This window comes from Rana temporaria, chromosome 11 (genome assembly GCF_905171775.1).
Source record: "Rana temporaria chromosome 11, aRanTem1.1, whole genome shotgun sequence".
Taxonomy (NCBI): domain Eukaryota; kingdom Metazoa; phylum Chordata; class Amphibia; order Anura; family Ranidae; genus Rana; species Rana temporaria.
Window position 1 is genome coordinate 151,093,597 of NC_053499.1, and position 288,358 is coordinate 151,381,954.

General features: G+C 45.9%; 7 protein-coding genes across 10 annotated transcripts in view; 3 read left to right on the top strand and 4 right to left on the bottom strand.

The window, feature by feature from the left end:
• CEP89 (centrosomal protein 89) overlaps window positions 1-59,991 on the top strand; it is a 95,110-nt gene extending 35,119 nt beyond the window's left edge. For both annotated transcript variants that reach the window (XM_040329453.1, XM_040329452.1), the window contains exons 13-18: window positions 1,274-1,454; window positions 3,581-3,748; window positions 12,446-12,587; window positions 20,988-21,077; window positions 50,593-50,762; window positions 59,290-59,991. In XM_040329453.1, coding sequence (XP_040185387.1) covers window positions 1,274-1,454; window positions 3,581-3,748; window positions 12,446-12,587; window positions 20,988-21,077; window positions 50,593-50,762; window positions 59,290-59,479 — 941 coding nt within the window. In that variant the 3' untranslated portion in view covers window positions 59,480-59,991. The remainder of the gene's footprint in view (window positions 1-1,273; window positions 1,455-3,580; window positions 3,749-12,445; window positions 12,588-20,987; window positions 21,078-50,592; window positions 50,763-59,289) is intronic.
• On the bottom strand, window positions 30,401-50,516 carry LOC120917873 (E3 ubiquitin-protein ligase RNF182-like). The gene is made up of 2 exons (XM_040329454.1): window positions 50,457-50,516; window positions 30,401-31,701 (listed from the first exon to the last, which is right to left on the bottom strand). The coding sequence occupies exon 2, from the start codon at window positions 31,682-31,684 to the stop codon at window positions 30,980-30,982; it is 705 nt and encodes a 234-aa protein (XP_040185388.1). The 5' UTR covers window positions 31,685-31,701; window positions 50,457-50,516; the 3' UTR covers window positions 30,401-30,979.
• Window positions 59,992-79,717: 19,726 nt separating the features above from the next.
• SLC7A9 (solute carrier family 7 member 9) lies at window positions 79,718-130,666 on the top strand. Of its 2 annotated transcripts, none has more exons than XM_040329457.1 (13): window positions 79,718-79,839; window positions 94,033-94,163; window positions 110,442-110,589; window positions 112,218-112,460; window positions 113,606-113,731; window positions 116,199-116,298; window positions 117,781-117,825; window positions 119,957-120,080; window positions 121,298-121,401; window positions 124,023-124,119; window positions 126,227-126,376; window positions 128,165-128,339; window positions 130,150-130,666. In XM_040329457.1, the coding sequence occupies exons 2-13, from the start codon at window positions 94,065-94,067 to the stop codon at window positions 130,212-130,214; spliced, it is 1,476 nt and encodes a 491-aa protein (XP_040185391.1). In that variant the 5' UTR covers window positions 79,718-79,839; window positions 94,033-94,064; the 3' UTR covers window positions 130,215-130,666. The 2 variants fall into 2 exon arrangements, with proteins under 2 accessions (XP_040185391.1, XP_040185390.1); XM_040329456.1 differs by having other exon boundaries at window positions 79,721-79,978.
• A 13,739-nt stretch (window positions 130,667-144,405) lies between these two features.
• TDRD12 (tudor domain containing 12) lies at window positions 144,406-204,535 on the bottom strand. The gene is made up of 34 exons (XM_040327785.1): window positions 204,436-204,535; window positions 198,101-198,172; window positions 196,248-196,397; window positions 195,902-196,038; window positions 193,340-193,459; window positions 192,767-192,822; window positions 190,084-190,169; window positions 189,063-189,990; window positions 188,222-188,545; window positions 184,982-185,012; window positions 183,729-183,871; window positions 181,832-181,862; window positions 180,727-180,792; window positions 180,163-180,220; window positions 178,502-178,603; window positions 175,129-175,317; window positions 173,968-174,124; window positions 173,252-173,379; window positions 171,109-171,297; window positions 168,021-168,149; window positions 166,136-166,253; window positions 163,726-163,865; window positions 161,326-161,546; window positions 159,651-159,750; window positions 157,643-157,827; window positions 157,274-157,475; window positions 155,986-156,078; window positions 153,388-153,548; window positions 149,930-150,147; window positions 148,296-148,353; window positions 146,750-146,863; window positions 145,473-145,626; window positions 145,321-145,387; window positions 144,406-144,573 (listed from the first exon to the last, which is right to left on the bottom strand). Exons 2-34 carry the CDS (start codon window positions 198,122-198,124, stop codon window positions 144,473-144,475), a joined length of 4,980 nt encoding a protein of 1,659 aa, XP_040183719.1. The 5' UTR covers window positions 198,125-198,172; window positions 204,436-204,535; the 3' UTR covers window positions 144,406-144,472.
• Window positions 204,536-208,348: 3,813 nt separating this feature from the next.
• NUDT19 (nudix hydrolase 19) lies at window positions 208,349-220,109 on the bottom strand. Its single transcript, XM_040329458.1, has 4 exons — window positions 220,014-220,109; window positions 212,205-212,961; window positions 210,712-210,919; window positions 208,349-208,624 (listed from the first exon to the last, which is right to left on the bottom strand). The coding sequence occupies exons 2-4, from the start codon at window positions 212,928-212,930 to the stop codon at window positions 208,404-208,406; spliced, it is 1,155 nt and encodes a 384-aa protein (XP_040185392.1). The 5' UTR covers window positions 212,931-212,961; window positions 220,014-220,109; the 3' UTR covers window positions 208,349-208,403.
• A 9,166-nt stretch (window positions 220,110-229,275) lies between these two features.
• LOC120917877 (regulator of G protein signaling 9 binding protein) lies at window positions 229,276-240,983 on the bottom strand. The gene is made up of 2 exons (XM_040329459.1): window positions 238,464-240,983; window positions 229,276-229,342 (listed from the first exon to the last, which is right to left on the bottom strand). The coding sequence occupies exon 1, from the start codon at window positions 240,470-240,472 to the stop codon at window positions 239,759-239,761; it is 714 nt and encodes a 237-aa protein (XP_040185393.1). The 5' UTR covers window positions 240,473-240,983; the 3' UTR covers window positions 229,276-229,342; window positions 238,464-239,758.
• Window positions 240,984-245,072: 4,089 nt separating this feature from the next.
• Window positions 245,073-288,358, top strand: part of ANKRD27 (ankyrin repeat domain 27) — an 83,754-nt gene continuing 40,468 nt past the window's right edge. For both annotated transcript variants that reach the window (XM_040329461.1, XM_040329462.1), the window contains exons 1-11: window positions 245,073-245,208; window positions 270,206-270,415; window positions 277,331-277,441; window positions 279,117-279,273; window positions 279,538-279,695; window positions 282,348-282,407; window positions 283,067-283,120; window positions 283,347-283,412; window positions 284,814-284,890; window positions 285,778-285,899; window positions 287,214-287,292. In XM_040329461.1, coding sequence (XP_040185395.1) covers window positions 270,314-270,415; window positions 277,331-277,441; window positions 279,117-279,273; window positions 279,538-279,695; window positions 282,348-282,407; window positions 283,067-283,120; window positions 283,347-283,412; window positions 284,814-284,890; window positions 285,778-285,899; window positions 287,214-287,292 — 986 coding nt within the window. In that variant the 5' untranslated portion in view covers window positions 245,073-245,208; window positions 270,206-270,313. The remainder of the gene's footprint in view (window positions 245,209-270,205; window positions 270,416-277,330; window positions 277,442-279,116; window positions 279,274-279,537; window positions 279,696-282,347; window positions 282,408-283,066; window positions 283,121-283,346; window positions 283,413-284,813; window positions 284,891-285,777; window positions 285,900-287,213; window positions 287,293-288,358) is intronic.

Here is a 288,358-nt window from a genome sequence, read left to right on the forward strand (position 1 = left end):
TGTTTTAAGCCCCTCCCGTGTCTGTTTTAAGCCCCTCCCGTGTCTGTTTTAAGCCCCTCCCGTGTCTGTTTTAAGCCCCTCCCGTGTCGGTTATAAGCTCCTCCCGTGTCTGTTATAAGATCCTTCCATGTTTATTATATAGAAAGTGATGTATAAGAAGCCTTTTAAATCCCAAGTGGTAACTTAAATTATTTTGATTGGTTTAAAGTTGACCTCTAGATGATCCAATATGGGAGATGGTTGGGGGTCTGTGTGGTTGAGGAGGAGTGGGGCAGGGGGAGGAGAAAAGTGTCCGCCATAATGTCGCAGTACCGAAAAAAAATCGCTGATCGCCGCCATTACTAGTAAAAATGCCATAAAATACCCCCTATTTTGTAAACGCTATAACTTTTGCACAAACTAATCAATAAACGCTTATTGCGTTTTTTTTTTTTGTTTTTTTACGAAAAATATGTAGAAGAATATGTATCGGCCTAAACTGAGGAAAAATTTTTTTTTTCTCTTTTGTTCATAGACGGACACAGCCTTCATTGACCTTAGGGTTATGCTTCTTACTCTCCTGGTAGGAAGAAGCATAACCCTAATGTCAATGAATGCTGTGTCCGTCTATGAACTCAGAGAAATTTTACGATGAGTACAAAAATCCTATTTTTTTATATATATTTTTGGGGGATATTTATTATAGCAAAAAGTAAAAAATATTATTTTTTTTTCAAAATTGTCGCTCTATTTTTGTTTATAGCCCAAAAACTAAAAACCGCAGAGGTGATCAAATACCACCAAAAGAAAGCTCTATTTGTGGGGAAAAAAGGACGCCAATTTTGTTTCGGAGCCACGTCGCACGACCGCGCAATTGTCAGTTAAAACGACGCAGTGCTTAATCGCAAAAAGTGCTCTGGTCTTTGACCAGCAATATGGTCCGGGGGTTAAGTGGTTAAGTACAAGTTCACTTTAAAAGTGAGGGTTGCTCAGCTTCACTTTAAAACTTATTAACATAATGCAGGAAGAAAGATTGCGGCCCGGCGTTGCTGAGCATGTAACATATTATTACACAGATAGCGTGTGAATGCTCTGAGGGGTACATTAATAGCCCCCATCCATCTTTGACTCACGCCGGCTACGTAGCAGAATACTTAAAATGCGATATTTGCATCCTGGGTGGCAGCTTATTGATTTCCAAGGCAGAACAGGAAATTGGGCAGAAAAGTGACCTTGTCATGCACAACCCCCGGGTCTGCCATAGATTTAATATTACTCTTTGGCTTGCCTGCAGTCTCCCAATTAACGAAGCAGCTAATGACTCTGGAAGCTGCGAATCGCGGCAGCGAAGGGGCGCTCTTAGAATTACAGAAGCAGCATGAACTTCTACGCTCCAAGTGCAACGAGTTGAAAGCAGATGTGGATGGCAGAGTTGCAGCAGAGGAGCACGTTGCCATGGTGAACGAATTAAAAAGGTAATCGCTCCCTCCGCCCCAGGTAATGAGTACTAATGTCTTCATCAACATTTAAAAGCTTTATAGCCCCCCCCCTGAGGGGAAAAATGGTTCCATAACCGGGGTTAAAGGTCAGAATTTATTAGAAGGGTAATGTTTGAGCTGCAAAAAGGGGGGGAATCTCTGAAAATAATGATTGTTGTCTCAAAGAGGAAAAGAACATTTTTAAATTTTTGTATCGACCGCAATAAAAATTACGAAATATATATATATTTTTTTTTTTTAATCAACCAATCAATACTGCATTAGCATAGGAATTGTTACATTACTATACAGTGGAACCTCGGATTGCGAGTAACGCGGTTAACAAGCGTTTCGCAATACGAGCGCTGTATTTGAAAAAAATCCTAACTCGGTTTGTGAGTGTTGTCTCGCAAAACGAGCAGGATTCAAGCCAAAGCCGTGTGCAGTACCGCGTTTGGCCTGAGGTGGGGGGGGCGCCGGAGCCGTGCGGAAATGCATGGTAAGACATGGAAATACTCAGTTTCCGAGCTTTTCAGAGGTTTGCCGAGGTGTCCCCTGGCCTTTTTATTTTACCCATGGTTCCATTTTAAGATCTTTATTTTTATTTTATTTTTTTAATTTAATTTTTTAACCACTTTAAAACCGCACGCCGTCATATGACGTCCAAAAAGGGGATCTGTTATCCCGGGTGGACGTCATATGACGTCCTGTACTTTGTGCGGGGATATCTGAATGATGCCTGCACCTAGAGGCATCATTCAGATATCATTTTCTTCCGGCGGCGATCCTGCGCACCGTAAGAACGATCATAGCGCCGGTTCCACCTCTTGATCGTTCTTATAGGCGGCGGGAGGGGACATCCCCCACTCCTCCCGCCGCCATCTGGTGCTTTTCCGGGCTCTCCCGTCCTATAGGGGGCCCGGAGAGATGATCGCCATCCGCCGGATGTGCAGCATAGAGATGACTGGTGACCAGATGGTCACCAGTCATCTCTATGACCGTCGGAGGCTCGGGCGCGATGTGATGACGTCACGCCCAGGTACCCGTAAGTAAACAAACCGCAATTGTGGCTAGTAAGAATGAGATCTGTGGGGTTTTTTTTTCACGATCTCATTCTTTCCAGCCTGAAGGAGAGATGTGAGGTCTTATTGACTCTGCATCTCTCCTTTAAAGAGGACCTGTCACACACTATTCCCATTTCAAGGGATGTTTACATTCCTTGTAATAGGAATAAAAGCAATCAAATTTTTTTTTTTTTTTTAAAGTGTAAAAAATAAATAAATAAGTAAAATAAAAAATAAAAAAAACTTAAAACGCCCCTGTCCCCGGTAGCTCGCGCTCAGAAGCGAACGCACACGTAAGTCCCGCCCACGTATGTAAACATCGTTCAAACCACATGTGAGGTGACGCCGCGTGCAACAATTCTAGCACTAGACCTCCTCTGTAACTCTAAACTGGTAACCTGTAAAAATGTTAAAGCGTCGCCTATGGAGATTTTTAGGTAACGAAGTTTGGCGCCATTCCATGAGTGTGCGCAATTTTAAAGCATGACGTGTTGGGTATCTATTTACTCAGCGTAACATCATCTTTCATATTTTACAAAAAAATTGGGCTAACTTTATTACTGTTTTGTTATTTTTTAATTCATGAAACCATTTTTTTTACAAAAAAAAGGCGTTTGAAAAATTATTGCGCAAATACCGTGCAAGATAAAAAGTTACATTTTATTCCCTAGGGTGTCTGCTAAAAAAACATATATAATGTTTGGGGGTTCTGAGTAATTTTTTAGCAAAAGCATGGTGGTTTGTACATGTAGGAGAGAAGTACCAGAATAGGCCCGGTATGGAGGTGGGGTTTAAAGCCCTGTATTGAAGTGGTTAATTTATTTATTTATTTTTTATTATTTTTACCATTTTTTTATTTTATTTATTTTTTTTATCTTGTTTTGACTGGCACAGAGGCTAACGTGCGACTCTCTTTTAATAAAGTATGACTCCGTGTCATGTTTTTCTCTCGAGCTCCAAGTCAATGTCGCACAAAATTGAACCGCTCGGAGGGTAATGAGCATTTGTGTCTGTTTCACAAATAAAAATGTTGGCGTTTGATGTGCTTGTTTCCGGCAGCCAACTGCAGCAGCAGCGGAACGCTAGTGAGAGAGAAGCGCGTGAGATGATGGACAAGATCAGAGATCTGCAGACCCACAAAAAGACTCTTCTGCTCCAGAAAAATGAATTTGTGTCCGACAACAAGATGCTGGAGGCCGAGCTGGAGGCAGTTCGGAAATCCAATAGGTTGGCTTTTTTTCCCCTAAAGAGTTTAATATTTTATATATAGTAAAAATGTATATTCTTGAAGGGCCTATAATATACAGCTCTAATATATATATATATATATATATATATATATATATATATATATATATACAGCTCTTGATTACTGCAATTCCCTTCTCATTGGCTTACCGCTCCATACTCTAACCCCCCTTCAATCTATCATGAATGCTGCAGCCAGACTTATCCACCTTACCAACCGCTCTGTCTCTGCTACTCCCCTCTGTCAATCCCTCCACTGGCTTCCGCTCACCCAACGAATTAAATTCAAAATACTAACTACAACCTACAAAGCCATCCACAATTCTGCCCCCTGCTACATCACTGACCTTGTCTCCAAATACCAACCTAATCGCTCTCTTCGTTCTTCTCAAGACCTCCTGCTCTCTAGCTCTCTCATCACCTCTTCCCATGCTCGTCTACAGGACTTTTCCAGAGCCTCTCCAAGCCTATGGAACTCCTTACCCGAAACTATCCGTCTATCTCCTTCTCTTTCAGCTTTTCGAGGATCCCTGAAAACCCTCCTCTTCAGAGAAGCCTATCCTACCCACATCTAACAACTGTATCTTAACTTTGCCCACCTGATCACCCCCCACATCTACTACCCTCTGTTCCACTTCACCCTCCCTTCTAGATTGTAAGCTCTAACGAGCAGGGTCCTCTGATCATTCCTGTATTAAATTGTACTATAACTATAATGTCTTCCCTTATGTTGTAAAGCGCTGCGTAAACTGTTGGCGCTATATAAATCCTGTATAATAATAATAATAATAATATATATATATATATATAAAATTAAATATTATTATATTTAATATTATTATTATTATTTCTAATATTATGATTATTCAATATTTATATAGCGCCAACAGTTTGCACAGCGCTTTACAATATAAAGGGAGACCATACAGTAGCAATACAATTCAATACAAGAGGGTTAGGAGGGCCCTGCTCCTGGGAGCTCATAATTAATAGGGAGGGTCTGGTGGAACAATAGATAATAACTGCGAGGGATGAATTCATGGGAGAAATAAAAGGTTATTGGCTGAAGGCATTGTAAGCTCTATTTGTGGGAAAAAAAAGAACGTCAATTTTGTTTGGGTACAGCGTCGCACGACCGCCCAATTGTCAGTTAAAGCGACGCAGCGCAGAATTGCAAAAAAATGCTCTGGTCAGGAAGGGGGTAAATTTCTTCCGGGGCTTAAGTGGTTAAAGAGATTGTAAACTTACATATGTTTTTATTTTTGAAATAACAAACTTGTCTATACTTGCCTTCTCTGTGCAATGGAATTGTCACTGCCTTTGATTGACAGCATTGGGAGCCAATGGCTCCCAGTGCCCCAGCAAAGCCAGTGAGTCCCGAAAGTGGAGGGAGAGAAGAGTTGCAGACGTGCACGGCGCTGGTTAAAATGAGGGCTCAGATAAGTAAAAGGGGTGCTGATGCCTAAATATTTTTCTTTATCGTACATCACGGGACACAGAGCGGCATTCATTACTATATGGGTTATATGGAGTACCTTCAGGTGTAGACACTGGCAATCTCAAACAGGAAATGCCCCTCCCTATATAACCCCCTCCCATAGGAGGAGTACCTCAGTTTTTCCGCCAGTGTCTTAGGTGTTAGTCATGGTTTAGCTTGCCTCCACATCCTTGGGATTAGGTGAGCTAACCGGTTCTGTCCAAAAAAGCCTCAGCGCTAAAGTGGTCAGTAACCGGACCCCAAACCCTTGGGGTATAGCCCATAATGCTTTTCTTTTTAGAGAGCTGGACCCTGGGCCCAGAACTTAGAAACCTTTGGGTGCCTAATGTTTCTGTTGCCAGAGTGCTATATGGGCCCAGGACAGTGGATCCTTCATAGGAACCCAGGGCCTGAAGGTCTAGACATCCCCACCGAGATGGGGGAAGATTGGGCCTCTTGCTTGGCAAAGTCCTGCGGCATGGAGCAGGTAAGTGAGGGGAAAAACTTGCGGAACTTGGTTCTTAGCAGGTTTTTTCTGGGGGGTCACAGGGGACATGCCTAAAGTTATGCACTGCATCTGGCAAACTAGTCACATATCATAAAGATAGGATGGCTCTATATGTATTATTCCCCATAAGATGTGACCTCCCTTGTAGTGTTGGAAAAGCATTGAGTGGGGCCTGTGATATAAAAGTATATGTGTGTGTCAGAGAGCTGTGCTTACCTGCAAGCCTCCAGGCGATGCTCCATTCAGTCTTCCTCCTCACGGCCTGCAGTTTGCTGGAGCAGAGAGGTCCCTTCCTCCCAACCCCACCCCCCCCCTGTCGGGAGGGGCATTTCCTGTTTGAGATTGCTGGGGGGGAAGGGCGGGTCAGTGGCTTAAGGAAGGGGCGGCCCTTCCTTGTTTGTTCCATATAGCTCATTCAATACTTTGGAACTGAGGAGGAAAGACCAGAACGGCAAGCACGGGGCGCCGAGGACACACAGTGGCCAGAAAGAATATTGCAGTCTTCAGAAAGACTGTTTTCAAGCCTAGGAATAGGCTGTTTCTTTTCCATCTCATAGTTTTTCTTGCAATACTACTCAGGGGGACAGAATGTTTTTTCTTTCCTAGATTTGAAAAAAAAAAAAAAAAAAAAAAAGTGTCATCTAGGGGAGAGGAAGCATTTTTTATCCCCCAAACAGGTGTTTGGGCATTTAACTATTTATAAGTCCCAGGTACCAATAAGTAGTAGGTGTACCTCGGTATTGTACCATGGCATCAAAAAACAAGGGTACAAGAGGTGGGGATTCCCCCAGAGAGTCTGAGGTCTCGGACAATGCTATGCCGCTGCTTTCCCCACAGGGAGCCTTGGGGCCATCTGGGGCTGGAGCTGACGCGGGTCAGTCCAACCCTAAGATGGTCACGGAGGAGGTATTACTCACCTCTTTAAAAGAGATGCAGAAAAGCATGGGTAAAATGATAGCCGCAGCTATGCGGGGCAGTAAGCGGAATAGATCTCCGTCGCCCGAGCGCGGACCCTCAGAAGAGGAGGTCCTTTCCTCAGGGGAATTGGACGACCTCTTGGACAAGGACCAAGTAGGTTCAGGGATCGAAAATCCGGATACAGAGGAGTCTGGGGCAGTCTCCCTGAGGGAGAGCTGGTGGATTCAAGGATTGTCGGACTTGGTCCATAGGGCATTCAACTTGCCAGTACCAGATCTCCAGGTATCGACGGTTTCAGCTTTGGGCTCACTGAGGGCGCCTCAAAGCAATGCTGTGTTTCCGATCCATCCTCTATTAGAGGGAGTTTTGTTCCAAGATTGGAACAAGCCAGATAAGATCTTCTTACCACCTAAGAAGTTCTCTGTCCTATATCCTATGGAAGAAAAATTTTCCAAAAGATGGGCTACTCCTGCAGTGGACGCAGCCATCTCATGTGTTAACAAATCGTTAACATGCCCTGTAGAAAACATACAGGTGTTCAAGGATCCAGTTGATAAGCGCTTGGAAGCACTACTTAGGAACTCCTTCACTACTGCAGGGCAGTAGTACAGCCAGCTGTGGCTGCGATTGGGGTCGCTCAAGCATTATCGGATCAATTTAAGCAGATGCTTAAACTTATTCCTGCCCAGCAGGCAGAAGAATTTTCGGATGTCCCTAAGGCCATATGTTTTACGGTAGACGCAATCAAGGATTCTATCCAGCAAGCGTCACGTTTATCGTTATCCCTTATCCATATGAGAAGACTCTTATGGTTAAAAAGCTGGGAGGCTGAGCCCCCATGCAAGAAGCTCCTGGTAGGGTTCCCCTTCCATGGAGGACGACTCTTCGGAGAAGACCTAGATAAATACATTCAGACCATTTCAAACGGCAAGAGTACTCTCTTGCCAACTAAGAAGAAGGTTCAGGGGCCTGCGTTTAAACGACAGTATTCCCCTGGGCAGGGGCCCTCTAATGCCAAGCAGTATCGACGGCCTCCTGCAAAAGCAAACTTCGGCTTCAACAGCAAATCACAAGGACAGGCTGTTAGAGGCAAAAGGCAGTGGTTTCGCAAACCAGCAAAACCAGCCCCCAAGCCAACCTTATGAAGGGGCGCCCCCACCCACGAAGGTGGGGGGAAGGCTGCGACTCTTTTCAGAGATTTGGGAAGCCAGCATTCCCGACGAGTGGGTACGGTCTTCCGTGGCCACAGGCTACAAATTAGATTTCCTAAGGTTTCCTCCTCCTCATTTCCAGGAGTCGAGGATTCCAAACGATCCGCCTCGGATTCCGGCCAGTCCTGGAACAGGGGCTGGGTTTCTACTCCAACCTATTCATCATCCCCAATGGAGATGTCAGGCCAATTTTGGACCTAAAGATGGTAAATGCATATCTAAAGATCCGCTCATTTCGGATGGAATCCGTGCGGTCAGCAGCTGCCACACTCCAGAAGGACGACTTCATGGCGTCCATAGACATAAAGGATGCCTACCTTCATGTTCCAATTTATCAGCCACATCAAAGATATCTACGCTTCATGGTGGCTTCGCGTCACTTCCAATTCGTGGCGCTTCCCTTCGGGTTGGCTACGGCCCCCCGGGTGTTCACGAAGGTCCTAGCTCCGATCCTAGCCAAGCTAAGGATCCAAGGGGTCACGATCCTAGCATACCTGGACGACCTCCTAGTCATAGACCACTCGTCTCCCGGCTTGGAGCGAGCAGTGGCCCTCACGGTCCAATACCTCGAGAGGTTCGGCTGGGTCCTAAATCGAGAAAAGTCAGCTTTCCAGCCCACAAGGCAGTTGGAATATCTCGGCATGAGATTAGACACAGAACAACAAGGAGTGTTCCTACCTCTGAGGAAGGTAAAAGCCATCAAGGAATTAATCCTACTGGTTCTAAGCAAGAAAGAACCGACTATTCGCCTATGTATGAGGTTACTAGGCAAGATGGTGGCCACGTTCGAGGCGGTACCATACGCCCAGAGCCACACTCGCATCCTACAGGCAGCCATCCTGTCAGCATGGAGCAGAAGGCCACAGGCCTTGGATATCCCGTTGCCGCTCTTATCAAGAGTCCGACAAAGTCTGTGTTGGTGGTTAGACCCTCAGAATCTACTGAAGGGGAAGTCTTTCAGCCCAGTGGCTTGGAAGATAGTGACCACAGACGCCAGCCTGACGGGCTGGGGAGCAATTTTGGATGGTTGCACTCGCCAAGGTACTTGGGCAAAGCCAGAGAAGCAGTTGCCCATCAACATCTTGGAGCTCAGAGCTGCTCGACTAGCCCTCAGGGCTTGGACGTCAAAATTGCAGGGGTTCCCAGTGAGAATTCAATCAGACAATGCCACGGCCGTGGCATACATAAATCACCAAGGGGGAACCAGGAGTCAAGCCGCTCAGAGAGAGGTGAGCTTGATTCTCCTATGGGCAGAGGCGCATGTGCCCTGCATATCGGCAATATTCATTCCAGGAGTGGACAACTTTCAGGCGGACTTCTTAAGCCGCCAGACTCTATGGCCGGGGGAATGGTCTCTGCATCCACAAGTCTTTCAAGCACTCTGCCAAAGATGGGGAGTGCCGGACGTGGATATCATGGCATCGAGACTCAACAAGAAACTAGACAGGTTCATATCCCGCTCAAGGGATCCGATGGCCTGCGGAACCGATGCGTTGGTTTGCCCTTGGCATCAGTTCAAACTTCTTTATGCGTTTCCCCCGCTCCAGTTACTACCCCGCCTGCTGCGCAGGATCCGGGTGGAACACATACCAGTCATCCTGGTAGCTCCAGCATGGCCCAGAAGGGCATGGTACTCACTCATCCTAAAGATGGTAGTGGGAGACCCTTGGACTCTTCCTCTACGGCCAGACCTGCTATCGCAAGGTCCGATCCTCCACCCTGCCTTACGGCATCTAAATTTGACGGCCTGGAAGCTGAATCCCTGATTCTCAGGGGTAGAGGTCTGTCTCAGAAAGTAGTCTCTACCCTAATCAGAGCCAGGAAACCGGTCTCTAGGGTGATTTATTACAGGGTCTGGAAGGCCTATGTAGGCTGGTGTGAGTCCAAGCGATGGCTTTTCTCGCAAATTTACCATCGATAGAGTATTAAGTTTTCTCCAGCTAGGAGTGGATAAAGGATTGGCATTAAGCACAATCAAAGGACAGATTTCTGCTCTGTCAGTGTGGTTTCAGCGGCCGCTGGCCACCCACTCGCTGGTTAAGACCTTCCTTCAAGGGGTCTTACGTATTAGACCTCCAGTTAAATCCCCGCTTTGTCCGTGGGATTTAAATCTTGTTCTGTCAAGTTTACAGAAACAACCGTTTGAGCCGTTGGCTGAAATTCCTTTGGTTCTACTGACAAGGAAGTTAGTATTTTTGGTTGCCATAGTTTCCGCAAGAAGAGTTTCGGAGCTAGCGGCCTTATCCTGTAAGGAACCATATCTTGTTTTTCATAAGGACAGGGTCGTTCTCCGCCCTCATCCTTCCTTCCTACCGAAGGTCATATCCAGTTTTCATTTGAACCAGGATTTGGTATTACCATCCTTCTTCCCTAAACCTACTTCCAGAAAGGAAGGGTTGCTGCATACCTTGGATATTGTCAGGGCCATGAAGGCCTATCTTAAAGCTACAAAGAAGATCCGGAAAACAGATGTGCTGTTCATTCTACCGGAGGGGCCCAAGAAGGGGCAGGCAGCTGCAAAGTCCACCATTTCTAGGTGGATTAAGCAATTAATCACTCAGGCCTACGGCTTGAAAGGGTTGCCTCCTCCAGTATCATTAAAGGCTCATTCTACTAGAGCCATGGGCGCCTCCTGGGCAGCACACCACCAGATCTCTATGGCTCAAGTTTGCAAGGCGGCAACCCGGTCTTCTGTCCACACGTTTACAAAATTCTACAAGTTGGACGTAAGAAGGAATACTGATACTGCCTTCGGGCAGGCAGTGCTGCAGGCTGCAGTTTGAGACCCTCGGATTCCGGGGGCTCCTCTTTTTTGAGTTAAATTTAAAATTTAAAATTATTTTTCTCAACTAAGTTGGATTTATTATGATTTGAGTATATCTCTAAATTAAATCCTTTTGTCTTGGAGATGTTCTCCCTCCCCTCATTGTAAGCATTGCTTTGGGACATCCCATATAGTAATGAATGCCGCTCTGTGTCCCGTGATGTACGATAAAGAAAAAGAGATTTTTAATACAGCTTACCTGTAAAATCTTTTTCTTGGAGTACATCACGGGACACAGAGCTCCCACCCCTCTTTTTTGAGGACCATTTTGGGAGGCATACTGCTTGCTACAAAACTGAGGTACTCCTCCTATGGGAGGGGGTTATATAGGGAGGGGCATTTCCTGTTTGAGATTGCCAGTGTCTACACCTGAAGGTACTCCATATAACCCATATAGTAATGAATGCCGCTCTGTGTCCCGTGATGTACTCCAAGAAAAAGATTTTACAGGTAAGCTGTATTAAAAATCTCTTTTTTTACCTTAAAAAATGTTTTAGATTTTAAAACCACTTTAACCTCTTGCCGACCAGCCGCCGCAGTTTAACGGCGGCAGGTCGGCTCCCCTGCGCGAGAGCACGTCATGTAATGTCGGCTCTCGCGCAGGCCACTAGGGGCCCCCGCTCGCCCCGTATCCCGTGCGCGTGCCCGGAGGGCGCGATCGCCGCCGGGCACACGCGATCGCTCGTTACAGAGCGGGGACCGGGAGCTGTGGGTGTAAACGCACAGCTGCGGTCCTGTCAGGGAGAGAAATGCTGATCTTCTCTTCATACAATGTATGAACAGAATATCAGTCATTTCCCCTAGTGAGTCCCACCCCCCCTACAGTTAGAACACACCCAGGGAACATACTTAACCCCTTCCCCGCCCCCTAGTGTTAACCCCTTCACTGCCAGTGGCATTTTTATAGTAATCCAATGCATTTTTATAGCACTGATCGCTATAAAAATGCCAATGGTCCCAAAAATGTGTCAAAAGTGTCCGAAGTGTCCACCATAATGTCGCAGTACCGAAAAAAAATCGCTGATCGCCGCCATTACTAGTAAAAAAAAAAATATTAATAAAAATGCCATAAAAATACCCCCTAGTTTGTAAACGCTATAACATTTGCGCAAACCAATCAATAAATGCTTATTGCGATTATTTTTTTTACGAAAAATATGTAGAAGAATACGTATCGGCCTAAACTGAGGAAAAAAATAGTTTTTTTAGATATTTTTGGGGGATATTTATTAGAGCAAAAAGTAAAAAATATTCATTTTTTTTCAAAATTGTCGCTCTATTTTTGTTTATAGAGCAAAAACTGAAAACCGCAGAGGTGATCAAATACCACCAAAAGAAAGCTCTATTTGTGGGGAAAAAAGGACGCCAATTTTGTTTGGGAGCCACGTCGCACGACCGCGCAATTGTCAGTTAAAACGACGCAGTGCTTAATCGCAAAAAGTGCTCTGGTCTTTGACCAGCAATATGGTCCAGGGGTTAAGTGGTTAACCAGGTATGGTATATGCATATGCAAAAGGGAAGTGGGAGTACAGTATATGTTCTGTAGCTACACTTTTTGCAAGAGACAAAAGTAGTGAAGAGTCCACTCTTATCGTTTGATTGTTAAAGGAAAACTCCTCATTCAATTTTTTTTCCCCAATGTTTATTGTAGGGTGCTAAATGCTTACATCAATGAAATCAGTTTATTTGTTATTAATCAGTAAAGAAGCATGCTTTCACACTTTTTTTTGTCATTCAGGAAGATGAAGAGGAGGATCGGCCTACTGAGGCAGGAGTTGGAGGATGCCATGGAGAAGGAGGTGACGGCTCACCAGTATCTGGCCAATCTCATCACTCTTGCGGAAACTATCGCTGGAGAAAGGGACCAGCTCATACATGTGGTAGGTGGAAAGTGCGCCTTTGTTTTACGAACTGTTTGCTCTATACTGAATACGTATAAGCTTTTGTAGTCACAAAATTTTGCATGCCCTTGTGGAATTGCAGAAAACTAGGGTACTTTAGAATCATAGGAATCAGGGAGCTGTGGTGGTTCAACGCGATTGGCACTGCGCTGACAAGCCATTCGCCTCTGCAGCTAGGGGTTGGGATCCCGGTCTCGGCTACATGTGAATTGAGTTTGGTGGTCTCAGCCCGGCTCCCGGTGGGTGTGCTCTGCGAGGTAAGCCTGCGCTTAGTACGCCCACCCACACCCCCCCCCCCCCCACAAAAACCACCACACTTCACACGCACTCGAAATTGGGTTAACATGCACGCACTTTGACCACGCGGTCTCTAAAAAGAGAGGCGAAGGACTAACGGGGCTGGTTGAGCGGGCTAGATCCTCTCACTCCCTTATAGGGAGTCCCTCTGCCCTGTTGGGCTTCAAAGCGGAGCAGGTAGGGCGGGCTGTGTGGGAGGACCCCCTCACCCACCCGCCATTGCCACCCGGGGCATGGAGAAAGGTGGCAGAATGCCTCTGGGGGAGGCCTGCCTACTCCCAACTCCTGCAGTCCGGCTCCTCTCTCGAGTACACGCACAAAATACACTTTAATCATAGGTCCTCTTTTACAGAGAGATCTGGGTCAATAAGACCCCAGACATCTCCTCTACAATGTAAAGCATTAGATCCAAAAAAACTAAACATTGATCTAATGCATTAAAAAAAAGGCTTTGTTTACATTGGGCCAGAACCAGAAGTGACACGATGACGTCGATCTGGTCCTCCTAGAACCAGGGATATGCAATTAGCGCACCTCCAGCTGTTGCAAAACTACACCCATGAGGCATAGCAAGACTCTGACCGCCACGAGCATGACACCCAGAGGCATGATGGGACTTGTAGTTTTTCAACAGCTGGAGGTCCACCAATTGCATATCCCTGTACCTAGACCAGTGATGGCGAACCTTGGCACCCCAGATGTTTTGGAACTACATTTCCCATGATGCTCAAATACACTGCAGAGTGCATGAGCATCATGGGAAATGTAGTTCCAAAACATCTGGGGTGCCGAGGTTCTCCATCTCTGACCTAGACCATAGAGCAGGGATCCTCAAACTGCGGCCCTCCAGCTGTTGCGGAACTACAAATCCCATGAGGCATTGCAAAACTTCGACATTCACAGACATGACTAGGCATGATGGGAATTGTAGTTCCTGAACACCTGGAGGGCCGTAGTTTGAAGACCCATGCCATAGAGGTAAGCAGAGACCACCTTTCCTGCCGCAACCGCCGGATCGGTTCTTGGGCTTCTTGACTCTTCGGCTTGGGCTCCCGATTCATTATGGTAAGCCCGAGAACCACCGGGAAACCATTGGAGGGGGAGAAGGGAGTGTGTAAGGTCCGGTCACTGCTTCTCTCTCTTAGGGTGACTGGTCTTGTCCCCGCCCCCTCTTGTAGGCATAGTGGGTGGAGCCTACTGACTCCCTCCCACAGCTCTGCTCAAGCAGTGTTCAGCACAGTGATGTCACTTTTATTTTACAAACTAATAACTGGACTTGCAAATGCATTTGTTGCACACAAAGTACATTTACAGTAAATCACTTGTTGGCTATTGGAGAATTTATTTTAAATGTATTATTTTTTTTTTTTTGTCCGGATCTCAGCTTGAATGAACTCTCATATTTTCTAAACTACTGCCATAGTGCTGATCTATAAGGATATAGACGCCTCCTGCATGTATCCTTACCTGTCAAATGTCTCCCCTCTGTCTGTTATAAGAACTGAAAAACTGCAGATTCTGTGGGTGAGTCTGTTGTCTGGAGCTCGGTGGGTGGAGTTGTGATGTCAGTAGACTCTCCGCCCTCCTCTACACTCCCCTTGTCAACATTCATTTTCTCCTGTGTATTCCTTACACTAAATTCTGCTATTTATTTATTTATTTATTTATTTATTAAAATTCTTAAAAGTACAAAAAAAAGTACAAAACGCAGTCAGTTACCCGTAGGCTTTGATGCGCCGAGAACAACAATACAGCAACAACCAAAAAAAACACACAGGCAGCGGAACAGATCAAATTGAAAATAGTTAGTAGATCAAAGAACTATAAAAACCTATGTAATTCCAGAAAGTATGATCGCTAACATCCAGTCAAAATCCAGAAAAGTAACCACATGACTTCAGAAAAGGAGTGGGGGTGGGAATTAAAAAAAGAATGCCTGTCTCCAGGCTACGTAAATAACCTGTCATTCACAGCAAGGGGGAAGAACGGACAAAGGTTTTCTCCTGTTTGTCCGTTTATCTCACTGAAAAAAAGAAAAGAGGATTGCTCAGAGCTGGATTAACCATGTGTGGCAAGACTGGGCACAGATGATAGGAAATTGTATACTCTACATTGTGACAGCAAAAAATAAATAAATCGGGTTTACATCCACTTTAAGCCATAGGGGTCTTAGAATGCAAACGTTTTTTATTTATTTTTTCCCTCTCCCCTTTGTATATCCATCTGGAATGCTTCTGGGCCATTATCTTGTATAAGAGGTATGCCGGTCCATTGTCTGCCTGCTTGTCCTCATTCAGTTTGTCTTTGCAGTGGGAAGAGGCCCTGCACAGGCTGTATCCTTAGTAAATCAAAGAACTGAACATTTCTAATAGATTGTGACATCACAGATGGAAGGCAGCAACTCCCTGCCCTGAGCGGCAGCCATCCCTGTGACATTCCGCTTCACAGAGCCTGATCTCTTCTGATGGCTGTGCCTTCACATCTATTTTAAGGTTACCTAGAAGCTAAAACATCCTCCCTGTGGGAATCCTACCGACTTGAGAGGCGCACAAAGCCGCGTTCGCCTTGTATGATCAGACGAGACACTTTCCCATCTTACTGTGTCGTCATCTAGGCCAGATGAATAGAATGAAAATCCTTCTTTTCTCTTCCGTTCATGAACGGACACAGCAGCCTTTGACCTTAGAGTTATATCCGCTTTCTTCAGGAGAGTTAGGCAGAAACAAAGCACTTTAAGTGTTAACAAAACTTTCCTCAGTGTAGCTCCTCCCAGGGGGCGTGGTTCCCCGGGTATAACCCACACCCTGCTCTAGCAGCTCCAGTTTCTTTCTGCCTAACGTCAGGAGAGGACAGGCACTCTGGAGTTCCTGTACTCTGGTGATTGACGTTTTGACAAAAAACGAGCTCCCCCCCGTCGCGTAAGCCGCGTCACGATTGGCGAAAGGAGCCGAACGGCGATGCGCAGGCGCAGTATAGCGCCGACTCGCCGTTCGGCTCCTTTCGCCAATCGTGACGCGGCTTACGCGACGGGGGGAGCTAGTTTTTTGTCAAAACGTCAATCACCAGCTTGTTAGGAACGCCCACTCCCGCGGGACTCGCAACCCGGAAGCACGGGTGAATTAGCTGTGCGAAGGTATGTACAGCATCAAAAAAAAACTAATGGGCATAATCGTATTGTAATGTGGGGGGCCAGTGTAATAAGAGAAAGTCGTTTTTAGGGTGAACCTCCCCTTTAATATCAATAAACCGTTTTAAATGGTCATATAAATAAAAAAGATTTAATTTCAAATATATATTTTCTGGCAGTAACATGTCCCAACCCTCCAGCCTGTGTTTTAGAATAACAGGGAGGTGAAGCCTCCATCAGTCTATTTGTAATTTCCCTCCCACCATTGTGTTTAGCTGGTTAGTGGGCGTGGGGTAGGAGGAAGCGAGTGGGCTGTCATTTACCACTGCGTATACACCCACATGTGTGACCCTATAGTCACATGGGCTGCTAAATTGTGATAGGGAGAAAATGCTCAGCATGGAAACTCACTTGAAACTGAGCATGTGCAGAGCTGCCAACACTGCTCTGCAAAATCCCTAGCTGTATTGGGGACATGGACAGAAGGGGGAATTGGAGAGAGCAGCATTGATCTAATGCATAAAAAAAAAAAAAAAAAAGGCTTTGTTTACATTGGGCCAGAACCAGAAGTAACATGATGACGTCGATCTGGTCCTCCTAGAACCAGGGATATGCAATTAGCGGACCTCCCAGAGATTTTAGGTATGCAAGAATGGGTAAGGGAATGAATGGGCGGAGCAATGAGTGGTCAGAATCAGATATAAAATCATCCCCACCATGGGCAGCAAGGATGTAAGCTGAACCTCAGTAGGACTGTTATATGACTGGTTGCTTGCTCTTGTACAGCAGGCACCAGTAACTGGTCATGGACAATGGAAATTGCCGCCTTCTGTCAAATATTCGATAACTTTGAAGAGGTTTTATGACCCTTCTGCTGAATTACTGATGAAAGGAACAGGAAATGCTGGAAAGCAAAGTATTGCCAATGCATTATTATAATAATTGCTCTGCCTGGAGTTTAGCATTAAATATTTTTTAGATGCATTTTTGAAGATATTACTTGAAATATGCATGCATCTAATATTCTTAAAATATAAAAAATAAACTCTTAGACTCTTTAGTGAGTTCTTATTTCCTCCATGTTCTGTACAGAGAGTCTGCCAGCTTCCCAACAATTAAGTTATTAGTGAATTATTTACTCCTTTCTGTAGCTTTCAAGCTATCCCGGCATTTACTCTGGAACATCAAAGCTTGCTTGTCTCTTAATGCCACTCTGTGATTTCCGAGTCATTCATGTGTGGCAGAGAAGTGCTTTAAGGTGAAAATGTTGTGCCTAGGCAGACAGTCGCAGATTTTTCATTTTTTTTTTTCTTATATCCTTTTTCACACTTAAAGGAGAAGTACAGCCAGTACAGAAGTGACCCATTTTCAGCAGACAGAGGGCCGAAGTCCGCTATCTGCTGACTAGGGCTGCAACTAACGATTATTTTCATAATCGATTAGTTGGCCGATTATTGTTTCGATTAATCGGATAATAGCCTTAAAAAAAAAAAAGTCCTTGCCCTTTAGGAAAACATGTAAATGAACTGTAGTGTGTTTTTGCAAAAAGCACCAAAAAACAGAGGTGTGACCCGGTCCGAGATGTTTAGTAACATAATGGGGTTAAAAAAACAAAAATAAGTACAAAAAGAGCAAATAATCGCTACTGTAAGGGGTTCATTTTTTTACTGTGGGACAGTAAAATTAATATTTTACAGTAGTGATTTGCTTTTTTGTACTATAAAGGGCTAATTTTAGTTTTTTTAACACCATTATGTTACTGGCCGATTAATCGATTATGAAAATTGTAATCGATTAATTTCATAATCGATTAGTTGTTTCGGCACTACTGCTGACGTCACATAGCCGGTCCAGGCTGGGGCAAGATCGCGACAATGGAGTCAGGATCTGCCTACATGCCTGGACCGGTGACTTAACAAGCTGGTTCCGCCTATGGTATTTGTTCCACTCAACAGCTGATGATCAGCTGTTGCGTTCGGCTATTTCCGTAGCCTGCTACTGCGCATGCCCGGAGTCTGCGCAGTCGGTTGTGGAACAAGCTCGGCGATGGTCATCTTCTCCTCCTCCCTCCCTGAAGCCTCCCCCGCCCGGGTGCTCGCTGACTGGTGCCCTGGATGGGCCGCTCTATTGTCAGTCAGTGAGCTCCTCCTGCTCTGTCAGCCCCATAGAGCCGCACACAGCCCCCCCCCTCTACGATCCGTTTCAAACCCGACGTTTTACAGAGAAACACAATTTAAATGATGTAATAAATATACATGTCTGGAGGAAATGTTATGAAATTGACGGTGTGGTGCAGTGAAGCTTTCCGTCCTCCCCTGCTGACTTATGGTACGCTCCACAAGCCGGGTTATCTGTCTCAGCAGCTAGCTGCCGATTCCGTGTTCCACAGCTGACGAACAGCTGTTTTGTTCGGCTATTTCCGTAGCCTGCCCGTAGAATGTTACTGCGCATGCCCGGAGACTGCGCAGTCGGTTGTGGAACTTCCCCCATAGGGGAACATTTAGGACAAGTCACCGGCACCCGGCTCAGCCGAGAGCCCAAACCAGCGCGCCCACCCCCTCCACAGCTCGGGGGGGGGGGGGGCAGAGCAGAGAGCAGTGACTGACCATCACTAGCTCGCTGTTTAGGGAGCCCTGAGAATCAAGTGATCGGCGGTGTATAATCGCTCGGTTCTTAGTGTTGGAGTTGGCAGGGGTCAGATGCAGCATCAAACACCACCTAGGTAAGTATGATTGTGAATTTTTTTTTTATATATAAATCCCAAACATCTCTTAAAAAAAAAAGTCAAGGAGAGAGAAAAAGAGGTCATTTGCAAAAGCGAGGCCAAGAGAAGGAGAGCGTGCAAGAGATTGAGTGGGTGTGCATGAGACAGTGAGCAAGCGTTAAGCCCTGTACACACGGCTGCGAATCCCATCAGGAAAAAAACATTGGTTTTCCTGACGGGATTCCTGGCAAGCTTGCTGTGCATACAGACGGAACATTCAAAAGAACCGCTGTTCTTTTGAATGGCAAGAACGCGGTGATGTCATTGACTACAACGAGCTGGCGCTTATCACATTCAATGCCATCGCCGCCATCTTGCTACATCCTACACTACCCTTGTATGCTACCGTGCATGCGTCGAAGTCTCATCGAGCATGCGCGGGTTTACCTGGGGACAGGCAAGCATACTGACGTATGGTTTTCTCGGCAGGAAACACTGTGCCGAGAATTCTGACGAGAAAATAGAAAGCAGGTTCTCTATTTTTCTCGTCGGGATTGATGGCAGTTTTCTCAGCGAGAAAGCATACCCACGCACGATTTTCATGGCAAAAAGCTTTCCCAGCAGCTTTCTTGCCAAGAAAACGGGTCGTGCGTACGAGGCTTGAGAGAGACAGAGAGGGTATGCACAAGAGTGCGAGAATGAGGCCTTATTCACGTGGGCCTCAAACTCACTTTTATTACCCAGTTATTACACATAGTTTTAGATGTGTTCCGAGTATCTAATCTGCCCCCGGACACACAGATTTCTATTTTTTTCTAAACAGAGCGCAAATAAACAGCCATCTGAAGAATGTATGTCATTGCCCATGTGAATGAGGCCTAAGGCCGCGTACACACGATCAGTCCATCCGATGAGAACGGTCCGAAGGAGCGTTGTCATCGGTTAACCAAAGAAGCTGTCAGATGTGCCTACACACCATAGGTTAAATAACCGATCGTGTCAGAACGCGGTGACGTAAAAACACAACGACGTGCCGAAAAAAACAAAGTTCAATGCTTCCAAGCATGCGTCGACTTGATTCTGAGCATGTGCGGGTTTTTAACCGATGCTTTTGCATACTTACGATCGGTTTTGACCTATCGCTTAGGCGTCCATCGGTTCAATTTTAAAGCAAGTTCAAATTTTTTTAGACCGAAGGTTAACTGACCGATGGGGCCCACACACGATCGGTTTGGACCGAGGAAACGGTCCTTCAGTCAGTTTTCATCGGTTTTGACCGATCGCGGGTACGCGGCCTTACTGTTTTCCATAGCAAATTCCATTCTGTTCCATTCCAGGCATTAGAGCAGGGGTCTGCAACCTTTAAGACATAAAGAGCCACTTAGACCCGTTTACGAAGAAAAAAACATTGCGACTTTTAAAACAAATATAACACTGCATATATTGTTTCTTACCTTAATGCTATATACAGGATCGTGCACTCCAACCAAAAAAAAAGAATGCAATTGAACAGCACATTACACAGCCAATAACGATGCCCCCAATGTGCCATAAAAAACGAATTACTGCCCCAAAGTGCCAAAGAAAATGACCAATGCCCCCAAATGAAAAATGCACCAAAATGCCATAGAAAATTAACGAGGGCCCCAGTGTACCATTAATCATAATCGGTGCCTGATGTAAATAATAATTAATGAGGGCCCAATGTCATCCTCGTCATTATAAAAATAACTTGCTGGGCATTTGGAGGTGGAATCTTATCTGATGTAATTGATATTGGACAGTATTGCATTTGCTGGGCATGTGGAGGTGGAATCTTATCTGATATTGTGCATGCGCCAGCGCCACCCGGGCCGCGAGCACAGACAGGCCAGCTCTGTGGCCAGTCACATGACGCGCCGTGACCAAATCACAGGCGCGTCATGTGACTGGTCCACATGACCCCACCTGCCCCCCCGCACGCCGCGCGGTAGATGTAATTGCGGTAAAGCCGCCCAAGTAATGGGAACGGCGTTACCGCAAGGGTAAGAGTAATCAGGTAGATTACTCGTTACTCTCAAAAGGTGCCCCAGAGCCGCAACTAAGGTTCAAAAGAGCCGCATGCGGCTCCGGAGCCGCAGGTTGCAGACACCTGCATTAGAGAATCAAATAGTAGCTGCTGGCCTGGAGATGTTTTCTATACATCTAGGTCAGGTGTGTCCCTTTGTGTTTTTCGGAAGAAGCCATCTCTTATCACAATGTTTTGTTTTAGGCTAAAGGCTTGGAAGCAGAAAAGCATGGAGTCTTATCAAAGATGATGGAAGGCAGCGTACGTCTGGGAAGACTAGAAGAGATGGTGAAGGTAAGATGAAGGTTATAATCCTCTTTTTGTTATATTTAGAAAGGACAGAAATGTGGAGGCGCACCGGGTCACGAGCGGTGCCGCGGGCGCACACGCCACCCGCGTTGCGCACGCTCCCCCTAGATGGCCGGGAAGAAAGGACGTAATATGACGTCCACACGGAGGGAGAGAGGGTTCTTGCCGTCGTCATGTTATTATGGCCCGGTAAGGAAGGGGTTAATATATCTTTCCTCCAGTATTGCAACTGTTGCCTGAAGATGCCATGTTGCACTTGTTTACTCTGTACCTTTAAGCTGGCTGTGTAATGAGTAATCCTAATTCTTTTGTTGCTGATATTTTAAGCTTACCGCGTCCGCGGTCTTATTTTGGTCTCTACGAATCTTCCCATTGCGTTCTCGCTGGATAAGTTGACAGCAAACATCACAAAACTGGGGGGGAAGACTTAAAATTGGCACATCATTCGTTTTTCTTGCTGCTACTCCCACACAACTTACTCTGATCATCCTTTCTAAAAACTACAGAGCTGTACCATGATGACAGCTGAAACAAGGACAGATAGAGATGGAGAGTGCGATAGATTGATATGGAAAGAGAGACGAGAGAGAGAACGATATGGATGAGTGGAGAAATTGAAGTATATAGGTATGATCTATTCTGAAAAATAGCAGTCATGATAAAAATCGCAGATCGCTGCCATTACTAATAAAAAAAATAATAATGATAATAAAAATGCTATAGATTCAGTAAGCAATTGCGTCTGCGTATCCATAGATACTCAGCCCTATTTTTACGCCGCGTAACTCGACGTAGATTTAGCGCGACGGGCCCGTCGGAACGTTCGGGGATCGCCGTAAGTGTTCATTTGCATATTCTAGGCCGGCCGCAATGGCCTCGCCACCTAGCGGCCGGCCTAGAATTGCATCCTTAAGATCCGACAGTGTAATTCAATTACACATGTCGGATCTTCTGCCTATCTATGGTAAACTGATTCTATGGATCAGTTCCAAAGATAGAAACAGAGATACGACGGCGTATCCCTTTTGTGGATAACCCCCATAGTGTACATAATACAACACATTAAATGCGCATATACAGTAAAATGTGAAGATTTTTGTTGAAATCGATGTTTTGGTGACAGGGTCTCTTTTAAAAAAAAAAAATACATCTCTGAGCTTTAGTGTACGGCTCTGCAGTTTTTGGAACGGTGACAGCCTGTCGGTGAAGCGCGGATGCCGCAGTGAGATCACACAAAAAGACGGAGGTGACGTTTCCAAATCTCCGTCTTCTGTGACTGTTGGCTTATTATCCCCTGGAGGGTGCAGTGAAGCAGAATGGGAGGATTGGTGAAGAAGCCAAGCTCAAAATATCGGCATCATATAAATCAGGATTACTCAGTACACAGCCAACAATTAAAGAACGTAATAAACAAGCTTTGCATGATTGGACGACGAAGACGAGCGGAGACAGCGGGAGGAAATAAATATTGCTTGTTTGTGAGACAATGACTCCAGTATGCATGCAGCCAGTGATGGCAGTACTCTTGGATCTGTGTGCATAATCCCATGCCTGTAAATTAGTCAGCAGTTCTCTCTTAGCAGGTTTCTTTAAGGGCATATCCACATTTATGTAAAGGTTGTGGCAGATGTGGTAATTCATTGGTGTCAATGGGTCCTTTGTAGAGCTGCACGATTAATCGCGGAGAGAATCACGATCTCTTTTCCCCCCGCGGGATGACCCGCGATTTTCGGGTGCGGCCATAAATTATTCTCACCTGTCCCATGTGTACCGGAAGTCGCTCACATTCCCCATCACCACCATCCTCCAATCGGCAGCAGGAACGTCATCATCCGCTGCAGCGCCGCATGGCATGCCGGGATATGTAGTCCCGCCTCTGTTGTTAGTGAAGGGGGAGGTCTCCTTGTAGAACTACCAATCCCAGGATTCCTAGCGGGCCTTGTTCCAGACAGGGAGCGGAGCAGAGAATGCTGACCGGAGCCGGGGAGATGAGGGCGGGTGCTGGGGGAGCCCGGCCGGAGCTTTACCGCTGGAGGAGGCAGAAGACGGGATAGCACCAAGGTGAGGGCCGGCAGAGGGGTTCCGGAGCCTGAGAGAGAGAACCATTGTACTACCTGGGGGCCTGTTCGCACAGTGAAGGTGCAAAGCCCACCAGGAAGTCTGCACGGCGCTGCGCTAACTACAGGCAGGGAGACATTTCCCGATCTGTGCAGCCGAGCATCGGGAAATTACTCCCTGCCTGTGATTAGCGCAGGTATATATACCTCGGATTGAGAGTAACGCGATTAACGAGCGTTTCGCAATATGAGCACTGTATTTGTGAGTGTTGTCTCGCAAAACGAGCACGATTCAGGCCAAATCGGTGTGCAGTACCACGTTTGGCCTGAGGTGGGGGGGGCGCCAGAACCGAGCCGAACGTTGCAGATCGGCGCCGTTCGGAAATGCACAGAAAGGCCCGAGGGCAGCTCTGCTGTCCTCTGCAAATCTTGGTAACGAAGTCTTTCCAAGGTCAGCCGAGGTGTCCTCTGGCCTTTTCAGCCGTTTCCGAGGCTCTCCGGCGCCCCCCGACTCTGGCCACATGCGGTATTGCATGCCATTGAAGTCAATGCGGAACAAATTCTTTTCGTTTCTATTGACTTCAATGGGGAAACTCGCGAGTGCTTTGGATTACGAGCATTCTCCTGGAACGGATAATGATCGTAATATGAGGTTTCACTGTATATAATATATATATATATATATATATATATATATATATATATATTCTGTAGTTTCATATATAATCATTACAGGCATTAACCACTTACAGTTATCAGAATACAATATTTTTCACTATAGAGGGACTTTAACAGCTAATCTCACCTGCCTTATCCCTCAATGCAGTGCAGGCACTCCTCTCTTGGTGACATTGCCTTGTAGCATAAAAAGATCCACAACATCAGACCCTACACTCCATTTTCATTGCCCTCTATTTGTTGTAAAACTACAAGTCCCATGAGGCTCTGCAAGACTCTGACAGCCACATGTATGACTCTCAGAAGCAAAGGCATGGTGGGATTTGTAGTTTCAGCACAGCTGCAATGCTGCAGGTGCCTATCCCTGTGCTAGAACACCAGTCTTCCTATGCTGTCCATGCAAAGTAAGTCCATATTCTCATTAACAAGACCAGCAATCACTACTGCAAACCTACTTCTTCATAAATCAAATTATATGTTGGTTTTCAACCCGGCTGCAAAAAAACAAAATGGTAAAAGAAAACTAAATGTAATTGCTAATTCGGTTCTTTTTTTCGCTTCCATGTAATATGACCGCTAATGAGCTCATCATGGAAAAAGTCTCCTTTTTCCCTGAAATTAGACCATCCGGACACCTTAATGCCTTCCCTTTCATCAGTTACATCTGAAGAGGCTTTCGCTATAAGCGCTGAAGTACCCAAGTCAGGCTAAACGGCTGCCCCTTTCTATTCAACACATTGCAATTAGTTTTCCTGCAGAATCGCGCCTACAGACGCCGCACAATGGAGTCGCTCAAAGCCCCATTCAGTGCGCGCGTCCTGCCGCATTTCATCTGCACAAGAGTTCTTAAGATGATTACAGCGCCTGCTTTCTGTGTGCACTTTGTTCTAATGGATCATTATCTTTAGAATTTACCCGTCTTTGTCTGCGGAAGATCACAGCTACAGTAAAACGGAGGGCAGAGAGCACCTTTACAAAAAAAAATATGCAGGTTTTAAAGTGCGTCTCCATATCTATCTAAATACGTTTTTAGTTAAAAAAAAAAAAAAACTTTTCAGATGCACAAATATATATCTCAGTGCCCCAATTCGCCAAATCATTACAGGCCCTTTAGCTATCTCGCCTCCATTTTAAAGTGGTTCTGAAGTCAAATAATGTTTTGTACCTTGGTGATTGTAAAGTCTCAGGTTTTTGTAGGTGAAAATAACAAACATGTCATGCTTACATGCCCTGTACAGTGGATTTGCACAGAGCAGCTTTGATCCTCCTCTTCTCGGGTCCCTCTTCTGGGCTGCTGGCCCCTCCCTCCTATTGAGTGCCCCCACAGGAAGCAGCTTGCTATTGGGGCACCCAAGCCGAGTCACAGCTCCCTGTGTCCATTTAGACACAGAGCCGTGGCCCAGCCCCACCCTCTTTCTCTTCTCATTGGCTGACTCACTTTGACAGCAGCGGGAGCCAATGGCACCTCACTGCTGTCTCAGCCATTGAGGAGGGAAGTCCCGGGCAGCCAAAACATCCCTACAACATCGCTGGATCTAGAGGAGGCTCAGGTAAGTAATAGTGGGGCTGCTGCAGACAGAAGGTTTTTTTGTCTTAATGCATGGATGTGTCCACTGACACCCGCCGGCTTCCGATCCGATCCTGTCTGCTAAAAACAGATGGATGGAGATCCGTTCCCTATCCGTTCGGCGGATCGGATAACCTTTGGATGGAAACAAACAGGTGGTCCATTCCCATTCCTACCGCCCCATAGAGAACAGCAGGCTGTGTCCATGTATGCTCTGCACAATGGAGCGGACCTGTCATCCGCCTGCTTAGTGGGGATCAGCGGAGAGATCCCCCACTGAGCACGCAGATCCACTTGACGGATTCCGTCTAAAAGAGTTCTAATGGTTTTTGCCTTCAGAGTGCCACTATAGTAAGCTGCACATTTATAATATAGATTGCCCCTATAGCAGTGATTCTTAAACTATGTGCTGTGTGAGATTTGCAGTTGTGTCGTGGGAGTTTGGAAAAATATTCAAAACTGCTAGCGTTTTAAAACCTTAAACATAACGAAAGCACGGGTACCTGACGGGCCCGAGACCCTGCTGACCAAGATGGCAGCGCCGTCATGAGGCAGGCAAAGGAGAAGTACAAGAAGGCGGCCTCCAAGTTCTTCAGCAAGGCTATGACCAGAGACCCACCTGCACAGCCTGAACTGACAATAAAGCACCGCTGGAGCATCCGAATATCACTCTCCTGGATTGGGACACAGTGAGTAACCCTGATATACCTGCTGCTGCATGGCCTGTTCAGGCTTCTGACATTCTTTTAGCTGTCACCTCATGCAAATCCTCGATTACTGAAATTGCATCCGAAATCATAGTGAAAACTGAAATATCATTTATTCGCCATGACCTGCAAAAACTGCGTGACCGCACAGTGGCCCTGGAAGGGCATCTGAGCACATTGGAGGATGAGTGGGCACCATTACAACGGGTTGTGCAGTCCTTGGCTGCTAAAAATGCCGCCTGGCTGGACGACATGGAGCACTGCCTACGCAGAAATAAAATTAGGGCCATTGGTGTTGCAGAGAAAATTGAAGGGAAGGATCCTGTCATCTTCATTGAGAATCGGCTGCTTACCATCTTTGGAAAGGATACCTTTTCGCCCATGTTCTCTGTGGAAAGAGCCCACAGGGTGCTCTCTCGTTCCTTACTGCCCGGGGCTCCCCCTAGACCATTGTTATTCAAAATGCTGAATTATAAAGACCGTGATGCAATAGTATTTAAAGGGAGGTCTTTGGGGTCAGCCTGGGTGATCATCAATTCTAAAGTTTCGCTGTTCCCAGATTTTTTAGCAGGTGTCCAAAAGCACAGATCCCAGTTCACAGAATGTGAAGGAACGTCTGTGGGCCCTGGATCTTCAGTATGCTATGCTTTATCCAGCATGACTACGTGTGGTAGCTAAGGATAAATTCCACTTCTTTAAAAAGCCCTCTCTGGCGTCGCAATGGCTGGATAGAGAAGAGCGCTGTCTCCAGGAGGAGGCGACCAAACGCCGTCAGATGACCTGATACTACACAGACCCACTTACCTGGTTTTTGGTGCCTCGTGCACAGTTGAAATGGCCCATGATTATCCTGGTAAGGCGGATGTCCCTCAGTGCCTGGCACTTTTTGGTTCTTTTGTTGAACCCAAGAAATGATACCTGTAAGTTCCTTTGAATCACAGACAAGTTCTGAGATGTTGGGGCCACCCAAACTCCCTATCCCACGTAGACATAAAGCGAGGGACCTGTGTCTCTTCCTTCTTCACATTGAGGATGGTTACTAAGAATTTTTCTATTTGTCCCTCTGGGTGCTTGCCGGTTATGAGCACCCGAGTTTGAAACATACCTGTTTTTCTAGAATGCTGCAGGACAACATCTTTCTAATATTCACTTGCACTGGCTTTATGACCATCTCCTTTCACCTGGTAGCTATTGACGGTTTTTCCTATATCCCTAGTGGGGGGAATGTGAATATTGACCTCCTTTTTTATCCTTTTACCTTTCCAATCTAGGGCCTACTAACACAATTGGGGAAGACAGAATTCCCTTATCCGCCCCAAATGTTAAATACACCCTGGTGACTTGATCCACATTGGAGTGATGTTATAACAACTATTAATGTTGTACAGTATATCAGGTGAAAATGACTATGGATCCGTTAAAGTGCCTGTTGGGGAGTTTAGATGAGGAACTACCGGTATATCACCTGCATGTTTACATACCCCGTATTCGGTTATTGTACCTAGCCAAGAAATGAATAGCAAGAATGTTTAAATCCCCACAGTCCCCTTCACAGGCACAATGAATCCAGTCGGTGAATACCATACTTATTAGAGAACACTTGCTATCAAAGGAAATCCCCCCCCAACATTTGGAAATATCTGGCATTGTTGGTCAGACACCCCAGGAGTAGCCCCTCCAAGGCTTGTTTTGGACAAAGTTTGTTGTCCGGGGGACCTAGGGCCGGGGAGCACCAATTTTTCAAAGCCGGGCACCCCTTCTATATACTCCCATGTTAAACGTAAGTCTAGTCATGGACACAGTGAGGCAGAGTAAGGCATTAGCACAGTGAGGCATGCACATGGACACCCTAGGCTTATACTCGAATCAATACGTTTTCTAATTTTTTTGTGGTAAAATTTTATATATATAAAACTACATCCTCTGTCAGTCTGTCATTCATTGGTTCCTTTCGTAACGTGTGAGATCTCGGGATAACTAAATTGTTCTAACGATTATAATAATAGAGACCGTTCCCTTCCATCTTTGATGCTTATAAATAAAGTTTGTTCATTGTTTAGCGATGGCGAAATAGTCTGGAACGCTGAAAGAGAAACTTTTAAATGAAAAGCAAATGAAATGCAAGGAAGCAAGCAATCTGATTTGCTCTCCTTCACATTAAATTAAAATTTTTAATATATATGTAAAAATAATTAAGTTCTTCACCACAAAAATTGTTAAATCTTTTCAGGTGTGCCATGAAAATGTTTCGTTTTTTTTGTTTGAGAAACCCTGCCCTATAGCAAGGTAAAAAATATATTTTGCCTTTTTAGAATCGCTCGCTTTCTTCTCCTGCCTAGAACTACATGTCCCATGAGGCATTGCTCCTCACACATTCACAAGTTCTCTGTCACTTACTGACATAATAATGAAAAAAAAAAAACTATTTAGGGCTCATTTAGACAGCATATTAGTACTGTCTTCCATGCAGATCCGATTGGCAGATGCGTGTTCATCCATCAGGCAGCCCATTGAAGTGGATGCACACGCAGCGCTGGCATGGACACAACCGCATGTTAAAGTTTCACATGTGGGCACAAATCCGAAAGCAGAGTTTGTAAACAATCCGCAGGACAAGATGGCATTTTTTACTGTGTTTTAGACATTTAATTCCGGGTTCCAACAGATTAATTACAAAATAAAGTGACATAAAATAATATCGGGGGTTCACTCGGTTTTCCTGTCAACAGTCTTCTAATGACTACATTAATACATCTGAGAGAGAAGTACCACCCCACAGGTTATTGATTAAGTTATACATTTTATTTCAATGTAAGATCAAGTGTAATGTTGCGTATACATGAACGGATTTTCCATTGGAAAAAAAAATCGTCTTTTTTTTCTGACGGAATTCCGCTCAAGCTTGGCTTGCACTCACACGGTCACACCAAATTCCGACCGTCAAGAGCGCGGTGACGTACGACACTACGACAAGCCGAGAAAAATGAAGTTCAATGCTTTTCCGAGCATGCGTCGACTTGATTCTGAACATGCATGCTTTTTAGTGCGTCGGAATTGCATACAGACAAACGTTTTTTCCGAATAGATTTTTTTTCCATCGGAAAAATGAGAACCTGCTCTCCATCTAAGTCCGTCGGAAATTCCGACAGAAAAAGTCAGATGGGGCATACACACAGTCGGAATATCCGACGAAAAGCTATTTTTCCATCGGAAATTCCGACCGTGTGTGCGCAGCATTACACTATAGGAAAGAGACAATACTTTTCGGGGTCCAGAACACACTTACTTCATCAGGTATAGCCATGATGAAGGCGGTGAGTTCTGGACCCCCCAAATGCATTTTTTGATTTCCTACAGTCTACTACTTGATCTTTCACTGGAATAAATGTATATCTGGACCAATAATCAGTGGTGCGGCTAGCCCTGATGAAGAGGGTTAACTCTGGATCCCGAAACACAATGGATCGTTATATCGGTATCGGACCGATACTGAGCATTTGCGGGAGTACTTGTACTCCCGCAAATGCCCCCGATGCCAGATCCGATACTATACACCCAGCCGCCGCATACCGCAACGCCGCCGCCTAGGTAATCAGCGTGCGGGGAACATTACAGCTTTCATTTGAATAGCTGTGTGTTCCCCGCTGCGCCGCATATAGACACTCCCCCTTGCTCGGGATTGGACGGGTGATCTGTCTATCAAAGTGCAGATCACCCGTCCAATCCTGAGCAAGGGGGAGTGTCTATATGCGGCGCAGCGGGGAACACACAGCTATTCAAATGAAAGCTGTAATATTCCCCGCACGCTGATTAACTAGGCGGCGATGGCATCTAGGTATGGGGAGACAGGGCTAGACATGGCTGCATATGTGGGGGGACATGGCTGCATATGTGGGGGGACATGGCTGCATATGTGGGGGGACATGGCTGCAATTTGTGGGGGGACATGGCTGCAATATGTGGGGGGACATGGCTGCATATGTGGGGGGACATGGCTGCATATGTGGGGGGACATGGCTGCATATGTGGGGGGACATGGCTGCATATGTGGGGGGACATGGCTGCATATGTGGGGGGACATGGCTGCATCTGTGGGGGACATGGCTGCATCTGTGGGGGACATGGCTGCATCTGTGGGGGACATGGCTGCATCTGTGGGGGACATGGCTGCATTTGTGGGGGACATGGCTGCATCTGTGGGGGACATGGCTGCATTTGTGGGGGACATCGCTGCATTTAGGGATACATTTAAAAAAAAGGATCGGTATTCGGTATCGGCGAGTACTTGAAAAGTATCGGTACTTGTACTCGGTCCTAAAAAAGTGGTATCGGGACAACCCTAGTTATTATAGTCTTCTACTTGAGCTTATGTTGAAATATATTTATATCTGGACCAATAATCGGCGGTGCGGCTAGCCCTGATGAGAAGTGGCTGGGCTCTGGACCACAAAATGTGCTCATTCCTATAGTCTACTTGATCTTACATTTGAATAAATTTACTTTTGGACCAATAATGGGTGGTGTGGCTAGCCATGATGGAGAGGGTGAGTTCTGGCTCCTGAAGTGCATTGAATCTTTACTCTAGTCTTCTACTTGACCTTGCATTGGAATACATTTTATTGCTGGACCATTATTAACCTGTGGTGTGGCACTTCAAATCTCAGATCTATTGAGTTGCATCACAGACTAAGGAAACTGTGGCGATCCTCTGGTGTGTAGAAGCACCCACAGAATCCAGACACCCCGTTCAAACACCACCTCAACACTACTGGATAGTAACACCAATCGGAAAATTCTAGGGTTCCAGTGCTACCCATCCATTCCTCCCAAGTGTCTAGTTCTAATGGCCGACATAACACATTGCTGTGTCACCATTCGTCAACTCCTGGTTGAGCAGTCGCATATGCCTTGGCAAAGGCACTGGCAGAAGCCGTAGACCAGGCACACGGTCAGGCTGGAGGGTACCAGGCTGACGCAGACAATTCCAAGTGTCACTTTCTGAATCACGAGCAAATATATCCCAAGGGGCAAAGAGCCAAAGTAAAAGAAGCCCAGCAGCCAGACCAGTATCCTGGGGACATGCTTGCACAATTTGGAAAAAAGGTCGTGGTCCATTTGGCCTTGAGAACTCACTGAAGCCGAGTCCATGCTGTGCTCCGCGTAGTAGTCCGAGATCGTGTTTTGACTGGGTGTCCGCGTGGAGTCTCTTTGTACCTCCATGATGGTGATCACTAGGCAGTTCGAAGATCCATGGGAAGGGCTAGAGGACGCAAGGTTTTTGGGGGTTAGGACCACCTCATTGCTGTCTGAATTGCAGATGGTGCGCTCAGCGAGCTTAGACAAGATATTGGTGTCGTCCGGGAGACCCGCCACCTCTTCTTCCTGAAGTTCGGTCTCGTTGCGGCAGAACGGGCAGCTGATGCACGGCGCCCCTCCGCCTATGAGAAGGATTTTGGATAGGCATCTGGCACAGACACGGTGAAGGCAGTTTAGGATCTTGGGTTTGCGGCTGTGAGCGGTGAACTTTTGGTAGCATATTTTACATTCCAGCTCGTCCGATGTCGGCACCTCCTCTGCGCTCATCTTTTATCTCTGCGTAGCTAAAAAAAAAAAAAAAAAAAAAAGTGATCACACCGAGTCTGCTTTTTTAAATTGCACTAAAAGGGGGTATATTTATAATGCAGTGAATCTGACATTCAGCAAACATTAATGACAAAATTGGCAGCACTCAGATATCAAAAATATATTAAATATATATAGTGTATAAAAAGTCGAATTTGTGGATCTTGCGCTGGCTTTAAAGTGAGCGGCTGTGCGTTTGTTTGTGTCCGGACTGTGTGGCAATATATGATGTGATTGTGCATTTGTTTTATTGATTGATTGTTTTTTTATAAAAATTCAGGGTTTTAGGCGATGAAGCCCCTTCTGGTTTATGTGTGTTTTGTGTTTCTGACTCATTGGGGAGGAAAGAGATGATGTATTGCATGTGGATACGAAATTCCCTCTACTGATCTGAGAAGATTTACCTTTTAATGTGGTTGTAAATCCTTATATATTTCCTGTGATGGGACTATCCTCAGGTGATGTACAGAGATGAAACAAATCCTTCTACATAAGTATTGTACATGTGTATCTGCAGCCTTCTCTTCTCTACATCCATTCAAAGTGCTCAATTTATAAGCTTGTCTGAGAGTTCAGAAAAAGGGCGGAGAGCTGAAGTCACACTCTGCAGAGCTCAGCGAGGAGAGCTCTGAGAGCTGATTGGATTCACACGGCACACAGGGACAGAGCTGAGGCTGTCAAGCAGCTGGAGGTCCCTCCCCTGTCACCATTTTTCTCTTTGTGTCAGGGAAAACTTGTCAGAAGTGATTAACGCTGATCGCAAGGGAACAAAGCAGCAGACAGAAACTGCACTTCGTGCTCTGGATTGAAACAAGTACACACTATAGAGCACGTGTGTCAAACGCAAGGCCCACAGGCCAAATCCGGCCCACCAGGCTATTTCATGTGGCCCTTGCACCTCTTCTGCAGCTTTCCTGACAGTGACAACAGTGGACCATGTCTTCATTATGTGTGTTGATATGGCCATTTGTAGTCTCCATAGGAAGCCTGAATAACAGGGTGACAACCTAGGACAAAAGGACCATGCCTGCATTATGTGTGTGAAAATGGTTCTTTGTAGTCTCCAACTGAGGGCTGTGTGATACATTGACAACACAGAAGCAAAACCTGGAAGACTAGAACAGAGCGTTGTCATCCTATAACAGGAAATATCTGAACAAGGATCTTCTCCTAGAGATTATTATGATTAAAGTGCTATTAAAGTCTGTAATGGATTTGCACAGAGCAGCCCAGATCCTTCTCTTCTCGGGTCTCTCGCCGGCACTCCTGGCCCCTCCCTCCTGCCTCCGCAGCAAGCAGCTTGCTATGGGGGCACCCGAGCCAATCCGCTGCTCTGTGTGTCCATTCAGACATGGAGCCATGGCTCGGCCACGCCTCCTCTCTTTCCTCATTGGCTCACTAACTTTGACGGCAGTGGGAACCAATAGTGCCCCGCTACAGCCTGAGCCAAAGAGGAGAGAGAGTCTCGGCCAGCCGAGACTCTCCTGCAATATCGCTGGATCGGGGTGGGGCTGAGATAAGTATTAGGGGGGCTGGGTCTGCTGCACACAGACGGTGTTTTATCTTTAAATGCATTAAGATAAAAAAAAAAAAAACTTTCAGACTTTAGAACCACTTTAAAGCTTCTCAGTACAGCTGAACTCCTGCAGCCACTTCCTGCCCACATGCACTCCAGTTATGGCTGCCGGGCATTTCTCAGGGAGATTTTGCTGTTGGCAGCAACAATGACTATGGTTGTATCTAGGCTTGACCCGATACTAGTATCGGTATCGGGACTGATACTGAGCATTTGTGTGAGTACTTGTACTCACACAAATGCTCCTGCTGCCTGACCCGATACTTGGTCAGCGGCGAGCGGACTCTGGGCGGAGATGGTGGGCAGCGTCAGTAGGCGGATCAGCAAAAAAACAAAAGAACAAAAGCTGGACAGCCGCACTCCAAAATTTTCTTTAAAAGAGATGTCTTTATTTTCAACTGTGCATACAGTCACTGCAAGCCCACAAAAATCAGTATGGCCAACGTTTCGCACTGGCGTCAGTGCTTAGTCATGGCTGGGTTTTGTGGGCTTGCAGTGACTGTATGCACAGTTGAAAATAAAGACATCTCTTTTAAAGAAAATTTTGGAGTGCGGCTGTCCAGCTTTTGTTCTTTTGTTTTTTTGCTATTACCGCATTGCCAGCACCCTGGTGGTTCAACAACCCCTGATCATCACGAGGCTCACCTGGAGCGGTGAGAATTCTGTCAGTAGGCGGATCAGGCTGCCTCAGTGGGCGGGGAGGGCGGGTCTGTCGTCAGTAGGCGGATCGGGCGGACGGCCTCAATGGGCAGAGCGGTCGCCGTCATCTTGGCACACCCTGCACTTGGCCACAGTAAGCCAGCAGCTGACATCTTGTTACTGGGTGTAACAAGATGTCAGCTGCCCATGTAGTTCGAGCTGGGTGTAACAAGATGTCTGCTGATGCTTACTGATGCCAAGTTCAGGGTGTACCAAGATGGGCACTGCAGCATAGCATTTCCTCATGTAGTTTATTGCTGCATTTCAGTGCCTGCCCATAAGTGCCAGCCACCTGTCAGTGCCCATAAGTGCCGCCTATCAGTGCCATCTAACAGTGCCAGCCACCTATCAGTGCCTATAACTGCCGCCCAATAGTGCCAGCCACCTGATAGTGCCCATAAGTGCCGCCTATCAGTTTCACCTGTCAGTACCGTCCCTCAGTGCCAGCCACCTGTCAGCGCCCATAGGTGCCACCTATCAGTCCCCATCAGTCAGTACCACCTATCAGTGCCCATCAGTCAAACTGTCACATGGCATTAAAACAAGTATCGGTATCGGCGAGTACATGAGGAAAAGTATCGGTATCGGCGAGTACATGAGAAAAAGTATCGGTACTTGTACTCGGTCCTAAAAAAGTGGTATCCGGTCCTAGTTGTATTATGTTTTGTTCAAATGGCTTCTTGCAGTGTCCATTGGAAACCTGGGTGACAACACAGGAGCAGGATTGGGAGACATGAACAGAGTGTTGTCACCCAAAACAGGAAGTACCTGAACAAGGACTTTTATGGCAGGAGCACCAGGCATTATCATAAAGAATGCTGCAGATTTACAAATGTGTAAAACTGCTTAATAAAATGACATTATGTGACATTTTAGCAATTTGCATTTACATCTACATGACGGCGGCTTTCAGTGTCTAAGGTGTCTCTCGGCCTTTAATATACCCCAGTTGTGTTTTTCTTTTTTCTATTCTTGACACTCTAAATTTGATGATTCTTGATACATACCTTATATAGATAAAACTATAACGGGATAAGAGAATCTTATTAAATATACTGTATATGTCTATACCTTCTATTCTGAGCCAACAAATGCAGATGGATTCTTTATTCTGCAAAAGGCTGCAGCCCTCATGAAGACATAATGGCAGCAGGGCACTTGCGGCCTGTCACTCGCTATCTGCAAAACTGTCATAATAATGACATACCAGCTGCCGTGACGTCCCGATCGCCACTGTGCGGTTCTACTCTTCTGAATAATGCACTGACTGCATGATGGGAAGCCAAGGGTTGTGCTGAAGTCTATAGAATGCTTACACTTTATTATTTACCATTCAGTCTGTCGGATCCCTCCATGATAGACGAGGAGATGAACACAGCAACAGCCGTGTATACATCCATCTCATTTTTTTTCTTGATTTCTAGAATGAGATTCCTTATTCCAAGGACAGCTAATTGAAAAAATCCTGCAAGTTACACAAGATACCTGTTTTTACGGATATTTTTAATTGAAGGTGGGCCATAATGAATTAAAACAGAGGTCCTAAAAATACACCTACCTCTTCAGAATCAAAAATAATCATATTCACTCATTCATGCTTGGACCTCTTGCAGCCACCAGGGACCTCGCATTTACGCTGCGCCGCCGTAAGTTTGAGAGGCAAGTGCTGTATTCGCAAAGCACTTGCCTCCTAACTTACGGCGGCGTAGCGTAAATGGGGCCGGCGTAAGCGCGTGTCATTCAAATGATGATCAGGGGGCGTGTTTTATTTAAATTAAGGTTGACCCAGCGTATTTTACGTTTTTTACGAACGGCGCATGCGTCGAAATTCCGACGCGAATCGTCATTGCTTTCGGCGTGAACGTAAATTACGTCCAGCCCTATTCGCGAACGACTTACGCAAACGACGTAAAAAATTCAAAACGACATCCATACTTAAAGCGGGAGTTCACCCAATTCGTTTTTTTTTTTCTATTTTCCCCTTAGATTCCTGCTCGTTTTGTCTAGGGGAATCGGCTAATTGTTTTAAAATATGAGCAGTACTTACCCGTTTTCGAGATGCATCTTCTCCGTCGCTTCCGGGTATGGGTCTTCGGGAGCGGGCGTTCCTATTTGATTGACAGTCTTCCGAGAGGCTTCCGACGGTCGCATCCATCGCGTCACTCGTAGCCGAAAGAAGCCGAACGTCGGTGCGGCTCTATACTGCACCGACGTTCGGCTTCTTTTGGAAAATCGTGACGCGATGGATGCGACCGTCGGAAGCCTCTCGGAAGACTGTCAATCAAGAAGGAACGCCCAGTCTCGCAGCCCATACCCGGAAGCGGCGGAGAAGATGCATCTCGTAAACGGTATGTACTGCTCATATTTTAAAACAACTAGCCGATTCCCCTAGACAAAACGAGCATGAAGCTAGGGGGAAAATGTGTAAGCTATGGGTGAACCTCCGCTTTAACATTGGCTGCGCCTCCTAATAGCTTGGCTGCGCCTCCTAATAGCAGGAGCAACCTTACGTTGAAAAAGCCTAACGTAAACGACGTAAATAAATTGCGCCGGGCGTACGTACATTTGTGAATCGGCGTATCTAGGTCATTTGCATATTCTACGCCGAAAACAACGGAAGCGCCCCCTAGCGGCCAGCGTAATATTGCACCCAATTATAGTATTCAAGTTACGTCGGCGGAGGAAGCCTATTTTTTGAACGTATCTGCCTTTGAGAATCGGCGTACAGATACGACGGCACAGATTTGAAATTACGGCGGCGTATCTGGAGATACGCGGCCGTAACAGCTACCTGAATCTAGCCCACTGTCTTTGAAATTACCCCAGCCCCTGTTCAAATCAAAACCGGGCACAGAGTTGGTCCGGGGACAGTGTCCTCAATCTGAGGACTGTCCCCGGAAAGCAGGGATGTCTGGTCACCCTAATCTAAATTTGCTCTAAAAACGGTCTCTCTCTTTCTTTGTTGACTGCCCACAGCCTGACAGGTTAGCAGTTGAGGCTCCCATATGTTTGTTCCTTCAGGCTGGGGTTCTTCTTTAACCACTTGCCGCCCGCCAATGACATATTGACGTCGGCAAAGTGGTTGTAGAATCCTGACCGGACGTCATATGATGTCCTCGGATTCTGAGCCGCTGCGCGCACAGAAATAAAAAAATAAAAAAAATAAAAGGATGCCATCCTAGACCACCAGGGATGAGGAGGACACAAAAAATGGATGCCAATCAGTGCCGCAATGGATTCTAATCAGTGCCCACAATGGGCATCACTGATTGGCAGGCATTGTTTGGCACTGATTGGCATCCATTAGTACAACACATACAATAGTGCCCATCCGTGCCACCTATCAGTGCCCATCCGTGCCACCTATCAGTGCCCATCCGTGCCGCCTATCAGTGCCCGTCAGTGCAGTACCATCAGTGCCCGTCAGTGAAGGAGAAAACGTACTTATTTACAATGTTTTATAACAGAAACAAAAAAAAACGTTTTTTCTTTCTAAATTTTCAGTAATTTTTTAATTTTTTTTGCAGAAAATATATATCCTAGAGGTGATCAAATACCACCAATGGAAAGCTCTATTTGTGGGTACAAAATGATAAAAATTTAGTTTGGGTACAGTGTAGCATGACTGCGCAATTGTCATTCAAAGTGCAACAGCGCTGAAAGCTAAAAATTGGTCTGGGCGGGAAGGTGTATAAGTGCCCTGTATGGAAGTGGTTAAAGTGGAGGTTCACCCGAAAAAATGTTTTTAACATTAGATTGATGCTCATTTTGTCTAGGGGAATCGGGTCGTTTTTTTAAAATCGAAGCAGTACTTACCGTTTTAGCGAGTGATCTTCTCCGCCGCTTCCGGGTATGGGCTGCGGGACTGGGCGTTCCTATTTGATTGACAGGCTTCCGACGGTCGCATAGATCGCGTCACGATTTTCCGAAAGTAGCCGAACGTCGGTGCGCAGGCGCCATATAGAGCCGCACCGACGTTCGGCTACTCGTGACGCGATGTATGCGACCGTCGGAAGCCTGTCAATCAAATATGAACGTCCAGTCCCGAAGACCATACCCGGAAGCGGCGGAGAAGATCGCTCTCTAAAACGGTAAGTACTGCTTCGATTTTAAAAAAACAACCCGATTCTCCTTCACAAAATGAGCATGAATCTAATGTTAAAAAAAAAAATTCGGGTGTACTCCCGCTTTAATTAGCCTGGCAAAGTTCAGGCCTAAAGGGAAGCAGTGATTTCTCAGCGAGGAGAAGGGAGGAGGTACTTCTGTCTTCTCCAGTGCTGGATGTGGGTCGATAATGAATACAAACATACAGCCGTTCCCCAGTGTCAGCCGAGTCCCAGCAGCGGCAGGAGGTCACGTAATACACAGTAACTGATGTGACATACGTTTGTGTGAGAAATCCCACATAGGCCTCCTTTGGAGGGGAAGTGTGTACTTCACTAGCAGTTTATTTCTATCCTGAACTGTGCGGTTACCCAACAAAAGCTTTTCACGCGTCCTTCCAGTGTCCTTGCCATTTTGCAGGCCGTGCTAATATAGACAAGGTCATTGGCGGTAGGGACTCTGCAGGAGTAGTAGGGCTCGTGGATGAAAAATGGATAAATATCAAGAGGTTGTTTGTAGCAGGAACAACCAACCTCCCGGTAATAAATCCATTTTTCATCCATGAGCCCTAATGCTTCTGCAGCATCCCTACCATCAATTATCTTGTCAATATTAGTCCTCTCATTTTTTGGTGCAGTGAAAATTAGCGCCTGACTGGTTGCTTTAAACACAATTTTTTCTTTTTTTCATTTGCTGTTTCTTTTTTTTTTTTGCAAAGGCCTCTGGTACTTATTGACTCATTTCATTGACGCAATGGTTTTATTAATATCACAGAACCGGAAGGGTTATAGCATGTAGAGTCCATCCTTCATTGGAGTCATCTTCTCAGCCTTCCTGCAAGAAACAAGCCCACCTATGGAGCCAGCGATCCTGGATGCAGAATATAAAGACCCGGATTCACGTAGAATCGCGTATCTTTGTGCGGGCGTAACGTATCCTATTTACGCTACGCCTCCGCAACTTTTACAGGCAAGTGCCGTATTCTCAAACGAAAGTTGCGGCGGCGTAGTTCAAATGTGGTAGATGTGAGCGTGTGTTGTGTTAACTTACTGTGACCCCACGTAAATGACGCTTTTTACGAACGGCGCATGCGGCGTCCGTGAAAGTATCCCAGTGCGCATGCTCCAAATTAACCCGCAAGAAGCCAATGCTTTCGACGTGAACGTAAATGACGCCCAGCCCTGTTCGTGAACGACTTACGCAAACAACGTAAAATTTTCAAAATTTGACGCGGGAACGACGTCCATACTTAACATTGGTACGCCGCATCTACGCCTCATATAGCAGGGGTAACTTTACGCCGGGAAAAGCCTAGCGTAAACGGCGTATCTGTACTGCGGCGGCCGGGCGTACGTTCGTGAATTCGCGTATCTAGCTGATTTACATATTTCTAGGCGTAAATCAGCGTACACGCCCCTAGCGGCCAGCGTAAATATGCAATTAAGATACGACAGCGTAAGAGACTTACGTCGCTTGTATCTTGCCCAAATCTATGCGTAACTGATTCTATGAATCAGGCGCATAGATACGACGGCTCGCATTCGGACTTACGACGGCGTACGTGGAGATACGCCGTCGTAAGTCCTTTGAGAATCTGGCCCAAAGCCTCCAAAAAAAAAAATTTGTCAAAAACCACATGTTTATGTGGATTTAAAAGGGAGGAGAGCTACAGTCATTTCTACTACTAGTAATCTTCAATCTGGTTAGTTGATCACCTTCAATGTAGGCCCCCAGTGGTGCACACTCTCCTTGGTAAGAAGATACAAAAACATTAGCACTTCAAATGAATGCATTTCATGTATTTATGGTAAGGACAACATCACAAAGATACAGTGGAACCTCGGATTACGAGCATAATCCATTCCAGGAGAATGCTCGTAGTCCAAAGTACTCGCATATCAAAGCTAGTTTCCCCAATTGAAGTCAATGGAAACGAAAATAATTTGTTCCGCATTGACTTTAATGGGATGCAGTACCGCATGCGGCCAGAGGCGGAGGGGGTGCCGGAGAGCCTCGGAAACTGCCCAAAAGGCCAGAGGACACATCGGCTGACCTCAGCTGTCCTCTGGACTTTCCGTGCATTTCCAAATGACGCCGATCGGCTGCGAACGATGACATTCGGCTCCGACGCACCCCTTTTCTATCACAGCTGAATTAACTTGCTGTGTGTGTCAATAGCCATATTGTATGCGACCCCCTGTTGTGTGTGTGTGTTTTTTTTTTTTTTTTTACACGCTTCTGTGATGTCGTTAGGTGTTAGGGTACTAATTTTATGAAACATTTATCCCGCTCATGATGTTCCCCGTAGTACACATTACAGGTACACTTCTAATTGAGGTGTCAATTGTTGGACGATTAAATAGGACAGATGGGCTCTTTGACTGCCGGAGGACCCCGCCTCCTAACCAGCAGTCAAGGGCACCACTTTCCAAAAAAACGTTCATTAATATTAATTTCCACTAATATTATATTTGATTGTGATTCATCCATTATTAATACGCCGGGAGATTGAGAGCGTGCATTAGCTGTCTGACAAATGTTCTTCAAGAGAGACTAAATTAGCGGCATAATTTTGTACTCTCACGACTGAGACCCAATGACAGACTGCTATTAACGGCGCCGGCTATCATTGAATGGTATCAGTGTCGCATAATTAAAGTTGCTATCGGCTCGGGGAACAGCTCATCTGAGAGTGTGAGAGCGTACGTCCTGCAAATAAGCCGAGGCAAATCACTGCAGTGATTCCAGGTCAGAACGCAATTAACACTTTTCTTTTCGCCTTCTGTGCCGCCTTATCATGTTTTGAGTGCAGACCGAGGCATTGGGTGCAAGCAGAGCCATACCAGTGTAAAGTGGGGTTGTATCAAGGTTCACCCTCCCTTATTTGTCCTGGTGACCATTGTCAAGGGGACTAAAAGTGATGAGAAAATAAAGCGGTTCTAAAGGCTAAGGCAGGGTTTGACAAATTTGCTTGGAATCTAGGAGCCAGCTCAAAAAGTTAGGAGCCAGGAGTGGCGCCCCGTCCCACCGAGCTTGCGCGATGAAGCGAACGCATACGTGAGAAGCGCCCTCATATGAAAGCGGTGTTCAAACCACACATGTGAGGTATCGCCACGATTGGTAGAGCGAGAGCAATAATTCGAGCCCTAGAGCTTCTCTGTAACTCAAAACATGCAACCTGGTGAATTTTTTTTAAACGTCGCCAATGGAGATTTTAGAGGGTAAAAGTTTGTTTCGCCATTCCACAAGCAGACGCAATTTTGAAGCGTAACATGTTTGGGCTAACTTTACTGGTGTGTTATTTTTTTATTAAATAAACAATTTCCCGAAATGTTCCCAAAAAAGTGTGCTTGTAAGACCGCTGCGCAAATACGGTGTGACAGAAAGTATTGCAACGACCGCCATTTTATTCTCTAGGGTGTTAGAATAAAAAATATATATAATGTTTGGGGGTTCTAATTAGTGTGTGTGTGTATATATGTATGTGTGTGTGTTTTTTTTATATATATATATATATATATATATATATATATATATATATATATATATATATATATATATATAAATAAAAAAAAATATGTGTGTGTGTATGTATATAACTATATATATATATATATATATATATATATATATATATATATATATATATATATATATATATATATATATATATATATATATATATATATATATATATATATATATAAATGTGTGTGTGTGTGTGTGTGTATGTATGTAAAAGTAGTCTGTCCAGTGGTTCCAAAAACAATACCTGGAGATCCTGCCAGAAATTCAGTGAGTGCCTAACCTTGGTCCTTGTACCAACATGTCTTTCTTTTTGTATATCTTCTCAAAAAAAAGCTGCAAATTCAAAAGGGACGTACAAGTACGCACGTTTGCCTGCAAATGCCATTCTGCTGACGTATATCGGCGTGCGGAGGTTGGAAAGCGGTTAAGGTTATACACGTAAAAAATTGTCAGCACAGTGGCTTAGACTGGCCATAGACGGTGCAAATTCCTTTCCTGCAACCTGTAACCTGCAACCTATCGCAGAACAGCACAAGGAGGAGCGTGAGTTTTTAAAACTGCACGGCCGCCTTCTAAATATGTCACGGACTGGGGTACACAGATCGGATTCTGCAATGGGCACGGTGAGGTCAGGCTGCAAAGGTAACAGGACCTGCCGGGGGAACCAACTGGATCTTGCCATGGTCGAGTTGAAGAGCTGCAATGGGCACAGTGAGGTCTGGCTGTAATGAGCGCAGTGAGGTCTGGCTGTAATGAGCGCAGTGAGGTCTGGCTGTAATGAGCGCAGTGAGGTCTGGCTGTAATGAGCGCAGTGAGGTCTGGCTGTAATGAGCGCAGTGAGGTCTGGCTGTAATGAGCACAGTGAGGTCTGGCTGTAATGAGCGCAGTGAGGTCTGGCTGTAATGAGCGCAGTGAGGTCTGGCTGTAATGAGCGCAGTGAGGTCTGGCTGTAATGAGCGCAGTGAGGTCTGGCTGTAATGAGCGCAGTGAGGTCTGGCTGTAATGAGCACAGTGAGGTCTGGCTGTAATGAGCGCAGTGAGGTCTGGCTGTAATGAGCGCAGTGAGGTCAGGCTGTAATGAGCGCAGTGAGGTCTGGCTGTAATGAGCGCAGTGAGGTCTGGCTGTAATGAGCGCAGTGAGGTCTGGCTGTAATGAGCGCAGTGCGGTCAGGCTGTAATGAGCGCAGTGAGGTCAGGCTGTAATGAGCGCAGTGAGGTCTGGCTGTAATGAGCACAGTGAGGTCTGGCTGTAATGAGCACAGTGAGGTCTGGCTGAAAATGGGCACAATAAAGCTGCAAGTGGGCATTGTTGACCCTCTTTTCCGCTTACAGTAGCTGCTGCATTCTCGCCTTCGGCTTATACTCGAGTCAATAAGTTTTTCCATTTTTTTGTGGTAAAATTAGGTGCCTCGGCTTATACTCAGGTCGGCTTATACTCGGGTATATATGGTACCTCCACTGTGCAGTTCGTTTTGCACAGTGTGGCCCCGATCGTCCTCTTCTGGGGTCCCTCGGTGGCTCTCACGACTCCTCCCTGCATTAGATAACCCTCTAGGAGACGCGCTCTCCCAAGGGGGGTTACCATGCGGGCGCGCTCCCGAGTACAGCCATAGCTGCCGAATGCAGGACTCTGCCCCGCCAACCGGCGGGTGCATCATTGGATTTGATTGACAGCAACTATCAATCTATCCAATGAAGAGCCGAGAACCCCGGGCAGAGGGATTGCGTGTCCTCGGCGTGGGACATTCCAGGGCTCAGGTAAGTAAAATGGGGGGGGGGGTTCACTGACTGACCTAGGTGAAAAAACAGGAGGGTTTACAACCCCTTTAAGCTGTTTACTCCAGTTCTCTATTAGAGTGTCTTTGGTCCTTAAACATGGGTGGATCATTTTTGACGTCAATGAGTTCTCTTCAACACTAAATTGCTTAATTCATCATAGAAAACCTTTTAGTAATGTTCAATTCAATTAAGCGAGGCCAAGGGGTGCAGCTCGTCGGATGAGGCGATGCACGTTGCCTTAGAAACCAATTTTTTTTTTTTTTTTTTTTTATCAATGAGAAGGATGCTCTGTCCAGGACCATCTCCCGTATACTGTAACACTTTCAAGTATAGAGGAGGGGGGGGGGGGGTCACCATCTTTCCTTGCCTTGCAATATGCCACCAATCCCCCGTGGCATCAGACGGGTTAAGCAGTCATGACTATTGCTGGTTGGTCTCCAGAGAAAGTACGGTCTCTTCTGGATTGCAGCCCCCCAGCTATATCTAGCATCTTCCTATTATCCCCGCTATGGGTAAACCTTGAACCATGCCGTGGTTAATAAAAGCTAGCTATGGATTTTGCATGTACAGCAGCCAACTTAAATGCAGAGAGGTGTAGGATTTTTTGATGGGTTGAATAATTTAGGAGCCTGCTTTTCATTCTTCTTCTTTTTTTTTAATATGGATTAGACAATTCATTATGTCTCATAATTAATGTGCACACTCACATCATCATTCCTCAAGTAACCGTTAAGCTTTATGACCTTGAGCCAGAAGCTTGACATTGATTATAGAGCTATTTCTATTCCTGGTCTGCCAGCAGAGGTACTACAACTGCTAACATGCATGATTGAAGGCATTGATTGGGCTATAGTCTGCAGGGCCGCCATCAGGGGGGTACAGGCAGTACACCTGTAAGGGGCCTGGAGGCCCACAGGGCCCCAGATGGCAACCCCCTTTTTTTTATTTTTTTATTAAAGGGCCAATTTTTTTTTTTTTTTAGGGGTCCGGAGGTCCCCAGGGCCCTGGATGACAACCAACCCCCTTTTTTATAAAAAGAAATATATTTTTTTTATATATTTTTTTATTTCTTTTATTTTATTTATTTATTTATTTATATATATATATATATATATATATATATATATATATATATATATATATATATATATATATATATATATATATATATATAAAAATAATAATATAAAAAATAAATAAACATTTTTTATAAAAAAAGGGGGGTTGCTATATATATATATATATATATATATATATATATATATATATATATATATATATATATATATATATATATATATATAATTATATATATATATATATATATATAGCAACCCCCCTTTTTTAATAAAAAAATGTTTATTTATTTTTTATATTATTATTTTTATATATATATATATATATATATATATATATATATATATATATATATAATATTTTTTTTTTTTTTTTTTTTTTATTAAAGGGCTCAGAGGCCCCCAGGGCCCCATGTTTTGTATTTATTTTTTATTAAAAAAGGGCCCCCCCTTTTTTTTTAATAAATGTTTATTTTTATATTTGTTTTATTTTTTTTATTTATTTATATATATTTATATATATATATATATATATATATATATATATATATATATATATATATATATATATATATATATATATATATATATATATATATATATATATATAGCAACCCCCCTTTTTTTTATAAAAAAAACAATATTTTTTATATTATTATTTTATTTATATATATATATTTTTTTATTAAAGGGCTCAGAGGGCCCCATGTGGCAAACTCCCTTTTTTGTATTTATTTTTTTATTAAAGGGGCCCCCACCTTTTTTTTTATAAATGTTTATTTTTATTTTTTTTATATTTATTTTTTTATTTATTGATTTTTTTTATTAAAGGGCCCAGAGGTCCCAGATGGCAACCCCCCCTTTTTTTGTAATTTATTTTTCTAAAAAAAAAAAAAAATTTGTATGTGTGTGTGTGTATATATACATATATATTTTGGTGCAGACTGTGGCAGCCATGGGCCCCCCACAGGAGGTCTGGGCCCTGGGCAGCCACCTGGGTTTTGCCCATAAGGTAATCCGCCACTGGGGGCAGGGGCCACCTGGTCATCAGGCAGCAGGGCCCATTGATGCCCAGCATGACATCACAGCGAGCCACAGCTGTCTCTAGTGATTAAAAGCCCTCAAGGAAGTGAGACTAATGTATGTATAGTCTTCCTGTATCTTTTTAGTTCTTTATTTTGCCTACAGTAAAATGATTAACTTCTATAGTAACCCATAAATTGGGAGCTGTAGGGGTAACATTACACACCATGTAATCGGGGGCATTAATGCTCTATAATTAACCAATTAATTCATTATAATGCCAGTTGTATGCCAGTTTCAACCCTGTGTCAGGCTTTGGGCTCAGTCTGTCATTAATTTTTGTAAAAGAAAAAATAAATGAAAAATAATATTTTAAAGAATGAGGGCCAGATTCTCAGAGACTTACGTCGGCGTATCAGTAGATACGCCGTCGTAACTCTGAATCTACGCCGTCGTAAATTTAAGTGTATTCTGGAAACCAGATACGCTTAAATTAGGCTAAGATACGATACGCCGTCGTATCTTAGGGTGCATATTTACGCTGGCCGCTAGGTGGCGCTTCCGTTGAGTTCGGCGTAGAATATGCAAAAAACTTGATACGCCGATTCACGAACGTATGTGCGCCCGTCGCAATTAGTTACGCTGTTTACGTTAGAGATACGCCGGCATAAAGATAAAGCTGGTCTCTAGGTGGCACATCCCATGCAAAGTATGGACGTCGGAACAAGCGTATCTTTTTACGTTGTTTGCGTAAGTCGTACGCGAATAGGGCTGTGCGTAAATTACGTTCACGTCACAGGCATTGAGCCGACGTATCTTTGGGCGTAAATACGACGTGATACTGAGCATGCTCGCGCATGCGCCGTTCGTTCGGACATGCATCTACATGGGGTTAAGCCTCATTTAAATACAACACGCCCCCTACGGCCTACTTTGAATTACGCGCGCTTACGCCGGCCCATTTACGCTACGCCGCCGTAACTTAGGAGGCAAGTGCTTTGTGAATACAGCACTTGCCTCTCTAAGTTGCGGCAGCGTAGCGTAAATACGGTACGCTACGCCCGCGCAACGTAGATCGGTCGTACGTGAATCTAGGCCTGAATGTTTACCGGGGGACTGTATTTTGGCCCACGGGTTGCCAGCCTACAGTCATGGCTCAGTTATGGTAGAGGTGCCGTTATATGGCCCTAACATGGCAGGAGGTTTGCTTTATAGACCCCATACACACCATTAGATTTTCTGAAGATTTTTGTCTTCAGATTTACCAAAACCATATAATATGAGGTCAAACCCTTAAAGCGGAGTTCCACCAATTTTATTTTTAAAGTCAGCCGCTACAAATACTGCAGCTGTTGATTTAAAAAAAAAGGATACTTGCCTGTCCAGCGCACCCGCCATGTCGGCACCCGAAGCCGATCTCGGCTCTCGGGTGCTGCCGCCGCCATCTTCGGTGAGGGAATCAGGAAGTGAAGCCCTGAGGCTTCACTTCTTGGTTCCCTACTGCACATGCGCGACTCACGCTGAGCAATGCCACTGGTCTCTGCTGTCTTCTGGGACCCGTGTGTCTCCCAGAAGACAGAGAGGGCGCCAGACGTGGCGTAGACTCCTGCAGATAATGTGGGGGTCTATGCCCGGAAGTGGTTGCAAATTCCAGTCTTAGGCAGGGCTTTTTTTCAGGGGGAACTTGGGGCAACTGGCTCAGACCCTTTGGTGCCTGCTCACCACAATCACTTGTAAACATAGAAGTCCAGTTTCTGTGTTTACAAGTGACAGCTCTGCACTCTGTATGTAATGCAATCCTGGTATTTAATGCCCCTTTAAGACCCTTCTACTGTTTTTGAAATCTGAACGGGGTCGTGGTTGAGTTCCTGCACCTATTTTCTGAGAAAAAAAGCTCTGGTCTTAGGTATCTGCTCCCCCCTGAGAGGTGCCAAATGTGACACTGGGGGGGGGGGGGGGACACCGGGGGGGGGGGTCTGGACAGCAGAGGTTCCATTTTTGTGTGGTCCTCCGCTTTAAGGCTGGATTCACACCTATGCATTTTTAGTGCTTTTTGCAGATTAGCACTACAGTCCATTTCCTATGGAACACGTTCTGTAGCGCAAATCTGCAAAAAGCGCTAAAAATGCCATAGGTGTGAATCCAGCCTTAATGCCGCGTACACACGACCGTTTTTCGGGTTCTAAAACACAACGTTTTTCTTTGATGTCATTAAAAACGATCGTGTGTGGGATTCAGAGCATTTTTTTTAACAATCCTAAAAAATAGTCACTTTTTTTCGAACACGCTCTATTTTTTCACGGCGTTTTTTAACGTTGTCGTTTTTTAAGGTTGTAAACAATGGTCGTGTGTGGGCTTTAACGACGTGAAAAAAACCGTGCATGCTCAGAAGCAAGTTATGAGACGGGAGCGCTCGTTCTGGTAAAACTAGCGTTCGTAATGGAGTAAGCACATTCATCACGCTGTAACAGACAGAAAAGCGTGAATCGTCTTTTACTAACACGGAATCAGCTAAAGCAGCCCCAAGGCGAATGGAACTTCCCCTTTATAGTGCCGTCGTACGTCACCGCGCTTTGCTAGAGCATTTTTTTTTCACGATCGTGTGTAGGCAAGGCCGTTTTTAATGATCGGTTTGAAAAAAACATAGTTTTTTCTAGACCCTTAAAAACGACATTTTTTACAACCTAAAAAACGATCGTGTGTACGCGGCATTAGAGTTTCAATTAATATGCAATCAGACAGGCCCTTGCACTACATGGTTTTGGTAAATCTGAGGACAAAAATCTGCAGAAAATCTAATAGTGGGGCAGATTCACGTAGATGGGCGTAAATTTGGGCGGGCGTAACGTATCTGATTTACGTTACGCCGCCGCAAGTTTTTCAGGCAAGTGCTTTATTCACAAAGCACTTGCGTGTAAAGTTGCGGCGGCGTAACGTAAATCACCCGGCGGAATTCAAATTCGGCGGGTAGGGGGCGTGTATCATTTAAATGAAGCGCGTCCCCGCGCTGACCGAACTGCGCATGCGCCGTCCCTAAAATATCCCAGCGTGCATTGCTCTAAATGACGTCGCAAGGACGTCATTGGTTTTGACGTGGACGTAAATTATGTCCAGCACCATTCACGGACGACTTGCGCAAACGACGTAACTTTTTTTTATTTTCGACGCGGGAACGATGGCCATACTTAACATTGACTGTGCCTCATAGACCCAGGGGCAACTTCACGCCGGAAAAAGCCTAACGTAAACGTCGTAACTTTACTGCGTCGGCCGCGCGTACGTTCGGGAATTCGCGTATCTAGCTAATTTGCATACTCGACGGGGAAATCAAAGGAAGCGCCACCTAGCGGGCAAAAAAAAAATTGCAGTTAAGATCCGACGGCGTAAGAGACTTGCGCCTGTCGGATCTAATGAATATCTATGCGTAACTGATTCTATGAATCAGTCGCATAGATACGACGGCGCTAGGCAGAGATATGACGGCGTATCTGGAGATGCGCCGCCATATCTCTTTCGTGAATCTGGGCCAGTGTGTATGGGGCTTTACTTGTTAACTCTGCAGTGATTTTTCTTCTAGTTGGAATATATCTGCATTGGCAGGCTGTTACTACTGATCACATTGGGTCTATATTTATGTTTGCGCGGCGCTGCAACTACAGACGCACACAGTGCTGTTTAGGTGCATCCTACATAAACGTGTATTAGTCGGCTCCTTTCTGATCAATAGAGTTGGCCCTTTTTTAGTGCGCCTTTTGGTGCGTTCATCAATAAATAAACGCTTGTCATAGTAAACCAGGCACCTCCATGATCTGATCGGCCTGTATTTGCCCAATTCTCTGGTAGTAAATGTCTCCTGTATCAATAAACACTGGGCTGGGATACATAAACTGGACATATAATATAAGGATATCAATCATTTCTATTACAACTTGGCGCCTATTTGGGCAAATCTATTGCATGTGCATCAGACTGCCAGATCTTCTCATTTCATAGCCTGCAGAGGCATTACAGCTGACAGGCTGTAGATAGGAGTCTTTAGCTTATAGCTCTCAAGAACTACAAGTCACATCATTCCCTACCAGCTATAAGTGATTGCTGTAAAACAGGCTCAGCTTGCGATCTGATGAGGAGCTGCAAGTCTCAGCATCTTTAGCCAGCATGGGACTACAAGTCTCAGCATCTTTAGCCAGCATGGGACTACAAGTCTCAGCATCTTTAGCCAGCATGGGACTACAAGTCTCAGCATCTTTAGTCAGCATGGGACTACAAGTCTCTGCATCTTTAGCCAGCATGGGACTACAAGTCTCAGCATTTTTAGCCAGCATGGGGACTACAAGTCTCAGCATCTTTAGCCAGCAGGGGACTACAAGTCTCAGCATCTTTAGCCAGCAGGGGACTACAAGTCTCAGCATCTTTAGCCAGCATGGGACTACAAGTCTCGGCATCTTTAGTCAGCATGGGACTACAAGTCTCAGCATTTTTAGCCAGCATGGGACTACAAGTCTCAGCATCTTTAGCCAGCATGGGACTACAAGTCTCAGCATTTTTAGCCAGCAGGGGACTACAAGTCTCAGCGTCTTTAGCCAGCATGGGACTACAAGTCACAGCATATTAGGGTGATTGACAAAGACTGATGTGAACAAGGTTTATGATATTCAGCTGTTAAAGCACTACTAGCCCCAGCATACCTGAACAGTTATTGCAGCTTTACATACTGTACATGCATGGCTAGCCAGGAACATTTGCTGCCAGCTGCAACTTCTCATTTAGTGGGGAACTATAAGTCCCAAAAAGCAACCTGTAGCCATCTATAAAATTAAATCACTACAAGTCCCAGCATGCCCTAACAGGACATACTGAGGATTGTAGTTCCATTTGACAGCTGCAATAAGGGGAAGAAGGGGGGGGTGAGGAGGATGGATGCTGTAAAAAGATTTGATAGACATACCTGACTTTAAGGTGTCAGCGGGACACGCTCAGGCAGCAGCTGACGGGTAGATTTGAGCGAACATCTGTGCGTTTCTGCAGCCATCCTGAGATCTGTCAGGCGTTTATTACCCATGTCACTCTTCCTCCGCTTACAGGTGTACAAGAATAAAGCGGCCAGCACAGTGCGAGGAATCGCTCACACGCTGAAGGAACAGGAGGAAGATTTTGCCGGGAAGGCGGCCCGATCCCAGCGGGAGATGAAGCACCTCCACTGGCTCCTACAAGACCGGCAGGATGCCTTCAATCAAGTCTTGCAGCAGAAGAGGTAAGTCAGAGCCAAGCAATTAGATGCCGTCGAAAAGAGAGGAGGGTGGGGGGATGCAGATGCACTGCCTGGGGGGCACCGTCCCTTTCATCCCAGTCCCATCTGCCGGTGGGGGGGCTTTACAAGCTGTGCCCTATTCACACAGAAAATGGAGGTCTCCCCCCCCCCCCCCTCTCCCAGCTCCTTGAAGATGATAATCATCAACTACTGACTGCAGAGCCTGTGTCTTCCCATTCCCTGGTTGTGCGGTCCTTCTGATGATATTGCTCCAATGCACCCCCCCTGCACAGAGGCTGTGTACATCTTACTTTGTCAATATCACTTATAAAGCCACAGAAGGGGAAGTGACTTCATTTGGTCTCCGGAGCACATAATTGGCTCATTGATGGTAAGGCTGATGTGTGGAGGTGGAAACGGAGAGAAGGATCCTCCTGCCAGTAGAATTAAGGACAGGCTTTCTTGTCATCAGACATCAGCGGAGAGGTGCGTCTGGTGAAAGTTGTACGGTGGCAAATCTTACTGCCCTCGCCACTGTCACTGGCCAAATACAGGCTTTGTTTGACCAGTAGTTCATCTGTGTAGAGGGTAGTAGTTCATCTGTGTTGAGGGTAGTAGTTCATCTGTGTTGAGGGTAGTAGTTCATCTGTGTTGAGGGTAGTAGTTCATCTGTGTTGAGGGTAGTAGTTCATCTGTGTTGAGGGTAGTAGTTCATCTGTGTTGAGGGTAGTAGTTCTTCTGTGTTGAGGGTAGTAGTTCTTCTGTGTTGAGGGTAGTAGTTCTTCTGTGTTGAGGGTATTAGTCCATCTGTGTTGAGGGTAGTAGTTCATCTGTGTTGAGGGTAGTAGTTCATCTGTGTTGAGAGTAGTAGTTCTTCTGTGTTGAGGGTAGTAGTTCTTCTGTGTTGAGGGTAGTAGTTCTTCTGTGTTGAGGGTAGTAGTTCTTCTGTGTTGAGGGTAGTAGTTCTTCTGTGTTGAGGGTAGTAGTTTTTCTGTGTTGAGGGTATTAGTCCATCTGTGTTGAGGGTAGTAGTCCATCTGTGTTGAGGGTAGTAGTCCATCTGTGTTGAGGGTAGTAGTTCATCTGTGTTGAGGGTAGTAGTTCATCTGTGTTGAGGGTAGTAGTTCATCTGTGTTGAGGGCAGTAGTTCATCTGTGTTGAGGGTAGAGCTGCACGAATAATCGCGGAGAGAATCGCGATCTCGTTTCTCCCCGCCCGCGATCTCCCCGCGGGATGACCCGCGATTTTCGGGTGCGGCCATAAATTATTCTCACCTGTCCCATGTGTCCCGGAAGTCGCTCACATTCCCCATCACCACCATCCTCCAATCCGCAGCAGGAACGTCATCATCCGCCGCCCGCTGCTGCGCCGCATGGCATGCCGGGATATGTAGTCCCGCCTCTGTTGTTAGTGAGGGGGGAGGTCTCCTTGTAGAACTACCAATCCCAGGATTCCTAGCGGGCCTGGTTCCAGACAGGGAGCGGAGAAGAGAATGCTGACCGGAGCCGGGGAGATGAGGGCAGGTGCTGGGGGAGCCCGGCCGGAGCTTTACCGCTGGAGGAGGCAGAAGGCGGGATAGCACCAAGGTGAGGGCCGGCAGAGGGGTTCCGTGTAACCCGGAGCCTGAGAGAGAGAACCATTGTACTACCAGGGGGCCTGAGCGAGAGTATAAATATATGGATAGGGGTGACAACATGGGCAATGGTGACAACATGAGTAGAGGTGACAACATGGGCAATATTGACAAGAACGGGGTTTACTACCGCTTTAAATAAAAAAAAATTGAGAATCGTAATCTTCATTTTATGCAAAAGAATCGCGATTCTCATTTTTCCCAGAATCGTGCAGCTCTAGTTGAGGGTAGTAGTTCATCTGTGTTGAGGGTAGTTCCTCCCAAAACTGACATTTCTGTTTACAGGTCGGGTCGAGTCTGGTGTGGAGAATCACCCACTGGCTTCTTACAGCTTCTTAAAGGAGTTGTAAAGGCGGAAGGTTTTTTATCTTAATGCATTCTATACATTAAGATAAAAAAAAAACTTCTATGTGTAGCAGCCCCCCCAATTACCTACCAGAGCTCCTTCTCTCTCCAGCAGTGTCCACGATCCGCTCAGCCATCCAGTTCACTTTTCCCGATTGGCTGAGACAGAGCAGCGTCGTCATTGGCTCCCGCGGCTGTCAATCAAAGTCGGTCACCCAATCAGGGGAGAGAGGGGTCAGGTTGGGGCTCTGTGTCTAAATGGATACACAGAGCTGTGACTCAGCTTGGGTGCCCCCTGTAGCAAGCTGCTGGCTTAGGGGGCACTCAAAAGAGGGAGGGGCCAGGAGCAGCAAAGAGGGACCTGAGAAGAGGAGGATCTGGGCTGCTCTGTGCAAAACCAACTGCACAGGTAAGTGTAACATGTTTGTTATTTAAAAAAAAAAAAACAAGCCTTTACAGGGATGCTATGGGATATTTTAACCCTTTCATCACCCTAAACATTAACCCCTTCCCTGCCAGTGTCATTAGTACAGTGACGGTGCATTTTTTTTAGCACTGATCACTGTAATAATGTCACTGGTCCCTCAAAATTGTCCATTAGGTGTCAAACTTGTCTGCCGCAATATCGCAGTCCCGCTATCGGTCGCTGATCCACGCAATTATTAGTTATAATAAAAATATCCCATAGTTTGTAAACGCTGTAACTTTTGCGCAAAACAATCAATATACGTTTTTTTTTTACCAAAATATGTAGCAGAATACATATTGGCCTCAATTTATGATGAAATTCGACTCGCGGACCCGATCGCCGCCGGTGTCCCGCGTTTGGGTCACAGGAGCTGAAGAACGGGGTGAGGTGAGTGTAAACACAGCTTCCCCGTTCTTCTCTGTGGCTTGTCACTGATCGTCTGTTCCCTGTTATAGGGAATGACGATCAGTGACGTCACACGTCCAGCCCCGCCCCCCCCTACAGTAAGAATCACTCCCTTAGGGCACACTTAACCCTTTAGCGCCCCCTAGTGGTTAACCTCTTCACTGCCATTGACATTTTCACAGTAATCAGTGCATTTTTATAGCACTGTGAAAATGACAAATTGTCCCAAAAATGTGTCAAAAGTGTCCGATGTGTCCGCCATAATGTCGCAGTCACGGAAAAATCGCTGATCGCTGCCATTACTAGTAACAAAAAAAATATTAATAAAAATGCCATAAAACTATCCCCTATTTTGTAGATGCTATAACTTTTGCACAAACCGATCAATAAATGCTTATTGCGATTTTTTTTTTTTATACCAATAATATGTAGAAGAATACGTATCGGCCTAAACTGAGGAAAAAATATGTTTTTTTATATCTTTTTTGGTGATATTTATTATAGCAAAAAGTAAAAAATATTGCATTTTTTTTCAAAATTGTCGCTCTATTTTTGTTTATAGCGCAAAAAATAAAAACTGCAGAGGTGATCAAATACCACCAAAAGAAAGCTTTATTTGTGGGGGAAAAAAAGTACGTCAATTTTGTTTGGGAGCCACGTCGCACGACCGCGCAATTGTCAGTTAAAGGGACGCAGTGCAGAATCGCAAAAAGGGGCCAGGTCCTTTTACCTGCATAATGGTCCGGGGCTTAAGTGGTTAAAGCGACGCAGTGCCGTATTACAAAAAATGGCCGGGGAGGGGGGGGGTGAACCTTGCGGCGATCGGCTGGTTAATAAATAGTTATTTGGGGGGGGGGGGGTCCACATACAATACTTTTGGTCATATATTAGGTGATGGTCCACAGTCGGTTGGCCGGGTATTACAGAGGGTCGGTGTATTGAAACATTATGCTCATCATGTGTAAGTAATAAGGATACGGAGAGAGATGAGCGCAAATCTGTTTGTTGTTGAAAAGTCATAATCTAATATTTATTTTTTTATAGCCATTTCCCAGCAAATTATATGGAAAGGCCTGGAGAACATTTATGGCTGTAAATTAGCCGCGAGTCGCGTACTTTCCCCCATCTTTCTAGAAGCAGATTAGGAACATTATGGCCATTATCTGTGAGAGCCGGCAGAGGACTTGAGGAATTAAGTGTTATGGACGGAGATAACAGAAATCCATCACCGAGGACGCAGGCAGAGAGGCAAACTCCGCATCGTCTCCGGCAGCCAATCTCAAGTTGTCAGGTCGGGGACCGGCTCATTTGCAAGCCAGATGAGACGCTCACAGACCCGGATACCTGCAGCTATGAAAGAGAATCATCCTCCTTATTATTCTGGCAGTAAAAGCTTAGTGACCCCAATTGTTTTACATTTCCTTTAATATCTGGGATATTTAAACATCGGCAGGCTGGTAATATCCGCCGCTGGGGCTTGTTCACACTAAAAACAAGAACAATGCATGTGTTAGAGAAAAAAGAAAGTCTCAGCATTTTAACGTTTTTCAACAACCAGAGCACAAAAAAAAAACATTCCCCAGTAAAATATTTGTTAAAATTCTTACCCCCGGGACTTGCAGTTAACAACATTAAATGCTGCTGGCTCCTGCACTTTCAGAGCTGCTTCCAGTGGCGGCTCATGGTTTTTTGTTTGGGGGGGCAGCAAACAACCACCACCCCCCAGCACCGCAAAGACCCTAAACCAACCCCCCTCTCACCACCCCTCGGCATCCCATTGACTCCCAACCAGTACTCCTCTAACCACCCCCCCCCCCCCCGGCACAGCAAATACCCCAACCAACACCCCTCTCACCACCCCCCAGGCACCACAAAGACCCCCAACCAACCCCCCTCACCACCCCTCCAGCACCTCAAAAACCAACACCCCCTTGGCACTGCAAAGACCCAAACCAACCCCCCTCTCACCACCCCTCCAGCACCTCAAAAACCAACACCCCCTTGGCACTGCAAAGACCCCAACCAACACCCCTCTCACCACCCCCCAGGCACCACAAAGACCCCCAACCAACCCCCCTCACCACCCCTCCAGCACCTCAAAAACCAACACCCCCTTGGCACTGCAAAGACCCCAACCAACCCCCCTCTCACCACCCCTCCAGCACCTCAAAAACCAACACCCCCTTGGCACTGCAAAGACCCCAACCAACCCCCCTCTCACCACCCCCCCTGCATCTCAAAGACCAACACCCCCCCTGGCACCGCAAAGACCCCCAACCAACCCCCCTCTCATCACCCTTCTGGTACCTCAAAGACCAACACACCCCCCCCCCCCTTCAAAGACCCCAACCAACACCCCTCTCACCACCCCCCAGGCACCACAAAGACCCCCAACCAACCCCCCTCACCACCCCTCCAGCACCTCAAAAACCAACACCCCCTTGGCACTGCAAAGACCCCAACCAACCCCCCTCTCACCACCCCTCCAGCACCTCAAAAACCAACACCCCCTTGGCACTGCAAAGACCCCAACCAACACCCCTCTCACCACCCCCCCCTGCATCTCAAAGACCAACACCCCCTGGCAACGCAAAGACCAACACCCCCTGGCAACGCAAAGACCCCCAACCAACACCCCTCTCCTCACCCTTCTGGTACCTCAAAGACCAACACCCCCCCCTCCGGCACCGCAAAGACCCCCAACCAACCCCCCTCTCACCACCCCCCCTGCACCTGGCACCACAAAGACCCCCAATCAACCCCCCTCTCACTACCCCCCCAGCACCACAAAGACCCCCAACCAACCTCCCTCTCCCTCCCACCCCCCACCTCCCCTGGCACCTTTAAAGACCCCCCCCCCCCCCACTCACTGTCTGCCAGTTGGTCCACCTAACCCTATATAGGCGGCAGGCATTGGGCAGGGGCAGCAGGGATCAGGGCATCGGCAGGCGTCAGGCTGCAAAGGGGCATCGGGTAGCGGCTCCTGTGTCTTCTCCTCTTTGCTTTCGCCGTGTGTCTCCCCCCCCCCCCCCTCCTCCTAGGCGTCCAATAGGATCGCCTGTTTTTTCAGCTAATCGGGTGATGGGTATCAGACCCACTTCCCGATTGCCTCAGAGGAGAATCAGTGTTGCAACAGTGAATATTAATTTGCTGTTGTAACACCTGGGTGGGCTCATGGCGCAGAGTATTGCGCACCCTTTTTTGAAGCCTATTAGAGCCTCTGCTCCAAAAAAACACCCCCGCCGCTGTAATTCAGGGGCCCTGCGTCCTGAAAAGGTCTGGATGCATGATTAGTGGGTGACGGCGGCGATGGATAAAGCATTGCATCGCTAGAAAGTGGAGGGGGTGGTGGCCGTGGATAGAGGGGGCGGCACTTGGGTGCCCCTAATGGATGGGCCGGCCACTGGCTGCTTCCTTGAACGTCCGGTCTTCACAGGAAAGACTTAACAGTAGACAGTGCAGACTCCAGTCTGTTTGCTTAGAGAAGGTAGGAGGAAGGAGCCATCCCAGGTTACAATGCTGTGTGTTTCTGTTGATGGAGACACTAACTGACACTTTTTGGGGACCAGTGACACTAATACAGTGATCAGTGCAGAAAATATACATTGTCACTGTACTAATGACACTGGCTGGGAAGGGGGTTAAACATCAGAGGTGATGGAAGGGTTAAATGTGTGCCTAGCCAGTGTTTTGGTGTACACAGTGTGCGGTTTTTACTAGTCCCTGCTTTGCAGAAACACAGAATCCACCCCCCCCTCTCAGAACAGCAATCTGCCTTGTTTACATAGGCAGATCGCTGCTTTGTGTTCTATTTTGATGATTGGCGTGTGCTTGAGGACATTAAGTGCCCGACACATGCAAATCGGCTTCTGCTGTGAACATTCACACCATAAGCGGAACACACACCCCCCCCCCCCCCTATAAGTGGAAAAGCCAAATAATGTGTGTGTGTATATATAATATACATACACACGTTATTTGGCTTCTCTGCTTATAGGGGGGGGGGGGGGTGTGTGTTCCGCTTATGGTGTGAATATTCGCAGCAGAAGCCAAATTGCGGGTGCAAATGTCCTCTGGCACCCGCAGATCTTCAGTAAAGAACACAGAACTGCGATCTGCCTATGTAAACAAGGCAGAATGCCGTTCTGACATGGGGGAAGGGATGGATATATATATATATATATATATATATATATATATATATATATATATATATATATATATATATATATATATATATATATATATATATATATATAAATGATCTGGAGCACAGTTCCCGCCCAGTAGCAGCAAAACTGCTACGGGGAGGTCAGCAAGTGGGTATTACTTCCTGTGACATCACCAGGCCAGTTCTTGCAGGGGTAGCTCAGCTTCTTTTCACATGGGCATGCCCCCCAGAACTACACTTCCCAAGAGCCCTATTCCCAACACACAGTGTGAAGGCTGGCCGTTGAGAGCCAAGGCGGCAAAACTGTATTGCTGAGAAATAAATCAATATATGTATGCAGAAAGAGACAGCGAGGAGTACGTATAATCAGCGTTCTTAGTCTTGTCCCCACCCTCTCCTGTTTGGCCCCTCCCACAGCCCCGCCTTCTGCTCAGGCTATGTACAGCACAGTGATGATGTCACTACTTCTTTTACAAGGTAATCTCTGGCTTCGCAAAGGCATTTGGCGCATATGTAGTGGATTTATATCCAATGGCCCAGATTCACAAAGCGCTTACGCCGACGTATAACACGTTACGCCAATGTAAGTGCCAATGTGCGCCGGCGTATGTGTTTGGCAGACCCACGAACCAACATGCGCCTAAAAACAGGCTACACCCCGCCGACGTAGCTTGCACACGCCGGCGTAGGGTGGGCGCACATATGGGCTGGGTGCATTGGGGCTGCTCCCACTGATTAGCCATTCAAACATGCAAATGAGGGAAATACGCAGATTCACGAACGTGCGTGTGCCCGGCGCATGCTACGCGAGATGCATGTAAGTTGTACGTCCGGCGTAAAGTTATTTCCCATAAAGGAGGTGTAACCCAGCAACAGACATGCACAGGTCTGCACCAGGGAACACAAGCCGGCGTATTGTGCGTTGGACGTGTGTCTGGCTGGGCGTACGTTATGTTCACAGCGTACGCGGTGATCCGGCGTAGCTTAGGCAGTTGTGCCGGCGTGGTTGTGAGCAGGCGCAGGGGGGTGCTGTGCATGCGTCCACGTCACGGCGCATGCGCCGTTCGTGATACGTACCTGTCTGACTCTCGGCCTATCATTTGCATGGGTGCGCCTTCGGAACCCACGCCACGCTGGTGCAGCGTTGGGAGCACTGTCTTGCTGAATGTAATGCTTGCCTCTCCGCTCTACGGCGGCCTAATGTGCGCCTTGCTCTCTCTGAATCTGGGCCTATGTGTATATTAAGGAATATATGTCAATGAAAGTTTTTGTGCCCGAAGTTCAGCTTTAAATGTATCGAACGATTTGTGCCAGGGAGAGATTTCACGCACACATCTATCGTAAAAGCCCTTGGCAGATTAAAAAATATATATATTTTTCTAAAATAACCTTTCTGCTCAAAAGGCTAAAAATAAACCCAAGCGGAAGGAGCCGATTGTAATTTCAGACTCTTCTTTTTTTTTTTTTTTATCTCTGTGAAACAATTGAACGTCTTTTCTTCCTCCAGACATGTGGAAGGTGAACTTGAAGTCATCTGGGAGTCGGCGTCCAATGAGAACAGACAACTGAAGACGCTCTTACACGACACCCTGAGGCAGAGCAAGCACAGCGTTGGCGACTTCCAGCACAACTCCGCCATTGGCTTCAGTTACTGCGAAGTGAATTCCTTCTCTCACCAGGACGAGCCGGCCGGCTAGAGCCGAAGACGAGCCGCTTATCTCCGTAATAATAAGTCTCACGTTCCTTTCCTCATTTCCCGTGAGTAGTGTGTGCCAGGGCCAGGATTCTTCGCTTCCCAGTAGCTGGACTTGGCGTTTATCATCGATTGCGAGCCAATCTTTTTCAATCAAAACGGCTGCCAATGGCTGAACGGTTTTGATTGGCTGTTCAGTTGTGATGCCGTTTTTTTTTTCTTATTGGAAAACTCCAATGAACACAAGGAGGAGTCTCTCTGCTTCCAAGTGACTTCCGAGCCCGCAGCCTGCCCTCTGTGGGCACAAGTGCCAAGCCAGACGGAGTTCAATGTGTGCAATAAAGAGAAGGACCAGTCGCACTTTATCTGTGTTTGATAAAAATGTATTGCCCTGGTCAAATGCAGAAGGTCCATCCAGACACTCCAAGCTGACGCGTTTCAACAAGAAAGGGCCTAACATTGTCTACCAAGGCAATTTTTATATTTTTCGCACACATTTTAAAATTACCGGGTTTTTTGTTGAGATAAATAACTTTTAACCTTTTTCGGTGCCGGTATTCTGATGAGACATGCCCTTCTGTTATTGCGCATGCGTAGCACTCGAGTATGATATGTTTGTTAGGTGAGGTTGCGGCGAGTAAATGGATACCCAACATGTCAATCCTTTACCGGACCAATATGCTGCTAAATGACCCAAGGGGTTTTTACAATTCGGTAATGCGTCGCTTTAACAGACAATTACGCGGTCGTGCGACGTGGCTCCCAAACAAAATTGGCGTCCTTTTTTCCCCACAAATACAGATTTCTTTTGGTGGTATTTTATCGCCTCTGCGGTTTTTATTTTTTGCGCTATAAACAAAAATAGGGCGACAATTTTGAAAAAAATGCAATATTTTTTACTTTTTGCTATAATAAATATCCCCCAAAAACATATATAAAAATTTATTTTTTCCTCAGTTTAGGCCGATACGTATTCTTCTACCTATTTTTGGTAAAAAAAATCGCAATAAGCGTTTAACGATTGGTTTGCGCAAAATTTATAGCGTTTACAAAATAAGGGATAGTTTTTTTTTTATTTTTACTACTAATGGCGATCAGCGATTTTTTTCGTGACTGCGACACTAAGGCGCACACTTCGGACAATTTTGACACATTTTTGGGGCCATTATCATTTTCACAGCAAAAAATGCATTTAAATTGCATTGTTTATTGTGAAAATGACAGTTGCAGTTTGGGAGTTAACCACAGGGGGCGCTGTAGGAGTTAGGGTTCACCTAGTGTGTGTTTACAACTGTAGGGGGGTGTGGCTGTAGGACTGACGTCATCGATCGAGTCTCCCTATAAATGTTTACATACATAGAAAAAAAGGGGGGGGGGGGGTTGAGCTGCGCTATAGAACCCGGACTCAGTTTGATCTACAGTCCAAATGTGTTTACAAACGGCTCTCCCCGTTCTTCAGCTCCGGGGAGCGGCTATAAACGAATAGCCGCGCCGTCGTCCCGGTTCGCTCCCCGTGGGAATCCGACCGCCGCATCTAGCGGGGGGGGGGGGCCCGATCGGACCCCCGACCCACGTCTAGGCAGGGACGTACATGTACGCCAATGTGCCTGTACGTGCCATTCTGCCGACATATATCTACATGCGGCGGTCAGGAAGTGGTTAAAATTGGGATAGGCGACACTTCAAAAGTCCCCTATAGTTCAACAGAATTTACGATCAGCGTGTGAGGGGGCGTATTTTGTAATGATGGGCAGCGCTATTGCTTGAGTTAGGTAGCAAAATAGGCCCTGCAAACCCACCCATCAACATTAAAAAGCCCGCCCTTCAGTCGGCTAAACACGCCCCGCAAAAAGGTGTAGGAAGAATAGCAGAGATATATTTGTTTAGGAGATGTGTTTGCGTTTCGTTAAAAATTCCACCCCCATCTTAACAGCACTGGTCCTCATTACAAAATACGCCCCCTTCTGTAGGCATCCGCCCATCATGAAAAAATCTGCCACTTGCACGAGCATCAGGAGCGCGTGGCACAATGTCGGCTATTGTGCGCAGGCGCTGTGTACAGCTAATCGTAGATTCCGATGTTCAGAGGCTTTCGGCAGCTCCGTACGGTGCAAACGCTCATGCATTCTATGCATTAAGGTGAAAAAACTTCCGAACATACCAGCCCCCCGTTATACTTACCTGACCCCTCGAAAGTCCTGCGCTTTGCCCCGACATCCTCTTCGCCCGCTCAGCTTGGCCGCTGATTTGCTAGAGCGGATGAATTGAAAGTAGCGCAGCCATTGGCTGGCGCTGCTGTCAATCACATCCAGTGACGCGGCGCGCCGAGGGAGCGGGGCTGAGTGATACAGTGAGCGGCTATGGCCGCTCGCTGTATCAGGGGAGCGCACCCGCAAGGACTCATCACCATGCGAGCTCTCGCATGAAGGTGATGAGTTCTTGCGGGGAGGACCAGAGACAGCCACCGAGGGACCCCAGAAGACGTGGATCGGGGCCACTCTGTGCAAAACGAACTGCACAGTGGAGGTAAGTATAACGGGCCAGATCCACAAAGAGAACTGCCTATCTTTAGGCAGGCCTAGCGTATCTCAGATACACTACGCCGCCGTAACTTAGAGCGTAGTTTCCTTATCCAGAAAGAATTTGCGCCGTAAGTTACGGCGGCGTAGTGTAAATGTGTCGGCGTAAGGGCGCAAAATTCAAATGACTAAGATGTGGGCGTGTTTAATGTTAATTCATCTTGACCCCACGTAAATGACGTTTTTTTAAACGGCGCGTGCGCTGTCCGTGGGGGTATGCCAGTGCGCATGCTCGAAATCACGTCGCAAATATTCAATGCTTTTGACGTGAACGTAATTTACGCGAAGCACTATTCGCGAACGTTTTACGTAAACGACGTAAAATTCGACGCTGTCCCAACGTCCATCCCTAACATTGCGTATGCCTCATAGAGCAGGGGTAACGTTACGCCGAAAAAAACCTTACGTAAACGACGTAAAAAAATGCGCCGGGCGGACGTACGTTTGAGAATCGGCGTATCTAGCTAATTTGCATACTCTACGCGGAAATCAACGGAAGCGCCACCTAGCGGCCAGCTAGGCGTACTAAGACGTACGTCCGTCGGATCTAGCCCACATTTCAGGCGTATCTTGTTTTGTGGATACAAAACAAAGATACGACGGCGCATCGTAGAACTTACGTCAATAGATACGCCGCCGGAAGTTCTTTCTGGATCTGGCCCAACATGTTTGTTGTTTAAAAAAATAAATTAATTTGTTTACAACTCCTTTAACCACTTCCCGCCCGGCCTATGGCCGATTTACGTCCGGGAAGTGGTTATGAAATCCTGACAGGACGTTCTAGAACGTCCTGCAGGATTTCATGCCGCGCGCGCCCGTGGGGGCGCGCATCGCGGCGATCGGTGATGCGGGGTGTCAGTCTGACACCCTGCATCTCCGATCTCGGTAAAGAGCCTCCGGCGGAGACTCTTTACCACGTGATCAGCCGTGTCCAACCACGGCTGATCACGATGTAAACAGGAAGAGCCGCCGATGGCTCTTCCTCACTCGCGTCTGACCGACGCGAGTAGAGGATAGCCGATCGGCGGCTCTCCTGACAGGGGGGGTTAGCGCTGATTGTTTATCAGTGCAGCCCCCCCTCGGATCGCCACACTGGACCACCAGGGATGCCCACCCTGGAGCACCAGGGTGGGCAAAAAAAAAAAAATGACAGAAAAAAAAAAAAAATGACAGAAAAAAAAAAAAAAAAGCATAAAGAAAAAAAAAAAAGATGCCAGTCAGTGCCCACAAATGGGCACTGACTGGCAACCTGGCAAAAATCAGTGCTGCCACCCCAGTGTCCATCAGCGCCACCCCAGTGTCCATCAGTGCCACCCCAGTGCCACCCCACAGTGCCCATCCATGCCCAGTGCCCACCTATCAGTGCCCATCTGTGCCACCAATAAGTATCCATCAGTGCCGCCCATGAGTGCCCATCTGTGCCGCCTATGAGTGCCCAGTGCCGCCCATGAGTGCCCATCAGTGCCGCCTATGTGTGCCCATCAGTGCCGCCTATGTGTGCCCATCAGTGCCGCCTATGTGTGCCCATCAGTGCCGCCTATGTGTGCCCATCAGTGCCGCCTATGTGTGCCCATCAGTGTCGCATACCAGCGCCGCCAATCAGTGCCACCTCATCTGTGCCCGTCAGTACTACCTCATCGATGTCCATCAGTGCCATCTCATCGGTGCCCATTAGTGCCGCCATATCAGTGCCCGTAATTGAAAGAGAAAACTTATTTACAAAAAAATTAACAGAAAAAAATAAAAACGTAATTTTTTTTCCAAATTTTCAGCCTTTTTTTAGTTGTTGCGCAAAAAAAAAAAATCGCAGAGGTGATCGAATACCACCAAAAGAAAGCTCTATTTGTGGGGAAAAAAGGACGCCAATTTTGTTTGGGTACAGTGTAGCATGACCGCGCAATTGCCATTCAAAGTGCGACAGTGCTGAAAGCTGAAAATTGGCTTGGGCGGGAAGCTGCGTAAGTACCTGGTATGGAAGTGGTTAAGGGTAAAAGTTTGTCGCCATTCCACGAGCGGGTGCAATTTTGAAGCGTGACATGTTGGGTATCAATTTACTCGGTGTAACATTATCTTTCACACTTTAAAAAAAAAAATTGGGCTAACTTTACTGTCGTCTTATTATTTTATTCAAAAAAAAGTGTATTTTTTCCCCAAAAAGTGCACTTGTAAGACCGCTGCACAAATACGGTGTGACATAAAGTATTGCAACGACCGCCATTTTATTCTCTAGTGTGTTAGAAAAAAAAAAGTATAATGATTGGGGGTTCAAAGTAATTTTCTAGCAAAAAAAATAATAGTTTTTAACTTGGAAACAAATCTCAGAAAGAGGCTTGGCCCTTAAGTGGTTAACAGTTCAAAGAGTATGTCAAATGTATACATTTAAAATGAAGTGCAAATGTTTTGGGGCTGCTTTAGATAAATTGTTAGAAATGTGATTTATTGTCACTGGCATCTTGTGGGGTCTCAGGGCTGCCTCCTAGTGGTGGGAAAGGTGACAACAAACAATTCTACATTCAGTACTCCCTGTATTGTCACCAGAGTTCTATGAGCTGCACTTGATATGTTCTCTATAAAAGGTACATTATATTTTTATCACTACATATCATTTATTTTATTTTACTAAAGCCGCTGTATTGTTAGAAATTATACAAATTATAAGCTTTATGTGTATTTTGTACAATACATTTTTTTTATTAGCTTTTTGATTTGGAAGGTTTCGATCATCTGCCAAGTTTTCTATTTTTTTTCAATTGTTTTTTATTTATTTTTTCATCAACTATGTAAGAAGCTGTATGGGCATCACAGCAAAAGTCAAAATCCAAACTGGTATTTTATTAGATAATCAGAATAAGGCCCCTTTCACGCGATTGGACAGTTTTGACGGCGGACCTGAACGGCCGCTCCATACAGTCCTATGGAGCGTCTGATGTCAGCTGACAACCGACCCGATACGATCCGCTTAACCACTTAAGACCCGGACCTTTAGGCAGGTAAAGGACCAGGCCAGTTTTTGCGATTCGGCACTGCGTCACTTTAACTGACAATTGCGCGGTCGTGCGACGTGGCTCCCAAACAAAATTGGCGTCCTTTTTTCCCCACAAATAGAGCTTTCTTTTGGTGGTATTTGATCACCTCTGCGGTTTTTATTTTTTGCGCTATAAACAAAAATAGAGCGACAATTTTGAAAAAAATTCAATATTTTTTACTTTTTGCTATAATAAATATCCCCCAAAAATATATAAAAAAACATTTTTTTCCCTCAGTTTAGGCCGATACGTATTCTTCTACCTATTTTTGGTAAAAAAAAATCGCAATAAGCGTTTATCGATTGCTTTGCACAAAATGTATTTACAAAATAGGAGATAGTTTTATTGCATTTTTATAAAAAAAAAAAAAAAATTTACTACTAATGGCGGCGATCAGCGTTTTTTTTTTTCCGTGACCGCGACATTATGGCGGACACATCGGACAATTTTGACACATTTTTGGGACCATTGTCATTTTCACAGCAAAAAATGCATTAAAAATGCATTGTTTACTGTGAAAATGACAATTGCAGTTTGGGAGTTTACCACTAGGGGGCGCTGAAGGGGTTAAGTGTGACCTCATGTGTGTTTCTAACTGTAGGGGGGCGGGGCTGGACGTGTGATGTCATTGATCGTGTTTCCCTATATAAGGGAACACACGATCAATGACAGCGCCACTGTGAAGAACGGGGAAGGTGTGTTTACACACAGCTCTCCTGGTTCTTCAGCTCCGGGGACCGATCGCGGGACTCCAGCGGCGATCGGGTCCCGCGGCCGAGGTCACGGAGCTTCAGACCGGGTCGTGGGCGCGTGCCAGCGACTCACGGCTGGGCACTTAAGGAGGACTTACAGGTACGTGCTTGTGCCCAGCCGTGTCATTCTGCCGACGTATATGTGCAGGAGGCGGTCCTTAAGTGGTTAAATCAGACGTATGGCGATACGTCCCCATCCGTCCATGGCGAATCAAATCGGGTAAGATCTGATGAATACGGACATGCTGTCTGTTTTCATCAGATCGCTCCATTGGAGACAGCGGCGCTGCACAAGCCCCTCCCCACTCAGTGAGCAGAGAGGGGCTTGTCATCCGCCGGCTCAGCGGACAGATCTCCCGCTGAGTTGGCGGGAGCAGGCGGACTCGGTAGCACGACCGCGCAATTGTCAGCTAAAGCGACGCAGTGCCGAATCGCAAAAAATGGCCCGGTCGGGAAGTGGGTAAATCCTTCTGCGGCTGAAGTGGTTAAGTATTATGTAATCTCAGCTATGGCTGGACTTAATAATATTTGTATTTCTATAGTATAGATCCTGCAGTGTGGACTCTCCTGGTGTCAGAATCTTCCTATATAAATATTATACCAATTCCCTTGATTCCAGCCATGTCTGAGGTTACATAATACTAAAACCCTGATGAAGAGTCTGAACCCCAGAAACAGGTTGGCTTTTTTATACTTTTGATTATCTAATAAGACCATCTTGGATTTTGCTGATTGGTGCAGCACCCGCATGCTGCTTCTTACATGGCTGAACTTTTCACAGGATCCCCCTTTTTCCTTTTGGGGGTGCTCTGCTATTTACAGTACAGTAAAACCTTGGTTTACGAGTAACACGGTTAACAAGCGTTTTGAATACCGAGCAATTTTTTTTTCTGACTCAGTTTGCGAGTGTTGTCTCGCAAAACAAGCAGAATTCAAGCTAATGGCGTGTGCAGTACCACATTTGGTCAGAGGTGCGGGGGGGGCGCTGTTGACACTCGTAACGGAGCCATTTGGAAATACTCGGAATCACTCAGAAGTACTCGGTTCCCGGATGTTTCCGAACCTTTCCAAGGGTTTCCGAGATCAGCCAAGCTGTCCCCGAGTATTTCCGAGGCTCTCCGGCGCCCCCTCCCACCTCTGGCCACATGCGGTATTGCATGCCATAGAAGTCAATGCGGAACAAATTATCTTTGTTTCCATTGACTTCTATGGGGAAATTCGCTTTGATATGCAAGTGCTTTTAATTACAAGTATTATCCTGGAACGGATTATGCTCCTAATCCAAGGTTCCACTGTATGTGTAATTCTTGTAAAAGTGATGAAGAGAGATTTTATGTGATTTTTGCACAGCGGATATATTTTATAGTATTGTATTGCTTGTCAAATGTATTTTTACAGGAATTAAAAAAAGGCTTATTTAAAAAAAAAAATGTCTCTTACAATCTTTCTTGCATCTCGTTACTTGCGCTGAGTGGGAAGAGAGCGGAAACGAAGAAAAAAGACCAGGGCGGGTCTTCAATTTGAGGGAAACTTTGTAGCCATTAATAGGGCCAGTAACTGCAATGGCACCAGAATCGGGGCCCTTTAATGCTAAAAAAAAATAGGGGGCAGATCCACAGAGCGAGTACGCCGGCGTATCTACTGATACGCCGGCGTACTTTCAAATTTCCCGCGTCGTATCTTTGTTTTGAATCCTCAAAACAAGATACGACGGCATCTGGGTTAGATCCGACAGGCATACGTCTTCGTACGCCTTCGGATCTAAGATGCAATTCTTCGGCATCCGCTGGGTGGCGTTCCCGGCGTTTTCCGCGTTGAGTATGCAAATTAGCTATTTCCGACGATCCACGGACGTACGAGCGGCCGTTGCATTTTTTACCGTCGTCTCTAGTCGGCTTTTTCCGGTGTATAGTTAAAGCTGGTATTTCGTGGCTTATAGTTAAACCTGCTATGTTAAGTATGGCCGTCGTTCCCGCGTTTAATTTGATATTTTTTTTTGGTTTGCGTAAGTCGTCCGTGAATCTGGATGGACGTAATTCACGTCTATGTTAAAAAAAAAAATGACGTCCTTGCGACGTCATTTAGCGCAATGCACGGCGGGAAATTTAGGGACGGCGCATGCGCAGTTCGTTCGGCGCGGGGACGCGCTTCATTTAAATGAAACACGCCGCCTAATCGCCCATTTGAATTACGTGCCGTTATATATGAATTCTATTAAAAAAAGGGGGGGTTGTCATCTGTGATCCTTACAAAAAAGGGGGGTAGCCATCCAGGCCTCTGGGGACCTCCGGGCCCCTTACAGGTGTACTGCCTGTACCCGTTTGATGGCGGCCCTGGGGCCCTTACACTTTACAAAAGAAAAATGGGCATTAGCAGAGAATCTCCCCCCAGCTGATTCCTGATTTCCAATCCGCCTTCTACAGGTAATCGGCCTTCACCTACGCATCGTCAGCCTTCACCTGTGCAGCTCCAGCTCTGCCTGCAGACACACAACAGCAGAAGTTTAGTGTAAGTATTGTGATGTGGTCACAAAGATTTCAGCAGTGTATCCGCTCCTTGTAGTCACCTCTGTATCCACCTTTCTATAATCTGCAGGACGGAGCCAAGGATATGGGATCCAGTCATTTCCTCTTGGACTTGGATTATTCCTCCAACAGTGGGATCATTGTCTTCTCTTCCTGCATCAGTCTAATCATTGTCTCTGGGGATCTTTATCTGCAGGAGAATTTCTGGGGGTCAGATTCCTGCTCTTGGTGAGCTTCTTTGTTGTACGTCTCATAGGGGGGGGTCAGTGCTGATCCTGACCTCCCTGGGGCCCTAAGCAAATGAAATGACATGTCACATTAAAGTTAAGAAGTGGGGGGGCAGTGTTCTGCTGTCGGAAGTGACATCTTACATTAAAGTGAGAAGCGGGGGGGGGGGGGGGTGGTGACTTCTTACCTCTTCTCCCATGCAGCCAGCGAGTTGAGAAGCGGGGTGAGGGGCCATAAATGACTTCTCACCAGGCGGGGCCTCTAGTAATTTGGGGGGCCCTCTGCAGCTTTGCGGGGCCCTAAGCGGCTTGCATAGTGAGCCTATAGGGCGGATCGGCCATGGGGGGGGATTCACTAAAACGGGTGTACACAAAATCTGGTGCAGCTGTGCACGGTAACCAATCAGCTTCTAACTTCAGCTTGTTCAGTTAAAGCAGAGTTCCACCCAAAAGTGGAAGCTCCTCTTAGGCCCCGTACTCACGACCAAACATGTCTGCTGAAACTGACCAGTTTCAGCAGACATGTTTGGTCGTGAGTAGGCCCGAGCGGACCATTTTCGGGCGGATCGGACAGGTTTCCAGCGGACAACTGTTTCCTGGACTTGCTTTAAAACAGTCCGCTGGAAACCTGTCCCCCCGACATGTACGGTCGTCTGTACAGACCTACCGTACATGTCCGGCCGCCCGCCATCCCTCGCATGCGTCGAATGACTTTGACGCATGCGTGGAAGCATTTTAAAGGCAGGCCGCCCACGTCGCCGCGTCATTGTCGCGGCGACACCACGTCATCGACGCGGCGACACCGCGGACACGCCCCGCGTATTGTTTACGCGCGGACCTCTGTTCGATGGTGTGTACAGCCATCGAACAGAAGTCCCCGGGCAGACATGTCCGATGAAAACGGTCCGCGGACCGGTTTCATCGGACATGTCTGCTCGTGAGTACAAGGCCTTAGAGTGCTTTCACACTGAATGCGCCCAGGCGTCGGCGGTAAAGCGCTGCTATTCCTAGCAGCGTTTTACCGTTGTTTTTGCAGTGCTTTTTGCCCATAGCGACTTTAAACCCCCGCTTGTGGACAAAAAAGGGTTAAAAGCGCAGCTGGCGGTCCGGCAGCGCTGCCCATTGATTTCAATGGGCAGGGGCGTTTTAGGAGCGGTGTATACACGGCTCCTAGGGCGCTGCAAAGAAGCCGCTTGCAGGACTTTTTTTGACGCCCTGCCAGCGCAGCGCCCCAGTGTGAAAGCACTCGGGCTTTCACACTGGGATTGAAGCTGAGGCTTTTTACAGGCGCTATTTTTAGCACTAAAGTGCCTGAAAAACGCCTGGATTTCCACCACCCTTACTTCCTCAAAGGGAAATAACAAGCTGGTCTAACAAGATTGGTCCTTCATAATTCAATGCTGGTTGTCCCTTATGTTACCTTTATCACAGACAAACGCCTGTATGCCGTTCCCTATTATTCCCCCAAATACCTTACATACTATTGATGTTAGGCTGACTGGTTTGTAGTTTCCTGGTATACATCGCAATCCCTTTTTTTGTATTTTGGTACCATTGTAGTCAGTAAGGTGTCTTTAGAAATTACAAATAGAATCCTACGTTAACGTATGTTTGAGACCTTTTTTTTTTTTTTTTAAAGTGATCCAGTGGTGAATCCGCTCCTGGGATCACTTTCAGCTGATGCCGAATCGCCCACAGAACCGCTAGCTGCTGCCATAACCCCTGTAATTAAATGTCAAAATAATGACATAAATGTACTGTGGACAGTCGGCAGATCTTAGTTTCACTTTAAAGCCTTGGTGCCCAACTGGTGGCCCTTTGGAATATGATGCGTGGCCCTCGGACATCAGCAGTTTGTAGTGGGGACATTTTATTAGGGTAATAGAATTGAGCACTACATACATCTCATTTGTTCCTAGTTTCGCCTTCTGCAGAATATCTCCAGCCAACAATGTATCCTGTCCTCATTCTCTGACCCTCATTTCCTCCATTAGGTAGCAGTTTCTGACAGTCCTCTCAAGCATTACATATATTCAACAATATGTGCAGGCGCGGCATAACTCATAAGTTGACATTCACTGCTTTAAAGTGACAAACAAGATTTTTTTTTGGGAGAAAGTATGTTCCTATTTTTGCCACTGGAGGGAGCACTGGGACCTGTTCATTCCTTCTGTCCCAAGGCTGGAAAACGTTGGCTTTTTTTTTTTTCCTCTTTTAACCATTTCACAATCTGGCATCGCTATAAAAGTGTGTTTTAAAGGTCAAGTTCAATTGTCAGCTCAACATTTTTACTTACTGCTATTTTTTTGCACATTTCACTTTAACTCTTTTCCCGGCTGTGGCTCTCCGCTCCTCCCGGCTGTGGCTCTCCGCTCCTCCCGGCTGTGGCTCTCCGCTCCTCCCGGCTGTGGCTCTCCGCTCCTCCCGGCTGTGGCTCTCCGTTCCTCCCGGCTGTGGCTGTCCGCTCCTCCCGGCTGTGGCTCTGCGTTCCTCCCGGCTGTGGCTCTGCGTTCCTCCCGGCTGTGGCTCTCCGTTCCTCCCGGCTGTGGCTCTCCATTCCTCCCGGCTGAGGCTCTCCGTTCCTCCCGGCTGAGGCTCTCCATTCCTCCCGGCTGTGGCTGTCCGCTCCTCCCGGCTGTGGCTGTCCGCTCCTCCCGGCTGTGGCTGTCCGCTCCTCCCGGCTGTGGCTCTCTGCTCCTCCCGGCTGTGGCTGTCCGCTCCTCCCGGCTGTGGCTGTCCGCTCCTCCCGGCTGTGGCTGTCCGCTCCTCCCGGCTGTGGCTGTCCGCTCCTCCCGGCTGTGGCTGTCCGCTCCTCCCGGCTGTGGCTGTCCGCTCCTCCCGGCTGTGGCTGTCCGCTCCTCCCGGCTGTGGCTGTCCGCTCCTCCCGGCTGTGGCTGTCCGCTCCTCCCGGCTGTGGCTCTCCGCTCCTCCCGGCTGAGGCTCTCCGCTCCTCCCGGCTGAGGCTCTCCGCTCCTCCCGGCTGAGGCTCTCCGCTCCTCCCCGCTGTGGCTCTCCGCTCCTCCCGGCTGTGGCACATGTCTATCGAATACCTTAGATAAACTCTGTCTACTGGATTTCCACCACCCTTACTTCCTCAAAGGGAAATAACAAGCTGGTCTAACAAGATTGGTCCTTCATAATTCCATGCTGGTTGTCCCTTATGTTACCTTTATCACAGACAAGCGTCTGTATACCGTTCCCTATTATTCCCCCAAATACCTTACATACTATTGATGTTAGGCTGACTGGTTTGTAGTTTCCTGGTATACATCGCAATCCTTTTTTGTATTCTGGTCCCACAATTAGTACCATTGTAGTCAGTAAGGGCTCTTTCACACGGGCGGCCCGTTCAGGTCCGCCTGACAGTTTTTTTTTTTTGCGGACCTGAACGGGCGCTCCGTGCTCCTCTATGGAGCCGCGAATGTCAGCGCTGACATGCCCGCTGACATCAGACCCGCTTCGGTCCGCCAAAGTGTGACGGAGGAAAAACCTACTTTTCCATCCGTCTATCGGATCGGGTGAACACGGACAGATGGTGGGGGATAGGGGAGAGCGGAGAAAAGACAGGGCGGTCCCTGCACAGTGTGCAGGGACCGCCCTGTCATCCGCTGGCTCAGCGGGGATCAACGGAGCGATCCCCACTGAGCAAGCCCCATGTCACTGATCCGCCCCATGTGAAAGGTGCCTAAGGTGTCTTTAAAAATTACAAATAGAATCCTACGTTTAACGTATGTTTGAGACCTTCTTTTTTTTTTTTTTATTTTTTTTTTTTAACATGACTATACAGCATTCTGTTGTTACAAATAGCAGCTTGGCTATACTGAGCTAAGTTCCCTAAAGACTTGTGGGTGTAAGCCACCTAGACATGTTGATTTGTTTATATTAAAGTGGATGTAAACCCAAATTGTTTATTTTTTATTTTTTTTTATTGATGTCACAATGTACAGTATAAGATTTCCTATCATCTATGCCCAGTCTTGCCACATATAGTTAATCCAGCTCTGAGCAATCCTCTCTTATTGTTCAGAGAAAGAAAACGGACTTGCAGAGAAAAACCTTAGTCCGTTCGGTTCCGCCCCCTTGCTGTGAGTGGCAGGTTATTTACATATCTCATGCACTAGCCTGGAGACAGGCATTATTTTTTAATTCCCACCCCTTTTCTGAAGTCATGTGATTACTTTCTGGATTTTGACTGGATGTTAGTGATCATAGCAGAATTTAGTGTAAGGAATACATAGGAAAAAATGCATGTTGACAAGGGGAGTGTAGAGGTGGACGGGGAGTCTACTGACATCACGACTCCACCCACCGAGCTCCAGACAACAGATCCACCCACAGAATCTGCAGTTTTTCAGTTCTTATAACAGACAGAGGGGAAACATTTAACAGGTAAGGATGCATGCAGGAGGCATCTATATCCTCATAGATCAGCACTATGGCAGTAGTTTAGAAAGGATGAGAGTGGCTTTACATCCACTTTAAGTTTCTCTGGTCTCTTTTATATCTGGTTTTCAGTCAAGCACAGTGGTACATTGTGACTTGCTACTTCAGTTTTTCAAAATGATAACATAACCAATGTAGCTTCCCAATCTCAGGTTATATCAGTTCACCATGAAGCCGAGCTATAATGCAGGGGAAATTGCATGTATAGGATGGCCATAAAAATGTTTTTATCATCTGGAGGAAAGAAGTCAGGGTCGGTGCGTCATAATGGAGTCAAGTTCGGAGTGGCAGAGCAGAGAATTTTACACAACGGGGGTTATTTACAAAAGGCAAATCCACTTTTCACTGCAAGTGCGCTTTGAAGTGCAGTCTCTGTAAATCTGAGGGGTAGATCTGAAATGAGGGGAAGCTCTGCTGATTTTTATCACCCAATCATGTGTAAGCTAAAATGCTGTTTTTTACTTTCCTTGCATGTCCCCCTCGGATCTACAGCGACTGCACTTCCAGCTGCAAAAGGCGGGGCCAACTAGGGTGACCACATTTCCAATCTGCCATTCAGGGACACACACCCTTTCTCACCTTCCCCCAAAAAAGATGGGGGTAATATAGTCTCGGGGTTGATGGGGAATTTGGTGGCGGGTTATTTGTCAGGTGCCAGATGCAGTGCCGCTTGCCACCCATAGCCTGCCACCAGATGCAGTGCTGCTGTCACTCCCTCTGCATGAGCCACGTGTGTAGAAGGAAAAGAGTGGCGTCCCTATCTGGAGAGTGAAGATCATACCAGTCCCCGCTGCTTGTCGCTGGGTGCCAGAGAAGGAGGAGGTGCCGAGGTGGGTGGGGACCAAGGATGGACTGGCCATTGGGACTACAGGGAGTTTCCCGGTGGGCCGATGTCTCAGTGGGCCGGGTTCAGTGACAGTGGACCGCCACCCCCCTCCGGTCCTCTGTCTCTCCCTTCCCGCAGGCTCACCTCCTCTCCCTCCCCGCAGCGATCACCTGGGGGGAACAAAGAAGCAGGGGGAGGACCAGAGGAGCAGGGGGACAACAGAGGAGCATGAGGGAGGGGAAAGACAGCTGACAGCTATGGCCTGGGAGTTTCTCCCTTGTGTCTAATCCTTTTCCTATAAGGGGGGGGGGGGGCACCGAACTGATTCTTTGCCCGGGTGAAATAAGTACCAGCCGTTCTACTCTAATAAAGTAGAACGGCTAGTGAAGGGGGAGAGGGGGCTTGGGTGGTCGGGGGGGGGGGGGGCCCGGGAGTTGTCCGGCCGCCATGGGCGAGATCTGTCAAAATGGGCCAGTCTGGATGAAGTCCAGGGCCAAATTTCCGTCCCAGTCCAGCCCTGGTGGGGACAGCAGTGCTGCACTAGGCACAGGCCTCGCTCTCAGTCTCACTGTCAATTGAGTAAATTGTCACCGGTTGTCACTGTAAATTGTCACTGGTTGCAAGATGCCAGGCAGCGCTGGCCCTAGCAACCAGTCCCGGAAATGTAGTTATTAGTTAGTAGGGGGTGGCTGTGTCCTCTATTTCATTCCGGGACATTGTATTGTCCCGGAATGAAGGTGCCCGGGACCCAGGACAGACATGTCAATTGCGGGACAGTCCCGGACACGTGGGCACCCTAGGGCCAACTCAATATTGAACACTACGGACCAAGACTGGGATGCCATTAAAGATTATGTGCGTGTAAAGGCAGGCGTCCCAATACTTTTGACAATATAGTATATATTCCGATTCTTTTGTAAGCTCAGATGTGACCAATTCTCTCCCTTTTCACCACCTTTTATATAGTCAATCTGGTGACCACCAACCTTTCCCATCCCCCCCCCCCCCCCCCCCCCGCAATGAATTATTACACGCGTTCAGCGAGTGGTAAAACACTAACAGATAATTTAATGTGTTATCTAAAGCATAGTATTTACAAGCAGTAACAGGAATACTTTGTGATCAGCTGGTTTATACATAAGCCAGTAATTTCCACTGTCAAAGTCCTATGTACAGAATGAGATTACCCGCATTCCCCATATCGCGCCGGCATACATTACCAGCTGTACCGTGTAAGCCAATACGTTTAATACCCGTCCAGAAGCCTTTAATGGCTATTTACAAATCGCTTCATGATTAACGGACATCGCGTTTTATTCCTGCATAGGAAAGCGGGCCTATAAAGAGGAAAAAAGCTTCCCATGGGGTCGGCACTCCAGGAAAGTCGTAAAGGGAATTTTCAATAGAGGTGTTTTTAACCACTTGCTTACTGGGCACTTGAACCCCCATCCTGCCCAGACCAATTTTTTTAGCTTTCAGCGCTGATTCATTTTGAATGACAATTGCGCGGTCATACAACGCTGTACCCAAATGATATTTTTATCATTTTTTTCCCCACAAATAGAGCTTTCTTTTGGTGGTATTTGATCACCTCTGCGGTTTTTATTTTTTGTTAAAAAAAATTAAAAACACAGATTTAAAATATATATATATATATATTTTATATATATTATTTTATATATATATTATTTTATATATATATTATTTTATATATATATTATTTTATATATATATTATTTTATATATATATTATTTTATATATATATTATTTTATATATATTTTATATTTTATTTTATATTTTGTTATAAAAAAATTTAAATAGGTAATTTTTCTCCTTCATTGTTGTACGCTGATGAGGCGGCACTGGTGGGCCCCGATAAGGCGGCACTGTTGGGGCCCCCGATAAGGCAGCACTGGTGGGCACCGATAAGGCAACGCTGGCAATTGGCAGCTGGCACTGATGAGGCACATCTGCCTCCTTCCTCTTCGGGACCAAAGTCCCTTGTGCACGAGCCGGTGATCGGCTTTTTTCCTCCTCCTGTCAGCACGAGGAGAAAAAAAAACGATTACTGATTTTTTTTTTTTTTTTTTTTGTTTACATCACGTGGTCAACTGTCATTGGCTGACAGCTAATCTCGTGGTAAGGGGTCGGGATCGGCCCCTTACGCGGATCGGCGATCACCCGAGTCTCGGTGACTTGATCGATCGCGGCGCGCGCACCCTGCAGAGGTGCCTGGGGAGCACGCAAAGGGGAGGATGTCTATTAAGGGCCTTCCTGTTTTTTTAGGTCCGCGCTGTAGCCGTCATTTGGCTATAGCGCGGGCCTCAAGTAGTTTGTGTTTCTGTGTGAACAGGGAAAAAATCAAATGTTCTCAGGCTATATTCTTTGCAGTTCGAATGTTTAAATGTAGAAAATACCACGTTATGGCCACTAGATGTAGCTGAGGAGCATACTTATTTCCTATGATGGCACCACCTGTTGGCCAAAATGCAGTATTTTCCGCATTCAAACTGCAGAGAATATAGCCTAAGAACATTTGATTTTTCCCTAAGAACCGATTTACATTGTTTAGATGGATTAAGCGCTAAACAATGTAGGTACACCCCTGCGTTTCATGTCCCAACCCCAATAGGTGCAGGAACTCCTCCCATATAAGTCACCATTCGTCTCCGCCCCCCCTACCCACCTCTGATCACTGTCTCATGGCTCAACTCCCTCCACCTGCATCTGCATCCACCTCTATAGGCTAAAAAATAAAAAGGCGAAATAACAAGGAGAGCCTGCATGCCGGACGGGGGTCAGCACCCATCTGAATGAACTCCTATGTACGTGTAACATTGTTTTTTTTTGTTTTTTTTTAAACATAGGTGTTTTACCACAGTGGAATGTTGCCATGCTAGAATCTTAAAGTGTATACATAGGTGCATTCCAATTTTATAGCCTCATTACTTTTTATTATATTATCTAGGAGATAGCCTATTATATTTATGGCTATTTCTTAGAATAACTGGGAACCTGATGACTAACTTAACCACTTGAGCCCCGGACCATTTTGTTGCTAAAGGTCCAGGCCCCTTTTTGCGATTCGGCACTGCGTCGCTTTAACTGACAGTTGCGCGGTCGTGCGACGTGGCTCCCAAACAAAATTGATGTCTTTTTTTTCCCCACAAATAGAGCTTTCTTTTGGTGGTATTTGATCACCTCTGCGGTTTTTATTTTTTGCGCTATAAACAAAAATGGAACAACAATTAAAAAAAAAATTGCAATATTTTTCACTTTTTGCTATAATAAATATCCCCCAAAAATCTATATAAATAAAACAAAATTTCCTCAGTTTAGGCCGATACGTATTCTTCTACTTATTTTTGGTAAAAAAAATCGCAATGAGCGTTTATTGATTGGTTTTAGTACAGACCCCCCCCCCCCCATAAACCACCCCCCTCCATTAGTACAGTCCCCCCCATAAACCATCCCCGCTCCATTAGTACAGACCACCCCCCTCCATTTGTACAGACCCCTCCCCAAACAACCCCCCTCCATTAGTACAGACCCCCCTCTATTAGTACAGACCTCCCCCTCCATTAGTACAGACCCCCCATAAACCATCCCCCCTCCATTAGTACAGACCCCCCACAAACCACCCCCCTCCATTTGTACAGACCCCTCCCCAAACAACCCCCCTCCATTAGTACAGTCCCCCCTCCATTAGTACAGACCCCCCCACAAACCACCCCCCCATTAGTGCAGACCTCCCACAAAACATCCCCCTCCATTACTACAGACCCCCCTCTGGACAAACCCCACCCGGGCGGCAGCTGGAGAGGACAGTGTGCAGCCACGCCGCCCGGGTGGAGAAGATCGTGACAGAGAGAAGAACGAACAAATGTCATGCACTGCACTGCATGGACCGCCCCCAACGACGACACTGTGCGCCGTGTGCGGGTCTTTTGCCGAACAGAGATAGCTGCTCCGATCTCCTCTGACAGAAGGAGGAACCAGGACGGACTTGGGAAACAGAGTGGCGGCTCTGAGCTGCGGAGAGAGACACCAACAATGACATCCCAGTCTTAAGTCCTGTACACACGATCGGTTTTTCCGACAGGAATTGTGTGATGACAGGTTGTTGTCAGAAAATCTGACCGTTTGTGCGATCCATCGGCTAATTGTTGTCGGTTTTTCCACCTTGGATAGCATGCTTTAAAATTTTCCGCCAACAAATACGTGTTGATGGATTATTCGATCGTGTGTACACCCCTTACATCAAAGTTCCCCTTTATACCAAAGGCCGCAGTGTTCCCCCTTATATCAGAGCCCTCTCTGTACATCAGCGTTCTCAGTGTTCCCCCTTAAATCAGGGTTCTTAGAGCATCCCTTATGTTAGATTCCCCAAAGTTCTCCCTTACATCAGAGTTTGCAGAGTCCCCCCTTACAGTGAAAGGGAACTCTGCGAGTTCAGATGTAAAAGGGGAACTCTGTGTACTCTGATGTAAAGGGGAACTATTGTTACTAACTTCATATGATTAAAAATTATATTTAATAGCAAAGTATATGTATAGTTTATACAAAAAAAAAAAAAAATTGCTGTGTGCCGCTAAATTGTTCAGGTTCGACTTGAAGAAAAGGTGGCAACCCTAGGCTAGGGTGACCAGATTTTTAAAATTAAATCCGGGGACTTTTTTTTTTTTTTACTAGTAATGGTGGCAATCGGTGACTCTCTGCCACCGCCCGCCTCACAGCCTGTCAGGTCTCACTCTCCGGGCCCCGGCTACTACTGGGTGGGGAGCGGAGGAAGATCACTCCGCCAGGGAAGGCAAGGAGATAAGCAGGCCGGGACTTTAGCCAAGGCAGAAGAAAATGTAAGCGGAGCTGAATGGGCACCCGAAACTGAAGAAATATTCCCTCCACTCCGACCAGCACATGATCATCAGAAAGGGGCACAGATAATGGAAAAAATACACCCCACTAAGCTAGTGGGAGGGGGGGTGTAATTCAGAATTATATTTTTTTTAATTCTGCACTGACTGTCTTTGAAATTGCCCAAGCCCCTGTTCAAATACAATCCGGGGACAAACTTGGTCTGGGGACAGTGTTCTCAATCCGGGGACAAACTTGGTCTGGGGACAGTGTCCTCAATCCGGGGACAAACTTGGTCTGGGGACAGTGTCCTCAATCCGGGGAAAAAACTGGGGACAAACTTGGTCTGGGGACAGTGTCCTCAAACCTGGGGACTGTCCCCTGAAATCGGGGATGTCTGGTCACCCTACCCTAGGCACAGATGGCAATAAAAACCTGGCAGAGGTTTTAATGCGTAAAGCGATTATATCTGGTGGTATATTTGCATTTATCATATAAAATTACAATTAATCATGATGAAGTTCGCTGCCGTCTCCCTGATTAATACAAAGTTATCAGGATGGAGGCAGGGTCACAAAATGGCCGCCTCATACAGCACAGCAATGTTTACATCTGACGTTTAGGAATAATAATAGGCTGCTGTGTGGGAAGGCCTTGTGTTGAGAGATGCAGAATGTATACTGGAAGGTTCACATTTCTCCTGTTTGTGGGAATAGAAGTCTCACATGAGGTATTCTCTCAGTTCTCTAGAAAAGTCTTCTGGGAAGTGGAAGCAGTCTCCTCCAGCTGGTCTCTTATCGTGATCAGCCTGTCAGCACTGTGTGTAGGTTCTGCAGAACAAGGAGACTTTGTATGGGCTGCCAGGGCAGCCATTGTTGGGGCAGTGACTGGGCTGCTGTGTGACACAATGGTAGATATTAATCCAGGCGGAGTGTGAGAGGCAGCAGCGTCTGTGTTCCTGCACTGTGATTAGGGGCAGGTTTAATTATTACTGACAATGACCTCTGCACTGCCTCCTCTCTGCCTGCAGGCTGATAGGAATACCTGAGCTCTATAAAAACACTTCTGGACTGCCAGCATCAGTCATAGAGATCAGCACTGGACCGTGAGAGCTGCACACCGATACCCAGGTACCACTGAAACTCGGATACTGCCGGTACTTGGGTACCACTGGCATTCAGATAATACCAGTATTCCCATACCACCGACTGCCAAGTACTACCGACGTTCAGGTACCACCGACACCAAGGGACTACCTCTGATACACAGGTAACGCCAGCACCCATATAATACTAGCACTTGGGTACCATCAACAACCAGAGACCACCAACAGTCAGATACTACCACTGACCCAGAGACTGCCAACATTCAGGTACTACTGACATCTAGGGACTGCCAACAGTCAGGTTCCCCCAATACCCAGAGACCTTCAATCTTCAGATACCACTGACCCAGAGACCACCAACATTTGGGAACCACTGACATTCAGGGACTACCACCACTCAGGTACTACTAACACCCAGGGACTACCACCACTCAGGTACTACTAACACCCAGGGACTACCACCACTCAGGTACTACTAACACCCAGGGACTACCACAACTCGGGTACTACTAACGCCCAGGGACTACCACAACTCGGGTACTACTAATGCCCAGGGACTACCACAACTCGGGTACTACTAACACCCAGGGACTACCACCACTCAGGTACTACTAACACCCAGGGACTACCACCACTCGGGTACTACTAATGCCCAGGGACTACCACAACTTAGGTACTACTAACACCCAGGGACTACCACCACTCAGGTACTACTAACACCCAGGGACTACCACAACTCGGGTACTACTAACGCCCAGGGACTACCACCACTCAGGTACTACTAACACCCAGGGACTACCACAACTCAGGGACTACCACCACTCAGGTACTACTAACACCCAGGGACTACCACCACTCAGGTACTACTAACACCCAGGGACTACCACCACTCAGGTACTACTAACACCCAGGGACTACCACAACTCGGGTACTACTAACGCCCAGGGACTACCACAACTCGGGTACTACTAATGCCCAGGGACTACCACAACTCGGGTACTACTAACACCCAGGGACTACCACCACTCAGGTACTACTAACACCCAGGGACTACCACCACTCGGGTACTACTAATGCCCAGGGACTACCACAACTCAGGTACTACTAACACCCAGGGACTACCACCACTCAGGTACTACTAACACCCAGGGACTACCACAACTCGGGTACTACTAACGCCCAGGGACTACCACCACTCAGGTACTACTAACACCCAGGGACTACCACAACTCGGGTACTACTAACACCCAGGGACTACCACCACTCAGGTACTACTAACACCCAGGGACTACCACCACTCAGGTACTACTAACACCCAGGGACTACAATACTGAGATACCACTGACATCCAGAGACTACCAACAGTCAGGTACTACCAATACCCAGAGACCTTCAATTTTCAGATACCACTGACCCAGAGACTACCAACATTTGGGAACCACTGACATTCAGAGACCACCACCACTCAGATACTACTAACACCCAGGGACTACCACCACTCAGGTACTACTAACACCCAGGGACTACCACCACTCAGGTACTACTAACACCCAGGGACTACCAATACTGAGATACCACTGACATCCAGAGACTACCAACAGTCAGGTACTACCAATACCCAGAGACCTTCAATTTTCAGATACCACTGACCCAGAGACTACCAACATTTAGGAACCACTGACATTCAGACACTACCAGCACTCAGGGACTACCAGCACTCAGATACCACTGACATTCAGGGCATACCAACAGTGGGGTATCACCAATATCTAGAGACCATCAACCCTCAGATACCACTGACCCAGAGACTACCAACAGTCAGGTACCACTGACATCCAGGGAATACCAACAGCCAGGTGCCAACAATACCTAGAGACCATCAACCCTCAGGTACCACTGACCTAAAAACTTCCAACATTCAGGAATCTCTGACATCCAGGGACTACCAACACTCAGGTACCACTGACACCAAAGTACTACTGATGGCCAAAGACTATCAATACTCAGGTAGCACTGACACCCAGTGACTACCAACATTCCGGTACCACTGATGCAGAGGCGTCACCAATGCTTGGGTACCACTGTCACCCAGGGACTGCCAACACTTAGGAACTACCAACACCCAAGGACTAATAGCAAACTGCCAACACTTGGGTGCCACCAACACCCAGGGACTACCATCACGCAGATACCACTGACGCCCCCGGACTACCATTATTAATTGGGATTCCACAACACCTGGGTGACTAACAACATTGTGGTACCACTGACACCCAGGGACTGCCAGCACTTGGGTACCGTGGACAGGCACTACCGACATCCCAGTCTGGGACATGATGGGATGGGAGGGTTCTGTCCAGCATTTCTGTATATTATTATTACTGCTGTCACATTTGTATTTATAATTTTGTATGTTCAATAGGCAAATCCTTCCAAATATATTTGAAAAGTAGTGATGTCACTCCCATGTGTTTTTATATTCAGTCAGTAGTCTTGTCATTGCTATAAGATATATATGTTAGATTTGGAAAGTTTGGAACAGTGGGGTAGATTCAGGTACATTTGCCCATTTCTTACGGAGGCGCAGCGCACCGTTTTGCCGCTGCGCCTCCGTAAATTTCCTGCGCTACGCTTGATTCACGGAGCAGTTGCCCCCGTAAATTGCGTGGGCGCTCCTGAAAAATGCCCGGCGTAAGAGTGCGCAATTTAAATGATCCCATGGGGGGCGTGGATCATTTAAATTAGGCGCGTTCCCGCGCCGAACGTAGTGCGCATGCTCCGTCGGGAAACTTTCCCGACGTGCATTGCGGTAAATGACGTCGCACGGACGTCATTTGCTTTAAAGTGAATGTGAATGGCCCCCAAGGCTATTCACGATTCACTTACGCAAACGACGTTATTTTTCAAAAACGCGACGCGGGAACGACGGGTATACGTAGCATTGGCTGCCCCTGCTAATAGCAGGGGCAGCCTTACGCAAAAACCGACGTACGCAAACGACGTAAACTGCGTACGCAGGGCTCGCGTAGGGTCGTGAATCGGCGTTAGTATGCAATTTGCATACTATACGCTGAACACTACGGGAACGCCCCCTAGCGGCCATCGTAAGAATGCAGCCTACGATATGACTGGCATAAGAGCCTTATGCTAGTCATATCTTAGGCTGCAGTCGGCGTAACGAGGTTCCTGAATCAGGAGCATTCGAAACGCCGGAGCAAGTAAGCAATTGCGCTGCGTAACCATGGAAACGCAGACGCAATTGCTTTTTGAATCTGGGCCAATGACATTTAAGGCGACCATACACTATACAATCTGATTGTACAATCTCTTTTAGATCTACCGTCAGCTATGTAGTGCAAGGGCCTGTCTGATGGATAGATTGTATAGGTTTGTCCTCATATGTACCCAGCATGAGATTGTACAATCTGGTTGTATAGATTTTTTTTTTTTTTTTTGCTGCTGTGAAATCATCTTGGGGAAATTTGGCCGCCGTCTCCTATATTTGTTACATTTTTACACAATGTGACACCGTGACATTCTTAACACTTTTGTTGCAAAATACAGAAGAAGTTCTGGATGTCAGCCCAAAAGATACGCTTCATGCTTCCCAGCTTTTTTAAGCCTGCGTTTCAGAAACAAACGAGCGCAACAACCGTTATTACATTAATGTGCACATGGGTGGCTGGCTCTGATATTGCATTGGGTGAACCTAATCTGGGACATTATGCAGATAATAGATCTTTATTGTGTATGTGGGTGCAGCCCGTATTACCAGAACATTGCACAAGCTGCTGCAAGCCCAAGTTAAAGGGTCACTCTAACTAATAGTAATGTTGGGGCTCAGTGCCATAATTCCCAGCTCTTTTTCCCATTGGAGTGCATAGCCCGGTGTGAGCTCCAACCAGATCAAATCTTTCTCTCCCCTCCTCTGGGAGAATAGAGCAGCGGGGAACACAGCTTTTTTTTTTTTTTTTATGATTTTCATCATCATTGACCTCACTAATAGTCTCCAATAATGTCTCGGTCTCCGGCGCTCTCTCTGTATGGCTAGGTCTCCGGTCGCTCTCTCTGTATGGCTCGGTCTCCGGCGCTCTCTCTGTATGGCTAGGTTGCCGGGGGCTCTCTCTGTATGGCTCGGTCTCCGGCGCTCTCTCTGTATGGCTCGGTCTCCGGGCGCTCTCTCTGTATGGCTAGGTCTCTGGGCGCTCTCTCTGTATGGCTCGGTCTCCGGGCGCTCTCTCTGTATGGCCCGGTCTCTGGGCGCTCTCTCTGTATTGCTCGGTCTCCGGCGCTCTCTCTGTATGGCTTGGTCTCCGGCGCTCTCTCTGTATGGTTAGGTCTCCGGGCGCTCTCTCTGTATGGCTCGGTCTCCGGCGCTCTCTCTGTATGGCTCGGTCTCCGGCGCTCTCTCTGTATGGCTCGGTCTCCGGCGCTCTCTCTGTATGGCTCGGTCTCCGGCGCTCTCTCTGTATGGCTCGGTCTCCGGCACTCTCTCTGTATGGCTCGGTCTCCGGCGCTCTCTCTGTATGGCTAGCTCTACGGGCACTCTCTCTGTATGGCTCGGTCTCCAGCGCTCTCTCTGTATGGCTCGGGTTTCTGCAGCTTTCTCTGGTATGACTTGGTCTTTCTCTGTATGGCTCGGTCTCCGGCGCTCTCTCTGTATGGCTCGGTCTCCGGCGCTCTCTCTGTATGGCTAGGTCTCCGGGCGCTCTCTCTGTATGGCTCGGTCTCCGGCGCTCTCTCTGTATGGCTCAGTCTCCGGCCCTCTCTCTGTATGGATTGGTCTCTGGCCCTCTCTCTGTATGGCTCGGTCTCTGCAGCTTTCTCTGGTATGACTTGGTCTTTCTCTGTATAGCTCGGTCTCCGGCGCTCTCTCTTTATGGCTAGGTCTCCGGCGCTCTCTCTGTATGGCTTTTTTCAGCGCTCTCTCTGTATGGTTAGGTCGCCGGGCGCTCTCTCTGTATGGTTAGGTCTCCGGGCGCTCTCTCTGTATGGCCCGGTCTCCGGCGCTCTCTCTGTATGGCCCGGTCTCCGGCGCGCTCTCTCTGTGTGGCTCGGTCTCCGGCGCTCTCTCTGTGTGGCTCGGTCTCCGGCGCTCTCTCTGTATGGCTCGGTCTCCAGCGCTCTCTCTGTATGGCTCGGTCTCCGGCGCTCTCTCTGTATGGCTCGGTCTCCGGCGCTCTCTCTGTATGGCTAGGTCTCCGGGCGCTCTCTCTGTATGGCTCGGTCTCCGGGCGCTCTCTCTGTATGGCTCGGTCTCCGGCGCTCTCTCTGTATGGCTCGGTCTCCGGCGCTCTCTCTGTATGGCTCGGTCTCCGGCGCTCTCTCTGTATGGCTCGGTCTCCGGCGCTCTCTCTGTATGGCTCGGTCTCTGGTGCTTTCTCTGGTATGACTTGGTCTTTCTATGTATGGGTCAGTCTATGGTACTCTCTCTCTCTCAATGTAGCTCAGTCTCTGGTGCTCTCTCTGTATGGCTCGGTCTCCAGCGCTCTCTCTGTATGGCTCAGTCTCCAGCGCTCTCTCTGTATGGCTCGGTCTCCAGCGCTTTCTCTGTATGGCTCAGTCTCCGGAACTCTCTCTGTTTTGCTTGTCTCCGGTGCTCTCTCTGTATGGCTCGGTCTCTGGCACTCTCTCTGTATGGCTCGGTCTCTGGCATTCTCTCTGTATGGCTCGGTCTCCAGCGCTCTCTCTGTATGGCTCAGTCTCCAGCGCTCTCTCTGTATGGCTCGGTCTCCAGCGCTTTCTCTGTATGGCTCAGTCTCCGGAACTCTCTCTGTTTTGCTTGTCTCCGGTGCTCTCTCTGTATGGCTCGGTCTCTGGCACTCTCTCTGTATGGCTCGGTCTCTGGCATTCTCTCTGTATGGCTCGGTCTCTGGCGCTCTCTCTGTATGGCTCGGTCTCTGGCGCTCTCTCTGTATGGCTCGGTCTCTGGCGCTCTCTCTGTATGTCCCGGTCTCTGGCGCTCTCTCTGTATGTCCCTGTCTCTGGCACTCTCTCTGTCTTTGGCTATCATTTTGCTAAAGCTTTTCCTTGGCATGAAGGTGCTTCCAAATAACACACCACTATACTTACCTGTGTAATCTTTCAGCATAATTACCAGTGTTATGTAATTTTGGACGTGAGCACTGGCAGGGTATAATCTCTTGAGCCAAGCCTGCCCCCTCAGATCCATTCAGTGGTGTGTGTTGTGAATGATGAATAGCCCCCGAGTAGCAGGATATCAAATTGCACTGACTATTCACAGCATAGTCATAAACCTCTGTGCTGCCTCACACCCCCTGCTGTAATGTTGTCCTAAACATAAATTAAGAAACTATTTAGGAAAATGCCAAACATTCTTCATAACCCTCAATAAATGATTGGAGAGAGAATAACCATATTTATTTCAACATGAACGTTGTCCCTCCCATGCAGAACACTGAGGTTCTTTGTGAAGGAACCGCTTGGCACCCCGATTAGGTGCTTCCGCCAAACAGTGCCTCCTGCCCTCCAAACTGTTCTGAGCAGACCGAAAGCTAATACCAGGCCTTTTTTCCCCAAACCATACACAGACCAGATGTGAGGCCAAATACAAAGGAATGACTCTCTTGTATGACTTGGTCTTTTTCTGTATGGGTCAGTCTCTGTTGCTCTCTCTGTATGGCTCGGTCTCTGTTGCTCTCTCTGTATGGCTCGGTCTCTGGTATGACTTGGTCTTTCTATGTATGGCTCGGTCTCTGGCGCTCTCTCTGGTATGACTTGGTCTTTCTCTGTATGGGTCAGTCTCTGGCACTCTCTCTGTATGGCTCGGTCTCTGGCACTCTCTCTGTATGGCTCGGTCTCTGGCGCTCTCTCTGTATGGCCCGGTCTCTGGCGCTCTCTCTGTATGGCCCGGTCTCTGGCGCTCTCTCTGTATGGCCCGGTCTCTGGTGCTCTCTCGGTTTGGCTCAGTCTCTGGCACTCTCTCTGTATGTCCCGGTCTCTGGCGCACTCTCGGTTTGGCTCGTTCACTGGTGCTGTCTCGGTTTGGCCCGGTCTCTGGCGCTCTCTCTGTTTGGCCCGGGCTCTGGCGCTCTCTCGTTTTGGCCTCTGGCGCTCTCTCTGTATGGCCCGGTCTCTGGTGCTCTCTCTGTATGGCCCGGTCCCTGGCACTCTCTCTGCATGTCCCGGTCTCTGGCGCTCTCTCTGTATGGCTTGGTCTCTGGCACTCTCTCTGTATGGCTCAGCCTCTGGCACTCTCTCTGTAGGGCTCAGTCTTTGGCTATCATTTTGCTAAAGCTTTTCCTTGGCATGAAGGTGCTTCCAAATAACACACCACTATACTTACCTGTGTAATCTTTCAGCATAATTACCAGTGTTATGTAATTTTGGACGTGAGCACTGGCAGGGTATAATCTCTTGAGCCAAGCCTGCCCCCTCAGATCCATTGAGTGGTGTGTGTGTTGTGAATGATAAATAGCCCCGAGTAGCAGGATATCAAATTGCACTGACTATTCACAGCATAGTCATAAACCTCTGTGCTGCCTCGCACCCCCTGCTGTGCTTTTGTCCTGAACATAATTAAGAAACTATTTAGGAAAATGCCAAACATTCTTCACACTCAATAAATGATAAGAGAGAGAATAACACTAGTTCAACATGAAAGTTGCCCCTCCCATGCAGAACACTGAGGTTCTTTGTGAAGGAACCGCTTGGCACCCCGATTGGGTGCTTCCGCTAAACAGTGCCTCCTGCCCTCCAAACCTTTCTGAGCCGACTGAGAGCTAATACCAGGCCTTTTTACCTCAAACCATACACAGATCGTTTTTTAAAGGTACCCTGTCCCCACTTCCATCCAACCTTGCTGCAGTAAGGTATGTCAGAAGTTCGACTCCCCTCCTCCTCCCTCTGCTGCTGCAAAGAGCAATGCTCCCTTAAAAGCCAGGGCCCATAGTCAGTAGGCAGGAGGCTAGCCTGCAGTCCCCTTCAAAAGCCTCTGTCCGGGGTGAGTCTGTCACATTCGTATGTTCCTGAAGGATGTTCCGCTGTGTTCTACTGACCAATTTTCCAAATATGATTGGAGCCAGTATCCAACTTTGGACTGCATAGAACACCATCAGTAAAATGGAGTCCTATACCTGTGGGGATGTGCTCACTGTAGGTTAGTAGTTTAGTTTATGGGGTAGGTCAAAGTCGGGGATTAGGTTGCGGTGTGCGCAAAAGATGAAAATACAGTAAAGGTCAACTGCAATGAAAATTGTATGTCATTGATCAGTAGAACCCGAGATGTAGGAAGCTGAAGTTGTATACAAATTCTGACCGGTCATGTAAAAGTCAAGTCCGGAGCCTTCACAATGGTCAGTGAGGCTGCCAAGCTTGGTTCTGCCCTCTTGAGCTTTTATAATAGTCAGTGAGCCTGCCAAGCTTGGTCTCCTACCCTCCGGAGCCTTCACAATGGTTAGTGAGGCTGCCAAGGTTGGTCCTGCCCCTCCAGAGCCTTCCAGAACCTTCAGTCTTAAGTTGGTCTGTCTTTTCTAATGAAGGGAATTTTAAGGTGACCGGATTTTCCAAATTAAATCTAAAGGCCCCCTGCTGACCATGCCCACTGCAGGGGCAGAGTGGGGGTGAGGATAACGGGATGTGAAGGGCACCCATAAGTTTGATGTGTCTGAAGTAAATGTGTGGGGCTTAAATGGATTTTGTGTAATATTGGCCTAAGCCTGCTTTGCTCTGGGTCAAGAGTGCAGGCAGGGCCGATCCTAGGGTAACGGGCGCCTGGGCGCAGAAATATTTCTGGCGCCCCCACATGGGCATGGTCATTTTACTAACTCCTCCTCTTTACAAATGTTTCTATGGCAATAACTCAACCACAGAGATGCTCCCCCACAAAGTATTCATTACCCTGGGATCCTTACATGATCTCTTAACAATAAACAAAATACAGGAAGAGAAGCAGAGTACTTTATTGGGACCTGGAGGGGGGGGGGGCCTCTCTGATGGACACAGAGAGGGCTTTTGTTAGAGAGTCTGTTAGAAAGAGCCCCCAGACATACTACAGACATGATACAGGAGACGGTCAGAGACTGCAGACATTATAAAGGAGACGGTCAGAGACTGCAGACATTACAAAGGAGACGTTCAGAGACTGCAGACATTATAAAGGAGACGGTCAGAGACTGCAGACATTATAAAGGAGACGGTCAGAGACTGCAGACATTATAAAGGAGACGGTCAGAGACTGCAGACATTATAAAGGAGACGGTCAGAGACTGCAGACATTATAAAGGAGACGGTCAGAGACTGCAGACATTATAAAGGAGACGGTCAGAGACTGCAGACATTATAAAGGAGACGGTCAGAGACTGCAGACATTATAAAGGAGACGGTCAGAGACTGCAGACATTATAAAGGAGACGGTCAGAGACTGCAGACATTATAAAGGAGACGGTCAGAGACTGCAGACATTATAAAGGAGACGGTCAGAGACTGCAGACATTATAAAGGAGACGGTCAGAGACTGCAGACATTATAAAGGAGACGGTCAGAGACTGCAGACATTATAAAGGAGACAGTCAGAGACTGCAGACATTATAAAGGAGACGGTCAGAGACTGCAGACATTATACAGGAGACGGTTCGAGACTGCAGACATGGTAAAGGAGATGGTCAGAGGCTACAGACATAGTACAGGAGATGGTCAGAGACACATCAGTTCTGGACGGACACACACCTATGCTCAGAACACTAGTTCTGAACGGACACAAACAAGGAGATAAGGAAGGAGTGGAGAACTCTGCTACTTCGGCGCCCCCACCTCTGCAGGCGCCTGGTTGCAAAGCACCCCGTGCACCCTGCCTAGGATAGGCCCTGAGTGCTGGCCTGGGTGTACACTGCAGTTCCCCATCACAAGGACAAGGTAGCAAATAATCTATATTATTATCTCCTGCAATAAAATATGCAAAAGCAGAGAGAGGAGCAAACACCCCCTTCCCTTCCCGCCTTCCTGCTCTAGGACCAGGCCAATCACAAAAACATGCTAAAATGGATTAGCCTGAAGCCGTTTGGGATGGGGACACCATTAATAAAACTGGAAAGAAATCTGGGACACGTTTTTTTTAAACTAGGGATGAAATTGGGGACCTTTTGTTCCAGGGACAGCCCCCTAAAATCTGGGACTGTGCCTGAAAACTAGAGACATCTGGTCACTCAAGACTTAAGAGATGGAAGGGAGCATCCATAGGTTGAAACATCTGTAGCACCCTTCTAGTTCAGAGTAGGCTGCCCGGTTAATTTAGTTGGCACCTGTAAAAATTGGAGCAGGGTTTGATTGCTTCGGGCTGTTCAGTGTTTTACAGTCTGTTCTGTTACTCCTCCCTGTCCTCTAAAGACTTCTAGAAGTATAGGGGTAGGTAGAGCAAGACAGGCAGCCTGAATATTTATGGAACTCCAACCAATCCCTGGGGAGGTGTGCCCAAAAGGTAAAAGGATAACCCAAAAGTGTGCCCAAAAGGTAAAAGGATAACCCAAAAGTAGTCTGAGGCCTGCCCCCCGGGGCAGAGAAAGCTAAAGGGGCCAGAGTGAAGATGTCAAGGTCCCAGCTAGGCTTACCAAAGATTCTTGTTCAGAAACTGAGCTGAGCTAGAAGGGAGTTGGAAGGGGGGGGGGGGGGGGGAGGTCCAACCTTCTTGGGGCTGGGTGAGTAATGATCCCCCTTTTTCAGAGGAGTTGTGCCGATCAGCTAGGAGCTGAAGTTTGCCCAGTACAGCCAGGAGTTGAACAATACAGTCGAGGGTGCAGTGCAGCCAGAGGTTGTGCAATATAGAGCAACTAGAAGCCAAGCAGTCCTCAAGTTCAATTCTACAGTTTCGGGGTATCCCATTCTCCCCATACCCAACCAAATGTATGTTCTAATTTAAAAAAAAGAAATCACCTAGACCAGTGGTCTCCAAACTTTTGCCCAGGGGCCAGATTCCGCCCTTTGCTTGCCTTTATCCGTGGTAATGGGGCACCATTTCTCCCGTTGACACCAACTACAGGGGCACTATTATTCCCAATGATACCAAAGATAGGGCGCTATTTCTCCATCGAATACCAAATGTGATATTTATTCCCACTGACCACCGGAACATTTTGACTCCCGCTGGCCACAGTCCGTTACTTCTAAAGCCTGAAGGACAAAAAACTGTCCCTCTGTTTAGAAAGTTTGGAGACCCTCTTCCCTAGGCTGATCTTTTGAGCCAAAGCAAGGGTGCCAAAAATTACGTGTGCCTGGCTGTGTTTGCTTTGAATGGGGGGTTGATAGGACCAATCTATTAGTGGCTTGTGTGGGTGTAGCGCTACACATTTATATATTATTTTGTATGTATATAGTGCTGATATATTAAGTAGCACTGTACAGAGCACGTAGGGATATATTCGAGTCAGCCTGGATCCAACCTGGCTAAACTGTAAACAGAGCTAAGAGAACATTCCATGGGCTCCAAGGTACGTGTTTGATGGAGGGATAGCATTTCTCTAATTAGGGAAAACCCCATAATCCCATTATGAATAGAGCTTTGTCCCCTACGGTTTCTTTCTGGCAAATATTTTTGGCAAACTCCATCTTGGACGTGCTGTAGCTGTAGGCAGGAATGTACTAATTACTACCTAGAGACTTGAGGCTATTGGGTTATCAATGTTTTTTTCTCTCAAGATTACTGGACCCTTATGCATTGTACATCAGCTATGCAATTGTAGATGTAGCACCGCCCCCTCGGGGACTGCTTGGATTTACCTACTCATCTGCATCACCGTGACCCTGTAAACATTCCAACCCACCTGACACTCTAGGTTCAGACATTATTGCAGCACCTTTCAGTAATGAGACAACACTCAATGCGTTTATATTCTATTAACGTTTACTGGAATACTTCAGATAAGATATTGTTGTACAAAGGCAGTAATGGTTCGACTGAGATTTAAATAACGGCACAAACTCAGCAGAATGATTCCTCCGGTATGCCAGTTTAGACAGTTGACAAACAGGATACTATATACACATATGTACAATGGAGTACCATTTGAACATAACCTGAAAGGATAAGCAAAGGTTAAGCATCAATTCTGACACTGCTTCTAAAAAGAGGAACCCAAGGCAGCCTGTTCAAGCTTTTTATCCTAATGAGAGATGCAGCTAAACAAGGATGGTATGAGGGTCCTTTAAGCAGCAATGACAGATTGTCCCTGTTGCAGATCCGATGGTCTTCACCGGGAGTCGGAGCTCATTAACTATATCCGATAAGGCAGTGGTCATCAACCCTGTCCTCAGGGCCCACCAACATGCCAGATTTTATGCATTACCTTGGGGGAGATGCAGACTAGAATATTGCAATCACTGAGCAGCAAATTCTATCACCTGTGATGTATTTCAGTTATCTTGCAAACCTGGCCTGTTAGTGGCTAATGACTAGCTAAAAAATGGAGAAAGGGTTTGAACTTCTGAAAATTATTTTCGTCCGGTCTGTGACTTCTTGTCCCCATTGACACCCTCCACCCATTCTGCATCACTTAATATATGTATTTTCTCTCTGTTCTCTATAGTTCTGTAGTATGCTGACATGTATTGGCGGTTATGCGCCACTACAACGTATTCACTTTGTCATTTTGGTTTCTCCCTTTGTCTTCCTATTCTGTTTAACCACTTAAGGACCCCTTCACGCCGATATACGTCGGCAGAATGGCACGGCTGGGCACATCAACGTATATGTACGTTGTCCTTTAAGCCCAGCCGTGGGGTTGCGGGCCCGGTCCGAAGCACCGTGACCGCGGGACTCGCGGAACTGATCGCCCCTGGAGTCCCGTCATCGGTCCCCGGAGCTGAAGAACGGGGAGAGCCGTGTGTGAACACGGCTTCCCCGTTCTTCACTGTGGCGGCGTCATCAATCGTGTGATCCCTTTTATAGGGGGACACAATCAATGACGTCACACCTACAGCCACACCCCCCTACAGTTGTAAACACACTTGAGGTCACACATAACCCCATCAGCGGTTAACTCCCAAACTGCAATTGTCATTTTCACAATAAACAATGCATTTTAAATGCATTTTTTGCTGTGAAAATGACAATGGTCCCAAAAATGTGTCAAAATTGTCTGAAGTGTCCGCCATAATGTCGCAGTCACGAAAAAAATTGCTGATCGCCGCCATTAGTAGTAAAAAAAAAAAAAATTTAATAAAAATGCAATAAAACTATCCCCTATTTTGTAAACGCTATAAATGTTGCGCAAACCAACTGATAAACGCTTATTGCGATTTTTTTTTTTCAAAAATAGGTAGAAGAATACGTATCGGCCTAAACTGAGGAAAACAATTATTTTTTTTTATATATTTTTGGGGGATATTTATTATAGCAAAAAGTAAAAAATATTGCATTTTTTTCAAAATTGTCACTCTATTTTTGTTTATAGCGCAAAAAATAAAAACCGCAGAGGTGATCAAATACCACCAAAAGAAAGCTCTATTTGTGGGAAAAAAAAGGCTGCAAATTTTGTTTGGGAGCCACGTCGCACGACCGCGCAATTGTCAGTTAAAGCGACGCAGTGCCGAATCGCAAAAAGGGGCAAGGTCCTTTAGCTGCATTTTGGTCCGGGTCTTAAGTGGTTAATACTAATTAGTTCAGACGTAGGTAGACCTGTTCCCTCAGTCAGACTTTGCTCTACGACTTCATGTCTGACTTCCATGCGACTTTAATGAACAGGATCCGACCATACCAGATCCTTTGAGTCTGGTATGAGTCTTCAGGGGGGGGGGAACCCCACGCCAAAATTAAAAACAAAAAACAGCATGGGGTCCCCCCCCCCAAGACCATGGCAGACCCCCCATGCCATTTTGTTTCTTTTTTGGCACGGGGGTCTGTAATGGTCTTAGGGGGGGGGACCACACGCTGTTTTTTGTTTTTAATTTTCCCCTAGGTCACTGTGACATATGGAAACGGCTTCTTTGGCCATATTGGTATAAAATTTGTCTGTTTGATGTTTGTCCGCTGCCGGCTATAAATCACTGTGCACGTGTCCTAATGTTTACTACATGACAGCTCTACGTGAGCCATAAAAAAATGCATTGCTCAATAAATTGATCAGAGCACCTATCTCTACATCTCTAGGCCATGCCGAGTGACAGCAATTAAAAACAGATTTATCAGTGGACTTCCTTGTGGGTGGGTTGTCGATTCACTGTAGCTGCACTATTAGAATATAATGATGTTTGTTTTGTGTAATAAAAGGCCCAGAAGCTGGCAAGCGTTCCAATCGCACGATGGGTGAGGCCAGGAAGCGAAAAGAGGTCAAGGATGACGGAGCTGATGGCCAATCAGTGAAGAGCGTGGAATCGGACACTTTACAGCTAAAGAAACGGGCAAGTATATGTTCTGACTGTCATTTGCATGCTTAATAGTGAATGAAAAGGTTTAATTCTGAGTATAGTCACTGACCACTGCTGTGACTATTGAGTGATGTCACTGGAGAATGGATAAGGCTGCATTCTCAGTGATGTCACCGGTCTCTAGTGAATGGATAGGCTGCATTTTCAGTGATGTCACCGGTCTCTAGGGAATGGATAGGCTGCATTCTCAGTGATGTCACCTGTCTCCATTGAATTGATAGGCTGCATTCTCAGTGATGTCACCGGTCTCTAGTGAATGGATAGGCTGCATTCTCAGTGATGTCACCGGTCTCTAGTGAAGTGATAGGCTGCATTCTCAGTGATATCAGCGGTCAATAGTAAATGGATAGGCTGCGTTCTCAGTGATGTCACTGATATCCAGTGAATGGATAGGCTGTATTCTCAGTGATATCGCCGATCTCTAGTGAATGGATAGGCTGCATTCTCAGTGATGTCACCGGTCTCTAGTGAATGGATAGGCTGCATTCTCAGTGATGTCACCGGTCTCTAGTGAATGGATAGGCTGCATTCTCAGTGATGTCACCGGTCTCTAGTGAGTGGATAGGCTGCATTCTCAGTGATATCAGCGGTCTCTAGTAAATGGATAGGCTGCGTTCTCAGTGATGTCACTGATATCCAGTGAATGGATAGGCTGTATTCTCAGTGATGTCACCGATATCCAGTGAATGGATAGGCTGTATTCTCAGTGATATCACTGATCTCTAGTGAATGGATAGGCTGCATTCTCAGTGATATCAGCGGTCTCTAGTAAATGGATAGGCTGCGTTCTCAGTGATGTCACCGGTCTCTAGTGAGTGGATAGGCTGCATTCTCAGTGATATCAGCGGTCTCTAGTAAATGGATAGGCTGCGTTCTCAGTGATGTCACTGATATCCAGTGAATGGATAGGCTGTATTCTCAGTGATATCACTGATCTCCAGTGAATGGATAGGCTGTATTCTCAGTGATGTCACCGATATCCAGTGAATGGATAGGCTGTATTCTCAGTGATATCACTGATCTCTAGTGAATGGATAGGCTGTATTCTCAGTGATGTCACCGATATCCAGTGAATGGATAGGCTGCATTCTCAGTGATGTCACCGGTCTCTAGTAAATGGTTAGGCTGCATTCTCAGTGATGTCACCGGTCTCTAGTGAATGGATAGGCTGCATTCTCAGTGATGTCACCGGTCTCTAGTGAATGGATAGGCTGCATTCTCAGTGATGTCACTGGTCTCTAATGCATAGATAGGGTGTGTAGTGCTCACCCCCTATGGAGCTGATGGAAATATTGATGTCCCTTAATTGTAATTTTAAGTACAAGCAGTGTAAGTATCTGAATCCAGTGTTGCCAACCGTCAGTATTTTCACTGGCAGCCAGTAAAAAACAAGCACTTTTCTCCTGCCAGTCAATGGCAGTAAGAAGAAAATGTTGCCAGTAAAATTATATTGCTGTGATGCTTGGCTCAGAACTTTGCATGAGCAGCTCAGGTCCGGAGCCAGCTGAGACCATCCAAGTGCCTTCTACAGTGTGTTCAGGCGGTACCGGCGGGAAGCAGGACTGGCAGAGGGGGTGCCTAAGCGTGTCGTGTGATGTCATAGTGCAAGGGAACAGAGCTGAGCGGCCAGAGCTTAATGTGCAGGTCTGCAGGATGGGAGCAAGGCAAGCCGAGAGTGGGACTGTCAGTGCTGTTTGGACTGGAGGGGACAGAAGAGACCACCTGGCATGGAAAGACACTGTCACTGTGACTCAGGAGGGGACGTGTTGGTGATCTGTGCTGATGCACACTGCTCAATTTCATGTGTGGCCTGTCCATTCTAATTTCCTGCCCTCCTGAGTCCTGTCTCTGAGCCACTTACTATATTGAAAATAAAAGAAATATGCTTTTTGCTTTAATATCTACCTTAAATCACATTGCTAATTGCATATTGTACTTATTTGTAGTCCAAATACTGAAATTTGCACTTAAAACTGTAATTGTGTAACTTTTGGAAATGCCGGTAAAAACTTGGCTGTGCCAGTAAATTTTGGGCGTCATGTCAGTAAATTTCAAAATGGTATGTTGGTAACACTGCCTGAATCTGATTTGGCCTCTTGCAGTCCCTGTACAGCAGGGCTGAAATATGTGAGGAAGAAGCAGCTCAAGTAGCCAAACAGACCCCTAGTGTGTGGCTGTAATTGGCCAACTCCCCAAAAAAGGGATTTTTATTAACAGCTTACCTGTAAAATCCTTTTCTTGTAGTACATCACGGGACACAGAGCAGCATAGCCATTACATATGGGTTATATAGTGTACCTTCAGGTGATGGACACTGGCACTCTCCGACAGGAAGTTCCCTCCCTATATAACCCCCACCCATAGTGGGAGTACCTCAGTTTTGTAGCAAGCAATATGCATCCCAAAATTCCCCATAAGAGGGGTGGGAGCTCTGTGTCCCGTGATGTACTACAAGAAAAGGATTTTACAGGTAAGCTGTTAATAAAAATCCCTTTTTCTTTATCGTACATCACGGGACACAGAGCAGCATAGCCATTACATATGGGATGTCCCCAAGCAATGCTCCATGAGGGGAGGGAGACAACCAGAAAAAACCAAACAAGAGGTGCCACCGGACAAGAGGAGATTAAACTGCGGCCCGCAGTACCGCCTGCCCAAAGGCTGAATCAGCGTTCCTCCTAACGTCCATTTGATAAAATTTTGCAAATGTGTGGACAGATGACCAGGTTGCTGCCCTGCAGACCTGAGCCATAGGGACCTGGTGATACGCTGCCCAAGAGGCACTTATAGCTCTAGTGGAATGAGCCTTAACCGATAAGGGTGGACTCTTCCCCTTCAGGCCATAGGCCTGAATAATCGTCTGCCTAATCCACTTAGCAATAGTGGCCTTAGACGCTGCCTGGCCCTTCTTGGGCCCTTCCGGCAGAATGAATAAGACGTCCGTCTTACGAATCTGGGCTGTAGCTTCCAAGTAAATCTTTACAGCTCTAACTACATCCAAGGAATGTAGTAACCTCTCTTCCTTAGAAGAAGGCTTTGGAAAAAATGATGGAAGAATCACATCTTGATTAAGGTGAAAATTTGATACCACCTTAGGCAGGAAGGACGGAAGCGGCCGCAAAACGACCCTGTCCTTATGCAATAATAAATAAGGTGCCTTACACGACAAGGCTGCCAACTCCGACACCCTTCTGGCGGATGCCATGGCCACCAGAAACACTAGTTTCCTAGTCAAAAGGACCAAAGGAATCACGGACAAGGGCTCAAAGGGCTGCCTTTGCAAGGCCGATAGAACCAAATTTAGATCCCAAGGATACAGGGGAGCTTTAATCGGGGGATTCACCCGAATAACACCTTGTAAAAAGGATTTCATTAAGGAATGGGCAGCCAACGATCTCTGGAAGAAGACCGACAAGGCAGACACCTGCCCCTTGATTGTGCCGACCGCCAAACCTTTTTCCACTCCCAACTGTAAAAACTCCAGGATTCTCCCAATAGTATATTTGCGGGGATCCCATTTCCTGGTTTCACACCAGGTAATATAGGCCTTCCACACCCTATAGTATATTAACCTGGAAACTGGTTTTCTTGCGTTTATAAGGGTAGAAACGACCTGCCCTGAAAGGCCTCTGTTTCTGAGAATCAGGGACTCAGCCGCCAGGCCGTTAAATTTAGGGCCTGTAAGGCAGGGTGGTAGAATGGCCCTTGTGAGAGGAGGTCCGGACGTAGAGGGAGGACCCAAGGCTCCTCTACGGTCATCCTTTTTATCAAGGAGTACCAAGGTCTTCGGGGCCACGCTGGGGCCACTAGAATCGCTGGCTTGCGTTCCCTTTGAATTCTGTGAAGAAGACGGGGTAGCATCCGTATTGGAGGGAAGGCATAGATTAGCGCAAACTGATGCCAAGGACACACCAAGGCATCTGTCCCGCAGGCCAATGGATCCCTCGTTCGAGAGACAAAGTTTGCTACTTTGGCATTGAATCTGGACGCCATAATGTCCACCTCCGGAGTACCCCACTTCCGGCAAATGACCTGGAACACTTCGGGATGGAGGGACCACTCCCCTGGGGACATCTGTTGGCGGCTGAGGAAGTCCGCTTGCCAATTGTCCACCCCGGGGATAAAGATAGCTGAGATGCAGGGGACATGGGCTTCTGCCCATGAAAAGATCCGATCTACCTCCCTTTGGGCTGCCTGACTCCTGGTGCCACCCTGGTGGTTTATATAAGCTACGGCAGTGGCATTGTCGGATTGTACCCTTACTGGGGAGCCCTGCAGAACCTCCGTCCAGCCCAAAAGAGCCAACCGAGCTGCTCGGATCTCTAAGACATTTATGGGTAGGGCTGATTCTGCCCTTGACCATTTCCCCTGTAGGGTTAAATCGTCTAGGACTGCACCCCAACCTGATAGGCTGGCGTCCGTGGTTACTATCCTCCATGAGGGGGGATTGAACGATCTTCCTTTCAGAAGATTTTTTGTGACTAGCCACCAACACAGGCTCTGCCTTACCGCATAGGGAAGGGAAATGGGAAGATCCAAGGCCTGGAGTCTTTTGTCCCAGGCCGCGAGAATTGCTCTCTGTAGCCTCCGAGAATGGATCTGGGCATAGGGCACTGCCTCGAAGGTGGCCACTAGCTTTCCCAACAGGCGCATGCAGAGGCGTATAGATGGCCTTGTGCTGCTTAGGACTATGTGGATTAACTCCCTTATCGAGTCCACTCTGGACTGGGGCAGGAAGATCCGTTGTTGTCTTGTATCTAAAATCAGACCTAGATACTCCAACCTTCTTGTGGGCTGTAAAGCCGATTTGTCCCGGTTTAGAACCCAACCCAGGGACTCTAGGCAGTTTACTGCTAGCAACACTGCCCGATTTAGACCGGCCGCTGAGTGGTCGACTACCAGAAGATCGTCTAGGTAGGCCATGATCAGAATGCCCTGTTCCCTTAGGATGGCTAATACGGGGGCCAGGATCTTCGTAAAAACCCGAGGGGCCGTGGCTAGTCCGAACGGAAGAGCCACGAACTGATAATGCCGATAGTTTAGGGCAAAACGCAGATACCTGTAATGGCCTGGGAAAATCGGAACGTGCAGGTATGCGTCCTTTATATCGATGGAGGCCAAGAACTCCTTTCCTTGGAGGGCGGCCACCACCGAACGAATGGACTCCATTCGAAAAGACCGGACTCTTAAAAAGCGGTTTAATAACTTTAGGTCCAGAATAGGCCTGACTTCGCCGTTTGGCTTCGGGACAACGAAGAGGTTTGAGTAAAACCCTTGTCCTTGCTCCCCTGCTGGTACTTCCATAATCACTCCTTGGGATAGGAGTCGCTCTAGGGCGGACAGAAGCGATGCCTGTCTCTGAGGGTCGCCTGGAAGTCTTGACATTTGAAAGTGAGGAGGGGGGAACTCCCGAAACTCCAGCTTGTACCCCTGAGTTACTGAGGACAGAACCCATTGGTCGGTAACTTGGGCCCCCCACAACTCCGAGAACAACCGGAGTCTTCCCCCCACTCGAGAGAGTGGGGGCGCCCCTTCACAAGGCTGCCTTAGGGGCAGCCTTAACCGGCTTACGGTTCCACGGTCTCTTGTTCCCTGCAGCTTGCCCCTGGGGCCTGTTTGCAGCTGCGCGTCCAGGAGGCCGTCGATACTGCCTAGAGAATGAGGGCCCTGGAACTGGAGAGGTTGGGCGCTTAAAAGAGGGACCTCGGAACCTTTTCTTAACCGGCAAAAGGGTGCTCTTACCACTAGAGATCTTTTGAATATATTTGTCAAGATCTTCTCCAAACAATCTCTCTCCTTGAAAGGAGAATCCTGTAAGGAGTTTTTTGCAGGGGGTTTCTGCAGACCAGTTCTTTAACCAAAGTAATCTTCTCATGTGGACCAAATACAGGGATAGGCGGGACGCCTGTTGGATTGAATCCTTGATAGCGTCTACCGCGAAACATAAGGCTCTAGGTAGATCGGCTAAGTCCTGAGCCTGTTGAGCCGGGAGGTCCTTTAGGGCCTGCTTGGCCTGGTCTTTTAAAGCCTGGCAGACGCCAATGGCAGCTACAGCTGGCTGGACCACTGCCCCCGCTGTGGAAAAGGATGCCTTTAGTAAGGTCTCAAGCCCTTTATCCACAGGATCTTTGAACATGTGAATATTGTCCACTGGACACGTTAAAGCTTTATTGACACATGATATGGCTGCGTCAACAGTGGGGACAGCCCATTTTTTTGAAAACTCCTCCTCTAAAGGGTACATAACTGCGAACCTTTTAGGAGGCAAAAAAATCCTGTCTGGCTTAACCCAGTCCTGAAATATCAGGTCCTTTAACAAAGGATGGACCGGGAACACCAGGTTGGCTTGGGGCGCTTTTAGGGAGCCCAATGAGGACACAGCGGAGGCCAGAGGCTGAGGCAAAGGCATTTTAAAAGCTGACCGCACCATATCCGTTAAGGACTGAACCCACAATTTTTCTGCGTGAGAAGCTGAAAAAGGTTCTTCTATAGTAGAATCTTCAGAACCCAAATGGTCCAGATGATCCTCAGCCTGGTCTCCTGTATCTTCCAATTCCTCAGTGGAAAGGACATCTTCCTCAGGAGATTCAAACCTGGGAGACGGGGACCTAGCCCGCTTCTTCCCGGATAAAGAGGCCGTAATAAGAGCGGCCATCCTCTTTTCAAATCCACCCAAGGTGGAGGCTAACATCTCTTCCGTGACATAGGAAGGAGTTGGTTGAATAGGGCCCGCCATAGCACCTAGCAACCCCGATGGCTCACCCAGGGCAGCAACCTCCGGATCCTCCGGGGAGATAGGGGCAGGTGGATTCTGGGAAATATCTTCCAAGCCCGATGGGGAACCCTTCGGCTTTTTAACACCTTTAGCATTTTTAGCGTTCCCTGCACCCTTAGGAGCCATAATAACAAATCTGAGATACTCCGCTAATATACAACTAACTGTAATAGCTGGAGAAAAACACACATTTAAATAAATGAGGAAAAAAATTTTAGGCTAGGGTAATGTTAGACAGAAACTAAACTTCCCAAAACCTAACAAGAGATAGCAATATTGAGCCCCAAGGGCTTAATCATATCCTAATATTGCTTCCCTTAATGCTGGGCTAAGAGAGTACCAAATACTAAGTACTCTGACTGCTACTTAGTACACCGGCTTTTCAGAGAAAATATGAGCTTAAACAGCTCTTTAGCAAGGTGTGTACAAAAAAACGGCCACTAGGTGTCACTGTGTCAGCATAACATAGGCAAACCTATCCTGCTCAGCTCAGCATCGCTGCTCCGTGTCCCTTCACAGCCTTCAGCAAACTGACAGGCTAAATAGAGTTTTTCCCTCTGATGTACAGAGGGGAGGGAACTCCCTGGGCGTCCCCCGCCCCTCCACGCAGCGTCGGCGCCTATAACAGTGCGCGCGCACACGCGCGCGCGCGCTCCCGACGCCGCTCTCAGGAAGCAGGAAGCAGAATCCATGTGGGGAGAGGAGCCCGGGAGCTGCTGGAGACACACAGACATCAGGAAGTAAGTAATTTAAACCTGACATGCTCCCTTCACATTTCATGGAGCAAAACACCTTGTAGCAGCAGCAGCAGTCTATTAGCCCAGCCAGAGGAACAGTATACCTGGGTGTTTGAGCCATCCAGTCATGCAGACTTTGTGGTTTCTCTTTTAGCCCATGCACAGAGGCATAAAAAAGGCTTTTCCCCAGAGTCCCCTGTGGGGAGCCCACTGACAAACCAAGTTCCGTAGGCCCCCCGCTTACCTTTCCACGCCGCAGGGTATTGCTCATGCAAGAGGCCCAATCTTCCCCCTTCACCGTGGGTATGGTCATAGACCTTCAGGGACCGGGGTCCAAGTCAGGAACACCACACACCTGGACCTATACAGCACTACTGGCAGCAGGTATTCATAGGTTAAAAAACCCAGTCCTGGAACCCAGAGTCCAGCCCTCCAAGGAGAGGCATTATAGGCAAAACCCCATCCACGAATTGGGGCCCGGGTACCGTCCACTTTGGCTATGAAGCACCTTGGACGGATCCGGTCGGCTGGCCCTGGTCCCAAGGACAAACTGCAGGCACAACCTTCAACGTGCACCAACACCTAAGACACTGGCGAAAAAACTGAGGTACTCCCACTATGGGTGGGGGTTATATAGGGAGGGAACTTCCTGTCGGAGAGTGCCAGTGTCCATCACCTGAAGGTACACTATATAACCCATATGTAATGGCTATGCTGCTCTGTGTCCCGTGATGTACGATAAAGAAAGGTACTTTTACACTTTCTTAAGAAAGAGACACGGAAGCTGTCTAACTGCTGCTACAAAACACCTGTAACAGTTTACGTAAAACATGCAATATCTCCCTGGTAAATACTGCAATAAAACTAAAGGTCAACTTACTTTGCTGAAGTGTTACACCATGGAGCACAGCCCTGGGTAAATCAACCCTGCTTTGTAGTTGGGCCTCTCGCTTTGGGTGATGAGGATGACTTACCGGCTTAAAAAAAGGGTGGGCTTGGGGCGCAGAGCACTGCGCCCTGAGCCCACCCAGTTGCGTGACAATAGCACCACACTTACACACGCACTCGAAATTGGGTTAACATGCACGCACTTTGACCACGCGGTCTCTAAAAAGAGAGGCGAAGGACTAACGGGGGTGGTTGAGCGGGCTAGATCCTCTTACTCCCTTATAGGGAGTCCCTCTGCCCCGTTGGGCTTCAAAGCGGAGCAGGTAGGGCGGGCTGTGTGGGAGGACCCCCTCATACACCCACCATTGCCACCCGGGGCATGGAGAAAGGTGGCAGAATGCCTCTGGGGGAGGCCTGCCTACTCCCAACTCCTGCAGTCCGGCTCCTCTCTCGAGTACACGCACAAAATACACTTTAAAAAAAAAAAAAAAAGAAATGAAAAAAAAAAAAATTAATATTCGCTATTGTTTTCTTGGTTCTCCTCCCAGCCAGTCCTCAAACGGGTCCTGAGACCCAATTGGCTGAGAGGAGAAGCGACCGTATTGGCCGCAGAGGAGGAGTCCCCCCCCCCCTTCTCAATTAGCGGCGGCACCCCCTGCTTCGCAATTCGCGGCAGCCCCCCCCCCCCCCGCTTCTTAATTTCAGCCGTCAGCACCCCCCGGGGTTCTGTGCTCCAGGGGGCCCATGCCTGAAGCTGTGTAAGGGGCCCCATAATTCCTGATGGCGGACCTGCTGCTGTGTAATAACGGCAGTACTGAAAATAGCCCGTGTCAGATCCAGTCTTGCAGATGTGTGGTTTATAGAGCGGGATTCTGGTATGGTATTGGAAACCGCAATGAACAGGAGGTGGGGATGGGGGGGGGGGTGTACGAGATGTGAATAATTAAGGTATTGTACAGATTAAGGTGATATCATCTCGGGGGGGGGGGGGGGGTTCAGCATGTAGGCGTCCAGGAACAGACTAATAACTCAACCCATAGACAGTTTATATTGATCGGCCTTCTGCGCTTTAAATATAACTGACTCCGATCTCCACGAAGACGGGATATTTCCATCCGATGACTCGGTCTCCAGCTGCTATTTATCAACCAGAAGCTTCCATTGCGTCCTTTGGGGGGAAATCAGAACGTAATGGTGGTCAGTAAGGTGCCCTTATATTGGTGGTCAGTAGTAGAAGTGCCCCCTTACAATGATGGTCAGTAAGGTGCCCTTATATTGGTGGTCAGTAGTAGAAGTGCCCCCTTACAATGATGGTCAGTAAGGTGCCCTTATATTGGTGGTCAGTAGTAGAAGTGCCCCCTTACAATGATGGTCAGTAAGGTGCCCTTATATTGGTGGTCAGTAGTAGAAGTGCCCCCTTACAATGATGGTCAGTAAGGTGCCCTTATATTGGTGGTCAGTAGTAGAAGTGCCCCCTTACAATGATGGTCAGTAAGGTGCCCTTATATTGGTGGTCAGTAGTAGAAGTGCCCCCTTACAATGATGGTCAGTAAGGTGCCCTTATATTGGTGGTCAGTAGTAGAAGTGCCCCCTTACAATGATGGTCAGTAAGGTGCACTTATATTGGTGGTCAGTAGTAGAAGTGCCCCCTTACAATGATGGTCAGTAAGGTGCCCTTATATTGGTGGTCAGTAGTAGAAGTGCCCCCTTACAATGATGGTCAGTAAGGTGCCCTTATATTGGTGGTCAGTAGTAGAAGTGCCCCCTTACAATGGTGGTCAGTAAGGTGCCCTTATATTGGTGGTCAGTAGTAGAAGTGCCCCCCTTACAATGATGGTCAGTAAGGTGATCACTTATAATGCTGGTCAGTGGTAAATATGCCACCTTACAATGTTTCCACTCTCCCTGCTACATTTCTACACATCATATACAATAGTGGTACGTCTTTGTAATAGCCACAGCAGCTGATATCTAATCTGCCCATTTCCTGAGAGATATAATAATTATGCACTGAGGTCCCAAGTTCAGCTCTCTCCAGGGATACGATCTTTTTACAGTGTTCCCAGATGTTTGTGGCTATCTGACTGTGACACCTACCCATATAGCCGACAGATTGTTGACCTCTTCAAAATAATTGAACTAATGATACTGATAATACAACATCGTGCAATGATATTATAAGCAATTGTGTTCTTACAACCTTGTGGTGACAGTTTGGGGAAGATCTGTTCCGGCATGACGTAGCACCAAGCCAGCTCCATAAAGACATGGTTTGGCCAGTTTGGAGTGGTCTGGACAGAGCCCTGACTTCAACCCCTTTTGGGATAAATTGAATATCGGGGGATCCAGGTCTTCTCATCCAATATCAGTACCAGACCTCACAAATGGGCACAACTTCCCACAGACACCCTTCAAAGTCACGTGGAAAGCCGCCTTAGAATGTTGCGTACACAGGATCGGAAATTTCGACATGAAAAGTCAGATGTGAGCTTTTGGTCAGAAATTCTGACCGTGTGTAGGCTCCATCGAAATTTTTCTAGTTCTCGAATTTCCCTACAAGAAAAGTTCTTGGAGGAAATTCTGATCGTCTGTCTGCAATTCCGACGCACCAAAAACCATGCATGCTCGTAATCAAGTCGACGCATGCTCGCAAGCATTGAACTTCATTTTTCTCGGCTAGTCTTAGTGTTGTACATCACTGCGTTCTTGATGGTCGGAATTTCGTGTGACCGTGTGTATGCAACACAAGTTTGAGCCAAAATTCCATCTGAAAAAAACCCACGGTTTTCTTGTCAGAATTTCCGATCGTGTGTACACGGCATTGGAGTGGAGGGCGTTTTAGCCACAGAGGGAGGGAGGGCAACTCTATATTAATTGCCTTGAAGCATAGGTGTGCGCAGCCTATTGCATTAGGGTGTGGACCCCAAAATCGCAAACACACATGAACGCCTCCTGCTGTCACAGAAAGGAGGCTCTGGTGGTGGAAGACAGTTGATTCAGAGCATATTACGTTATGCCCTAAATACGGGTGTAACGTGTTCCTACTGTTGAACCTAGCCTTTAATATAATAGGGGCATTTACACTGGCATCCCCAACCACCCACCTGGTGCTGTCCCTGGATAGTGCTAATGCACATGGGGTGATTAGGGTGTGCCCTGGCACATCCTGTGCGCACGCCTATGCCGCCAAGTTTATATAGGTGTGATGGTGAGTTGCACACAAACCTTTGTCCTTCGTGAGTATTTTCCGTGTTTGTACGGAGTACATACAACAGAACCACAGCCCTACACACATGCCGCTTTGAATAAAAGCCAATTAACCTACGAGTTTGTGTTTGTTTGATTTTAGAAGAGAAAACTGGAGCACCCAGAAAGGTCGTACTGTAGTGCTAGGCAGATATAGGTAGATTCAGGTACATTGGATTAAAGTTACGGCGGCGTAGCTTAGCGTGTTTAGGCTACGCCGCCGTAAATTAGCTAGGCAAGTAATGATTCTCAATATACTTGCCTGCTAATATACGGCGGCGTAGCCTAAAGCGTGCAGGCATAAGGGCGCTGAATTCAAATGTGTTGGAGGGGGGCGTGTTTGATGGTAATGAGGCTTGACCTCAAGTTTTTTACGTTTTTGTTTAACTGCGCATGCGCCGGGCGCCTACATTTCCCAGTGTGCATTGCGGCTACGTACGCCGCACGGGCCTATTGATTTCGACGTGGACGTAAACAACGTAAATCCCGATTCGCGGACGACTTGCGCAACCGACGTAAAAAATTTGAATCTCGCAGGGGGAACGGCGGCCATACTTTAACATTGTTATTCCACCTAATAGGTGGAATAACTTTAGGCCTGCTAATGCCTTACGGAAACGGCGTAAATCCACTGCGGCGGCCGGGCGTACGTTCGTAAATCGGCATTTCCCCTCATCCCCTCATTTGAATATTCTACGCCGACCGCAATGGAAGCGCCACCTAGCGGCCATCCAAAATATTGCAATCTAAGATAGGACGGCGCAAGCCGTCGTATCTTAGATATGTTTAAGCGTATCTCTGTTTGAGCATACGCTTAAACATAAGTCGGCGTAGATTCTGAGTTAGGTCGGCTTATCTACTGATAAGCCGGCCTAACTCTACCTGAATCTACCTAATAGTGTCTCCAGTGGAAACTGAACCCAGAGCTCCAGTGCTGCTAAACCACAGTCATTGCTGCTCCTGTATCACACCTCAAGTGCATGCTCTACAAATTCGGGGTTGTAATTTACTCTGTCGTAGCTTATGTCAGCACAAAGTTTACAGGTTAATGTATACTCAGTGCAGTTAATATCTCTCTTAAGTTCTTGCCATTTATCTCATTGCACTGTCATGAAAAAGGGATTGAATTCAGATTAAGATAAAGTAATTATCGACATCTTGTCAGTTATCTCACTGCACTGTCAGGAAAATTAGACTAACTTTAGATAAGATAACAGTGTGTAATGTCAACATGCTGCTTTAATTTTTGTTGCTTGGCTATAAGACCCGGTTCACACCGGGGCGTCACGACTTTGGGGCGACTTGGCAAGACGATCTCAAGACGACTTCAGAGGCGACTTGCAAAATGACTTCTGTATTCAAGTCAATGCAAGTCGCCCCGACGGAGAGAGCCGCCTATGGAAAAGGACAAGGAGAGGAGGAGGGAGGGGAGCACTCTGGCGCTTCAGTGCCCCCACCTCTGTGGCGCCTGGGTGCACTGCACCCTACGCACCTGCCTAGGATCAGCCCTGGGTTCCACTGTATTTGATAAAGTAGAGAAAGTTTAAAAAAAAAATGGCTTTAAAGTTTTTCCTGGAGTCTCATTTTAAATAGCCCTGTATGTTTTGACAGCTCTTTAGTTTTAATCCTTTCGATTTTATAATTGATCAAAGTTCTATCCCGTGAAGTTTTATATTTCCTGGAGGATTAGACTTTGTGTGTGAAAAATGTCTGGCATCTGGTTATGTATCCTTATTTATGACGTAGAAGCCTATAAATGGCATTGGTGTCCAGATGGAACACTATGTGACTGAGCTTTAACCTCTCTATCAAGGTGTGATGACTTCTGCAATGTACAGGTCCTTGTAACATATGGGGAGAGATAAACTCCGCTGAGGTCGCAGGGTTAACGTTTTATTGTGCATGATAAATTACAGGAATTGCTTATGATGGGTCATAAATGGGATCTTGAAATTGGGCAACTGGTAAAACAGAGTAATTTATTGTCGGGTACAAAGTCTATCAGGCGAATTGAGAATCGGATTCTGAGAATTTTATGACATGCCGGCTTGGTAATGGCGCAGAGAGCCAGAGAGGGGGTTTTAACTCAACTATATCATAGACACCATACAAAGATTGTCTATGCAGTCTTAACAGGGAAAGCCCAGCAGGGTAGGGAGAAGGGCTGGACTAGGACAAGAATTTGACCCTGGACTTCATCCAGACCAGCCCACTTTAATTTTTCAAACACGCACAAAAACAGTATATAAACTATACTCAACTGCGCGAAAAAAAAAGTAAAAACATTCCACTGCAAGTATAAACGGCTTTTTTTTCAGGGTCCCCATAGAGCCCCCCGCTTACATCAGGGCCCCCAGAGAGCCCCCCGCTTACATCAGGGCCCCCAGAGAGCCCCCCCTTACATCAGGGCCCCCAGAGAGCCCCCCCTTACATCAGGGCCCCCAGAGAGCCCCCCCTTACATCAGGGCCCCCAGAGAGCCCCCCCTTACATCAGGGCCCCCAGAGAGCCCCCCCTTACATCAGGGCCCCCGGAGAGCCCCCCCTTACATCAGAGTCCCCAGAGAGGCCCCCCCTTACATCAGAGTCCCCAGAGAGGCCCCCCCTTACATCAGAGTCCCCAGAGAGCCCCCTTACATCAGAGTCCCCAGAGAGGCCCCCCCTTACATCAGAGTCCACAGAGAGCCCCCTTACATCAGAGTCCCCAGAGAGCCTCAGCCTTGCATATGGGTCCCCAGAGAGCCCCTTCTTACATTAGGGTCACCAGAGAGAGGGTGGCCAATGAGATATGATGCAGAGAGGCCATGGCCTGGTAGTGGGTCGTGGCCCTGTGGTTGGGAACCCCTAGGACTCGGCGATATAAGCCACAGATTTGGGGCTATAGCTATAGCCCCTAGTGACGCCACTGTCTGTTACTGAAACCGTCCCACTGAACCATCGGCCCACCGGGAAACTCCTGGTAGTCCTGATGGCCAGTACATGCCTGGTAGGGAGTATGTAAATGCAAAGCCTCTCCAATTTAGTCAACCAATGACCAGCCTATGAATCTATGCAGATCGCTGACGTAGCTGTTTCCATGGAAGTCACAGACTGGGACAAATTGTACCTTTCAGGGCAACTCCATTTTTTTTGTTTCAAATAAATATCTCGGCTCTTCTAAAAATTAGCCAGTAAGCACATGTTTTTGTTTTTTTTTGCATTTACATGGGTTTAGTTTGACTAACTTCAATTCTTTGCTCTAGCAAGTCTATATAACTGTAAGCTCCATGGGCTCTACAGGCACAAAGGTTATCCCGGGATTGATGTGGGAATTTTGCAAGAATATATATAGATTTTCTGATCAAATGTATCACTGTGTCAGCCATGTTTTTATGTTAAGGATGTTTTAAAGATGAATGTATGAATCTTTTTTGTAATTGTATGTTGTAAGTAATACCTGAAAACTCCTGTGATTGTCAAGAATTATGTGCACGCTATAAAGTGTTGCCTATAAGTCCCATATTGTATAACTATGGTGATTATTAGGCTTTATGCTCCTCATGGGCAGGGCTTAATACAGCATCAGCCCTAATTGTCTAGTTCTGGTAAAGATAGTAGGCTTTAAATGGGTTTTCCACCTTTTTTTGAAGTTTATTAAAAGTCAGCATCTACAAAAAGTGTAGCTGCTGGCTTTTAATGAACAGACACTTACCTGCTCCACAGCTCCAGCGACGCGCCGGCCGGGGCTCCGCTCCTCGCCCCCCCGTCTTCATTCTTAGTGTGGGCACCCGGCAGTGACAGCTTTCAGCTTCACGGCCGAGCACCCACTGCGCATGCGCGAGCGGCAGTGCGCATGTGCGAGCGGCGCGGCGCCGGCCGATTGGACAGGCGCTCGCCTACAGGGAGGGGCTGTGAAAAGGCGATTAAGCTAATCGCCTTTCCAGCCCCTCGGCGGAAGGAGGAAGTGGGACAGGAAGTCCCCTTCTCCTGAAGCCCCCACTCCCCCCCAAAACAAATTACATGCCAAATGTGGCATGTAAGGGGGCGAGGAGTGGGTTAAGCGGAAGTTCCATTTTTAGATGGAACTCCGCTTTAAGCTCGTCATGGGTGGGGCTAAATATAAAGTGCTACACACTATATCAGCCCTAAAGCCGGCCGAATCTCGGCCGGTTCAGTAGGAACCAGCCAAGATTCAAACCATGTATGGGCAGGCCAGATGTACCCAAGTTGATAGATTGATCAGCTTTGGTACAACCAACCTATTGGATTTTACATGCGATTATTGCTTGTGGCTGCTGGTGGGAACGGCTTCCCCCACCGAAGAACAGAATGGCTCAGCAGGAGGGATTCTCCCATCAACACTTATTAAGCGATTTTCTTTCCTGTGACCCGTAATTTCATGGAAAGAAAATCACTCCATCTATGGCTGGCCTAAATCTATAATGCTGTGGTAGTTATTAGGCTGTAGGCTCCTCAGGGGCAATCATTTCAAAGTTATATTAACTCTACAAAGTGCAGGTCTCGATCAATATATAGAATAAATAAAGTATCGTGTTACCTCTAACCATTCCTTAACCTATATAAATAACTTTAATGATGAATTGGACTTTTTCTGTCTCCTATCTACAGGTTGGTCTGTTCAGTGGGATCAGTCTTATTGTTGGAACAATCATTGGATCGGGCATCTTCATTTCCCCCAAATCTGTCCTCCGTAACACAGGCGCCTTGGGACCATGTCTCATTGTCTGGGCCGGCTGTGGAGTAATTGGCATTTTAGGTAAATATTATGGGGCTTAAAGAACATGGTTTAAAGAGCACATGAGCACTTGGCTACATCCTGTCCTATACAGTGGGGATCGGAAGTTTGGGCACCCCAGGTAAAAATGTGTATTAACCAGTTGACGATATACGTCTACAAGGCGGTTGCTTAACTCTGGGAGGACGTCCATGGACGTCCTCCCAGAATCGCACTCCCGCGCGCCCTCTGGGGCGCGCACATGGGAATGTCCGTGACCGCCGGGTCCGGAGGACCCGGGGCATCACGCATCACGGTAAATCGCCGCTGATAGCGGCGGTTTACCATGTGATTGCTCCGTCCAATGACGGAGCGATCACTTGTAAACAAACCGGCATCATGTGATGACGCCGGTTCCTCCCTCCCCTCTCTGTACCGAACGGTACAGTGTGAGAGGAGAGGGGGGGAGAGCGGATGCAGCAGCAGCTGCTGTGGGCTGGATCTGTGACACATGCAGTCACAGATCCAGCAAGCCATCCATCCCTGCTCAGCCATCCCATACCCATACTGTGCAATACTCTGCAATACCCCACAATACTCTGCAATACCCCACAATACTCTGCAATACCCCACACTACTCTGCAATACCCTGCAATACCCCACAATACTCTGCAATACCCCACAATACCCTGCAATACCCCACACTACTCTGCAATACCCTGCAATACCCCACAATACTCTGCAATACCCCACAATACTCTGCAATACCCCACAATACTCTGCAATACCCCACAATACTCTGCAATACCCCACAATACCCTGCAACGTCGCCTATGGGGATTTTTAAGTAGCAAAGTTTGGCGCCATTCCACGAGCGTGTGCAATTTTGAAGGGTGACATGTTGGGTATCTATTTACTTGGCATAACTTCATCTTTCACATTTATGCAAAAGAATGAAGAAAAAATACTACATTTGCTAAATTTTATAACAGAAACAAAGAAAAATTCATTTTTTTACAGACATTCCAGTCTTTTTTCTCTTATAGCGCAAAAAATAAAAAACCCAACGGTGATTAAATACCACCAAAAGAAAGCTCTATTTGCGTGAAAAAAAGGACGAAAATTTCATTTGGGTACAGTGTTGTATGACTGAGTAATTGTCATTCAAATTGTGAGAGCACCGAAAGCTGAAAATTGGTCTGGTTATTAAGGGGGTTTACGTGCCCAGTGGTCAAGTGGTTAATGTGCATAACGAAGCCAAGGAAAGATGGAAAAATCTCCAAAAGGCATCAAATTACAGATTAGACATTCTTATAATATGTCAAAAAAAGTTAGATTTTATTTCCATCATTTACACTTTCAAAATTACAGAAAACAAAAAAATGGCGTCTGCAAAAGTTTGGGCACCCTGCAGAATTTCTAGCATGCACTGCCCCCTTTGCAAAGCCGAGACCTGCCAGTGTCATGGATTGTTCTCAATCATCGTCTGGGAAGACCAGGTGATGTCAATCTCAAAGGTTTTAAATGCCCAAACTCATCTGACCTTGCCCCAACAATCGGCACGCTTGTTAACCGCGTTACTCGCAATCCGAGGTTCCACTGTACATTTTGGATCCATGTAGGAAATTGCAGTTGAAGTAACGCTGTCTGCGGTTTTGTGTTTTCCACAGGTGCACTGTGCTTTGCAGAATTGGGTACGATGATCACCAAATCTGGTGGGGAGTACCCCTACCTCATGGAGGCTTTTGGTCCCATCCCAGCGTTCCTCTTCTCCTGGGCTAGCGTCATCGTCACGAAACCCTCGTCATTTGCCATCATCTGCTTGAGCTTTGCTGAATACGCATCGGCACCATTTTATCCTGGCTGTGAGCCCCCGCAAGTGGTCATCAAATGTCTGGCAGCAGCAGCCATAAGTACGTATATTGCGTGTGTGTCCAAAAACGGGCGAGTGGAGATAGCAGCCTACGCGTTTCACACTGCGGTCAGTGCTTAATCATGGCCATGATTAAGCACTGACCACAGTGTGAAACGCGTAGGCTGCTATCTCCACTGTTTTGCTGTACTTTGTAGTGCATTTGCCATAAGGGTTTTTTGGAAGTACGGCTGTCCATTCTTCTAGCCTTTACAATTTGCCTTGTGCATTGCCGGCACTCCTGGTCTCCTGATAAGCTACTGATTGTCCAGCATACCCACCTGGAGCGGTAACTCCCTTTTCCTGTTACTGCTAATGCTGCGTACACACAACCGTTTTTACTGTCATGCAAAAAAACAATGTTTTTCTCGACGTGAATTGTCGCAATTCCTCTCAAGCCTGCCTTGCCTACACACGTACATGGAAAAAAAAAAATGCTCGAGCAAAGCGCGGTGACGTACAACACGTACGACGCCACTATAAAGGGGACGTTCCATTCGAATGGCGCCACCCTTTGGGACGCTTTTGCTAAAGCAGGGGGGCGGGGATTGTGCTCCTCCAGGCATTCCCGGCCAGGACAAGTACTTCAGTGAGTAAAGCGGTGATGTGGCGGCCTTTTTTGGGGGCATTAGATTGGCCGGGGGGGGAAGCTGTGTCAGTTTCATTCCGGGACACTGTATTGTCCTGGAATGAAGGTGCCCGGGACAGATCTGCAAAATGCGGGGCAATCCGGGACACGTGGTCACCAGGGCCATCTTAATAGCATCATGGGCCCCTGGGCAAAGAAATGCTCTGGGGCCCCTACAATGATGACAGTGCAGGTAAACAGACATCAAGTAGGTAGGAGGCAGACGGCCTCCCCTGTGTATCTATCCCTCTCCGTGCCATCATGGGGCCCCACATTTCGGGGCAGCGTGGGCTCAAGGACCAGCTGCTTTGGGGAAAGTGCAGGGGCCCCCCCCATGCAGATGGAGCCCCTGGGCAGTGCCCAGGTGTGCCCTCTCATTAAGACAGCCCTGGTGGTCACCCTAGCCCCAGAGCATTTCTTTGCCCAGGGGCCCATGATGCTATTAAGACGGCCCTGAAAGACACTTTTTTTTTTTTTGTACAAAAATTCAACAACTTTTGTTACTTTCTCTCTGGCAGTGATGATTACAGTGGTGAACTGTCTGAGTGTGAAGTGGGCCAGCTACCTCCAGAACTTCCTCACGGTGGCCAAAATGATCATTGTCATCATCATCATCGTTAGCGGCATCGTGCTGCTGATTCAAGGTAAGTACCACACATAAAAGTTTCATCACCACCTTGGCTCCAAGTATGTGAATTCCCTGGTGCCATGGGGTCAGGTCCCCACAAAGTAACTTCACCACAGTTATTTTGTCTCTGTTGGCTTATATCTTGGCGCTGGCTGCAGCTACGGCATCATTGGCATTACTTACTGTGGCATTATAAGAAACCAGCTGACCCAATCATTTACCTCAGCCAGATAAAACAAAACTGCCAAGAAAAAAGATGTATCTTGCTAATGAGTAGTAGACCCCCATGTACAGTGCCTTCAAAGGGCATTCATAACCCCTTTACATTTTCCACATTTTCTCATGTTACAACCAAAAACTTAAATGTATTTTATTGGGATTTTATGTGATCGACCAACACAAAGTGGCACATAATTGAGAAGTTGAAGGAAAATGATACACGGTTTTCAAAATTTAAAACATTGCATTTGTATTCAGCCCCCTTTACTCTGATACCCAGGGCCGATCCGCCCTATAGGCTCACTATGCAAGCCGCTTAGGGCCCCGCAAAGCTGCGAAGGGCCCTCCAAATTACTAGAGGCCCCGCCTGGTGAGAAGTCCTTTTCGCCCCCTCACCTCGCTTCTCAACTCGCTGGCTGCATGGGAGAAGAGGTAAGAAGTCAGCACCCCCTGCTTCTCAATTTAATGTAAGATGTAATTTTCCGACAGCAGAACACCCCCTACCCCCGCTTCTCAACTTTCTTTAATGTGACATGTCACTGTCGTCAGCGCCCCCCGCTTCTCATTTTTAATGTGCCATGTCATTTTGCTTAGGGCCCCAGGGAGGTCAGGATCGGCACTGCTGATACCCCTAACTAAAATCTAGTGAAACCAATTGCCTTCAGAAGTCGCCTAATTAGTAAATCGAGTCCATCTGTGTGTAATTTAATCTCACTATAAATACAGCTGTTCCGTGAAGCCCTCAGGGGTTTGTTGGAGAACCTTTGTGAACAAACAGCACCGTGAAGGCCAAGAAACACACCAGGCAGGTCAGGGATAAAGTTGTGGAGAAGTATAAAGCAGGGTTAGGTTATAAAAAATATCCCAAGCTCTGAACATCTCACAGAGCTTCTGTTCAATCCATCATCCGAAAATGGAAAGAGTATGGCACAACTGCAAACCTACAAAGACATGGCCGTCCACCTAAACTGACCGGGCCGGGCAAAGAGAGCATTCATCATAGAAGCAGCCAAGAGGCCCATGGGAACTCTGGAGGAGCTGCAGAGATCCACAGCTCAGGGGGGAGAATCTGTCCACAGGACAACTATTAGTCGTGCTCTCCACAAACCTGGCAAGAAGAAAGCCATAAGAAGTCCCATTTGCAGTTTGCGAGAAACCATGTGGGGGACACAGCAAACATGTGGAAGAAGGTGCTCTGGTCAGAGGAGGCCAAAGTTGTTGGCCTAAAAACAAAATGCTATGTGTGGCAGAAAACGAACTGCACATCACCCTGAACACACCATGCCCACCGTGAAACATGGTGGTGGCAGCATCATGTTGTGGGGATGCTTTTCTTTAGCAGGAACAGGGAAGCTGGTCAAAGTTGATGGGAAGATGGACTGAGCCAAATACAGGGCAGTCTTATGTAGCACTGCCCCCGTTGGGGTTGCTGTGTGTAGACTTCCCTGGGCTTTCACACATCCCTCCTTTCTCTCCTCCAGTTCAGGGTGTTTTTATTTTATTTTATATTAATTGTTGGAAGTTGGATGGGAGAAGGGAATAGTGGGATACTTCAACTGGAACTACCAGTACAGATGAGGACAACTCTTACTTGGCTTCACCGGGTTACGTGTGTTAGCCGACTCTCTGCTATACTACCATGCTGCCACTTGTATGGAAGAAATACTGTATTTATCGGGGTATTGCACGCTCCGGCGTATAGCGCGCACCCCTAAATCACATTGAGAATCTGTGGCAAGACTTGAAAATTGCTGTTCACAGACGCTCTCCATCCAATCTGACAGAGCTTGAGATATTTTGCAAAGCAGAAGAATGGGCAAAAATGTCCCTCTCTAGATGGGCAAAGCTGGTAGAGACACCCCCAAAAAGACTTGCAGCTGTAATTGCAAAGAAAGGCGGTTCTACAAAGTATTGACTCCGGGGGGCGCCATACAAATGTACCCCCCACACTTTTCACAGATTTATTTGTAAAAAGATTTGAAAGCCATTTATCATTTTCCTTCCACCTCACAATTATGTGCCACTTTGTGTTGGTCTATCACATAAAATCCCAATAAATCACATTTACGTTTTTGGTTGTAACATGGGTACCTCCTCCATGTGGCCTGGTGTTGTATCACCCTGTTGGGCCCTTGCCAATCGTACAACTGCATGGTCCATATGCCCACCCTTTTATCCTGCCCAATGCCATTATATTTTGGTTAGATAGGAGGTAACCGACAGAAAATTGTAAGCGCCAACTGACAAAGTTTTTGCTCCTCCAGGAAACACACAGAACTTTGAGAACAGCTTTGAAGGTTCTTCCATCACAGCAGGAGGCATCGGCCTGGCTCTGTACAATGGTCTGTGGGCATACGATGGATGGTAGGTAGACAATTAATCAGACACTTGTCCACATTACTAAATACTTTTATTTTGAATGCAAAAAAAAGTACTTTGCTTTTACTGTAACAATGGCAAAGATGGCAACATCCAGGGCCGCCATCAGGGGGGTACAGGCAGTACACCTGTAAGGGGCCCGGAGGGCAACCCCCTTAAAAAATGTTTTTATATATTTATTTTATTTTATATATATATATATATATATATATAATATAAATGTTATTATTAAAGGACCCAGAGGTCCCCGGATGGCAACCCCCCTTTTTGTATAAAAAATATTTTTTTTTATATTATTATTTTTATATATATATATATATATATATATATATATAGTTTTTTTTTATTAAATGGCTCAGAGGTATCCAGGGCCCCATGTGGCAAACACCCTTTTTTATTTTTTTATAAATGTTTATTTTTTTATTTTTGTTTATATATTCTTTTTATTAAAGGGCCCAGAGGTCCCCAGGGCCCTGGATGGCAACCCCCCCCTTTTTTTTTTTTTTATAAATGTTTATTTTTTTATATATATATTTTTTTATATATTTTATTTTATATATTTTTTTTTTATATATTTTATTTTATTTTTTATTAAAGGGCCCAGAGGTTTCTTTTTTTTATTTTTATTAAAGGGCCCAGAGGTCCTGGATGGCAAACCCCCTTTTTTTGTAATTTCTTTTTATAAAAAAAAAAAAATATTAAAGGGCCCAGAGGTCCCCAGGGCCCCAGATGGCAACCCCCCTTTTAAAAAAAAATATATATATATTTTTTTTATATGTTTTTTTTATTTCTTTTTTTATTTTTATTAAAGGGCCCAGAGGTCACCAGGCCCCCGGATGGCTACACCGCTTTTTTTTATATATATTTTTCTTTATTTGTGCTTTTTTTGTAAAGGCCCCCCCCCCCCGCTTCTCAATTCGCGGTAGCCCCCCCGCTTCTCAATTACAGGCGGCAGCACCCCCCCCCCCCCCCCTGGTTCTCTGCTCCAGGGGGCCCATGCCTGAAGTTGTGTAAGGGGCCCCATTGTGTGGGTTCACCAAAGAGTGGGACACCGCATAAAAATTGAAAAAACTTCTAACTTATGTCTATTTATCCAAAGCTAAAAGAAAAAGTTTTGGTTTTAGATTTATTTTTTATTTTAAAATTGAAATGAAAATTGAGTTCCTCAGAGGTGTAAGAGAGGTCCTTCCCACCAGATTCCCTAACAATATAGAAAATGGAGGAAAATGGCGGATGACGCCCTACATGTGTCGCCCTAATTTACCAACACATAAAATAAAAACTCCTTTTTTTATCTTTATTACATTCTATTCTAACTTATTGTGTCTCTCAATGTTCCCTACGTAATTAATTTCCCACCGCCGGTGTCCAGGTCCCGCTCTTCCTGAACCGTCAATCTGCACCGCTCTGATAATTTGCTCACAATGGGATCAATTTGTCATTTGTGAATTATTTTCCTCCCTTTAGGAACCAGCTCAATTATATTACAGAGGAGCTTAAAAATCCATACAGGTAAGACGTGTGCGCAGTAAACGCCATTGATTTATTACTTGTAATTTGTAGAAGTACAAAATAAATTTAGATATCGACCCGCGGGCATAGGGCATATATGAGGGTGTTTAACTCCTCGTCTGCCAGTATGGGCTGCAGGAAATTTAATGTTGAGGCCATATTGGAGGGCACAAAACCAGGTTTTTGTGGCAAGGAGGTCGCGTTGACCCTGGTTAATGGTGAGAGCAATGTCAGGGGTTCTAGACAATGATTTGGCCATAAATATCAGGCTCACGTGGCTTCAGCTGCATTGTGATAATAACTTAACAGATTGCTAGCACTGTAGGGGGTTAATACCGCACCGCTAGCGGCCGAATACCGCCGAAATTCCGACGGCTATACCGCCACCACACATCCTGCCCCAGTGTGAAAGGGGCCTTAATGTTCAGAAAGTACACATGGTAAGGTCCTGGATAGCAGTTATCTAATATATTATTAGACGTCTGGATAGTAGATTGTCTTCAATATCACTTGTGATTGATTGTTTCCAAAAAATCTGTTTTGTTCATACAGATATTCGCTCCAAATGACCTAAAAAACATGCAAGACACATACAGTGCCTTGAAAAAGTATTCATACCCCTTGACATTTTCCACATTTTGTTAAAAACTGATTTTATGTAATAAAATAAACCAACACAAAATGGCACATGATTGTGAAGTGAAAGGAAAATGATATTGTACGGTCATAGTGTATTGCTAAGAAGGATTTACTACTGTTTGTAGAGGTTTTACCCTTACCTGTTTTATGCAAAAAAAAAAGAGAGGGTAAACATTTTGGCTTTACATACATTTTAATGTTTTGCAAAAACAACTTCTAATGTTCTGGATATTAAGTGGCCCTTTAATAAATGTTTAGCAGGTCATGCGCTGCACAGTACAGGTGTGGTGTGAATGTGCTGCCACCTAGTGGTAATTATTATTACATTTTGTAAAGCTGCAGTAGGTCATAAAAATCTCTGGCCCAGATTCACAGAGAGCACGGCGCACATTACGCCGCCGTAGAGTAACCCATATACGCTACGCCGACGCAGCGCAGAGAGGCAAGCATGGAATTCAGAAAGCCAGTGCTCCCTACGCTGCGCCAGCAAGGCGTGGGTATCAATGGCGCAGGCCGGCGTAGGTAGAAGTGGGCGTGACCCATGCAAATGAGGCGTGACCCCATGTAAATGATGGGCCGAACGCCAGACAAGTACTTATAACGAACTGCGCATGCGCCGTAACGTGGACACATCCCCCTGCGCCTGCTCACAACCACACCGGAACAACTGCCTAAGATACGCCGGATCACGGCGTACGCCGTGAACGTAACCTACGCCTAGCCAGACACACGTCCAACGTAAAATGCGCCGGCTTGTGTTCCTTGGTGCAGACCTGTGCATGTCTGCTGCTGGGTTGCACCTCCTTTATGGGGAATAACTTTACGCCAAACGTACAACTTACGCGCACCTCTCGTAGCCTGTGTCGGGCACACGCAGGTTCGTGAATCGCCGTATTTCCCTCATTTGCATGTTTGAATAGCTAATCAATGGGAGCGGCACCATGCGCCCAGCCTAAATGTGCGCTCACTCTACGCCGGCGTAAGCAAGTTGTGTCGGCAGGGTGAAGCCTGTTTTTAGGCGCATCTCTGTTTGTGGGTCTTGCGCACAGATACGACGGCGCACATTTGCACTTACGTCGGCGTAACTTGATATACGTCGGCGTAAGTGCTTTGTGAATCTGGGCCTCTGTCTGCTCTTTGCTCAGCCTAACCCTGAATGGGGTCACTGTTCCGGCCACGCCTTTCAGTAATTGTGGTTAATTGGTGTTAGAGGTTTAAAGTCCCCGTACACACAGGCCGAACGTCAGAAGACACAGGTCGGCTTCTATCTGACGAGCATGCTGGAAAACCAGCAGCCGACTCTCGATCAGCGCTGTCAGCCACTGGCAGAGAGTGCTGATCGGAGTGATCTGGCGGGCCCCCCTGTCAGAACATAAATCTATAAATATAACATGGAGAGGACAGGTGGTGGGACTCCAGCTTCTGTGGAAGGGTTTAGGATAAATGCCAGGACTTGGGGGTTGCGGTTGCCAATCTATGTCTTTTGTTCCAGAAACCTCCCATTGGCCATCATTCTTGGGATCCCCTTGGTCATGGCCTGTTACCTGCTGATCAACATTGCCTATTTCACTGTGATGACCCCAACAGAGCTCCTTCAGTCTCCGGCCGTCGCTGTGGTGAGTTTTCTCGCTTTTCCTTCCGTTGGTCTGCTCAGACATTTGCCCGTTGTGGATGTGAGTGTGGGGTTTGCTGGAAATCTGATTGTTACTCATCTAGTGAAACCTCGGATTGCGAGTAACGCGGTTAACGAAAAACAAAAACTATTTTTTTTTTACATCCTGACTCGGTTTGCGAGTGTCGTCTCACTATACAAGCAGGATTCAAGCCAATAGGGTGTGCAGTACCGCATTTGGACAGAGGTGCGGGGGCACCGGAGCCGATTGGAGCCGTTCGGAAATACTCAATTTCCAATTTCAGTCGACCTGTCCCCAAGTATTTCCAAGGCTCTCCGGCACCCCCCCCCCCACCTGACATCAGTGACATCATGACACCTTACTCGTTCAGCCAGTGAGAGTACGACACCAAAAACAAGAGGAAATTGGTCTCAGTGATCCTGTTGGTGGTGTCTCCCCCAACAACAGCCTGCCAAACTCTGCACACAGTGGTTGAATTCATCACTGCTGCAAGTTACTTTATTACGATAGTAGTAATGGTTACGGTTTGTTTGTTTTTCCCCTCAAACAAAAGGTGCTGGAACTCGACCACGACCCCCCCAAAACCTCACAAACAGTAGGAGGGTCTTAAAGGGGCATTAAATACCAGGATTGCATTACATACAGAGTGCAGAGTTCAGGAGGGTTACACACAGAGTGCAGAGCTGTCACTTGTAAACACAGAAATCAGACTTTTGTGTTTACAAGTGATTGTGGTGAGCAGGGAGCAAGGGGGCTGACCCAGAGGTGATGGAACCAATTCCACCAAGATCCACTTGAAGAAAAGCCCTGGTTACAGTAATGTTATAGCAAAAAGTTACTTAAACGTGACAGCTGTCCAGAATATTTAACACCTTGGTTGACAAACCTGAAATATTTCAGAAAGACCTGTTCCCACTGAAATTGTTTCTATTTCAAAAACAGCAACGAGTAAGACTCTGACCCTGAGGAAGCGCTGACTTACAGCATGAAATGGGTTACAGCTTTACCTATTTGTTGGGGGGGGGGGGGAGGGGATAAAGGGCAATAATTTATTTTCAGGTATAGTAAGCGGTCTTTTTTTTTGCTTGCATGTGAACCTGTCCCATCACATGTATTATGATCAATTGGCTGGTAATCTATGGACCAACCTGGTACAAAAATGACATATGCCTAAAATCTGTTTCCCCGTCTCATTTCAGACCTTTGGGGATCGTGTTCTGCACCCGGCGGCCTGGTTAGTACCTCTGTTTGTGGCCTTTTCAACCATCGGATCAGCCAACGGATCCTGCTTTACTGCTGGCAGGTTAGTTCATAGCCTGACTTGGACCCAGAGAACCAATCCTTTGCTTCCTTATTGAGCTGGCGAGCTTTTATTAAATCTATGTACAGTGCAAAGCAAATTGTTAAAGAATAATTCCAGGTATGGATATTGTTACATTGGTCCAGCTTGGATCCAATGTAACTATGTATATACCATACCTGTGGGATCTCCTTAGAAAAGGGGTGCTCAAACTTTTGAAGAGCGAAGGCCACATAGGTGATTTGGTAACCAGCCACAGGCCAGAATGAAATATGGGGTTTTCCCGCCAGCTCACCCCCAGGTGTAGCGCTAACTTTTTGAAAGTTCACCAAACCCGCAGGACAAAATAGAAATACAGTGGAACCTTGGTTTTGTGGTTAACAAGCAACTTTTTTTTTTATTCTGACTCGGTTTGCGAGTGTTGTCTCGCAAAACGAGCAGAATTCAAGCTTATGGGGTGTGCAGTACCGCATTTGGCCAGAGGTGCAGAGGCACCGGTGACACTCGGAACAGTTGGGAAATACTTGGAAATCACTTTTTGAAGGTTTCTGAGAATCAGCCGCGCTGTCTCCGAGTATTTCAGAGGCTCTCTTGCGCCCCCCCCCCCTACCTCTGGCCACATGCGGTATTGCATGCCATAGAAGTCAATGCGGAACAAATTATCTTTGTTTCCATTGACTTCTATGGGGAAATTCGCTTTGATTTGCGAGTGCTTTGGATTACAAGCATTCTTCTGGAACGGATTATGCTGGTAATCCGAGGTTCCACTGTATCGTACCTGAGGATCAGTGTGAAAGCAGCCTAATGACCCTTTTTATAAGTTCTAATATGCCCAGTGCAAAAGTGCAGTTTATGTGATGTTTAATACACTGACCTCTTCCAGCTTCTGCTGGCATCGCTCTCCAGGCTGCTAGAAAGATCCCAGTTGAAGAGCATCGGCTTAAGCGGGTCCTGCTTCCTCTGCTGCCAGTGCACTCCGGGATGGAGGGTCCACAACCCGTTGATCGCAATCTGGGCTTGCTGACTCCGCCACGCCTGAGCATGAGCAAGCACTTCCCTAGTTTTGAGGTCACGGCCTGGTCATGAAGGGGGGGGGGGGTAAATCTTCCAGAGCTGAAGTGGTTAAGCACTTCTATATAATAACATGCCAGCTAATAGGAAAAAGGAATACACTTACCTTACATGTGGCCCTTGTTTTAAAATGCTGCTGAAAATATTTGATTAGTTGGACAGTCCCAATACCCCTGCTGTTGGCTCCTGTAATGTGTGAGCCAGCAACAGGAAGACGCCAAAAGTGTGGAATACTTGCAGGGGATGGGGATCAGCGAAGCAGTGGTGCTTCAAAACTCTGGCCGGGATTCAGAGAGATCGGCACATCTTTAGATAGGCGTAGCGCATCTCGTATGCGCTACGCCGACGTAACATTGAGAGGCAAGCCGAGTATTCACAAAGCACTCGCTCCCATATTTACGCCGGCGTAACGTAAATGGGCCGGCGTAAGCCCGCGTAATTCAAAGTAGCAAGGCAGTGGGCGTGTTGTATTATAATGAAGCGTGACCCCATGTAAATGCATGGCCGAACGAACGGCGCATGCTCAGAATCACGTCGAATTTACTCGCTAAGATACGCCGGGTCCATTCATGCGACGTGAACGTAACCTACGCCCAGCCCCATTCACGTACGACTTACGTAAACAACGTAAAATACGACGGCTGTTATGACGTTTCCAACGTCCATACCTTAACATGACTTACCCCTGCTTTATGAGGGGTAAACTTACGCCGGACGTACGCCTTACGTAAACGGCATAGCTTACTGCGACGGGTGCAAGTACATTCGTGAATCGGCGTATCTAGCTCATTTACATATTCAACGCGTAAATCAACGGAAGCGCCCCTAGAGGCCAGCGTAAATATGATAGGTAGTAGACTTGCGTATCTTGCCAAAATTCTGGCGTATCTGCTTTCCTGAATAAGCGTATAGATACGACGGCGCACATTTGGACTTACGACTGCGTATCTGGAGACACGTCGTCGTAAGTCCTTTCTGAACCCGGGCCTCTGGCTTTTCTTATAGAAAGGACCCTCTGGTATAAATCTGCATTTCAGTTATCCCTGCGACATTTAAAGCGGAGTTCCACCCAAAAGTGGAACTTCCGTAATCCTCCCCCCTCCGGTGTCACATTTGGCACCTTTTAGGGGGGAGGAGTGAGTAGATACCTGTCTAATACAGGTATTTTGCTACCCCCTCTGGGCATAGATAGCCGAGCCACCCACGGCTATCTATGCCACATCCGGCACACGGGTCCCAGAGTACAGCAAGGGCCAGTGGTATCGCTCAGTAGGGAACCAGGCTGTGAAGCCGCAAGGCTTCACTTCCTGATTCCCTTACCGAAGATGGCGGCACCTTCACCCGAGAGCCGAGGGAGAGATCGGCTTCGGGTGCCGACATGGCGGGCGCCCTGGACAGGTAAGTGTCCTTATTTTAAAAGTCAGCAGCTGCAGTATTTGTAGCTGCCGACTTTAAAAAAAAAAAAAAAAATTGGCGGAACTCCGCTTTAACAAAAATGTTGAATTATACTCGGTTGCATCATAAACATGATTTTTTCTTTCTTTCCTCCACAGGCTTACATACGTCGCAGGCCGTGAAGGTCACATGTTGAAGTTTTTATCTTACATCAGTGTCAAGCGCCTGACCCCGCTACCGGCCATTGTGTCTTATGTACGTTCTCACCTCCCGTGCCTGGTGATTGATCAGAATGCTGCGCCGCAGATCTGTGCCGAGGTCCCACTCACATCGCGGCATCACACCCGCCCTGTTTGTGGTGCATTGCAGTGCTATTCATTGGTAATGGTGTCGCAATGCGCACTGTACAGTAATGGGTAATGCGCCACAATGTGTATACTGCGCATGGTGGTGCGCTGCATTGTGTATAGAAAGGAGAACAAGTGTTTTTTGGTCTGTTGTGATTAGGGCTGCCACTTTTTCTTCTCACCAAACCCAAACACTTCAGCGGCGCACAGTACATTTTTTAGTTATTGTTTGTTTAGTTTACACCAGGGGTCTCCAAACTTTCTAAGCAAGGGTCTGGTTTACTGTCCTTCAGGCTTTATGGGGCTGGACTGTGGTCATTGGGAGCATAAAATGCCCCAACATCGACCGCCGCCTGTACATATACGTTGGCAGAATGGCTGCGCAAAGCAATGTACAGGTACGTTGCTTTGAATTTCCCGCCGGCGGCGCGCATGCGCCACTGCCGCGAGCTCTGTGACCGTGCCCACAGACTCGATATCCGCCGGTGTAAACAAGGCATCTCCCTGTTCTGCCTAGTGACAGGACACTGATCTACTGATCCCTGTGATCGGGAGCAGTGATCACTATGGTGTCACTGGTAGCCCACCCCCCCACAGTTATAATCACTACCTAGGACACACTTAACCCCTTCCTCGCCCCCTACTGGTTAACCCCTTCCCTGCCAGTGTCACTTACACAGTAATCGGTGCATTTTTATAGCACTGTTCGCTGTATAAATGACAATAGTCCCAAAATAGCCTCAAAAGTGTCCGATCTGTCCGCCGCAATGTCGCAGGCCTGATAAAAATCACTGATCGCCGCTATTACTAGTAAAAAAAAAAAAAAATGCCATAAATCTATCCCCTATTTTGTAGGCGCTATAACTTTTGCGCAAACCAATCACTATACGCTTATTGCGATGTTTTTTTTTTTTTTTTACCAAAAATATGTAGAAGAATACGTATCGGCCTAAACTGAGAAAGAAATTCCTTTTTTTTTTTATATATATTTTTGGGGGATATTTATTATAGCAAAAAGTAAAAAATATTGCTTTTTTTTTCAAAATTGTCGCTCTATTTTTGTTTATAGCGCAAAAAAAAAAAAAAACGCAGAGGTAATCAAATACCACCAAAAGAAAGCTCTATTTGTGGGGGAAAAAAGGACGTCAATTTTGTTTGGGAGCTACATCGCACGGCCGCGCAATTGTTAGTTAAAGCGATGCAGGGCCGAATCGCAAAAAATTGCCTGGTCATTGGGCAGCCACATCCTCCGGGGCTGAAGTGGTTAATAGGAGGAATATAGCCCCATTGATGATATCAGTAAGACTGAATACAGATGTGTAAACCCTTCCACCTCCTTTCATCCCAGTAGGGGTAATGGTGCCCCATCACTGGTGTCAGTTGGTGGAAGAGTGCCCCAAGGGCCAGATAAAGGCAAGTGAGAGGCCACATCTGGCTCCCGGGCCAGTTTGGAGACCACTGGTATACACTATAGCAGGGTTAGACAACCTGGGGCCCTTCAGCTGTTGTGGAACTACATTTCCCATGAGGCATTGCAAGGCTGGCAGTTACAATTACTCACAGAGGCATGATGGGACTTGTAGTTCTGCAACAGCTGGAGGGCCCCAGTTTGCCTATCCCTGGTCTATAGGATTGTAACAGACCCGGGACACTTCAAATGAAATAGTAATGTGGCACACATAGCGGTCCCTCACCGTCCTGCCAAGCCCTGTTCTGAGCCACATTCCTTTCTGAATAATGTGTCCAGGTTTCAGGTAGACTGAAACCCGGACACATGATTCAAAACCTGGACTGTCTGGGTGAATCCCGGGAACAGGTGGCAACCCTAGTTGTGATGCAGTGGTGTGAATACGGCCTAAAAAACTATTTGACCGGAATACAGCTTTTGCTGAATGTGGTTGGATTCAGTGCGCCAAGATTATAGAGGAAAAAGTTTAGGCTGGACTTCTAATGGTAACATGGAAGTGTAGGGTATGTAGAGTGTTCATTATCATCACTCTTTCTTTTCTCTCCAGGGTATCATCGGAATGATTTATATCATCCCAGCGGATATCAACACCCTCATCAACTACTTCAGCTTTGCCGTCTGGATATTTTATGGTCTAACAATCGCCGGCCTTATCGTAATGCGATTCACCAAGAAAGACATGAAAAGGCCAATCAAGGTACATTTTCTGAATACAGTCCTAGGCGTTGGCCTATACCAGTGGTGCCCAACCAGTGGCCCGCGGAGCCCTCTGATGTGGCCCACAACCTCCTGCTCTAGGATGGCAGGTTGGCACGCCCAGATTGCAGGTTGCCGACCCTCCATCTCAGAGCATCAGTGTTGTGAATGAAGCCGGCAGTAGAGGAAGCAAGCGGCTTTTCGGAAAGTGCACCACACCTGCAGGATATAATAGACGTCTATGGCAAAGTGCAGCTAACTAGCGAGAAAACCACAGGAACACTGTGCCGCACCCACAGTGTGGGTAGACCCCAGACATTCAGTGTAAAAGCAGCCTTAGGCCCCTTTCACACAAACAGTCCGACCAAATCGGACTCTCCATCCACCTCTATGGAGCAGAAGATGTAAACAGACTTTTTGTCCGTTTACACCCTGCCTACCTTCAATCCGATCTGCTAAAAAACAGAAGTGGATCCGTCCCCTTCCATCTGATTGGATCAGAGGGCCCATAGAGTAGATTGGGCTGTGCCTGTGTCTGCCTTGCATATGCAGAGTGGACACAGGCCTGTCATCTGCCCACTCCACTCATTGTGGCCCACCACTGGTTACTAAGTCGCTTAAAGCGGGGGTTCACCCAAAAAAACAAGTATATAACATTACATTAGGTATACCTCAAACATGTACAGTATGACGTTTTTTTTTTTTTGGGGGTGTACAATACGGTATTATCGGTCTTTTTTCCTCCGGGCTTCTGGGTACTCGCTCCCGCGGGACTGGGCGTTGCTGTGCAGTGCCGCAATGTCATCTGGGACTTCGCCCACATAATTGACGTGCCTGAGAAAAACTCCCCCGGCGCATAAGGCGCGTCACGACTTTCCGAAAGTAGCCGAACCGCAAGTCGGCTCTATACGGCGCCTAGGAGCCGTGTTGAGCTGACTGCGCAGGCGCCGTGTAGAGCCGACTCGCAGTTCGGCTACTTTCGGAAAGTCGTGACGCGCCTTATCCGCCGGGGGGAGTTTTTCTCAGGCACGTCAATCATATGGGCGAAGTCCCAGATGACATTGCGGCACTGCACATGAACGCCCACTCCCGCGGGAGCGAGTACCCAGGAAGCCGGGAAGAAAATACCGATAATACCGTATGTACACCCCCCCCCCCCAAAAAAAAAAACGGCATACTGTACATGTTTGAGGTATGTTTGTTTTTTGGGTGAACCTCCGCTTTAAGTGGCCCTCAGCCTTCAAAAGGTTGGGCACCCCTGACCTATACCAACCACAAGGGAGTGACTGCTAGGGTCCCCAGTGCCCTATGGATACAATCAGGCTACCACCTTTTACATAAACTGGCCCATGCAGACGAGGGGGTACCAGCAGTTTAAAATCCACTATGCCGTTTGTAAAAATACTGTTTAATGCAATACCCGTACCTGGTAGGCCTTTTCTGTAGAAATACTCCCAAATCTTTACATTTCCACGTCCTGGATCATTTCCAGGACATGGCAGACATTGAGCACTCAGCATTGCAGGAACAAGTGTGCGCCATGCTTTTCAAGCTGTGCATGCGCAATGCCCTCTTACCTGTGGCAGCTAAAGCCTCGTACACGCGATCAGATTTTCCGCAGACAAATGCCTCATGGGATGTGTAGTTCTACAACAGCTGGAGGGCCGTAGTTTGAGGATCCCTGGTCCAAATCCTCAAAATCAAGACATTAATGGCATCTCCATGTTTCGGCCCTCATAGTTGCCCTTTTTTATGTGACTGACTGTAACTCATTGCTCTTTCCTTTCAGATTCCAATTGTGATCCCCATTTTGATGGTTCTGGTCTCTGCCTATCTGGTAATAGCACCCATTGTGGATGAGCCAGAGTGGGCCTATTTATACTGCGTTATCTTCATCCTCAGCGGACTCATAGTCTACTTCCCATTTGTGCACTACAAGGTCAAATGGGCACAGAGGATAACGAGTGAGTATAGCCATCAAATAAGAAATGATCTGAGGCTGAACCAATTTTGAATACTGTTTTATATCCTTTTAGTATACACGTGTATGCATCCAAAATGTATAAAAATTTGCTCCGAACAATGGCTGACTGCCCAAAAAATTATTCAGACTAGCCTTGACCACCCTCAAAGTGAACCTGTCACAAACCTGGGCAATTTACAATGAGCATATGATGGGAAAAAAATTATATAAGCAAAGAGTCAACTTCAGTGAAAACTATGAATGATGAGATGTACAGCCAGATGAAGTTTCCAAACTTTACTCTGCCAGCTCCTGCCCTCCCTATTGGTCATTGAATGGGGGCACCCCACCCTATGAAATGAGTATAGGGTACATTGTACCCCTACCCATTCACCTGAAAATGTAAAAAAAAAAAAACACAGCAAAAAAAAAAAACAGGGTGTTAAAGTAATTTATTACGACGGCTCCGGCGTCTCTTCCGACTTCTTCTCCCCTATCAGGCTCTTCTGTGTCCTCCGCTGATGTCTTCTGCCGGTTCTTCTCCGCTGATGTCTTCTGCCGGTTCTTCTCCGCTGATGTCTTCTGCCGGTTCTTCTCCGCTGATGTCTTCTAGCCCTCTCCGGCTCTTCTCCCTCTGTCCGCTGTCTCCTGTGCTATCTTCTCCCTCTCTTGCCTGGTCTTCTCCCTCTGTTCTTCTTCCGATGTTGACTCAACGCTCTCTCTCCCGCTCTAATGTCAGCTGCACGGTGTGCCACTACTTATATTGGCATGGGGCGGGGTCACCGGAGGCACGCCTTATATGACATCACAGTCCATTATGCCCCTGGCAGTGACGTCATAAGGGGTGGGGCCTCTGGATGATATCACACAGTGACCCCCACCCCATGTCAATATAAGTAGTGGCACCAGGCATTGGAATGGGAGATTGCGTCAAGTCAACATCGGAAGAAGAACATAGGGAGAAGACCAGGCAAGAGAAAAAGAAGATAGCGGAGGAGACCCGGCAGAAGACAGCGGATAGAGGGTGAAGACATCAGCGGAGAAGAACCGACGGAGGCAGAAGACGTCAGCAGAGGAGGTAGCAGAAGTCGAAAGAAATGCTGGAGCTGTCTCAATAAATTACTTTAACACCCTGTGTGCTGTGTTTTTATTTTTGACACTTTTTTTCAGGTGAATGGGTACAATGTACCTCATACTCATTCACATAGGGTGGGGTGGGGGGGGCCCTTGTTAAAGGGGGCTTCCAGATTACGATAAGCCTCCTGCCCGCAGACCCCGACAACCAAACGTCCAGGGTTGTCGGGAAGAGGGGGAAGACACTTGCTTGTCCCCCATCCCCTTTCCTGACATGCTGGGCTGCGTGCTCGAATAAGGGTGGGGTTACCCTGAAAATCCATACCTGGTATGATCTTGGAGGGGAACACGTGCCTTTTTTTTGGCGTGGAGTTCCCCTTCAAGATCCCCAGAGCACAAGTCGCGTGCCAAAGTCGGGTCAGTTAAGACGATGATCCGACTTCAGTGATATTCAGATGGGGTTCGCCTGCAGTGCTGGAGGACACAGGAGCCGTTGCCTGCAGCTCGCCACCTAGATGGGGTATGTGCCAGCCCGCCGGCCATGGCGGTAGTGCCGCGTTGACTGGGGGGGGGTTTGATGGTTCCCCCCCCCCCCCCCCGGTTATAAGGGAGATGTCCTCAAAAACTTTGCCAGTTTTAATTTACCTGAAAGTGTAAGCATGTTACCCCAGGGCCCATGAATACTTTGCCAGTTCTCTGAGCTGTACAATTAAACTAGATCTGTATCTTTATTTCAGAGCCAATCACTATGTACGTACAGATGATCATGGAGGTGGTGCCAGCGGAAGAATCCAAAAAATAAAGGACGCTGTGAAGCGTTAGCGCTGATACTCTGGACACTTCTGTACATATTGTAAATTAAACTTTCGAGAAGCAAACGCATCAAAATATTCTGTTTTCCATGGAGCAGGAATCGGCGATGTCTGCAGTGACCAGGAATGAAAAGCTGGATAATTCAGCTAAGATGGGAACTCACCAATTAGCAGTGGGCCTACGGACAAGGATGTTTTTGTTTTTATGAATTTCAGAATTTGGTTTGTAAAAAAAATTCTACACACCTAAAATCACTGAGCAGCTGTGTGACATCCTCAATCAGCACAACCCCCGGCCTCTATGCACATAATAGGGGGTTTCTTGGACATTTCAATCAGTTTTTTTTTTTATGTGTATCTAATCACAATGTATATAATGTGTTCTTAAACAATCCTGGTGTTTCTGTACAGTTTACAATAAAATTTGTACATGGGTCAGTTATATTTGCTCATTACATAGGCAGGAACTACTTCCTACTTAGTACTGTGCAGTGAATGTATTTTATTGATATACAGATATCTGTAGGTAGATTCACACACATTGGCCTTAATTTAGGGCGGCCTAGCCTTTTTAGGCTACACCGCCGTAAATTAGTTAGGCTAGTAGTGATTCACAATCTACTTACCTGCTAATCTACGGCGGTGTAGCCTAAAACGAGCGGGCGTAAGGGCGCCTAATTCAAATGACTTGGAGGGGGGCGTGTTGTATGGAAATGAGGCTTGACCTGACGTTTTTTGACACTGCGCATGCGCCGGGCGACTACATTTCCCAGTGCGCATTGCGGCTAAGTAGGCCGTACGGGCCTATTGATTTTGATGCGGACGTAAACGACGTAACTCCCGATTCGCTAACGACGTAAAAAATTCGAACCTCACGGCGGCCATACTTTAACATTGTTATTCCACCTCATAGGTGGAATAACTTTAGGCCGCCTAAGGCCTTACGGAAACAACGTTAATCGACTGCGGCGGGCTCGCGTTCGTTCGGGAATCGTTGTAAAAACTCATTTACATAATCTACGCTGGCCGCAATGGAAGCGCCACCTAGCGGTAAGCCAAAACATTGCAATCTAAGATAGGACGGCGCAAGCCGTCCTATCTTAGATATGTTTAAGTGTATCTCTGTTAGAGAATACACTTAAACATAGGTTGGCTTAGATTCAGAGTTAGGTCGGCTTATCTGTAGATAAGCCGGCCTAACTCTTTGTGAATCTACCTACTGGTGTGTAGTGGAAAACCATCATCAGACTGATACAAAACAACAGTCACACTTTTCCACCATCCAAATAACGTTGGTGATCACTAAATAAAACTTTGGAGACTTTCCTCGTTCATATTCTATCAATGAGTACAAAGCTTCCTCTGATTGGCTGAGTCAGAGAGGCAGGCTGATAATGTCACAAGCTCTGACAGCCAATCAGAGGAAGCTTTGTATTCATTGATAGAATACATTGCTGCTTTGAAATGCTGAGTGCCGCTGTGATACTTACTCTTGTGTTTTCCGCATATGAGAGAGGAAGTCTCAGTTCACACCCAGAATAACCCCTCAAAATAACTCAACACACAGCTATTAATGTCTAAGCCGCTGGCAACAAAAGTGAGTACACCCCTAAGTGAAAATTTCCAAATTGGACCCAATTAGCCATTTTCCCTCCCCGGTGTCATGTGTTAGTGTTACAAGGTCTCAGGTGTGAATGGGTAAAAAAAACAATTGTTGCTCTACATAAAGGTGGCCTAGGCCAGTGGTCATCAACCCTGTCCTCAGGGCCCACTAACAGGCCAGGTTTGCAAGATAACTGAAATACATGACAGGTGATATAATTTGCTGCTCAGTGATTGCCGTATTCTAGACTGCATCTCCCCCAAGGTAATACATAAAACCTGGCCTGCTGGTGGGCCCTGAGGACAGGGTTGATGACCACTGGCCTAGGCTATAAGAAGATTGCCAAGACCCTGAAACTGAGCTGCAGCACTGAGGCCAAGACCATACAGCGGTATAACAGGACGGGTTCCACTCAGAACAGACCTCACCATGGTTGACCAAAGTAGTTGAGGTCACGTGCTCAGCGTCATATCCAGAGGTTGTCTTTGTGAAATAGACGTATGAGTGCTGCCAGCATTGCTGCAGAGGTAGAAGGGGTGGGGGGGGGGTCAGCATGTCAGTGCTCAGACCATACGCCGCACACTGCATCAAATTGGTCTGCATTGCTGTCGTCCCAGAAGGAAGCCTCTTCTAAAGATGATGCACAAGAAAGTCTGCTTGTCTTCAGCAAACTGATTGCAGACTAAGGATATGGATTACTGGAACCATGTCCTGTGGTCTGATGAGACCAAGATAAACGTATTTGGTGTCAGATGGTGTCAGGCGTGTGTGGCTGCAACCAGGTGAGGAGTACAAAGACAAGTGTGTCTTGTCTACAGTCAGGCATGGTGGTGGGAGTGTCATGGTCTGGGGCTGCATGAGTGCTGCCGGCACTGGGGAGCTACAGATCATTGAGGGAACCATGAATGCCGACATGTACTGTGACATACTGAAGCAGAGCATGATCCCCTCCCTTCAGAGACTGGACCGCAGGGCAGTATTCCAACATGATCACGACCCCAAACACACATCCAAGACGACCACTGCCTTGCTAAAGAAGCTGAGGGTAAAGGTGATGGACTGGCCAAGCATGTTCCCAGACCTAAACCCTATTGATCATCTGTGGGGCTCCTCAAATGGAAGGTGGAGGAGTGCAAGGTCTCTAATATCCACCAGCTCTGTGATGTCATCATGGAGGAGGGGAAGAGGACTCCAGTGACAACCTGTGAAACTCTGGTGACCTCCATACCCAAGAGGGTTAAGGCAGTGCTGGAAAATAACGGTGGCCACACAAAATATTGACACTTTGGGCCCAATTTGGACATTTTCACTTAGAGGTGTGTTTACTTTTGTTTCCAGTGGTTTAGACATTAATGGCTGTGTGTTGAGTAATTTTGAGGGGACAGCAAATGTACACTGTTATACAAGCTGTACACTCACTACACAACATTGTAGCAAAGTGTCATTTCTTCAGTGTTGTCACATGAAAAGATAGAAGAAAATATTTACAAAAATGTGAGGGGTGTACTTACTTTTTGTGAGATAATGTATTATCTTTCTCTCTATCTTAGGACCACTTTGAGTCCCAAGTTTAGAAAGTAAAAAAAAAAAAAAAGGCATAAATGTCACTTTAATTTCAATTAACTTTATTGAACAGACGTGTAACTATAAACACTACACACTAACCTGTCACACCCATGTGACCATTGTACAATATTCAACACACAACTTGAACAGAAAAACAAGGTAGCAAATAAAAAAAATTCATGGGTTCAAATTGTGAAAACTCCCTACACAAGGCATGAGAAACCCCCCCCCCAAAAAACCCCAGACCTTTAGGAGAGAGACATATACGTCGGCAGAATGGCACATGTACGTACAGGTACGTCCTGTACTAGTACCCGGTCGTGGGCGCCCGCCCGCGACCCGGTCCGAAGCTCCGTGACCAGGACCCGATTGCCGCTGGAGTCCCACGATCGGTCCCCGGAGCTGAAGAACGGGGAGAGCCGTGTGTAAACACACCTTCCCCGTTCTTCACTGTGGCAGCTTCATTGATCGTGTGATCCCTTTTATAGGGAGATACAATTTACAGTTGTAAACACACTTGAGGTCACACTTAACCCCATCAGCGCCCCCTTGTGGTTAACTCCCAAACTGCAACTGTCATTTTCACAATAAACAATGGATTTTAAATGCATTTTTTGCTGTGAAAATGACAATGGTCCCAAAAATGTGTCAAAATTGTCCAAAGTGTCCGCCATAATGTCGCAGTCACGAAAAAAAAGACGCTGATCGCCGCCATTAGTAGTAAAAAAAAAAAAAATTTATAAAAATGCAATAAAACTATCCCCTATTTTCTAAACGCTATAAATTTTGCGCAAACCAACTGATAAACGCTTATTGCGATTTTTTTTACCAAAAATAGGTAGAAGATATCGGCCTAAACTGAGGAAAAAATTTTTTTTTTTATATATTTTTGGGGGATATTTATTATAGCAAAAAGTATTGCATTTTTTTCAAAATTGTCGCTCTATTTTTGTTTATAGCGCAAAAAATAAAAACCGCAGAGGTGATCAATTACCACCAAAAGAAAGCTCCATTTGTGGGAAAAAAAGGACGCCAATTTTGTTTGGGAGCCACGTCGCACGACCGCGCAATTGTCAGTTAAAGCGACGCAGTGCCGAATCGCAAAAAGGGGCAAGGTCCTTTAGCTGCATTTTGGTCCGGGTCTTAAGTGGTTAAAGGAGAAGTATAACCAAAGCTTGTTTGGCTGGACTTCTCCTATGGATCACAGGAGTGCAATTCATTTTGCACTCCTGTGACCCGTTTTCAGCAGAGAGGGGACTGAAGTGAGGCCCCGCTCGTTGCAAGTACCAAGATCCAGTGATAATTTTGGCAGCAAATTTCGATTTAGTTTTAGTCTTAGGACTAAAATGGCATTTTAGTTTTAGTCCCATTTTAGTCTTCTGCAACTTTTTTAGTTTTTGTCGTATTTAGTCGACTAAATCACCAGTACATTTTAGTCGTATCAAATCTAATGAGTGTAGTTAAATTGTAATGCATTAGTTAACATTTCTCTACAATTTCCAAACTCATTATATACGGCTGGAGTGAAAAATCTCCTATGTTATTATTTATGGTACTGAGGTATGAACATTCACTACAGACCAGTATTAGTTTTGAAGTCAAATTTCAATTTAGTTTTAGTCTCATGCCGCGTACACACGACCGTGTTTCATGTCATGGAAAAAAAACAAAGTTTTTCTCGACGCAATTCCTCTCAAGCCTGCCTTGCATACACCCATTCGTGAAAAAAAAAATGCTCAAGCAAAGCCCGGTGACGTACGACGGCACTATAAAGGGGAAGTTCCATTCGAATGGCGCCACCCTTTGGGCTGACTTTTGCCAATTTCCCCGTCTCGTAACTTGCTTCTGAGCATGCACGTTTTTTCCCTCCTCGTTAAAGTGTACACACGACCGTTTTTCATGACGTGAAAAACGACGAGAAAAAATAGAGCAGGTTCTAAATTTTTAACGCCCATTTTTCTCGTTGAAAAATGCTCTGGAGCCTACAAACGACCAATTAAAAAAATGGCACTTTTCTCGTCATGAAAAACTGTCGTGTGTACACGGCATAAGGCCTCTTTCACACTGGGCGGATCAGTAATGATCCGCCCCGTGCACCTCCGCTTGCTCAGCGGGGATCGCTCCGTTGATCCCCGCTAAGCCGGCGGATGACAGGGCGGTCCCCGCACACTGTGGGGGGATCGAATGAACACGGACCGTATGTCTGTGTTCACCCGATCCGCCAGACGGAAGGAAAAGTAGGTTTTTCCTCCGTCACACTTTGGCGGATCGGATGTCAGCAGGCATGTCACCGCTGACATCCGCGGCTCCATAGAGGAGCACAGAGCGCCCCGTACAGGTCCGCAAAAAAAACTGACAGACGGACCTGTACGGGCGCTCAGTGTGAAAGAGCCCTTAGTCTTTTGACTAAAATGCCATTTTAGTTTTAGTCCTATTTTAGTCCTCTCAATTGTTTTAGTCCTATTTTAGTCGACTAAAATAGTATTAATTTAGTCGACTAAAATGTTTTAGTCAACGAAATGAACACTGCCAAGATCAGATACAGAATCTACAGGAGAAAGCACGGGCATTGGCTTGTGACCTCTTTGGTCAAAAGCAGAAAACAAATGAGTGATCAATTTTGCCCACAAAATCTTGTATGACTACAGTGAAGACCTCGGCTCGGCTGCGAGACCCGCTCTGGGAGCTAGGGAAGACTCCAAAGATGGGATGAACTCTAAAATCAGAAGATCACGATTCCAGATGCCAGCCATTTTTTTGTCGGAATTTCCGATCGTGTGTACGTGGCATTGGACGTGTTCTTACTGTTTGACAGTTATGCAACATACAACTCTGAGTACGAAGCAAGGTCTCCGATACTCTGAAACAATAAAAAGCAAGCAGGTAGGTGAGGTTTGGATGGCTGGAGGTGGCCACAGTCACTGTAGGCAGACAGCAGGACCAGACCAAAGATGGAGGTTTCAGGAGCAGCAGTAGGAAGATGCTTCTTTGATATCGAATGCCTGGAAAAATTGTGAAGCACGCTCGCTCGTGACGCTCCACCCAGGAGATGACATCAGCGCTCAGTCCTTCAGCGTTGACCCCTTACACAGTAAGAACCATCAAAATGCAGAGATTTCAAAGGTGTGCTGCAATCCAAGGAAAGGAAGGAGCTCCCGCTGTTCAGTCAGATTGGCCTACTCAGAGTGAGTGCCGTGGCAATGCCAAAAGCTCTGGACCTGCAAAGAGCTCAGCAGCCAACTTGATGCCAGAATGGAAGGTCACTTCCAGGCTATGCCCACAATGTCGGATACAACGGGCCCACTCATGGCAATCTAAAGACCAGGCTGAACACAGCTGTGCTAGATAGCTAAACCTGAAGACACCAGCCCTAGCAGTGCTGTACAGAAGATTCTTCATTAACCCCTTGTTTACCAATGGGTTAAGGCAAGTTCACTCTAGAGCCACCAGATACATTTTACAGGGCTCTGAAGGTTACCAGATCCAATTTAGACAAGCCAATTAACCTACAAGCATGCCTGGAGTGTGGGAGGAAACTGAGGTACCCTGAGGAAACCCACGCAGGCACAGGGAGAACATGCAAACTCCAGGCAGGTAGTGCCATGGCTGGGATTGGAACCAATGACCCTAGTGCTGCTAGGCAGAAGTGCTAACCACTTAGCCACCGTGCTGCCCAATAATATCCGTATCACTTACAGCGGGCGATGACCAGGAAACATTCGTTCCCCCCGATACCCCTGCAAAACACGCTACTGTGTCACTACTGGGTTCAGTTATCATTACACGGCTACGGTTGCCGCAGTGTGGCTTTAACCCTCGTATTGAGAGCAATAATTCTAGTGCCACCATTAATGGTTAAAGCAGAGGTCCACACAAAAATGGAACCTCCGCTTTTTGGAACCCCCCCCCCTCTGGTGTCACATTTGGCACCTTTCAGGGGGGAGGGGGTGCACATACCTGTATAATACAGGTATTTGCTCCCACTTCCAGGTATAGACTCCCTTCTAGATTGTAAGCTCTAACGAGCGAGCCCTCTGATTCCTCCTGTATTGGAATTGTACTTCCCCAATGTTGTAAAGCGCTATATAAATCCTGTATAATAATAATAGACCCCTGCAGTCTACGTCACTTCCCAACCCCCCTCGCTGTCTTCTGGGAAACACACAGGTCCCAGAAGATAGCGGGGACCAGTGAGGACGCGCAGCACGACTCGCGCCAATGCGCAGGTAGGGAACCGGGAAGTGAAGCCGCAGCGCTTCACTTCCTGATTCCCTCACCGAGGATGGCGGCACAGAGCTGAACGATTGATCGGCTTCAGCCGCCGACATCGCGGGCACCCTGGACAGGTAATCGTCCATTTTTTTTAAGTCAGCAGCTGCGGTATTTGTAGCTTGCAGGCTTTTAATATTTTTTTAGGCGGACCTCTGCTTTAACTCTAAACTGATAAACTGTAAAGGCTTTTCAAGCGTTGTAGAATTTTGGGCACCATAGTTTTTTTGTGCTTTATTCTGTGTACGCAATCCTAAGGCTTGACATGTTTGGAACCGGGGTACTTGACCCAACCTCATCTTTTATATTTCATAAAAGATGTCATTTTTATGAAAATAAATTTTAGTGCATTTTTACCTGAAAAAAAAAATGCGTTTGATAAATTGCTGCGCAAATCATGTTCGACGTAAGCATTTACTGCCAATATTTTATTCTCCAGGGTCTCTGCTTTCAGAAAATATAGAATGGTTTGGGGATTTAAAGTCATTTCTAGAATACAATGCAGGATTCTAACATGAGTGCAAATAAAAAAATAGGAAAAATGGCCCCACCAGGCAATTGTTTAAACAAAGAAAGAAAAAAAAAAAAAGCGATGCTAGCAAAGTTACATAGTTAGGTTGAAAAAAGACACAAGTCCATCTAATTCAACTTTTCTCAAACAGGGCTAAAGAAAAAAAGTCCATCCTCACAGGACACAAAAAAAAAAAAAAAAAAAGAAGAGGCATAATGCCATTAGGAAGGGTTATCCTGGGCTAGCCCATGTCTGCCAATGGCCAATCCTCCTTTCGGCAGCCGTACAGCCCTAACATTTATATATATTTTTATCATCTCCCGCAGCTACTACCCTTTGCTCCACTTGACCCTCCCTTTTAGATTGTAAGCTCTAACGAGCCGGGCCCTCTGATCCCTCCTGTATTGTGACTGTACCGTCTTCCCTGATGTAAAGCGCTGCGCAAACTATTGGCGCTATATAAATCCTGTATAATAATAATAATAATAATAATATATATATATATATATATAAAAATGAATGAATTCTCATTCTATACTATGTGATCAGATAACATGTACTGCCGTTTCATGTAAATTTTAAAGGAAGACCATAAGGGCCTATTTATACCTATACAATGGGGAAAATAATTATTTGATCTGCAGATTTTGTAAGTTTGCCCACTTACAAAGAAGTTAGGGGTCCATAATTTCTATCATAGGTGTATTTTATATGATAGAGACAGAATATCAAACTAAAATACAGGGAAAAAAAAAAACACGTTATAAATTGAGTTGCAGTTCAGTGAGAAAAATAAGTACCGTATTTATCGGCGTATACCGCGCACTTTTTTGCCCTGAAATTCAGGGCAAAATCGTGGGTGCGCGATATACGCCGATACCCGGCTTCCCGCGCCGAGTTTGAACTACTGCGCCGGCATATACCGAGCGCAGTACACTTGTGTATAGTCGGGCAGGCTCAGGTTCTCTCGCAGTTACGACCGCGAGAGAAGCCGAGCCTGCCCGACTATACACGAGTGTACTGCGCTCGGTATATGCCGGCGCAGTAGTTCAAACTCAGCGCGGGAAGGGGGGATCGAGCGGAGAGGACACCGCAGAAGGACGCCGGACCCGACAAGGAGGACACCACTGAAGCCGCAGACAGACCCGACGAGGCTGCCGATGGACGCCGCGCAAGACACCAAAACTGTAAGTACTAAAATCTTTTTTTTACAGGAATGCAGGTCCACTTTAGGGGTGCGCGCTATACGCCGGAGCGCGCAATACCCCGATAAATACGGTATTTGATCCCCTACCAACCAACAATCATTCTGACCCCACAGACTGGCTCCAGTAGGGGCTCATGTGGTACACAGATTAGTCCTGTCAATATAAGAAGGTTCCCCTAACGACAACTCGTTATGTGTATAAAAGACACCTGTCCTCAGAATCTCTTCCATTCAATCCTCCCCATCATGGGCAACACCAAAGAGCTCTCAAAGGACATCGGGGACAGGATTGTAGACCTGCACAAGGCTGGAATGGGCTACAAGACCATCAGCGAGAAGCTTGGTGAGAAGAAGACAACTGTTGGAACGATTATTCGCAAATGGAAGAAATGCAAAAGTAGTCATTAATCGCCCTCAGTCTGGAGCTCCATGCAAGATTTCACTTCATGGGGGGGCGGGGGATGGTCATGAGAAAAGTGAGGGATCCGCCCAGAACTACATGGGAGGAGCTTTATGAATGATCTCAATACAGTTGGGACCACAGTCACCAATCAAACCATTGGTAACACAAAACACTGCCATAAATTGACATCCTACAGCACCTCCAAGGCCCCCTCCTCAAGAAAGCACATGTAGAGGCCCGTCTGAAGTTTTCTAATGAACATCTAAATGATTCGGAGGAGGATTGGGAGAAAGTGCTGTGGTCAGATGAGACCAAAATGGAGTTCTTTGGCATTAACTCAACTCAACGTGTTTGGAGGAAGAAAAATGCTGACTGTGACCCTGAGAACACCCTCCCTACAATGAAGCGCGGAGGTGGAAACATGACGCTTTGGGGCGGTTTCTCTGCTAAAGTTACAGGCCGACTTTGCCGCATTGAGGGGTCAATGGACGGAGCCATGTATTGTAAAATCTTTGATGAGAACCTCCTTCCCTCAGCCAGAACACTGAAGACGAGTCATGGATGGGTCTTCCAGCATGATAATGACCCAAAACATATCGCCAAGGAAACAAAGGAGTGGCTCAAGCGGAAGCACATTAGGGTGATGGAGTGGCCTAGCCAGTCTCCAGACCTTAGTCCTATAGAACATTTATGGAGAGAGCTGAAACTTTGTGTTGCCAAGCGACACCCAAAAAACATTAGCAGGGCGAATCGCCAGGGGCGACAGCGGCCTGACAAGTCGCGTCCCGCTCTGTTCAATAGAACCGTTCTAATAGGAGTGACGCAAGTCGCTCCGACTTAGAAAAAGGTTCTTGTACGACTTTGGGGGCGACTTGCATTGACTTTCTATACAGAAGTCATTTTACAAGTTGCCTCTGAAGTCGTCTTCAGGTCGCCTTGCCGAGTCGCTCCCAAAGTCGTGCCGCCCCAGTGTAAACCGGCTCTAAAAGTGATTGTAAAGGCTTATGTAAAAAAAAAAAAAAACATGTTATGCTTACTCCTATGTGCAGTTGGTTTTGCACAGCGCAGCCCCGATCCTCCTCTTCTCTGGTCCCTCTTTGCTGCTTCTGGGCCCTCCCTCCTATTGAGTGCCCCCACAGTCAGCAGCTTTCTATGTGGGGCACCCAAGCCAAGTCACAGCTCCGTGTGTCCATTCAGACTCACCCGGCCCCCTCTCTCCCCTGATTGGCTCACTGACTTTGATTGACAGCCGCGGGAGCCAATGGCGCTGCTGCTGTGTCTCAGCCAACCAGGAGGAGTGTCCTGGATGGCTTAGACCAGGGATATGCAATTAGCGGACCTCCAGCTGTTGCAGAACTACAAGTCCCATGAGGCATAGCAAGACTGACAGCCACAAGCATGACACCCAAAGGCAGAGGCATGATGGGAATTGTAGTTTTGCAACATCTGGAGGTCCGCTAATTGCATATCCCTGGCTTAGACATTTGTGGACATCACTGGAGAGAGACGGGGCTCAGGTAAGTATTAGGGGGTGCTTGGGTGGCTGCTACACACAGATTTTTTTTTCATCTTAATGCAATAGAATGTATTAGGATAAAAAACCTTCTGACTTTACAACTCCTTCAAGGATTTAGAGAAGATCTGTAAAGAAGAGTGGACCAAAATCCCTCCGGAGATGTGTGGAGACCTGATCACCAACTACAAGAAACGTCTGACCTCTGTGCTTCCCAACAAGGGTTTCCCCACCAAGTACCAAGTCATGTTTTGCTTGGGGACCAAATACTTATTTTACTCACTGAACTGCAACACAATTTATAACATTTGTAACATGTGTTATTTCTGGATTTTTGGTCAATATTCGGTCTCTGTCATTTAACCACTTCCCGACCGCCACACGCTGGTATACGTCGGCAGAATGGCACGGGTAGGCAAAATGGCCGTACCTGTACGTCCCTTTGAATTTGCGGTGAGGAGAGGCAGAAGGGCCTATGTAAAGTCATTTCCCTGTTCTGCCTAGTGACAGGACAGAGATCTACTGCTCCCTGTGATCGCTCTCGTGTCACTGGTAGCCCAGCCCCCTCAGTTAGAATCACTCCCTGGGACACACTTAACCCCTTCATCACCCCCTAGTGTTTAACCCCTTCCCTGCCAGTGTCATTTATACAGTAATCAGTGACTATTTATAGCACTGATCGTTGTATAAATGTGAATGGTCCCAAAATAGTGTCAAAAGTGTCCGATGTGTCCGCCATAATGTCGCAGTCCCGATAAAAATCGCAGATCGCCGCCAATACTAGGAAAAAATAAATATATATATACCGTATTTATCGGCGTATACCGCGCACTTTTTTGCCCTTAAAATCAGGGAAAAATCGTGGGTGCGCGATATACGCCGATACCCGCCTCCCACGCCGCGTTTGAACCACTGCACCGACATATACCGAGCGCAGTACACTCGTGCAGGATTCGGGCTCCTCTCGCGGTCACGTCCTGTACGTCCTTTACGCGAGAGCCGAGCCTGCCCGAGTGTACTGCGCTCGGTATATGTCGGCGGAGTGCTTCAAACACAGCGCGGGAAGCGGGGGATCAGCTGAAGAACACAGCGGGGAGGACACCACGATGGCCGCAGAAGAACGCCGGACCGGACAAGGCTGCCGATGGACGCCGGGCAAGACACCGACGAGGGGCATCCAAACTGTAAGTATTTATTTTTTTCCAGGAATTTTTCTTCCAGGTTGGAGGTGCACGCTATACGCCGGGGCGCGTTATAGGAAGATAAATACGGTATATATATATATATATATTAATACAAATTTGTAGACGCAATAACTTTTGCGCAAACCAATCAATAAACGCTTATTGCGATTTTTTTAACCAAAAAAAATTGAAGCATACATATCGGCCTAGACTGAGGAACATTTTTATTTTATTTTTTAAATGGGATATTTATTATAGCAAAAATGTAAAAATATTGTGTTTTTTTTCAATATTTTGGTAATTTTTGTTTATAGCGCAAAAAAAAAAAAACCGCAGAGGCGATCAAATACCACCAAAAGAAAGCTCTATTTGTGAGGAAAAAATTATCGCAAATGTCATCGAAAATGTTATAGCGCTGAAAGCTGAAAATTGACCTGGGCAGGAAGGGGGTAAAAATGCCCGGTATTGAAGTGGTTAAAACACACCTATGATAACAATGATAGACCCTTCATTGCTGCGCAAGTGGTCAAACTTACAAAATCTGCAACATTTATTATCCCCCCCGTACATGTGTGTTACAATATACATTAGGTGTGAATGGGCCCCAATTCTTTAGGTCGCCCACAGCAAGCAGGTAGCGAGCGAGCGCAGGTTCTTTTTTACAGGCCCAAAATCGCAGTTTTGTAAAACTTAGCTGAACAGTAGGAGAGATCAGATTATGCAGACAGGTGACCAATCACGTTTATTCACAGCGCAGACACTTTCTGGCCATGTTCTTAGCTTGCAAAGCAATATTAATTGGCCAAGAAAAGCTGGTATTGGGGAACTTGACTTCATTACGGCCTAAGTGGTGCAGGAGATAGGGGGCCCGTTACAGGAGGTGGGGATTTCATTGGTGGGGGGGGGGTCGGTGGAACTGAATTATTACAGAGGGTGGGGCTAAACTGGCACAGCAGGTGGGGCTTAATTGGTGCAATATTTATTTATTTTTCCTGCGCTGACCAGCTGGAGAAATGTTGTATTGCCTATATGGTGCAGAATGCAAGACTCGCCAACAACACTGTAAAACCTTCAAACTACAAGTAAAATAAAGAGCAGTGCATCCAATTTCCCCACTTCTATCTTTAATGCCGCGTACGCACGGAAATTCCGACAAGAAAACCGTGGATTTTTTTCAGACGGAATGTTGGCTCAAACTTGTGTTGCACACACACGGTCACACAAAATTCCGACCGTCAAGAACGCGGTGACAAGACAGAGAAAAATGAAGTTCAATGATTCTGACCATGCGTCGAATTGATTCCGAGCATGTGTGTGTTTTTTTGCGCATCGGAATTTCCGACAAGTACTTTTCTTGTCAGAAAAATTGAGAACCAGCTCTCAAAATTTTTGCTGACAGAAAAAGTCCGATGGAGCCTACACACGGTCGGAATTTCCGACCAAAAGCTCACATCGAACTTTTCTTGTCGGAATTTCCGATCGTGTGTACGCAGCATAACACAAAGTGTGTTTGGGGGTGGGGGGGCTTGGTGAGAGAGATCTTGGCTAGGAGTAGACCTTATGTGAATAACACAATGAATGAAAAATTGCGCTTTGGGTGGAGTTTGTCAGGATGATTCCCAGGTCCGGTTTTATCCTAGATCTCTCCCACCCACAGAAATAAAGTGCATGACGAAAGTCAAAATTAAGTGCAATTGGGGATTTTTAGGGGGGTGTCGGGATATTTAGTTTAATTTTCTGCTTGTCGTGTTTCACTTGTCATGTTGTAAAGCGCTGCACAAACTGTTGGCACTATATAAATCCTGTATAATAATAATAATCACATTTTTCGGTGATAGCTGGAAGACTTCGGTTTCAGAAAAAAAATATATATAGATCAACTCCTATCTACAAGAATATACAAAGAAAGTGTTTCGCCCTGAGCTGTGTTATTGGACAGTTACAAGAATAGAAGAATGACATCATAAAACTGGTCCTCTGCTTCTTACTGGGCTAATCACTCAAACTTTCCGTGTCGCTGTAGTCGGTGGACACCGCGCTCTCACACACGACGGTGTAGGACTTGCTCATGGGTTTTTGTTTGTTTTGAAACACTAGGGAAGAGAACAGAGATAAAGGATCAGAGATACTAGATATTACAGTATTCTGTACAGTCCCTAGATTTTCAAATCATAACACCCCAGTGAAGTGCCTTTCCACACAGGTGCTACAACAAGTCTCTGCAGGTGCATTATTCCCCCTGAACCAGATGATCGACGCGCAGCTTGCAACCACTTCTACAAAAAAAATAAAACAAGCAGAATTCAAGCTAATGGGGTGTGCAGTACCGCATTTGGCCTGAGGTGCGGGGGCGCCGGAGCCGAGCAAAGCTGTTTGGAAATGCTCGGAAATAGTCTGTTCCCGGGTGTTTGAGGTCAGCCGAGCTGTCCTCTGCCTTTCCGAGGCTCTCCGGTGCCCCCCCCCCCCCACCTCTGGTTACATTCGGTATTGCATTCCATTGAAGTCAATGCGGAACAAATTATTTTAGTTTCCATTGACTTTTATGGGGAAACTCGCTTTGATATGCGAGTGCTTTGGATTACGAGAATTCTCCTGGAACGGATTATGCTCGCAATCTGAGGTTCCACTGCATTTGTTTTTTTTATATAACTGCAAGGAGCTCAGCATTTAAAAAAAAAAAGCTGTCAGAACATCAATGGGTGCTTATATATGGTATGTCCAAGCTGTGGGATGGCATACGATTTTTAGGTTACAATGGTGGTCCCTGTACTAGTACTTGTACCGCTATAATGCTGCTCCTTCAGTATGGAGATTTACATTGTGAAGCAGAAAGGCCGTACCTGCAGGAGGCGAGTTGCTTTCCTCCGAATCTTCCAGCTGGTCATAGTCGTAGGTGACGTATGGGTTCTGAAGAAGAGTATAGCACTGGTCAGTTTGGTCCATTAAGCTCTACAGACTGTACAAGAAGCACATTATATATCCCGCGACTCACCTTCTGTGTTAATAACCTGGCCCATGATTCATGATTCTTTTTCTCTAAAGAAATGAGAGCTTCTCCGCTATTCACTGAACACCGAGACTTTTCAGCAACAGTTTCATTACAGAGATCAAAGTCTGCTTTATAATGCTTCCCTTCAGCATGACAACTGGAAGAAAAAAAAGCACGGAGTCGCACGATTCCTTTTTTTTATTATTTTACATTTATTTGATTCTCCAAATATAATCAACTTATTTTGATGGTGTTATTTTTATCCCAAGGTATTTTATATCTGTTTTCCTCAATGTAAATGGGAGTTCCCTTTGCAAGGCTAGCTCTTCTTTCTTACTTAGGCTTATATTTAGGATTTCTGACTGCAGTGTGGATCTTTAAGTTAGACAGTTCTCCATATTTTCTTAACTCTTTAATAAGTGTGGTAATGTTGTTCTTGGATTGGTTATATAAAAACAACACATCATCAGCATATTCTGCCACTTTGTGTTCCTCATCTCCAATCTTCACTACGCCTATATCTGCACTGTTCCAGATGGTAGCCAATAATGGCTCCAGCAACAGTACAAAAAAGAAGGGGCGAAAGTGGACATCCTTGTCTAGTTCCATTAAACATTTAGAGAGAGCTAATCCACTGGGTCACCCTAGGGCCCATTCCCAAATTCTCTAATGTTTCCATCATAAATCCCCAGTCTACCCTGTCAAATGCTTTTTCAGCATCTATTGACAGAAGTAGGGCTGGGGACTTTTCACCTCTTACTTTATGTAACAAAAGCAATGTTCTTATCCCGTTATCCTTGCCTTCCCTTCCTGGAATAAAACCAGTCTGGTCAGCATGGATCCACTCGAGCATCAGCTCGTTTAGTCCTGTGGCCAGGATCTTAGCATAAAGTTTTGTGTCAGCGTTTAGCAACAATATTGGTATAACTGGAACAACGGGTTGTATCTTTTCCCTCTTTCGGAATAACAGTTATATGAGATTGTAATGATTCCCTCCTGATCTCCTCCTCCTTTTCCAGTCCATTCATATATACACTTAATTTTGTAATTAATTGTTCTTTACATTTTTGATAGTATAGGATCGTGAATCAGTCAGGGCCTTGACTCTTTCCTGTGGCTGTATTTTTTATCGCCAGACTAATTTCCCCTTGTGTTATTGGAATGAGATGTCCAGCAAGTTTATTTAGCTACGATGGTCAGATATCAAACTTTTTGCCATAAAGTGTATATAATTATTTTTAGAACATTTATAACGGCTACACAAGCCATAATGTAATTACCTGAATAGCACTCTGGTTGGGTAGAATGTACACTTATGATCTCTTATCTCTTGTAATTTCACAGCCAAGAAAACCATGTCGCCTTTTTCATACCATTTCACTACTGGGTGAAAACTACAAAACAAATTCAAAGAGGGAAGATTTAAGAAATTGAGAAAATAAATAAGCTGCCCAAGACCCTCCAGGGAAGGAGGACCCAACAGTCTTGTTGTTTGCGCTCACACTGGTCATAAAGGAATAAAAATGACCCTCTGTTTTATGGAGAATGTATCTCCTATTTCATGTGACCTGTAACAATATATTACATGTTTAAAAATTAGCAATGCACCTCCTCCCCATCCATTTTCCTTTTTCTCTCTCCCCTTGGCCTTCTCAGGCTACATATCTATATGTTGAGTGATATTTTTGGTTTATTGATTATATAATATCTATGAATCTTATTGCTATCATTATCTTCTGTTATGCAATACGAATCTATTGTATCAAATTACATATATATATGAACACATACCTGTCCAGGGAGCCCACAATGTCAGGACCCCAGCCGATCTTAGGGTCAGCTGTCAGGTGCAGCTGCTGCCATTGCCAGGAAGAGAACCTGGCAGTGAACCCTTTAGGCTTCACAGCTGGCTCTCTGCTGTGCTTTCCAATTGGACCAGCGGCGGAGGAAAGAGGCCGAGCTTCACTGCGCCACCGTCTCCGGAAGTGTCAAAAACAGGTCCCCATTACCCCCTCCCTTCTAAAAGGTGCCAAATGTGGCACGGAAAGGGGGGGGGGGGAAGAGGAGACGAATAAGAAGAAGTTCCACTTTTGGGTGGAACTCCGCTTTAAAGTGATTGTAAAGCTCCGATTATTAAAAAAAATAAAAATAACAAACATATCATACTTACCTCCACTGTGCAGTTACGTTTTGCATGAAGTGGCCCAGAACACCGTCTTCTGGGGTCCCTCGGCGGCTCTCGCAGCTCCTCCCGCATCATATAACCCCCTAGGAGAAGCGATCTCCCGGGGGGTTACCTTGCGCTGCTATCAATCTATCCAATCAAGAGCCGGGACCCCGTGGAGAGAGGGACAGCGTGTCCTCACCGAGGATGGGATGCATTAAGGATGGAATGCATATAATGCATTAAGGTGAAAAACCACAAGGGTTTACAAACCCTTTAAGGGCCAATAAACACTGCCCCTCCGTGAAATCACAGAGTAGCCGAGCGTTTCACTGCTCCAGTCATCCTGTGCTGCGCTAGGGGGCAGTGTGATGCGCGATTATTCGCATCGCACTGCTCCCCTTTTTTTTGTCTTGTACTAACTTTATCTGAAGTGTACAAATCGTACACTTCATTCACTGCAATGTCGGGCAGTGTGATGCAATGCTATTCGGGCTTGTGTGCTGCAATAGGATGCAGCATGTCTGCATTTAAGCACAGCACTAGGCTGCATTGTAGTGTGAATGGGGAACAATGCGGTAAAACACATGAATTGGCCCTAAATCCTCTAAACAGTAGTGTCCACATTACTACTGAATAGTTGTAACAAATAACAAACAAACCTCATAGATGGAGGATTCTGAATCGGCGGAAGGTCTTTGGGCTTATCCTCCTGCTTATCTAGAGAGAAACAAATGACAGTAGTGAACGACCCAATTCAGATACACAAGTCAAGGAGGTGTGTCAATTTATTTTTCTGCTGCATTTGTCCTTTTATCCTTTGTGTACCCCTGTATTTGTTATTTTCTCTTTTGTGTACCCCTATATTTGTTCTTTTATACACTGTCACTGGGACAGAAAGTGAGGGGGAATCACACATTTTAGAGCTGTAATCAGAGCAAGATGCAAGAATAATCCAATGGGTGAGTGAACTTGCTTCCTGTTGCTCCTTGAGGACGGAAAGTGAATGGGATTGAGGGAAGGTTCTGACCATCTTGGGTAATGCCTTGACATACATTTTAAAGCAAAGGTGTCCAACCAGTGGCCCGGGGGCCACATGTGGCCGGCGGAGCCTTCTGATGTGGCCCACGACCTCCTGCACTGGGATAGTGGTTTGGCAAGCCCAGATCACAGGTTTCTGACCCGTCATCCTAGAGCATCAGTGTTGTGAATGAAGCTGGCGGTAGAGAAAGCAAGCAGCTGCAGAGCAGAGCCACATAAGCTGATGTTTCCTGTATAGCGCCAGCTCCTGTCATAATCGATACCAAATGCACTCTGCCTGGGACAGCAACAGCCGGGAAAAACTGAATGGAAGATTGTTATTAAAAGGTACGTTTATTACTGAAATCAGTGCAGTTATCACCTGCGGGTTTGGTGCGCTTTCAGAAATTGCACCACACATGCAGTATATAATAGAAGTCTATGGCAAAGTGCAGCTAACCTGCAGGAAAGCCACAGGTGCATGGGGTGAATCAGTGTGAAAGTAGCCTTAGGACCCAATCAGACTCTCTATTCACATTCACCTCTATGTCCATTTACCCCCACTTACCTCCAATACAATCCGCTTAAAAAAAAAAAATCAAAAATCTGTCCCCTTCCATCTGGGTGGAATAAATTGGAGGGCCCATAGAGTAGCATGGGCTGTGTCCGTGTCCGTTCAGCATATGCAGCGTGGACACAGACCTGTCATCCACCCATTCCACTCGTTTTAGCCGGCGATAGGTTACCTCGCTATTCAAAAGGTTGGGCACCCCTGCTTTAACGTGATACTAAAGCTAAAAACTTTTTTTACCCTAATGCAATCAAAATTAAAATGTATTTGTCAGATCCAGCACTGTGCAATGGCTGCATCTCTTCTCCCCTCTCTTCCTCTTCACACAGCCTCTCCTTCCCCTCCCCTCTAAATTATGGCCATGCCAGGTTTACTTTAACTTGGCATCTTAGGGAAATCTATGCGTAACTGATTCTATGAATCAGTCGCATAGATACGACCCCGAAACTCAGAGATACGACGGCGTATCCGGAGATACGCCGTCGTATCTCCTTTCTGAATCCGGCCCACTGTGTTTATTCTTTATTTTGCCCCTGCGTGCCTAAGGCACTGAATGGCTGTATGTTATGTACACTTGAACCATTGACCAATAAAATTGTTATTGATAAAAAAAAACTAAAAAAAAAACTTAGTTTAATACCACTTCAATAATAAAAAAAACCTTTACAATGTCCATAGACACAAAATACACTTCAAAATGCGTACCGGGTTCCTTCTCCTGGGCAGGTGGTAAAGGACTTGTGACTTGTGGTTCAGGACTTGTGGCCCGTGGTTCAGGACTTGTGGCCCGTGGTTCTGGACTTGTGGCCCGTGGCTCCTCAGGACTTGTGGCCCGTGGCTCCTCAGGACTTGTGGCCCGTGGCTCCTCAGGAATGCTCCCAAGAACCCTCTTTGACCGAGTCAAACATTCATCTGACGAGCTTCTAAAATTTGATGTGCAGGAATGAGAATCACATGCAGTGTGAGAGTACATGTGAAGTTACAACTAGGCGAACAAGGCTTTTCCAATACAACATTGATAAGATGATTTACAGTAAGACAATCACATTTATAAATTAAAAAGGTGACATTTCTCCTGTATGGCATATGTGACAGATTCAGTGTAGGAATGTAGCAGCAGGCAAAATGAACCATAATGCCCAGCTGGGAATGTGCAAGTGTCAGTGTTAAAACTTTAGGGGCCGCTCCACGTCTCCATCACAAGTAGAGATGCACTGAAATTTCGTCAGCTGAAACACATCGGACGAAAATGGTGGTTTCACCATTTTTCTGACAGAGGAAAAATATGCTGATAATGGTGCCCAAAACGTATGCCATTTTACCGCGATTTTACTGTGGTGTGTTTGACTCAAAAACCCATCTAAAACTCAACACGGGTGCGCTATTGATGCATTTTTGGTGCGTTTTTTTTAACTGACTAAAAATGCAGCAAGCAAGATTTTTAACACCACAACGGAAGAGCAACGAACCAATGGAAAGACATACATTTAAAAGGGATGCATTTTTCTTGAGCTTTGTTTGCGCTAAATGTGCCAATAATGGCAGTCAATACATTTAAATTCATAATATTAACTAAAAAGTCAAATATAATATATATATTTTAAAAACTGTCATTTTCGGTTTCAGCCAAGTGCATCCTGAATTTTCACTTTCGGTACCAAAATGTCCATTTGGTGACACACAACGAGAAGGGTACTGGCATTGAGAGAGACTGTCCCGGCTTTGTACACACAAGGGAAATGAGGACCTAATGAGCTTCATCCAGGCCACCCCCCGCCACGATGCGTTTCACCCAACCCAAAGGGCTTTCGTCATGGAGATGACGCATTTTGCCCTACCCCCAGGGCTTCGTCATGGAGGTGAGGCATTTCGCCCTACCCTCAGGGCTTTGTCAGGGAGGCGATGCATTTTGCCCTACCCCCAGGGCTTCGTCATGGAGGTGAAGCATTTCGCCCTACCCTCAGGGCTTTGTCAGGGAGGCGATGCATTTTGCCCTACCCCCAGGGCTTCGTCAGGGAGGCGATGCATTTCGTCCTACCCTCAGGGCTGTCATGGAGGTGATGCATTTCGTCCTACCCTCAGGGCTTCGTCATGGAGGTGATGCATTTTGCCCTACCCCCAGGGCTTGGTCAGGGAGGCGATGCACTTTGTCCTACCCTCTGGGCTTCGTCATGGAGGTTATGCATTTCGTCCTACCCTCAGGGCTTCGTCATGGAGGTGATGCATTTCGTCCTACCCTCAGGGCTTCGTCATGGAGGTGATGTATTTTGCCCTACCCTCAGGGCTTCGTCATGGAGGTGATGCATTTCGCCCTACCCTCAGGGCTTTGTCAGGGAGGTGATGCATTTTGCCCTACCCCCAGGGCTTCGTCAGGGAGGCGATGCATTTCGTCCTACCCTCAGGGCTTTGTCATGGAGGTGATGCATTTCGTCCTACCCTCAGGGCTTCGTCATGGAGGTGATGTATTTTGCCCTACCCTCAGGGCTTCGTCATGGAGGTGATGCATTTCGCCCTACCCTCAGGGCTTTGTCAGGGAGGTGATGCATTTTGCCCTACCCCCAGGGCTTCGTCAGGGAGGCGATGCATTTCGTCCTTCCCTCAGGGCTTTGTCATGGAGGTGATGCATTTCGTCCTACCCTCAGGGCTTCGTCATGGAGGTGATGCATTTTGCCCTACCCCCAGGGCTTGGTCAGGGAGGCGATGCACTTTGTCCTACCCTCTGGGCTTCGTCATGGAGGTTATGCATTTCGTCCTACCCTCAGGGCTTCGTCATGGAGGTGATGCATTTCGTCCTACCCTCAGGGCTTCGTCATGGAGGTGATGCATTTTGCCCTACCCTCAGGGCTTCGTCATGGAGGTGATGCATTTTGCCCTACCCCCAGGGCTTCGTCAGGGAGGTGATGCATTTCGTCCTACCCTCACGGCTTCGTCATGGACGTGATGCATTACGTCATATCCTCAGGGCTTCGTCATGGAGGTGATGCATTTCGTCCTACCCTCAGGGCGAAATAGGGCCGTGGTGCGGCAAGGATGGAGCTGGGCTGAATCGGCTTTTCATCTGTCAGATACCCAGGCTTTCTTTGGTGTGTGGCGGTTTGGATCCCCATTTACCTTGTGAGAAGGAAGAGTGGTCATGGATAATGCCACCTGTCTGCTAAGAAACAAACACTTCTAAGAGTGTCACTTTTCTGGGTGCCCTGTAGCGCTCACTGGTTTTTCCTGCTGATCGCTACCCATTATAGGGTATAGTAGTGGCATGGAGGTCAGCAGCAGGAACCACTGAGATCCAAAGGGCCTTGGGGAAAGTGTCAGTTTCCCAATAGACGTTAGGGGACCATTTCTAATAAACATAACAGTAATCGACAGTGCAGGCACTGAGAAGGGTGAGCACACTCTTCGTTTACAAGTAACAGGGGCTTTAATAATTATTTTTGTGACAGGCTCAACTAAGTGTTAGGAAGGTGCTTTAGCATTAAAGTGGGGTTCCACTCACGATTTAATTTTTTTTTTTTTTTAAAGTCAGCATTTACAAACACTGTAGCTGCTGGCTTTTAATTAGGACACTTACCTGTCCTACTCGCCCGCGATGTCGGGCCCGATCCCTCGATCCTGGCAGCTCCCGGCGCAGCCATCCTCACGAAGGGAAACAGGCATCGGCTTCACTGCCCGTTTCCTACTGTGCATGCGCGAGTCTCGCGGCGCTTTATGAATGGCTTTATGAATGGGCGGCTGCTCTCTGGGATACACACAATTCCCAGAAGGCAGCGCGCCCCATTCACCAGAAAACAACGCGAGTAGGACGAGGAAGAAATCCTGCCGCGGACTAGAAAGGGGCAAATTAGGAAGTTCCGCATAGCAACCACCTTATCTGGTGAGTAAAAAAATGTTTGTTTTAATTTTTTTGCAGGATTTTTTATGTATTTTTTTTTTTTTTTTTTTAGGGTGGAACTCCACTTTAAGGGGGATAGAATACTGGCTAGGTACTATTCACATATACTCTCTGGGCTGGGAGGCTCATACTGAAAATCAGCGCGAGGCTCCAGGTGTTTTTTTCCCCCCATTTCCCACCACCAAAAAATCCTAAAAAGATAAATATGTAAAAAAATCCATCTAAACATAGTTTTCACATGACACCATTTACAGTCTATTATTAAGACACTAACCTAACAGAAGCCGTCAGTGGGGTCGTGGCAGAATTCAGCAGGGCTTTCAGATGGGTCACATGTTCAGGGTTATCAGTTGCCATGCCTGTAGCGAAGATCTCCTGGCGGACATTTAGGTCATAGACAACGGTGGAAAGGCCAGTCAATGAGCTTATCTGCACCTACACAGAGAGGTCACACAGGTCAGTGATCAATCAATCCAATCAATCACTCTGATATACTGGAAAATAATATTTTTGGATTCACATTAAAATTGTTTTCTTCTTCTTCCACCTACAGGAAGAGGACTGAACACTGACAAACAAAAATTAAGACTGTAAGCCAGCCCAAGGTACTCCCTCCTACTAACAGCATGCTTCAGTTTTTTAGCAAGAGTACAGAAAGCGTAATCATAAATTAAGAGGGGGTGGATCTGTGTCAATCAACAGATTTCAAGAAAAAGTTTTTACATCGAGTAGAAAAACACTATTATTTTTCTAGTCCATTAAGGGTAAAAAAAATAAAATACAAATAAAATAAAAATAAAAACTGAACAGAAGACCAGATGGCAGATTCAGTAGATTGGAACCCAATCCAGGAAATCATAAACCTGAATGATGGTCTGACCATGGAGATTCTGGACAACCTCTTGTGTGACAAAACGTGTAGGGTGGAGCGACGTGATGACGTCGCCACGTGTTCTCACTCCGGGAAGTGCGGATGGTATGCTGAATGTTCGGCCGGTGAGGATTCTTTTATAGCGCTATGTATGACACATCGATATAAGAGAAATTTTAAACTTAAATTTACTAGCAAGGTTTTACACTATTTGGAGCATTTTCTTCTATGTCATGGGGATGAATCAATTGGGATGATTCTGGGATGATCAATATTGTCCAACCATCTACCTCTGAGGTGATCTTTCAGAACCACTTTTGATTTCCTCCAACATTAATTTTTCTATCCTAGTTAGGACGTGGTACTGTATTATCTTAGGACACCCACAGTTCCATCCTGTGGTCTGTGTACTACTACTTTTTTTAATTCAGAACCACTCCTGGATGACCCTGGCTGGGTTGTTTGGCCACATGCTCTGCTGACCTTTCTTTAATTAGAGTCCCATGTAGCTGGTAAGCCTGCATTCCTTCCATAAGAGGTGGTTTGGTCACAGCTTGCATTTCTTCAAAAGGTGATGGATGTCAGTTAAATGCACTTTTGGATAGATAGGGGGTTTAACTGGGGCTGGCTTATTTAGATTTTTCTGTTTGCCAGTGTTCAATCATTCTTTAGGCCAGGGTCTCCAAACTTTCTAGATTTCAGATTGTGGCCAATGGAAGTAAAAATTTTAAAATTGTCCTGGCATCAGTGGGAGTAAAACAATGCATCACTGGGAATTGGTGGGAGGAATAGTGCCTCAAAGTTTGTGCCAGTGGATAGAATAGCGCCCCATCATTGGTGTCAGTGGGAGGAAAAGAGCCCCATTGCTGGTGTCAGTGGGAGGAAAAGAGCCCCATTGTTGGTGTCAGTGGGAGGAAAAGAACCCCATTGTTGGTGTCAGTGGGAGGAAAAGAACCCCATTGTTGGTGTCAGTGGGAGGAAAAGAACCCCATTGTTGGTGTCAGTGGGAGGAAAAGAACCCCATTGTTGGTGTCCGTGGGAGGAAAAGAACCCCATTGTTGGTGTCCGTGGGAGGAAAAGAACCCCATTGTTGGTGTCCGTGGGAGGAAAAGAACCCCATTGTTGGTGTCCGTGGGAGGAAAAGAGCCCCATTGTTGGTGTCCGTGGGAGGAAAAGAACCCCATTGTTGGTGTCCGTGGGAGGAAAAGAACCCCATTGTTGGTGTCCGTGGGAGGAAAAGAACCCCATTGTTGGTGTCAGTGGGAGGAAAAGAACCCCATTGTTGGTGTCAATGGGAGGAAAAGAACCCCATTGTTGGTGTCAATGGGAGGAAAAGAACCCCATTGTTGGTGTCAATGGGAGGAAAAGAACCCCATTGTTGGTGTCAATGGGAGGAAAATAACCCCATTGTTGGTGTCAATGGGAGGAAAAGAACCCCATTGTTGGTGTCAGTGGGAGGAAAAGAACCCCATTGTTGGTGTCAATGGGAGGAAAAGAACCCCATTGTTGGTGTCAGTGGGAGGAAAAGAACCCCATTGTTGGTGTCAGTGGGAGGAAAAGAACCCCATTGTTGGTGTCATTGGGAGGAAAAGAACCCCATTGTTGGTGTCCAGTGGGAGGAAAAGAACCCCATTGTTGGTGTCAGTGGGAGGAAAAGAACCCCATTGTTGGTGTCAGTGGGAGGAATAGTGTCTTGTATTAGTGGGAGGAAATGTGCCCCAAGGGCCGGATAAAGGAAAGCAAAGTGCTACATCTGGTCCCAAGGCCACAGTTTGGAGACCAATGCTCTAGGGGGCAGTATAACCCAACTGTATCTGAATTCCTGTTTTTCAATGGATTAAAAAGGAAACTCCTTTTGCTCTGGCCAATCCTATTTTGTAGATTTCACAGAGAGAACTGCAAATCATCCAGTAAAGGTAGTACAATAGTTTCCAATGTAATAACACCTTACAATAAGCAGTACACCTATCCATATAAACCCAGTCTACATCATCATCTTACCATGGGGTCCAACCAGTAGGTTTTTCCTAAATTAAGAACGACCTTGGCTCTGTGACGTTTCCCTCTGATGCTTCTATTAATAATCCGAGTCACCTGATGACAGACACAGAAAGTAAAGTATGTTCAGGAATATTCCTTTATCCCATTGTTTTGCAAATCTATGTACACTACAAACTGTATGATTGAATCGGTTCTGATATCGCTGTTTTACTAACTTGACGGCTTGTTATTCTAAATAGGAAACCTTCACTTTGTTTGCAAATAATAAAGATTCTAACTACCAGCAAGAATAAGTCCTTACATTTAAAGAGCACCTGTCATGTCATATCCATCGTGGCAGCGCCTGCTAGCGGGCATCCACTCACTAGTTGCCGCCACTTCCCTCACCTTGTTGTGTCACTGCCGCATCACCAGCCGTCCCATTAAAGTGAATGGGGCTGTCGGTGAGTCTACAGCGGATCAGAGGAGGAGCCAGTGCCGATCCTGACCTCCCTGGGGCCCCAAGCAAAATTACATGTCACGTTAAAGTTGATAAGCGGCGGGGGGTTGGGTGTTCTGCTGTCGGAAATGACAAGCAGGAGGGGGGGGGGGGTGCTGCCTTCTTATCTCTTCTCCCATGCAGCCAGCGAGTTGAGAAGTAGAGTGAGGGGCCGAAAATTACTTCTCACCAGGCGGGGCCTCTAGTAATTTGGGGGGCCCTCCGCAGTTTTGCGGGGCCCTAAGCGGCTTGCTTAGTGGGCCTATAGGGCAGCTCGGCCCTGGGAGGAGCCACTGCGGGACAGAGATGACAGTTGCTCTTTAAATATTACGATTTGAAGTCGAGTTGATTTAAATCAGGTCTTTTTCCTAGTGATTTAAGGGTGCCCAGACATATGTGAACTGAGCCTTAACCCCCTAGGGGCCGACAATACGCAAATATGCAGCCTCTCGGTGTGTGGGCCTTGGCACATTTTCCAGCAGCTAACAGAAAGCACGACACACTCCCGATCGCTTCTTGCGATCAGGAGCATTCCGATCATGTGCTCACTGGGACAGCCATTCACGGGGGTCACATGATCATAAACACCACCTTCCGGCATCTGAGACCTCTTAAAGGTCCGGAAGGCGCTGGTGCAAAAGGGTTAAGCTGCTCTGAGAGCTAGTACACATCCCAAATTATGACTCTGAGCGCAACCTACCTTTTTTCCTTTATCCCAAATTATGAGCCCGACATTCTCAAAGAAAAAGTAGGGACATTCGAGCAAAGTCCCTGCCTTTCCCCACAATATGAGCTTCTCTGAAACCTTACCTTCGAGTCCCACTTCACCTCGGTGTCAATAGGCTTTACTCTGCAGATGATGAACTCCAAGTATTGCGGTGGAAGAGACTGAAATACCAACGGAAGCTTGAGCAGCATATGTCCCGGAATAAAGTCCGTCCCTCCCTCATCGATATACTTCACAGTGACATAGAAAACACTGGCCACTATTCTTGTTTGCAACACTAAAACCCTGTCAGGATAGAGGAAGAGAAAAATGTGCATTTTAAAAAGGAAACAACTTGTGTGCATAAAAAATAAAAAAACACAGGACATTGATGGTTACAATGCTGGAGATGCTTGTTAAAGTTCCTATTTACTGACAGAATATATCACATCAACAGTTCTCCGTGTCGGTACCTGTGATAGGCAGAGACATTGCATAGAGCACACAGCTGATTGGTCTCCACTTTCCCAGCAGGCACCTTGTTTTCTGCAGAATGGTAATATTCATCGAGTTGTTTGGCAAGTTTCTCATATGGGTCATCATTTGTTACTATCCGTCCGTAGAAACAGGAAGCATCCACAATACACAGAGGAAGAACCTGCAACAGTGGGACAGCATTGTGATACACACATAGGTACGTAAAACATGGAGCGCACAACTGCATCACATTAAAGGGCTTGTAAAGGTACGATATTTTTTCCTAAATAGCTTCCTTTCCCTTAGTGCAGTCCTCCTTCACTTACCTCATCCTTCCATTTTGCTTTTAAATGTCCTTATTTCTTCTGAGAAATCCTCACTTCCTGTTCTTCTGTCTGTAACTCCACACCGTAATGCGAGGCTTTCTCCCTGGTGTGGAGTGTCGTGCTCGCCCCCTCCTTTGGACTACAGGAGAGTCAGGACACCCACTAAGGCCCTGTACACACGAGCGGATATCCGATGAAAACGGTCTGCCGGACCGTTTCCCTCGGACATTTCTGCTCCGGATTTTGATCTGATGGCTGTACACACCATAAGATCAAAATCCCTGCGGAAAACATACGCGGTGACGTGGCCGCGCCGATGACGCAGCGACCCTGGAAGGTAAATACTTCCACGCATGCGTCTAATCACTTTGACGCATGCGAGGGATGGGGATCGGTCGGACTTATCCGGTGAGTCTGTACAGATGACCGGATAAGTCCGACGGACAGGTTTCCAGCGGAAAGATTTCTTAGCATGCTAAGAAATTTTTATCCGCTTGAAAACGGTTGGCTGGACAAATGTCCGCCGAAAAATGTCCGCTAGGCCGTACACACGACCGGATTTGTCTGCTGGAACTGATCCGCAGGTTAAAATCCAGCGGACAGATCCGGTCGTGTGTATGGGGCCTAACACACAGCTCAGTTCTCTATCTACAACATAGAGAGCGTCCTGACTCTCCTGTAGTCCAAGGTAGAGGGCGAGCACGACACTCCACACCAGGGAGAAAGCCTCGCATTACTGTGTGGAGTTACAGACAGAAGAACAGGAAGTGAGGATTTCTCAGAAGAAATAAGGACATTTAAAAGCAAAATGGAAGGATGAGGTAAGTGAAGGAGGACTGCACTAAGGGAAAGGAAGCTATTTAGGGAAAGAAATTGTACCTTTACAACCCCTTTAAGAGCCTAGCTCAGCCCGCTCCCCCTCTCAGCAATGACTCAACAAGCTCAGTTTACCATGCTCCCCACTCATGCAAGACAATTGAGTAATCTCATTTGTAGAACCACTGGGCCAGATTCGTATATACGTTACACCGCCGCAAGTTTTCAGCGCAAGTGCCTGATACACCAAGCACTTGCGTGAAAACTTACGCCGGCGGCCTCCGGCGTAAGCCTGCGTAATTCAATGGGGTGTGTGCCATTTAAATTAGGCGCGTTCCCGCGCCGGACCTACTGTGCATGCTCCGTTTTGAAATTCCCGCCGTGCTTTGCGCGAAGTGACGCCATTTTTTCAAACGGCGACGTGGGTAGCGTACTTTCGTATTCCCGGACGTCTTACGCAAGAAATTTTTTTTTTTAAATTTGACGCGGGAACGACGGCCATAGTTTAACATGGGCTGTGTAAGGTTAGGGCAGGTAAAACGACGACTAACTTTGCGACGGGAAACTAGACTAGCAACGACGTAACGAACGCGAAAAACCGTCGTGGATCGCCGTAAAACCTCATTTGCATACCCGACGCTGGAATACGACACAAACTCCACCCAGCGGCGGCCGAGGTATTGCATCCCAAGATCCGACGGTGTAAGACAATTACACCTGTCGGATCTAAGGGCTATCTATGCGTAACTGATTCTATGAATCAGTCGCATAGATACTCAGAGATACGACGGCGTTTCAGAGAAACGCCGTCGTATCTCTTCTGTGAATCTGGCCCACTGTGTGTAAAGTACATTATACTTACCGTAATGTTCTGGTCAGCTTCCACAACAGGACCCATTCTCCTGTGCAGGTCTGTCATGGGATTAATATGATGCCGATTGGGACAAGAAAATGTATCTCGGCTGCAAATAGACATAAAAAGAATATGCAATGAATAAAATACACAAATGCATGCCAGCTCAACATGGTTATCTCCGCGTTCCAAATTACGTCGGAATCGCTGCGATTCACAAAAGCGACTGTCACAAAGGATGTTTGCATTCCTTTTGACAGCAATAAAAGTAATAAAAAAAAAAAGTAAAGCAACAGTGTAAAAAACAAAATAGCAACCTGTAAAAGCTTTTAAAGTGTTGCCTATAAATAGTAAAATTTACGTTGTGCTCAATTTTAAAGCATGAAATGTTTGGTATCCATTTACTTGGGTAACATTTTTATTTTTTACAAATAAATATGCGTTATGTATTGTGTTTTTTTGCTTTAAAATTGAGTTTAAAAAAAAAAAACACGCTGAGCAAATACCGTGCGGCATAAAAAAAATTGCAACACCCACCAATTTATTCTCTAGGGCCTCTGCTTTACAAAATATATATAATATTTGGGAGTTATAACTAATTATACAGATTATACATGTAAACAAAAGTGTAAAAAAAAGCCTGGAGCCTGCAGTGGTTAAAGTGATTCTATAGGCCAGGGGTCTCAAACTGGCGGCCCTCTAGCTGTTGCGAAACTACAAGTCCCATCAAGCCTCTGCCTGTGGGAGTCATGCTTGTAATTGTCAGCCTTGCAATGCCTCATGGGACGTGTAGTTTCCCAACTGCTGGAGGGCCGCCAGTTTGAGACACCTGCTTTAGGCAAATAAAAATAAACATGTTATTCTTACCTGCTCTATTTAATGGTTTTGCGCAGCGCCATCCTGATCCTCCCCTTCTTAGATCCCCTGCTGGTGCTCATAGCTCCTTCCCCCAGCCGAGTTGCCCCCATAACAAGCCGCTTGCTACGAGGGCACTCTATAAAACATAGAGCTCAGCTTGGCCCCTCCCCACTGGCTGTGATTGACAGCAACAGGAGCCAATGGCTCCAGCTGCTGTGTCTAAGCCAATGAGAAGAGAGAGAGAGCCAAAACAGCCTGGGGAGGAGTTAAAGGAACACTAAAGGCAAACATTTTTTTTTTTTTTTTTTTTTAAATAACAAACATGTTATACTTACCTCCACTGTGCAGGTCGTTTTGCACAGAGTGTCCCCTAACCCTGTCTTCTGGGGCCCCTTGGCGGCTGTCTCGGCTCCTCCTCGCAAAAGCTTTCCACCTTCATGCGAGCGAGCTCCCGTGATTTGCCGCGTCATCGGATGTGATTGACAGCAGCGCCAGCCAATGGCTGCGCTGCTATCAATCCGTCCAGCCTAGCCAATCAACGGCCAGGCTGGGAACCGAAGAGGATCACGAGGACGCGCGCGGGACTTTTGAGGCTTGAGGTAAGTAAAACGGGGGTCCGGTACCGTCGGATGTTTTTTCACCTTAATGCATAGAACATTTACCTTTACAACCCCTTTAAACTGAACCCTTAAAAAGTCAGGGATTATATTTCAGGTCCTGCTCTGTTTTCTGGGGACGGCAAGGGAAACACTTTGTGTGACGATATATAAAATATTTGATAAGGCATGAAAACCTTCCCTCCTAATCGCACATATGCTGCACTCACATGCAATAGCCTAAACGTTTGAGATGTGGACAAAGTTCTTCATTGGATTTGAGCTCTTCTTTGGCTTTCAGGATTCCCTCGGTAAGGTCTACGAGTTCTACCGGGATTGTGGCCTGAGCCTGCTTTAAAGAATTCAGCACATCAACTGCATGTCGGGCGTGCTTGTCTGTCATCAGCAGAATGGACTTGGCTCTGAAGCAATCCTGCTCCTGTCTGGTGACCTGGAACAATTAAGAAGAGTTAGGATAAAGGGAGCCAATACATGGCCCAGGAGAAAAGAACATTATACAGTCCTGAGCGTGGCTAGATATAATCTGGCTCAGAAGAGGCAAGATGAAGGGAGATGACGACTACGTCCAACCACTGGATGACCAATCCAAACTCATTCCCTTTTTCCTACACAGAAGGGAACGATGCTCTCAGCACATCTGTTTGGTGAATTAAGAAGAATGTGATGGGTACCAGCAGCACACAATTACCGCAGACCCCTTGCTACCCAGGATCCTTTATGCCATAGATGCCAATCTAAAGCGCCCTAGGTTTCTCCATCAAAATCTCTGCATAGCTTTTAGAACATTTCAGGTCTATGACCAGTTATCCTCAATGCACCTCAACTGCAGCGCGCAAAGCTATAGGCCTATACTCTTAGACTTGGCCTTTCTCCAATTACTAGGTAACAAGATCACACTTAGTCAGTTATAGTCTCTGCTGCAGCAGCACTTTGCCGGCAGTATAGCCACGGTGCCCATTCATTTCAATGGGGAGGAGAAGTATACACACCGCTCCTTCACCGCTCCAAAGATGCTGCTAGCAGGACTTTTTTTTACCGTCCTACTAGCGCACCGCTCCAGAGTGAAAGCCCTCGGGGCTTTCACATTGGAGAGACAGCAGCGGCTCTTTCATGGCGCTATAGCGCCTGCAAAGCGCCCCAGTGTGAAAGGGGTCTAAGGGGGGATATGATCAACATGTACAAATATAGGGGTCCATATAGTGAACTTTGTGTTGAATTATCCACTTTACGGTCAACACTGAGGACAAAGGGGCACGCTTTACGTCTAGAGGAAAAGATATTTAATCTCCAAATACGGAAAGGTTTCTTCACAGTAAGAGCTGAAAATGTGGAATAGACTTCCTCCAGAGGTGGTTCTGACCAGATCAGTAGATTGTTTTAAGAAAGGTCTGGATTATTTCCTAAATGTACATAAAATAACTGGGTACTGACATTTATAGTTAAAGTTGATCCGGGGAAAATCCGATTGCCTCTCGGGGGATCAGGAAGGAATTTTTTCCCCTGCTATAGCAAATTAGATTATGCTCTGCTGTGTTTTTTTTTTTGCCTTCCTCTGGATCAACTGTGTGTATAGAATTAGGTATATGGGATTGTATGACATATTTTTTTTATGGTTGAACTGGATGAACTTGTGTCTTTTTTCAACCTGACAAACTATGTAAAGTGACAAGGTTCTCTGCAAAAGTCCTTCCCTCCCCAACTCCCTTATATTTACTTTGTGAGGTCTCCCCCACTGCTTTTATGTCTATCACAGCTGACAATACGAGCTCCTGGGTATGGGGGAGCATGTGGCTTCTTACCCGGTGAGAGGGCTCTGGCCTAGTAGCCAAGGACAGGGGAAGAGCAGGCAAGGGGAGTATCAGGCAAGTATCAGGGAGTTCAGGTTTCAATTGCAGAGACACAAGGGGAAAGTGTCTGTATGATAACATGGATGGTGCAAGGACAGAAAGCCTTGTGCTCTTCGGATATTTTCTCTAATTAACGTAAAAATCTGATTACCGTACATACTCGACTATAAGCCAACTTTTTCAGCACATTTTTTTATGCTGAAAAGGCCCCCCTCAGCTTACACTCGAGTGTCTCCCGCTGTGTCAGTCTTAACGCGGTCCTATGTAACAAAGCCCTTCCTCCTCCTCCTTGATAGGCGGAGCACTGATTCAGTTAAGTCTTCTGTCTATCACAGACGAGGAGGAGGCGGGGCTTTGTTACAGTGAGCGGCGCGGACTTCCTATAATGTCTGTAATCCTGCATACAGCCCTGCTGAGAAATCCAAATCCCTTCCATCCTCATCAAGACTGACTTAGCGGATCAAAGGTACATGGGCACAGTGAGGCTGCAGATGGGCACAGTGAGGCTGCAGATGGGCATTGTTGACCCTCTTACAGTAGCTGCTGCATTCCCACCCGAGGCTTATACTCAAGTATATACGTTTGCCCATTTTTTTGTGATAAAATTAGGTGCCTCTGGTTATATTCGGGTCAGCTTATACTCGAGTATATATGGCATTTTTCTACAGAAGTTCATTCAGAAATCCCCAAAAAAATCCTAACCTTTACCTAAGTAAAAATGCTACACAAGAGATCACAAACCCAGATCACATGGTGTCTTACCTTATCCATTTTACTCTGAATGTAATCCAGCAAAGAAAAAAGCCGTTTGTTCAACACATCAGTATTTTGTGGAAAACTGTAGTGGATGATGCACGTGGCATCAGTGATATCCAGAATGGGAGCATAGTCATCGGTAACCACTGCAAACAGAAGCATAAGGATCAAGAAAAGAGGCACATATATGACATGCAGATATGAAAAAATAAAACAGGGATAAGGGGATCAATATAGTAGTTATATTTCTGTACATCTGCCCATCATCCTTCCATCCAGCCCAACTCTGGGCAGCAATAATAAAAATCTTTAAAGGGATACTAAAGGTTCGGTTTAAAAAAAACAAACATATCATACTACACTCCACTGTACAGTTCATTTTGCACAGAGTGGCCCCGATTGTCCTCTTCTGGGGTCTCGTGGCTCCTCCCCGCAAGAGCTAACCCCCTCTGGGAAGCTCTCTCCCGAGGGGGTTACCTTGCGGGCGTGCTCCCATGTGATACACTCGGCGGCCATAGCCGCCAAATGTATGACTCGCCCCCCACCCACCCCGGTTTTTGATTTGATTGACAGCAGCGGGAGCCAATGGCTGTGCTGCTATCGATCAACCAATGAAGAGCCGACAAGAGCTGGGGGAAAGCAACGCGCGATCGCACCCACGGAGATTCGGGGCTCAGGTAAGTAAAATGGGGGCTCGGGGGGGCTGGTGACTGCAAGGTGTTTTTTCACTTTAATGCATAGGATGCATTAAAAGTGAAAAAACACAAAGCTTTACAACCCCTTTAACCTTGGATTATACTGCCACCTGAATGACCTTATGCTTGAAGCTGACATCAGATGAGGCTGCAACGTTCACCAAGTAGAACTTAGAGAAGAACTAGGAGGTAGCCTTGCAAATCTGTGAAACAGATGCTTCATGCCAAAACGCCCAAGAAACACTCACAAATCTCGTACAGTTTGCCTTGACAAGTAGGGGTGGAACCCAATCCTTGAGAACATAAGCTCATATGATAGCCTATCTAAGCCACCTAGAAACGGTGGAACAAGAAGCCAGGGCACCCTTTTGGGGCTTATATGGGATCACAATAAGGTAATGAATCTTTCGGAATGAAGCAGTGGCTGGAATATAGACTTACAGCCTGGACCGCATCTAAGCAATAAAGAGAAACTTAATTTTGGTAAACCGGAGTGAGTCGGGACAGTTCTGGTTAAGGTGAAATACAGAAACTACCCTAGGCATAGGTGGAAGTCCTTGGCCTCAACATCACCTTGTCCTTATGCAAAACCCAAAATAGTTCACTGCAAGATAAGGCTGCCAGCTCAGGCACACAAGTTATGGCTAAAAGTAAAATATCTATGTGGTTGGAGCAGAGAGAAATGACTGCAATGGGTTCAAACTGCTGATTCTGGTGTGCAGAGGGGGCCAGATTTAGGTCCCATGGAGTAACTGGAGAAGCTACATAGGAGACTCCCTGTACAAGGGTCTTAATCAGGTAGTAAGTGGCTAAAAGTCTTTGAAAAAGAACAGAAAGGCCAGAAACTTGACCCTTTAAAGTGCTGAGAGCCAAGCGCTGGTCAGGACCTGCTGCAGGAAGGACAGGATTTAGCCCATGGAGAAACTCTCATGGTGGAACCCTGAGACTCGCACCAAGGATGTATACCTTCCATGTCCAATTATACACCTTGCAGGAAGAAGACTCTATAGCTGTTGGCAATAAATAGGTCAGTCTAATACAGAAGAGCACAAGAAAAGATGTGCATCCTTCTGGCAAGCTGGTTATTGGAGAAGGAGTTATATCTTGGGCTGGCCTACAGTTTTGCTTGCAAATGTCCAATTCTCCTGCAGGTGGCAGTGTAATCCAAAAGGTTAAGACTTCCTGTGGCCCTTAAAGCATAAGAAAGAATTAAAGGGGGTTTAAACCCTCCTGTTTTTTTTCACCTTAATGCATCCTATGCATTAAGGTGAAAAAACTTCTGTCAGTCAGTTTTACTTACCCGAGCCCTGGAATGTCACACGGCGAAGACATGCAGTCTCCCTGCCCGGGGGTTCTCCGCTCTTGATTGGAAAGATTGATAGCAGCGCAGCCATTGGCTCCCGTTGCTGTCAATCAAATCCAATGCCGCGGGCGGGCCGAGTCCTGCATTCGGCAGCTATGGACGCCAAACTGGACACGGGAGCACGCCCGCAAGGTAACCCCCCGGGAGAGCGCTTCTCCTAGGGGGTTTTCTGAGGCTGGGAGGACCCGTGAGAGCCGCCGTGGGAACCCCAGAAGACGGCGTTCGGGGACACTCTGTGCAAAATGAGCTGCACAATGGAGGCAAGTATAACATGTTTGTTATTTAAAGAAAAAAAAAAAAAAAAGAAAGAAACTGAACCTTTAGTATCACTTTAACATTCAAGCAGTACTTGACCTACCCAGGACCAGCACTGTCCCACGACTGAAAACCTTCTTCCACTGTTCCAAAATGTAGGTGAAGTTGTACACTTCTTTCCTGTTCAGCATTAGATTGTAGGTGGGACCGGTCTGAACAACCTAAAATGAAAAAAAGATCTTAAAGCAGAACTTTAATCTCTCAATCAACATTAACTAATTGTAATACATTTGCTGCTAGCAATAGTAAATAGGAAGGTATATTACTATATTTACTATTTTTTATTTCTTCCTCATCTTGCTTTCTGGCCTAGGCCAAAATTATGTCTGATCCCCGGAAAATCTTCATGGGCATTTTTTCCTTCAATCAGGAGAAGGGGCTTTCTCAGCTAAGCACACCCTCCTGCCTGAGTGAGGGCAGATGGATTCCAGGAAGTAAATTCTACAGCTAGAAATGCTAGGGGGTGTTTTTCAAAGCAATTTCTCAACAAAATAAAGCATGGAGACGTGGATGGATGGATGGGTGAGTTTGCTTTAAATACTAAAAATGAATTAAACAGCATTTTGGGCTGTGATGCTCAGATGCAGATTAAAGGGGGTAGTAAACCGCTGGAAAAAAGAAGGAAAAAAGAAACAAAAAACAAAACAAAAAAAAAACCTGCAAGACAATAGCATAATATATGTGCTAGTATGAATCGCATACTAGCACATTATGAAGTGCTTACCTTAGAACAAAGCTCTGGCAGCAGCGCCGAGTCACCGCTGAGGGAGCGGACATGTTCCCTCTGCGTTTCTTCCAGGTTTGTGGGCTCCGGCACTGTGAGCAGATGGAGCCACGATGACGTCACTCACACGAATGCATGCAGGAGCCCTCCGTTCTGGCAAGGCGCTCTGAAGTTCCGGCATGATATGCTGGACCTTCAGGGTACTTTCACACTGAATCGTCGTGGGCATTGGCGGTAAAGTGGTGCCATTTTTAGCGGCGCTTTACCTACCTGCCGCGATTTTAAGCCGCTAGTGGGGTGGTTTTAACCCCTGCCAGCGGCCGAAAAAGGGTTAAACCTGCCCGCAAAACACTGCTGCAGCAGCGCTTTGCGGGCGGTTCGGAGGCGCTACCCCATTGATTTCAATGGGCAGGGGTGCTTTAGTAGCGGTATATTCGCTCCTACAGCGCCTCAAAGATGCGACTTGCAGGACTTATTTTACCCTCCTGCCAGCGCAATGCTCCAGTGTGAAAGCCGTCTGGCTTTCACACTGGAGATAAAGGAGCGGCTCTTTCAGGGCCCTTTGCAGGCGCTATTTCTAGCGCAATAGTACCTGCAAAGCTCCTCAGTGTGAAAGCAGCCTCAGAGCGCATGCGCCGCTGACATCAGCGACTGCATGCAGGGCGAATATCTCCTAAACGGTGCAGGTTTAGGAGATATTCATTTTTCCTACAGGTAAGCCTTATTATAGACTTACCTGTAGGTAAAAATCATCACGCACGCAATACAACGGCTTTAAGAAGTCCATCTAGGCGCGCTACTATATGTTAACCAGTTCATCCCCTGCAAATACAATTTCTTTCTGAATTAAACTTCTCAAACAGTGACAGACACGGCCCCAAGACTAGAAACAGATTGCAAAAAAAGTCAGATAGATTTTTTACCAGAAGCAATTGTGTGAGAACTACATTCACAAATGCTAGAGATCACAGCTTGGCTGCACCACCCAGCGCACTCTGCGGTTTTACAGAGCTGGTCGTACATGTCCTGCTCAGCACTACATGTGCTCCTTTTGCCAAACACTCCCTTAGACATTAATAAGGTAAGCAACAAATTCTGATCCTATGCGGAGTACTACTGTATGTCCTGTTATAGGATGAACCATCGAAGCGTTGTTCATCATCCTGGCTGCAAAGCTGAGCGCTAAGAATGTATAGGCCCTTACCTTGTGTACGAGTTCAGCCTCTTCATCAGAACTAGTGAAGATGAGAATTTTCTGGGTATTGACTGGCGTGAAATCCAAACACTGCAGCAACACCGACATCTTCTCACAGTCTAAACACAAGTGCAATATCTAAACGAGAAACGGAAATATACAATAACTGTCGGTGGGCCGATGTCTACTGCTCATTCCTCTGGCAGTCGTCTGTTTCCAGCACCTTTATATGTAGCTAGGAGGTTGACTATGTGCCTAGAGCTGCCTGGCCAATTTTTTTTGGAAACTTTTTATTTTATTAATGATTTAAGAAAAAAAAAATCAATACAGGTACAATAGACATTGCATATCATCAACATGCACCATGTGAAATTTAGATTAAGAAGTCAGTGTAGGAACACCAATAAAGTTCCGACCAGTAGATTAAACAATACCAGTATATAAATTGTATTTAATAACAACGCTTAGAGCTCATGCACACCGAAGCTCAAAAAAATAAAAATAAATGGTTTTACAGGCATTTGAGCTTTTTCTTAGCTTGAAGAAGCCTGTGCTTTTTTTTTGTGCTCTTTTGCGTATTTTTATTTGGCTTCTTTAAGCTTCTTTTTTAGCACAAGTGTTTTTTTTTCACAAACCCTCCTAGATAGTAATTTCTTAAACCACTGTATAAACAAAATAAAAAGCTTGAACAAAATGTTTTTAAGCTTCTTTGAGCTCTTTTTAGCTTCTAGGGGCATGAGCTCTTCTCAAAAACACGCGTTAGGTGTGGGGGGGGGGTTTGTTCTGCCTCTAGGAGCATATGCCTATAAACGCCTGAAAAAGCCAAAGTGTGCATGGACACATTGGGGTTGATTTACTAAAGACAATCTGAGGGGGAAGATCTAAAATATGAGGGCAGAGATCTAAAATATGAGGGGAGAGATCTAAAATATGAGGGGAGAGATCTAAAATATGAGGGGAGAGATCTAAAATATGAGGGGAGAGATCTGAAATGGTAGGGCAGAGATCTGAAATGAGGGCAGAGATCTGAAAGGAGAGGGGAGAGATCTGAAAGGAGAGGGGAGAGATCTGAAAGGAGAGGGGAGAGATCTGAAAGGAGAGGGGAGAGATCTGAAATGGGAGGGCAGAGATCTGAAATGGGAGGGCAGAGATCTGAAATGGGAGGGCAGAGATCTGAAATGGGAGGGAAGAGATCTGAAATGGGAGGGAAGAGATCTGAAATGGGAGGGAAGAGATCTGAAATGGGAGGGAAGAGATCTGAAATGGGAGGGAAGAGATCTGAAATTGGAGGGAAGAGATCTGAAAAGAGAGGGGAGAGATCTGAAAAGAGAGGGGAGAGATCTGAAATGGGAGGGGAGAGATCTGAAAAGAGAGGGGCAGAGATCTGAAATGGGAGGGCAGAGATCTGAAATGGGAGGGCAGAGATCTGAAATGAGGGGGAAAATCTGAAATGACGGGGAAGATCTGAAATGACGGGGAAGATCTGAAATGACGGGGAAGATCTGAAATGACGGGGAAGCTCTGAAATGACGGGGAAGCTCTGAAATGACGGGGAAGCTCTGAAATGACGGGGAAGCTCTGCTGTTAGTTTTATCCAATCCTGTACAAGCAAAAATGCTGTTTTTTATTTTTCTTGCATGTCCCACTCAGATCTACAGCGAGTGCACATAGCATAAAACCCTTGGAGTTTAATAAAGGTCATAAAAAAAAATGCACACTTACAGTTAAGTAATGGAATAATGGCAAATAAAACAAATGAGCCGGCCGGCTCCTTGAAATAGCAGCCCGTATATTCCGGGTCTGGCGTACAGCGCAGTGACGTCAGAACGTTGTTCTTCCCAACGTTTCGTCATTAGAGGGATGTGACCATGTCCCTCTAGTGACGAAACGTTGGGAGGAACGACGCCAAACCCGGAATATACGGGCTGCTATTTCAAGGAGTCGGCCGGCTCATTTGTTCTATATGCCATTATTCCATTACTTAAATGTAAGTGTGCATTTTTTTTATGACCTTTATTAAACTCCAAGAGTTTTATGCTATGTGAGTCTATTTTGTCCTATGTGGTGTATTCCGAATCGGTGTGCTGTGAGACATCTTCTATGGAAGCTGAGGCACACATTTTATCATATAGAGACCCCAGGCTGGGTTAAGAGCTACATGCGCTAACTGATCTCCTATAATCAAGAGATCACATCTATCCGGTAAGCGGCAGTGTGTTATTCCGGTGGAGGCGTTTTTCTGTCATCACTTTCTTCTGAATGCTGTGGACCCATTTGCACACTGGGGAAGATATAGCTTATATGGACATTTGTTTTTTTTTGTGGTTTATGACACAGTGATAGTGTCACTTTTAAGGATTGTCTTTTTATCCTTATCTATATTATTATTTACACGGACTGAGATTTATTTACTTGACATCTTCCAGTTCTCATGTAACATTGGAGATATAAATTATCAATATTTATATTTGTGTGTCAATATTACATTGAGGCCTATTGACCATTTAATATTTTTCACTTATTCAATGCTTAGCACTACAATTAATTATATTTGTGACTGTGTTCATTATTTATGACCATTAGTGTCGTTTATAGTTCACGTTGGCGCAGCTTTTTTATTTTATCTTTACTACTAGTGTTGTATAACATTTGCAGTTGCCGCTGTACCATTTATTGAATTAGCGCAGTAAATGTTTTCATATTGTTAGCACACTTCTCAACCCTGCACTCTGTACACATTGCACCCCTGAACTTTGCACTCTGTACATAGCACACCCCTGAATCCTGCACTTGGTACATAGCGCATCCCTGAACCCTGCACATAACGCACGCCTGGTATTTATTGCTCCTTTAAGATCCTCCCACTGGCTTTGCAATTTGTGGTCGAGTTCCTGCACCAATTCTAAGAAAAGAAAAGCCCTGGATAAATGTATGTACTCTTACAAATACAACTGGCCCTTTGAGGGCAACCATAATACGGATGTGGCCCTCGACTAAATTGAGTTTGACAACACAGTTGTGTAACATTTTGCACTTTGTGTAAATGATTATAATTACAAACATACATTTTTTCCCCTTTTTACAGGGCTTTCTGTACCTGTTGGACATTAGCAAAGACTGCTGCCTGCTTCATCCTGGTGATGATAACTTGTGGGCAGGATGTATAATTTAATAACAATTCCATATCCTGATGCCACGCGTTTCCAATTGCAACAACCTGCTGAGAAGTATCATCTCTAGTTTCCGCAGACGCCGTTTTCTTATAGGCTTCCAGTATGGCCGACATCTGGAAACAAGACAACAGTTACTATGTGGACGAAAAGGGAAAATGTTGCCATAAATCAGATTCTAGGTAGGCCTGAAGGTGTGGAACATTTAAAAAAAAAAAAAAAAAAAAAAATTCTTCATAGTCTGTTATAAAATTTTGCAAACGGGTAATTTTTCTCCTTCACTAATGTGTGCTGCGGCTGCACTGATGGACACTGGCAGGTGGCACTGATGGAACGCATAGATAGGCAACACTGATGAGGAGTCACTGATTGGCAGCACTGGTGTGCACCGATTGGAAGCACTGGTGGGCACCGATTGGCAGCACTGATAATCAGGACACTCAGTGCCGATCCTGACCTCCCTGGGGCCCTAAGCAAAATGACATGTCACATTAAAAAAAGTTGAGAACCAGGGGGAGGGGGTGTTCTGCTGTCGGAAATGACATCTTACATTAAATTGAGAAGCGGGGGGGGTGGTGACTTCTTACCTCCTCCTCCCATGCAGCCAGCGAGTTGAGAAGCGGGGTGAGGGGGCGAAAATGACTTCTCACCAGGCGGGGCCTCTAGTAATTTGGGGGGCCCTTCGCAGCTTTGCGGGGCCCTAAGCGGCTTGCATAGTGAGCCTATAGGGCGGATCGGCCCTGAGGACACTGATAATCAATGCCCTGATTATCAGAGCACATGTCCCTAACACAAGCCAGTTAATGGCTCTCTTCTTCTTCTTCTTCACACTCACAGCGTTAGGAGAGAAAAGCCAATAACAGGCTTGTGTTTACATCCTGTGATAAGCTGTTTACATAGTAATGGGCCACTGTGATTGGCCCTTTACCCCGATCTGTGATCAGCCAAGTACGAAGAACTCTGCAATCACAGAGCGCATCACGCATACGTTGCGGGAGCGCACAGGCACGACATCCATGGACGCCCTCCCAGCATTAAAAGCCCACGCTGTAGCTGTCTTTTGGGTATAGCGTGGGCGGTAAGCGGTTAAAACACATTCTGCAGATGAAACCAGATAGCCATCTTCTTTTGTACATACTATTCAGCACAATTATAGCATAGCAAATGGTGTTCTGTAAAAAAAAGAAGAGCCACGCATTCTGTACAATGTTGTAGTAGCTAATAGTATTTTGTTAAATCCAATTGGAATTCTTCGGTAACGCTGAAGATGTTTCATAGAAATCCAAGCCGTTTCTTCAGTTCTTGGATAAGCCACAAATGTCTTCAACAACACAGAACAAGTCAAAGTGAATGTGACCAACTACTACCAGCTATATTATGACCTGAATACATGGGAACCATCAAAGACACAGCACTCTTGTTCTCTTTCAAACCACATATAAAAATCACCATGGCTTTCTACTTCTAAGGAAGAAAGAGATGACTGCCAAGCGAGGGAACCTTTACTATTCTGTTACCTGCTTGCTGTTGGGTCTGAATATCATGAAAAATAAATGATCTGATAAAGCCTGGTGAATCAAAATATCACGGGGTGGTTGTTTTGTTCTTGGCTTCACAGCCACCTCCAAATCTTGGACTACAGAATGCGGCTCAGTTCAATCCCTAGTACACAATGTTCTAGTTCACATGTAGAGTGGGAAGTAGTTCTCCCAAGCAAAGCATTATTTTAGAAAAAACAAGTATATGTGACTGGATTTCATGAGCAAACAAAATGCCTTAGACCCCTTTCACACTGGGGGTATTTTTTTAGGCCCTTTTTATCACTAATAATAACAAATGTAAAGCACCTAAAAAAAAGCCTCATTGGCAGTGTGAAAGTCTGAGTGCTTTCACACTGGGGCGTTGCGCTGGCAAGACAATAAAAAAAGTCCTACAAGCAGCATCTTTGGGGTGCTTTAGGAGAGGTGTATACACTAGAGGTGCACCTTGAATGTAATGGTCTGGGAAACCTTAAAATTGGTGGGTTTAGTTCCAAACAGTAAGCACCCACGTTAACCAGACCCAGCTTACCTGTGACCTGGCTTTAGCAAAGAGCACACCCACTTCATCCAGGACCAGGTGGCAGAGCCGCAGAAGAAGTAGCCCATGGTGCTCCATACACCTCAACAAGCAGTGTGGAGTTGTGACAACCAAGCAACCTTGACATACAGAAATAAAATAATTACATCATTGCCCGAAGTATAAATTCACTTATGCCTCGTACACGCGGTCGGAATTTCCAACAAGAAAAATCCGATGTGAGCTTTTGGTCGGAAATTCCGACCTTATGTATGCTCCATCTGACTTTTCCTGTCGGAATTTCCGCCAACAAAATTTGAGAGCTGGTTCTCAAATTTTCAGATGGAAAAAATTCCAATCGGAAGTTCCGATCATCTGTAGCAATGCCGACGCGCAAAATTCTGATGCATGCTCGGAAGCACTGAAATTCATTTTCTCGGCTCGTCGTAGTGTTGTACGTCACCGCGTTCTTAACAGTCAAAAGTACAGAGAAATTTTGTGTGACCGTGTGTATGCAAGCCAAGCTTGAGCAGAATTCCATCGGAAAAACCTTCCAAGGTTTCTCCAACGGAAAATCCAATCATGTGTACGCAGCATAAGACTGTGATTTAATTCAACAAATCATTATCTTTCTAATTAGAAGGGTTTTAGAGTGTTCTGGAAGGTATCCAACTAAAGTCCAGAACATTTCAACTACATAAGGATTTGTAGATGTGAATTGAACTCACAGGGTTTCCTCAAGTTGAGGCCTTCAATTTCTTCCTTCGACTGCCCCACCAGCAGCAGCGTGGGGTTTACCAGCTGGACACATTTGCTGTAATCCATGAGAAGATTGTATACTGTGTGACACTTGTCCCATGAAGAGCACAATACGATCGCATGTGGCTGAAAGACAACATCATGACCATTACAATGGAACAATGGCACCAAGGCATGGCTGAGGACGCTGCTTCCACAGACACAAGCACAAAAAACAAAATTGCCTTAAAGCCAAATCTGCCATAAAAACGGTGAAATGCGTAGATACATTACACCTATCTATGACAATAAGATGTGAAGCTATAACACCTTCAAGTTGTAATGTGATATGTGTTACCTTTTCTGATGAGAAACTAGCATGAATATATTCTCTTTATCTTCTATGATGTTTTTAAATGTGTAATAGAGTGTTTGTATTTTTAATTGAACAAGGTCTTTTCTAGAAGGCACATTTAAAGTCCAGTTATGCATGTCTCTCTCTGCATTTGATGCTCAGGTTGACAGAAGATACCGGTAGACAGTTGAATGAATTGTAGTCCATGCTAAAACTAAAATCCCTGCTTCTATAGCCCCCAAAATTCTAACACTAACCTCTCTAGTCCTGAAAAAAAAAATAAAAAATCAGGTGCTTGGCCCCGCCCCTTCATCACCTGATTGGCTGTGATTGACAGCAGTGGAAGCCATTGGCTCCTGCTGTTGCCAAAAGCCAATCAGGAGTGCGAGTCTCTGGAGTCCCAAGGCTCTCGTGGACATCGCTGGATCAGATAAGTAGTGGGGGGGGCTGCTGCATACAGAAGGTTTTTTAGAATGCATGAAGGTAAAAAACCTTGTGCCTTTACAACCATTTAAATTGAACAAGCTGGAGTTAGAAGCTGATTGGCTACCATGCACAGCTGCACCATATTTTGCACTCTCCGTTTTTAGAAAACCATTCTCATAGGGATTACAAAAAAGGAGAGATATAGGAGAAGAGGAGAAAAGGGGACAGGAAAAATATACGAAGAGAAAGGCGGGAAGTGGACTCTATACGCTGCTGTGTATTTGATCAAACATTTCGATGTGTGTGTATATACAGTATGTCGGCAGGGAGAGACTGTAAAATCTATAAAAGAGAAAATGCACATGCTTACCCCGTGTTTTGCTGGCAGTACTTTGTAAATCGCTGATGCACAGTTAAGGTAAGTCAGAAGAGGCGGAATATAATACATGGGGTTTGTGCAATCAGGAGTGATGACAATTGTGTCGGATCCTTCAGCGATGGGAGCCCAGCAGTACGATTCTGTCAAGTTGGGTCCGCTGTAGCCAGTCGCCATCAGCCTCTGGAAAACATACAAGTCTAATACAGTTGCATGCTCTTTGTAAGATTACAAGTGGGGTGTCCCTACCTGTCTGGGTTATGTGATCCACTATTTTTATTATCTTTCGGATAATTTTTTTCCATTTCGGTTTCATATAAAAAGCCACTGCACACGTCTACAAAGAAATGTTTTCCTCAATGCGATATAATGATACCTCCATCAACAAAGTAACGGGGTCTGAATATCTTTCACCATACCAGGACTGTAATAAATCCTAGATCTTCCTGGCAAAGAGTGTACCCCCAGCACCATGGTAATGTGCCAGTTTCCCCATTTCTTTAAAAACAGTACTCTGGCTAAGAAACCCTTTGCCTCCGTGGCATTGTGCCCAAGGGACAGTCTTTCCATCTCAATGGCAACAGGGCAGATTCCTCAGTTGCCAACTTCACCCTTGCAAATGATCAGAACCTTCCCACACCATGGCAATGAGGTCAATCCTTCCATCACAATGGTAACACCAAAATGACCGTACCCCTTTAAACTTCAATAGGGCCATAACCATCACATAAATACCAATAATGATCAAGAGTAAGAATTGTCTGTAGGTACTAAAGTGCAAAAGAGAAACATAAGCGTAAATCAAATGTATCATTCTTATAAATCTTACATAAAGAACTTAAAACATATTAGGGGTTGACCGATTATTAGGGGTGGATATTCAAATTTTTCAAATAATCGGTATCGTTCACAAACTGACCGATGTTACCAATATTAGCCCGGCCAGCCGACCTCCTCCCCCCTGTCCCCGCGTAGTGCTCGCTGCAGTCTCTGCCAATCTCGGTCAACGATGCGGCAGGCAGCAGAGAGACGACATCATCTCTCACTCCTCGCATCACCTCTGTTCCGCCCCTACATCAGGGCCACGGAGGCTACTTGTGACAGAGCTGCAGCCGCAGGCAAGCAGAGTTAGTTATGTCATATCTCACCGCCCGCATGTGGAAGTTCACTCGTTTGGACCCCTCTGGGGAGAGGTTGCCAGAAGTAGTGACACGCTGCATCTGGGTGGCAGGTGACAGTGGCAAGTGACACGCTGCATCAGGTGGCAGGTAATGGTGATGTACAGATTATCATCACCTGATATCGACAAGAAAAGGCGGGCAAAAAATTGTATCGGTCCCCATATACCGTATTTATCGGCGTATACCGCATACTTTTTTGCCCTGAAAATCAGGGCAAAATCGTGGGTGCGCGGTATACGCCGATACCCGTGCCGAGTTTTGAATACTGCGCCGACATATACCGAGCGCAGTACACTCGGGTATAGTCGGGCAGTCTCGGCTCCTTCCGCGCTCACGTCCTGGACGTACAGGACGTCAGCGCGAGAGTTGCCGAGCATTGCCGACAATACACGAGTGTACTGCGCTCTGTGTATGTCGGCGCAGTATTCAAACTCGGCGCGGGAAACAAGCGGGGAGGACGCGAGGATGCCGCAGAAGGACGCCGGACCCGACGAAGAGGACACCCGAAGCCGCAGACGGACCCGACGAAGAGGACACCCGAAGCCGCAGAAGGACGCCGGACCCGACGAAGAGGACACCCGAAGCCGCAGAAGGACGCCGGACCCGACGAGGCTGCCGATGGACGCCGCGCAAGACACCAAAACTGTAAGTACAAAAAAAAAAAATTTCCACAGGATTCGGGGCAACTTTAGGGGTGCGCGGTATACGCGGGAGCGCGTTATACCGCGATAAATACGGTAATCGTATTTAGCAGTTTGTTTTTAAAGCAAACTGTTGAGCTTTTTGGCTTAGTTCACACCCATGAAGCTTGCTTTTGATCGTTTCTGTAGTGCTGTTTGCTGTGCGTTTTGCATTTGTGCACACGCGATTTTACTACCATTTGTGTTTTTTATGCTTTTTTGTCCAATCTGTTGCTGGGCAGATTAAAAAAGCCAAAATGCAAATAATGGCAACATCGCAACAAAAGCGCATTACATGCTTTTCTACAGCTTCTCCATTGAAGTCTATTGAATCAAAAAAGAAGCACCGTTTTGCGTTAAAAAAAAAAACCAAAAAAAAAGTGACCTTTCAGAAAACGCAGCGGCTGAAAAAAGCGTAGACGTGAACGTTTCCTATAGGAAACCATTTTAAATAAACTGCAGTGCTTTTCTGCAAAAAGGCCCAAAAAACGTATAGGTGTGAACGGAGCCTAATGCCGCGTACACACGATCATTTTTCTTCTTCATCAAACTTTGTTTTTTAAAAATGTAATTTAAAATGATCGTGTGTGGGCTTCAGAGCATTTTTCGGGTTCTGAAAAACGACAAAAAAATAAATTCGAACACGCTCTATTTTTTAACAACGTTTTCGTTTTTCGGGTTGCAAAAAATGATCGTGTGTGGGCTTTAACGACGTGAAAAACCCACGCATGCTCAGAAGCAAGTTATGAGACGGGAGCGCTCGTTCTGGTAAAACTACCGTTCGGAATGGAGTAAGCACATTCATCACGCTGTAACAGACAGAAAAGCGCAAATCGTCTTTTACAAACACGAAATCAGCAAAAGCAGCCCCAAGGGTGGCGTCATCCGAATGGAACTTCCCCTTTATAGTGCCGTCGTACGTGTTGTACGTCACCGCGCTTTGCTAGAGCATTTTTTTTTTACGATCGTGTGTGGGCAACGTTGTTTTAATGATGAAGTTGGAAAAAAATTGTTTTTTTCTAGAGGCTGAAAAACTTCGTTTTTTACAAGCCAAAAAATGATCTCATGCACATGGTGTTTCTTGTAAATAACAACAGGAAAAAATCTGCGTTTTTAACTCACCTAAGCTGCATTTTTATCAAATCAGGCATCATGCCGTTAGTGGCGTCTCCCGAGCGCATGCACGGGAGTGGCGTCATCGCTGCTCCGGCCAGTCACAACCCCCGGAGCAGCGATACCCGGAAGTCACTCCAGGTATCATAGCGGCGACGGAGGAGGTGTCCGAAGGCCGCTGCGGGGGCTTCGTTGTCAGGTAATTCATAATGAGCTAGTATGCTATGCTATGGAATTGAAGGGCAAAAAATTTAAATAAAAATGCCACAAAAAAATTAAAATGTAGTTTAACAACAGTAGTGCGCATGAGGCCTAAACTTAAATATTCTTATTCAGGAATGGCCACACATTTTTACATAGACAAAGTTATACATCTATTTACAATGGCCTTACCTTTTTGATACCAGAAAAAAGAAGAGCAGATTCCAAGGTGTGATAGGCTGTTAAGGTTTTGCTGACAAACACGGCTTCCTGAAGTTTTCCAACAGCCTTTGGCTGCCAAGAAATCAAATACAGGTCAACATGTTAGAATCATATATATGTTCCAATTACTGGTACATGCATCACCTCATTTATTGTTTTCTACAATCACCATAAAATGTTTAAGTTTACCTATAAAAGATTTTTTTTGCCCTTTATTGAGTTTACTTATGCTATTTTAAAGGCTTTAAAGTATTACTAAACCCACAACAGTAAAATGAATGAATGAAAATCAGTCTGTATATGCAGTAAAGCATGCTTGTTATACTCACTGTGGAACCTAAGGGGTTAAAGGGGTTGTAAACCCTTACACACCAGTTTTACCTACAGATAAGCCTATAAGGCAGGGGTGGCCAACCAGTGGCCCGGGGGCCACATGTGGCCCGTGGAGCCCTCTGATGTGGCCCGCGACCTCCTGCTCTGGAATGGTGGGTTGGCAAGCCCAGATCGCAGGTTGCCAATCTGCCATACCACAGAATCAGTGTTGTAAATGAAGCTGGTGGTAGAGGAACAAAGCGGCTGCTGAGCAGAGCCCCATAAGCCGATGCTTCCTCTACAGCACTGGCTTTTTCCACAGGTGGAGTCTATGGCAAAGATCAGCTAACCCATAGGATAGACACAGGTGCACTACGCTGCACCCGTGGTGTGGGTAAACCGCAGCACATCAGTGTGAAAGCAGTCTTAGACCCTTTTCACACCATCAGCCCGACCAAATGGGAGCCTCCATTTACCTCTATAGAGCGACAGATCTCCGTTTACGCCCGCCTACCTCCAATCCGAAAAACAGAAGGGAATTCGTCCCCTTTCATCTTGGCGGATCGGAGGGCCTATAGAGTAGCCGTGACCTGTCATCCGCCCACTCCGCTCATTGTGGCCCTCGACTGTTTACCAAGTTGCTTAAGTGGCCCTTGCTCTTCAAAAGGTTGGGCACCCCTGCTATAAGGCTTACCTGTAGGTACTGAAAATAGCTCCTAAACCTGCACAGTTTAGGAGATATTTACCATATACGCTTGCTCCAACGTCATCGGCGCATGCGCACTGAAGAAAGGGCAGGGTCATGCCGTTTCCATAGGGCATGAGCGGGAGTAGGGTCACAGGACTCCAGCCAGTCACAGAGCCGGAGTCCATGGCCGCAGAAGGAAGAGGGGTGAAGATGGACGTGGCCACCAGCGGGGGAACCTCGGGCACATTGCAGGCTTCGTTTGCAGATAAGTGCAACATAATTGGCCATACTGGCCCATTATGCGTTTACTTTGCTGGGGAATAAAGAGGAATTAAAACCCATCAGAGTCGTTTTTTTTTTTTTGGTAGAGTGCAGTGATTAGCACATGGCCAATCAGCACTGTGCAGAGGGTCAGGGGTCATGGATCCCATTAGGACAGCTCAGTGCTGTATGAAAACTTTGTACATGCAAAAAGATGTGCATTTGTCCTTTATTGAAAAGACTTTTGTAGACTGAGGTCAGCCAATAAATGTTTTTATTCCAGCCAAAGAGAAAGTAAAACTGGATTATTATATCAAGTGTCAGCATCCAGGATTTACATTATAAAGAAGGACAGTAAAGATAAACACACCTCGTCATTCTCTTCTTCTGATAGCTGCGCTGGATTTGGATTTAAGAAATGAAGTAACCTGAATATGAAAAGAAAATGTAAACTGCTGTTAACAGTTTGCAACAGAATTTGCATACATTAAGAGGGATTCTGTCTGGAGAACAAATATTTCTGATATACCTGTAGATATAAAATATGGGAACGGTCCCCATATGTAACCCACCAACAGTTGGACAATCGATGGCACTAGTAATTATTATTTTACCCTTGTCCATTGAGGGACGCAGAAAGGTTTATATCTTCAGGTTATACTTCCGCCTACAGGAGGACACTGGCAAAAAAATTTAATAAATAGGATAACCCCTCCTACCAGCATGCCTCTGCTAGTATCCTAATGGAATGGAGGTCTCTTCTTCAGCTCTGCTGTGTAAGTTTCAAACCAGTGGACCGATCGGGTCCGCCTGTCCGTTTTTGCAGGCCGACCCAGTCGGACCACCCACTGTTCTCTAAAATCTTAATATATACTGTTTAAAAAAAAAAAAAAAAAAAAATCAAATACAAAAAATCCTCTGCTGAAGCACTTACTTGGTAAAACGTTGTGCCTGACTCATGTTGTCGGGAGCCGAGGATGATACATTCCCACTCGGTGTTCTATAAAAAAAAAACAAAAAAAAAAACTTTAAAAAACAGGACTAGACATCCAAAGTATTTTATCAGTAGGAATGGAATTGTTTTAATTCTTTTTTTTTAAAGTCAGCAGCTACAAATACGGCAGCTGCTGACTTTTAATATAATGACGCTTACCTGTCCAGGGTGCCCGCAATTTCGGCACCCGAAGCCGATCTGTCCCTCGGCTCTCGGGTGGAGATGGAATAAAAATTCTCTGGACAGCCGCACTCTGAACAAATTGTAGCCTTTAATAAAAGGAGGACAGCACTACAGCATTTATAGCTATGACGAAGCACAAGTTTCAGTGTGAAACGCGTCAGAAGTCAGGTTTTAATTTCATTTTGCTGTGACTTGTAGTGCTGTCCTTTTAATAAAGGCTTCAATTTGTTCAGAGTGCGGCTGTACAGAGACAATTTTTGTTCCTGCTTTGCTTAGTGCATTGCCTGCACCTGAGTTATCTGCAGCGGAGGATATTCATCTGGGTTCCCACCTGGAGCGGCTATTCCCTTTTCTCTTGGAGATGCCACCATTTTCGATAAGGGAATCAGGAAGTGAAGCCTTGCAACCTCACTTCCTAGTTCCCTACTGAGCATGCGCGAGTTGTGCTGCGTGATTTCACTGGTCTATGCTGTCTTCTGGGACCTATTTGTCTCCCAGAAGATAGTGGGGAGGGTTCGGACATGGCGTAGATCACCGCGGATACTGCAGCGATCTATGCCCAGACATGGGAGCAAATAGCTGTATTAGACATGAATCTGCTCCTCCCCCCTAAAAGGTGCCAAATGTGACACCAGAGGGGGGAGGAGTCCGAAAAGCAGAAGTTCCATTTTTGGGTGGAACTCTTCTTTAAGGTTTTGACGTCATCAGAATCTCTGTACATGCAGCAATTGAAGGCAAGTTATTTTGTCATCACCTGTCCTTATGAGGTCCTCTATTTATATCAGTCTCTACACTTCCTCCACCTTCCTTTGCATGTATGTGGAATACTACATACTAACTGCATACAGATGAGACAACTTACCGGATTCTGGCAATGGATTCTTCCTGGATCTCTGGAAAAGACAAATAACGTTATGCTCAAGATTTCTGAACTTTGATAAAATAATTCTGTCACACGTATAAGAAACAGCTATCAATCTGCCAGGAACTAGGTTTGAGACCTTTAACATCTACAAATACTGTATATGGATACCCTAACAATGCCACCTAGAGGTGGATTAGACCCTAGCAAACGAAAAAAAACTAAACAGTAGCCCAGCCCAGGATAACCCCTCCGACCAGTAGGGAAGGGACACACCCCTTTCACACAGCACACAGGACTCCAGACGTTGGCACTAGGGATGAGCTCCGGCGTGTTCGCACACTCCATGTGCAGAGCCCGCCAGGAAGTCGGCACAGTGCTGCGCTAATCACAGGCAGTGAGACATTTCCCGATCTCTGCAGCCGCGCATCGGGACAATGTCTCCCTGCCTGTGATTAGCGCAGCGCCATGCCGACTTCCTGGCGGGCTCTGCACATGGAGTGTGCAAACACGCCGGAGCTCATCCCTAGTTGGCTCTATTAGCAGACACGCTGCAATCAACCTGTTCGTATAAAGTGAACTGGGGGCACCAGGTACAGTAGGACTGTCCCCCCTATGTCTAGAATAAGACATGTTGTATTCACAGTGCAGATAGTGAACGTACAAGGTCAGGGTAAGAGGAAAGGCTTCAAATAGTCAGAACAGTAATTAGGGGTGGTCACTGAAGGCAGGCGGTAGAAACGTTTCAAAATGAATAATTAAAAAGTTATGATTTGCCCCAGATGATATCAATCCAGTGAAATGCGTAGAACGAGGTTTGGGCATGGCTTTGAGACGATCTTGGAGAGAAAGTGCATTGCAGGCTGGCTGGGTTGAGCAAACTGTGGGACACCCATACCAGAGCCGCGGATCGATCCAGTGGAGGATAAGGAAAAGAGAGAGGGAGCTTTTTGCAGCAGCGCCATGGGTCCATCCAGTGGAGGATAGGGGAAAGAGAGAGAGCTTTTTGCAGCAGCGCCATGGATCCATCCAGTGGAGGATAGGGGAAAAAGAGAGACGGCGCTTTTTGCAGCAGCGTCGTTGATTGATCCAGTGGAGGATAAGGGAAAAAGGAGAGAGAGAGCTTTTTGCAGCAGCGCCATGGATCAATCCAGTGGAGGATAGGGGAAAAAGAGAGACGGATCTTTTTGCAGCAGCGCCATGGATCAATCCAGTGGAGGATAGGGGAAAAAGAGAGACGGCGCTTTTTGCAGCAGCGTCGTTGATCGATCCAGTGGAGGATAAGGGAAAGAGAGAGAGCTTTTTGCAGCAGCGCCATGGATCCATCCAGTGGAGGATAGGGGAAAGAGAGAGGGAGCTTTTCGTTCAGTCTGGCCGATTCAGTCTGGAGGATTCATACTAGAGAGCAGTGTGGGGGGGGGGGGGGGGGGAGGACATCAATTTTGTTTGGGTACGTCGCACGACCGCGCAATTGTCAGGTAAAGCGACGCAGTGCCATATCGCAAAAAATGGCCTGGTCAGGAAGGGGGTAAAATCTTCCGGGGCTGAAGTGGTTAAGTACACAATCTTCCACTTGACACATTTATTGCCATAGAGATCTATTCTGCCCCCCTACATCTCTATGATATGGAACTCGTCATTTGGTTGCTCTTCTTCGAACTGTGGAACGATGGTTGCTTCCCCATATCCCGCAGATGTGGGTTTGTTCCTGACGGATGTCACCATTATTTACTCTACGTATCTGTGTGGATAGATCAATGTTCCTTTGATATGTTTGTATTCTCTTGTCTATCTCTGACATTTGTTATTGTGTCTTTTTAGACTTTAAAAATAATCAATGAGAGAGATTACCGGTAAACATAAATTTAAGAAAGAAAAAGCAATAGCTATATCCTACCAGTAGACATCCTTCTTGCACGATCTACGTTGCACAATGCAGGCCAGGGGGACTGAACAACAGAAAATGCTTCCGTGGTCGGCATAGCTAAAGGATCCTGAGCTTCTAGAACCGGCAGACAAGTCTTCTCTTCACTGTGACCCCTGAAGAGATGTTAATTGTCAAAAGAAGAGGAATATCAGAAATATATATATATTTTTTTTTAAACAGTACTGTACTTGAGCCTCATAAAAAAATAGGATAGGATGGACACAGCCTTCACAAATCTTGACATATGGGTTATGTTCCTGTTCATAGGAGAGGACTAGAGTCCTCTCCTATGAAGGTTTGGATTATTTTCTAAATGTACATAATATAACTGAGTACTGACATTTATAGGTAAAGTTGATCCGGGGAAAATCCGATTGCCTCTCGGGGGATCAGGAAGGAATTTTTTCCCCTGCTGGAGAAAATTGGATCTCATGCTCTGCTGGGGTTTTTTGCCTTCCTCTGGATCAAATGTGGGTATAGAATTGGTTACCGTATATACTTGAGTATAAGCCAACCTGAATATAAGCCGAGGCACCTAATTTTACCACGAAAAAATGGGAAAACTTATTGACTCGAGTATAAGCCTAGGGTGTCCATCTGCATGCCTTACTGTGCCCCACTTTGCCTCACTGTGTCCATGTGCATGCCCCACTGTGCCCATGCCTCACTGTGCCCATGCCTAGACTGACGTTTAACATGGAAGTCTATGGAAGGGCTGCCCGACTTTGAAAAATCGGTGTCCCCCAGACAACAAACTTTGCACACTTGTAGAGGAGAAATGGGGCTACATGTGTGCCAAGATCCGGGTCCAGGGGACCTACGACTGGCCGGTACTGCGTCCCCAAATCACTAGAGAAATGACCGTGTAACATGGGAGTCTATGGAAGGGGTGCCCGGCTTTGAAAAATCGGTGCTCTCCGACCGTAGGTCCCCCGGACAACAAACTTTGCACACTTGTAAAGAAAGAGGGGCTACCTGTGTGCCAAGTTTGGGGTCCAGGGAACCAACGGCCGGCCAGTACCGGGTCCCCAAAGTCCGGGAGATGAGGCGCAAAAAGGTGACTCGTAGTATAAGCCAAGGGGGGCATTTTCAGCACAAAAAAAATGTGCTGAAAAACTCGGCTTATATACGGTATATGGGATTGTACGGTATGTTAGTTCATTTTATTATTGACCAATAATTCTCTCTTTCATAAAAATGTTATTTACAAATAACTGACAAACCTGATCTCAGCAGCAGCCCTTTCCGGGACATCTGTGAAAAGAATAACCAATGAAAAAAATTATTTGAGTTTCGGGAATGTTTATTAAAAACCACCTAATGGACCAGGCCTTTAACACTTTTTTTTGTTTACAAGTAAAAATCTTTTTTTTTTTTTCTTTTTTCTAGAAAATGACTTATTTTTTATTTAGCAGAGGCCCTAGAAAATAAAATGGCAGTCAATGATATTTTTTAGGTCACACGTTATTTGTGCAGTGGTTTTTAAAACCAAAAAAATACACTTTAATAAAAAAAAAAAAAAAACACCACAATATACAGGTATAACCCAATTTTGTTTTAAAATATGAAAGATGATATTAAATGGATACCAACGTCATGCTTTAATTTTAAGTACCTTAGATACCTTTAAGTATTTTTCGGTACCTTAGTTTGGGCCATTCCATGAGTGTCTGCAATTTTGCACACACTCATGGAATGGCCCAAACTTAGGTACCTAAAATTCTCCACAGGCGACTTCTTTAAAAATGTTTACATATGTGGGCGTGATCTACATATGGGTTTGCTTCTGCTCGCGAGCACGGGGCGCTTTACATTTTTTTTTGGGCTGGGGCTTTAAAAAAACAAAACAAAACTAGTGGGTTCTAAGAGGAGTTATTCAGCTGTTCAAATAAACGCTGATAAAACACGTCTCGCCAGCGTTTTGTCATTTTTGATCCATTGGAAAAAATAAATAAAAAAAAAAAAAAAAAACGCTGACGTGGAAAAACGATATTGCAGAAACATTGAAAAACTCACTGCAAAGCTACTGCCGTTTTTATAACGTTATTTTAACGTCCGGTGTGCATGAGGCCTAAATGGTGCAGCACCCAACCGTATGGTATTTCAGAACCATGCGTTTTGGTGGCCACAAATGGGCCTGTATTTGCTAGATGTGTGGGGGGTTCAGGCTCATCTTTGGCAGGCTGCAGGGCTGGAATCATCTTCTCTTCCTGGGTGCACTACAACATCGGGGGGGCACATTAGGGCTGGGGAAAAAAACGATTTGATTTAAAAATCGAATTGGTAGGTCAAATCGATTCATATTTTCCAAAAAAATAAAATAAAGAAAGTTTTTTTTTTAAACGTGTGTAAAGGAGGAACTAAAGCGCTAGCCAATACTTTCAACGTGAGGGATAAAAAATATAAACAATAACGTGAGTGAATGAATAATTGCGGCTCAAATCTATAATGTACTAACGACAAAGAATGCAAAATGAATAAATTTAAATGATGAGCGCAAAAATAAGTGAATGGTGAATATCCACACAGTGATAAAATATAAATATAAATAGGATCCCCAATGCAGGGGAAAACCAGTAGGTGAATGAATTATAATCTAAATATAGATACAATCAAAACACTGTGGCTGTGATAACAAACAATAAAGCAAAAAGCAAAAAGTCCTGTGTAATAAAAATTGAAATCAATATAAATATAAATGAAAGTCCCAAAGTGATCAACAATAATCTTGTGCATCCAAATCAAAAATGTTTACACGATCCCACCGGCAGCTGAGCTCACGGAGCGCTTACCTTCCTGATGTATATAAACAGCGTGTGGATGCTCAGATGGAGACTTAAAGACCTTCCTTCTGCTCGGACGAGCTAATCCAAACCTCGACCTTGTTGCCTGGAGAGCGTCACCCTCACTGTGTGTGGTCCGGGGCTACACCAAAATGGAGGCTCCGTTCTCAAATCATACACAGGCCATCAATCGAATGTAAAGGGAGGAAAGAGGAAAAGAGCTCCAAATGGTGAAATATTTCACGGCAATCAGTTTATTGTTGGTCCAAATAGTAAAATGCTCAACATGAGCTAGAATTAAAACGTTGAAACAGCAAGTATCGAATGTGCGGACGGAACGTCACGTCACTTCCGGTCACGTCTAATCAGGGCCTCCCTTTACATTCGATTGATGGCCTGTGTATGATTTGAGAACGGAGCCTCCATTTTGGTGTAGCCCCGGACCACACACAGTGAGGGCGACGCTCTCCAGGCAACAAGGTCGAGGTTTGGATTAGCTCGTCCGAGCAGAAGGAAGGTCTTTAAGTCTCCATCTGAGCATCCACACGCTGTTTATATACATCAGGAAGGTAAGCGCTCCGTGAGCTCAGCTGCCGGTGGGATCGTGTAAACATTTTTGATTTGGATGCACAAGATTATTGTTGATCACTTTGGGACTTTCATTTATATTTATATTGATTTCAATTTTTATTACACAGGACTTTTTGCTTTTTGCTTTATTGTTTGTTATCACAGCCACAGTGTTTTGATTGTATCTATATTTAGATTATAATTCATTCACCTACTGGTTTTCCCCTGCATTGGGGATCCTATTTATATTTATATTTTATCACTGTGTGGATATTCACCATTCACTTATTTTTGCGCTCATCATTTAAATTTATTCAAAGTTTTTTTTTTCCCCCAGGACCGGCGCTAAGAATCCTCTTATTACTGGGTGCAGACCCTCACAAATGACCCTCCTGTCTTGATAGCCTTTCCGGGGTGTGCAGGGGAGAAGTCAGTCAGCTGCAATCCCGGGAAAGGGCCGCGAGGCCGGCCGAAGCCGCGGACACGCCTAAAAAATCCTGCCCGTAGCTCCTAAGGACCGGTGCTAGAGTCCTCCTGCTACTGGGTGCGGACCCTCACAACTGACCCTCCTGTGTCCCTCCTGCCTTGGTGGCCTCTCCAGGGGAGAAGTCAGTCAGCCGCAATCCCGGGAAAGGGCCGCGAGGCCGGCCGAAGCCGCGGACACGCCTACAAAATTCCTGCCCGCAGCTCCTAAGGACCGGTGCTAGAGTCCTCCTGCTACTGGGTGCGGACCCTCACAACTGACCCTCCTGCCTTGGTGGCCTCTCCAGAGTGTGCAGGGGAGAATTCAATCCGCCGCGATCCTGGGAAAAGGCCGCAAGGCCAGACGCCGCCGACTTGCCTACAAACTCCGTCCCGCAGCTCCTCAGGACCGGTGTGGTGTCCATCAAAAAAATAAAAATAATTGTTTCGAATCGCAAATCAAGTTTTTTATAAAAAAAAAATTGCCCAGCTCTAGGGCACATAGCAGCTAAATGCCCCCATTCTTGTGGTGCCAGTGTTCTTGGCATTATATAAATATAAAAGCAGACAATGAGTTACAGATGAATAATCTTGGCTCAAACAAATCCAAACCAATGGAAAAGTATACAATTAAAGAGAACAGCTTACCCTGAAAAAGCTTTGGGCCACCTTCAGTATTGTTCCAGGTAGAAGGTGTAGAAGGTGTCACAGCCTCAGGACCCGTCTCTATTTTCTTTTCTTGAATGTTCGAAGTCTGATTTTGCGTATCCAGTGAAAGCGACACATTTCCATGCCGATCGTCTGAGGGTGGAGGTTCATCTCTCTGCAGGAGGACGGGACTGCTTCCATTTTGACTTCTCAAGGACTGAGTAGTACTATCTTTTGACACGAAATCTGATGGTTTTCTGCTCTGATTGGCCAAGAATGGTGGTTTATCCTTATGCAGGACCGATCTACTTTCCTGCTGGATATCTGCAGAGAGAGGTTTATCTTTTGATTAGATTAACCACTTAAGGACCAGGCCTGTTTTTTTAACTTGGCGTTTACAAGTTTTGCTAGAAAATTACTTAGAATCCCCAAACACTATAGTTTTTTCTTTTCAGACATCTTAGAGAATAAAATGGCGGTCGTTACAATACTTTCTGTCACACCGTATTAGTGCAGTGGTAATTTTTTGGGAAAAATTACACTGTTTTGATGGATACACCTTAATAAAATGGGAATGGTTGCCGCCATGGTCACCACCCATCTTGAAAAGTTCCCCCCCTCACATATACTAATGTGCCACAAACAGGAAGTTAATATCACCAACCATTCCCATTTTATCAAGGTGTATCCATATAAATGGCCCACCCTGTATTTTGTTTTATTTCTTTGTATCCTCTCATGCTAGTCACTTCAATAGGTATATGTGAGGGTTTTAACCACTTTAAACATAAAGCTCTGCATAGTTACATCAAGGCGAGAAACAAAGTCAATTCTGCCTTACCTGTAGTATGTCCTCCATCCAAACATCTCCATGCTGACCACAGGATTGGCTGAGATGCAATTTTGGGCGAAGCTTTTTTTGGAACTTGGGCTTCTTCTTTACTCAAGGAAACAGATTTAACTCCATTCTGATGTCCTGGTGACTGTAGCTCTTTGACCATAGATCCATTCTGGTGTCCTGGTGACTGAAGCTCTTTGACCATAGATCCATTCTGGTGTCCCGGTGACTGAAGCTCTTTGACCATAGATCCATTCTGGTGTCCTGGTGACTGTATATCTTTCAATATGGGTGTATTCTGGTGTCTTGGTAACTGCAACTCTATGACCCTTGGTGTATTCTTGTGTACCGGTGACTGCAGTTCTTTGATTATAGATCCATTCTGGTGTCCTGGTGACTGTAGCTCTTTGACCATAGATCCATTCTGGTGTCCTGGGGACTGTAGCTCTTTGACCAAAGATCCATTTTGGTGTAAGTGTGACTGCAGTTCTTTGACCCTTGGTGCATTCTGGTGTCCTGGTGACTGCTGCTCTTTGGCCATAGATCCATTTTGGTGTCCTGGTGACTGCAGCTCTTTGGCCATAGATCCATTTTGGTGTACGTGTGACTGCAGCTCTTTGGCCATAGATCCATTTTGGTGTACGTGTGACTGCAGCTCTTTGACCATTGGTACATTCTGGTGTCCTGGTGACTGCAGCTCTTTGACCATAGATCCATTTTGGTGTACGTGTGACTGCAGCTCTTTGACCATTGGTACATTCTGGTGTCCTGGTGACTGCAGCTCCTTGACCCCGGGTCCATTTTCTTGTCCTGGCGACTGTATCCCATTGACCATGGGAATTATTGCATTTCCATTCACCTCGTCATACACAGAATTGTCTTTGTAATAAGAAGCAAACTTTTTGGCCACGAGCTCATCATTGACACAGAGCTTGAGAGAAAAAACACAGGTATGGTAATATTCCCAACTTATTAAGTCAGTTTAGACGGTACAATGTTATAGGTCATTACATATTCCACTTACCACAGAGTCCTTCGTAATAATATAAAGAAAAACACTTATGTAGTCGTCCTCCACAGAACAGAAGTCAGCCTTGATCTTGATGGCATCTAAGGAAACAGAAAAACATTTAAAGTGTCATAAAACCCACAATCACCATTTCACATGTAGGAGAACTTATTATAGCTTATTATTGATCCCGCTGCTCTCCATCTCCCCCTTCTGTCCATGTCCCCAATTCAGCTAGGGATTTCGCAGAGCAGTGTTGGCAGCTCTGCACATGCTCAGTTTTCAGTGCGTTTCTACGCTGAGCATTTCCTCCCTATCACATCTGAGCAGGCCATGTGACTATAGAGTCACATGTGGGTGAAAACATAGTGGTACATGACAGCCCACCCCCTCCATGCCCACTAACCAGCTAAACACAATGGAGGAGGGATATTATATCTTGATTGATGGAGGCTTCAACTCCCTGTCATTCTAAGACACAGGCTGGAGGGGCGTGACACAATGCTTTCCATGATTCTTATGGAAAAATAAATGCATTTTCTTTTCTTGCAAAAATATGTGAAAGTATTTATTTTCTCTTAAAAGGAGAAATGTAACAGCAGTCAGCATTGGGGCTTTAATTGTGGTCATGTGACTGCAGGACTTGATTCAGTGTAGGGCTGCAACTAACAATTATTTTCATAATCGATTAGTTGGCCGATTATTGTTTTGATTAATCATTTAAATCGGATAACAGCCTTAAAAAAAAAATTTGCATTTTTAAAAATATTTGGGCCAATTTGTTGTTGGGCAGATTACAAAACACAAATTGACGCAAAAACACATTACATGCTTTTCTGCAGCTTCTCCATTGAAGTATATGGAACCAAAAAAACGAAATAGCACCGTTTTGCATTAAAAAAAAAGAAAGAAAAAAAACTTGTTGCCCTTTCCAAATACGCAGCAGCAGAAAAAGAATCCTGGATGTGAACGTGTCCCATAGGAAAACATGGAAATGAACTGTATAGTGTGTTTCTGAAAAAAGCACCAAAAAACTGAGGTGTGACCCCCAGGCCTGAGATGTTTAGTAACATAATGGGGGTTAAAAAAACAAAAAGAAGTACAAAAAGAGCAAATAATCTCTACTGTAAGGGGTTAATTTTTTTCCTGTGGGACAGTGAAAGTAATAGTTACAGTAGCGATTTGCTTTTTTGTATTATAAAGGGCTAATGTTAGGTTTTTTAACCCCATTATGTTACTGGCCGATTAATCGAATTATGAAAATTGTAATCGATTAATTTCATAATCGATTAGTTGACGATTAATCGATTAGTTGTTTCGGCCCTAGTTCAGTGCTTAAGTGTTACTAAACCCAATGCCCTGCATTCACTATATCTGGTCTCCCACAGTACACAGAACATGGAAATGCAATTATTTCAGTAAATATAAACTGCTAAATACCTTTTCTCATCAGCAGTATATAGCAGTCTTGTAACATCTCTCAGTGTCCGGCCGAGCACTGGTTAAAGTTTGTAAGAGGAGTTTTCAGTCTCCTCTGACTGTCCTATGAGGCTGCAAGACCCCTGACTCTCTGTCTGGACAGGGCCAAACAAAAATTACTGTATTTATTGGCGTATAACACTCACTTTTTTACCCTAAAAATAGAGGGTAAACTGTGCCTGCGTGTTATACGCAGGGGGCTGTGGAAAGTTTTTTTCCTGAAACTTCCCTCTTAAAGTTGGGGGGCGTGTTATACGCCTGCGCGTGTTAAACGCCGCTAAATACGGTAACTCTCTAGCAATACACACCAAACTGAGCATGTGCAGAGTGCCTCCTGGGGCTCTGTGCTATCAGCAGATGGATTGGGGAGGATCAGAGAAGACGGGATCAAACAGCCTTTTTACACAATCCAGAGGTTTAACCCCTTAGGTTCCACAGTGAGTATAAGAAGCATGCTTTACTGTATATACAGACTGATTTTACTGTTGTGGGTTTAGTAACACTTTAAAGGGGTGTTCCAGTCAGTTTTTATGTTTATTAAAAGTCAGCAGCTACAAAAAGTGTAGCTGCTGGCTTTTAATAAACAGACACTCACCTGCTCCAGGTTCCAGCGACGCGCCGGCCGGGGCTCTGCTCCGCTCCTCTCCCCCCCTCTCCGGCCGGCGTCTTCATTCCAAGTGTGGGCACCCGGCCGTGACAACTTTCAGCTTCACGGCCGGGGCACCCACTGCGCATGCGCGAGCATCACTGCGCATGCGCGAGCGGCTCCATGCAATTGGACAGGCGATCGCCTGGGATCTGTCACGTGTCCCAGGTGATCGCCTACAGGGAGGGGCTGCAGAAAGGCAATTAGGCTATTCGCCTTAGCAGCCCCTCGGCGGAAGGAGGAAGTGGGACAGGAAGTCCCACTCCTCCTGAAGCCCCCACTCCCCCCCCAAAAAAATGACATGCCAAATGTGGCATGTAAGGGGGCGAGGATGGATTAAGCGGAAGGTCCACTTTTGGGTGGAACTCCGCTTTAATGTATACCCGCCTCTGCTCCCCACTAGAAAACAATAAGCTTTTAAAAAGGCAAACACATTTGTAAAATGATTAAATCTGAAAAAACAGACACTGGGGTCTCTTTAGCTCAGGTTTACTTTTCATTCGAAAAATGTGCTGTTCAAGAATCTGAATGTTCCTATACACACCAAGACAACTATTAGTGAAAGATAGTTACCCTCCAAGAGTTGATGGAAAAAAGAGACAGCGGCCAAGTCCCAATCCTTTCTTGGCCTAAAAGAAAAACATCAATCACACTAGGTGAAATGAAAGGATTTGCACAGACATGCACATATACAGTGGACTTCCTTATCTGGATCTGTCAAGGGGCCATAAAAACATTCCAGATAGCAGGACAATAGAAAAAAAAATGATTATATATATATATATATATATATATATATAAAATCCAATTTAAAAAAAATGTATTCGATTATTTCTAATGCTTAACGTGTTTTTTCACCTTAATGCATCCAGGAAAACGGTACTCACTCCCCGCAAAAAAAAATAAAAAATTAAAAACTATTTGATTACAGGTGAAAGTCTGCTTTGAATACATTTAGTGATGTAATAAAGCTTCCCTCTATATATATGTGCTTGGAATTCAGTTTTAAAAAAAATGCAACAAGAATGAATATATGGTACTTAAAAAAAAAAAAAAAAATTAAATCTATTATTTATTCATCTTCTGTATATACAAACACAGACCTACCCTCTACCAGTGGTAATTATATTGTGGTATTAAACTCACCGGAAGTCCATTTTGTTCTCATACACGTTGAAGCCGAGAGAGATCGGTTGGATCTGGTGTAACTTAAATTTCTTTGCTCGAAATGGCAACCGATAATATTCTTCTATAGGGAATCGAATGCTGCATACAGAGAGGTAATAACATGCATTATGTTGGAGAATGTCAACAGACCGAGATACAGACAAAAAGACAGACCTACGTTTCATAAGACACTTGAGGGCCTCGGCCTACGACAGCACTACAGGAGGAGAGCATAAAGGTTGAATGAAGGATGGATGGCCGCACTCCAAAAACCGTACAGGTTGTCTTTTATTAAATGAACAGCAAAAGCATTACCAGATCACAGCAACAGAAACAGGGGACAGCCGACGTTTCGCACAAAATCAGTGCTTATTCATTAGCCAAAGTGTGACGGAGGAAAAAAACTATTTTTCCATCCATCTCACGGATCGGGTGAACACGGACAGACGGTTCGTGTTCATCCGATCCCCCCAAAGGGGAGAGCGGAGAAAAGACAGGGCGGTCCCTGCACAGTGTGCGGGGACCGCCCCGCCAGCTCAGCGGGGATCAACGGAGCGATCCCCGCTGAGCAAGCAGAGGTTCACGGGGCGGATCATTACTGATCCGCCCCATGTGAAAGGGGCCTAATACTTACCTCCCCTGTTGCAGTGGATTTGCACAGAGCAGCCCGGATCCTCCTCTTCTTGGGTGCCACTTCTGTGATCCTGGCCCCAGATTGTACCCCACCCTATCACAGTCACACTATAAGTCGCCGATCACCGCCATTACAGTATAGTGTCAATAGCTGGATACATTCCAGTATATATGCCATAGACTGTAGACGCTATAAGACTTACACACAAACCAATTATTTTTACACTTACTGGGAATTTTTTTTTTTCACCAGACATGTAGCAAAATACAATTGGCCTAAATTTATGAAGAAATTCGATTTTTTTATTCTTTTTTTTAATTGGAGATGTTTCATAAAACAGAAAGTAGAAAATAGTGTTTTTTTTTTTTTTAATATTTTTGTTTAGACATTTTTGGTCTTTCTTCGTTTATATAAAAATAAAACTGGTATATATATAACTATAATATATAACTGGTGCTCAAATACCACCAAAAGAAAACTACTTGTGTGTAAAAAATAATAAATTTAATTTTGGGTACAGTGTTGCATGACCGCACAATTGCCACTTGACCTCTGGAAGATTTTGCTCCTTCATGACTAGAGCATTTTTTGCTATTCAGCACTGTGCTACTTTAGCTGGCAATTGCGCGGTCATGCGCGGTCATTTCACAAACAGAGCTTTCTTTTGGTGGGATTTCATCATCACTGTATTTTTTTTAATGTTTTGCAATATAAATAGACAAAAAATATTTTTGGAAAAAAATAAATACATTTTATTTTCTGCTACAAAAAATATCCAATACATTTTTATCTTATTTATTTTTAAAATCAAATTTCTTCAAGAATTTAGGGCAAAATGTATTCTGCTACATGTCTTTGGTATTAAAAAAAAAAAAAAAGAAATCGCAATAAATGTATATTATTTGGTTTGGGTGAAAGTTATAGCGTCTGGCATAGATACTAGATTTATATATTTTTTTATGCTAGTAATGGGGAATAAAAAAACTCCAAGATTGCCTGTCACTATTTGGAGTTCTGTATTGTTTACCACAGAGCTCCCTTTCCCTCAATGATGGAGCCGATCATTGGCCGGGACCCACTGATTGGCTCGTGCTGTCGGGTCTACATCCCCGCGGGGAGACACTGTAAACATTCACAACATCTTACCCGCAGGGATGTAGTCCCAAGGGAGGGGGCGAGCAAGCCGACTAACCCCCAGCCAGAGCGGCTCGGATGATGGGAGCAAGCTTACTGAGGAGGAACAGGAAGTGAGAAATTCAGACAAAGAAAAAAACATTTAGAAGGGAAATCGAAGGAAAAGGGTAAGTGAACCAACAATGCACTAGCTTAAAGGAACCTAGTTAGAAAATAAAAAACAAACCTTTACAATCCCTTTAAAGCAGTGAATTTCATTGCTATAAGCAAGCATTTTACTGAATGGAATTGATTCAGTTTGTTTTTCTGTGATTGGCCAGAGATAATCACATGGTACAGATAGGCTATGATTGGCCCTGTCTGTACCCATGTGATCACTGTGACCAATCAGAAAATATAGGCTTTTTGTACTCACCGTAAAATCCATTTCTCTGAGTTCATGGACGGACACAGCATCCTTTGACAGTAGAGTTATATCCCTACTGTCAAAGGATGCTGTGTCCGTCCATGAACGTAAGAGAAAACTAGCAACACAATTGTACAAAACGGATGGCATGAAAGGAAGCCATCCATTGTTTACAATTGTCATGTGATCTGCTGTGATTGGTCACAGCGAACACATAACACTGTCAGCGGGCCGGTACAGTGCTCAGTCATTGGCTGTGTTCGGTGGACATAGGCGGTGACAGATCGGTTCTGGGAGGACGTCCTCCTATAACAATAGTGCTAATGAAGGTGTTAATGTATAGGGAAAAAGAGAACTATCCACATACTCTGACTTTTTGATCGGTGTGAACACGGCATGATCCAGCAGAAAACACTCAACCAATTCGTCCTTAGCACTGCAGGTGTCGGATTCCAGGACTGCCCGGCACCAGCTCTTCAATTCTACACAGAATACCATACACAGCTGCAAAAAAAACAAGATTTACCTCATGATTATATGTTACGGGTCACATCAAGAGGTAAAACCAGAAGGAAAAAAGCCTATTAAAAAACGAATGCAGCTGCCACATCTAATGATTGGTAAGCTGCAATATAATCAATTTTTGGTTTTGGGTTTAATATCGCTTTAAACTGACAGATTGATTATTATCAAAAACGAAGTCCAAAAGTTACCTGCTCAATGGAAAGCGATGCCGGCCTTAACTCTTCAACGTCTCGGTATTTATGGCCGTACAGCATATTCAGCTCCAGGAACAGCTGCTCATACTCCTCATCATCCTTCAATCCCACAATCGTGCAGAAGAAGCAGCTTGGATTGATCACCTGGATGAGAGTCACATCATTACCGGTCACATGCATTCTATGCATCAAGATAAAAAGCCTTCTGTGTGCAGCAGCCATCCCAGCGCCACCCTAAGGCCCCTTCCACACGGGGACCGATCCGCTTTCATCGGTCCGCCAGCTCAGCGGGAGATCCCTCCGCTGATCTCCGCTGAGCCGGAGGAGGACAGGTCCCTCTCCGCTCACATAGCGGGAAGGGGCTTGTCCAGCGCCACGGTCTCCTATGGAGAGATTGGACGAAAATGGACATCATGTCCATTTTCATAAGATCTCACCCGATCCAACCCGCCATGGACGGATGGCGACGTATCGCCATCCGTCTGATTTTAGCGGATCGGATCGAATGTCAGCGGACATCCAACACTCCATAGAGATGTATGGAGCGGCAGTTCAGGTCCGCCGAAACAAAACTGACAAGGTGAAAGGGGTCCTAATACTTACATGAGCCCCACCTCTGTCCACGAATGTCTTGGCCATCCGTGACTCTCTCTATCTTGATTGGCTGAGACACAGTAGTGGCGCCATTGGCTACCGCTGCAGCCATTCAGGAGAGAGAGGGGTGGGGCCAGGCCGCAGCTCCGTGTCTGAATGGACACAGGGAGCTGTGACTTCGGCTCGGGTGCCCTCATTGCAAGTTGCTTGTTTCTTGTTGGGGCACTCCACAGAAGAGGGACCCAAGAAGAGGACCTGGGCTGCTCCGTGCAAAGCCACTGCAACAGAGCAGGTAAGTATAACATTTTTATAATAAAAACAAACATCAAGACTTTCCAATCACTTTAAACTGAAGGTCCACCAAATTATTTTAATTATTTTTAAAGTCAGCAGCTACAAATACTGCAGATGCTGACTTTTAAAATAAGGACACTTACCTGTCCAGGGCGCCCGCAATGTCAGCACCCGAAGCCGAACTATTGCTCAGCCCTCGGGTGCTGCTGCCGCCATCTTCGGTAAGGGAATCACTTCCTGGTTCCCTATTGTACTGCGCTATCCCACTGGTCCCTGCTGTCTTCTGGGACCTGTGTGTCTCCCAGAAGACAGTGGGGGGACGGAGAAGGCGCCGGAAGTGGCGTATGTCATTGCGGGTGGCTCGGGTATCTATGCCCAGAAGTGGGAGCAAAATACCTGTATTAGACAGGTATCTGCTCCCCCCTCCCCTCTGAAAGGTGCCAAATGTGACACCGGGGGGGGGGGGGGGGGGGGTTTCTAATCAGTGGAAGTTCAATTTTTGGGTGGCACGCCGCTTTAAATAATGTCAGGTAGTGGAGATGCTTAACTGGGAAAGAGGAGGATTTGCTAGGAGAAGAAAATGAAAAGGGAAAATTGATGATGTAGAGCAGGGATATGCAATTAGCGGACCTCCAGCTGTTGCAGAACTACAAGTCCCATGAGGCATAGCGAGACTCTGACAGCCACAAGCATGACACCCAGAGGAAAAAGCATGATGGGATTTGTAGTTTGCAACAGCTGGAGGTCCGCTAATTGCATATCTCTGATGTAGAGGTTCTAAATTGGACATTGCAGGCCAGGCCCTCAACATAGGACCTCTGTGGAAATAAGAATCTCTATAAAGAGACATTTATTGTAAAAAAATAAAAAAAAATTAAATAAAAGAAGAAAGAAAGAAAAAACAGTGTGAAGAATAAGCTATTTTAAATGAGAAAGGTCCTTTAAAACTCAACTCTCACCTTTATCACCGATAACTCATACATGTCTGAAGTCAATGTCTGAGGTCACTCAGATGAAATCGCTCTAAACTTCTGTAAAAGAAAACAAATAAAATTACAATTAGACCCCTTTCACACTGGATTCATTTTTCAGGCGCTTTAGCGCTAAAAATAACACCTGTAAAGCGCCTGAAAGCAGCCTCAGCTGCAATCCCAATGTGAAAGTCAGAGGGCTTTCACACTGGGGCGCTGCGCTGGCTGGGCGTCCAAAAAAAATCCTGCACGCAGCTTTTTTGCAGCGCTTTAGGTTACTTTCACACTGGGGCGTCGGTGGCAAAGCAACGATATTTTTAGCTGCGTTTTACCATCGTTTTTGCGGCGCTATTTGACTGAGGGGGTTTTAACCCTTTTTCGGACGCTAGAGGGGGTTAAAATCTCCCTGCTAGCGGGCGAAAAAGGGTTAAAACCGCCCGCAAAGCACCGATACGATTTCAATGGGAAGGGGCGCTTTAGGAGTGGTGTATACACCGTTCCTATAGCGCCTCAAAGATGCGGCTGGCAGGATATTTTTGAGCGCCCTGCCAGCCCACTGCTCCAGTGTGAAAGTCCGAGGGCTTTCACACTGGAGTGAGAGAGGCTCTTTCAGGGCGCTTAGCAGGCACTACTTTTAGCGCTATAGCGCCTGCAAAGTGACTCAGTGTGAAAGTAGCCTTAGGAGCAGTGTATACACCGCTCCTAAAGCGCCCCTGCCCATTGAAATCAATGGGCAGCCCTGCTGAACCACCGGCTGCAGCTGCGCTTTTAACCCTTTTTCGGCCGCTAGCTGGGGTTAAAAGTGCCGCTAAAAATAGCGGCGTTTTACCGCCGACGCCCGGGCGCTTTCATTGTGAAAGCGCTCTTAGAGCAAAACTGAATTCTACAAGGGCAAAGGACTAGTCACCAACAATGCCTGTGGTGTCCCTGCAGCTGATATTTCCCCGCTGATGACTTACCATGGCCCATTCTGCACTGTTTCTGTACAGAGGCGGACATCTAGGTAAAGGCAGGGCTTTGCTTCCTCTCACCAAAGTCTCAAGCAAGGAGAACACTGATCGACACAATAGTGATATCACTATATCTCACTCAAAATCTCTTGAAGACTAGCAGTCAGAGGCTACAAAACAAGAGAGCCTAGGCCAGTGATGGCGAACCTTGGCACATCAGATGATTTGGAACTACATTTCCCATGATGCAACACTACACTGCAGAGTAGAGCTACACGGTTAGAGGTCGACCGATATGGGTTTTTCTCTGGCCGATGCCGATATTTAGAAATCTGAGCAGCCGATATTGGGTATCAATTTACTCGGCGTAACATTATCTTTCACAATGTAAAAAAAAAAAGGGCTAACTTTACTGTTGTCTTATTTTTAAAAGAATAAAATAGTATTTTTTCCCCAAAAAAGTGCGCTTGTAAGACCGCTGCGCAAATTCGGTGTGACAGAAAGTATTGCAACGACCGCCATTTTATTGTCTAGGGAATTAGAATAAAAAAATATATATAATGTTTGGGGGCTCTAATTATAGGGAAGGAGATGGCAGTGAAAACACAGGGGAAGCTCCATTAGAATTGCTGGTTTACTTGTCATGCTAACGGCCACCACAAGATGGCGCCAGATCACAGAAGGAAGCATAGGCCTGCAGAAGGCCGCAAAGCCGCGGCCTTAATTACCGGCCGGCACGGCCAGACGCAATCGTGTGGTGGGAGGCACAGAGACACAGGATAGGGTATCCTGTGTCTCCGTGCGCCCCCACCTCCCCGCGATCGCGTCGGGCTGCGCCGGCCGGTAATTGAGGCCGTGGCTTTGCGGCCTTTGCAGGGCTATGCTTCCTTCCCCCGGGTGCCAGGTCGCTAATTCTAGTCGCAATTGCGACCGGGCGCTCAGATTTTGTCGAACCCTGCCTCAGGATACAGTTCAACAGTAAAGAACAACTTGTGCATACACACATGGGAGTTACTAGAGAACTCAGAATAGAAAGAAAGAGAAAAAAAGAGGGAGAGAGAGATTGTGAAATGTCCTTATATTACACAACCACCATTTTATTCTCTAGGGTCTCTGCTAAAAAAAATATATATCATGTTTGGGTGTTCAAAGTATTTTTCTAGCGGAAAATAATGATATTTTTACTTGTAAGCCACAAATGTCAGAAAAAGTTTGGTCTTTAAATGGTTAAACTTCCTTTGTCTAGACGCTGGAGTTCATTCCATTAATAAAAGAACAAAAAGATACTTTGTTTCTACTTATTTGTGTGTTGTGATAAAACTTGGAGAGAACTCTCTGCACTTGTTACAAAGATCTTGACCTGCTGTTATGAAGATCAGGAAGGGAAAAAGAACGCAACTGCAGAGTGCACAAGCATCATGGGAAATGTAGTTCTAAAACATCAGGGGTGCCAAAGTTCTCCATCTCTGGCCTAGGCACACTCACATATCAGGAAGTGCACTGCTATTTTTCAGGACTTCCAGAAATAAGGTAGGTTTTTCAAGGTATTGCTAAGGCACATTCAACATTTACCTTCCTGTTTGGCTATGGGACAGGAAGTGAAGGGAGATCTCTGCAATAGGGACACAAATGGCAAAAAAAAAAAAAAAAATGTAATGGGTTATGACTCCCAAAATGAAAAAAAAAAAAAAAGTTTTGCCTCTAGTTCTACATAAAGTAAAAACCACTTAAGGACCGCCTCCTGCACATATACGTCGGCAGAATGGCACGGCTGGGCACAAGCACGTACCTGTACGTCCTCTTTAAGTGCCCAGCCGTGGGTCGCGGGAGTCCCGCGATCGGTCCCCGGAGCTGAAGAACGGGGAGAGCTGTGTGTAAACATAGCTTCCACATTCTTCACTGTGGCGCTGTCATTGATCGTGTGTTCCCTGATATAGGGAAACACGATCAATGACATCGCATCGTCCAGCCCCACCCCCCAACAGTTAGAAACACATATGAGGTCACACCTAACCCCTTCAGCGCCCCCTAGTGGTTAATTTCCAAACTGCAATTGTCATTTTCACAGTAGACAATGCATTTTTTGCTGTGAAAATGACAATGGTCCCAAAAATGTGTCAAAATTGTCCGAAGTGTCCGCCATAATGTCGCGGTCACGAAAAAAAAAATCGCTGATCGCCGCCATTAGTAGTAGAAAATTATATATTAATAAAAATGCAATAAAACTATCCCCTATTTTGTAAACACTATAAATGTTGCGCAAACCAACCGAAAAACGCTTATTGCGATTTTTTTTACCAAAAATAGGTAGAAGAATACGTATCGGCCTAAACTGAGGGAAAAAAACGTTTTTTTTATATATTTTTGGGGGATATTTATTATAGCAAAAAGGAAAAAAATATTGATTTTTTTTCAAAATTGACGCTCTATTTTTGTTTATAGCGCAAAATTGTCAGTTAAATCGACGCAGTGCGGAATCGCAAAAACTGGCCAGGTCCTTTACCTACATTTTGGTCCGGGTCTTAAAGCGGAGTTCCACTTAATCCACTCCTTGCCCCCTTACATGCCACATTTGGCATGTATTTTTTTTTGGGGGGGGGGGGGGGGGGGAGTGGGGGCTTCAGGAGAAGGGGACTTCCTGTCCCACTTCCTCCTTCTGCCGAGGGGCTGGTAAGGCAAATAGCTTAATCGCCTTATTGCAGCCCCTCCCTGTAGGCGAGCGCCTGTCCAATCGGACGGCGCCGCTCGCGCATGCGCAGTGGGTGCCAGGCCGTGAAGCCAAAATCGGTCACTGCCGGGTGCCCACACTAGGAATGAAGGGGGGGCGAGGAGCGGAGCCCCGGCCAGCGCGCCGCTGGAACCGTGGAGCAGGTAAGGGTCTGTTTATTAAAAGCCAGCAGCTACACTTTTTGTAGCTGCTGACTTTTAATAAACTTAAAAAAAACTGGAACACCCCTTTAAGTGGAATAATGCACATGATTTTGCAGGTAAAAAAAAAAAAAAATGTGCATTTTTTTGGTTTTTTTTTATCTTGGAGCCTGCAAAGCATTGCACCAGTGATCAGTGGGTTGTGGGTGCAATGTCAGGCTCCTGCAGACACTCCTGATAGCTCTCTGTATGGGCAGTTACTGAGCTGCAGGAAGTGTCAGCGAACTCTGAGGACACTCAAACAGATTGACGCTTCAAACAAATTGAAAGAAACGTAGTGAAAAATAACGTAATGCGTAAAGAAATAAAAAACAAATTACCATTAAACACTCGCCGACCACCTGACGCAGATATACATCCACAGAATGGCACCGCTGCGCAAAGCAACGTACCCACTGGTCAGTCCAGATTTGGGATTTCTGCATAGATGTCAATGTAATTCGCAGCCCGAAATCGCAGAACGTAGTACTTTAGTAAATGCTTTTTGAAATCGATGCGGCTTCGCACCGATTAGGACGGCGCCACTGCCAGCAAATGCCGCCGATTTGACAAAAAAAATAAAAACGCACCAGTGTGGACCAGGGCCTTTTTTTTAGTACTCGCCGATACCATTAAGAGCCGGTTCACACTGGGGCGGCACGACTTTGGGGGCGACTCGGCAAGGTGCACTGAAGACGACTTCAGAGGCGACTTGCAAAATGACTTCTGTATAGAAGTCAATGCAAGTCGCCCCGAGTCGCCCCCGAAGTCATACAAGAACCTTTTTCTAAGTCGGAGCGACTTGCGTCACTATTGAATAGAATGGGACGCAACTTGTCAGGCGGCTGAGTCGCCCCAGTGTGAACCGCCGCTTACCGAAACCTACCTGCAAATTTTTCGTTTACACGTCAGCTGTCAGCAATGGTACAAAGCTTTGGAAAGTTATTTTACAAATGAAAAAAATAAATAAAAATTTTCCAATGTGAAACCCGTAAATATACGGAAATCTTGTAAAAATATTAATGAACAAAGCAAACAACATTTTTGAATAATAGTTTATAATTGGAAGTAAATTTAAAAAAAAAAAAGCGTGGGAGGGTGAAAGTCGGCCACGATGACGTACTGCGGCTTTTGGGGCAGATTCACAAAGATCGGCACCCGCGCAGCGTATCTGAGATACGCTACGCCGCTGTAACTTACTTGGCAAATGTTTGAAACCAGAAAGAATTTGCGCCGTAAGTTACAGCGGCGTAGTGTATCTCTCGCGGCGTAAGGGCGCGGAATTCAAATGCGGCGAGTAGGGGGCGTGTTTCATTTAAATGAAGCGCGTCCCCGCGCCGAACGAACTGCGCATGCCCCGTCCGTCAAAACTCCCAGGGTGCATTGCTCCAAATGACGTCGCAAGGACGTCATTGGTTTTGACGTGAACGTAAATGGCGTCCAGCCCCATTCACGGACGACTTACGCAAACGAAATAAAAAAATTCAAATTCGACGCGGGAACGACGGCCATACTTAATATTGCGTACGCCACCAGATAGCAGCTTTAACTATACGCCGAAAAAAGCCGAATGGAAACGACGTAAAAGAATGCGACGGCCGCTTGTACGTTCGTGGATCGTCGGAAATAGCTAATTTGCATACTCGAAGCGGATTACGACGGGAACGCCACCCAGCGGATGCCGAAGAATTGCATTTAAGATCCGAAGACGTACGCCTGTCGGATCTAACCCAGATGCCGTCGTATCTTGTTTTGAGGATTCAAAACAAAGATACGACGCGGGAAATTTGAAAGTACGCCGGCGTAGGCGTACTTTCTTTGTGGATCTGCCCCTATGTGCGTCATCAGGGGCGGCTGTCCCCGGCATTCAAAGACGTCAAAGAAGACGGCGACTAAGGAGGAGCTCAGGCGCGTTTGCAGCGCCACACGCTCGCCAGGAGGCAGACACTCGCTAATCACAGCCGATCCGCGGGCGCGCAGATCGGGAAATGTCTCGCTGCCTGTGATTGGCGCGGCGGAGTGTTAGCTTCCTGGCGGGTGATAGCGCGGGAACGTGGAGCCTGCAAACACGCCTGCACTCATCCTTAATGGGGACCCAGGACCTGGCGTTTGGCAGAAGTGCGACATTTTTCTACAAAACACTATTGGATTGGCTGGCAAGTATTTTTATTTTTTTCATGGCGATAAATGCGGTGGAAGGGGAGTGGAGATCCCCTTTAATTCCTCCCAGAACCCAGTATTATACACACCTCAATGTAATAAAAATGGAGCCAGGAAGGGAAGAAAGTTGTAACTTTGGGGCCCTATCATCCAAACATTCCCAGGGGCCACACTCATTGACTGATTCTGCCCCCATAGAAGAGCAATGGCGTCCATAGAGCACCGAAGTAGGTGACTACACAGCCATTTCCACATCCCTGACCCCATTTCAATCACAACATCACACCAACACCATGTGCCTCTTACCCTCCACGGTTCTAGAACACTCCACGCCGCTGACGTCAGTTCCGCCAACAAGTCCGCCCTCGCGGGAATGACTAAATACGTCACTGATCTAAAGTGTCCTCAGAGCCGGAGACATTTTGCCGGAGTCCAAAACCTTGGGATACACGAAGCGTGGTCTCCGGCAAAATGGCCGCCCCAGCCCGTCCCCTGCAGGACCCGAGATGGACAATGGAGCAGAGGACGGGCTCGGGCTCTAGTGTCAGTGAACTGAATTAACGGGAGTGTGAGGGAGTGTCGGTGTGTCCAAAGATTAAAGGGACGGTCTCGGAAAATGTTCACACTAAAAGAAATAAAGTTTCCAATTCAAAAGTGTCTTCAGGTTTCTATTTGTAGGGATAAAGTATACTTATCAACTGCAGTAATGCGTGTTACCACGGCAATACATGTTAGCGCGTCATGGTGGCATTCGTTTTGTATAACACCTCAATGTAGTAAGGCAACACGCCACCTTGTGTGAATTGGAGCGCCAGGTGGCGTGGCGTGTTGCGCGCTGCGTTGCAGAAAATGGCAGGTGCCCATTTTTCAAACATTTTAGTGTGTTGTCAGCTGCTTTAATGCAACACACATTAACCACTTCAGCCCCAGACCATTTGGCCGCCAAATGACCGGGCCACTTTTTGCGATTCTGCACTGCGTCGCTTTAACTGACCATTGCGCAGTTGCGCAACGTGGCTCCCAAATAAAAAATATGGACGTCCTTTTATTTCCCACAAATAGAGCTTTCTTTTGGTGGTATTTTATCACCTCTGCGGTTTTTATTTTTTTGCGCTATAAACAAAAATAGAGCGACAATTTTGAAAAAATAAGCCATAGTTTGTACCTTTTGCTATAATAAATATCCCCAAATGCGATTTTTTTCCTCAGTTTAGGCCGATACGTATTCTTCTACATATTTTTGGTAAACTTTGTTTGCAATAAGCGTATATATTGATTGGTTTGCGCAAAAGTTATAGGGCCAGATTCACAGCTGAAATACGCCGGCGTATCTACTGATACTCCGGCGTATTTTCAAATTTGCCACGTCGTATCTTTAGTTTGAATTCTCAAACCAAGATACGATGGCTTCTGGCTTCGATCCGACAGGCATACGGCTTCGTACGCCTTCGGATCGTAGGTGTAATACTTCGGCGCCCGCTGGGTGGAGTTTGCGTCGTTTTCCGCATCGGGTATGCTAATTAGCTGTTTACGGCGATCCACGAATGTACGCGCGTTTGTCGCATTCTCTTACGTCGTCGCTAGTCGGCTTTTCCCGGCGTATAGTTACGGCTGCTATTTCTTGGCTTATATTTAGACTTGCCATGTTAAAGTATGGCCGTCGTTCCCGCGTCGAATTTTAATATTTTATTTTTTGCGTAAGTCGTCCGTGAATAGGAAAGGACGTAACGCACGTCGCCAATCAAAAAATTGCGTCGGTGCGACGTCATTTCGCGCAAAGCACGGTGGGAAATTTCAAAATGGAGCATGCGCAGTACGTTCGGCGCGGGAACGCGCCTAATTTAAATGATACACGCCCCATTTGAATTAGGCGGGCTTGCGCCGGACGGGTTTACGCTACGCCGCAGCAAGTTTACAGGCAAGTGCTTTGTGAATCAAGCACTTGCCCATAAAACTTGCGGCGGTGTAACGTAAATGCAATACGTTACGCCGCCGGAATTCTATGTGAATCTGGCCCCTAGCGTCTACAAAATAGGGGGTAGTTTTATGGCATTTTTTTTTCTAACTTGTTATGGCGGCGATCAGCGATTTTTATTGTGACTGCGACACTATGGCGGACACGTCGGACACTTTTGACACTATTTTGGGACCATTCACATTTATACAGCGATCAGTGCTATACAAATGCACCGATTACTGTATAAATGTGACTGCCAGTAAATGGGTTAACCAGTAGGGGGCGGGAAGGGGTTAAGTGTGCCCTAGGGAGTGATTCTAACTGTTAGGGGGCGTGGCTTACTGTGACACGTCACTGATCGCTGCTCCCGATGAGAGGGAGCAGACATCAGTGCTGTGTCACTAGGCAGAACAGGGAGATGCCTTGTTTACACAGGCATCCCCCTGTTCTGCCATTTCGTGACCCGATCGCGGGACACCGGCGGACATCGAGTGCGCAGGTCCCGCGGACACGGTCACGGAGACAGGGGGCAGATTCAAAGCCGCGGCCTTTCCTAATGTTATTCCTGCGGCTCCGTAGCTAGGCCGAAGCCGCGCCCTTTCCTAATGTTATTCCTGCGGCTCCGGAGCTAGGCCGAAGCCGCAGCCTTTCCTAGCATTATGGCCGCGGCTCCGGAGGTAGGCCGAAGCCGCGGCCATAACGTTAGGAAAGACCGCGGCTTCCGCCTAGCCATGGAGCCGCGGACATAACATTAGGAAAGGCCGCGGCTTCAACCTAGCTCCGGAGCCGCGGCAATCCGCGGATCACAGGGTGTTCCGAACCAAAGGGGGTGACCCATTCGGATCACGGATCAACTGTGATCCTTTGCACCCCTAGTCATACACAAATCTGTTGCTGCTGTGGGTGGCTCTTTGGGGGCAGGTTTGACATCACTGAAGAGTGGGTGATGATGTCAGCAAAAGCAATTTAACCACACCCATTGGCACGCTCTCTGCGCTACATTAATACATTCCTTGGGGCACCTAAATGTGTCCCAGGTCTTTCATAATCCATAAAAAATTGCCCTGTGCCGCAAAAGTGTTCGGGTTTGGCTTGAAGAAAAGGTGGCAACCCTAGCATGGCACTCCAGATACTTCCCTAGCTTGACTCAAGAGGCTTCTCCTGGAAGCGTCACCTTTACAGGTTGGCTTGATCACCGCCTGAAGTTTCCTAATTCTCCACCGTGCCGGTGAGAAAATGGTTCCGGTACTTTCTTCAGTTACTCACTGTGGTACCAGGTAAAGGCGATTGGTCCCTTTGTGGCAACACCTTCCCCTTCTACCTCCGACCACGACAGGTTCTCAGGCCGACAGAACCGTCACTTTCGGTTGGACTGCAAACCAAATTGCCCAACCCTGTGCTGCCCTCTTACTTCTGGATAGGCCCTCACACAGCCTGGCAGCCAGATGCCCCCCGGGATAGGCCCAATCTTAGGCCTAGCAGCCCGGGCGTACAACACATGTCCACCCAGACAGCCATCCAGGTGGCAAAGAAAATAGATCACCTGACCTCAATCCGAGCAGGCCAAAGGATTCAAGAAAACCCCTGCCCAGTGGCTGAAATACCCCATATACCCATAACCTGACCTTGGGTTGCCCTTCTCATATCTAGTACCACCAAGTTCCCAGGCCACCTAGTGGTATAAGAGAAAAGTGCAACAAGGCCAAACTTAGGGGCTCTCGCGCAGGGGAGCCGACCTGCCACTCTAGAACTGCGGCGGCTGGTCGGCATCTAGTTAATAACATTCAATTACTATATGACTTTTGGCAATTGTTTTTTCTTTATTTGCTATTTTTTCCCCCCACAAAAGTTACGCTTTAACCCTTTTCGCCGCCAGGTACATACATCGTACGGACCTGACAGCGGGGGTGGGGTTATTACGCACAATACAGTGGCTGCAGCCACCGGGATTGCGGGATTGCGTGTGAAACTGACAGACAGACGCCTGCCTGTCAGGTGAGAGCATTTATGCGGTGCCCAATTGCTCGATTGCCATGCTTACCGGGCTCCAGTTGCCCATCTGGTGCAACGCTGCATAGAAACCAATCAGCTTCCAGGTTTTATTGCCAAAGTTTGATTGAACAAGCTGAATTTAGAAGCTGATTGGCTGCCATGCAAAGCTGCACCAGATTCTGAGTGCTCCAGTTCTAGTAAATCTCCCCCAATGGCTGTCCTTACGCCATAAACTGCACATGAATTGCAATGAGATCTACACACCAGGCATCCAGTCCAGTCTATTTTATTAAGAAATAATTACAAATGACATAAAACAATCTATTTAAATTTTGCTCTTGGGCTCTGGATCACGACTGAGATCTGTTAGAAGTGGATTGACGTGTTTATATTTTGGCTGCAGGTTTATAAAGATGACTGGAGCGCCATCAATGTGAAGTAATCGATGAAGACGGCCCCCTTCCTGGACAAGACCCCCGATGGTTTTATTTGAGGAATACTTTTTAGGTTCTGTGAGGTCTGGATCCTCGGGGTACAGCTCATCCCCTGCCCAGCAAAAAGAGAAAAAACAGGGACAATAAACTTCCATTATTAATAAACTCCAGGCAGGTATAACAGACACAAATGTATGGAGCTCTATGTTCATTAACACATTATTAACCCCTTAATGACAGAGGGAAAAACAAATCTTAACCACTTCAATACAGGGCATTTTCATCCCCTTCCTGCCCAGGCCAATTTTTAGTTTTCAGCGCTGTCGCACTTTGAATGACAATTGCGCAGTCATGCAACACTGAACCCAAATGATATTTTTATGATTTTTTTTTCCCCCACGAATGGAGCTTTTTTTTTTGGTGGTATTTGATCACCTCTGCGGTTCTTATTTTTTGCGCTATAAACAAAAAGTGATACGTTTGAAAAAGAAAAAGGCCCGGATTCACAAAGCACTTATGCCGACGTATCTCCAGATACGCTGCGTAAGTGCAAATATGCGCCGTCGTATCTGTGGGCCGGACCCACAAACTAAGATACGCCTAAAAACAGGCTTCATTCGACCAACGTAACTTGCCTACGCCGGCGTAGAGTGGGCGCATATTTACGCTGGACGCATTTGGCGCTCCCATTGATTTTCTATTCACATATGCAAATGAAAGAGATACGCCGATTCACGAACGTACGTGCGCCCGACGCAGTGCGCGTAAAGTCATACGTCTGGCGTAAAGTTATGCCCCATAAAGGAGGTGTAACTCAGCAGCACCAGGCTGCACCAGGGAACACAAGCTGACGTATTTTACGTTGTTTACGTAGGACGTGAATATGACTAGGCGTAGGTTACGTTCACGCCATAGGCAGTGATCCGGCGTATCTTAGGGAGTAGTTCCGACGTGATTCTGAGCATGCGCACTGGGATGCGTCCACGGGACGGCGCATGCGCCGTTCGTTATATGTATCTCTCTGGCGCTCGGCCCATCATTTGCATGGGGTCACGCCTCATTTGCATGGCTCACGCCCACTTCCGGCTTACGCCTAGGAAACCCAGCACAGTTTTGGCAGCACTGGCTTTGTGAATTCAGTGCTTGCCTCTCTGCGCTGCGTCGGCGTAGCGTACAGGAGATACGCTACGGCGGCATAAATGTGCGCCACTGTTTGTGAATCCCGGCCAAAATATTTTTTACTTTTTGCTATACAGTGGAACCTTGGATTATGAGCATAATCCGTTCCAGGAGAATGCTCGTAATCCAAAGCACTCCCATATCAAAGCGAGTTTCTCCATAGAAGTCAATGGAAACAAAAATAATTTGTTACGCATTGATTTCAATGGCATGCAATACCGCATGTGGCCAGAGGGGGGGGGGGGCACCGGAAAGGCCCGAGGATAGTTCTGCTGACCTCCAAAAGACTCAGATCATGAGCCTTTCTGAGGTTTGCCGAGGTCAGCTGAACTGTCCCTGGGCCTTTCCGTGCATTTCCGAACGGCGATGATCGTCTGCGATTGCCTCCGCTCAGCTCCATCGCCCCGGAGTAGAAATACAGCGCTCGTATTGCGAAACGCTCGTTAACCGTGTTACTCGCAATCCGAGGTTCCACTGTAATAAATATCGCAATAAGTGTATATTGATTGGTTTGAGCAAAAGTTATAGCGTCTACAAAAAAGGGGATAGATTAAGGTGAAGAAACATCCGCTACTTACCACCACCCCCCCCCCTCCCCATTTAATTACCTGAGCCCTCGAAAGTCCAGCGTCGAGAACAAGCAGGCTTCTCTGCTCTTCATTGGATAGATTGATAGCAGTGCATATGCTCGCTCTGCTGTCAATCAACTCCAATGACGCGAAGTGCCGGGGGGCGGGGCCAAGTCCTGTATGCGGTGCATACTAGCTCATTATGCCTTTTGCCTTACTGGTGACTAAAAAAAAAAAAACTTTTTTTGGGGGGTTTAATAGATGGAAAGATGAAAAAATGACTGAAGGTCCGCTTTAAGCCCTGATGAAGGGGGCTGTGTGTGGCATCCTGAAACATGTTAGCAGATATGGAATAAAACCATATTTCGGACTCAGTGTTGCGCATCAATCTTTAGATTTAAATATCATTCCTATGATGTGAGGAGGAGAGAAGGTAGAAGAGAATTTTTACCTGGCAGTGTATGTACCATACCATCCTCAGCGTGCACTAAAACCGGCATCCACCTTTCACATCCTTCCAGGGCACGACTGGAACTGAACCTGTGGAGCTCATGAATGCTGGTGAAATGACTTAATCTGCTTAGATCATAGAACTGCGGAGGAGGAATCCATGTTCCCTGAGTCCTGTACTCCTCTATGGCTTCCTGAGGAGTCCACCACTAAAACAGAAAGCAGAAAAAAGTCGCAGTTCACAAAAATGTATTGAGACAGTCTATTGCGGGGGGAGGGGGGGGGACAACAATCCTTCTTCTGTCTGTAACTCCACACAGTAATGCAAGGCTTTCTCCCTGGTGTGGAGTGTCGTGCTCGCCCCCTATGCATCCTATGCATTAAAGCGGGGGTTCACCCTAAAAACTATTTTCTAACATTACATTGACATGACCCTCGACAATGACAGTATGCCGGCGAGTTGGCGCTATACGGCACCTGCGCCTGCGCACCGCCGTACGGCTTCTTTCGGCAACTCGTGACGCTCCTTATGCGACGGGGGGAGCTAGTGTTTTGTCATCACGTCAATCACCCGCTGGATAGGAACGCCCACTCCCGCGAGAGGCCCTACCCGGAAGCCAGGGAAGAAAATAGCTGTACAAACGTATGTACAGCAAAAAAAAAAACGGCATACTGTCATTGTCGAGGGTCATGTCAATGTAATGTTAGAAAATAGTTTTTAGGGTGAACCCCCGCTTTAAGGTGAAAAAAAGAAGAAAAAAACTGGGCCCTTTAATAAAAATAAACTTCTGGGCCCTTTAATAAAAAAAAAAAAACATTTATTAAAAAAAAAAGGGGAGTTGCCATCCAGGCCCTTTAATAAATAAAAAAAATATATAAACAAAAATAAAAAAATAAACATTTATAAAAAAATTAAAAAAGGGGGGTTTGCCACATGGGGCCCTGGGGACCTCTGAGCGCCCTTTAATTAAAAAAAAAATTATATATATATATATATATATATATATATATATATATATAAAAAATATATAAAAAATATATAAAAAATATAAAAAAATATATAAAAAATAAAAAGAAGAAAAAAGAAATAAAATAATATAAAAAAAAATGATTTTGTTTTTATGAAAAAAAGAGGGGGGCTGCCATCCGGGGGCCCTGGGGACCTCTGGGCCCTTTAATAATAATAATAATAATAATAATAATGGGGACCTCCGGACTTTAAAAATAAAATAAAAAAAATGGCCCTTTAATAAAAACTAAAATAAAAATATATTAAAAATATATATATTTTTTTAATAAAAAAAGGGGGGGGGGGGGTTGCCATCTGGGGGCCTCCGGGCCCCTGGGGACCTCCGGACCCCTTACAGGTGTACTGCCTGTACCCCCCCCTGATGGCGGCCCTGATGAGAACGTATGGGATGTATAAACACCTGTAAGAAATAAACAAACAGTTCTGGACAGGTCCATTTTAACCCATAACACTCTGGAACTCACGTTAAAGGAAGCCATTTCCTTTTGATCATCTGTGGTGACCGGCTTCTTCTGCAAACAGGCAATGTAGAAGGCGGTGTCGAAGCGTCTGGCCCGAGTACTGGTGGAAAACACAGGCGTCAGCCAGTTTCCCCACTCGTGCAGCGCCCAGATATTCGGAACACAACGCATTTCCTTGCACATCTCAATAAACTGCAGCGGATTGTTCTGGACCTCCTCCCTCCACTTAGCCATTGCCTCTCCATCTTGTTCATAAGCATCCGCGAGGTCTTGGTTAGCGTCAACTTCGGCGCTGTCGGGAACCACCAAAAGTATTCCAGATTCCTCGAAGGTCTCTCGGATGGCACAGATCCTGAAGGCGACCTCCCCGGGGATCACCGACCCGAATTTCATCCTGTCCGTAACAAACATAGGAGACCTGGTGCCGGGGGGCTGCCTGACCACCCCCAGGCCGAAGTTTGGTTTGTTGGCGTGTCTCTGGAAGACTTGGATCCAGTCGTTGGAGAAATCGGAGAAATCGGCCACCCCGCCGGGGAACACAAAGGCATTGGGCATGAAGCCACTCTTCTGGCTGCGCTTCAGTAATAACACCTCGTAATCAAACGTACTTTTTCTACGGTCGTTCTGTAATATCTGAGACGCCATTTTGGGAATGACGCTTCCACGTTGCATACCGGCAGCTAAAATCAGGGTGGCGGCTTCCCTCCAGTGTTGTAGCGTGTTGTTCATTGTCAAATCTTCAATGGTTTTTTTTTTCTTTCTAGAAAAAAAGTAAAAAATATTAATGGATCCAATATCAAAGCAGATGATTGAGCAGTCACCATCTACTTCCTGGGCAGAGATGCCGGCTCAGAGATGGCGCACAAATCCTGACACTTGTATTTATAAATGTCTGGCACAGATCAGCCCCTCCTGCACCTTGTGACTTACGACAAACAATATCGAATTCTGATCTCGGGGGGAGGGGGGACGGAGGAAATGCTTCCTCCTGCCTGCAGCAGACAGATGACACCATCTCAGCCTAGAAAAATCTTTTTAGCCAGGTGGAGTTTTTCTGAAAAAAACTTATACTGGGCCATATTCTCAGAAGAGTTACGACGGAGTATCTCAGGAAACTCCATCGTATCTCTGTTTTTTGACCCGCGTATCTATGCGAGTGATTCCTAGAATCATTTTCGCATAGATACGCTGAAGATCCGACAGGTGTAAGTCACTTACACTGTCGGATCTTAAATGTAATTCGCCGCCGGCCGTTAGGTGGCGTTTACGTTCAGGTCTCATTTGTTTATGCAAATGAGCCTGATACGCCGATTCCCGAACGAAATCGCCGTCGCTTACGTCGTTTGCGTAAGCGTAAGGTTACCCCTGCTATATGAGGGGTAACCTTACGCCAGTCCCACGTATGCCATGTTAAGTATGGCGTCGGGTCCGCGTCGTCTTTTCCCGTCGAGTACGTCGTTTTCCTAAGTCGTTCTTGAATACGACTTTACGTCAATGACGCACACGTCGGCGTCATTGACGTTTTCCGTCGAGAACTGGAGCATGCGCACTGGGCTATTTTTAGCCCGGCGCATGCGCAGTTCGATCGACACGGGGGCGCGCTTAATTTAAATACAAGCCGCCCCCTTTGAATTACGCGGGGATACGCCGGGCCTTTTTACACTACGCCGCCGCAAACTACGGAGCAAGTGCTTGAGGAATACGGCACTTGCTCCAGTAAGTTGCGGCGGCGTAGTGTAAATAGCTTACGCAATGCCGCCGCAGATTCTTGGAGAATCTGGCCCACTGTTATTTTATAATGTGACATGTCGGGAGCAGTGGCAGACCGCTCATTAGAGGACCCCCTAATCCATGTGCCCAGCCCCTAATCTTCATGCAGGGCGCCGGACACATGGACTTCAATTGTTTTTTTTTTTTCTTTTAAGCACATGATTAGAGCCTGAAGCTCTCATTGGTTTAAAAAAAGGGTGGGCTCAGGGCGCAGAGCACTGTGCCCTGAGCCCACCAGTTGTGTGACAATAGCGAATGAATATTCGCTAATGCCATCCTGCTTCTCCTCCAGGCCGATCAGGAAGTGGGTCCTGAGACCCGTTTCCTGTTCGGCCAGGAGGAGAAGCAACGGCCCCATCAGCAACAGCCTCTTCCTGGAGCACTACCCCAGATTCAGCTCGCCATTGGTCTCCTCCCTGCACCTGTACCGCAGAATAGGGTAAGGCCATGGTCCACGTACGGGGGGGTGGGGGGCGGATGCAAGTCGACTACCACATTCCCGATCGATCGTACATGGGGGAGGGGTGTAGTGCGAGTACCGCCCCCCTCACAATATTGAGCCACAGCCGCCACTGGTCAGGAGTTTATTCATGAAGATTTGTAAAGGTACTGACAGGTCCACTTTATTGGGCTCAAAAACAAAGATTATTATTTATGTTTTTAAATGGTGTTTATTTATCCAAGAGTTTGATAGAAGAGATTATTTGTTTTCCCTTAATTGCCCATCTTCACTGCCCCCCACACAGGTAAAGGTCTACTTTATCCACTTGCCGCCAAGTCATGTATCTGTTAGGTCATCGGTCTTCAAATGGTTGAACGGTTGACTTTCTTGTAATAGCAATCGGAGCGGCTAACTAGCTGCTCAATTGCTATTACAAGCAGTAGGAGTGGCCATGCTCAGGCTCTCCTGTTCCACTAGGAGACCCAAGCTGGCACGTCAGCCGGCTGGTCAGACACCCAAACAAAGCCGGGAACGTCTTTGATTAGGTCTCCACTACGGTAACCCAAAAGCGATGACATGACATCGATGACGCAAACAGCGATCATCCCCCACATGTGAGGTATCACCGCGAACGTCAGATCATGGGCAGTTATTCTAGCACCTGACCTTCTGTGTAAATCTAAAGTGGTAACCTGTAAAAGCTTTAAAAACGTTGCCTATGGCTAGTAAAAATTACGTGGTTTGTCACCGTTGTATGGGCATGTGCAATTTTAAAGCGTGACATGTTTGGTTTCTTTTTTTACTCGGTGTAACAGCATCTATTATATTTTACAAAAAAAAAATTGGGTTATGTATTGTGTTTTTTTTGCATTAAAATCTAAAAAAGTGTATTTTTTTCCCAAAAATTGCACCTGAAAAACCACTGTGCAAATACCTGACATTAAAAAAAAAACTGCAAAATCCACCAATTTATTCTCTAGGGCAGGGATATGCAATTAGCGGACCTCCAGCTGTTGCCAAACTACAAGTCCCATCATGCCTCTGCCTATGGGTGTCATGCTTGATGCTGTCAGTCTCGCTATGCCTCATGGGACTTGTAGTTTGGCAACAGCTGGAGGTCTGCTAATTGCATATCCCTGCTCTAGGGCCTCTGCTTTAAAAATAATATACTGTTTGGGATTTTAAATAATTTTCTATCAAAAAATAAATAAAAAAGTGCCAGAAAAGGGCCTGGTCTTCAAGTGGTTATAGTATTTTAGCTAATGTAAGAGCCCTTTGTCCAGAAAACACCAAATTCTGAGAGTTTGGGATTAGAGATTCCTTACCTGTATGCTGTATATGTGTCTATGGAGTCAGCGTACGCACAACGCCCCAGGTGCACAGTCCAAGGTTCAGCACTGGATAATCTCTATGATAATATGGGTAGCTGTTAATATTCTCATGTTTCCAGAGACGGCCTCGGGTCATTTCATTTTCTCGAATGATTGTTTTGTCCTCAAAAATCACAAAGAATCACATTACAAATAATGTGATTGTAAAGGTCAGTGGCAGCCATTCATTAGGGGCACAGGGGCGCCGCCCCCCTAATCCAATGCGCCCGGACCCCTAATCTACATGCAGGGCGCCGGACGCATGGATTCCAATAGTTGTTGGTTTTTTTTAAACACGTGATTAGAGCCGGAAGCTCTAATTGGTTTCAAAAAAGGGTGGGCTCGGGGCGCAGAGCACTGTGCCCTGAGCCCACCCTGTTGTGTGACATTAGCTAATTAATATTCACTAATGTCTTCCAGTTTCTCCTCCCAGCCAATCAGGAAGCGGGTCCTGAGACCCCATTGCCTGGAGTTCTAAGGCCGCGTACACACGGCCGGACATGTCCGCTGAAACTGGTCCGCGGACCAGTTTCTGCGGACATGTCCGACCGTGTGTACGGCCTAGCGGACAGGTTTCCAGCGGACAAAAGTTTCTTAGCATGCCAAGAAACTTGTCCGGTGGAAACCTGTCCGTCGGACATGTCCGATGGTTAGTACACCTAACCATCCGACCGAAATCCCCCCGCATGCGTCGAAGTGATTCGACGCATGCGTGGAAGCATTGAACTTCCTGGTTCGCGAACGTCGCCGCGTCATCGCGTTTTCTGTCCGCTGGGAATTTGGTCTGATGGTGTGTACACACATCAGACCAAAAGCTCCCAGCAGACATGTCCGATGAAAACGGTCCGCGGACAATTGATGGCACAGCGGCTGTGTTTAATAGCATGGCACAGTGGTGACAATTGATGGCACAGCGGCTGCGTTTGGCATGGCACAGTGGTGACAATTGATGGCACAGCGGCTGCATTTGGCATGGCACAGTGGTGACAATTGATGGCACAGCGGCTGCGTTTGGCATGGCACAGTGGTGACAATTGATGGCACAGTGACTGCGTTTGATGGGATGGCACAGTGGTGACAATTGATGGCACAGTGACTGCGTTTGATGGGATGGCACAGTGTGACAATTGATGGCACAGCGGCTGCGTTTAATGGCATGGCACAGTGGTGACAATTGATGGCACAGCGGCTGCGTTTGGCATGGCACAGTGGTGACAATTGATGGCACAGCGGCTGCGTTTGGCATGGCACAGTGGTGACAATTGATGGCACAGCGGCTGCGTTTGGCATGGCACAGTGGTGACAATTGATGGCACAGTGACTGCGTTTGATGGGATGGCACAGTGGTGACAATTGATGGCACAGTGACTGCGTTTGATGGGATGGCACAGTGGTGACAATTGATGGCACAGCGGCTGCGTTTAATGGCATGGCACAGTGGTGACAATTGATGGCATAGTGACTGCATTTGATGGGATGGCACAGTGGTGACAATTGATGGCACAGCGGCTGCGTTTGATAGGCACAGTGAGGCTACCATTTTTTTCTTTTTTTTCATTTGTGCCCCCCCAAAAATTTTGAGCACCAGCCGCCACTGTCCCACTTTCCTAAAAATGTATTAAAGAGAACAGCAAGAGCATGAAGGTCCTACTATAAGGTCTCACGCACACTGAGCAGAAAAAAATAAAAAATGTGATTTTCCAGACCTGTGGTGTTTATTTTTTTCACCTTGTAAACACATCTGTATGTTAACTTAGTCTGCTGACTTCCATCATCCAATCACGTGCAAGCAAAAGTTTAGTTTTATTGATTTTCCTTGCATGTGATTTGGTGTATTATGCAAAGTAAATCTTTGCCTCATTTAGTGAACCCTGGAGCAACCGCAGAGTACACAGTCTATTCGCCTTTAGTAAATCCGCCTGTATGTGTTAACCACTTAAGGACCGCCTCCTGCACATATACGTCGGCAGAATGGCACGGCTGGGTAACAAGCACGTACCTGTACGTCCTCTTTAAGTGCCCAGCCGTGGGTCGCGGGCACGCGCCGGCGACCCGGTCCGAAGCTCCGTGACCGCGGCAACCGCGGACCCGATCGCCGCTGGAGTCCCGCGATCGGTCCCCCGGAGTTGAAGAACGGGGAGAGCCGTGTGTAAACACAGCTTCCCCGTTCTTCACAGTGGCGGCTTCATTGATCGTGTGTTCCCTTTTATAGAGAAACGCGATCAATGACGTCACACGTCCAGCCCCGCCCCCCTACAGTTAGAAACACATATGAGGTCACACAAAACCCCTACAGCGCCCCCTAGTGGTTAACTCCCAAACTGCAATTGTCATTTTCACAGTAAACATGTTTATTATTTTTAAAGGAAAACAAAAACGAGACGTTAGTATCACTTTAACCACTTCAGCTCTGGGTGGTTTTACCCCCTTCATGACCAGGCCCTTTTCTACTATTTATCACTGAGCTACGTTAACTGGTAATTGTGCACTCATGCAACGCTGTACCCAAATATAATTTTTTTTTCACACAAATAGAGCTTTCTTTTGACGGTATTTGATCACCACCGGGTGTCCTGCCAGCCTGATCCTGCATCTTTCTCGGGTGCCACCTTGCCTGTGGGCGCTGCCCTGGTCCCGCTACATCTCCCAGCGGAAATGTAAATTTTCTCCTTCACTGATGAGCATTGATAGGTGGTACTGATGAGGAGGGACTGATGGGCACTGGTTGGCAGCACTGATGAGGAGGCACTGATAGGCAGTACTGATGGGCACTGGTAGGTGACACTGATAAGCACTGATTGGCAGCACTGATAGGCACTGATAGGCGGCTCTGATGAGGAGGCACTGATGAGACTGTACTGATGGGCACTGTTAGGCGGTACTGCTGGGCACTGGTAGGCGGCTCTGATAGGTGACACTAATTTGGAGGCACCGATAGGCAGTACTGATGGGCACTGGTAGGCAGTACTGATGGGCACTGGTAGGCAGCTCTTATAGGTGACACTGAGCTGCACTGATGGGCACTGGCAAGCGGCTCTGATAGGTGACACTGATGGGAAGGCACTGATAGGCGGTACTGATGGGCACTGGTAGGCAGCTCTGATAGGTGACACTGATGAGGAGGCACTGATGGGCACTGATAGGCGGTACTGAGGCGCACTGGTAGGCGGCTCTGATAGGTGACACTGATGGGCACTCATAGGCTGCACTGATGAAGAGGCACCGATGGGCACTGATAGGTGGTACTGATGGGCACTGGTAGGCAGCTCTGATAGGTGACACTGATGAGGAGGCTCTGATAGATGACACTGATGAGGAGGCAATGCTGAGGCTGCACTGATAGGCGATACTGATGGGTACTGGTAGGCGGCTCTTATAGGTGACACTGATGAGGAGGCATTGATGGGCACTGATTGTTAGCACTAATGAGGAGGCACCGATGAGGCTGCACAAATAGGTGGTACTGATGGGCACTGGTAGGAGGCACTGATGAGGCTGCACTAATAGGTGGTACTGATGGGCACTGGTAGGCGGTTCTGATAGGTGACACTGATGAGGCTGCACTGATGGGCACTGGTAGGCAGCTCTGATAGGTGACACTGATGAGGCTGCACTGATAAGTGGTACTGATGGGCACTGGTAGGCGGCTCTGATAGGTGACACTGATGAGGAGGCACTGATTGGTAGCACTGGTGGTCACTGTTGGGACTGCACTGATAGTATACATTTTCCTGTTACACAAGCCGCCCACGGCTCTCCTGATGCTGTCAGCGCGAGGAAAGGAGTGCAGACAACCAACGTCTGTTTACATTGTGATCAGCTGTAATTGGAGCCGCTGATTGGCTCTTTGCCTCAATCTGTGATCAGCAGTGTCCTGAGGACCGCGGCGAGCGCGATGACGGGGGGGGGGGACAGCTGTAGCGCGTTCGGCAGGGCGGTTAAGCACCTTTTCTGCTGTCAAAAGTAAAAAAGCGTTTCAAGTTGCTGAGCAAACGCCCCGTGTGCACGTGGCCTGAGCATCTCATATCAAATACATGGCTTTAATGTCACTTTAAGGACAAATATTTGGTTTGTTATGTAAGCCCAGATATGATTGGTTCTCTTTATTCTGATGTGGTCACACACACTGCTCTGTACAGTTCTTCTAATGTCACCCGCACTCTACACATCCTACATTCCACCTTCTACACACTCCAAGGAAAGTCACCGCTGTGACATGAGCAGCCTTACCCCAGCCTGTGTCCTTCCTGGTTCAGGGGGAAGCCATTACTGTAGTCATCCCAAAGACTGCAACTCCCAGAATGCCGCGCGAGGGAAGGCCCAACCCAGCTGCAGAGCTCCCATACTGCTTACAGTAACAACTGTCTCCATAGCAACGGAGGAATACAACCGATACAGTATATCCGCTGCAGAGAATGTGAGTGGGCAACAGCGCCACCGTGTGGCTGAGCTGTGTAATGATAATAGGTTAATTCTCTTACCCACTTTGAAGACCAGGCATGTTTTGTTCACATGTGAAAATCTTTTTTTTGTTATCAGAATTTAGATTTTGAAATTTTTAAAAAATTTACAATTTGTTAAAACCCCCAAACATTATATATATATATATATATATATATATATTTTTTTTTTAAAGCAGAGGGCCTAGAGAGTAAATTTAGGAGTTTTGCAATTTTATTATGCCCCAAATACGGGCAGCATTTTTTCAAACGCAATTTTTTGGAAAAAAATACACTGGCCCGGATTCAGGTAGATTTGCGCATTATTTACGGAGGCGCAGGGCAACGTTTTTGCCCTGCGCCCCCGCAAATTTACTGCGCTGCCCTTGATTCACGGAGCAGCAGCTCCGTAAATTGCGTGGGCGCGCCGGCAAAATGCGCCGGCGTAAGCGCGCGCAATTTAAATGATCCCTTAGGGGGCGGGAATCATTTAAATTAGGCGCGTTCCCGCGCCGATCGTAGAGCGCATGCTCCGTCGGGAAACTTTCCCGACGTGCATTGCGGCAAATGACGTTGCAAAGGACGTCATTTGCTTCAAAGTAAACGTGAGTGGCGTCCAGCGCCATTCACGAATCGCTTACGCAAACTACGTAAATTTGAAATTTCGCGACGCGGGAACGACGGGTATACGTAACATTGGCTGCCCCTGCTAATAGCAGGGGCAGCCTTACGCGAAAAACGCCGTACGGAAACGACGTAAACTGCGTACGCAGGGCTCGCGTAACGTTGTGAATCGGCGTTAGTATGCAATTTGCATACTATACGCTGAGCACAACGGGAACGCCACCTAGCGGCCATCGCAAGAATGCAGCCTAAGATATGAGGGCATAAGAGCCTTATGCCGCGCATATCTTAGGCTGCAGTCGGCGTAACGAGGTTCCTGAATCAGGAGCATTCGTTACGCCGGGGCAAGTAAGCAATTGCGCTGTGTAACTATGGTTACACAGGCGCAATTGCTTCTTGAATCCGGGCCACTTTTTATAAATTTATAAAAAAAAACACAATTTGTTTTTGTAAAATATAAAAGACGATGTCACGCCGAGTAAATAAATACCAAACATGTCTCGCTTTAAAATTGTGCGCGCTCGCCCAACAGCAAGAGACGTTGTACATTTTACTATCATTAGGCAACGCCTGGTACCAAGAACGCAATTTGGCGGCTAGTGGTTAATGCATTTTATTAATTTTTTGTACAATGTATTTCATTTTTTTATAATGTATTTTATTGTCATTTTGATTCATAATAATTACCACCATACCTGACAACTTTTTGAGGTACTAAAAGTATGTAGGCACAGGACACACCCCCTGCCACACCCCCTAAAATGAGCATTACACAAGATTTGTTAACCCCACAAGTGCTTTTTTTACCACTATTATTCCCTTCCGGAATCCCTGTGCTGAGTTCCTGGGTCTGTACACCCGTTGTGCCCATTATGAGGGTTCCCACCATCCCTGTGCTGAGTTCCTGGGTCTGTACACCTGTTGTGCTCATTATGAGGGGTTCCCACCATCCCTGTGCCGAGTTCCCGGGTCTGTACACCTGCTGTGCCCATTATGGGGTCTCCCACCATCCCTGTGCCGAGTTCCCGGGTCTGTACACCCGCTGTGCCCATTATGAGGGGCTCCCACCATCCCTGTACTGAGTTCCCAGGCCTGTACACCCGCTGTGCCCACTATGAGGGATTCCCACCATCCCTGTGCTGAGTTCCCAGGTCTGTACATCTGCTGTGCCCATTATGAGGGGTTCTCACCATCCCTGTGCTGAGTTCCTGGGTCTGTACACCTGCTGTGCCCATTATGAGGAGTTCTCACCATCCCTGTGCTGAGTTCCCGGGTCTGTATACCTGCTGTGCCCATTATGAGGGGTTCTCACCATCCCTGTGCTGAGTTCCTGGGTCTGTACACCTGCTGTGCCCATTATGAGGGGTTCTCACCATCCCTGTGCTGAGTTCCCAGGTCTGTACACCTGCTGTGCCCATTATGAGGGGTTCTCACCATCCCTGTGCTGAGTTCCCGGGTCTGTACACCTGCTGTGCCCATTATGAGAGGTTCCACCATCCCTGTGCTGAGTTCCTGGGTCTGTACACCTGCTGTGCCCATTATGGGGTTTCCCACCATCCCTGTGCAGAGTTCCTGGGTCTGTACACCTGCTGTGCCCATTATGAGGGGTTCCCACCATCCCTGTGCTGAGTTTCTGGGTCTGTACACCTGCTGTGCCCATTATGGGGTCTCCCACCATCCCTGTGCTGAGTTCCTGGGTCTGTACACCCGCTGTGCCCATTATGGGGTTTCCCACCATCCCTGTGCTGAGTTCCCGGGTCTGTACACCCGCTGTGCCCATTATGAGGGGTTCCCACCATCCCTGTGCTGAGTTCCCGGGTCTGTACACCCGCTGTGCCCATTATGAGGGGTTCCCACCATCCCTGCTGGATTCTGATGTATTTTATATCATACAGAATGTAACAGGCGGAGCTGGATCTATGGCAGGAATATCTCACTGCCGGACATATAAGAAGCCAGGTGCCCACACAGCCCACAAGGCGTCACCCACCACGAAAATATCATGTTTGGGTGGAGCCACCCTTTAGGATCTCGTCCTCCTCCCATGAACAGCTGTACACCGGGGGCCGCTCCGCGCAGTAAATGAAGGATTGCGTACATGCAGAAGTCTCCCTGTGGCCCGGCATTAAGGGACTAGTATAATCGCATTAGCAGAGAAAGCAGTTGGCGGCTGTAATCCGGAGGACTCCCAGACTGACTTTTTATGTAATGAAAATCTGTGAAGGTTAAAGTGTTGGCCGGGGGGGGGGGGGGGGGGGGGGGCATAATTCCAGCGCTGGCATGAAAACCTTCATTCCTAATGTTCTGATTTTATCACCCGTCACAGCGCAATAACCACAAAAGGCGGCTTAGAAATGGCCGTCTCACGTGTTCCGCGAGCAGCCAACACTCAATAAAGTGAACCTCTACTCTGGATGTAGAAGGCAAAGCAACAGGTCCACTTTATAGTAGGCGGAGTCAGCATGTGTCATTGCTCCGCCCCCTCATACTACATTCATAAGGCCTGGGTGCTGTCACTTCTCCTGTCTACTTCATGTGACCCTGGGGGAGATTCAGAAAGAGATACGACGGCGTATCTCCGGATACGCCGTCGTATCTCTGAGTTCCGTCCGTCGGATCTATGCGCCTGATTCATAGAATCAGGTTCCGCATAGATCTCCCTAAGATCCGACAGGTGTAAGTGACTTACACCGTCGGATCTTAGGCTGCAATCTCACGCTGGCCGCTAGGTGGCGCTTCCGTTTGTATACGCGAGGAATATGCAAATGAGGAGTTACGCCGATTCAGAAACGAACGAGTCGTTTGCGTTCGGCTTTTTCCGGCGTATAGTTACCCCTGCTATATGCGGCGTATCCTATGTTAAGTATGGCCGTCGTTCCCAGGTCGAATTTTGAACGTCGTTTGCGTAAGTCATTCGCGAATACGGATGGACGTAATTTACGTTCACGTCGAAACCAATGACGTCCTAGCGACGTCATTTAGAGCAATGCACGCTGGGAAATTTTACGGACGGCGCATGCGCAGTTCGTTCGGCGCGGGGACGCGCCTGATTTAAATTTTACACGCCCCCTAGCCGCTGAATTTGAATTCCGTCGGGGGATTTACGATACGCCGCCGCAACTTTAGAGGCAAGTGCTTTCTGAATAAAGCACTTGCCTCAAAAACTTGCGGCGGCGTAACGTAAATCAGATAGGTTACGCGGATCTAAAGATCCGCTGACCTATCTGAATCTGGCCCCCTGTCACCAACTTGCAGGTATACAGTAAGCTCAGAAAAATCAAGTATTATAAATGCTTACTTGCAGCATTTTTTATTTCCATCACAAATTTTTTAGTGCCTCGCAATGTGCCTTTAACCCCTTCAATACCGGGTTTTTTTACCCACCTCCATACCGGGCCTATTCTGGCACTTCTCTCCTACATGTACATATAATCATTCTTTTGCTAGAAAATTGCTCAGAACCCCCAAACGTTCTATATGTTTTTTTTAGCAGACACCCTAGGGAATAAAATGGCGGTCATTGCAACTTTTTATCTTGCACAGTATTTGCACAATAATTTTTCAAACGCCTTTTTTTGGGGGGAAAAAAACAGTTTCGTGAATTTAAAAATAACAAAACAGTAAAGTCAGCCCAATTTGTTTGTAAAATATGTTACAGACAGAAGAGTTAGAGACAGAAGAACAGGAAGTGAGGACATTTAACCACTTCCATACCGGGCACTTACGCACTTTCCCGCCCAAGCCAATTTTCAGCTTTCAGCACTGTTGCACTTTGAATGGCAATTGCGCGGTCATGCTACACTATACCCAAACAAAATTGGCGCCCTTTTTTCCCCACAAATAGAGCTTTCTTTTGGTGGTATTTGATCACCTCTGCGATTTTTTTCCGCGCAATAACTAAAAAAAGACTGAAAATTTTGAAAAAAAATTAAGTTTTTATTTTTTTCTGTTAATTTTTTTGTAAATAAGTAAGTTTTCTCTTTCAATTACGGGCACTGATATGGCGGACCTGATGGGCACCGATGAGATGGCACTGATGGACATCGATGAGGTAGTACTGACGGGCACAGATGAGGTGGCACTGATTGGCGGCGCTGGTATGCGGCACTGATGGGCACTCATAGGCGGCACTGATGGGCACACATAGGCGGCACTGATGGGCACACATAGGCGGCACTGATGGGCACACATGGGCAGCACTGATGGGCACTCATGGGCGGCACTGATGGGCACTCATGAGCAGCACTGATGGGCACTCATGGGCGGCACTGGGCACTCATAGGCGGCACAGATGGGCACTCATGGGCGGCACTTATGGGTGGCACAGATAGGCACTGATAGGTGGGCACTGGGCATGGATGGGCACAGACTTTTTTTTTTTTTTTTTTGCCCTTCCCTGGTCCAGGGTGGGCTTCCCTGGTGGTCCAGTGTGGCGATCCGAGGGGGGGCTGCGCTGATAAACAATCAGCGCGAACCCCCCCTGTACGTGAGCCGCCGATCGGCTCTCCTCTACTTCCGTCTGTCAGACACGAGTGAGGAAGAGCCATCAACGGCTCTTCCTGTTTACATCGTGATCAGCCGTGGTTGGACACGGCTGATCACGTGGTAAAGAGCCTCCGTGAGAGACTCTTTACCGAGATCGGTGTTGCGGGGTGTCAGACTGACACCCTGCAACAACGATCGCCGCGTTGCACGCCCCCGGGGGCGCGCAGCGGCTCAGAATCCTGAGGACGTCATATGACGTCCAGTCAGGATTCTACAACCACTTTGCCGCCGTCAATCTGTCATTGGCGGGCGGCAAGTGGTTAAAAGCAAAATGGAAGGATGAGGTAAGGGAAGGAGGACTGCACTAAGATAAAGGAAAATATTTAGGACAAAAAAATGTACCTTTACAACCCCTTTAATTGTCCAAGCTATGTAATATGTTAGAATTTGTATTTGTTTTTTTAAATAAAGGATATTAGTATTATACAAAAAAAAAAAAAAAGACACATAACTTTTCAATAACTTTATTGTCACAGGCAGAGCGGTTTCATTAACAGAACTGAAGTCAGGTTTGTATACAGTGTCCAAGTGTTAGGCACACGATAAGGATAAAATATATACATGAATTCATTACTGCAGATGGAAGAACATAACACCAACTTAGATGCACACTATACATAAGGCAATTCAAGTGACAAAAGAGAATATTATTACTTGTATAGTGATTATGACGCCCACAACAGTCTCTCATCATCAATATTGGACTCTCAGGAAGGTGACGGGAGCGTGTGAGAATGGAGACCTGGGAGCTGACATTACCGGCTTGTTGCTGACCTGGAACAAGTGTGTGTGTGCTTGGACGTCACTGGGCGCATGCTTGATCCAAGTTGTGACAGCTACAAAGCCTATGCTCTCAAAGTGACGTCAATAAGGACAGCTCCTATTTTGCTACATGAAACCTTTTTAAAGCTGAACTCCAGGCAGATGTAAGACATCATACAATGTGTTATTTTTTATTTTATTTCAAATACAAGCAATGTAAGTACCTGAATTTGACTTGGTATCAGCAGCATACAACAGAGGTCAGACTGGGTGAGGGAGAAGCAGCACAAAGTGCCAATATTTATGTGCTAACAAGGAGCATGCTGATAAGATATGGTTACCGTATGTCCCCGTATTCTGGGGACAGTCCCCATTTTGAGGTATCTGAACCCAGGAAACATGGGTCCCCAGCACTGTCCCCAGCCGCCCAGTGGAAGAAGAGTTCTGCAATTGTCGTCCATCACTTACCCCCATCCTGTGTGTGCCCCACTGTGTGCTCGGGCCCCCTACAAGAGGACTGGTGGTTCTTCCCTATCAGCGGCCCTCTTGGCAGGTAAAACAGCTCTCATTTCATCTACCGTATTTATCGGCGTATACCACGCACCTTTTTGCCCTGAAATTCAGGGCAAAATCGTGGGTGCGCGATATACGCCGATACCTGCTTTCCGGCGCCGAGTTTGAACTACTGCGCTGGCATATACCGAGCGCAGTACACTCGTGTATAGTCGGGCAGGCTCGGCTCCTCTCGCAGTCCTGGACGTACAGGACGCACAGGACGTGACCGCGCAAGAGCAACCGAGCCTGCCCGACTATACACGAGTGTACTGCGCTCGGTATATACTGGCGCAGTAGTTCAAACTCAGCGCGGGAAGCGGGGATCGAGCGGGGAGGACACCGCAGATGGATGCCGGACCCGACGAGGACACCACCGAAGCCGCAGACGGACGCCGGACCCGACGAGGCCGCCGATGGACGCCGCGCAAGACACCAAAACTGTAAATACTAAAATCTTTTTTTTTACAGGAATTGCGGGTCTACTTTAGGGGTGCGCGCTATACGCCGGAGCGCGCAATACCCCGACAAATACGGTATGTTTTTATTCATTTGCACGGGCTTTTAACTACTTGCCGACCAGCGCACGCACATTTACGTCAGGCACGGGCAGGCAAATGGGCGTATATATATATATACGTCCCTTTAAATTTGCCGCCGTGTGGGCACGCGCGCCCCTGCCTCGAGCTCCGTGACCGTGCCCGCGGGACACAATCGTGTCACGGAGCTGCAGAACGGGGTGATGCGATGCCTGTGTGAATAAGGCATCTCACTGTTCTGCCTTGTGACATGACACTGATCGTCTGCTTCCTCTTATCGGGAGAAGTGATTGCTGTCATGTCACAGTAAACCCAGCCCCCCCACAGTTAGAATCACTCTCTAGGACACACTTAACCCCTTCCCCACCCTCTACTGGTTAACCCCTTCCCTGCCAGTGCCATTTACACAGTAATCAGTGCCTTTTTATAGTACTGATCGCTGTGTAAATGACAATGGTCCCAAAATAGTGCCAGAAGTGTCCGATGTGTCCGCCATAATGTCGCAGTCACGATAAAAATCGATAATCGCCGCCATTACTAGTAAAAAAAAATTATAATAATAAAAATGCCATAAAACTATCCCCTATTTTGTAGACACTATGGGCTAGGTTCAGAGAGAATTTACGCCGGCGTATCTATAGATACGCAGCGTAAATTCAAATCTGCGCCGGCGTAGCTTCTTTCTGTATTCAGAAAGCAAGATACGCCGACATTGGCCTAAGATCCGACTGGCGTAAGTCTCTTACACTGTCGTATCTTAGGGTGCATATTTACGCTGGCCGCTAGGTGGCGCTTCCGTCGTTTTCGGCGTAGAGTATGCAAATGACCTAGATACGCCGATTCACAAATGTACGTACGCCCGGTGCAATTTTTTTACGTCGTTTACGTTAGACTTTTTCGGCGTAAGGTTGCTCCTGCTATTATGAGGCGTACGCAATGTTAAGTATGGACGTCGTTCCCGCGTCAAATTTTTAATTTTTTACGTCGTTTGCGTAAGTCGTTCGCGAATAGGGCTGGACGTAATTTACGTTCACGTCGAAAGCATTGACGATTTGCGGAGGAATTTCGAGCATGCGCACTGGGATTCTTTCACGAACGGCACATACGCGGGGTCACCATTAATTTAAATAAAACACGCCCACATCATCCCCATTTGAATTAGGCGGGCTTACGCCGGCCCACATACGTAACGCCGCCGTAACTTAGGGCGCAAGTTCTTTATGAATACGGAACTTGCGCCCTAATTTTACGGCGGCGTAACGTATCGGAGATACGTTACGCCCGCACTAAATTACGCAGGGCTACCTGAATCTAGCCCCATAACTTTTGCGCAAACCAATCAATAAACGCTTATTGCGGTTTTCATTACCAAAAATATGTAGAAGAATACGTATCGGTCAAAACTGAGGAAAACATTTTTTTTTTATATTTTCTGGCGAAATTTATTATAGTAAAAAATATTGAACTTTTTTCAAAATTGTCGCTCTATTTTTGTTGATGGCGCAAAAAATTAAAACTGCAGAGGTGATCAAATACCACCAAAAGGAAGTTCTATATGTGGGGAAAAAAGGACATCAATTTTGTTTGGGAACCACGTCGCACGACCGCGCAATTGTCAGTTAAAGCGGCGCGGTCCCGAATCGCAAAAAGTGGCCCGGTCTTTTGGCAGCCAAATCCTCCGGAGCTGAAGTGGTTAAATCTGCATGGAGTGTGCATTTAAAAGGGCTGCTGAAAAATAACAGCTTTCCGTTTTCTGAAGCAGGATCAGCAATGGCAACTTTTATATCTGATGACAGGTACACTTTATGAGTCCTTTATATTTTACTTGTAGTACAGGATGTGATTTTTTCTTTTCCGCTATGCACACGTCTAGGATTGGCCGCTGTAAAGTGAAGAATGACAAACACAGAGAAGTAACAAATATATGTGTGAAGCCGGATGAAGCTTTATATTGTTTGCCAGGAGATCCACAGAGATCAGGAACAGGAAAGGATGAAACAAAAAGTGGATGGACATATTTTTGGGTCGCACCTTTCTCATTCTTCTTCAGAAAACTGACCGTTGTTTAGTCACATCCTTCCTTTACACCTTCCGGTTGCTGCAAAAAGACAGTTAAAAATTACTGGCCTCTGATCACCCACAGTCTCACAGAGCTCCCAACTGTCCCTGATTTCGAGGGACTGTCCCTGATTTGGAACAAAGTCCCTCTGTCCCTCATTCCTCCTCATTTATCCCTCATTTTGGTCTGATCTATAAAGTTTTATATAAAATGCACTTTTTATCTTTCAGAAAGTGTTTTTCATACTATTTCTAAATGTCTGCATTTGTAAATTTTAAAAGCCAATATAAAGGAATAGTAGTGGTAAAAAAAAAGCCCTTGTAGATTTGCTTAAATGGGTTGTAAAGGAAAACATTTTGTTCCCCTAAATAGCTTCCTTTACCTTAGTGCCGTCCTCCTTCACTTACCTCATCCTTCCATTTTGCTTTTAAATGTCCTTATTTCTTCTGAGGCCGGGTACACACGGACAGACATGTATGGTGAAAGCGGTCCGTCGGACCGTTTTCACCATACATGTCTGCCAGAGGGCTTCTGTACGATGGTTGTACACACCATCGTACAGAAGTCCGCGCGTAAACAATACGCGGGGCGTGTCCGCGTCGTCGCCGCGGCGATGACGCGGAGACGTGGGCGGGCCTGCCATTTAAAGGCTTCCACGCATGCGTCAAAGTCATTCGACGCATGCGAGGGACGGCGGGCGCTCGGACATGTACGGTAGGTCTGTACTGACGACCGTACATGTCCGAGCGGGCAGGATTCCAGCGGACTGTTTTAAAACAAGTCCAGGAATATTTGCCCGCTGGGAAAAGGCCCGGCAGGCAAATGTTTGCTGGAATTCGGCCCGCTCGCGCCCACACACGACCGAACATGTATGCTGAAACTGGCCCGCGGACCAGTTTCAGCATACATGTTTGGTCGTGTGTACGGGGCCTTAGAAATCCTCACTTCCTGTTCTTCTGTCTGTAACTCCACACAGTAATGCAAAGCTTTCTTCCTGGTGTGGAGAAAGCCTCTTGAGGGGGGAGGGGGCGAGCAGGAGTGTCAGGACGCCCACTAACACACAGCCATACCTCCCAACCGTCCCGGATTTCGCGGGAATGTCCTGCGATTCGCGGTAAATCCCGCGGTCCCGTGATCATTGCTATTGTCCCGCGAATTCGCGGTACTCCCAAATCCCGATACGCCAAACAAGTGCGCTTGTAGGACCGCTGCGCAAATACAGTGTGACAGAAAGTATTGCAACGACCGCCATTTTATTCTCTAGGGCAGTGATGGCGAACCTTGGCACCCCAGATGTTTTGGAACTACATTTCCCATGATGCTCACGCACTTTGCATTGTAGGTGAGCATCATGGGAAATGTAGTTCAAAATCATCTGGGGTGCCAAGGTTCGCCATTACTGCTGTAGGGTGTTAGAATAAAAAATAAATATATATAATGTTTGGGGGTTCTAACTTATAAGTAGAGGGAAGGAGATGGAAACAGGCAGGGACGCTCCATTAGCATTGCTGGTTGTCTTGTCATACCAACGGCCACCACAAGAGGGCGCCAGATTCCAGAAGCAACCATAGGACCGCAGAAGGCCGCAAAGCCGCGGTCTCAATTACCGGCCGGTGCAGCCCAACGCGATCGCAAGGGGGGTGCGCACGGAGACAGGGTACCCCAGCTGTGCCGCCCCAGGTGCCAGAGAACAAAAGATAATTAGGACAGCCGCCCTCCAATCCAACGTGGCTTTATTGTATAAAACTGGAAACAGGCACAACAAGTCACAGCAACGAAACCTAGGACAGCTGACGCGTTTCACACTAACTTAGTGTTTACTCATAGCTATGAGTAAATGAGCTATGAGTAAACACTAAGTAGGTATGAAATGCATCAGCTGTCCTAGGTTTCGTTGCTGTGACTTGTACTGCCTGTTTCCATTCTCTTACAATAAAGCCACGTTGGATTGGAGGGCGGCTGTCCTAATTATCTTTTGTTCTTAAATACCATGCGCATTGCCAGCGCCCTTGGTTCCTGAGAGGAAGATTACAACCAAGTAGGACCTGCCCGGAGCGGCAATTTCTGACTCTAAATAGCCCCAGGCGACAGGTTGCTAATTCTAGTTGCAATTGCGACCTGGCGCCCAGGGTTTGTCGAGCCCTGGTATAAAATGTATATCTTTTTTAAATTGACGCTCTTTTTATGCTTATAGCGCAAAAAAGTAAAAACCACAGAGGTGATGAAATACCACCAAAAGAAAGCTCTATTTGTGGGAAAAAAAGGATCAAGAACCCTCTGGCGGGACTTTGAAAGGCAGTGGGCCAGATTCACATAGGTTAGCGGATCTTTAGATCCGCGTAACCTATGTGATTTAAGATCCGCCGCCGCAATTTTTTAAAGCAAGTGCTAATATACAAAGCACTTACCTCAAAACTTGCGGCGGCGTATCTTAAATCCCCCGGCGGAATTTAAATTCCGCGGCTAGGGGGAGTGTAGTATTTAAATCAGGCGCGTCCCCACGCCGATTTAACTGTGCATGCGCCGTCCGCGAATTTTCCCGGCGTGCATTGCTCCCAATGACGTCGCTAGGACGTCATAGGTTTCGGCGTGAGCGTAACTTGTGTCCAGCGCTTTTGTGAATCGACGTACGCAAACGACGTAAAATTTCTAAATTTGACGCGGGAACGACGGCCATACTTAACATTGGCTGCGCCTCATAGAAGCAGGGGTAACTATACGCCGGAAAAAGCCGAACGCAAACGATGTAAAAAAAAGCGCCGGGCGGTCGTTCGTTTCGGCGTATCTCCTCATTTGCATAATCGTTGCGTAAATAAACCGAAACGCCACCTAGCGGCCGGCCTGGAATTGCAGCCTAAGACCTGACGGTGTATCACAGTTACACCTGTCGGATCTTAGGCATATCTATGCGTAACTGATTCTATGAATCAGTCGCATAGATACGACCGACGAAACTCAGAGATACGACAGTGTATCAGGAGATACACCATCGTATCTCTATGTGAATCTGGCCCAATAAGTCCAAAAATGTGTGTATATAGACAGTGATTATTTTAAAATTGATATAAATTTAATACAAAAATATCACAACATCGCACGACCGCGCAATTGTCAGTTAAAGCGTCGCAGTGCCGTATCGGAAAAAAAATCGTCTGGTCATTAAGGGGGAAAATCTTCCGGTCTGTAAGTGGTTAAAGAGCAAGCGCTGCAGAAATGATTGTGGTAGAGGGGATGTAGTATCCCCTTCTAGACTACAGGAGGCGCTGTTGCTCAGCAGAGTTCCCGAACTTGCACTTTAGACGCTCCCAGCCCTAAGTAGGTCGATTCCAAGACAGGAAGCCGGCGCACTATACATAAGAACTGCAGGGAGTGCACTTTGCTAGATTACGACTTATAGGAGATGCTGTCAGGACTGAGAAGAATATGTGTTTTAATAATTAAGCAACACCATCTTGCATTATTCATGGCAATTTTTTTCCCCCTGCTAAACACGAAAGTCGGAAAAAAAAAAATTGCGTAGTGAGTGGGTGGCGGTGATACTTGTTTCCGGGCGTTCAGGAGAGATCGGCAGAAGAGAGAGAGAGAGAGAAAGATAATCAGAGATATTCTGATGCATTCAGATACTTAGGTGGCGCATGCACGCTTGCGTTGTGGTAAAAATTTGCACATTAATGTGCGTTGCCATAATGCTCCGCAAATTTGGAACAATTGTCGCTGCAACCACGGCAAGTTTGCATTACATTGGAGGTCAGTGAGAAGAATGCTCCTTACATTGGTGATTAGTGAGAAGAATGTTCCTTACATTGGTGATCAGTGGGAAGAATGTCCCTTACATTGGTGATCAGTGGGAAGAATGTTCCTTACATTGGTGATTAGTGAGAAGAATGTTCCTTACATTGGTGATCAGTGAGAAGAATGTTCCCTTACATTGGTGGTCAGTGGGAAGAATGTTCCTTACATTGGTGATCAGTGAGAAGAATGTCCCTTACATTGGTGATCAGTGAGAAGAATGTCCCTTACATTGGTGATCAGTGGGAAGAATGCTCCTTACATTGGTGGTCAGTGGGAAGAATGTCCCTTACATTGGTGATCAGTGAGAAGATTGTCCCTTACATTGGTGATCAGTGGGAAGAATGTCCCTTAAATTGGTGATCAGTGAGAAGAATGTCCCTTACATTGGTGATCAGTGGGAAGAATGTCCCTTACATTGGTGATCAGTGGGAAGAATGTCCCTTACATTGGTGATCAGTGGGAAGAATGTCCCTTACATTGGTGATCAGTGGGAAGAATGTCCCTTACATTGGTGATCAGTGGGAAGAATGTTCCTTACATTGGTGATCAGTGAGAAGAATGTCCCTTACATTGGTGATCAGTGAGAAGAATGTCCCTTACATTGGTGATCAGTGAGAAGAATGTTCCTTACATTGGTGATCAGTGGGAAGAATGTTCCTTACATTGGTGATCAGTGAGAAGAATGTTCCTTACATTGGAGATCAGTGAGAAGAATGCTCCTTACATTGGTGATCAGTGAGAAGAATGTCCCTTACATTGGTGATCAGTGGGAAGAATGTTCCTTACATTGGTGATCAGTGGGAAGAATGTTCCTTACATTGGTGATCAGTGGGAAGAATGTCCCTTACATTGGTGATCAGTGGGAAGAATGTCCCTTACATTGGTGATCAGTGAGAAGAATGTCCCTTACATTGGTGATCAGTGGGAAGAATGTTCCTTACATTGGTGATCAGTGGGAAGAATGTTCCTTACATTGGTGATCAGTGATAAGAATGTCCCTTACATTGGTGATCAGTGAGAAGAATGTCCCTTACATTGGTGATCAGTGAGAAGAATGTCCCTTACATTGGTGATCAGTGAGAAGAATGTTCCTTACATTGGTGATCAGTGGGAAGAATGTTCCTTACATTGGTGATCAGTGAGAAGAATGTCCCTTACATTGGTGATCAGTGGGAAGAATGTCCCTTACATTGGTGATCAGTGAGAAGAATGTCCCTTACATTGGTGATCAGTGAGAAGAATGTCCCTTACATTGGTGATCAGTGGGAAGAATGTCTCTTACATTGGTGATCAGTGAGAAGAATGTTCCTTACATTGGTGATCAGTGGGAAGAATGTTCCTTACATTGGTGATCAGTGAGAAGAATGTTCCTTACATTGGTGATCAGTGGGAAGAATGTCCCTTACATTGGTGATCAGTGAGAAGAATGCTCCTTACATTGGTGATCAGTGAGAAGAATGTTCCTTACATTGGTGATCAGTGGGAAGAATGTCTCTTACATTGGTGATCAGTGAGAAGAATGTCTCTTACATTGGTGATCAGTGGGAAGAATGTTCCTTACATTGGTGATCAGTGGGAAGAATGTTCCTTACATTGGTGATCAGTGGGAAGAATGTTCCTTACATTGGTGATCAGTGAGAAGAATGTTCCTTACATTGGTGGTCAGTGGGAAGAGTGGCCCTTACATTGGTGATCAGTGGGAAGAATGTTCCTTACATTGGTGATCAGTGAGAAGAATGTCCCTTATATTGGTGATCAGTGAGAAGAATGTCCCTTACATTGGTGATCAGTGGGAAGAATGTCCCTTACATTGGTGATCAGTGAGAAGAATGTTCCTTACATTGGTGATCAGTGGGAAGAATGTTCCTTACATTGGTGATCAGTGGGAAGAATGTTCCTTACATTGGTGATCAGTGAGAAGAATGTCCCTTACATTGGTGATCAGTGGGAAGAATGTCCCTTACATTGGTGATCAGTGAGAAGAATGTTCCTTACATTGGTGATCAGTGGGAAGAATGTCCCTTACATTGGTGATCAGTGAGAAGAATGTTCCTTACATTGGTGATCAGTGGGAAGAATGTTCCTTACATTGGTGATCAGTGGGAAGAATGTTCCTTACATTGGTGATCAGTGAGAAGAATGTCCCTTACATTGGTGATCAGTGGGAAGAATGTCCCTTACATTGGTGATCAGTGAGAAGAATGTCCCTTACATTGGTGATCAGTGGGGAGAATGTTCCTTACATTGGTGATCAGTGAGAAGAATGTTCCTTACATTGGTGATCAGTGAGAAGAATGTTCCTTACATTGGTGATCAGTGGGAAGAATGTCCCTTACATTGGTGATTAGTGGGAAGAATGTTCCTTACATTGGTGATCAGTGAGAAGAATGTCCCTTATATTGGTGATCAGTGAGAAGAATGTTCCTTACATTGGTGATCAGTGAGAAGAATGTTCATTACATTGGTGATCAGTGGGAAGAATGTTCCTTACATTGGTGATCAGTGGGAAGAATGCTCCTTACATTGGTGATCAGTGGGAAGAATGTTCCTTACATTGGTGATCAGTGGGAAGAATGTTCCTTACATTGGTGATCAGTGGGAAGAATGTTCCTTACATTGGTGATCAGTGAGAAGAATGTCCCTTACATTGGTGATCAGTGAGAAGAATGCTCCTTACATTGGTGGTCAGTGGGAAGAATGTTCCTTACATTGGTGGTCAGTGGGAAGAATGTCCCTTACATTGGTGATCAGTGGGAAGAATGTTCCTTACATTGGTGGTCAGTGGGAAGAATGTTCCTTACATTGGTGGTCAGTGGGAAGAATGCTCCTTACATTGGTGGTCAGTGGGAAGAGGCCCCCTACACTGAACAAAGGTGCCAGGATGTTGGAGTGCTTTTTTCTATATATTTGCAAAGCTTTCAGTGACAGCTTTGGGTTTCAATAGACGGCTGATAGGAGTTGAAGCCGCAAGTACAGCATTACCCTGGAACTGATCCCGGCTTCTATACAGCTCACTTAAAGAGGCAACATAAAGAGCAATGGTAATCTGTAAAGGGCAGTAATCCCTTACAAACAATTAGATTTAATTTCCCTGAAAGATCGTTCTAGTTGTCAGTTTCTGCATTACAACCAGATAAGGGCCGTTCTTCACACCCTCCAGTCTACTTCACTACAACTCAGGATCACAGCATGCGAGGAGGACCGCGTGAAAACGCATGAAAACGCATGAAAACGCGTTACTAATAAAATCTATAAAGCTCTACACATGGTTGTGTTGGAGGGCAGGGTGTTGTGTTTTTGAAAAATCCTGCTTGCTGCATCTTTATTGCGCTTTGGTAACAACTCACATTACAATAAAGTCAATGGATAAAAATCAATGATTTTTTTATTATTTAAAAAAACGTTTTTGTTTTTTTAAATCAGATTTTTTTGGATTTGTATCAAATGTATTTTAATAAAATGCTTTTGGAGTAAAAATCTATCTAAAGATAGCTTTCTACTTCAAATACATTAATAATTTAGTTTATTCAGCATGAAATGGAGCTTAGTTATGTAGCATGAGGCTGTATTTTCTGCAATATTTACATTTTTGGTAAACTCATTCAATGAATCCAAGCTCCAGGGGCGGACTGACTACTCATGGGGCCCCCGGGCAATTTGGAGATCATGGGGCCCCCGGGCAAAAGGAGATTATGGGGCCACTCAGTATATACACACACAGAGTATGCGCACACATACACACAGTATACACAAGCACACTGAGAAGGTACTGGAGAGGCGGGACAGCTATAATCTTGGGATTTTTAGACCAAAGGATGTAATGCAAGGCTTTCTCCCTGCTGTGGAGTGTCGTGCTCGCCCCCTCCCTTGGACTACAGGAGAGTCAGGACGCTCTCTACGTTGCAGATAGAAAAAGGAGCTGTGTGTTAGTGGGCATCCTGACACTCCTGTAGTCCAAGGGAGGGGGCGAGCACGACACTCCACACCAGGGAGAAAGCCTTGCATTACTGTGTGGAGTTACAGACAGAAGAACAGGAAGTGAGGATTTCTCAGGAGAAATAAGGACATTTAAAAGAAAAATGGAAGGATGAGGTAAGTGAAGGAGGACTGCACTAAGGTAAAGGAAGCTATTTAGGAAAAACATTTTTTACCTTTACAACCCCTTTAAAGCGTCTCCCCGCAGGGATGTAGTCCCAGGGGAGGGGGCGAGCACGCTGACTAACCCCCAGCCAGAACGGCAGGGATGTAGTCCCAAGGGAGGGGGGCGAGCACGCTGACTAACCCCCAGCCAGAACGACTCGGAGGATGGGGGCAAGCTTACTGAGGAGGAACAGGAAGTGAGAAATTCAGACAAAGAAAAAAAACATTTGGAAGGGAAATCAAAGGAAAATGTAAGTGAAACAACAATGCAAGCTTAACCTATTTAGAAAATAAAAAACTAACCTTTAAAACCCCTTTAAAGTGGTATTAAAGCCAAAACAAAAATTTAATATATTGCAGCTTACCAATCATTAGATGTGGTTGCTGCATTCCTTTTCTTTTTTAGCCCATGTTCACATAGGAGCGATTTGTCATGCGATTTGATCTGCCAAGTCAATGACAAGTCGAAGCCTATTGCTGGCAATGGCATCCTTCAAAAAAAGACACCAATTTTTGGGCTGCATCACTCCAAACCCAGTCGTCCCCCCCCCCCCCCCCGTGCTCTAAAATTCATCCATATAATGCTTATATAACCCGACCCACATAACTCAGTTATTAATAAGCGTGCAGCGGTCGTGTCATCAAGGAAGCTTCAAGGTTATCCTAAACGTCAGCTAGACAGACAATCAAGATGACTCAAAACAAAACACGCCACGCTCACAAACCAGATACCGGTCACTGCAAAACACAGTCTATAGAGATGTGCGTGTTTGAATGCGCGTTACGCGGGTGCTTTGGTGGCTTCCTATACAGAAAGAAAGGCAAAAAAATAAAAATCACAGATACAATTCTCATCAGCAAACGGGCTTACTCGGTGGATTTGGGTTTTCCCTCGAGCCGCCTGTGGGGGGGCAGTATCTTGCCAAGCAAGGAAGGGGTTAACATGGATGCTTTAAGGATTTAGCGGTGTAAGTGCATATGGAAAAATGGCATTTAATTTGATGCTGAATAAAAAGCTCCTGCAGCTAAAGCCTTTTCACGCATGACAAGCTAAATCTGCCCTTCTTTTTTTTTTTCCATTTCACTGGTCCTGGTATAAAAGGAGACTGGCACAGAGAGGAAATAAAGTGAGTCATTAAGAAAAAAAAAAAAAGGAGGTTCGTTTTTTTTTAGGGGGGGGGGGGGGTTGCAACAAGGATTATGGTTTCGTAAGCATGTCCCAACGTACCTGGTGCAGACGGTAAGAAATCAAGGTCTACAGAACAATTGTAAGGGTTAGGGTTTGAGCAGCAGTAGTTCTTCAGGGATCTATTGAAAGATAGTTGTTGAACTGTTACTCGGTGAATGACTTGACTGGTCCATCGTTTTCCAGCTTTGTTGGGTGAGAGATCCACGTGATACGTACTCAAAAGAAGCAATGAAATGTTTGGCAGGACGCAAAATAAATAAGTAATTTAGTGCCACCAAGAACCGTCCCAGACCAAGTCAAGTCTTACGAACTGTTACTGGGTGAATGGCTTGACCGGTCCATTGTTTTCCAGTTTTGTTGGGTGAGAGATCCACGTGATACGTACTCAAAAGAAGCAATGAAATGTTTGGCAGGATACAAAATAAATAAATACTTTAGTGCCACCAAGAACCGTCCCAAACCAAGTGTCCCAAACCAAGTCAAGTTTTACGAACTGTTACTGGGTGAATGGCTTGACTGGTCCATCGTTTTCCAGTTTTGTTGGGTGAGAGATCCATGTGATACGTACTCAAAAGAAGCAATGAAATGTTTGGCAGGATGCAAAATAAATAAGTGCCACCAACAACCGTCCCAAACCAAGTGTCCCAAACCAAGTCAAGTCTTACGAACTGTTACTGGGTGAATGGCTTGACTGGTCCATCGTTTTCCAGTTTTGTTGGGTGAGAGATCCATGTGATACGTACTCAAAAGAAGCAATGAAATGTTTGGCAGGATGCAAAATAAATAAGTGCCACCAAGAACCGTCCCAAACCAAGTGTCCCAAACCAAGTCAAGTCTTACGAACTGTTACTCGGTGAACGTCTTGACTGGTCCATTGTTTTCCAGTTTTGTTGGGTGAGAGATCCATGTGATATGTACTCAAAAAAAAGCAATAAAATGTTTGGCAGAACGCGAAATAAATAAAATACTTTTGTGCCATCAAGAACCGTCCCCAAACCAAGTCAAGTCTTACGAACTGTTACTCGTTGAACGGCTTGACTGGTCCATTGTTTTCCAGTTTTGTTGGGTGAGAGATCCATGTGATACGTACTCAAAAGAAGAAAATGTTTGGCAGAACGTAAAATAAATGAATACTTTAGTGCCACCAAGAACCGTCCCAAACCACGTCTTACGAACTGTTACTCTGTGAATGGCTTGACTGGTCCATTGCTTTCCAGTTTTGTTGGGTGAGAGATCCACGTGATACGTACTCAAAAAAAGCAATAAAATGTTTGGCAGAGCGCAAAATAAATAAAATACTTTAGTGCCACCAAGAACCATCCCCAAACCAAGTCTTACGAAAGTTTGACAACGCAAACAGCTAGTACGACCGCGATCAGGAGAACGGCACTGAAGACCACGATGGCCAGGATTTTGCTTAGGTCGCAGATGGTTTTACGCTCTTCCATCGAGATGGTGCCCGGCGAGGACACCTCGGCACCGGTGGCAAGCTTGAGCTCGGCGCCGGGGTTCTGCTTGGCCTCCACGGTCCATTGCGGCACGCTGACTTTCATCTCCATCTCGTACATCATTTCGCCCACTTGATTGATCTCATTCTCCAGGTCCTTGAGGTCCACGACATCGATGTTGTGCTCGGCGTCGTACTTCATGTTCTGGACGCTCATGGCCCTGGCGGCCACCCCGGACGTGCCACCGCTCATGCCAGTCTGTATCAGGTGCTTTTTGGGGAGGTTTAATGGGAACTCTTGCCCAAGCTCCAAAGCTCTTCTCATGTCGGTCTCTAGGATGTCCATGCAGGTGGAGAATATGACCCATAGTCTCTCAAACTCTGCTTTTTCATCCTTGCTCAGGCTGGTGTCCTTGAGCGTGCCGGTCAGTTTGTTCCTGTTGGCCACAGCCAACTCTTGGGCTTTCCGCCTGGTCTTCTTCAGCTCCTCCCGGAGGTTCTGGGAGTCGGACGTCCCACCTATGGTGAGCACAAGATGCCTGTAGCATGCTGCCACCTTATTGAGAGCATCTAGTAATGCCTTGCACTCTTCCGCAAGCATCTCCCCTCCACCTTACACTACCGAAGAATGCAAGGAATCCAAAAAGTTGCCAAGAAAGCCACTTAGATGAGGTGCAAGGGTATCATTTTCATACCTTCCTCCAGATCAGGACACATGGAGAAAATCTTGCCCGGAAAGCACTTTCCTTGTTGTGTCGAGCTGCAAGAGATCCTGTAACAGTTTCCAAAAGAAGCCATAAAGTGCAAAAAATAATCCATGCATACAAGAGAGCAGCAAAATAAAAAAAAAAAAATGGCTAGCGGGGGGATGGAAGTTGAAGATGCTCTCGGGATAATGCAAAAAAATTCTGTAAGAAGATTCCTTTTGCCAAAACAGACAAGTTTACCAACTGTCTGCCAGCGATCATCACAATAAAATCCCTATGCAGCAGCAATGCACCGAGCATCCTTTTCACAAGGGACACCGTCCACTTGGTTGGCTTGCAGAATCCTCCGGCTCCCTGGCAGCAGAGAACTGTCCATACACATCCAGCTCTGAGCTCCGCACAGCCTCAAATAGCTAGCAGCACCTGCAGGAGTCACGTGAGGACAACACACACGCACAAGAGGAGGTGGGGGGTGTCATTGCCTGATGGATCCTAGGTAGCCATCTTTGTTTAGGGCAATGTAAGACTATGGTATTTTTTTTTTTTTTTTGCATTATATACATAATAAAATAATTTATTGATAACAATGTTATGGTTTAATAAATTATTATTATTATTATTATTATTATTATTATTATTATACACGATTTATATAACGCCAACAGTTTACGCAGCACTTTACAATGTATAGGGGGGGACAACACAATTACAGTACAGGAGAAACCTTTTATCTATAAGTTATTGGCACCACATCCCTTTGATTGGTAACCCTTTAGAGGTGCAAATTACACAAAACAAGTATCAAAAAAGGATTTTATTTTATAAAGATTAAAATTGACAGAGTAAAATCCATCTAAATATACAAACAATTTGTGTGCAAACATGTAGAGAATTTTGTCATGTTGCAAACTCTGAAATTGTTTGTATATTTAGATGGATTTTACTCTATCAAGTTTAATCTTTATAAATAAAATACTTTTACAATTACAGTACAGTTCAATACAGAGGGTACAGGAGGGCCCTGCTGGTAGAGCTTACTTTCTAAAGGGAGGGGGGCGGTGGCACAAAAGGTAATAGCTGCAGAGAATAATAATAAATAATAAATGAATATAAATTATAAATAATTATAAATAATAATAATAATAATAATAATAATAATAATAATAATAAAAAATAATAATTAATAATAAATAAATAATAAATAATTATAAAAAATAATAATAATAATAATAATAAATAGTAATACTAATACTAATAATAATAATAATAATACATAAATAAATAAATAATAATAAATAATACATTGATAAATAATAAATAATAAATTAATAATAAATGAAGGCTTTTAATATATATATTTTTTTAGTTATGATAATTAGGAGGAATTGCAATAGTTAGGCTGGTCGTACAACATGCAATTAGATTGTACAATCTTCTTAAGTTACACACTCTGAAATTGTTTGTATATTTAGATGGACTTTACTCTATCAAGTTTAAGCTTTATAAATAAAATACTTTTACAATTACAGTACAGTTCAATACAGAAGGTACAGGAGGGTCCTGCTAGTAGAGCTTACTTTCTAATGAGAGGGGGGGTGGTGGCACAAAAGGTAATAGCTGCAGAGAATAATAATAAATAATAAATGAATATAAATTATAAATTATTTAAAATAATAATAATAATAATAATAATAATAATAATAATAATAATAATAATAATAATAATAAAAAATAATAATTAATAATAAATAAATAATAAATAATTATAAAAAATAATAATAATAATAAATAGTAATACTAATAATAATACATAAATAAATAAATAATAATAAATAATACATTGATAAATAATAAATAATAAATTAATAATAAATGAAGGCTTTTAATATATATATTTTTTTAATTATGATAATTAGGAGGAATTGCAATAGTTAGGCTGGTCGTACAACATGAAATTAGATTGTACAATCTTCTTAAGTTACACACTCTGAAATTGTTTGTATATTTAGATGGATTTTACTCTATCAAGTTTAATCTTTATAAATAAAATGCTTTTACAATTACAGTACAGTTCAATACAGAAGGTACAAGAGGGCCCTGCTGGTAGAGCTTACATTCTAAAGGGAGGGGGGGGGGGGTGGCACAAAAGGTAATAGCTGCAGAGAATAATAATAAATAATAAATGAATATAAATTATAAATAATTATAAATAATAATAATAATAATTTAAAATAATAAAAAAATAATAATAATAATAATAATAATAATAATAAAAAATAATTAATAAATGATTATAAATAAAAATAATAATAATAATAAATAATAATAATAATAATAATAATAATAATAGTAATAATAATAATAAATAAATAATAATAAATAATAAATTGATAAATACTAAATAATAAATTAATAATAAATTAAGGCTTTTAATACATTTTTTGTTTTTTAATTATGATAATTAGGAGGAATTGCAATAGTTAAGCTGGTCGTACAACATGCAATCAGATTGTACAATCTCCTTTAGATTTACCAACACTATGTAATATGAGGAGAAATCTAAGTGTGAAAGTATGAAAGTTTTAAGGATAAGTTACACACTCTGAAATTGTTTGTATATTTAGATGGATTTTACTCTATCAAGCATAATCTTTATAAATAAAATACTTTTACAATTACAGTACAGTTCAATACAGAAGGTACAGGAGGGCCCTGCTAGTAGAGCATACATTCTAAAGGGAGGGGGGGCAGTGGCACAAAAGGTAATAGCTGCAAAGAATAATAATAAATATTAAATGAATATAAATTATAAATAATTTAAAATAATAATAATAATTTAAAATAATAATAATAATAATAATAATAATAATAAATAAATAATAAATAATTATAAAAAAAATAATAATAATAATAATACTAATAATAATAATAATAATAATAATAATAATAAATAATAATAATAATAATACTAATAATAATAATAATAATAATAATAATAATAATAATAATAATAAATAAATAAATAAATAAATAATAAATTGATAAATAATAAATTAATAATAAATTAAGGCTTTTAATACATTTTTTTTTTTTAATTATGAGAATTAGGAGGAATTGCAATAGTTAGGCTGGTCGTACAACATGCAATCAGATTGTACAATCTCCTTTAGATTTACCAACACTATGTGATATGAGGAGAAATCTAAGTGTGAAAGTATGAAAGTTTTAAGGATAAGTTACACACTCTGAAATTGTTTGTATATTTAGATGGATTTTACTCTATCAAGCATAATCTTTATAAATAAAATACTTTTACAATTACAGTACAGTTCAATACAGAAGGTACAAGAGGACCTTGCTAGTAGAGCATACATTCTAAAGGGAGGGGGGGCAGTGGCACAAAAGGTAATAGCTGCAGAGAAAAATAATAAATAATACATGTATATAAATAATACATAATTATAAAAAATAAAAAAATAATAATAATAATAATAATAATAATAATAATAATAATTAATAATAATAATAATAATAATAAATAATAATAAATAATAAATTAATAAATAATAAATAAATAATAAATGAAGGCTTTTAATATATATTTTTTTTTAATTATGATAATTAGGAGGAATTGCAATAGTTAGGCTGGTCGTACAACATGCAATCAGATTGTACAATCTCCTTTAGATTTACCAACACTATGTAATATGGGGAGAAAACTAAGTGTGAAAGTATGAAAGTTTTAAGGATAAGTTACACATGTAAGATTATATATTAGCGAATATATATATATATATATATATATATATATATATATATATATATATATATATATATATATATATATCATAAATTGAACAATGTATAAGAATGATATGGAATTGAAAATGCATTAAATAACAGGAAGGATAATAAAGGGCAATCAAGGGCGATCAAGTGTAAAGATCGAGGTAAAGTAATTAAATACCATATATGTAATAATTGTATATAATAAAAATAATAATATAATTATAATCATATAATATCAATTACATAATATAATATATAATATACAGTAATATAGTGCCATATACAATATATATTGGTTACACACAAAAAATGTTTTGGAGAAAATAAGGTGAAATCTAAATAATCCATTCAATTGCACTACATAGTATAGAAAATAAATAAAATAATAATATTGGCGGTAATTGGAATCTCATAATTTTACATTATTTTTGCATGGACAGATTCAAGACTACTGACAGACAGGCCCTGCTAATTAATTAATTTCTCTTCCCTGCGTTTTACATGCACGGTAATCAGTTTTGGTATTTTGTAATATTGGAAAATAATGTGTCAGCAGACGGAATTTCCCCTTCAGCCACATAGTCGGAGATTCTGTTTTCCAGAATCAAAGATGGCGGCCGCAAATCCGAGCCTCCGTGACGTCTGGGCTGGATTAGCCCTTCCTGTCATCCGTACAGGGTGAGCCCGCCCATGGCGCGCCGCTGTTGGCTGAGGGCTGGGAGAGCGGAGCTGATTGGCTGCTGGCAGTGTTGTTGGTCCTGGGCTAAGCTGTGCATTGCAGTGAAGCGGCTGTGTGAGGGGAAGAGAAGGAGGAAGCAGCACCGGGCTTCCCCTGGTCTGGGTGAGTGCTCATCATACTTTCACTGGCAGCTTGCTTTCTGTCTATTGTACCATTCCTCTAAATGTCCTGTCATATGTAAGTCACGTGACTGCCCCCCCCCCCCATACACTAATAGTGTTCAACTTTCTTAACATAGGGTCTCAAGTGTGGCCCCTGACACCATCAAAGAGCTGAAGCCTCAAGTGTGGCCCCTGACATCACTGAAGGGCTTTGCCCTTGAGTGTGGCCCTTGACTTCACAAGAAGGGCTGGGTCCCTGGTGTCACCGACGGGTCGGGACCTCATATGTGGCCCCTTAGGTCACCAAAGGGCCAGGGAACCAAGTGTTGCCCCTGACTTCACAAGAAGGGGCCGGGTCCCTGGCACCACCAAAGGGCCGGGGCCCCTGATGGTACCAAAGGTTTGGGGCCTTAGGTGTGGCCCCTGGCATCACTGTGGCACTTGACTTCACAAGAAGGGCTGGGGTCACCGAAGGGTCGGGACCTCGAATGTGGCTCCTGAAGTCACCAAAGGGCCAAGAAACCAAGTGTGGCCCCTGACATCACTGAAGGTTTCTGACCTTGAGTGTTGTCCCTGACTTCACAAGAAGGGGCTGGATCCCTGGCGCCACCGAAGGACCGGGGTCCTCAAATGTGGCCCCTGATATCACTGGAGGACTGCGGTCTTGAGCGTGGCCCCCTGACATAACCGAATAGTCTCAAGTGTGGCCCCTGTTATCACTGAAGGCCTGTAGCCCTGAATGTGGCCCCCGACTTCACTATAGGGCTGGCTGGGGCCTCAAATGTGGCCCCTGATGTGACCAAAGGATGGAACCTCAAGTGTGGCCCCTGACATCTCTGAAGGACTGCGGCCCTGAGCATGGCCCTTGACTTCACCGATGGACTGGGCCCCTGATGTAACCAAATTGTCGGGGCCTTAAATGTAGCCCCTGACATTACTGAAGGACTGCAGCCCTGAGTGTGGCCCCTGAAGTTACTGAAGGGCTGGCCGGGGTCTCAAATGTGGCCCCTGATGCTACCAAAGGTCTGGGGGTTTCAAGTGTGGCCCCTGACATCACAGACGGACTGCAGCCCTGGGTGTGGCCCCTGACATTACTGAAGGACTGCGGCTTTGAGCATGGCCCATGACTTTATTGAATAGTCGGGTGCCTTAAGTGTGGCCCCTGACATCACTGAAGGACTGCAGCCCTGAGTGTGGCCCCTGACTTCACTGAAGGGCTGGCCCTTGAACTAACGGAAGTTCCGGGGCCTCAAGTGTGGCCCCTGACATTACTGAAGGACTGCGGCTTTGAGCATGGCCCCTGACTTTACTGAATAGTCGGGTGCCTTAAGTGTGGCCCCTGACATCACTGAAGGACTGCATCCCTAAGTGTGGCCCCTGACTCCACTGAAGGGCTGGCCCTTGAACTAATGGAAGTTCTGGGGCCTCAAATGTGACCCCCAGACTTCACAGAAGACCTGTGGCCTCAAGTGTGGTGTTTATCAAAGGGCTGGGGCCCTTAAGTGTGGCCCCTGACATAATTTTATGATGGATGAGCGTGTGTTTTGTTCTGAAGTTTTGGTCCAAGCGAACACGGAAGTGAACTGTTACTCCCGCCAAATTGGCACCCAATCACGTGACCAGCGCCGCCACACTGAGTTCCACTTTAAAAATCGCGCGAATTCACACAATTTCAGAGTCCTGTGTCAGTGCGACTTGCATAGAGATCTGTCTAAGTGCAAGGAACTACTTTCAAAATCGGTGTGACTCCGATGGAACCGGAGTCGCGCCTTTGAGGATTGGAGGGTTAAGGATTGTCATCCTATTTCATGTTGCACCCTAAATGGTATGACCTGAAACATGGTCAGAAAGGTTAGGCAGATACTTATCCATCATGTCGTACCATCAGGGAGGTGCGTGATTGGTCCCAAATGTATTCAGCAGCAAGACAACTACCCCAAACATACAGACAAGGGCCCATATTCTCATAGAAGTTACGATGGAGTATCTCAGGATACTCCATCGTATCTCCCTTTTTTGGCCCGCGTATCTATGCGACTGATTCTTAGAATCATTTTCGCATAGATACACTTAAGATCCGCCATCTGTAAGTCACTTACACTGGCGGATCTTAAATGTAATGACGCCGGCCGCCGCTAGATGGCATTTACGTAAAGCAACATATGCAAATGATCCTTCTACGCCGATTCCCGAACAAGTTTGCGTCGCGTAACCGTCGCTAACGTCGTTTGCGTGAGCGGAAACTTACCCCTGCTATATGAGGAGTAAATTTTCCGCAAGTCCCACGTAGGCCATGTTACGGATGGCGTCGGGTCCGCGTCGTGTTTTTTCGTCGGGTACGTCGTTTCCGTAAGTCGTTCTTGAATACGGCTTTACGTCAATGACGCACACGTCGGCGTCGTTGACGTTTTCCGCCGAGAACTGGAGCATGCGCACTGGGCTTTTTTGAAGCCCGGCGCATGCGCAGTTCATTAGAATCGGGGGCGCGCTTAATTTGAATACAAGCCGCCCCCTTGGAGATCCGCCAGGCTACGCCGGGGCATTTACACTCCGCCGTCCCAACTGACGGAGCAAGTGTTTGGGGAATACAGCACATGCTCCTGTAAGTTGGGACAGCGGAGTGTAAGTGCCCTAAGCGAAGCAGGCGGAATTTTAGAGAGAATATGGGCCATGGTTATTAACCTCTTGACCACCGCCCCATGTCAAAAAGACGTCCTCTTTTTAAAGTTGAATATCTCGATAACGGCAGCAGCTGCTGCCACAACCGAGACATTCATCTTTTCAGGGGGCGGTGGTGTACACGATAACGGCGGTCTCCGCGGCGGATTCGCCGTGAGATCGCCGTTATCGGTGGCGGGAGAGGGGCCCCTCCCGCCGCTCTCCCGCGCCCTCCGCCACTTACCGGAGCCGTCGGTAGCGGCGGAGGGGATCGGATGTGTCCGGCAGCTGAGCGGGGACGGGACTGAAGGAGAAATCTCCTTCACCCATCCTCATAGCTCCGCTGGGCGGAAGTGACGTCAAAACGTCAGTCCCGCCCAGCCTCTTAAAGAAACTTATTTTTTTTTTGTCATTTGAAAAAATGACATTTTTATTTTTTTTGCATTTAAGTCTAATTATGAGATCTGAGGTCTTTTTGACCCCAGATATCATATTTAAGAGGACCTGTCATGCTTTTTTCTATTACAAGGGATGTTTACATTCCTTGTAATAGGAATAAAAGTGATCAATTTTATTTATTTTTTTATTTCAGTGTAAAAAATTATAAAACGAAATAAAAATAAATAAGAAAACAAAAAAACATTTTTTTAAAGCGGCCCATCCCGACGAGCTCGCGCGCAGAAGCGAACGCATACGCGAGTAGCGCCCGCATATGAAAACGGTATTCAAACCACACAAGTGAGGTATCGCCGCGATCGTTAGAGCGAGAGCAATAATTCTAGCCCTAGACCTACTCTGCAACTCAAAAAATGCAACCTGTAGAATTTTTTAAACGCCGCCTATCGAGATTTTTAAGGGTAAAAGTTTGACGCCATGCCACGAGCGGGCGCAATTTTTAAGCGTGACATGTTGGGTATCCTTTTACTCGGCGTAACATTATCTTTCACAATATATAAAAAAATTGGGCAAAATTTATTGTTGTCTTATTTTTTAATTCAAAAAAGTGATTTTTATCCAAAAAAAGTGCGCTTGTAAGACCGCTGCGCAAATACGGTGTGACAAAAAGTATTGCAATGACTGCCATTTTATTCCCTAGGATGTCTGCTAAAAAAAATATATAATGTTTGGGGGTTCTGATTAATTTTCTAGCAAAAAAATTGTGATTTTCACATGAAGGAGAGAAGTGCCAGAATAGGCCCGGTGGTCAAGTGGTTAAGGACTATCTTAAGCATATAGATGAACAAGGAGTCCTGGAAAGTGATGGTTTGGCCCCCACAGAGCCCTGATCTCACCATCATGGAGTCTGTCTGGGATTACACAAAGAAGGAGACAGAAGGATTTGAGGCAGCCGACATTCACAGAAGACCTGTGCTTCATTCTCCAGGACGTTTGGTACAACTTACCTGCCGAGTTTCTTCAAATACTGTGCGAAAGTCTACCTAGAAGAATTGATGCCTTTTTGAAGGCAAAGGGCAATCTCACCAAATATTTGATTTGGATTTCTCTTCTGTTCATTTACTTTCTATTTTGTTAATTGATAAACGATTAACAATTCTGTTTCTGAAAGCATTATTAATTTACAGAGCACAAAGCAAGGTCCATAAAGACATGGATGAGCGAGTTTGGGGTGGAGGAACTTCTCTGGCCTGCACAGAGTCCTGACCTCAACCCGACAGAACACCTTTTGGAATGAATTAGAGCGCAGGCTGTGAGCCAGGCCATGAGTCAGGCCTTCTTATCCAACATCGGTGCCTGACCTCACAAATGCACTTCTGGAAGAATGGTCAAACATTCCCATAGACACACTCCTAAACCTTGTGGACAGCCTTCAAAGAGTTGAAGCTGTTATAGCTGCACAGAGCGGGCTAGCTCAATATTGAACCCTACGGACTAAGACTGGGATGCCATTAAAGTTCATGGCCCAGATTCTCAAAGGGCTTACGAAGGCGCAGCGCCATGTACGGCGTCGTAAGTCCTAATCTGGGCCGTCGTATCTATGCGACTGATTCTTAGAATCAGTTACGCATAGATAGCCATTAGATCCGACAGGCGTAAGTCTCTTACGACGTCGGATCTTAAATGAATTTTTTTTTTGCCCGCTAGGTGGCGCTTCCGTCGATTTTCCCCGTCGAGTATGCAAATTAGCTAGTTACGCGAATTCACGAATGTACGCGCGGCTGACGCAGTAAAGTTACGACGTTTACGTTAGGCTTTTCCTGGCGTAAAGTTGCCCCTGGGTCTATGAGGCTCAGTCAATGTTAAGTATGGCCGTCGTTCCCGCGTCGAAAATTTATAAATTAACGTCGTTTGCGTAAGTCGTCCGTGAATGGTGCTGGACGTAATTTACGTCCACGTCAAAACCAATGACGTCCTTGCGACGTCATTTACAGCAATGCACACCGGGAAATTTTAGGGACAGCGCACGCGCAGTTCGTTCGGCGCGGGGGCGCGCTTCATTTAAATGAAACACGCCCCCTACCCGCCGAATTTGAATTCCGCCGGGTGATTTACGCTACGCCGCTGCAACTTTACAGGCAAGTGCTTTGTGAATAAAGCACTTGCCTGAAAAACTTGCGGCGGCGTAACGTAAATGAGATGCGTTACGCCCGCACAGAGATACGCCGATCTCTGTGAATCTGCCCCCATGTGTGTGTAAAGGCAGGCGTCCCAATACTTTTGACAATATAGTATATTTAAGTGAGCACTTTCCAACAGTAAGTTCTTGGGAACAGCACTGTGGGAGCTAAAAAAAAATGCGGTGGAAGAAACTATAAAAAAAAAAAGTGATACAAATCTAATAAGCTAATATTTATTATCCTTGCTTAAAATATAATGGGTTTTAGTACTATTTTAAGTTCCTGCATTCTCTACAGTTATAGTTCATCTCTCTGACATTTTAGATTTTTATTTTCGGGCCCCTGTGTGTGAGAAGAACAAGGCTCGGGTGGGATGGGTGGTGTACGCAGATCTTTTCTCTGGAAGGATGTTGGGAGGAAATTCTTGAGGTTTCAGCAGATTAACATGTGATAAGAAGACTGAGATTGTTATCCTCAAATGCCAGGAAACCAGAATCAATATTGTTTAGTCTTTTTTACTCGTGAGCTTCCAAGACGACGATCAATTGGTATTGCATTGGGATGTCTGTGAGTATATAGATGGCTGTCAGCCATGGGGGATCACTGTCCTAGGCTGGGATCTCTGAATCCTGGGGGTGATGGCTGTCACTCTGTGCTCAAAGTATGGGCGCTAGAATGTATTACCGTAGCTCAGCCACCTGATTATTACCTGTGTGAAAGTGGTCAAAGTGTCACCATGTGCTCACCTTCAATATCAAACTGTATACTTCTCACTCTCTTTATTGCTAACACATAAAATGTACTCGCACAGTACAGTGCACTCTTTATTGCTAAAATGTACACTCGCACAATACAGTACACTCACACAGTACAGTGCACTCTCTTTATTGCTAAAATGTAAAATGTACACTCGCACAACACAGTGCACTGTTTCTGGTGGACTCTTTATTGATAAAATATAAAATGTATACACTCTCACACAGTACAGTGCACTCTCTTTATTGATAAAATGTACACTCACACAATACAGTGCACTCTTTATTGATTAAATATAAAATGTACACTCTCACAGTACAGTGAACTCTCTTTATTGCTAAAATATAAAATGTATACACTCGTACAGTGCACTCTCCTTATTGCTAAAATTATATACACTCACACAGTACAGTCTCTTTATTGATAAAATGTACATTCACACAATACAGTGCACTGTTCCTGGTGCACACTCTTTATTGCTAAAATATAAAATGTATACACTCTCATAAAGTACAGTGCACTCTCTTTATTGATAACATGTACACTCACACAGTACAGTGCACCCTTTATTGCTAAAATATAAAATGTATACACTCACACAGTACAGTGCACTCTCTTTATTGATAACATGTACACAGTGCACTCTCTTTATTGATAACATGTACAGTGCACTCTTCTTATTGCTAAAATATAAAATGTATACACTCACACAGTACAGTGCACTCTCTTTATTGATAAAATATATACACTCACACAGTACAGTGCACTCTCTTTATTGATAAAATATAAAGTGTATACAGTCACACAGTACAGTGCACTCTCTTTATTGATAAAATGTACGCTCACACAATACAGCGCACTCTCTTTGTTGCTAAAATGTATACACTCACACAGTACAGTGCACTCTTCTTATTGCTAAAATATAAAATGTATACACTCACACAGTACAGTGCACTCTCTTTATTGCTAAAATATAAAATGTATACACTCACACAGTACAGTGCACTCTCTTTATTGATAACATGTACACAGTGCACTCTCTTTATTGATAACATGTACAGTGCACTCTCCTTATTGCTAAAATATATACACTCACACAGTACAGTCTCTTTATTGATACAATGTACACTCACACAGTACAGTGCACTATTTATTGCTAAAATAAAAAATGTATACACTCACACAGTACAGTGCACTCTCTTTATTGATAAAATATAAAATGTATACAGTCACACAGTACAGTGCACTCTCTTTATTGATAAAATGTATACACTCTCATACAGTCAAGTGCACTCTCTTTATTGATAAAATGTACACTCACACAGTACAGTGCACTCTTCTTATTGCTAAAATGTACACTCGCACAATACAGTCTCTTTATTGATAAAATGTACATTCACACATACAGTGCACTGTTCCTAGCACACACTCTTTATTGCTAAAATATAAAATGTACACTCTCACAATACAGTGCACTCTCCTTATTGCTAAAATATAAAATATATACACTCACACTGTACAGTCTCTTTATTGATAAAATGCACACTCACACAATACAGTGCACTGTTCCTGGTGCACACTCTTTATTGCTAATATATATTGTGTTACGCCAAGACCAGCTTTGTCAGAGGGAGGGCTTCTCGTTTCTTTGTTTTATTTGTTGGTACATTGGTTGATTTTTATGCCATGGGATATTTGTAAGGTGGTGCTGCGATATTGATTTTTATAAGATTGGAAGGAGGTGTGTGGGGGGACACTTTGTAAGTGGTAGCAGCAACCAATAATAATATAAATCACGACTCAAATATTGTAAATAGTTTAGACACTTTTTTTTTTTTATTGCGATTGCGCAGGAGTATGACACACAGGTCCCAGAAGACAGCAGGGACTAGTGGGAATGCACCGCGCGAGTCGCAGTAGGGAACCAGGAAGTGAAGCTGCAAGACTTCACTTCCTGATTCCCTCCCGCACACGAGAGCCGACTGACAGATTGGCTTTGGCTGCCGACATTCCGGGCGCCCTGGACAGGTAAGTGTCCTAATATTAAAAGTCAGCAGCTGCAGTATTTGTAGCTGCTGACTTTTTTTTTTATTTTTATTTTTCGGTGGAACTCCGCTTTTAACCCTTTTCCTTCCAGTGTCATTAATACATTGTCAGTGCATTTTTTTTCCCCTTGGGCCTTGCTTCACAGCCAGTTTTCTACTGGCTGGCGCGAGTCGCATTGTGCTTTCTGAATGGTCCCGCTGTCCAGAGGAGGGGGAGCTGGAACCTATTCACCCGCGCCCCCCCCAAAAGGTGCAGAATGTGAGGGGGGGAGGGAAGCAGATAAGCGAAGCTTCCACTTTTGGGTGGAAACCTGCTTAAGGCCCCATGCACACGAGAAGCAATTACAAACACCTCTAAACTCACGTTTTCAAAGGCAAAAACCGGCGTTTAAAACGCCCGTTTTTGCCGCGAATTGCGCAGCGTTTTGCCGCGATTAGCGGCGTTTTACCGCGTTTGTGGCTGTCAGCGCTTATCTCAAAGACATTGTAGACCCTCCCAAAGTTTAAAACGCAAAAATAAAACGCTTCTGAACCCAAAATTTTGCGTCTGAAAAAACGGACATAAACCCAACTGCTTTAAAACGCCAAAAAACCTGATTGTGTGCATGGACACATAGGATAACATTAAATGTGTTCAGGGGCAGTTGAAAAAAATACCCAAATGCCTCTGAACTCGAGTTTAGCAGCGTCTCGTGTGCATGGGGCCTTAAGGTGTATTTTTTTTTATTAATTTTTTTAACTTGAGCGAATTTCCTTTTTTTTTTCTGGGCAGAACATTTAAAATATTTAAAACGCTTTGAAAAAAAGTGAAGTCATTTTTATCGTTAACAAGTGGGTCAGCTCAGTCTCTTGCTGCTGACTTGCTGGAGCTTCTGAGAGTTGAAGCGTCTTTTAATAATTTACTTTTGTTTATGCTGTGCCAGGGAAAGGTCCGTTTTTAAGGAGTTTGTGTTAAGCTGGTGCCAAGAAGTCTCCTACGCCGTCGTATCTTAGCTGTCTATTTACGCTGGCTGCTAGGGGCGTGTACGCCGATTTACGCCTAGAATATGTAAATCAGCGAGATACGCCTATTCACAAACGTACGCCCGGCCGTCGCAGTAAAGATACGCCATTTACGTAAGGCATTTTTCAGGCGTAAAGATAAACCACCAAAAAGATGGCGCAGCCAATGTTAAGTATGGACGTCGGAACCGCGTCAAATTTTTCACGTTTTACCTCGTTTGCGTAACTCGTCCGTGAATGGGGCTGGGCGTAAGTTACGTTCACGTCGAAAGCATTGACTTTTTGCGACGTGATTTGGAGCGCACTGGGATACGTCCACGGACGGCGCATGCACTGTTCGTTTGAAGCGTCATTTATGTGAGGTCACGAATAATTTCCATAAAACACGCCCACCTCTTCCACATTTGAATTAGGCGGGCTTACGCCGGCCAATTTAGGCTACGCCGCCGGAACTTAAGGAGCAAGTGCTTTGAGAATAATGCACTTGCCTCTCTAACTTGCGGCGGCGTAACGTAGATAACATACGTTACGCCCCCGCACAAAGTTAAGCCGCCGTACGTGAATCTACCTATTCGTTTTTTAGAACCCGAAAAATGATTGTGTGTACGCGGCTTAAGGCCCCTTTCACACTGGGGGGAGGTGCGCTGAACCGTCGGAATTGCTGCGGTATTCGGGCACTAGCGGTGTTGTTTTTAAACCCCCCCCCCCCCGCTAGAGGCTGAAAAATGGTTAATACCACGGTAATGCCGGCGGTATTACCGCGGTGTCCCATTGTTTCCAACGGGAAGGAGCGGTGGAGGGAGGAGCGTTACCAATTCTGACGGGTTGCCAAATCTGACGAAACACCTGGGATTCCCAGATCGCCAACAAAAAAAAGGAAGTGAGTGCCATAGATTAGCGCCCTACCAGAACGCTTGGATGCATTTCAAGACTTTGTTTTACAATTTTTGACTTGAGCGTACTTTCAAACATCCTCCTAATGGTACAGAGAGAAGAAAAATAAAGAATAAAAATCACTTAGAGAAATGGACAGAAGACGAGCTTCTCTTCCACGTGAATAGATTTTTGCGGTCAGCAATTAAGTTTGCGATTTAATAGTTCCATTAGAATCGGAAGCAAGCCTGCAGGAATAAAACCAATCAGCGCGTTCTTCTTACAATTAAAGAACAGTCGTTTTTCCCCCGGCCATGATAAAATGATAGAGAAAAAAAAAAAAAAAGGGGTCGACAAATTTATACAGAATTCGGGAACCAATCGGTTTATTCTGAGAACAGGCATTTTCAAAAGGTCAAGAATGTTGTTTTAACCCCCTTTTCACAGTTCAGCGTTTTGTTGCAACGATTGAGTATTTCCCTACAATGAAACAAGCTCAACACCAGCAATCCCTTTCTTTTCTATTGGGTGTAATGGAGTCGAATCCCGGCCACGACTCCACCTACCTGGGGTTTGCATGTTCTCTCTCTGCCTGTGCGCTGCGGGTTTCCTCCGGGTACTCTTGTTTCCTCCCACACTGCAAAGACTGGTAGGTTAATTGGCTTCTGTCTAAATTGGCCCCTAGTACAGGGGTTGACAAATTTGCTTGGAATCTAGGAGCCAGGTAAAAAAGTTAGGAGCCAGAAAACACGCCCCGTCCCGACGAGCTTGCGCGCAGAAGCGAACACATACGTGAGCAGCGCCCGCATATGTAAACGGTGTTAAAACCACACATGTGAGGTATCGCCGCGATTGGTAGAGCGAGATCAATAATTCTAGCCCTAGACCTCCTCTGTAACTCAAAACATGCAACCTGTAGAATTTTTTAAAACGTCGCCTATGAAGATTTTAAAGGGTAAAAGTTTGTCGGCATTCCACGAGCGGACGCAATTTTGAAGCGTGACATGTTGGGTATGAATTTACTCGGCGTAACATTATCTTTCATAATATAAAAAAAAAAAATGGGGATAACTTTACTGTTGTCTTATTTTTTAATTAAAAAAAGTGTAATTTTTTCACAAAAAAAGTGCGCTTGTAAGACCGCTGCACATATACAGTGTGACAGAAAGTATTGCAACGATCGCCATTTTATTCTCTAGGGTGTTAGGATAAAAAATATATATAATGTTTGGGGGTTCTAATTAGAGGGAAGAAGATGGCAGTGAAAATAGTGAAAAACAACATTAGAATTGCTGTTTAACTTGTAATGCTTAACTTGTAATACCAACGGCCACCACCAGATGGCGCCAGCTCACAAAAAAAAAAAAAATGTTTTTTTTTTGCCCCCTTTCCAAGCCAAGTCGCCAGGACCCTATTTCTAGTCGCCATGGCGACCTGGCGCCCGGGATTTGTCGAGCCCTGCCCTAGTATATGAATGTGAGTTGGGGACCTTAGATTGTAAGCTCCTTGAGGGCAGGGAGTGATGTGCATGTACAATATATATATGTAAAGAGCTGTATAATTTGACGGACACAAGTAAGAAAATATAGAATCGCGCTAAATCAAAATTCCACAAATCAATCTTTCAGATTTGCCAATATAAAGTTCTTATTAAAGTCCACCAGTGCTTGTAACTAGAAGCTTTTCACAGGTCGTGATGAAATGGTCCACCAGGTACCACCCTATGTGAGGAATCCACCACCTAGTAATGAGATTTCATTCTTACCAGCTCCGAAAGACCCGCCCCACTAAGGAGGATCAAAAAGTGCGTTCAGCCACTTAACAACCGCACGCCGTAAATTAACGGCGTGGGCTTTGTGCGGTGATATCTGAATGATGCCTGCAGCTACAGGCATCATTCAGATATTGCCGGTTTCTGCCGGCGATTCTGCACACCATAGGAACGATCATAGCGGCTGTTCCGCCGCCCGTAAGAACGATCAAGCGGTCGTTGAGTCGTGCGATCGGTGAGTCGGTGACAGGATCCGCCGGCCCCGGTTCTTGACCATAGAGATTTCCAGCGGACCAGATGGTCGCCGGAGTCTCTATGATCGTTGGAGGCCGGGCGCGATGTTATGACGTCACGCCCAGCCTTGGCTGGGAAGCCAGGATCGTTTTTTTTTTTTTTTAATTACTTTCACTGGATAATTTCCCTTTTGGCGGCTCCAGAATTACACTTTCATTTTATTCGGGAGCCAGGGCGTCCCAGCTGCACCCGCGCGGACGCTAAGAGGCTTACAGCTAGTTATTTGTCATGTGTAATCTCCTGTTCGGAAACAAAGGCAGATGAACCAAATAACCTGCTTCCCCTGCGGCCATCTGGACGGTGAAATAAATGTGAGCGGCGAATGCGCCAGCCTCATATTTTTTTATCCTCTTTTCATTAATAAAAGAATAACGGCAGATTGTCCTACAAATGTCCTCTTTTGCTATTTGCAAAGCAAGATTTTTTTTTTTCGCCCTTCTCTGGCAGGAGATTCCCTGTCCCCGGTGTCTTGAGACGTCTTGGATCCAATAATTCACTTTGGAGTCCAGTTCTTGGGCTTGGACTGGTCTGTTGGCTGCTCTGGCAAAGACCGATTGCGCGAATTGCGTTTTAGGCTCTGTTAACACCATTGCGTTTTTTTTTTTTTTTTTTTCTTTATGCTTTTTGCAGAAGACACGTGGGCTAGATTCACATAGATTAGCGGATCTTTAGATCCGCGTAATCTATGTGATTTACGATCCGCTTGCGCAATTTTGCGAGGCTAGTGCAGTATTCACAAAGCACTTACCTCCAAACTTGCGCCGGCGGATCGTAACTCCCCCGGCGGAATTCAAATTCCGCGGCTAGGGGGAGTGTACAATTTAAATCAGGCGCGTCCCCGCGCCGATATAACTGCGCATGCGCCGCCGGCAAAATTTCCCAGTGCGCATGCTCCAAATGACGTCGCTGTTTTCGGCGTTAATGTCAATTTACGGCCGTCCGTATTTGCGACCGATTTACGCAAACGACGTAAAAATTCAAAACTCGGCACGGGAACGACGGCCATACTTTTTTTTTTTTTGTCTTCAATACTTTTTTTTATTTCCATACAGTTACAAATAAAAATTTACAGATCAATTCTTTTTATATACTTAGTGCATTTTATGTGCATATAAGAAAAAAATTATTGCAACAATAAAAAATAACCATACATGACGTGGTGCACGTGAAGCACGCACGTCTGAGGGAGGGCTTCCCCATGTTACGGACCTGAGCCGAGAGGAGGAGACGGAAGGAGGAAGATCCGACGGCGTCTCAGCGGCAGCAGCTACGATGCAGAGCGGGAGTCTGCGGAGCTGTTAGAGGCTGAGTACGCCGGACACCTGTTACGCTGCTCCACGCTGCTCTCCAGGAACCCAGCCTCCCCCAAACCACTGCCCCCCCGAGGAGAAGGTAGGCACGGTATAGTGCAGAGGAAGGCACGGACGCCTCCATCGGCTGGCTAACATAGCAGCCGCTCTCCATCCCCTCTGCCTGCCGTGATTCTGCTATCTTAAATCTCTAAGCTGGGTAACGGGAAAAAAAAAAAAAAAAAAAGAGAAAATCGCCTACCAGGTAATGCTAGCCCTCTGTTTGTTCCTCTCCTATTGAGATGATGTGGGACTGGAGAGGTAGATCTATGTGTTGGACTCAGGATTGTACCTGGAAAGCAGAGTGATGTGGTAGGATGGTCAAGCATACCACTGCACAGTAAGGCTCATTCCATATGCAATACATGCTATCTTGACAGAGAAATTAGCCATGGTAATAGTCTGAACCAACCTGTGTAACACTGTCTTAAGCACCATATGACATCTAGCTGTTTAGTCTCCATTACATTAAGACACAACCCGTAACCATCATACAGTCTGTTTCCAAATGCATTAAATGAATTAAATATTCATGGATGATTAATTGGTATCTCAAAAATACCCCATAAATACCGAGGTTATTGGTTATTGGTAAGGGGGTGCGGTTGAAAGGGCCCCGGCCGCCTAGAGGCATCGTATCCCCCTCGGTGCCAAATACTGTTTAAATCACAGCGGGTAGGACCTGTAGCACGGCCGGAAATATTGGAGCCATTTATTCACCTATTCAATTCTACTAGCTTTCTGTTTCTCCTTCCCATTCCCACCATTTGACCGTGGGTCCACTGTATGAGTAGTGACTGGTTGGTTATATTGGTTCAGTGGGGGGTAAATCATCCTCAAAATAGTGCGTGGGGGACCTCCCTTGCCCATAGCTCGAGCAACGGGAGATGACCCCGGGATCCCCTAGAACATCAGTGTAAAATCTTCAGAAGGTGAGGTTAAGGCAGCTCGGTATTACCCTCCCGTCCCAAATAAATAAAAACCACTGCCTAAGGAAAGAAGAAAGGGAAAAGGGGAGGCGGAGAGGCAACCATCAGCTGTCCAAACTGGGGAAACGCATCAGAGGGACAAAGAAATACAACATGAATAAATCTACAAGGGGGGCCGCCCCTAAAATCCCCAAAGATAACCCCCCCACCAGCACGATCAGACACTACATGACATCCGAGGGGAGCTCTAAGAGCCCAGGCCTGTCAAAAAAAACAGAAAAAACTAGTACAACTAAAAAGGGTGTAGGGGGGGCAGTGACCCCAATCACGGACACCTCAATAGAAAGTGAACTCGAGGTCAGTCAAACGGACGACTCCAGACTGGATACTCATATCCCCACAAGGGGGGAACTGGATGGGATGTTAAGGAGAGTGGAAACTGCGATAAGAGAAGAAATTAGCGCATTAAGAAAGGATTTATTCCACATGTTGGAACGGGTCGAGGAAGCGGAAAAAAAAATGGAAAAACAGGACTTAGAATTAACCGACTTAAAAATTCAACATCAGACGATGAAACAAAACCAGAGGTGGTTACAATACCGACTTGAAGACCAAGAGAACCGTAACAGAAGACAAAATTTAAGGGTGCGATCTATTAAGGAGGAGAAAGGGGAAGACCTGAGAAAAATTCTTAATGACCTATTCCTCCCCCTCTTAGATAATGGCACGGAGGGCCCCCTCAAAATGGAACGTGTACATCGTGTAGGAAAGATGAGAGAGGGAGAAGGTAGATGGCCCAGGGACATTATCGCGAGGTTTAGATATTTTGAAGACAAAGATGAGATCTGGACAAAACTCAGGAGAAAGGCCCCCCTACGCTATGACGGGACTGATATTCAGATTTTCTCGGACTTGGCCTGGGAGACTCTGGCCAGGAGAAGGTCCCTTAAACCCCTCCTGGAACAGATGCGCCAGCTTAATATTAAGTATCAATGGGGTTTCCCGGCATGTCTGATTGGCCGCAAAGAGGGGATCTCGGCAAAGTTAACATTCCCCGAAGACTTGGTAGGGTTCTGCCGCAAACTTGACATGCCGGTTTTGGAGATCCCAGGGTGGGATGAATAGTTCATTTTGATACAGATAGCCTCCTCAAGCGGTTAAACGAAGGTTGAGTTAGGATGATCAAGGGGGACAGGGGGGTAAGGGGGAGGGGGGGGGATTGAGAAGGGGAGCAAGGAGGCCAGGTTCGTACCCTACCCATGTAAGATCATCCCCCAGAAGAATATCTCGGGGGGGAAAATGGGTGGGTGGGACGTTGGGAGGCCTACCTCATCCATGAGAACCGACGGGTAGGGGAGACCGAGGATCCCTACGGTTCAGAGGCGATGGATAGGACTAGGTGGGGGGAGGGGATGCGGGTGTTTTGGGGGGGGGGGGACGTGGGACGTGGGAGGGGAGGGAGGGATGGAGGAGGGTGGCGGATGGGGAAGGGAAAAGGGAACTTGGCTCCCATGGAATCTCATGGACAGTTCATTAAGAAATGATCCAACCATAGAATAATGACTGAAGTAAAATTTTTATCATACAATGTTAGGGGTTTGAACTCAGCCGTTAAAAGACTCAAGGTCCTCGCAGAGATCGAACAACTTAAAGCAGATGTTGTGTTTATTCAGGAATCTCACTTAACCATAGAGGCGAATATTAAGCTTTTTTCACCCGCATATCCCACTTGGTTTTATGGGGATTCTATTTCGAAACGCGCTAGGGGCGTGGCAATTGGGTTCTCAAGGGGGTTTGGATTTACCCTAGAGGCAAGGAAGACAGACCCAGAAGGGAGATTTATATTCCTTAGGGTAAAGATTGAAAACATTGTCTATACCTTAGCAAATATCTACGCCCCAAATGTACATCAAACCCAATATTTAGGGAAAATTCTGGGAAAGTTAAAAGACTTCGCCGAGGGCTATACGATCCTGATGGGGGACTTTAATTTTGTCCTGGACCCGAAAGAGGATAGTACGTTCCGTGGGAGGGTGACAAAAAATGGGCTTCTACAAAGAATTAAACAAAAGATTCATGACCACCAATTAGTCGATGTCTGGCGGATTTTTCATCCCAAGGATCATGACTACACGTTTTACTCGCCCCCCCACGGAACGTACTCCAGAATCGACTACATTTTGGCGGACCACAGGCTTCTGGACTCTATAACGGGAACGGACATAGGAATAATGACGGTGTCAGATCACGCTCCAATCTCTATGAGAATTAAACTGTCCATGCAAAAGAGACAGAGGCCGGTGTGGCGCCTGGATGATAGCCTGATACGCGACGGAGGAGGGGCAAGCAGGGTGGAGGAGGAATTAAAACAATTCTTCCTTATCAACGATACAGAAGGGATAACCAGCGCAACCCTTTGGGAGACACACAAAGCCTACATCAGAGGAATTTTAATTGCGGAGGGCGTAAAAAAAAAAAAAGAGTTGAAAAGTAAAGCAAACACCCTGACTAAAGAGATAGAGACCTTAGAACGCGAACATAAAGCGCAGGGACTAAAAGAAACATACCTTAACCTAATAATAAAGAGAGACGCCCTCAAGGAGACCATGGAACAGGAAGCGAGAAATAAACTTAACTGCATCTCCAAAGAGAGATACGTATGGGGAAATAAACCAAGTAAGCAACTAGCTAAAATGGCTCAAAAAAAGAAAGCTAGAAACTATATCGATAAAATAAAAAGGAAAGACGGGAATATGGTTTACGCAAATAGAGAAATAGCGAATTCTTTTAAAAATTACTACGAGGAACTGTATACTCTAAAAAATCCAGGGTGGCAGGCAGGGGAAAGGGAGGGGAAGATCCGAGAATTTCTAGATAGGGCAGGACTTCCTAGTTTAGAGGAGTCGGAAAGCTTAAATATGGACCGCCCCATAACTGAAGAAGAAATTAAAGAAGCCCTAAATTCCACCGCGGGGGGTAAAAGCCCGGGGCCAGATGGGTTTACCCCCCAGTATTATAAGAGATTCAGCAACATTTTGATCCCAAAGATGTGCAAATACTTTAACGGGCTAGGGTCCGAATTTGAAATCAGCAGGGAAGCTACGGCGGCCACGATTGCAATAATTTTAAAGGAAGGGAAAGATAGCTCTCTCTGTTCGGCGTACCGACCTATCTCTCTGTTAAATACAGACACTAAGCTTTTTGCCAAGATTCTGGCGGGGCGATTAAAAGGGGCTATGCATGTTTTGATTCACCCCGACCAGGTAGGATTTGTGCCCAACAGAGAGGGCAAAGACAACAGTCTCAGGGCTATCCTCCTGCTTCAGACCATAAGGCAGAATGGGCCCCCAGGCCTATTCCTGTCAGTCGATGCTGAAAAAGCTTTTGACAGGGTAGACTGGGGGCTCATGATGGAGACTCTCAATGCTATGGGAATAGGTAAAAGGATGTCTCGCTGGATTAAAACACTTTACCATCACCCTTCAGCAAAAATAAAAATCAATGGGACACTATCAGACCCCTTCGAGATGAAAAATGGGACAAGGCAGGGATGTCCCCTGTCCCCCCTTCTTTTTATTCTTTCTTTAGAGCCTCTGTTGTCAACCATTCGTAACGATCCCGACATTAATGGAGTCAGAGTAGAAGGGGAGGAACATAAATTATCGGCGTTTGCCGATGATATTTTGTTCTATCTAACCAATCCGGCCAAATCTATTCCAAAGCTCTCCAAAGTGTTGCAACAATATGGTGCCATTTCTAATTTTAAAATTAACGAAACTAAATCTGAAATTCTGAACATTAATTTAAACAAAAAGGAGGTGGGTCGGGTCAAGGAGACCTGCGTGTTCCCCTGGACCAAAGAATTAAAGTATCTAGGAGTCAAACTGGCCAATACAACCCAGAAGATGTATAAAATAAATTATATTCCCCTACTAAATGAGATCAAGAGCGAATTAAAAAGAACGGTTAATAAACCCATCTCATGGATCGGACGCATTAATATGCTAAAGATGGTTGTAGTCCCAAAAATTCTCTATAAATTTTTATTACTCCCAATAGCACTCCCTCAGCAATTTTTGAGAATTCTTAATTCCTTGTTACTAAACTATGTTTGGAAAAACAAGAAGCATAGAATATCCCTCTCTATCCTAAAACAGGGTAAGCCATTCGGCGGTCTGGCAGTTCCGGATATTAAAAGTTACTATAAGGCGGCGGTTTTAGCACGTGCGGTAGAATGGGCACGGGATAGGAAGGACAAAAGGTGGGTGCAAATTGAGAAAGCACTAACTTGTAAACATTTGAACAATATTATTTGGATTCCTGCACAACACAGAGTACTAGACCACAAAACACATGTTTTAACACGGGACACTTTAAGAATGTGGGACAAGACCCTGACACAAATAGAGGGTAAATTTAATTCCCCATTAATGAACCTCAAAGAAAATCCTTATTTTGCACCAGGGGAAAATAAAATTGGAGGAAATTGGATTAAGGTAGACACGGTATATTTAGGGGATATTATTAAAGAGGGAGAGATAATGACCTATGAAGATCTGAGATCCAAAACGGATTGTTGGAACTTGGATAGGTGGCATTACTCCCAATTGCATCACTTTGTTAGGCACCTCCCCCGTCCATTACGGACAGAGGCGGAGCTAACTCCACTCGAGAAGATTTGTAAATCTAAGAATACAAAGGGCACTATCACTAAATTATATGGATTATTGGTAAAGATAAGTTCACGGAGCGAAGCACCCTTCATAGGTAAATGGGAAAGAGAATTAGGAACCACAAGAGGGACAAACAGTCATAAGAGGATTATGCATCTTACCCATTCATCCGCAATTGACGTACGAACCGCCGAAACAAATTATAAGTGTATTTCAGGGTGGTATATTACACCAGATAAAGCAAATAAATACAAAGCAGATCAGACCGCAGAGTGTTGGCGGGGCTGCTCTGAAAAAGGCACGATGGCCCACCTTTGGTGGTTATGCCCAAAAATACAAACTTATTGGGACATAATTTTGAGTCAAATTAAAGTTATTACGGGCAAAGACTTAAAGAAAGACCCCTGGGTCGTGCTCTTTCACTGTAGCCAAGAGGGGAAAAAAAAATATAAGCAGTCTTTGATTCCTCATCTCCTAAACGCCGCAAAGAAACTTATACCTAAAAAGTGGCAGGAGACGGAAAGTCCACACGTTTGGAACTGGATAGACGAAGTGGAGGAAACGTATAGGCTGGAAGAGTTAAAGGATAGGCATCTGGAGATGAGCGGCGGACATGGGGAAAAATGGGAAAAATGGCGGGAGTATAAAAAAACATGGAGTTATGCAGAAAGAGTTAGGGTATGCTACTAACAAGCCATATGTTGGCTACATGGAAAAAATAACATTCCCCAGGCTAGGGTTTTTCCCTAGAGCGAGTCACATATTATTTACGATCAATGAATGTTGGAGATTGTTTTAGCTTGCGAAGGAAAAGTTAGGAGATTCCGGGGAGCCAAGAGGGAGGGTGGGGGGGCGTTAATTAATATAGAGCCATAATGGCAAGCCATTGCCAAAATCCATTACCATCACTATTATAGGGCTGGCCTATATTTATATATATATAAAAAAAAAAAAAAAAAAAAAAAAAAAAAAAAAAAAAAAACACCTAAGGAGCATAGTAAATATTCCACACATGATGCAAACCACAAAACGAGACGTAAGACGCATCAAACCATGAGCCGGTCTCAAGGATTTGGTAAAAGCTGAGGTGGAAAAAAAAAAAAAAAAAAAAAAAAATAACCATACATCCCGTTCCCACCCCTCCCCTCCCTCCTATCTTGTTTTTAAAGTGCTTACACGTTTTTAATTCCATTCTTTTCCTTAGATTTTTCTTTGCCAATTTTCCCTGATTTAAAGTGAGCGACCTATTTTACGTAACCAGTGCTCCCATATTGCGTTAAATTTTTTGAGGTTACCCCTTCTAATCCATGTTCCCCTTTCCTTCCCAATTGTGCTATTCATTACATTGACCCATTCCTCTACTGTGGGTGGATTTTGTGCTTGCCATTTTAATGCTATTAATTTCCTCGCCTGAAACAGGCATCTTATAACTGCTTCTAATGTATCCCTCTGCCCCGTTCTCTCCTCAATGCATCCTAACAGGCAAACCCTAGCTTCAGGTTCCAGCGTAACACTGAAGGTTGCATTTATAATATCCAAGATTTTTACCCAATATCTATGCAATTTTGGACATTTCCACATCATGTGGATGAGGTCCCCTGTATTTTGACATCTGGGACATTTATCATCCAGCTTCCATCCAAATCCATATAGTTTCTTTGGGGTGTAATAGACCCGGTGTAGGAGGAATAAATGGGAGACCCGTTGTGACGGGGCTAATGAGACCCTTGTCCCTAATTCCAGTATCCTATCCCATTGGTCGTTCGTTAAAGGTCCAATATCCTCCTCCCATCTCTGTTTGTTCCTGCTCAGCTTCTCTTTTCCTATTAACTGATCACTGATCTGTTCATATAATTCTGAGATAAGACCTTTCAAAACCCCCGTATTGATTAGTCTTTGGAAATGCGTGAGCTTTTGCCATCTTATCGGCTGTAATTTAAATTGGGCTTGTAGTGCGTGTCTCACCTGTAAATAAGTAAAAAACATGGAGTTTGGGATGCTATATTTACTACTTAGCTCTGAGACGGCCATACTTAACATTAGCTTCCCCTCATATAGCAGGGGTAACTATCCGCCGGAAAAAGCCGAACGCAAACGACGTAAAAAAAAAAGCGGCGGGCGTTCGTTTCTGAATCGGCGTTTCTGAAACGCCACCTAGCGGACAGCGGAAGATTGCAGCCTAAGATCCGACGGTGTAAGTCACTTACACCTGTCGGATCTAAGGGAGATCTATGCGTAACGGATTCTTATGAATCAGTCGCATAGATCCGACCGTCGGATCTCAGAGATACGACGGCGTATCAGGAGATATGCCGTCGTATCTCTTTGTGAATCTGGCCTACAGGACTTTATGTTTACAGGGGAAGTAAACATCCATGTATTGTTTGTACCTAATAGGTAAGCCTATAATAAAGCTCATCTATAGGTACTGTAAATATCTTCTAAACATGCGCCGTGTAGGAGATATTTACTGTATATGCAGCCAATTCTGCCATAAGCGCATGCGCTCTGAAGGAACGGCCACCCGTTCCTTTCTTCGGGGCCCTGTGCCGTGTCCGGCGGCTCCCGCACGCATACGCAGGAGTGGTGCCACGCAGCTCCGGAAAAAAGATTGTCTCCGGACAGCCGCACTCTGAACAAATTGTAGCCTTTTATTAAAAGGACAGCACTACAAGTCGAACCAAATTAAATTAAAACCTGACTGACGCGTTTCGCACTGAAACTAGTGCTTAGTCATAGCTATGACTAAGCACTAGTTTCAGTGCGAAACGTGTCAGCAGTCAGGTTTTATTTTATTTTGCTGTGACTTGTAGTGCTGTCCTTTTTAATAAAAGGCTACAATTTGTTCAGAGATGCAACAGATGCTTTTGCGTACTAACCATCAGTCCGATTTTAAAGCAAGTTTTAAAACTTTGGTCTGAAGGACAAAAGTCTGATGGACCATACACGCGGTAGGTTTGGACTGATGAAACTGAACTTCAGTCCAATCTGATGAAAACGGACTGATCGTGTGTACAGGGCCTAACTGTGGGCGCCCGGCTGTGGCTTCACAGCTGGGCGTGCACTGCGCATGCGCGAGCTGTGAATGGGTGGGCAATCCTCTGGGACCTGTGACGTGTCCCAGAAGATTGCAGGAAGGGAGGGAGAGTGGTGAGCTTCCTTCCAGGCCCCCAGGAGGAAGTAGGAGCTGGGTATCCGTGCCACAATTGGCACCTTTTGGGGGGGCAACATACCCCCCCAGAATTCCATGGGGGGCACCTGATGAAGAGTGGCCTGGAGTGCTGACGGGGGCCCCCAGAAGAAGAGGATCGGAGCTGCTCTGTGCATAACCATTACACAGAGCAGGTAAGTATAACATGTTTGTTATTTAAAGAAATAATATAAAAATAAAATGTTTACAACCAATTTAAGATGGATTTGCAGTGGAGTGGTGTTTCCTCCATAGATTGCAGTGCAGTTGCCAGGAACACGAGATCGATAATTCTCGCCGGGTTGTCTGGTTTTTCTCTATGCAAAGGGAGAATCTCTCTCTGTCTGTGTAAAGAGAGGAGAAATCAATATTCAGTCCGATACATAAATCAGTAACTGCTGTTTTCTTCCTGAGCGTTTGAAAGGTCTCAGAGGTGCATGCTGGGAGCCGACGGTGGCAAGCAGTGCAGAGTGCCCGTGTGTATAACGATAGGACCTCCATGTAAATGCTGTTCATGTCCAACTCTGTGCTCAGCATTGCATTGGACTCCTGATGGGAAAAGAAGATTGAAAAGTGTTGGTAATCAATAAGGTTTGCTGATCAGGCTTAATGATCTGTATGCGGTAATGGTTTTAAATCCCTGTTTTCCCTTCTGTGTCTATACAGGGTGGGCCATTTATATGGATCCACACGGGTGGGCCATTTATATGGATCCACCCCCGGGTGGGCCATTTATATGGATCCACCCCCGGGTGGGCCATTTATATGGATCCACCCCCGGGTGGGCCATTTATATGGATCCACCCCCGGGTGGGCCATTTATATGGATCCACCCCCGGGTGGGCCATTTATATGGATCCACCCCCGGGTGGGCCATTTATATGGATACACCTTAATAAAATGGGAATGGTTGGTGATATTAACTTCCTTTTTTGTGGCACATTAGTATATGTAAGGGGGGGAAACTTTTCAAGATGGGTGGTGACCATGGCGGCCATTTTTAAGTCGGCCATTTTGAATCCAACTTTTGTTTTTGGTGTATCCATATAAATGGCCCACCCTGTATATTGTAATTGTATATCGGGGACTTTGCGTCCCGCTTGGCTGTTCTGCACAGTGGTTGGCCTTTTCTGGTTCTTCTCACCATGCAAGTCTGTATTAGGTCATCGATGTATGCAGGGCAGCCATCGCAAATTTTGGGGCCCCTTACACCGCTTTTAGGCAGGGCCCCCCTGGAGCAGTAGGGGATGGGTTGGGTGCTGACGGGAAAAAAAACAAGCGTAATCTGTTCTCTCCTTATGCGAGATTATAAGCGGGGGGGAGGGTGCTTCCTGGGGACCATCGGGACCATTAAAAATTTTTTAAAACGAGAGGTGGGCCAGCCTGGCTTCTAAGGGACCCTGGGGACCACCGGGCCCCTTACAGGTGTAATGCAAAAAAAAAAAAACGAGAGGGGGGACCCTTACAGGTACCACCCCTGATGGCGACCCTGGATGTATGTGCTACATAACGTAACGCGTAGGGTGTGGCGTCCCAAAAAATGGAAATGAATATTCAAATGGAATTGATTATATATTTAGAGACACCTCTAGCGTGAAGAACAACGTGGAGCAGATGAGTGCCGTTCTCCATGCAGAGCCTCAGGCTGATGTGTGTGTGTGTGTGTGTGTGTGTGTGTGTGTGTGTGTGTGTATCCACTGCGGATCTGCATGCAGGTAGCCCATAGAAGTGGATGCACATGCAGTGCCAGCATGGCCACAATCGTATGTCAAAGTTTGGCATGTGGACAGTAGTGGGTGCAGAGGCTCTGCATTCAGATCTTTGCACCCGTTCCTGCTTGCATGTCAAACTTTGAGGTGTGATTGTATCCATTGTTTTTTGCTTTTGTCTTTTAAGATTACTTTGCAATAAAACCTCCCTGTAGTGTATATTAATTTGGTTTATTAGTCAAAAATGCTGCTTACCTGACCCTTTGAAAGTCCCGCGTGCGTCCACGTGATCCTCTTCGGTTCCCAGCCTGGCCGTTGATTGGCTAGGATGGACAGATTGATAGCAGCGCAGCCATTGGCCGGGGGGCGGGGCCGTGTGATACAGTCGGCGGCTATGCCCGCTGCTGTATCACGGGAGCGCGCTCGCAAAAGCTTTCCACCATGCAAGCTCGCATGAAGGTGGAAAGCTTTTGTGAGGAGGAGCCGAGACAGCCGCCGAGGGACCCCAGCTTACCGTTTCAGGTCCAAATTAGGAGCCTATGAAGCACACAACCCTCCGCTGCCGCCCCGGAGATGTGTGAACCGGTCGTAGATTTAGTGTCATCCCCAGGTAACATTGCTACCAGGATCTTCCAGGCTGCTTCTTGCTTCTCGGAGTCCTGTTAAGACTTTCTCCTTTGTGTTTTTAGCACATGGCTGCTGTTAAGTCCTTTTTGCCATCCCCCTACTTCCTGTAGCATCACTGCTTGTCCTGGGCTCATGAACCAGTCCAACAAGTTCATAAGCATATGAAATAAAGGAAGCCCTGCTTCTGAAAACCATGCATGTAATGAAAGTGTATCATTCTTTTATGGTATAAAATTGCTAAAATAGCTATAACACAGCCAGGGCTGCGTGTGCATTCACTTCTATGAGCTGCCTGGACACCGTCGCATTTTAAAGTTTGACATGCGGGCAGGAGCGGGTGCACAGATCCGAACGCAGAGCCTTGCATGTCAAAGTTGGACATACGAATGTGTCTGTGCAGGCACTGCATGTGCATCCACTTTCACATGCACAGCAGTTCTGCATGGAGGACGGCACTAATCTGTTATCTGATTGAGCCCTGGAAGATTAGAAGTTATATTGACTGGGTTTATAGCTACGTTTAATTTTATTTTTTATTTTTTCCAGGTGTCGCTGGGTTTCAGTCGTCCCGATTTACATGCGTAGACGTAATGGAGCCATCATGAGCACAGCGACCTCGCCACTCCGGTACGTCTTGCGGAACTGACATCCCTTATGGCTATGTATGATGAGGACATTCTGAACAACGCTTTCTACTTGGCGATCCACAAGCAGAGGCCTGACCTTATCAACAAGGTGGCAGAAGTTCACGGCATTGTAAGTGTGCGCCATCGTGTTCATTCCTCCCACTGCGGTGAGCAGCGCCAATGTCTCTGCTGAGCCTCCTAATTAAACCTGTCATGTTTCTTTAATTAGACGTCTTGTGTGAAATGATATTGTACATTTATGATGAATGTCACAGTTGCCCTTTAAATCTGGAGATAATTAAAATTCCCACCATGCATCATTACTCCACACAGTGGGTACGCAATGGCCAGAGAGCAGTTACTTCCTGTTACAATGGTGGTTTTTGTTGGTAAATGTTTAAATTGTTTACTTCTGGGTAGATTATATACTGTATGTGTGTGTGTATATATAATATAATGTAATATAATAAATCTATACCAAAAGTATTGGGACGCCTGCCTTTACACGACATGAACTTTAATGGCATCCCAGTCTTATAGCGAGATTCAGGTAGCCCCGCGCAAATTTAAGGCGGCGTAGCGTATCGTATTTACGCTACGCCGCCTTAAGTCAGAGAGGCAAGTACTGTATTCTCAAAGTACTTGCCTCCTAACTTACGGCGGCGTATTGTAAATGCGGCGGGCGCAAGCGTGCCTAATTCAAAGTAGGCTGAGGGGGCGTGTTTTATGATAATTTGCTTTGACCTGACGTGATTGACGTTTTTTTTGGAACGGCGCATGCGCCGTCCGCCTACACTTCCCAGTGTGCATTGCGGCTAAGTATGCCGCACGGTCCTATTGATTTCGACGTGGACGTAAATGACGTAAATCCCTATTCACGGACGGCTTACGCAAACAACGTAAAATTTTCGGATTTCGAAGCCGGAGCGGCGGCCATACTTTAACATTGGCTATGCCACCTAGGGGGCATGTTTATCTTTAGGTGGCCTATCTCTTACGGAAACGGTGTATCTGTACTGCGTTGGCCGGGCGTACGTTCGTGAATAGGCGTATCTAGTGATTTACATATTCAACGCCGACCGCAATGGAAGCGCCACCTAGCGGCCAGCCTAAATATTACACCCTAAGATAGAACGGCGCAAGCCGTCGTATGTTGGATAGGTTTAAGTGTATCTCTGTTTGAGAATACACTTAAACTTAGGTCGGCGCAGATTCCGAGTTAGGTCGGCGTATCCACTGATACGCCGACCTAACTCTATGTGAATCTAGCTATTAGTCCGTAGGGACTTCTGGGAAGGCCGTCCACAAGGTTTAGGAGCGTGTCTATGGGAATGTTTGACCATTCTTCCAGAAGCACATTTGTGAGGTCAGGCACGGATGTTGGACGAGAAGACCTGGGTCGCAGTCTCTCCTCTAATTTATCCCAATGGTGTTCTGTCGGGTTGAGGTCAGGGCTCTGTGCAGGCCAGTCAAGTTCCTCCGCCCCAAACTCCCTCATCTATGTCTTTATGGACCTTGATTTGTGCACTGGTCCAAATCATTTGGTGGAGGGGGGATTATGGTGTGGGGTTGTTTTTCAGGGGTTGGGCTTGGCCCCTTAGTTCCAGTGAAGGGGACTCTCTTAAAGGGGAGGTTCACCCAAAAAACAAGTATATAACATTACATTCTGTATACCTCAAACATGTACAGTATGCTGTGTGTGTTTATTTATTTTTTTGGGGGTGTACATACGGTATTATCGCTATTTTTCACTTGGCTTCCGGTTACTAGCTCCCGCGGGAGTAGGCATTCCTGTGCAGTGCCGCAATGTCATCTTCGCCCAGATGATTGACGTGCCTGACAAAAACGTCCCCCCGGCAGATAAGGGGCGTCACGAGTTTCCGAAACTAGCCGAACTGCGAGTCGGCTCTATACGGCGCCTGCGCACAGACTAGGAGCCGTGTAGAGCCGACTCGCAGTTCGGCTAGTTACGGAAACTCGTGACGCGCCTCAGCCGCCGGGGGGAAGTTTTTGTCAGGCACGTCAATCATCTGGGCGAAGTCCCACATGACACTGCGCCAGAGCATAAGAACACCTACTCCCGCGGGAGCTAGTACCCGGAAGCCAGGTGAAAAATAGCGATCATACCATATGTACACCCCCAAAAAAACAGCATACTGTACATGTTTGAGGTATACAGAATGTAACGTTATATACCGTATTTATCTTCATATACCGCGCCCCGGCGTATAGCGCGCACCCCCAACCTGGAAGGGAAATTTCAAGAAAAAAAGAAAATACTTAGTTTGAATGCCCCTCGTCTGTGTCTTGCCCGGCGTCCATCGCCGGCCTTGTCCGGTCCGGCGTCCGTCTGCGGCCTTGGTGGTGTCGTCCCCGCTTCTCCCACGCTGTTTTTGAGTTGATCCCCGCTTCCTGCACTGTTTGAACGCCGCCGCCGACATATACCGAGCGCAGTACACTTGGGCACGCTCACCTCCTCTCGCATAAAGGCTAGGAGGCGGCACAGGGCGTGACCGCGAGGGAAGCCGAGCCTGGCCGAGTGTACTGCGCTCGGTATATGGCGGCGGCATTCAAACACAGTGCGGGGATCGGCGTATATCGCGCCCCCAACGATTTTTTCCCTGATTTTAAGGGGAAAAAACTGCGCGGTATACGCCGATCAATACGGTACTTGTTTTTTTGGGTGAACCTCCGCTTTAAGGTGTCGGCTTGCATTCCACCCTACAGCTTGATAGCTTCCCCCAGCTCTCCAGCTGCTTCCTGTCCGAACTCTGCAGTTACCAGCTACTTGCCAGGCAGTCTTTGCATAGCCGACCAGCCGCTTGCCAGCCGATCTCTGCCTATTAGACCAGCCACTTGCCTGCCGGACTCTGCAAGGTGGAGTCATTACATTGGAGATCCTTTTACATCACTGATATGCCTGTTACCTGTGCATGTGGTAAGTGCACTATTTTTATTTTATTTATTTTATTAAATGGCCTACATTCAGCCTCTGTTCACACCTGGGTGTTTTTTATAACTTTGTGACAAATCGCACAATGCGGATTTCAAATGCCATTCCTTTTAATGGCACCTAAAACCGGTGGTGCGGTTCTGCTGCTGCTGTTGACGTGCTGCAATTGCGGCAAACCCCATCATGTAAAGGTTGTTGCCCAAAAAACAAAGGATCAGGACCTTCTTTCAGGCGACAAGCTTTGCACGATGCAGTTTGCTGCAATTGCAGTGTGACAATCGTTGCAGAACCGCAACACGTTTTTAGGTGCCGTTGAAATGAATGGTATCTGAAATTCGTGCCGCAGTTGCGGCAAATTGCATCTCGTGAATCTTTTTGCATGAAAAGCTCCTGGTCCCTTTTTTTTCTTCTCTTTTTTTTTTTTTTTTTTTTTTTTTTTTGGACGACAAGCATCACAAGATGTTAAAATATGTTAAAAAGAGGGGTTTGCGCAAATCATTAACGCTAATATAGAAAAAAGTGACAATAAATAAGTGAAGGTCAATCAAAACACATTGATACAACAGTGTACCATAAATAAATAAATATATAAGTGTAATAAATGTGAAACAATTTGGATGGTGATAAGTGTCCCATGAAACAAGTGAACAATGGGTTAAATAGCTGATAAATGTCCCATAAAAAGGTGATAATAAAGGGTTGCAGTGAAAAATAAGTCACAAGATGCGGTTGTAGCGTGACCTGACATCCGGAGCGCCCTTGATATATACTTTTTTTTTTTTGTTTATTTCTGGGTTGTAGCGTGACAATCATGGCAGAACCGCACTATTAATGGCATCTGAAATTCGGGATGTGCCTTTTGAAATTGCGGGCAGAATTGCGGCAATTCTGCCTGGGATTCATAACGCCCAGGTGTGAACGGAGGCTCCGATGGGCGTGCCCTCTTCTGTTTACTTTCCGTATGTGCACCTGAGACTCCTGGATCCAGAGAAGTAGAGGGCAGATCCTGTGCATTCAGACGCATGGTGTGCAGCCACTGGTGTGCACCCAGGCAGCAGGGCAGCATAAGGAACAGAGGACATAGAGCAGCAAAGGGCAAGAGTCCTGCTGGTGGAGGTTTCTGGGTCCAAGGAAAAGTTGAGATCTGGAAGTGACCTTGCCACAGCAACAGGTTCACCGGGTATCTTGGTAAATCACAGCAAGGCAAAGGATGTGGGGGGCCATATGGCACCAGGAAAGGGGCTCCTTGCAGGGCCGGCCCTATGATGGGACCGGGTGGTACCATGGGTACCAGGCGGCACTTTTAGGGGGGCAGCATACTGACACCTGCCAGCCAGCCCGTTCCGCCTGCTCTGCTGCATGTGGGGAGCGCGTGTGCCGGGCTGCCTGTGGAGACACTCGCAGAGGGGGGGGGAGCAGTCAGCAAGTGAGCGGGCAGGCGCCAGTGCCTGTGAGGGCCCCGGCGCCGCTGCTGTTAGTGGTGACAAGAGCGGGCAGACAGAACATTTCTATATACATGTATAGAGCCATGACAGGTCCTCTTTATATTCCTATACATGTATAGAGCCATTACAGGTCTTCTTTATATTCCTATACATGTATAGAGCCATGATGGGTCCCCTTTAGTTATCATGATATAAAATAATGAATGTGGGGGCCTTTTGGTTGGCGTGATTATTTTTTTGGGGGGGGCAGCATTTCATTCTTGATCCCAGGCAGCACAATGTCTTGGGCCGGCACTGGCTCGTTGGTCAAGGCAGGCAGAGGGGAGGACTAGTGCATCAGCAGAGAACTGTTGGGAATTGGCTAACTTGTTCCATTTGGACTCTTTAGTCTATATGTAGATCATTAAGGCCTCGCCCTTGGCAAGTCAGCAGTGTCGGCCACGTTCCGTCTTGTGCTTTAATCTTGTGACTCTTCAGTAGACTGAGCACATCATGTCCTATTTAAGGAGAAATTGTGTTTTTCACGCCCGTTCTCAAGAGGCAATTAAGAGGTTCTTTTTTTTATTTGATACTGATGACCGTAGATTATGTCTAACCGTAATTTATTTTTAGTGCCGGTGTGAACTACTCTTGTGCCACCGCCCCCGACCCCCCCCTGCCGTTTTTAAATATCCAGACTGTAAGAACATTTGTGTCGGCGGCGCTGTGCTAATTATTCCAAAACATTTTACAAGTCAGCTGATGGGAGAAATTGCTCCTAATTTACACGGCCCAATCTTCTATTCGCTTCCGTCAGTGCGACTGCTAGGCTAATGGGCGTGAAATGATCTCATTTCTCGCTCTATTAGACTCAAAGGAGGACTTCAAACAGATTGAATAGAAAAGTTTTGGTGTTTTTATGATATTTAGATTTTTTGAGTTTGAAACGATCTGATAATGTTTCCTAAAAATAAATCGTACACCTTGTGTTTTGGAAGAAGGGCAAAAAACCTTTATTATAAATCTTTCGAATTCTGTAAAATATTTTTAAGGACGTGCCCAAGTTTGGAGGGGGGGGGGGGACTGAGGGGCAAGGGGTTGAGTTGGAGTTGGGCTTTTTCTAAAAGTTGACTTTTTTTTAGGGAACACCAATAAGTTCCTAGGCATTGATAAGTTATAAACACCCATCAGCATAGGCAACACAATAACATATTCTTAAAGGGTAACTCCACTTTTCGTGGGGGGGGGGAATGGTTGGTTAATTTTTTTTTTTTTTTTTTTGATAATATAGCACAGTGGTCTACAAACTACGGCCCTTTTGCTTGCCTCTATCTGGCCCTTGGAGCACTATTCCATCCACAATTGATGCCAGTGATGGGGGGCGATTCCTCCCACAGACGCCCGGTGATGGGGCGCGATACCTCCCACAGACGCCCAGTGATGGGGCGCGATACCTCCCACAGACGCCCGGTGATGGGGGGCGATTCCTCCCACAGACGCCCGGTGATGGGGGGCGATTCCTCCCACAGACGCCCGGTGGTGGGGGGCGATTCCTCCCACAGACGCCCGGTGGTGGGGGGCGATTCCTCCCACAGACGCCCGGTGGTGGGGGGCGATTCCTCCCACAGACGCCCGGTGGTGGGGGGCGATTCCTCCCACAGACGCCCGGTGGTGGGGGGCGATTCCTCCCACAGACGCCCGGTGGTGGGGGGCGATTCCTCCCACAGACGCCCGGTGGTGGGGGGCGATTCCTCCCACAGACGCCCGGTGGTGGGGCGCGATTCCTCCCACAGACGCCCGGTGGTGGGGCGCGATTCCTCCGGCTGACCCCCGGTGGTGGGGCGCGATTCCTCCCACAGACGCCCGGTGGTGGGGCGCGATTCCTCCCACAGACGCCCGGTGGTGGGGCGCGATTCCTCCCACAGACGCCCGGTGGTGGGGCGCGATTTCTCCCACAGACGCCAGTGAAGGGTTATAAACCCTTGTGTGTTATTTCGAAAAAAAAATGTCATACTTGCCTCCACTGTGCAGTTTTGCACAGGGTGGTCCCAAACCCCCTCTTCTAGGGTCCCTCAGCAGCGCTGGTGGCTCCTCCCCGCATCGAGTGTCCACGTTGGTGGACACCCGTGCGGGTGCACTCCTGCATCTGTGTCCATTCACACAGAATGCAGGACTCGACCCCGGCGCTACGTCATTGGATTTGATTGACAGCAGCGGGAGCCAATGGCTGCGCTGCTATCAATCTATACAATCAGGATGGTGTGCTTGTTCCCGACCAGAGAAAGAGCTGTCAGGTAAGTAAAACCAGGGGGGGCTGCAGCACTACAGAAGGTTTTTCACCTTAATGCATCGAATGTATTATGGTGAAAAACCATGAGGGTTTACAACCCCCTTAAGGTCCTGATGAAAAGGGAATTTCCCATGAAACGCGTAGGAAATCTTCTTTGATTCTACAGTCAGGACCAGCACTTTGTATGGTCATAATTACCTCACACTCATCCACTTTTCCCCTTAAATATGTAATTGAGGGTAGAGGTAGGCTGAGTAAATATAAAAAGGAATTGGGCTTGCTGTACTCTTGGAATTTCGATGTGAAAATCCTATAGTCTTGTGTCTCTTCCAGTAACGGCCTGTCTCCTGTCTCCTGTCTCCTGTCTTGTTCCTGCAGGTTCTGGTACCTTGTAAGGGAAGTGTAACAAGCAGTTCATTCTCCAGTAGCTACTTCGAGTCATACGTTCTTAAACCCAAGGAAGAAGGCTTCCTGACCGAGGATGGAAAGGTAAGGACATCTTCCCAATCTTGCTTGTAGTTGTTACTTAGGGATGCACTGATACCAGATTTTTAAGAACGAGTATGAGTACTGATACTTTTTATCAGGTACTCGCCGATCCCAATTACCGATGCCTATTTTTTTTTTTTTTTCTGCAGTGCGATTTGAGCCCATACAAAATGAATGGGCTCAAATCACACTGCAATTAATCGCATGTAATTTGAATCGGAATGTGGTGCGATTCCTTTCTGAATTACATACGTTTTCCCCGCACTGCTTCTGTGTGAACCCAGGCTGAAGTAGTGTCAGAGATCTAGCTTTGAATGATAGATTTACTCCAGTCACTGTATGTAGTTCATCTTTAACGCAAAAAAACTAAAAAGTACTGGGAGGAGGAAGAGGAGTCCCCTACTTGGTCTGTGTAGCAGGGATTAGGTCAGTCGCCTATAGGGGGGGGCTATTGTGTATATTCTCCGAGAGTGGAGCATTCCGGGCTGGGGCTTATGGTCTTGTTGCTCGGAGGGGTCTCCTGGGGCTTGGAGTGTAGCAGGGATCAGGTCAGAGTTGTCTATGGGGGGTCGTGAGTGTGTGTGTTCTCTGGGAGTGGAGTGGTGCGTTCCCGGGCCAGGATTTAGCGACGGCTCCTGCTGGATCGCCTTCCCATTTGATGTCATGTGTCAGTGCCACTAATATTCAGCACTGATGAGGTGTGGACTATGTAAATAGTTTTCTATTAACATTTTTTTTTTTATTATTCTTATTTTTTACAATGCTCTTTTTTTGGGGGGGGGGTGGACCAGTGTGTGGTACACCACCACACACTGGTCCACCCCCCCCCCCCCCCCAAAAAGAGCATTGTAAAAAAATAATAATAATAAAAAAAAAATGTAAATAGAAAACTATTTACATAGTCCACACCTCATCAGTGCTGAATATTTTTTTTTTTTTGTTTTGTTTGTTTTTTGCTATTTTACTTTTTTTTTTTTATCAACCCTGTCGGGGGGGGGGGGGGTTGGTGGGATATCGGGGGTCTAAACAGACCCCTGACATCTCCCCTTTAAGACAGAGAAAGGGACTGGGGACACAGATTCTCCTCTCCCTTTCTCAGCAGCCTCAGCTGCACTGAAGATCAAGGGACAGGAGATACAGAGGCTCCTGGTCACTCATAAGCTGAAGCTCAACTATGAATGGACAGAGTCTGTGATCACTGACATTCGTAAAAAGGAAGGAGCCCTTAAATGACAGATTTACTGGCTCCTTCCTCTGCTCTTCATCCTGACAGATCCAGGATGAGGGGGGACCGGAGGAGGAGCAAGGGAGGACACAGGGAACAATCTGGGATGATCGGTGTCAGCAGTTACAAGCGCCCCGATCTCCATGACAGCCGTGGGAGGGAGAGGAGGAGAAGCGGCTGTCAGAAAAGCTATACAGGGAGATCGGCGTTTGTAACTGCCCCCACCGCCGCACTGATTGTCTGGGATGCTACAGGGCCCCCGTACCCCCCCCGCTTCACTGAGGACGTCGGGTGTACTGGCTTCCTGCCGAGTATCATGTCAAACATCGGGGCATTTGCACGAGTACAGGTATCGGTGCAACCCTAGCGGATGCAATTGAATTCAGCAGCTGGGATTTTCATGGCACTGAAATCCAGAAATAAAACTGCAGTCTTTCTTGTATTTTGCAGGAGGTTTATATTCAGGGGACCCAGGTCAAGCTGGGCACTGGTTTCGCCTTCTCTGTTTCCATTCCCATTCTGTTTGAGGAGACCTTCTACAATGATAAGGAGGAGAGTTTCAGTGTCCTGTGCATTGCCCGGTCATTAGAAAAAGAGGAGAATCCAGGTATGTAGCCTTTCTTCCACCTCCCAGTTAGATATTTTTGGATTGTCTTCCTGCATTTAATAAAACACAACTTGACAATGGCGCTTACTAAACCTCTGTATTGGTTTTGGTGAGCCTTCTGAAAATGCACCAAAATCACGGGACATGATAGAAGTCTATGGCAAAGCACAGCTAACCCGCACCATAACCCCCGGGTACACTGTGCTGCGGCCAAAGTGTCCAGCCTTACCAAGGCTTTAATTGTACATTTTGATTGTTTTTCAGAACACCCTACCACTGTACCGTCCAATACCTGCACTTTAAAAAACATTGAAGATGTGAAGGAATTCTTGGGGAAACACGTAGACCGATTTGACAAGAATATCACTTCATTCCGTAGCAATTTTAAAGTCCATGAAAGGAAGAGCCTTCGACATTATATTGTGAGTGCCCTCCTATGCCAAGTGCCTGTCTGTGTATTTAGCAGCAGTGCAATGTGTGTCCTGCCTCCTAACCATAGTCCTGTGTCTGCTTTGGAAACATCACCCATGTTCTCCCCCAGTGCCTGAAACATTACAAGTCCTAGCTTTAAGCTGGCCATACACAATTTTTTGATTGAACGTTTGTAGAAAATGTGTTCCTCAGTTTGTGATTTATTGTCCAATTACAGACTGGGGAAGGTCCTAGACCAGGGATATGCAATTAGCGGACCTCCCAGCTGTTGCAAAACTACAAGTCCCATCATGCCTCTGCCTTTAGGTGTCATGCCTGTGGCTGTCAGTCTTGCTATGCCTCATGGGACTTGTAGTTCTGCAACAGCTGGAGGTCCGCTAATTGCATATCCCTGTCCTAGACCATGCTTTATTGCTTAGCTTCAGTTAATCTTCAGGTGGGTCACTGATCTATATTAGATAAAAACCAAGAGGGTGAAAGAATGTGTCTAAAGAGAGTAATTTTAATGAAAGCTAAAACAATATCTCACTCAGAAGGTAAGTGTCCTGAGGCATATGAAGTTCCCGTAGTTTAAAGTGCCAAGATTCCCCACTGCTTGGAAATGACCATCGAGCTGTAAGATGCAGCTGGCACTGGTGCTCTGAACTTGCCCTTGAGCTGACATATGCAGCGTCATTGTCTGCTGTGAAAACTTGTTGATTGGTGTGTAGCAGAGGCAACGCGTTTCAGGGCCCAGCCCCTTTGTCAAGGTGTTTTTATATCGCAGAAGTGAAGTACTAAGCCCAGGCTAACAAAGAATAATATATATATTAAAAGCTGCACTACAATTCTCTCTCTCTCCTATCTATATATATATATATATATATATATATATATATATATATATATATATATATATATATATATATATATATATATATATATATATATATATATATATATATATACACACACAGCTCAAAATTTCAAGTCCTGAGCTACTAGCCAGGCCTCAAAGGTTACGTGCCACCAGTTGCCCTGCCCCACCCCTAATTCCACCCCTAAACACGCCCTCATAAAATATCTCATGAAATTACACTTAAATGTTTTATGCAGAATGTAAGTTATAAAAATAAATATTATCAACTTTATCCGTGTCCACCAATGCTGCCCGTGTGCCCCCAGTGTACATAAATATTCACAGCCTTTACCATGACACTCAAAATTGAGCTCAGGTGCATCCTGTTTCCACTGATCATCCTTGAGATGTTTCTACAACTTGATTGGAGTCCACCTGTGGTAAATTCAGTTAATTGGACATAGAAGGTCCCACAGTTAACAGTGCACGTGAGAGCACAAACCAAGGATTGCATGGAGGCACAGATCTGGGGAAGGGTACAGAAATATTTCTGCAGTGGCAGTGGGCACTGTGGTCTCCATCAGTAAATGAAAAAAGTTTGGAACCACCAGGACTCATCCTAGAGCAGGCCACCCAGCCAAATTGAGTGGTCGGGGGAGAAATACCTTAGGGAGGTGACCAAGAACCCGATGGTCACTCTGACAGAGCTCCATGGTTTCATTGTGGAGAGAGAAAAACCTTCCAAAAGAACAACCATCTCTGCAGCACTCCACCAATCAGGCCTGTATGGTAGAGTGGCCAGACAGAAGCCACTCCTCAGTAAAAGTACATGACAGTCCATCTGGAGTTTGCCAAAAGGCACCTGAAGGACTCTCGGACCATGAGAAACAAAATTCTCTGGTCTGATGAAAGAATGATTGAACTCTTTGGCCTGAATGGCAAGAGTCATGTCTGGAGGAAACCGGGCAACGCTCATCACCTGGCCAATACCATCCCTACAGTGAAGCATAGTGGTGTCAGCATCATGGTGTGGGGATGTTTTTCAGTGGCAGAAGCTGGGAGGATCAAGGGAAAGATGAATGCAGCAATGTACAGAGAGACATCCTTGATGAAAACCTGCTCCGGAGCACCCTGGACCTCAGACTGGGTCGAAGATTCATCTTCCAATAGGACAACAACCCTAAGCACACAGACAAGATAACAAAGGAGTGCCTATGGGACAACTCTGTGAATGTCCTTGAGTGGCCCAGACTTGAACCCGATTGAACATCTCTGGAGAGATCTGAAAATGGCTGTGCACTGACGCTCCCTATCCAATGGAGTTGTCTGGAATGGATATGTAGAAATTCTGCACAGCGAGGCAAGCCAATGCTGAAGTTGGAGGTGGTGGTAGCAGAAGAATTCCGGGAATGGCCAAACTTTGAGCTGTGTGTAGCCCACCCTGTTCGACAGAAGCTGATTGATTGATTGGTCCTACTAGAAAACCTGCTTCGATCAGCGGCTTTCAGCCAATCAGCTGCTGTACTGATCTGTGTATTCTGACAGTGGAGAGTGCCCGCTGTCGCAATACAATGTCCTGGTGGGAATGGGGGAGATTCCTCCAGTACAGTGATAAGCTATCGTAGTAAGCTCATGGTTCTAGTAATGATTGGAAGCTGATCCTACCAACCGTGTGATCACTGTGACAGCCAATCACCTGATCGGGCAGTCCTTCGAACCCCGGGGCATAAAGATTCTTTTAAAGGGATGTTGGGATTGTGCTGGAAAGGGGATAATGTTTTTTTATATGTTTTGTTTCTTTCAGGACTCGGTTAATGCAGTTTACACAAAATGCCTCCAGCATTTGCTCCGAGACTCGCACTTGGTAAGTAATCGCGCTTCCAGAGTATTGTTTCAAAATTTTAGGGTTATACTGATATCGAGCATTTGTGCGAGTACAAATGCTCCAGATGCCTAAACCGATTCCTGGGAGAGGCGGCGTTGCTGCGCAAAATCGTAAGTCAGCAGGCGGAGTGGAGAGCGAGTTCTCAAGCAGTGGAAATGGGTAAGCTGGCAGGGGTGCATTTTCCATCAGGATTGGTGACCAGAGCCGTCCCATTCGGTAACAGAAGTGACATTCCCTGTCGCCGTCAGCGATTGAACATCCCGACGCCCATCTTGGTACACCCTGCACTCGACCGCAGTAAGCCAGCAGTTGACATCTTGTTACCATAAAGTTCGGGCTGGGTGTTACAAGGTGTCCACTGCTTCTTACTGCAAGGGTGTACCAAGATGGGCATCGCAGGCAGCATAGCATTGCAAAATTATTTTTCTCTTTTTAAAGTGTTACTAAACCCACAACAGTAAAATCAGTCTGTATGTGCAGTCTTTGGTTGTTCTGAGAGAAAATCTGTTTGGAAAGTGAGAATAAAATGTTCCACGTGTCTTATCTTGGCTGGTATAAATGTAACATACGGTACATTTATGTAGTATATTCTATGGAAGTGTGATTCTGTTCTGTAACCGTCACTTTATGTTCTGCAGCGGTCTATTGCCAAGCAAGAGGGTCAGATGAATTTGATGAAGCAAGCAGTAGAGGTAAGAAGATTATCATTGCCCCTGCAATGACCTTTTTTTCTTTTCCCTGTTATGGCCTGGTCAGTGTGGTCACCTTTACCCCCTGCAGGAACTAATAAATTGCCACACTGTACAACCATAGCAATACGGTCAACATAATGCAAGTTTGACTATGTGCTGTATTTATTTTGAGAACTAGTGTGTGTGTGTGTGTGTGTGTCCTCTAATTTTTTTTATCCCTTTTTAGATGTATGTACACCATGGCATTTATGATATGATCTTCAAACAAGTGGGGACCATTGAGGCAAGTGAGGTACGTTTCCTGGGAAGAGGGTAGTCAAGCAAATCATTGATTTTAGGTCAATATATTGTTTTAGCATTTATTTATTTATTTTTTCTCTTTCCCTTTTCTTTTTCTCTTCTTCTCTTCTCTTTTCTTCTCTTTTTTATTTCCTTTGCCCCCGCTCTTCTTTTCTTCCCCTTTTTTCTTCTTTTTGCTTGTCTTAATTTTTCTTCTTCAATTCTCTTCTGTCTTCTTTCCTCTTATCTCCTCCCTCTTCTATCATTACTGTATTAATGAGCTCTTTTGAAGCAGTAAGGGGAAAAAAGGAATAAATATATAACTACTATCTAATTTCCAGTGTGGATTTAATTGTAAGGATGCTGGGAGCTAAACCACTGGATTTCCTCTTTTCTTAACTATTGTTTTTATGCCTGTGCTTTCCACTTTTCCATTCTTGTCTCTCTTCTCGTCCCTTCCCTTTCTGCTGCTTCTCTCTGCTTCTCGCTTCTTCTTCTCTCTGCTTCTCGCTTCTTCTTCTCTCTGCTTCTCGCTTCTTCTTCTCTCTGCTTCTCGCTTCTTCTTCTTCTCGCTTCTTCTTCTTCTCTCTGCTTCTCGCTTCTTCTTCTTCTCTCTGCTTCTCGCTTCTTCTTCTTCTCTCTGCTTCTCGCTGCTTCTTCTTCTTCTCTCTGCTTCTCGCTGCTTCTTCTTCTTCTCTCTGCTTCTCGCTGCTTCTTCTTCTTCTCTCTGCTTCTCGCTGCTTCTTCTTCTTCTCTCTGCTTCTCGCTGCTTCTTCTTCTTCTCTCTGCTTCTCGCTGCTTCTTCTTCTTCTCTCTGCTTCTCGCTGCTTCTTCTTCTTCTCTCTGCTTCTCGCTGCTTCTTCTTCTTCTCTCTGCTTCTCGCTGCTTCTTCTTCTTCTCTCTGCTTCTCGCTGCTTCTTCTTCTTCTCTCTGCTTCTCGCTGCTTCTTCTTCTTCTCTCTGCTTCTCGCTGCTTCTTCTTCTTCTCTCTGCTTCTCGCTGCTTCTTCTTCTTCTCTCTGCTTCTCGCTGCTTCTTCTTCTTCTCTCTGCTTCTCGCTGCTTCTTCTTCTTCTCTCTGTTTCTCGCTGCTTCTTCTTCTTCTCTCTGCTTCTCGCTGCTTCTTCTTCTTCTCTCTGCTTCCCGCTGCTTCTTTTCTCCGCTTCTCGCTTCTTCTTTTCTCCGCTTCTTCTTCTCTCTGCTTCTCGCTTCTTCTCTCCACCTCCTCTCCGCTTCTTCTCTCTGCTTCTCGCTTCTTCTCGCTTCCTCTCGCTTCCTCTCCACTTCTCGCTTCTCCTCCCCACTCTTCTCTACTCTCCTCTTTATTTCTATACTGATGAACTCTTTCAAAGCAGTAGAAAAAAGGAATATATATATGTGATTACTCCCTAATGTCCAATGTGGATTTAATTGCTAGGATGCCGCCTTTAACAAGATTACAAGGAGTCTCCAAGACGTCCAGCAGAGGGACATCGGTGTTAAGACTGAGTTCAGGTAATGAAATTGCGAAGAAGGTCAGGAGTGGCCCATTGTTCAAGCTTTGCGGTATATGAAAGGAATTCCATGTCCTCTTATATTTTAGTTATTAGGCTGTTGAGCATCTTAAAGTAGAGCTAAAGTTCTGCTGGCAAAAACTGCAAGTAGTCGGGGCTCTTTATTGCAGAAGATGTATGCACAGCTCAGCTTACATTGCCAGCACGGTCCCTGTGTGTGGGGATGACTGACTCAGTTTGTATATATGTACAAGGGGGGCAGCCATATTTGCTCATTATTTACTTTTCTGTGACTGTGTTTATGCAAGCCAAGCTTGAGCGGAATTCCAGCCAAGGTTTTCCCGAGTAAAAATTTGACCGTGTGTACGCAACATAAGGCCCCTTTCACACGGGGCGGATCAGTAATGATCTGCCCCGTGAACCTCCACTTTCTTAGCGGGGATCGCTCCGTTGATCCCCTCTGAGCCGGCGGATGACATGGCTGTCCCCGCACGCTGTGCAGGGACCGCCCTGTGTTTTCTCCGCTCTCCCTTAATGGGGGGATCGGATGAACATGAACCGTCTGTCCGCGTTCACCCGATCCGATCCGCCAGACGGATGGAAAAGTAGGTTTTTCCTCCGACACACTTGGAGGTATGTTGCGTACAGCACAGTGTATTCAGTGGCGTTAATAACTTATAGCCAAGTGTAGACAGTAAAGTGGGCTGCGGTATGTCGTATACAGCACAGCCAGAACGGAAAAACTGTTGGTAAGCAAACCTGATGCTCTGTCTCTGTCTCCATATCATGGCAAATTTATCAATTGCATCACTGAGCAACTAAAAATGTTGATGCTTTCAACATTTCAACAGTACCTACCTATATTTATGTTGAATAACTTTCTTGCAGCATTAACATCCCCAGAGCGAAGCGAGTTCTGGGCCAGCTGAACCGGTGCACGTCCCCACAGCAGAAACTCATTTGTCTCAAGAAGGTCGTTCACACCATAATGCAGTCACCAAGCCAGAGAGGTAACTGTTCTACAATTCTAATCAGAAGTTAGAATTTTTCTTTTTTTTTTTGCTGTAGAAAGCTGTAAAAAAAAAGGCTTTCCCCTGCCAACAGCTACAAAGCTGGCCATACATTATACAATTTTCTTCTTCAATTTCCTCTTGATTTTCCATCAACTATGTAGTGTAAGGGCCTGCAGGATTGCATACAATCTGAAAGTGTTTCAGTTTGACATCATATTGTATGGTTTTAGTAAAGCCTAAAGGAAAATGTGTACAAGAAAGTTGTATAATGTGTGGAAGCGGGGGTCCAACACACCTGGTTCTGCCGAAAAAAATAAATAAAAAAAGAATTAAGTCAGCAGCTACAAATACTGCAGCTGCTGACTTTTTTAATATTAGGTCACTTACCTGCCCAGGGCACCCGCGATGTCAGCACCTGAAGCCGATCTGTCCCTCTGGTCTTGGGTGCTGCCGCCGCCATCTTCGGTAAGGGAATCGGGAAGTAAAGCCTTGTGGCTTCACTTCCTGGTTCCCTACTGCACATGCACGAGGCGTGCTGCGTGATCCCACTGGTCCCTGCTGTCTTCTGGGACCCGTGTGTCTCCCAGAAGACAGTGGGAAAGCCGGAGGAGGGGCCAGACATGGTGTAGATCGCCGCGGATACTATAACGATCTATGCCCAGAAGCGGGAGAAAATACCTGTATTGGACAGGTATCTGCTCCCCCCTGAAAGGTGCCAAATGTGACACCAGATGGGGGGGGGTTCTGATAAGTGGAAGTTCAATTTTTCGGTGGAACTCCACTTTAAGATCTACTCAGGTCTTTAGCTCTGCAGTCAGCAAAGTAAAAGCTTCCTGCTGATTGTAGAACTCTAGCGCAGACTCAGCAGGAGGTGTGCCGACCTCTGCGGTGAGACTACTGCTTCCACACAGATTGCAATGGTCCCGCTCTGTGCTTTTGATAGAAGACAAACATTTTTACGCAGGTTGTGGGTGCTTTCTAGAAAAAATGAACTTTAGGGCTTTGGGCACCTTTTTTTTGTTTTGATGCACCTGGAATGTATTTAGCCAATTTAAAGGGAAAGTTCAATTGGGCTTTAAGGGAGAGGTATGCAGGTGTTCTTACAGAAGCAAACAAATCTCATTAGCATTCCTGGCAATAAGCGGGAGGCAGGAACACTGAATCGTTTTGCAATTTTGCTGACTTTGTCACTTTTCTTATGCTGATAACTTTCGGTGATGTTCATTTGCAGTGATTTGTTACACACTAATTACTTTGTTTTCAAAGTTGTATTTTACATTTTGTCTTTTTGTATACATTGTTTTCCCTTAGTGAACATGGAGACAATGTGTGCAGATGACCTCCTGTCTGTGCTGCTTTATTTGCTTGTGAAGACAGAGATTCCTAACTGGTAGGTCGACGCTGACCTATAACTGTACCTTGTCACAGTGTATTCAATAATGTAATCAGCTAGAAATTCATAATGTTCAACTTGTGCTTTAATTGTGTCATAAAAAGGCAAAGCAAAAACCCCAGTGAGGCTGGCATGTTTCTCTGGATACAGTGTTTTCCTCGAAAATAAGCCCTACTGGGATTTTTGGGGAGGGCTGCAATATAAGCCCTACCCCGAAAATAAGCCCTAGTTTTAAAGTGGTTGTTAAATTCTAACATGCACTGTATTACAATATTATATAATGTAAACTGTGTATGTTGCTGTAATCTAGGAACCAAACAACGCTCTTCCCCTGATGCTCTCTTCTTCTGCCAGCTTCGGCAGAGCATCTGGCAACCCCCCCCCCCCCCCCCCCCCCCCCTCTGCAATGCTCGGAGCGTGCCCTGGATTGCACCAGAAAATGAAAGTGGTACTATAGGTTAGATTTAAAAATAAAATAAAAAAATAACAAACATGTCATACTTGCCTCCACTGTGCAGTTCGTTTTGTTCAGTGTGGCCAGAACATCCTCTTCTGGGGTCCCACAGCGTCTCTCTCCGTTTCTCCCCGCATCAGGTCACCCCCCTCTGGGAAGTGCTCTCCCAAGGGGGTCACCTTGTGGGCACGCTCCTGTGTCCAGCATTCGCCGTCTGTAGCCGCCGAATGCAGGACTCGGCACCGCCCCCCAGGAACCCGCCTCATTGGATTTGATTGACATCAGCAGGAGCCAATGGCTGCGCTGCTATAACTCTGTCCATTGAAGAGCCGAGAACCCGTGTAGAGAGCGACGGCAGGATACTGCAAGGGATGCATAGGATGCATTAAGGTGAAAAAACACGAAGGTTTACAACCACTTTAAGGTCAGTACGGGAAGAGAGGATCGGCGCTATAACAAGGTATTTATCACAAATGATTTACAGAAAAATGCATAGTTTACATTATATAATACTGTAATACAGTGCATTTTTAGGATTTTACAACCACTTTTACTTGGTTCCACTGGACACTGGGGATTCCTAACAGGCAGGGAGGGAGATGGGGAGAG

Excerpts from the sequence above, each read along its gene's own strand:
- NUDT19 (XM_040329458.1), bottom strand. The coding sequence starts at position 212,930 with ATGAACAACACGCTACAACACTGGAGGGAAGCCGCCACCCTGATTTTA. Across the intron at positions 210,920-212,204 it reads AGGAAATGGCTTCCTTTAAC|TGGTGGACTCCTCAGGAAGC; the intron begins GTGAGTTCCAGA and ends TTTCTGTTTTAG. Across the intron at positions 208,625-210,711 it reads TATGGTACATACACTGCCAG|GGGATGAGCTGTACCCCGAG; the intron begins GTAAAAATTCTC and ends TTTGCTGGGCAG.
- TDRD12 (XM_040327785.1), bottom strand. The coding sequence starts at position 198,124 with ATGTATGAGTTATCGGTGATAAAG. Across the intron at positions 185,013-188,221 it reads TGGCCCAAAGCTTTTTCAGG|ATGTCCCGGAAAGGGCTGCT; the intron begins GTAAGCTGTTCT and ends TTCTTTTCACAG. Across the intron at positions 181,863-183,728 it reads TGCAAGAAGGATGTCTACTG|AGATCCAGGAAGAATCCATT; the intron begins GTAGGATATAGC and ends TGTCTTTTCCAG.
- SLC7A9 (XM_040329457.1), top strand. The coding sequence starts at position 94,065 with ATGGGTGAGGCCAGGAAGCGAAAAGAGGTCAAGGATGACGGAGCTGAT. Across the intron at positions 110,590-112,217 it reads TGGAGTAATTGGCATTTTAG|GTGCACTGTGCTTTGCAGAA; the intron begins GTAAATATTATG and ends TGTTTTCCACAG. Across the intron at positions 128,340-130,149 it reads ATGGGCACAGAGGATAACGA|AGCCAATCACTATGTACGTA; the intron begins GTGAGTATAGCC and ends TCTTTATTTCAG.
- LOC120917873 (XM_040329454.1), bottom strand. The coding sequence starts at position 31,684 with ATGAGCGCAGAGGAGGTGCCGACATCGGACGAGCTGGAATGTAAAATA.
- LOC120917877 (XM_040329459.1), bottom strand. The coding sequence starts at position 240,472 with ATGCTTGCGGAAGAGTGCAAGGCATTACTAGATGCTCTCAATAAGGTG.